Consider the following 287,166-nt stretch of genomic DNA (forward strand, 5'->3'; position numbering starts at 1 on the left):
GCTGCACATCAGAACCTCCTGGGGAGCTTTATAAAAGACCTAGGCCCCCAACTCCAGAGATTGAGGCTAATGTCTAGCCAGGATTGAGAACCATTTGGACCATTATATTTTCTTGATAGGGCATTTTTGGATGCAGAGACAGGGACTCTTTTAGGCTAACAGGAGAAACCAGGTTACTATGGGTAACCAGAGGGCTTGCAGGGGGAAAGTGGGCTAAGTCCCTGTCATAATCCCTATAGAGACTATTTGGCAGCCCTCTCCTAAGACACCCCAAATCAACCCTCCACCTAAATAAATACCCTGCTTCTATGCAGTATAGCATCAAGCCCAGCCCCCTGGCTCTCCCCTTGCAAACAGTAGGCTGCTCATGAGGAGCTGTGGGTCTGGGAAGCTGGCACCTGAGAGAGAGCCACCCTGGATACCGTGAGTCTGCTGGCCCCTCTCACAGCATCTCTGCTTCTCTCCAAGCACATTTCCCCCTCCATCCAGCCCTGCTGGATGCTCTGTTCCTCAAAGGATATTGGTCCCAAGTAGCCCGCCTAGCATAGGGCAGACCTGGGGCTTCCTTCGGGTGACTGAGATGACAGTCACTTGTGGTCTATCCTTAGCCAAGGTGGGTCACCCTCTGCCCCTCTGAGCATCTTCCCCTTCTAGGGCCAGCCTGCCATGCTCCATTTCCTCAGTCCTGCTCTCAGGGCGGGAGTCATGCCTAGGGAAGGACTGCCCGTGGAAGTGTCCCCTGTCCCTAGGGAGTCTACCTGAGAGTCTGTGCTCTCCTCCTGGAATACATACAAAGTCTGTGGCTTCCTGGCAAAGGGCTGTCCGGACCTGGGCATCAGAAGGGGGGTGGGAAATACTTGCTTTCTCTGAGTCTGTCCTCTGGAAGGGGCATCTCTTTGTAGGGCCCTCATGATCAGGAGATGTTAGAGGAAGGGGCCTCAAGAGTGCAACTGAAAAGCCATGGCCAAACCGTGAGGTGGTAGGAAAGGAAAGAGGGAGCTGGGTTGCCCAGCTCAATGCCCCTAGTGAGGTCCCTGTGTGGCTTTGGCCTCCTTTCTCCTCCATAACACGACCAGGTGTGAGAAGATGCTGTAAGGGGCTATCTGGGCAGCTGAGACTATGAGGCAAGAAATTGAGGGAAGAAAGGAAGGGGACTGGCCTTGCTGGACCACCTCGTGCCACTGGTGGGAGCAAAGACACTAGGGTGCCCTAAAATATGTCTGTGTCCTAACCTCCACTCCCCTTATTTGAAAAAACGGTCTTTGCAGGTGTAATTAAGGATCTTAAGACGAGATCGTCTTGAATCCCATGACTGGTGTCCTTACACCAGGAGGAGAGGACATAGAGGCACACAGAGAAGGCCATGTGAGGACTGGCCATGTGAAGACTGCTGTGATGCTCTGCCGTAAGCTGTGGGACATGGGGAAGCAGAAGCTGGAAGAGACAAGGAATGAGTCTCCCATGGAAGCTGTGGAGGGAGCTCAGCTCTGCTGAGGCTTGACTTGGGACTTCTGGCCTTCGGGACAGCAGGAGAGTCAATGTGTGAAGTTTCAAGGCACCACACATTTGATAACTTTTTATGGCAGCCCTACCAATGCCAAGCACTTGTATGAACGCAGTGGCAGAAAGGAAAGCACTGGGAGAAGGTCCCATACACTGTGTACTCTTAGTAGCTGTTTCTTCTCTAGAAAATGAGGCTAATTCATCCAGCCATAATGAGATAATGGCCTGGAGATGGCCTCATCAGCAGAGCGGGTGTGGGTAAGATGCTTGTTCTAGGTTTGGTGCTGTGAACACACCCAGAGCCTCTCCCACCTGCAGTTTGCTCATCTTCTGAGTGGGGCACTAAGGCCTGCCCTGATGACTCCACTGCAGAAGAGATAAGAGGAGGAAGGGAACTTGCCGATTAGGGTAGGGCCGGGTGCCCAAGGGCTGAGCAGGCATTCCAGGGACTTGGGAAGGCATCTAAGAGTCTTGCCATTAAGCGCGGAGGGTGGTGTTCTCTTTTGCACTGATCCTGCTGTCAGACAGGCTTTTTGAAAAAGTGCAAAGAGGACAGGCAGTCTGGCCTACCCAGGAGTTGCCGGTGAGCCTGAGGAGTAGACTCATGGCTGGGCTGGCTGAAGAACATGTGCAGAGAAAAACAGCCTCTGATATGGTTCCCCTGAACATACAGCAGAGGAGGAGATGGAAGATTTTGAGTCACATGGGTTGGGATAGGACTGTTCCCCACAAAAGGTTATTTGAGTTATGTTGTAAAGGCAGCAGAGGGAGACTGATATTTATGCCTGGAGCTCTCCTCCCTTTCCACCCTCCCTGGCCCCCTCAGCCAGCTGCAGATCCCTCCTAGGCATGGTCATTCCTCCCATTGCCACAGAGACACACAGTGCCAAAACCAACACAGGTCAGTTCCACAAATGTTTACTGAGGCCATTGGGAAAAAAATACAACTCAAAATACTAAATTTGCTCAGCAGTCTGTAGTTTACAAAGCACTTCCAAATGCATTCTGTGGTCACCACAATAACCCTGAAGGAAAAAGGTTACTACCCCCGACTCCACAGATAAAGAAACTGAGTAAACTTGTTCAAGGCCATGTGACTACGGTTGCCTGACCACTGGTGCTCTTCCCATGTCACCTTTCTGCCCTCCTGACATGTCACCTATCTCATGGGGTAATTTTGGACCTGTGTCTCTCCAGAAATGTTCTGTGCCCACATCTCCCCAACTGGTGTGGGCTCAAAATCCTCCAAGGTCTACAGTTCTCAGCCTGGCTTTCTAGGACCGTGCAATTCCCTCCTTCCAGCTCCTGCACGTGACTCCAGCCTCTTCTCCTGGCTGTGTGAGTCTTCTACCTCTGCCCTTTGGTTTGACTCCCTCTCCCAGCTAGGGTGCTCCTCCGACCCGCTGGTCTGGATCCCAATCTATCCTGTGATTTTCAAGTCTCCTTGGTCTGGGATGCTCAAGAGACCTAAACCCAACACAGAATCCTGAAGTCCTGAGCCCAAGTTCCAGCTCTGCTGCTATGGTCCTGTGTCTGTGTGACTCTGGGCAATCACTTCCCCTCTCTGTGCTTCTGTTTCCTCACTATGAAATGGGTGAATCAAACCCAGTACCCTCTAATGTCTTCTCCATACGTCTCAGTCCTCCCTCTTCCTGACCCCCTTCCCTATTCCCTGCTCTGACACCCCTGTGTGCTCACCATCCACAACCCCCTCTCCTCACTCACATCCTTCTCCAGAGGGTTCAAGTTTAACCATTCAGCTAGACTTTAAACTCCCTATGAGCCAAGGAGGGTGTCTTTGCTCACAACACTCTAAAAGCCATTCATTGGCAATCACCCTTTGACACTAGGAGCCTCTTTATCTTCCCCCTTTAGATTTCCCAAGATGCACACCAAGATGGTCATGTGCAGGGTGAGCAACAAGGCCGACAATGCCTCCCATCGTACTCTGCCTTCAAATCCATCACTGTCCTGGGCATCAGAAAGTGTGGAATCCTTCTGTGACCCCCTTCAAAGGGCTTCAAACTACTATCTCATCAAATCACCCCAACATTCTTGGAAAGGCAAAGCAGGGGTTGTCAGTTTCCATTTTGCAGATGGTGAGGGACTTGTCCAAGGCTACACTGGATCCAGCATAGAGCCAGGGCTGGGCTCCACTCTCTCTATGCCCAGTCATTCTAGTCAAGCTCTGGTTTGCAGAAAATGACTGCCTGCCCCTTTGCACGGCCTCCCTCTCTTTCCCTGTATGAACTTGGGTCTGAGAAAACAACACACACCCCCTTATAAGATGTAGAGCCACAGAAAAACTCAATAAAGCCAGGCGCTCAATAGCTCAAGTCAGGATCCATAAAAAGGGACTTACAGATAACTAACTGTAACTCACTGCAAATGGGGAACCTTAGACCCAGAAGGAGCCGGAGACTTGCCCAAGGTCACAGAGTTAAATGACCACTACAGCCCAGATCTCTGGACCTGAGTTCTTTCCTTTCTCTGCAAACTCAGCAAAGAAGGCGAGGCTGGGAGCAGAGCTCAGAATGCCTGGGGCTGCAGGGTGGGGCAAAGGAGGCTTCCTGCCCAAGTCCTCAGTCTGAGAGTTTGGTCCTAGGGTTGGATTTTCCAGAGTTCCTCTAGTAGGGCAGGGTAGGGGTTGGGGCAGGAAGTAGCTACAACCTGTTTCTTCAGCATCTGGGAGTAGCCCAGGAGTCTGGGTTCCTGGAGTCAAATGTTGCTTTGTCCTTTGTCCCTTCATCTCTTACAGCTGTGTCCACAGGGTGGCAGGGCCAGGCCCAGCACGTTCCAGTCTGGGGGCTGTGACCTGGGAAAGGAGCGGTGGGGGAAAGCATGAGGGCTGGCAAAGGACGCACCGCTCTGGGCGCTGCAGAGTGGGGTGGAGCCCATGGCAGGGCCAAGAGCAGCCAGAAGCCTCTCCCTCCAGGGAAAAGGACCTGGCAGGGTGGAGCTGCGGATACCCAGGTTTTTATCTCCCCTTCCCTTAGCTCTGCCCCATACACTTTTTTGAGGGGCAAATTCAGTCTGCTTTCAAGGAGGGCCCTCGGGGCTCTCAGGCCTCAGCCCCCAGGAATGGGGGTGGGGGTGTGTGGAGTATATGGGTCCTAGGGGTGGAGGGCGCCAGAGGATCTAGTCGCACCCCGGATAATCCCCCGCACCTGCACAGGCTTTGATGGCACCCCAGGTTAGGGAGTGGCGGGGTGGAGGTGGGGAAGGGTTGAGCCTTTGGAGGTCTATGAGTTCGAGGTCTGCTGCACTTGGGGAGGCACTGGCGGGGCTCAGGGAGGGGGCCCCCCACCGGCCGCGGCTCCTCCCCCAGGGCCGCCCCGCCCCGCACGGGAGGGGATGGGCGGGGACCGGCATGGGTAGGGGCCGGCGACGCGCCGGGCCAGGTGCAGCACCCGCAGAGTCCCGGCCGCCACGACCGGGGAGGAGTGGCCCGTCTCCGGCCTGCCTGTGCCGCGTCCCCGCGCCCCGTTCGCTGCACGCCCGTGACCCTCGGAACCCAGGTAACTGGGGACGGGAACCCACCACGCGCGGCCTTTCCACCTCCGCGTCCACGCGCGCCCTCTACCCGCAGTGGCTCCTGTGCCCTCTGGAGCCCGGGTGGCGGCTCCGAGGGCGGGTCTCGGAAAGTTTGCGCCCAGGCGGCCCTGCGCTGGGCGGCGGAGCAATGCAACCGCTTTGGCCCGTTGGGCGCCCGTGTGAAGGTGGGGCGGCCAATGCCCTGGCAGCAATCCACGGACTTTGCCTTTTCACACTTTTCCTGTCATTCTGCAGGGCGTTTACAGCCGGGCCCACCCCCCGCCCCTGCTGCTCCATCCCTTAAAATAATCCTTCAATAGTGGACTGCGCAGTGAGCAATGTCTTCACATTTGTGTTTCCCCCCAGTGTCTCGGGCCAGACACACCATGTGAAACAGGGCTGAGCGAGATGGTGCCAGTGAGGTGGTGCATCCTGCCCATGGCAGCCCAACTACTGGTTGTCCCGTTTTCCTGCTAGCCGAAGCCACTTCCCCAGTCACAGCCAAATAAGCCCAGGAGAGGGGATGGTCCGCAGCCTGGCAGGGACAGAGCTCAGGAGCACAGGAACCCTTGTGGATGTGAGCAGAATGGGCTTCCTCCAGTTTAGGTTGGGAGGAGGGCTCAGCTCAGAGAAGAATGGGTTGACACCTGCCCCTTCCCACGCAGAGCTAGAGAGAAGAGATGGGGAGAGGGTCAGTGGATCAGAGAAAACTAACAGGCTAATCTCATCTCATCTGACTCCCACAACAAACTGGTGAGGCAGGAGGTGTTAGCCCATCAGCAGATGAAGAAGAAAAGGAGGTTTAGGTTTCTTTACTGAAGAAAAGTGGTGGACTTCTCACCACTGCGTGGTGGGCCTCAGACCACAGCCTTTTAGAACCAGATAGTTGCTTCTGCGTTCTTGTTGCACCTCTGACTCAGCGGGGGTTTGCCTGTCTTTCCCTGTCCCTGTGCCAGGCCCCAGGTTCTTCTTGTGAAGGGAGTACACCCCAGAGAGCACCTCCAAGCAGTAGGAACTGCTCCAAAAGAGAATCAGCTCCTTCCTAAGCTCCAAGAACTGCAGGAGGCCAGGGACTGCTTTGTTCCTGCTGTAGCCATAGCATCTGGCATGTGAAAGGGCCTCTCCTTTTGAGAATGGAATGAATTAACCTGAACAGCAGAGCTTCTTTTCCAACTGGTGTTTTCCTGCCCTTGGTGAGCAGAGGACACTCTGAGAAGTTGGACCTGAAGGGTGCCCAACACTTATCACTGAGATCTCTCAACATCCTTCCCCACTTGGGACAACTTTTTTTTTTAAACCAGTGAACACATCCACAAGGCCATGTGCTTCTCCAGACAGACAAGGAGCTTTTGTTTTACCCTCAATCACTTCTTGTCTGGCCAAGGAGAGGTAAAAGGTGGTGGGTTACATGCCCAGCTTGGCCCTGCCCTAGTTTGGTGGCAGAGGGACTTTGTTCTGTCTACATGAAATTCTTACCCATCCCTCCAGGCAGGCTTATTTGCAAACTTTGATCTTTATTGCCTCCTCTTTCTCTTTACCACTTTAGGGGGCAACCGTGAATTGAGGGGAGAGAACTTGCTTTTCTGGGCCTCAATTTCCTCATCTGCAAAGAAGGAATAATAGAATCTTCATGGTTTTATGAGACAGCGAGGGGTCTATAGGCCTCTGCCAGCTACAGAATAAGCTTTAAGAGATGATTGTTTTCATGTGTCTGTGTGTCAGGGAGAGGGTTAGTCTGGCCTCCCCAGCTGGGCTGTAAGTACTGTAAGTACATCCAAGCAGTGGCCATGCATTATGGCATCCCTCAGAGAACAGGCCTTATCCTGATTGCATAGTAGGTTTGCAAGAAGGATTTGTTGATGAAAAGTAATCTCTATAGGAAGAGAAATTGCTAAAATTTGTGAGAAATTGGGAGTTTTAAATCCCTCTCCCTTTGTCCCTGGAGGGCATATCCTACCAGGTAGGGGAAGGTCAGAAGGGGGAAAGGAATGGGTCTGAGCCCCTGTAAGTGGAAGTGATCATGTCTTGTTCATCTAAGGCCAGGGCAGAGTGCTGAAGGCAGAGTGAGGGGTGTGGATTTTCCATGGTGGTGCCCTGAAGTTGTTGCCTGTCCTGCTCTAGAAGAAATCTGGCACCCAGGCAGGACTTTGGAGGCCCCCTCAGGAACCCTGTGACTCCCGCACTCCTCAGCAGATCAGGCCAGGGCACCCAGAGCTGGTCACTTCCCTGAAGAAGCCTTCTGAGTCAGTCAGTATCTGGGGCTCATGCATAAACCTGCCACCCCCGCTCCCCTAGAAACTGCTTTACTGTCTTGTACACTCCTACGGCCCTGCCCAGTTTCCTGCAGCCCTCTTGGCTCTTAACGAGGTCTTAGTACAGTAAGAGCTTTAGGTACAATTTCTTAGCTGCTATAAAGCTTAGAGGTCACCTCCCTTCACTCCTCTGCCGAATTTTTCTTATCTCTTATCCCCTTCTGACAGCCTATACTGTCTTCATGAATTTACGTGTCATCCTTGCACAGGGGCCATGAGGCGAAGAGCGACTCTTGGAGGCAGAGCCAGAGCTTTTCCTAGTTGGACTCAAATTAATTCAAAGCTGGGTCTGTCCCCTGCACCAGTTTGCCAGGGGTGCTTAAGAGCCCCTTTGACAAGAACCTTCAGGCCACCTGCTTCCAGAGTTACCCAGAGGGGACTGAACAGATGGCTACCATCTGGGGCCATTGGAAAGTTACAGGGAGAAGTAATCCCCATCAGACCTCTGGCCTCAAAGGAACCTCCGGGGGCTGCTCTCTAAAGGCAGCCAGTTCCTCTCTAGGCAGCTTTAAAAAATTCCCCATGGGTTGGGGCAGCACCTGTGGCTCAGTGAGTAGGGTGCTGGCCCCATATACCAAGAGTGGAGGTTTCAAACCCAGCCCCATCAAACTTCAACAAAAATAGCTGGCCCCTGTGGTGGGCGCCTGTAGTCCCAGCTACTCGGGAGGCTGAGGCAAAGAATCGCTTAAGCCCAAGAGCTGGAGGTTGCTGTGAGCTGTGACCCCACGGCCTTCTACCTAGGGCGACAAAATGAGACTCTGTCTCTAAAAAAAAAACCCAAAACATTCCCCATGGCATGGGGGAGTTGAGGAAGTCCAAAGCCTGGTTTCAGGCAGCCCTGCGGGCAGGGGTGGAGGTATAGATGGCCTTGAGCTAGGGATGGCAAACCTGTCTGAGAAGGGTAACCGAAGGCCCAGGGAAGACTTGGAGCTCCCAGGCTTCACTTGAAAATCTGGAGGCTAGGGTGGTCAGCACACCCCTTACCGAGGAAGCAGTTCTTATGCGGGCTCCTATGTCAGATCCATGGGGAACTTGGGGTTTTTTTCCCCCAAGCCCTGCTATTGACCCCAAACATCTTTTTCCACTATCTTTTTTGTTTGCCAGATTCAGAGTTGGAATACCCCTGAGCCTGGGAGTTGGGGGGAGGGACTCCAGAACTTGGGCCTTGAAGGCTGTATAGGAGTTTTCCAGCATGTTGGAAAATTTTGGGAAGAAGGGGACAGGGCAGGTGAGAGAACAGTGATAATATTTTGTTTGGAGAAATGAATCTGTAATGGTACCTTCTGTGTCTGAGGCCATTGTGGGTACTCCCCTCCCTTGTCCCCAGCCACCTCTGTGGGCTCCATCTCCGCAGAGGGTGAGGCCTTGACCTGAGGTGTAGTTTAATGCATCCCTGTCCCCTGGCCTTCTCTTTATCACCCTGTTACTACAAGTTTTCTGACTTTCTGCTACAGTGCGTGGAAAAGTACTGTTGCAACATGATGTGAGTCAGTTGTTCATAAATAATAGGACTGCACTGTCAGCTCTGCTTGGGTGTGTGACCATGATTGGGGACATGGTATTCGCTTCTTGGGAAAAGGGAAAGGGTTACTCTGGACATCACTTTGAAATTATATAGGATGGCCATGAGGAGCCAACAGGTGTCAGAAAAATAGTCATTTTTGGCATTTAGGAAAAAATGATAGTGTCCTTCACCAAGCACTAATCCAAGGTTTAATTCCCAATTAGGCCCTATCCTCCCAGCCAGCATTTGTGTCATACGGTTGCCTTCTTTCTTTTTTCTTTTTTTTTTTTTTGTAGAGACAGAGTCTCACTGTACCGCCCTCGGGTAGAGTGCCGTGGCGTCACACGGCTCACAGCAACCTCTAGCTCTTGGGCTTACGCGATTCTCTTGCCTCAGCCTCCCGAGCAGCTGGGACTACAGGCGCCCGCCACAATGCCCCGCTATTTTTTGGTTGCAGTTTGGCCGGGGCTGGGTTTCAACCCGCCACCCTCGGTATATGGAGCCGGCGCCCTACTCACTGAGCCACAGGTGCTGCCCACGGTTGCCCTCTTTCTGACCTTGACCTCAGGCCAGAGCTACCCCTACCTTCCTCGCCTTGAGAGGTCAGTTGTCTAAGCTTCAGGGAGGGTCATTTTGCCTGGACACATCAGAGCCCCTTATGCTGTTATTTCTCTTTGATTATTTGGGAGCCCTGTGGCTAGGGTGGTGAGGCTGACCTTCGTTGGATTCATTTGGGGCCTGCAGAAACGTGAAGCCCAAACATCATGGCATCTAGCTCCCAGGGTCCCAAATTCAGCCACCCTACCAGTGTGCCACTCGTCTTGCGCTCCTGGGAGCTGGACCCTGGTGTGGCTGGTGGGAGGGATGCCCTGGATTCTGGCACTGTATAACTCACAGTGTGACTTTGACCCTGTTGCTTTCTGGGCTTCAGTTTCCCCCTCTGTAAAAGAGGCAGCTTAGATTAGTTCATGGTGTCTAATTCTTTACTGGGGGAGGGGTTGGATGTGGGAAACTGTCCTGCGAGTGGTTGGATGTGGCTAGATGCTATGATATCCCCTCCCATTCCCTTCTCAACAACCAAATTGCCAAATATCCCCTCAGGGCAACACCATCCCTGATTGAGACTCCTTGGTTTAAAGGCTCTCTAAAGACCCTCCCAGGGTCAGGGAAGACACTTTTCCCTTTCCAGCCCCTTTATGTGAAGGTGGACTGTGAAATCAGTAGGTGGGGGGATCCAAGGACTCATGGGCCATGGGCCCACTGGACCTCATGCAGAGAGCCAAGGTCAGTTACCATGGGTTACAAAAGAAGGTGGGGGCTGAAGTGGGGGCTTGTGTCTGGGCCCACACATGACGGTCAGTGGCCTTCCAGAACAGGGCAGTAGGCTGACTAATTATCTAACTGACTGTGCCCTCAGGACTCATTTGCTCCCCGACTTTCCTTTCTCTTTCTCACGCTGCCTGGGAGCATGGGGACACAGGAAGTGAATCAGCCTACCCACTGGGCAGAGGAAGGAGAGAGAGCAGAGCATGGTGTTATTAGATGCAAGGGCACGCTGCGCTGACCTACCCCTGATTTCATTTTGTTTATTTCTCCCAAGTTAGCTGTTTATTAACTTTGTCCACAAAAGCCCCCTTCTGACCTTGTTGCTTAATGGAAGGATAGATCTTCTGGAAGTGGAGAGTAGGGGATAGGAGAGGTTTGTTGATAAATCTTAGAAATAAATCACTGTTTGGGGGACAACAGGCTGTGACATTTGAGATAGTATTAACCCAGAATTCTTGGTCAGGGTTATTTATTCTTACAGTCCTGCAAGTTTGGGGGAGGGAGCCGGGAATGAGAGGGAGTTCCTGCCTGCAGAAAGGAGTCTCAGTCTGGGAGGGAGACACAGATGTTGGGGTGTGCTGTGAATGTGCGATTGCACAGAGGGGTATGGTCAGCCCCACCCAGAAGTTTGGTGTGGGCACGGGGGTGGGAGGAACAACACGTGGGTTAGGGGAGGTGGTGGGGATGTGCAGGCATCTGCACAAGAAGAGGTAGATGTTTTGTTTTTTGCCTTTTTGTTATTATGGTAAAATATACAAAACATAAAATTTGCCATTTTAACTATTTTTAAGTATACGATTTATCATCCTCAAGTACATTCACATCGTTGTGCAACCATCACCACCATCCGTCTCCGTGACTTTTCATCATCCCCCAGTTGAAAGTTTGTACCCAGCAGACCCGGATTCCCCATTCCTTGTCTCCCAGCCCCAGTAGCCTGCCCTGTGCTCTCTGTCTCTGTGATTCTGACCACTCTCAGTGCCGCACGTAAGTGGAATCTGTGCCTTTTGTGATCGGCTTATTTCACTTAGCACAATGTCCTTAAGGTTCAGCCACTTTGTACTACGTGTCAGAATTTCCTTTTGAAGGCTGCACAATATTCCACTGTCTGTGTACGCCACATTTAGTTTTCACTTGTTTGTCAGTGGATACTGGGTTGCTTTACCCTTTGTCTATTGTAAATAATGTGGCTATAAGCGTGGTGTACCCACTTATCTGTTTGGGTCCCTGCTTTCACTTCCTTTGGTTGTATGCTCACAAGTGGAATTACTGGATCATGTGATCATTCCATGTTTCATTTCTGGAGGAACCTCCGTACTTCAAAGGAAAAGTTGTTTGAACTGGGTTTTATTTTTATTTATTTATTTTTTAGAGACAGATTCTCACTTTGTCGCCCTTGGTAGGGTGCTATGGTGTCACAGCTCACAGCAACCTCCAGCTCTTGGGCTTAGGCGATTCTCTTGCCTCAGCCTCCTGAGTAGCTGGGACTACAGGTGTCTGCCACAGCGCGGGGCTATTTGTTGTAGTTTGGCTGGGGCCGGGTTTGAACCCGCCACCCTTAGTATATGGGGCCGATGCTCTACTCACTGAGCCACAGGCACCGCCCGGAACAGGGTTTTATTTTATTTATTTACTTTTTTTTTAGAGACAGAGTTTCATTTTGTCACCCTTGGTCGAGTGTGTGGCATCACAGCTCACAGCAACCTCCAGTTGGGCTTAGGCAAGAATCTCTTTTTTTTTTTTTTTTTAGGCAAGAGTCTCTTGCCTCCACCTCCCGAGTAGCTGGGACTACAGGCGCCCTCCACAACACCTGGCTATTTTGTTGTTGTTGCAGTTTGACCAGGGCTGCGTTTGAACCTACCACCCTCAGTATATGGGGCCAGGGCCCTACTCACTGAGGCACAGGCACCGCCCCTGAACTAGGTTTTAAGGATGACCGTGAGATCTTTGGGCACCTAAGAGGGAAGGAGAGGAAGGGAAGAGCCTAAGGTGGCATGAAATAGGTGCCCAGAGTGTTTGTGCCTGGGGCGGAAGAAGGCCGTGGCTCCAGATGCTGCCGTGGAGGGTGGGAGTGGATGGGTAGAGTATGGAGGGTCTTGCATGTTTCATCCTCTACCAGGCTGGGGAATTTGGCTTTGGCCCATGGATGTGAGAAGCATTCAAGGAGTTTTAATCAGGAAGTGACACGGGCTGATGGTCACCTCAGAGGACATAGCTAGGAGTGTTAGGGTACAGGGACTGAGAGGGAAAGGGGCTGAGGTGGGAAGGCCAAGTTCGAGAAAGCCAGGCCACCCGGGGTGGAAGCCTTTGGGCTGGGTGGAGGGAGCAGGTCGGCAGGGTGATAATGAGAGTGCTCAGGTTTCTGGTTTGACAGTGGGTGAGCTCATAGCAGGAGCAGCCAGTTTGACAAGATAAGGAGGGGATAAACTTAGGCCGCTGGACTTTAGGGAACCATGGAACCACATGGGAGAGAGGAACAGAGAGATGAGGGCTTGATGAGCGTGCAAAGACTGTGCAGAGTGAGTGCTGTGGTCCAGGCCGAGAGGCCGGTCAAAGGCAAGAGAAAGGAGCACCATTGGATGATATAGAGAACCCAGCAGAGTTGGAGGCCAGGACACAGGATGGCTTTTGCTCAGGGTGCCTTGGTACCTGCCTTGGTCACATTGTATCAAACGTTTTCACTACCAAGCTTGAGGCTGTGTGCTCAGGCTGGGCACTGGTGTGGAGACACAGAGATAAACATGCCCCAGTGATTTTAATTCATTTATTTGTCCTGTAAAACTCAGAGAATGGAATTTGGCCAATACCTTTGCACAGTCAAAGATTTAATCATGACTGGTGGTATGCAGGAGAGATGGAGTGTGTCATGAAAGTGTGTCATGGGACATGACTTCGTTCAAGGCAGGGTTTCTCAACCTTGGCCTCACTGACATTTCAGACCAGATAATTCCTGTGGTGGGGGGCTGTCTTGTGCCTTGCAGGATGCCTAGCAGCATCCCTGGCTTCTACAAAATAGATGCCAGTGGCCACACACACACACACCCCATTTGTGACACCCAAAAGTGTTTCCAGACATTGGCAAATGTGGCCTGGGGAGCAAAACTGCCCCCCTGAGGTCCATTGGTCTAGGAGTCAAGAAGGGTTTCTTCAAGGTAATGGTGTTAGTCTGAGTTCTAGAAGATAGATAAGAATTACTTAAGGTAAAGCAGGGGTGGAGAGTGGAGGAGAGTATTCGAGGCAGAGGTTACAGCATGTACAAAGGCCCCAAAAGCTGCCGTAGCTTCCTCATTGAATGAACGGGAAGGCCTTCGCTTAGGTCAGCAATGGTGGAGGTGCGAGAGAGCGTACAGATTCTAGGGATATCCAAGAGGAAACACCCGTAGGTTTTGATGACTAAAAGGATTTGGGCATGAAAGTGGCAAGGAAACTCCTCAGGAGTGGACGATGAAACGGGCTCGAAGCTGGTGAGTTACCTTTTGGGCATGTTGGGTTGAGGGCACCCGGGAGACGTCAAGCGCGGTCCTGAGCAGAGACGAGAGGTCCGACTGGATATGGACATGTGGGAGTCGCATGCGTGCAGGCCATGAGAGAAGCCCGGGGTGGGTGGGGTCTCCCAGGGAGAACCTGTGGGCGGAGAGGAGAGGTGCCCAGAGCAGCCCCAGCAGGAAGCAGCCAGGGTGCTGCCATGTAGAAATTGAAGGCGAGTTCCCAGAGAGGTAGCAGAGAAACCCTGAGAGGACAGAGCTGGGGACATGTGAGGGTGGGCAAGGAGCAGGGCATGGCTGGGGAGAGCGCGGGAATGAAAGGAGGATGTGAAGTGGCCGCTGGATTTAGACATGCCACAGGGAGGGATCAGAGCAGGGCTGGGGCTGGTAGTGGGAAGAGAGGCAGCTGGCAGACAGTCCTTCCAAGAATGTGTCAGTGGAGGTGAGGAGAGAGTGTAGAAGCCAGAAAGAGAAGTGGGTTAGAGAGGGTTTTGTTTGGCTATTTAATCTGACTTCTTTTGCATCTCTTCCTTTTTTTTTTTTTTTAAGAAAACAAACATAAATGGTTCAGAATTCAAATATTGGGAAGATAACAGAAGGGGCAGGATTGGGGTGAAAAAAATTGTGAAAATTTCACTGCAAAGAGTTTTCATGCCCCCATCTCCCCAGCTCCCACCTCCCTGCTCCCCCCTACTTCTTGGAAGCAGCTTTACTCAGTTCACATGAGTGTTGGTAAAGACATATATAGATTCTTCCCCCCAAATGGTGGCACAGCATATGCACCCTCCGGCCCGATGCTTCGTTTTCCCACTTAGCTGTCTATCTTGAGCTTTTTCCGTATCAGTGCATAGGGAGCTTCTTCTTTCTTGTTTGTACTTACATAATGTTCTGATATATGGATGTCACATAGCTTATTTAATCAAGCTCCTGTTTTTTGGACATGAAGACTGTTTCTTGTCTTTGGCCATCACAGACTCTGTCTCACAGAAATCACCTTGTACTTCAGTCATTTTGCTAAGGCAGGTGGGATGCAGTCCTAGAAGAGGAATTGATGATGGGCGGCGCCTGTGGCTCAGTGGGTAGGGCGCCGGCCCCATATGCCGAGGGTGGCGGGTTCAAACCCAGCCCCGGCCAAACTGTAACAAAAAATAGCCGGGCGTTGTGGCGGGCGCCTGTAGTCCCAGCTACTGGGGAGGCTGAGGCAAGAGAATCACCTACGCCCAGGAGCTAAAGGTTGCTGTGAGCTGTGATGCCACGACACTCTACCAAGGGCGATAAAGTGAGACTCTGTCTCTACAAAAAAAAAGAGGAATTGATGGTCAGAGGGTATGTGCATTTATATTTTGAAAAATACCAGTAATTTACTCTCCATAGAGTTTGTAGGAGTGCACACTCCTAGCAGCCATGTGTGAGGTTGCTCATTTCCTACACCCTCCAACAGAGAATTGTCAAACTCACTGATACCTGCTAATCTGGACAACAAAAAATAGTTTCTCAATAAGCTTTAACTTGCATTTTTCTTTTTTTCTATTTTCTCTCTCTCTTTTTTTTTTTTTTTTTTTTTATGAGACAGGGTCTCAAGCTGTTGCCCTGGTAGAGTGCTGTGGCATCACAGCTCACAGCAACCTCAAACTCCTAGGCTGAAGCGATCCTCTAACCTCATATTTTCTATTTTAGTAGAGATGGGGTCTCGCTTTTGTTCAGGCTGATCTCAAATTTGTGAGCTCAAGCAATCCACCCGCCTCAGCCTTCCAGAGTGCTAGGATTACAGGCGTGAGGCATCACGCCCGGCCTCTCTTGCATTTTTCTTACCATAAATGAAATTGAACATGTTGTCACAGATATAAGAGCCATTTGTATTTCCTTTTCTATAAACTGTCTATTCATATGTTCTACCCATTTTCTATGAGGTGTTGGTTTTTGCTTATTGGATTGGAAGAAATCTTTATGTATTAGGGAAACTAACTACTTTTTTTGTCTTGTTAAGTTCCTCCCCCCTCCAGTTGGTCAAGGAATTTTTGTTTTTGCTGTTGGTACTATTTTTGTTTAGGACTTATGAATCTTGATGGGAAAGATTCACTAGAGAGAGGTAGGTCCCTGGCATGGAGGTTCCTGAGGAAGCATTGGGGTATATTCCAGGATGGAAATAGGAGTCTTTGGACAAGAGAGAAAATACTTCTGCTGTCATAACAGGCAGAAAGGAGGGAAGAGGGTGCCAGGAGTTTACTGGGTTCAGGTTGAGGTAGTGAAGGAGAGAAGGGGTTGTGTTAATGAGATATCAAAGTTAGGGGGGCAAGAGTGTTTACCATATTAGCAAGAGAGTGACTGAATTGATGAGCCCTGAATCCAAGTTAAATGAGGGGAAGTGAGTGGATGGATGTTCTGTGTTTCCTTAGTTTCTGTATTCACCTATTTCTTGGGGGATTTTGTTTGTTTTGTTTTTGTTTTTTGAGACAGATTCTCACTTTGTCACCCTCTGTCAAGTGGTGTAGCGTCACAGCTCACAGCAACCTCAAACTCTTGGGCTTAAGTCATTCTCCTGCCTCAGCCTCCCAAGTAGTTGGGACTACAGGTGCCCGCCACAACATCTGGCTATTTTTTAAATTGTTGTTGTTGTCATTGTTGTTTGGCAGGCCCAGGCTGGGTTCAAACTGCCAACCCCTATGTGTGTGACTAGCTGAGCTACAGGCGCTGAGCCTGTTTTGTTTTTGGAGACAGAGCCTTACTCTGTTGCCCAGGCTAGAGTGCTGTGGCATCAACCTAGCTCATGGTAACCTCAAGCTCCTGGGTTCAAGCGATACCCCTGCCTTAGCCTCCCATAGCTGGGAGTATAGGCACCTGCCACAACACCCAGCTAATTTTTCTTTTTTTTTTTTTTTTTTTTTGTAGAGACAGAGTTTCACTTCATGGCCCTCGGTAGAGTGCCGTGGCCTCACACAGCTCACAGCAACCTCCAACTCCTGGGCTCAAGCGATTCTCCTGCCTCAGCCTCCCAAGCAGCTGGGACTACAGGCGCCCGCCGCAACGCCCGGCTATTTTTTTGTTGCAGTTTGGCCGGGGCCGGGTTTGAACCCGCCACCCTCGGTATATGGGGCCGGCGCCCTACCGACTGAGCCACAGGCACCGCCCTAATTTTTCTTTTTTTAATAGAGATGAGATTTCAGTCTTGCTCAGGCTTGTCTTGAACTCCTGAACTCAAGCAATCCTCTTGCCTCAGCTTCCTGAATAGCTGGGACTATAGGTGTCTGACACAATATTCAACTAATTCTCCTATTTTCAGTGTAGATGGGGGGGGGGTCTCACTCGTGCTCGGGCTGGTCTCCTGAGCTCAAGCAGTCCACCTGCCTTGGCCTCCCAGAGTGCTAGCATCCTGCCTGTCTTTATCAGCCTGAATAGTATTTGGCATTCATCAGTCATAGGGCCAAACTGTCGTCCCGAGTTGCTCCCACTTCTCCTGCACTTTAGAGCCCATGCTCTAAACCACCTCCTTATCTGACTCGCACACACCCTGCCAATATCTCCCTGCCTGTGTCACCAGGTACCAGAGATCTAGGGAGAGGCTCTATGCTCCAAAGCCCACTGGGATCATTTAAAGTAGCCGTTGTTCCTAAACTGCTCAGCCTGCCCTGTCTTGGCTCTGCTGTGGAAGCCCTGATAAAGACTTTGGTGGAGGCCTTCCCTCACCTGTGCTCCTGCCTCCTGGCCAAGCCTCTGCTCCTTGTGGCTGTGCACTTGGCATGGTGTGCCCCTCCTCTTGGGAAACCTTAGTAATAACATTCCTCTTTCAGTGGCATTGTCTTTCTAGGTTATCATTTAGTCACCACCGTAAATTAAAATCCCTCAGGCTCAATTGAGACCATAAGGACCCTCGGGCAGGGACAGAGTCTGAGGGTCAGTAAACTGCAGGTCCTCATGAGGCTCCAGAACTAGCACAGGAGGAGTGGTTAAATGAGCAGGCTCTCTCTGGGAAGTCTTCCTGGAGGGGCTGGCCTGGGAGATGGGTAGGAAGAACAGAGATGAGGAGGGGCCTTGCCCCCTGGGAATGGCAAAAGCAGATTGGGAGGCACCGGGGAGTGCTTGTGTATCGGGGGCAAGGGAACAGCAGTCAGAACTGGGGAGCCAGGGGAATACAGGCCATGAGGAGGGGCATCCAGTGGAGTAGAGAAGGTGAGGAGATAGGGCCAAAGATGTAGGGTGGATCCCCTGGATGCTTTAAAAACATTTTTCTGTTCTCAAGAATAATTTGACTTTGTGCTGAGTCCCACTGGGAGTTCGTGATGGGGCTGCAAAGCTGCCAGGATGAAGGACCTACATGACATGTGTTCTGACCGTGCATTAGGTCCAACCCAACTCTTACTAATAGAGCAAACTCCCTGCCCTTAGATTTTGGATACTACATTAACAAAATCCTGTTCTTTTTTTTTTCTTTGACAGAGTCTTGCTATGTCACCCTCGGTAGAGTGCTGTGGCACCACAGCTCACAGCAACCTCAAACTCTTGGGCTTCAGCGATTCTCTTGCCTCAGCTTCCCAAGTAGCTGGGACTACAGGCGCCTGCCACAATGCCCGGCTATTTTTTGGTTGTAGTTGTCATTGTTGTTTGTCAAGCCCAGGCTGGATTCGAACTCGCCAGCTCCAGTATATGTGGCTGGCGCCCTAGCCGCTGAGCTACAAGAACCCTGTTCAGGAGCGAACTCAACTATCTGCGTTCGAACTCTTGGTACAGGGCACCCTCTTCCCTCTCTCCTGCCTGTTAGAACAGCAAAGGTATTCGCCCTTGCTGGAAGTGAGCCTTGGCCATCTTGGCGCCTTCTTCCTCCCCCATGAAACCCCCTCCTATCCCTTTCAGAGCCTTCCCCCCTCCCCAGGATCAGGTGCCCATACTTCTCAACTGATTCTGACCTTCCAGGATAATTGATTTGAGAAAAGAATCTTGAAGACTAAAAAGTCTTTATTTTTTATTATTATTATTTTTTTTTTGCAGAGACAGAGTCTCACTTTATGGCCCTCGGTAGAGTGCCGTGGCGTCACGCAGCTCACAGCAACCTCCAACTCCTGGGCTAAGGCGATTCTCTTGCCTCAGCCTCCTGAGTAGCTGGGACTACAGGCACCTGCCACAACACCTGGCTATTTTTTTGTTGTAGTTTGGCCAGGGCCGGGTTCAAACCTGCCACCCTCAGTATATGGGGCTGGCGCCCTACCAACTTAGCCACAGGCCCCCCAAAAGTCTTTAAAACATGAAGAACTAAGCAATAGTGACAGAAGGATGGGCACTCCACATTGCTATATTGGATCTGGGGGTTCTGGTCGACACTGCCTCAAATCACACAGGCTTCTTTTCCAAGGGGGTATGAATTCACCTATTCTAATAATGTTGGTCTAGGTCATGGTCCTGCCTGTGTGATAAATCAGTAAATCTGCTAGAAATTCACAAACACATACACCTATTGGTGATTATTCATGTTACCTTGTGATTTCTCTTTTACTGTTATCTAAAGAGTTATTGACCTTTTGAGAGTGGAACTTGTGGGGAAATAACCTCATATTCAACAAATGTTTATTTACCTAGTTCAGGGATGGAGAGCCTTTTCACTTTGGAAGCCTGCATTAATTTATCTGTAATCAAATCAGGCCACATTCAAGAAACTTCATTTAGATATACTTCTGTAAAACTCTAACTACTGTACACTTAATAATTTCAAAAAATGAAAACTATTTGTTAAAGTTAACTAATCTTTTAATGACTTTGTTGTGTCTGCTCTTTGTTGGAAAATATTAGAACATTTGGTTGCAGCGTGGAGGTTTGTGGTTTCAGCTGATCCTCTAGGTGGCTATCAGTCACTGGTGACCTTAAGGACATCTTGATTTGGGTACATAGGAGAATGTAGAGTCACAGCAATGAGTGGTTGAGAAGCAAGAAAGCATTTTTCTGGCATGTTGCCATAGGCGTGGGTATTCTACTGCATTTTTCCATGTTTCAATTGGATCTTTCTTGGAGTCAAACAATGAACTTTAAAATGTCACCTACTGGCTTGGCGCCTGTGGCTCAAGCCCCCTAAGGCACCAGCCACATACACCTGAGCTGGCAGGTTCGAATCCAGCCCAGGCCTGCCAAACAGCAATGACGGCTGCAACCAAAAAATAGCCAGGCGTTGTGGTGGGCACCAGTAGTCCCAGCTACTTGGGAGGCGGAGGCAGGAGAATCGCTTGAGCCCAGGAGTTGGAGGTTGCTTTGAGCTGTGATGCCACAGCACTCTACCCAGGGTGACAGCTTGAGGCTCTGTCTCAAAAAAAAAAAAGTCACTTACTGAGAGCTCAATTTCATCTGTAGTTTTTAGGTGCCTTGGTGATATCAACTAGTGAGACTGAATGAACTGCTAATGTGAGTGTGATGAAAGTCAGTGAACCTGTCCTAGAATTCTCCAACTACTAGGTCTGTTAACAGCTGTGTATTCTTCAAATGATTTGCATACATCGTCCAGATGACTGGGGAAAATGTTCATCCAAAATTTCCTTTTGAAGAAGTGTTTTGAAAAAAGATAGCTTTTTTGAAATTCCTGTATTTTTTTTTTTGCCACATATTGTATATAGACTTAGTTTTGCCTTGCAAAGAAATATTCAAGTCATTTTGATTTGGCATGATATCACACAGAAATGCTGCACTCCTGTAGAAATCTTTCAGTAATTCACATCGCTGATTCTGTTCTTCATAAAATTTAGCTATCTGTTCTCACAGAAATAAAAATTTTAGCTAATACCTGTCCCTGCAGGAGCCAATGCACTTTAGAATGATTCGGCAAATCTGTAGTGAATACCTCCTGGTTCAGCTTTAGCATGTTATGAAACTGGCCGTGCTACGCTGCATCTGCAGGAAGACAGTTAACAATCCTTTTAACTCATCACAAAGTGTCACTAAAATAGCAGCTTTAGCATGGAGATTTTGCTGATACAAGATATAATGAAAAATGAGAACATCTGGACCTGTTAATACTTTTTTTAATCTGTGCAATAAACCCTTCATATTTTCCTGTCATGGAAGTTGTACTGTCTATACACACACTCACTAAAGTTACCAAATTCAGTCCAACTTCACAACATTTATCTTGAAAGCTGTTGAAGATACCTACTCCCCCTGTTCTGTCTGCAAGAGTGCCCTAAGTAACTCTTTATAGCAAAGAAGATCTTCTGTTATAACCCCAATGACATACAAACCTGGCTCTGAGTTAGCAGTACACGTATCACTTGATTCATCCAAAGTGATTGAATGATGTATATATGGGTGTTTTTAAAGTATTGCATGAAGTTGTTCTGTTGAGTTGAAGACTAATTCATTCTGATGGTCAGTTGTGGTTCTCCTTGAAAGAGGCAGGTGTTTGTATTTTGAAATGCTGTTGGGGTCTAAGCATCCGACAACGTCAACAATGCGTTCTTTCACAATATCTACATCACCAAATGGTTCCTTTCCCCCCCAAGCATTTGTTGCATCTGTTTTATGTCCTCAGTAAAGACATCATGTAATGACTCACTGAAATGTTCTTATAAAACCAGTTGCTGATGCAGAGAATAAAGGGAACCCAGCTGGTCTGTGGTTGGCAGAGAAGACTTCTTGAAAGAGGAAGAGCTGGAATAGTCAGTGTGTCTAGAAAAGGTAGCAAAGGGGAAGGGAGAGAAAAGGAAGGCCAATGAGGAGGCCCCTGTTTCTGGCATTCTGTGGGGCCAGGTGTCCCCAGGGGAGGTTGAGCATCAGACTTTCAGGGTAGCCGGAGGAGGGAGGTAGCAGATGAGCCAGCTAAGGAGGGGAGGGACAGGAGGTAGTGGAGTTCCTGCCAACAGTGGGCTGTGAATGTTGCCCCCTCTCTGCCACCAAGGGAACCCCAAGGAGCCTTGAACTTGATGGACCGGGATGGACTCGGGCACCTTGCATTTCAGTGAGGGACTGTGATTCCCCACAGAGCTGCAGTTGTCCTCCTGGCAGGAAACAATCTTTCCCCAGATCAAGGCTCACTAATGCCTCCTTCCTGGAATCCTTTCTTGATGAAGGGTGGGGTTACAGAGCTGGGACCCTGAGGGGAGCGTCAGTTTCTGAACTATGGGAGGTCAGTAGTTCATTTCTTGGGTGTATTTGGTACGCATCCTCTCTAGAATCTGACTAATCATTTTTTTTTCAAATTGTAAGTGGAAAACAAAAAGGAAATTGTGTGAAGGAGGATGAAACATTTGGTTTACCCAGGGGACTCCACCAAATAAGAAGGGAAGGTGACTGGCTCTGCTGCCCTTCTCCCTGACTCCCTCCCAGTGTGGTTTGGTTTAATCTTCATCTTTGTCTTAGCAACAGTGCCAGATGCCCAGTTGCTGGAATGTTCCTTCTAAGTGTAGCTTAACAAGATGGGGGCCTCCTGGATTTGTCTTGCACCAGTTTATGCTGTGATCCTGAGCCCCACCTACCGTCTCTGGGCCCCTGAGTCCTGCCGGCCTCCTCTTCTGGAAATGTTGCTTCTGCCTTGTGAGTGTCTGGACCATCCTCTCACATCCTCAGAATTTCCTCATGGGTCTGAAGAGAGAGAGAGAGCAAGGAGTTGTCAGAGGAAGTGAATTCCAGTAGTTAAGCTCTTGCAGGCTGGTTGGGGGAAGGAGGAAGGACTACCTGGCAATACCCGCCATTGTCCACAGGCCTCACATTTGACTTTCAAAGGGAAAACACCTCTCTGGATAAGATGGGTCTCGTTCTATTAAAGATGGCTTTGTTCCAGTGCCCTGTAGTTATGAGAGGGACAAAGCTGAACCAGGTGTCTGGAGAGCTGGTGGTTCCTGCTCCGGGTGAGCCAGAGGATTTCACGCAAGGGGCTGTGCCCGCTTGAGCCTTGTGAGAGTCTGCTGGGGCTGGGTACTCTATTTAATTTGATCTTGGGGACAACTCTGAAGTAGTAGAATGGGTATTGTCATCTTGTGTGAAGCTTGTGCAGAGTCCCTTGGGCTTCCCAGGGACAGGTCAAGTCGGATTTGAGTCAGGTCTCAGGACTTCTGGCCCAGTGTCATTTTCCTCACAGATTATTTAGGATGGGCCTCAATGCCACAGAGCTCTCTATACTCTTCCCTTCCTGCTCTGACGTGTTCCCTGTTGTCTGAAACGCTGCCAATTACTGGGGAAATAAATTTACTTTGTCCAGGTGGAAGATCTGGGTCTTTGTATGAATAGTAAGAGAGAAAAAAAAAGTTTGCTGGCTCAGTGCCTATAACTCAAGTGGCTAAGGCGCCAGCCACATACACCAGGTTCGAATCCAGCCTGGGCCTGCCAAACGACGACGACAACTATAACCAAAAAATACTCAGGCGTAGTGGCCGGCGCCTGTAGTCCCAGCTACTTGGGAGGCTGAGGCAAGAGAATTGCTTAAGCCCAGGAGTTGGAGGTTGCTGTGAGCTGTGATGCCACTGCACTCCACCCAGGGCTTGAGGCTGTGTCTCAAAAAAAAAAAAAAAAAATAGATGGACGTTGTGTTGGACACCTGTAGCCCCAGCTACTTGGGAGTCTGAGGCAAGAGAATCGCTTAAGCCCAAGAGTTTGAGGTTTCTGTGAGCTATGACTCCACAGCACTCTCCCCAGGGTGACAGCTTGAGACTCAGTCTCAAGAAAAAAAAGTTTGCTGTAATAATTGCAGCTGGTTCTCATAACACCTCCACACTCCTCAAAGATCGATATGTTCCTCAGACTTTCCATGAAGACCCAAAGGAACAAATCTGTAATGGTGAAATCTGAAGTCTCAGGACCTAGGGGGTGGCCCTTGACTCACGTTGCAGAGGTGGCCACTTTTCCACCTTCTCATGCAGATGCCAGCCCAGGATGACATTCCTGTCTCCAAGCCTATCATCACCTTGACCCGTAGCTCCCACTTCACATACTCACTGCACTCTGTGGGCTACTGTGGGACTGTGTTTGGGAGAGGTATCTTAAATGTAGAAAGGAGTTTTCTTCTCCCTTCTCATATAGAGGCCCTGCTTTTCCTCCCTGAGAAAGCCGAGTAATTTTCTACCATAAACAGCAGCCTGGAACCCTCAGAGGTGATTCTAGGCAGCAGAGGCTCAGGGAAGGTGGGGTTCTGTTTACACTTTCTAGGGCTCCAGCTGTGCATTCTTGGGGGCTGATTTAGAGGGCTTATTATTCTCATTCTTCATTAAGTTTTTTTCAATAATGCATTTTGCTTCAGCGCTTTAAAAAAAGCTTGTGCTTAATAACACTAGAATAATGACCTTGTGCCACACTTCAGCCCCTGGGGCTCTTAATGCACTGCTGCATTCAAACATTATGAAAAGTGTTACTTATGACACTGGGTTCACAGAAAAAATAACATCTTAGTGAGGAGGAAGGAGAGTAAATTTTGCAGTCTGTCTTGTAGCCTGGGACAGGCCAGAGACGGCAGGTCCTCAGTCCTAAAGTGGTAGTAATGGCGGCTGCTCTCTATTGAACACCTGCTAGCCTCCGAGTGCTCGCACATGGGGCTTCCTAATGCTGGACACACACCAGAGAGGCAGTTATGGTGGGGATTATGAAAGTGCCCACCTGGAGGGATGTTGTGAAAACTAAATGGGGCATAAAATGCCCATAAGGGGTTTAGAATGGAGTACTTACACTGTAACTGGGAGTTCAAATCAACATCCTCACCTCCATATTACAAGGGGGGGAAATGAGGCCTAGAGAGGCTCAGGACTCAATGACTGCAGAGCCTAAATGCCGTGCACGGCCAGTGGGGACAGTTGTATGTTATGGGGCATCAGCCTTGGCTCTCCCAGCTGAGCTCTTTCTTAACTGTGGGGCCCTTTGCAAGTCATGCCCTTTCTCGTCAGAGCCCCACGTCCTTCCTCGACTCCAGTGACCTCCGGTCTGGAAGTTTGTGGGTAGGTGCTGGACTCCCCCCCCTCCCCATCCATGTGACCTTCTTCCCTCTGCCTGTTCACGCCTCCCTAGCTCCTTGGCTGCCCTGACCGTTTCCCCCTCACCTGTGGGGTATGTTCTTTGGGTAATAATTACATGCAGTGACTCACCCACCTGCTGTATCTGTTAACAGTGCTCCCCTAGTCCTAGCAGGTAAAGCTCAGAGTTAATGATTGCCAGGAAACCTTTCATGAATGTAGATACTGTAGCAGTTCCCTGTGGTCACCCGGTCACTTGGTGCTTGGAGTTGAAAAGCACCCTGGGTGTTGTGTTGTGGCCTGCCCCCTGTGCCCACCCCGGTTTCGACACTGTACTCCCCTCTTGCCTCTGAACTCAGCACCAACTGCCTCCCCACTCGGGGTCTTTGCTCCCTGGGGATGCCATTCTGTCCTCTGCCAAAACAAGTCCTCACCCTGTCTTGGGGGGCCCTTAAGCAGTGCCTCCTCCAGGAGACTCCCCTATCTGCCCTTGCTCTGGGCGCCCTCTCTGAACTCCTGCGCCACTGGCAGATGTCTTCTGGGCACTCTCCAGTGTGTCAAGCACTGCGCTTGTCCTGAGCATTCATGAGTGAGCGGGGCAGGAGCGCTGCTATCAGGAGGAGCAGAGACAAGCCGTGGGAGCACCCACACAGCCTGAGGTGCAGCAGGGGCTGGGGATGTGAGGGGCACTAGAGTGGTGCTCAGGCTGAGGATGAGGGAACATTCAGGTAGGTAAGGAGCATGCATCTTGAAGCAGAGGGAACAGCGTGTAGGAAAGACAAATCAGGATTTGATGACAGATAATGACTCCATCATGGACACGGTGCATTTTCAGCACCTGTGAAAACGCCCAGGAGGAGGTGGTCTCTCAGGGAAGCCTCCTTCCCTCTGATTATTTGCCCAACAGTTCTTCTGGCTACGACTGTCTCCTAAGAAAGAGAGGTTTCTCTTGGAGGGCAGCCACAATTCCAGACACCCTGCCCAATAAGGAGGCACTATTGAGCACGTGCTTACTAAGGAGGTGTAGAATTGAACCTAAAATTCTCCTTTTCAGCACCCATCATCCATTCTGCCAGCCCAAGCCCTGCTTTTCATCTTGTTCTGCTAGACCAGTGGTTCAGAACTGTATTAAAGGGCCGCAGCCTTAGGAAGGTTGAGAACCACTGTGCTAGACCCCTAGTCCTTATCCACAGGGCAGATGGTCAAAGACCCCTGTGGATGCCCGAAACCGGAAACAGTAGCAAGCTGTAGACACACTATGTGTCTTCCTATGCACGTGTGCATTGTATGTTTAACATATAAATTAGGCAAAGCAAGAGATTAACAACAATAATAATCACGCAGACCATTTTTCACAATGTACTGTAATAAGAGTAAAGTGGAGTTTTCTCTCTTTCTCACAATATCTTATTTGACTCTACATACCTATTCCTGGATTGCAATTGTCCACGGGTAACTGATGTGAAACCTCATTTAAGGGCCAACTTCTGTGCTTGGTCCCTTGGTCCTCAGACTTCTGCTTACTTTTGGTTCTGTCCTTTCTCCAGAGTGGATTCCAGGCTGTTAGATGTGGGCAGGCACAGAAGCTCAGGGCAGTTTTTCCTCAGCTGGGCTGCGTGTGGGACTCACTGCTGGAGCTTGATATCCAGGTCACCCCCACACTGCACCCTGGGGACTCTAGTTCAGAAAGCCTAAGATAAGCTGGGTGTGGTGGCTCAGGCCTGTAATCCCAGCACTCTGACAGGCCAGGCGGATGCTTTGCATGAGCTCAGGATTTCGAGACCAGCCTGAGCAAGAGTGAGACCCCCGTCTCTAATAAAAATGGAAAAACTACCTGGGCATTGTGGCAGGCACCTGTAGTCTCAGCTGCTTGGAAAACTGAGGTGGCAGGATCACTTGAGACCAAGATTTTATTATTATTTTTTTTTTTATTGTTGGGGATTCATTGAGGGTACAATAAGCCAGGTTACACTGATGAGACCAAGATTTTGAGGTTGCTGTGAGCTATGACACTATGACACTCTATCCAGGGTGTGTCTGTCTCAAAACACACACACACACACACACACACACACAGAGAGAGAGAGAGAGAGAGAGAGAGAGAGAGAGAGAAACCAAACCAAAGGAAGCCTGAGATAGGCCAACCCAGGCCATTCTGGGTTTTCAGCACAGTTAGGTTTGGGACTTATTGCCAGAGAGGTATTCTAGGCCCCTATGTCCACCTCAACTTTAATTACTCCCCCAGGATCCACCAGGACATTTTCAAGGCGGGCACTCTCAGTGCCCATGGAGCGGCCTGTCCTCTATATGTGTGTGTGTGTGGTTTGAGCTAAAGGCTGCATCTCAGAAGTTCCTGTCTGGGGATCTTGGTTCCGCCCTCAGGGGCTTCCTGGCCCCTTCCAAGTCTCCAGGCTACTGCTCCAGATGTGTCAAGGCTCTGATCTTGCCCCAAGTCTGATCTGGTCTTCCTCCTCTCTTTCCTCTGTGGTCTGGGCTGGCTCCCACAGTCTGGCAGCTTTATCTCAGACTTCTGAGTTTCTGATCAGATCAGAAGCTGAGATAGGATTGTGCACTTTCCTGATGGGGAGAGGGGAACGCCAGTAGTCAGGGCCTGTGATCACCCTCCAGTAACTTGGCAGAGTCTTTGCCCTTTCCTAACCTTAGGGAGGAGCCTGCTGCTGCGCCTACCATGGAGGGCAAATATTTGGGTAGCCAAGAGGCAAAAAGAGCCTGGGCTGGTGTTTGACACCCTGGTCCTTGCTCTTCAGGGCTCAGCAGCTCTAGATAGGCTCAGCTTCTTACACCTTGGATCAGAGTGTCATTGATTGCACTTTTCTAGTCACCTGGGCCCCATTTCCCCTCCTCTGACCCTAAGAGAGCTGGATTTACATGAGCTGTGGTGGGTCAGGGCATTAATCCCATTTAAATTTCCCTGGGTGGCTCTGATGTATGAGCACGCTTCCAGTTCTGATAAAACTTGGAAATTGTTATTACGTGCTGAAGTAAGGTACCCAGGACCATTATTATGCCTATCACATAATACTGACATTAGTATTTGTATTTCACCAAAACGTGTTCTAAAAATGTAGAACCATAAGTCACAATACTGAGTAATTTTAAATATAAAAAAGGTTTTAGAATACCCAAGGAAAGGTAGATTTATAAAAATACACATTCTCATAGTGGCCTATGTTAACAGAGAAAATTAAAGTATTCAAATCATTAAAATCTGTACACTTCTAAACCTCAAAATTTAGTCATAAAAAGTTGAAGATGGGATACTACTTGATCTTTTTTTAAAGCAAAACCTTAAAAAGCAAAGGATGCTGGCAGAATCGTTAGGTCACAAGTGTATTTTATTTTATTTTTTTCAGTAAAATTTTCTAGAAAAAGCGTTTCCTGGCTCTGCCGTAGTTGAGGAGTGGTAAGAAGATATATTTGTGTGATATCTTTGAACATTTTCCGCTGACAAGGCCTTTTGGCTTTCTTCAGGGACTGCAGCCTTGTATTTACAAGGAGCCATAGTTTTTGTTTCCGGTTTGCCTTTAAGTTCTTCACTTTTGTCTTGTCAGATGAAGGTTGTGATGCATGCTTCCTGTGTCAGTTTCGAAGCTGTCTCGTTGACATTCCACATGTTAGAAAAGTCTGTGAATAGGGCGGTGCCTGTGGCTCAGTGAGTAGGGCGCCGGCCCCATATGCCCAGGGTGGTGGGTTCAAACCCAGCTCCGGCCAAACTGCAGCAAAAAATAGCCGGGCGTTGTGGCAGGCGCCTGTAGCCCCAGCTGCTCGGGAGGCTGAGGCAAGAGAATTGCTTAAGCCCAGGAGTTAGAGGTTGCTGTGAGCCGTGTGACGCCACGGCACTCTACCCGAGGGCGGTACAGTGAGACTCTGTCTCTACAAAAAAAAAAAAAAGAAAAGCCTGTAAATAGAGTAATAATTATTCTTCCAACAGAGTTTTGCTTTGTCTACTCTGATGCAAAGTCTGAGTAGGACTCAAGATGTATTTCACATTTTAGGGTTTTGTTTTTTTTTTTGTATTGTTAGTTCCTTTTCAAAGCATATGCAAAAATTGAGAGATTAGTATAATTAACTTCCTTATCTGGCTTCAACATTAATCAGCTCGTGGCTAATCTTATTTTGTCTATACCTTTGTCCAATCCCCTGATCCCAACTAGATTCTGTTGAAGCCAATCCAAGACAGCATATAACCTCAGGATGCATCTCTAAATTAAAAAGGGTTCTGCAAAACACGTAACCCCAGTACTATTATTGCAACTAACAACTGACAATTCCTCATTATCAAAAGATCAAATATTCAAAATTTCCCAGTCATCTCATACATTTTTGACAATTTCCCAATTGTCTCATACCCTTCTTTTCTTATGGTTGGTTTATTTGCAGTTTCATATTTTCAAAATTCTGAAACAAAAACTTGGGATCAAAGTATACAATTTTGGTACTGAAGTATGGTATTTATCAATAGAGCATGGCAGCTGCTGGGTGAAGACGCTAGATGATGGGGCCAGAGCCTGCCTCTAGTGGGCAGCAGAAGTCATTCAGGGGCTCAGCAGAAATTTCCTCCTTGAACAGTAAGAGCAGTGTTGAACAGTGCCACTGGCTGGGCACCAGGGGCAAAACAATGAACAAGACAGACTGACATTTAACCGTGAAGTTTCATATGGATATGTTACCTTATAGTAGAGACCGAAGACAGGGGAAGCTACTTTTGCCCTAGAAGGCATCATGGAGCAAGAGATGGTTGAGTTTGGTTGAGTTTCATGTTTAAAGAATGGGGGAAATTTCATCAAGAAAGAGAAGGTGGAGAGAGAAATGCCTCATCCCACACAGACATGGGGGTGGAAGGCTGGTGTGTTAAGGCTTGAGGTGAGCAGTGGGGCGGGCATGTGGCAAAGTTGGTGGGAGGTGAGGCTGTGGAGGGTTGGAGGTTATGCCAAGGAATTGGATCTTCTAGGACCACCAGAGGGGACCGCAGGAATTTCTGGTATGAGCATAAAGTGTGAACCTTAAGACAAGACAACAGAACCTTGCAGGAACAATGGAAGTTATTTGGGTTTCCAAGACCTTTATCCACCAGACTAGGTGTCCTACTGAGGTGAGCCTATGTCTCCCTTTATCTCCACAAATCTTCACTTACACACAGTAAGTGCTCAATTCAGGTCAACAGACGGATGGCCTCCCCAGTTCTCACATGGGGAGGTTTTTCAACTTTTTTTTTTTTTTATCTCACAGCACACTTGAACTTGTAGTTAACCTTCCTTCCGCAGCACACTTAAAATTATATTGATCAAAAAGAATGAAAAAAGAATATGCTTACTGTGCTTTGAACTTCTTTTGAAAATATTTTAATTAATGATCTTTAAAAATGTTCACAGCTGGTGGATTTCTCCCTAGTCAGGAATCTCACCCCACCTGTACTCCAGGTGAATAAAAAAAAAAAAAATGTTCACGGCACAGCTAAGATCCTCTCATGGCACACCATGGTTGAAAATCACTGATCTGCAGAGAAGCACTGTGATCGGCCTTCCAGACATTTTTCTGCCCATAAATACAAGCAGTTAAATGTAACACAGTTTTATATAGATGGTTTTACAAGATTTATGTTATTCTATAACCTGCTTTTTTCATTTAACAATTTGTCGTGACACCGTTTCCTGTCTGTTATCACAGATCTGTAACATTTTTAATAGCCACATAGCACAATTTCGTGCGGATGTACCATAACTTAGCCAGCCGGCTCTCTGTTGCCAGAAATTGAAATTGTTTTCAATTTTTCTCTGCTGTGTGCTAGAAAATGCCATTCAGCTTTTTCAGATGTGTAATAATTGCCTAGTGGTAAATATTTAGAATAATTGGAATAGCTGGGAAAAAAAATAATTCAGTTCACTCACTAAAGCCAAGCTGGGAGGTCACCATAGTACCTCCTGCCATCTGCACAGGGGGTGCCTATTAGCCAGGGCTCCAGCTGGGGAGGTGGGTCAGAGCTGAGGGGAAATAGTCTTTTTTCTAGCCATTTTATAAAGGAAGGTTGGAAGGAACAGGAGAGAGCATTAATGCAGAAGCAGGTGGTTTAAGGTGCAATGGTGATAATGGCCATTTACTGATGGCTTGTTATCTGGTAGATACCATGGGTTTTCATGACAGTTTTATTATTCTCATTTAAGTGATTAGAGATTAGGTAATCTGTCTGAGGGCCCACAGCAACTGATAGAGCCAGAATTTGAAACTGGCCAGCATCCATTCCTTAGAGTTTTCTTTACTGCCCCAGGGAGGTCCCCAGCCTCTTCCTGTCTTCCTGCCCCCTGGAGCTTTCATTCCCATCACTTAGATCAGGCGTCCTCAAACTTTTTAAACAGGGGGCCAATTCACTGTCCCTCAGACCGTTGGAGGGCCGGACTGTAGTTTAAAAAAAAAACAAACTATGAACAAATTCCTATGCACACTGCACATATCTTATTTTGAAGTAAAAAACAAAACGGGAACAAATACAATTCACACCACTTCATGTGGCCCGCGGGCCGCAGTTTGAGGACGCCTGACTTAGATGCAGAGCACACTGATTCGTCATCTGGCCTCTGTTCACTAGGTTCTGCCTTGCCCATCTGCCACTCTATCATATCCATGTGAACTAGGGGAGAGGTCCCTGAACCTCTTCCTACCTTTGTGCTCCTGCTGGGCCCTTGGCTCTCCATAGCTGCTGCACTCCTGTTTATTCTTCAAGACTCATCTCAAGCTTCATTTCTTCAAGAAGTCTTCCCTAACTCCCTAATGTGATGCCCTCCTCTGTGTTGCCCTGGAAGCGTCTGGAGCTAACTGCTACTTCAGCACTAGATGTACCGTGTGGCGGTTATTAGTGTGCATCTACATTTGCACATGAGCTCTGAAGGCATGGGAACTTTGTGTCCACTCCTCCATCCCCACATCCTGCCAGAGTCTTGCACGTGCAGTAGGTATTCAGTACGTGTGTGTGGAATGAATCAATGATTGAGCATATTCCCACTCGTTCTCCTTTCCTGCACCAACCCCAGGGCAGGGGAGGAGAACATGGGGGCTACATTAACCCAAGTGGGCCAAAGGAATGCCCCGCCCACCAGGAGCCACTCCCTGGTCCCCTGCTTCTCACCTGGCTGGTTTCCAAGCACTGCTCAGACACCTGCTCCCAATCTCCATCTTCCTTGGCCTGGTCCACCCCCCTCCTGCCACCTCAGTCCCTGTCATGGCCATCTGCCTGGGTCTGGGTGCATCCTGTATCATTACTTCCACCCCAGCGTTGTTCTGCCCCATCATTCCTGTGAACCTGACTTGTTCTCATCTCTTGTCTTGCCTCCCGTGGGGACCTCAGGTGCTCCTTGGGCTTTGAAAGTCACTTCTCCCTCTGCCTCCCAAGTTTAATCTGTAGCCTCAACTTCCACAAGATGTGGTAATATCTTTCTAAACTGCAAATCTGTGCAAGTCAAACTCAACTTTTCTGGAAATTGCCCTGGTTTTCCTCACTTCCTTCATTAGTATCATCATTTTCCAGCCCCAGGGAAATGGTGGTCTGAGATCCCGCATTCTCTGAGACCCCGACTGAATTTGCCTGATTTGGCTGAGTCTGTTTCCCTGTGATCAGACACTTGCCTTTTATTCCACAGCTCTTGGCCAAGTCTGGCAGGAGTAGGGGGGCTAATTCAAGGACACTTACCCTGTATGAAAGAGCCAAGTTTGCTGGACAGCAGCCAGTCGTTGCTATGTAGCAAATTTAGCCTGTAGATCTTTCAGATTTGTCAAAAGACTGGGAATCCAGGTTTTTATGTGTAAGCCCTTGATTTTTTTAATGCTAGCCCATTTTTGTTGTTGTTGTTGTTTTCTTAATAGGCTTCATGTTTTAGAACAGCTTCAGGTTTATAGAAAAATTGTACAGAAGATACAGAGTTTCCACTTGCTCCCTTCCCATCTTCAGGCCCCCAATTATTGACATCTCATGTTACTGTTGAAATTGATGAACCGATACGGATACATTAGTAGTCACTGAAGTTCACAGTTTACAGTGGGGTTCATTCTTCGTGTTGTGCACTCCACGGGCGTTGACACATTCATAATGTCACATATCCACCACTATAGGGTCATGCTGGTTATTTGAAAAATAAAAGTCTCTGCTTGCTACACTTTCTCATCCCACATCCCCCTCCGCTCATTTTTTCCTACTCCACCTGTGTTCAGCTCTTCTCCTCTCTCCCTACACCTTAGAGCTCCCTGTCCCTGGACACGGGCAATTTCTCTTCTGTCTCATCTCACTCCCAGACTCTAAGCTCCTGGAGGCTTCACCGTGTACTGAGGAAATGCCTGCATGTGTGCTGGGTCTGAGATGATGCTTCAGGTGGGTTGACGACAGGGAGAGAGGAGGGAGACCTGGGCACATCTCCAGTGGCTGTGGCTACATGGAGAGGTGAGGAGGCGTCCCAGCAAGCAGTTTTAGAGAGAGGAGAGATGAAGACAAATAGCTTAAAGGGGGAGGGATGAATTCTTAGGAGGGATGTGGGGAGGTTTCCAGGGTTAAAGGGAGGAGAGGCCCTATAAAACGCCCAAGTTGGAGTGTCAGACTCCCCTGATCCAGGGCCCTTCGTCTACCCAAGAAACACTTTGAAGCCCAGAGAGGGGAAGGGAGTTGATACAACACCCCAAGAGCAGGACTAGGGCAGAACAAGACTCAGAACCCAGGGCTGTCTTGGCCTCTGGCGTCCTCAGATGGAGACAGCCTTGCCCATCACCCCTCTTTTCTCTTTGCAGGGAGGGCCCAGTGTGGGGCCAAGGCCTGTTACCCAAGCAGGGCAGAGAAAGGGCCTGGGTGTGGTTGGCGAGCTGTTTGTGCAGACAGGGTTGTGGCCTGTGAGGCAGAAGGGGAGGAGGAGGTGAGCGGAGGTGGCCGTAGGAGGGGCATACTCCACCTCCCACCCCCCACTGCCTTCCTGCAGTAGCAGCCTCCTTCAGAAAAGTGGCTTTGAGATGGAAAATAAACTCAAAACTCCTCCTCCATGGTGGGGCTACCCCCCAGCCCCCACCCTGAGACAACCTGGGCTCACTCCTACCTCTCCCACGTGCTCCCCCAACTCTGCACCTGAAGAGGCAGAAAAGGACACACACCTTCCACTCTGCTAACGAGGCCCGAAGGAGTGAAGTGATGTTCCCACGGCGTGCCCCACACAGTCACAGTTCCGTGCCTTTGCTCGCGCTCTGCCTTTGCTAGCTGTGCCCTCTCCCCTTCCCAAACCGACTGATGCTTTCTGATCTCTTACAGCCCACTCACTTGTTTCCCCAACCCTGCCCTGCTTCCTTCCACACGTGAAGGTGCCCTGTCTGGATGCTTCCATCACGGCCATGGCATCTAACCCACCAGCTGTCTGGTGTGTGCGTCTCCCTTGTTCTGCAAGGAGCTCCCCCAAAGCTCAGGCTGTGGTTACACCCCTGTGTCCCCACCTGTGGGCAGAGTGCCTGACACAGAGCCAGCTCACAACATGGATGCATGGATGAATGAATGGACAGAAGGATGAATGGACAGGCTCTAAGTAGAACAGTCAGTACATTTTTTTTTTTTTTTTACTTTTTGAGACAGAGTCTCAAGCTGTCACAGAGGCTAGGTAGAGTGCCATGGCATCACAGCTCGCAGCAACCTCCAACTCCTGGGCTCAAGCAATTCTTCTGCCTCCACCTCCCAAGTATCTGGGACTACAGGCGCCCGCCACAATACCCGGCTATTTTTTGGTTGCGGCCGTCATTGTTGTTTGGCAGGCCCGGGCTGGATTCAAACCCGCCAGCTCAGGTGTATGTGGCTGGCGCCTTAGCCACTTGAGCCACAGGCGCCAAGCCAGTCAGTACATTTTTATTGAATCTCTTCTCTTACAATAAAAATAGATCTGGGGTGGTGCCCTTAGCTCAGTAGGTAGGGCGCTGGCCACATACACAGAGGCTGGCAGGTTTGAACCTGGCCCAGGCCAGCTAAGACAAGAATGACAACTGCAACAAAAAAAAATAGTCAGGCGTTGTGGTGGGCACCTGTAGTCCTGGCTGCTTAGGAGGCTGAGGCAGGAGAATCACTTTAGCCCAAGAGTTGGAGGTTACTGTGAGCTGTGAAGCCACGACACTCTACCAGGGCGACAGCTTGAGACTGTTTCAAAATAAATAAATAAATAAATACATAATAAATAAAAATAGATCTAGATTCTGTCTTTCAGGAATCTAAATTGTGGCTACCAAAGTCATCACACCTAAAAGGATCAGAGAATCATGTAAAATCAAGCTAATAATGATAATAATAATATGGAATTCTTTCTGTGGGCCCTGCTCTATGTAAAGAGCCCTGTGTACATTATTTTATTTAATTCTCATGCAGTTGATGAGGGAGGGGTATGCACCAAGGCTGAGAAAGTTAAGCAACACGTTCAAGGGCACCAGTTCATGAGTAGATGGGCTGAGACTGAAACCGGGATCTGTTGACCCTGATGTCTGGTTTCAGCTACTTCACTATAGCTAGAGGGGTTCAGGGAGGGCGGGAGCCTTGGGGAGGAGTAATTGGGGGCTAGGCCTGTAGGGCTGCCTGGGAAGTGGCCAGCCAGAGGAGGTTTGAAGCTTGGAGAGATGCCCAAGCAGTTACAGGCGGCCGTTACCCCAGCCTGTGTTCACCCTTGGTGACTCACAGTGACAGAGGCTGGGAGCTTCTCAGGGCCTCTTTGTTCCCACCCATCCCAACCCAGGAAAGAGCTGGATATGTAGGTGAGAACCGGACTGCTGGCTCCAGGCCAGGCTGGTCGCCTTAGGCATGGTGGGTCCACGTAGGGCAAAGCCAGTGCACCTGCACAGCCTCTTCTCCCTGGAGCTCTCCTGCAGTTGGAGGCCTCCTCTTCCTGCCAGCCAGTCACTTTCAGGGTGAGGAGGCAAGGCGGAGCAGGTTTCCATGAGAGAACACTCCCCTCATTCACCCACTGGTGACATGATAGTTTCGCACCACTTGGAGCTGGCCCAACGTCTCCAGCCCTGGATTGGCAGTTTTGTCTGGATGCCACATTGCCCTGGAGATGTGGCTTGGCTCACCAGGCACTGCCCGGGGCTGGTGTTTCTGAGCCTTTCCTAGCTCATAGATGGCACTGAAAATTTGTTGAAAGCCATGGTCCCTGTCCCTAGTGATACAAGTATACACACATGCACATATGCACACATAATTTTACCTCTAATTTGATGAACATCCTGAGGCCGTCCATGGATTTCCATTGCCCCAGGTTAAAAAACCCTATCCTAGGAGTTGCTACAGGCCCCTTCTCCTGAATGTGTTATTGACAGTGATAATAGCAGCACTAGCAGTGGTGGCGGCAAATACCACTAGCATTGATTTAGCATTTTCTAGTTATTTATAATAACATTTAATCACATCCATTATTTTATTTTAGCTTCTCATTGCCCTGGCCAAATAGGCAGTAATATTTGTATTTTACAGACAACAAAATGAAAGTCAGGTGGAATTAACCCAGCCAAGTTCTGACCTAGAAGGTGGCAGAGAAGAGACTCAACCTCGGTGACTCTGACTCCCAGACCCTGCCTCCTGTCACATCTTTTCAGAAGATTCTCTGAGCTCAGGCAGTCCAAGGAGCTTGTTGGCTTATGCCAAGGAATGTTAGGAGAGGCTTCTTGCCCAACCATTCATCTGTCTGGATACCTGGCAGCCTCAGTACACCCAAATTCCTTAGACAGATTATAGCATGTAACACTCCAGGGGAAGAAATCAAAGGCTCTCATTAATCAATACAGGTGACCTCTGATTTTTTTTTTTTTGAAGAAAAATTTTTTATTTTATTTTATTTTATTATTAAATCATAGCTATGTACATGAATGCGATCATGGGGCACCATACACTGGTTTTATAGACTATTTGACATATTTTCTTTTTTTTATTGTTAAATCATAGCTGTGTACATTAGTGCAATCAAGGGGTACAATGTGCTGGTTTCATATACAATATGAAATAGTCTCATCAAACTGTTCAACATAGCCTTCATGGCATTTTCTTAGTTATTGTATGTAGACATTTGTATTCTGCCTTTAGTAAGTTTCGCCTGTACCCATTCTAAGATGCATGGTAGGTGTGGCCCCACCCATTACCCTCCCCCCTCCCTTCCCCTTCCTTGGCCCTTTCCTCATAGTCTTGTGCTATAGTTGGGTTATAGCCTTCATGTGAAAGCTATAATTTAGCTTCATAGTAGGGCTGAGTACATTGGATACTTTTTCTTCCATTCCTGAGATACTTTGCTAAGAAGACTATGTTCCAGCTCCATCCATGTAAACACGAAAAAGGTAAAGTCTCCATCTTTCTTTAAGGCTGCATAATATTCCATGGTGTACATGTACCACAATTTGCTAGTCCATTCGTGGGTCGACAGGCACTTGGGCTTCTTCCATGACTTAGCAATTATGAATTGGGCTGCAATAAACATTCTGGTACAGATGTCTTTGCTATATTGTGATTTTTGGTCTTCTGGGTATAAACCTAGTAAAGGAATTATAGGATCGAATGGCAGGTCTATTTTTAGGTCTCTAAGTATTCTCCAAACATCCTTCCAGAAGGAACGTATTAGTGGGCATTCCCACCAGCAGTGTAGAAGTGTGCCCTTTTCTCCACATCCACGCCAACATCTCTGGTTTTGGGATTTTGTTATGTGGGCTACTCTTACTGGGGTTAGGTGATATCTCAAAGTGGTTTTGATTTGCATTTCTCTGATGACTATGGATGATGAGCTTTTTTTCATGTGTCTGTAGATTGTGCATCTGTCTTCTTTAGAGAAGTTTCTCTTCAAGTCCTTTGCCCACCCTGAGATGGGATCACGTGTTCTTTTCTTGCCAATACATTTGAGTTCTCTATGGATTCTGGTTATTAGACCTTTATCGGAGGTATAACCTGCAAATATTTTCTCCCATTCTGAGGGCTGTCTGCTTGCTTTACTTACTATGTTCTTGGCTGTGCAGAAGCTTTTTAGTTTGATCAGGTCCCAGTAGTGTATTTTTGATACTGCTTCAATTGCCTGGGGAGTCCTCCTGTGACCTCTGATGTCAACACCCTTTTTCAAATTTTTTTGACCATGGTATTCAAGTAAGAAATACCTTCTTTCATAACCGTCTCCCTACATATAGTCGTATATAACACACATAACAAATATCACTAAGCAATACTCGCCTTTCCTGAATGAAAAGCGCTGATATTTTCTGTTTTTTTATTTTCTAAACTATTCTATGTTAAAACGCTAGCCATGACTTACTAAATTGACTTCATGAGCTAGTGATAGGTTGTGGCCTGCAGTTTGGAAACAACACATAAACAGCGATAATAATCATGGTTTAAGTGACTAGTGAGCTACCGGAAAGTTATAATCTTGCTGCAATAGGCATTTGACCCTGGCTGCAGTGGCTAGAGTTCAGGTGCATTGTTATTCAGCCAAGGCGTGACCTCAGCTGCCACCCAGCTTGCTGTCCTGTGAATTGTTTCTTTCTTCCCTGTGGTAGATGCAGGCGTTGGCACTGGCAGGGTAGGGCTACTGGTCTTTCAAGCCCTGTTCTGTGTCTGTGCACACATTCCTACTGTTAGGGAACTTGTTTGATCTTGTCTTTGCTAGGCCTTCACCGATGACCTTAGACAAATCATTTACTATCTGGGGTTCTCATAGAAAGTAGGAAGAAAGGTGGGTTGAACTAGTCTGTGCTTCTCAAAGTAGTTGGGTATTCGGCTGGGCAAGGTGGCTTGTACCTAAAAATCTCAGTGACCTGGGAGGCTGAGGTAGGAGGTTTGCTTGAGCCCAAGAATTTGAGGCTACAATGAGCTGTAATCATGTCACTGCACTCCAATCTGGGTGACAGAGCAAGACCCTGTTTCTTAAAAAAAAAAAATAGGACAGTTTTGCAACAGGATGTATATGACATATTTTTTTCAGGGAGATTTGTTCAAAATAAATTTTTGTATTAAAACATCCATAGCTAAGTTATGGAGCAGATTATTACAAAATACACATAGTTTTTTTGATACTTTTTTATTGTGGTAAAATATGCATAACATCAAATGTATACTTCTAACCTTTTTTTGGTTTGTTTGTTTTGGGGGTTTTTTTTGAGACAGAGTTTCACTTTTTTACCCTGGGTAGAGTGCTGTGTTGTTGTAGCTCAAACTAACCTCAAACCTTGGGCTCAAGAAATTCTCTTACCGGGCGGCGCCTGTGGCTCAGTCGGTAGGGCGCCGGCTCCATATACCGAGGGTGGCGGGTTCAAACCCAGCCCCGGCCAAACTGCAACCAAAAAATAGCTGGGCGTTGTGGCGGGCGCCTGTAGTCCCAGCTACTTGGGAGGCTGAGGCAAGAGAATCGCTTAAGCCCATGAGTTGAAGGTTGCTGTGAGTTCTGTGAGGCCACAGCACTCTACCGAGGGCCATAAAGTGAGACTCTGTCTCTACAAAAAAAAAAAAAAAAAAAAGAAATTCTCTTACCTCAGCCTCCCAAGTAGCTGGGACTGCAGGTGCTTGCCACAACACGGGACTAATTTTTCTATTTTTAGTAGAGATGGGGTCTCACTCTTGGTCAGGCTGGTCTTGAATTCCTGATCTTAAGGAATGCACTGTCTCAGCCTTCCAGAGTGCTAGGATTATAGGCATGAGCCATCTTGCTCAGCCTCATTCTAACCATTTTAAGTGTATAATTCAGTAGCTTTAAGTATGTTCACATTGTTGTGCAACCAACCATCACTACTATCCATCTCCACAACTTTTTCAAGTTCAAAATCTCTGTGTACCAACTTCCCATTCCTCCATCCCCTGGCCACTAGTAGCATCTATCCTTTCTGTCTACAAATTTGTCTATTCTAGACACCTCAGCTGAGTGGAATCATACAGTCTTTTTTTTTTTTTAGAGAGAGAGGAGGTCTCACTCTGGCTTGCTCAGTTTGGTCTTGAACCTGTGAGCTCAGACAATCCACCCACCTCAGCCTCCCAAGTGCTGGGATTACAGGTGTGAGCCACCTCAGTATTTGTCTCAATATTTGTCTTTTTGTCTGGCTTAGTTCACTTAGCCTCATGTTTTTTTCAAGGCTCACCCATGTTGTAGCATGTGTCAGATTTCATTTATTTTTAAAGCTGAAGAACATTGCACTGATGTATACACAACAGTTGGTTTATTATTCATTTGTTGATGGCTATTTGGGCTTCTACCTTTTGGCTACTGTGAACAAAGCTACTATGAAACTGGTTTACAAATATCTGTTTGGGCCCCTTTTCACTTGGATTATATACATAGTACCTAGAAATGAAATTGCTGGATCATATGGTAATTCTTTGTTTAACTTTTTGAGAAACTGCTATTTTTTGTTTTTCACAGAGGTTGTAGCATTTTACAGTGCTGCCAGACATGCGGCAAGGTTTTAATTTCTCCACCTCCTTGCAACATTTACCTTCTGTGGGTTTTTAAAATTTCTTTTGTGTGTTTTTTGTTTTTTGTTTTTTTTAATAGCCATCCTACTGAGTGGGGAGTAGCATCTCATTGTGCTTTTGGATTGTACTTTAGTAATGACCAGGGATGCTGACCATCTTTTCATATGCTTATTGGCTGTTTGTATATTTTGGAGGAAATATCTATTCAAATCTTTTGCTCATTTTTGAGTTGGGTTGTTTGGAGGGTTTTTTTGCTATTTTTTTTTGTAAATTTGTAGAGTATATATTCTAGAAATTCATGCCTTATCAGATATGTCATTTGTGAATATCCTATTCTGTGGAATACTTTTGAGAGTGTCCTTTGATGCACAAAAGTTTTCAATTTTGATCACATCCATTTTGAAGGTAAGACAGGAATCTTAAGGCAACCTGGGACTCCACTCCCAGGCTCTGTCTCCCTCCGCACTGTCCCTGGGGTGCAAGATCAGTCTTTTGTGGCATTGAGGAATGCCGGGGCTCTTCTGGCACAGTGTGGGTTGCCTTCTGAGCTCTGCTGTTTTCTGTCAACACCAAGGAGATTAGACAGGAGCCCTAGAGGAGGGAGGGAATCAGGAGTGTGAGTCAGCCCTAGAGCCTGCCTGAGTAAAGGACCTCCCCCCGCCTCTTACTCCCCCTGCACCTCACCAGCACTAGGTAGAGAAGCCAGCCTTCTCCTACCACACCCAGGAAGCCGGGGCCTTACCAGGACCAGTCAGCATTCAGGTGGTCTGAGGTTGGGCAGAAAGGTGACCCTGGCTTCCTGCTCCAATTATCTCCCCACTACCTTCTCATAGAACCTGAAAATCCTCTGTCATCATTGTTTCTTTGGGTCAAACGTATGACCGTTTGTCTGAAATGCCTTCTACAAAACCCAGACGTCCAGTGGTGATTTGAACTGGATGACCTTTCAGAGCTTCCTGCTCTTAACTTTCTATTATTCTAAAAGCAAGCAAGAGGCTGGGTGTGATGGCTCAGACCTGTTATCCCAGCACTTTGGGAGGCCGAGGCAGGAGGACTGCTTGAGTCTAGGACTTTGAGACCAATCCGGGCAATATCGTGAGACTGTGTCTCTATAAAATAGAAAAAAGAATTGGCTGGGCATGGTGGTATATGCCTATGGTCCCAGCTACTTAGGAGGCCAAAACAGGAGCATTGCTTGAGCACCAGAGTCTGAGGTTACAATGTGCTATGATGATGCCACTGCACTCTGGCCCCCAGGAACAGAGTGAGACTTATGTAAATAAATGAATAAATAAAATAAAATAAAGTAAAAACTAAAAGCATGGAAGAAATTTCCTACCAAACAGTATTCTTTACCTTTATTACAGGTTGCCTGACTATGAGATGAATATTTTGTTTTCCAACATATTTTTCAGAAAAGAAGAAGTGGTATTACCGTTGGTTCTATACTGAGTGTTTCATTTTCAGGGTTATTCTGTTCCTTTATTTAGAACAATGGGCTGTTTTAGGAAGTCAGGATAACCTGGTACTTTCCCAGTCAATACCTGTTAGAGATTCCTTCAGAAGTACCTGATGTAATTAATCGAGGGAGGGAGGGAGAGAAAGACAGACAGACAGTGACAATCCAACTAGTGGATCCTCCCTAAAGGGCTCATCTGGGCTTATTCCAAGGAGCACCCTCCCTGGGCAGACCATAGCTGCCTCTGCTCATGCAAGGGGGGGGACCTGTGCCACATTTCTCATTAATTCATGAATCTCTCATTCAACTCATTTCTCCAAAAAGGCAGACTTCACTGTGCTAATTAGCAAACTGTCTGGTCTTGATCAAAAATAACCCCCAAATGAACCAAAGTTATACTCTGGAGCGTGTGTGAGTTTACATGCTTGTCTTTCAAATGCTAACGAACCCTCACCCCAGGAGTACGTTTAAAACTAACTTTTTCACATCATACTGTCTATGTGAAATATTTGAAAGCAAATTCCAAACAGCATAATAATAGTAAATGAATACTTGTGACTTGGGATACGTTTTTTCAACAACCAGCATTAAACACAGCTTCAAAAAAGTGCAGATTTGAGACAATTTTAATGGAGATGAGAATGTTTTTCACTTAAACTGTGGGAGGTGATGCAAAAAAGTGGCTGTAAGAAGGAAGGTACTATTGTTGGAGATGTGTATGAAGATTTTGGATATACTTATTTCTACAAAACAGTGAAAAAACGATTTTAAAATTAATATATTGGGCATAGTTAGGGATTTTAAATATATATGTTCTACTAAATTAATAAATTAATGGTATAATATAAAGAGGCTGTTTATTAGTTTATTTGCATTCCTAGAAATGATAAAGCTTTTGGACCCTCTCATTGGGAAAATAGCCCATCAGCTTACATGCTTAGTCAGTTGGTGATAAAGTTTGCCAACTGATAAAAAATAAAAAAATAAAAACAAATGTTTGGAGAGTTAAAGTTTGCCAACTGTATCCTTCAAGGCCTTGCCTAGGACATACAGAGTGTAGTTCACTGGGGAGGGAACTGTATGGATAAACCCCTAGCCTGAGAGGACTGAGGCAGTCAAGTGTAATTTCACCTCTTATTAATTTTGCTTGGTCTTGAATCTAAGAGTCCTAGCTTAAAACTTCCTGATTATGGTCTTGCTGTTAATATGAATTTTTTCTTTCTTTTTTTTTTTTTTTTTTGAGACAGAGTCTCTCTCTCTCTGTTGCTCCAGGTAGAGTGCAATGGTGTCATCATAGCACAACAACCTCAAAGTCCTGGGTTCAAATGATCCTCTGCTTTAGCCTCCCAAGTAGCTGAGATTACAGGCGTGTGCCTCCTTGCCCAGCTAATTTTTCTATTTTTGGAAGAGATGGGCTCTTGGTCTTATTCGGGCAAGACTTGAACTCCAAGAGAACTCAGCATATCCTAGAAAGTGTATTACCACACATATACCCTCTTTTTGTTTTGATTTTTTTAAAGCTATTCTGAAACATGTTTTAAAGTTTAGGAACCCTCTCTTAAATGAAATCTTACATAGCTGGGTGCAGTGGCATGTGCCTGTAGTCCCAAATACTCTGAGGAATGCTTGTGCCCAGGAGTTAAAGGCTGTAGTGGGCTATGGTCATGCCTTTGAATAGCCGCTGCACTTCAGTCTGGGGACTGATCTGAGAAGATCACTTGAGCCCAGGAATTTGAAGCTGCAGTGAGCTATGATCAAGCCACTGGACTCCAGCCTCAGCAGTAGAGTGAAACCCTGAAAGCAAACACTGCTTTTGAGAAACAGCTCTTGGTGTTAGTAGTACTGAGCTTTAGTAGGAATTGGACACTGGACCACGGGCCACCAGGTTACCATACAACCTGAGCTGCCTGTCATGAACCTGTCTGACCCACTATAAAGCTGGTGTGCATAGTGTCACTCCATCGTCAAAAGAAGTGTTATAGATGTGATTGGTCAAGAAAGCACAACTAGGTTATACAGTGGCCCATATGCCTGCAGTCCTCACTCCTGCTGTGGTGCCTTCTCTCACCCAGCCTGCAGCCATGGCCTCGTGGGAAGTGTGTGTGATCAGGCAACAGAGGGGTTTAGAGATGCTGTGCGTGACACACAGGCACCACCCACAAGTGGATAGCTGCAGCACGACGTCCCCTTTCTGGGACGTCCCTAAAGAACAGTGGTGAAGAGAAATCTTCACAGTGGGCAGAACTTCAGCCAGTACATCTGGTTGTATAATTTGCTTGAAAGGAGAAATGGCCAGATGTGATTATATACTGATTAATGGACTGTCGTTAAAGGTTTGGTGGAAGATCAGGGACTCGGAAGGAAGGTGATTGAAAAATTGGTGACAAGAAAATGTGGGGAAGAGGTATGTGGTTAGATCTCTGTGAGTGGGCAAAGGAGGGGAAGATATTTGTATCTTGTACATATGCTCACCGCTCAGCAGCGGAGGACTTTAGTAATCAAGTAGACTTTAATAATCAAGTAGTTCCTGTTCTGTGAATACCAGTCAGCTTCTCTCCTTAGTCACCCTGTCTGTGCCCAGTGGGTTCCTGTACAAAATGGCCATGGTGGCAGGGAGGGAGGGAGGTTATGCATAGTCACAGTGACATGGAGCACCACTCGCTGAGGCCAGCTGCTGAGTGCCCAACACCAGGCCCCCAAGATGGCACCATTCCCCAGGGAGAAAGCCAGCCACCGGCTTCTGTTATGGAAAGGGCAGCATTTTGTGGATATAGATTTTTCTTCTTTAAACACATTGCTTCTGTCAAAACTACCATCCACGGATTTACAACACGCCTTATCTATCATAATGGCATGGTACCCAGCATTGTCTCTCACCCAGGAGTTTACAGCCAAAGCACTGTGCTAATGAGCTCATGCTCGTGGAATTCACCAGCCTCACCAGGTTTTGGCCATCTTGAAGCAGCTTTCTTGATAGAACAATGGATTGGCCTTTTTTTTTTTTTTGAGACAGTGCCTCAAGCTGTCATCCTGGGTAGAGTGCTGTGGTATCACAGCTCACGGCAACCTCCAACTCCTGGGCTTAAGCAATTCTCTTGCCTCAGCCTCCCAAGTAGCTGGGACTATAGGTGCCTGCCACAACGCCCAGCTATTTTTTTGTTGTAGTTGTCATTATTGTTTGGGAGGCTCGGGCTGGATTTGAACCCGCCAGCTCTGGTGTACGTGGCTGGCGCTGAGCCAGGATTGGCCTTTTGAAGTCACAGCTATGCTGCCATGTAGGTGACAGTACCTTACAGGGCTGCAGCAAGGTTCTCCAGAGGACTGTTATGTGCTCTCAGTCAGCATTTGATACATTGTAGTGATTTCCCATAGCCAGGAGCCATGGGTCTAGGAATCAAGGGGTAGAAATGGGAGTGGCACCCTTCTTTGTCACCGCTAGTGACTCACTAGCCACAGTTTTGCCTCTTTTCCCCATAACGCTATTCTCTACTGGCCTAAGGGGCTTAGTTCCAGAGGGAGGAATGCTTCTATCAGGGGACACTCAGTGATTACACTGAACTGGAAGTTAGGCTGCCTTCCAGCCATCTTTGGGGTCCCATGCCTCTGAGTCACTAGGCAAAGAAGGAAGTTATGGTGTTGCTGGGTGATTGATCTGGACCACCAAGGGGAAATTGGACTACTGATGGAGGTGATGAACAGTACGCCTGGAATACAGGGATCCCCCAGGCATCTCTCAGTGTTCCCATGCCCTCTGATTAAGTCAGTGGGAAATTACAACAATCCAGAAAGGATTAACCAAATCCAGGAAAGGCTAATGAATGGCCCAGAATCTTTAGGAAGAAAGGATTGGGTCACCCTGCTGGGTAAAGAACCATGACCAGCTGAGGTGCTTGCTGAAGGCAAAGGGAATAGAAAATGGGTAGTGGAAGAAGATTGTTAACAAATGCCAGCTGTGACCACATGACCAGTTATAAATCAAGAACTGTAACTGTCGTAAGTATTTCCTCACTATTTTGTTAAGAATATACTTGTGGCCAGGTGTGGTGGCTCACGCCTGTAATTCTAGCACTCTGGGAGGCTGAGAGGTGGATTGCTTGAGCTTAGGAATTCGAGATCAGCCTGAGCCAGAGTGAGACCCAGTCTCAAAAAAATAGCCAGGCGTTGTGACAGGTACCTGTAGTCCCAGCTACTGAGGAGGCTGAGGCAAGATGATCGCTTGACCCCAGAAGTTTGAGGTTGCTGTGAGCTTTGATGCCACAGCACTCTACTACCCAGGGTGACAAAGTGAGACTGTGTCTCAAAAAAAAAAAAGAATATGTTTGTGTAATAAGTAAATGTTTTCATTTTTGTTCCTTTTTTATTTCTTTATCATGTAACATAAGAGTTATTGATTTTATCAATATTTAAGTAGTAGTATAATAATTTTACGTTATAGTATTTAAGTTATGGAGTATCAGGAGAAAAGTAAACATCACTCAAGGATTTTACCTCTTTCTCCAAGGAAGGGATTAGTGAGTTTTGGTTGTAGGCAGAGTATTTGTGTTATGTTAAGCGGCCCTGTTACCTCGTTACTGTTTCTATTTGGAGAGGGGGTATGGTTTAGGGATTACATAGGCTGCTGACAATGAGTGGATTCATGTTGGTTAATTTGACTGGATTAGGGAAGACCTAGAGAATTGGTAAAGCATCATTTCTGGTGTGTCTGTGAGAATATTTCCAGAGGAGATTGGTGTGTGAGTTTGGGGACTAAGTGGGGAAGATTTGCCCTCCATGTTGTGGGCACCATCTGATTGGCTGGGAGCCCAGATAAGGCAGGAAGGCAGAGGGAGGTAGAATTCTCTCACGGCTGGCAGCCTGGGGTCTCCAACCTGCAGACAGCCTGTTGTGAGACTTCTCCGCCTCCATAATCATGTGAGCCAGTTCCTCTAAAGCCCCCTGTCACCCATCCATCTATCTATCTATCTATCTATTATCTGTCTGTCTGTCTATCCATCTATCCTATTGGTTCTGCCTTTCTAGAGAACCCTGACTAATACCAGTGCATTAAGATTAATCTATCTATCTCTGTCTCGTTTCTTTTTTTCATACATTTCATGGAGACAAGGGCAGTATTATTCATTTTCCCCCACCCCCCACCCCTATGCAACGAGGGAATGGAATGGTCTGAACATGCCTATGCCCCTCTATTCTATGAGAGCTGTCTGGAAAGTATCCAGTGTCCAAAAGCAAGTATCATTGTTTTTCATAGTTTTCATACGGCATGGCTGGATACTTTCTGGGCAGCCTGGTATGTTATCATAAACCTATATAAATTTTCATGCCAGCTAAATTCTCAGCTTTTCTTTAAAGCTGTTGTAGCTCACAGAGCATAGTCAATTCTTCACTTAGCCCTTACCCTTCCTTGCCACATGATTAAAATGTGGTAGACATGGGCATTCGTCCTTCCTTTCTTTGGGATGCCACACCGTTCTCTTGTTCCTTTTCTACCCCCTTCTTCTCTTTACTCCCTGCTCTCTGCTCTTTCTCATCTCTCTTCCCCCCACTCTCTTCACTTTCTCTAATATAAAATAAACTTATACTTTTTTTTTTTTTTTTTTGCAGTTTTGGCCAGGAGTGGGTTTGAACCCGCCACCTCCGGCATATGGGGCCAGGGCCCCACCCCTTTGAGCCACAGGTGCCGCCCTAAACTTATCCTTTTATATCCTCACCCCCCAAATAGAATGTGGTTAACAGTGGCTGAATCCTATATTACTCTGCATGGTACTCCTGTCGTTTTTAGGATGATTCGCATTATTAGTCTGGTCACTGTCCCTAGCTGGTGTGCGCTGTGAGAGGAGAGAGCACACCATGTCTTTCTTTTCCTTGCCCATGATATTGAGTCAAACTTGGGGAGAACCAGGGAACCAAAGTAGGCAGGGCTGTGGAGACCCAGCCTTGGTTCCCATTATGGCTTGAAGTTTCTCTGAAATGCTTGCGTTTCTCCCAGTGCTGGGCCTTTGTCTCTTGGCCTGCCACTAGGCAAACTAATGTTGCTTCACCTAGCAAGAGTGTGTGAGGCTGGGTGAGTTAGCCATGAAGAACCATTCACATCAGTGTTATTATGGAAAGTATTAACTTTTTTTTTTTCTCTGAGACAGAGTCTCACTTTATCACCCTTGGTAGAGTGCCATGGTGTCATAGCTCATAGCAACCTCAAACTCTTTGGCTTAAGCGATTCTCTTGCCTCAGCCTCCCAAGTAGCTGGGACTACAGGCACCCGCCACTATGCCTGACTATTTTTATTTTTTTGGTTGTAGTTGTCATTGTTGTTTGGCAGGCCTGGGTTGGATTTGAACCCAGCAGCTCTGGTGTATGTGGCTGGCACTCTAGCCACTGAGCTACAGGCACTGAGCCTTATCTTTTATTTATTATTATTATTTTTTTGAGACAGAGCCTCAAGCTATCACCTGGGTAGAGTGCCATGGTATCACAGCTCACGGCAACCTCCAAATCCTGGGCTTAAGCGATTCTCTTGCCTCAGCCTCCCAAGTAGCTTGGACTACAGGCACCCACCACAATGCTGGGCTATTTTTTGGTTGTAGTTGTCATTGCTGTTTGGCGGGCCCAGGCTGGATTCAAACTCGCCAGCTCCAGTGTATGTGGCTGGCACCTTATCTGCTTTTATTTTTATAACATGAACGAAAGGCACATGAGCTTTAAAAAAATCATTTTATTATTCTATAATGTTGAAATAGTATATAACTGATTCATTGTCATAAAATATATACAACATATTTACCATGTGAACATTTTTAAGTGTATACTTAAGTGACATTGACTACATTCACGCTGAACAACCATCACCACCACCATTTTTAGAACATTTTCATCATCCCAGACAGAAACTCAGTGCCCATTAAACACTAACTTTCAATTCTCTCCTCTCAGCTCCTGACAACCACCATTCTACTTTCTGTCTATTTGACGGCTTTAGGTACCTAATATAAGTGGCATTATACAATGCTTGTCCTTTTGTAACTGGCTCTCTTCACTTAGCATAAGGTCTGCAAAATTTTATCCTTGTTGCAGCAAGGATCACAATATCTTTCCTTTTTTAAGGCTAAATAATATTTCAGTATATGTCTATAAGGGTGCACTGTCGTGTCTAACGGGCACAATGTAGGGGTACACCGCAGACCTCGTGGGTTAAGGGCTCAGCTACAACTTGGACTTTACCTAACAAATGCAAACAATGTACCCTAATCATCTGCTGAGTCAGGCTGAAATTTATCAATCTGAACCTTATAACAATCTGAAATTTAAAAAAATATATAACAAGAAGCAAAAGTTAATAAGCCACAAAAACAAAAGCAAAACCACTTTAAGTTAAAAAAATATATAGGAGCATTGCTTCATCAAATAAGCCTTTGCTGAAGGCCCAGGATGAGGCCTACTTGCACCCTGAGCCTCCAGCTAGCCATGGAAGGATCCTCCCTGATGGGGGTGTGGCTGGGCAGGGGGGTGGGCACAGAGAGGCCAAGGAGTTAGCTTTGACTTGCAGGTAGAATGTGGTTGGTGCCCAAGGGAGGTACAAGTCTGGGTCCAGGACTTCAGAGGCAGGGAAAGAGTATCTCACCTTGAAGGGTGCTAAGTGTTGATGGTGTAGTGATAATGGGGTAGAGGGTGAAATTTACTGTAGTTAATTCCTAGCTGTGCTCTTCTTTGCTAAGCCCAGTTTGTAGTTTTCTGTTTCTTGGGCCTGTCCTTAGGGCTTGGGGTTTCTCTGTTACATATTACTCACAGGTGTTAAGCAGTCCTAATCCTGCATTTCAGCAATTTGGTTACTGGGAGTTGCACTGTCTCCAACAAATGCTTTGGATTTATCTGTTTGGCCTGTTTCTTCTGTGTGCCTCAGGGCAACCAAGCTTTGATAAGTTTTCTGGGAGGACCACTTCTCTGCATGTGACCTGCCGCACAGCTCCTGGTCCCCTTCTGGCCACTGGGTGGATGCAGACTGGGGAGGATCCCTGGGGCAGTTGATGCTGGAGTGGAGAGCAGAGGAGATTGGGAGACCTCTAAGGCCATTTCCAGCTCTGCAATGTTATGATCACTGTCTTAGTCCATCCCAACTACTATAACAAAATGCTTCAGACTGGATGATTCATAAACAACAAAAATTTATTATTCACGGTTTTGGAGGCTGGGGAGTCCAAGATCAAGGTGCTAGCAGATTCAGGGTCTGCAGAGTGCCTATTTCTCATAAATGACTTCTTCTCTGTGTCCTCACATGGTGGGAGGGGTGAACAAGCTCCCTGGCCCATCTTTTGTCTGGGCACTAATCCCATTCTTGAGGCTGGAGGCCACTTGACCTACCCACCTCCAAAAGGCCCACTTCTTGGTTCCACACTGGAGATTAGGTTTCAACATATGCATTTTGGGGAGATACAAACATTCAGACCATAGCAGTTGCCCCTATTTTGATTTAATTACCTTCCTCCAGCACTCTTGGAGTGAATGACTCAGCAATCTGATAGTTTTGCTGTTGTTGTTTTTAAGGAAGCTCAATATTTGCTGTCATCATTAGCGATGGCATGTCCAAGAGCAGAACAGTCTAATTGTCCCAATCCAGCTGGAGTGAGGCTGTGCCTGACTGGATTGCTTTCTGCTGTTATCTTTCAGAGAAGCAGCTTGGTACCCACTGGCCAGAGACACTCCAGACCATGTCAGAGCTTTGAGCAAGGCCTGGTGGAGGGCGAGGCTGTCACCTACAGGCTTTGGCGACCGGCCCCACCATGCTGAGCCTGAAGCTCCCCAGGCTGCTCGGCATAGACCAGATACCGCAGGTATGTGTCCTCTTCATCACCAGGCTGGAGTTCTGGGGCGTGACCAGGGCTTGGCCTCTGCTGCAGGAGGACGGCTGTGTTCAACCAGTCTGTCCTGTGCAGGCACATTCTCTTCCAGGATCCCCTCCCAGGCTCCCCTGGAGAAAATTAGGGCCTCTTTCCTCGTGTACCTACACCAAACCTCGAAATGGAAGTGATCCCAATACTGTTCTAGTTTTAAACCCTTCCCTATGACGTTTGTGTTTTACCCAGGAGCAAAGTCATTATTGAGATTCAAGCTAAAGAGATGAAGCCAGCAGGGTGGTGCCTAGGGCTCAAAGGAATAGGGCGCCCGTCACACCTCCTGGAGGTACTGGGTTCAAACCCAGCCCGGCCAAAAAATTGCAAAAAAAAAAAAAGAGAGAGATGAAGCCAGCAGTAGCTGGCTGGGTAGGGATTGTTTTGTTTTTTGTTTTTTTTCCAGGACCTTCCTATGGGTGTTTGAAAGTGAGTCATGGGTGAAGTCACCTGAGGACATGGCTTTGCTGTCATCCTTGTCACTTGCAGGACAGCTAGGCCAGGGCAATGGGGAAGACTATTGAGTGGACCCTAGCACTGCCCTTCAGTGGACCCCTGGTCCTGGAGCTCATGGCAGCCATCCTGAAATACATGGGGCTCACAGATAACCCATTTTTATAAACCTTAGGTGAAGTTATTCCAGTTGCATGCCACAGAGAACTGGTATACCCACTCCTTTCCTGAAAACATTTCATTGCACCCCTGTTTCAATGCTACATTTCCTTTATTTTTCTTTTTTCTGAGACAGAGTCTCATTTTGTCACCCCTCTGTAGGGTGCTGTGGTGTCATAGCTCACAGCAACCCCAAACTCCTGGGCTCAAGTGATCCTCTTGCTTCAGTCTCCCAAGTAGCTAGGACTATAGGTGCCCGTCACAATGCCTGGCTGTTTTCTAGAGATGGGGTCTCACTCTTGGTCAGGCTGGTCTCCAACTCCTGAGCTCAAGCAATCCATCCTCCTCAGCCTCCCAGAGTGCTGGGATTACAGATGTCAGCCACCACGCCTGGCTCTTCCTTTTTGACTAAAGAGGAGTAAGTGTTGTTTCCTGGTGGGAAGTTTTATTGGAGGATGTCACAGAGTGTAAGACTATGTCCTTCAACCCATCATCATGAGTGGAAGATTAAGAGTGGGCAAACTGCCAAACCCTAACCCTAAATGCCAGTGAATCTAGGTGGTTCCGGAAGGTGGCATTGGGGGGAAGCTATCAATGAGGCAGAGGTAGTTGGTGGGGTAAGATGAGGACTGACAGGTGACAGGCAAACTGGAAATGAGGCCGTTTCCCCTGACACTGTGAGTAGAACGTCAGTCAGCCTCCCTTCCCCAGATACTGCACTGGTTGGCTCCACCCACACAGCATCAGCAGCTGTGATTTGTGGGAACACAGTGTGACTCTCTGATTCCTTCACCCCCATGAAATGTGTCCTGACTGCCTACTGTGTGCAAGGGATTATTTTGCATAGGATCCAGAGAATAATTACATACAAATCCTGCCCTTCCATGGCTCCTGTGTTGGTCACGAATAGTTTAAAATGTGCACAAGGAATTCTGTCATGCGTGGGTTATAGTGTGTCCTAAGAGAGGGAGAGCGTTTCACAAGGGGAGGGACGGCTGACTTCTACCATGGAGAGGGAGGGATCATGGAAGGCCTCAGGAAGGAGGTGGTCTGGGGATGGGTTTGAGAGATAGGTAGGGTGTGGGAGGTGGGAAGAACATTCCAGGTGGAAGGAAGAGTGTGAGTAAAGCCTTGGGAAACTCGGGGGCAGGTGTGCGGACTCTTGGGGCTAGCAGGGGTCCTCAAACTACAGCCCACAGGCCTCATGCGGCAGTGTGATTGTATTTGTTCCCGTTTTGTTTTTTTACTTCAAAATAAGATATGTGCGGTGTGCATAGGAATTTGTTCATAGTTTTTTTTTTTAACTATAGTCCGGCCCTCCCACGGTCTGAGGGACAGTGAACTGGCCCCCTGTTTAAAAAGTTTGAGGACCTCTGGTAGGGATTAGGAGTGTTTGCTTGGGTGTCCCCCTGGGTATTTTGGCCAGGGTTGGATTCAGAGCAAGTCCCCAGGAAAGACGTGAAGGAGGCAGAGTGGCATCAACAGGTGCTCTGGGTAACATGCTTGGATTCTGAATGCGTGGAGACTGTAAAGGTGAGAACGAGACAGCCCGTGGAGAGGCTGAGGACTAGAGATGAACATGTCCTCTCTGCCCAGTTTTTCATAAGTTATGGGAATAATAATATCCTGTTTAGTGAAATGGCACTAGCTGTAGGGGCAGAACTAACATCACACCTCGTAGCCACTGTTCGCTTCAAAGCCTTCCCTGGCCTCAAGCATTCACTGTTGGGCTTCTCAGCGTCACACCCAGGGATCATGAGGCCACAGAGGAAGCACGGTGCCTTTCTGGGGGGAAAGGCATATTTTGATTTTAAAACTGATGGAAGTATATTCATGCATAATTTTCATGAATACTTAAAGTAGGAGATTTCGTACAACTGCTAAGCTTACCTTTTGTGGGCTGTGTGCATGCAAGTATTTGGTTTGTAGAGTAACCTCAGGCAGGATACTCAATCTGTCTACCTCAATGTCTGCATCTGTAAAATGGGAGTGATGATAGCATTTGCTTTCTAGGGTTGTGAGAATTAAATGCAATAACCCATGTGAAGTGCCTTGCACATAGTAAACAATTAATAATGTCAGCTGTCATTATTGTGATCAACTCTTTTATGTCCTCCAGGGCATGTTGAGGGGTAGTTAGGTTGACAGGAGACTTTGAGAAGCTCTGTGCATCAACTCGAACCCCAGCTGCCCAGCCTGGTGTTCACTGCCTTGGCCAGCCTGACCCCTGCCCACCCAGTCCACCATTTCCTATCCACAGACTCTCTTCTAGCCATACCCATGGTCTCTTTATTCTCCCCAACAGATTCAGCATTCCCTTCTCGTGGTTTCTGAGTAAGGAAGGCTTTCCTGTCCCCCAGCCTGGGTTCCCCCTTTCTAGGTTCCTTCTTCATGGAACTGTAGGTGCCAGCTCCCTTCTCTGAGCTCTTTCAGCTGCTGGCTGGGCCTGTGCAGGCTACCCTATGTGGCTGCCTCTCTGTTTGTTATTAGCCAGCTGTGTGGCCTGGGCCACTTCACTACCCTCTCTGGGCCTCATCCATCAGAGGGGAGTGGTGTACCCACCTCTCTGCATTGTTGGGGTCATAATCCTGGCACATTCTCAGCCCATGGATTATTCACAGGAGAGACAATCATATATGATTCATTTAAGTTGTTAACATGGTGATTTCATTGATTGATTTACTGATGTTAAGCCAGCCTTTTGTTCCCGCTTTAAATACAGCCTAGTTATGATGTAATATCTTTTAAATCTATTGCTACAATCAGCTATATTTTGTTTAAGATCTTTAAATCTATTTAATGAGTTGTCTGTCCTATAATTTTTTCTTCTTACAGTCAGCCTGTAATTTTTCCTTCTTATACTATCCTTAAGCCAACCACAATAAAGTTGGAGATTGTTGCCTATTTGTTCTATGGAAAAAATTGCATAATATTAGAATTATACATTCCTGAATGATTGGTAGAATGTACCTGAAAAATTGTCCAGGCAGGGCCACCATATTGCCCAATCCTAAATGATATAGTTTGGATATTTGTCCCCTTTCATGTTAAAATTTCATCCCTGGTGTTGGAAATGGAGCTGAGTGGAAGGGTTTTGACCATGGAGGTGGAGAGCTTGGTGTCCTCTGTGCAGTAATGAATGAACTCCCAGGTATTCGGGAGACTGAGGTAAGAGAATCGCCTAAGCCCAGGAGATGGAGGTTGCTGTGAGCTGTGACACCACAGCACTCTACCGAGGGCGATAAAGTGAGACTCTGTCTCTAAAAAGAAAAATAAATAAATAACAGCTTTGTTGAGATAAATTCACCCTTTAAAAGTGTGTGATTCAGGCTTGGTGCCACCAGCCACATACGCCGAAGTTGGAGAGTTCGAGCCTGGCCTGGGCCAGCTAAGCAATAATGACACCAAGGCAACAAAAAATAGCCAGGCGCCTGTAGTCTCAGCTACTTGGGAGGCTGAGGCAAGAGAATGGCTTGAGCCAAAAAGTTTGAGTTTGCTGTGAGCTGTGACACCATGGTACTCTACCGAGGGCAACATAGTGAAACTCTGTCTCAAAAAAAAAAAAAAAAAAAAAAAAAAAGTGTGTGATTCAGTAGGGTGTAGCATGTTGAACACACAGCGAGGGATTGCACAAAACCATCACCACAATCAATTTCAGAACATTGTCATCACTCCAAAAGGAAACTCTACCCATTAGCAGCCATTTTCTTCTTCCTTCACTCCCATGCCCTGACAACCACCTAATCTATTTAACGTCTGTCTGGATTTGCCTATTTTGGATATTTCATATAAATGGAATCCTACAATATCTGGCCTCTCTGACTGCCTTCTCAGCATAGATTTTCAAGCTTCATCTCTGCTGTAGCATGTTTGTCGGTACTGTGTCTTAGTGGCTGAATGATAGTCTATTGAATGGATATATGACAGTTTGTTCATCTGTTCACCAGTTGATGATTCTTCTTTTTGGATGCTGCTGTGAATATTCATATACAAGTTTTTGGGTGGACGTGTTTTCTAGTTCCACTTAGGAATGGAGTTGCTGAATCATATGGTAACCCTGTGTTTTTATGTTACTGAATTGATTGTGATCTGAGCGTGCCCTCTGTATTATGGCTATCTTTGAAATTTGTTCTGACAAGCTTTATGACCTAGCCCACGACTGATTTTCATCAATCTTCTAAGTGTGCCTGAAAATAATATAGTTCCCAATTGTTGGGAGCAGTATTCCAGAAATTTGTCCATAAGATCAAATATTTTTAGTGATTTTGTTGTGTTCGTTCTATCCGTAATTGAGATGTGCCAAAAACTTCCACTGTGGTGGCAGATTTGTAAATTCCTCCTTATAAATAAATGAACCTTTGCTTTATGTATTTTGAGCCTTTTTAAAGGTATATTCTAAGTTTTAATTGTCATATCTTCCTGGTAAGGAAAAATTTTTTTTTATTTTGTAATGATGTTCTTTATATCTATCTAGCAATGCTTTCTCAGAATGGATCTGACTCTAAGCTCTGTTATTTTTATTTCTTTCATTTATCTTTTGCTTTTGACTTTATTTATTTATTTTTTTTGAGACAGAGCCTCAAGCTATATCCCTGGGTAGAGTGCCATGGCATCACAGCTCACAGCAACCTCCAACTCCTGGGCTTAAGTGATTCTCTTGCCTCAGCCTCCCAAGTAGCTGGAACTACAGGCGCCTGCCACAATGCCCAGCTATTGTTTGGTTGTAGTTGTCATTGTTTGGCAGGTCTGGGCTGGATTCAAACCCACCAGCGCTGGTATATATGACTAGTGCCTTAGCTGCTCGAGCTACAGGCACCACCTTCTTTTGACTTTTAATCCTTCCCCATTTTTTATATTTTGCTGTGTCTTATGTAAACAACACATGATTGCATTTTATTTTGTTTGACAATATTTATCTTTTAGCTGGAAAAGTAGTCTGATTTATTTGCATTTATTTCAGTCATCTTTTGAGCTTTTGTCTTATTTACTCTGTCCCTTTGTTTCTGTTACTTTCTTTAGATTTAGTGTTACACTCTTATTTTGTTTCCTTTCATATTCTATTAATATTTTTTCCCTGCCATGTTTTCCTTCCTTTTTTTAATAATTAATATGTTAGAAATATGCTCTATATCTATTAGTTTTGTGGTTGCTTCAGCTATTTTTTTTTTTTTAAGAGACAGAGCCTCACTTTTTTTTTTTTTTTTTTTTGCAGCTTTTTGGCCAGGGCTGTGTTTGAACCCACCACCTCCGGCATATGGGGCCGGCGCCTGACTCCTTTGAGCCACAGGCGCTGCCTGTTGCTTCAGCTATTTTAACATGAATCGCTGTACCTGGCAGGAAGGGTTAGTCTCTGCTGTTAAAAACTACCCCAGATAGCTCAGTGACTTAACATAGCAAACGTTTATTTCACATCACATCACATAGCTGAGTGGCTAGCGGGGGTCTGAGGAATCCAGGAAGATGGAAGATCCACCATGTCCTGGCTGCACCGTCTGGAACAGGTGGCCTCTGAGGTTGCCAAAGGGGAAGAGAGAGAGATGTCTTAGGGTAACTCTGAGACAAAGCTTTGTGAACGGGAAGTTTATCAGGAGGTGTTCTCAGGAAGAACACCTGTAAAAGCAGGATTGGGTAGGAGGAGAGGTTGCATCAGAGCCCTCCACTGATGGCACAGGGAGCTCTGGAGTTGGGTCAGCTTTCCAGAGGACTCCCAAGTGGGAAAAGGAGGCCAGGACTCTGCATCCCTCGCCCGTGGATGTGGGCTGCCCCTGGGGAGAGAGTATAACTAGCAGTGACCTTTGGCCGGAAGCAATTCGCATGGAAGGATGAGAAGCTCATTTCTGATGGGGAGAAGAGGCCCTGTGGAAGTTTGTCTGTGATACCGACTAAGAAAGCTTACTGCTTTAACTGTCCTGGTCTAGAAGTAACATTATATGGCCTCAACCTAACTGCAAGAAGGTCTGAGAAATGTAGGAAAGCAACTGGAATATGATGGAGATAGCACCGACTATCTCTGTCATACTCAACTAAACCTCTTGGATCTGAGGACTGGTGACTCTTCAATAATTGTAGAAATATATTGGTTATCTCTTCAAATACCATATCAAAACTGTGTTTTCTCCTTCTAAAGGAATATTCTCCATTTCTCTTATTTGCTTTTTCATATTTTCTTTTTTTGGTGGTGTTGCAGTTTGGCCGGGGCCGGGTTCGAACCCGCCACCCTTGGTATATGGGGCCAACGCCTTACTCACTGAGCCACAGGCACCGCCCAGCTTTTTCATATTTTCTGTCTCTTAATCTCACTAGACGGCCTTCTGGATACTTTCTTTTGGATCCACTTTCAGTTGGCTAAGTTTTTGTCCTTTTGATTTTTTTTAGTTATTGTTTTTCTTAATTTCTAGAAGTTATCCTAGATTCTTCTCAAATCTTGTTCCCTGTTAACTTTTAAACTACTTGTTGAAACATATTGAACATGGTTATTTTATATTCCAAAATCTGTTCTTTCAGTTTCCTTCCTGCTATCTACTATTTCCACTGTTTCTCATTCATGGTGTTTTGTTTCTTTGTGTGTGTATGCTTGTATTAAAGTAGGTGTCCTTCAGAGGGAATTTGTAGTTGCTTAAAATTTTTTTTTTTTTAATTTTTTTAACTCGTGATGTTTTTTGAGACAAGGTCTTGTTGTGTTGGCTAGACTAGACACAAACTCCTGGCCTCAAGTGATCCTCCCCCCTCAGCCTCTGAGTAGCTGAGGCTACAGGTGCATACATGAACCACCAAGTCTGCCATGGATTTGCTTTTGTTAGTTCCCCAAGGGAACTACAAAACTTTAATCTCTTTCTATTTGCAACCCACTTAAATATTTCTACTTGAGATTTCTTGGACCATAGAGGTAGTATGAATTTGGATCACACCCCTGTATGAAGTCTGGTAGGTGGTTTTGAATTTTGGGAAGAGATATTTTGCAGAGACACAATCTTCCCTATTGCCCCCTTCAGCCTGGTTGGATTTGGTTCACAATTGCTTAATCTTTAGAGTCCTAGCTGTATTGGTGAGGTCTCCCAATAGATTCCTGGCCTTTGATGGGCCTCAGATTTCATCTCTTGTTTACAAAGTCTAGCAGCAGAAACCATCATGGTGATTCAGCTGGATTCCTGGCTTCCCTTTGTTGGGGGACTTTGTGCCATTTTTTTTTTTTTTGAGACAGAGTCTCACTCTGGTAGAGTGCTAAGACATCACAGCTCACAGCAACCTCTAGCTCTTGGGCTTAGGCGATTCTCTTGCCTCAGCCTCCCAAGTAGCTGGGACTACAGGTGCCTGCCACAACACCTGGCAATTTTTTTGTTGCAATTGTCATTGTCGTTTAGCAGGCCCTGGCCGGGTTCAAACCCAACAGCCCTGGTGCATGTGGCCAGCACCCTAACCACTGAGCTACAGGCACTGAGCCTTTTGTGCCATCTTGCTGGTAATACTTACCTGGCATCCAATGCATACCTCATCCAGTATGTCAATTGCTTTACCCAGAAAGATACTTTATAACACTAACTAAACATCATTCTTCCAGGTTCTACCTTCATCACCAGTAATCTCTTCCTTTTGATAACTTTCATGACACTTAGCATTTCTACAATGTATGTTGGTAGCAACCCTTAGTTCCACTGGCTGGATATAGTGAGGCACTCATGGGCTTTGCAATCCAGCAGATGGGGGGTTGCATCTTGGTTCTGCTACTTATCATGACCTTCAGTTTTCTCATCTGTGAAATGGGATTGACAGTCCCTACCAAGCAATGCTGTGATGATGATCAAGTGATCCCTGCCCCTAATATATTCTGGGTCTGATTCAGAATGGATCGCAGGCCACAGATGGTGTGTCTAAATACTTAAAAGTTGTACATAAAGCTAGCAAACTAGTTTATATAACCATTTTAGTTATATAAAATAGTTTTCTTCTACCTTGAAAAATATCCCTTCATATGGCCAAAAAAAAAAAAAAAAGTAAAGCTCTGAGGTTTATATAGCTAAAATCCACAAGACATCAAAAACAACTGAATTTAATTATCATTGCACATGTCCAGACGTTATGTTGATGGATTAGTGATGTATGAAAGAGTAATTAAACAAATATACATAATTCATAAATTATTACGTGTTTGTTCTATAAAATTTATTTTTCTTGCCTTCATTTCAGCAAAATTGAGTTTTAGCGTGGTAATCAACATTAGCACATACTTTATATCCTATTGACAGTGATGACAAAATAGTCCCCTATTCTCAAGTCATTGTAGTTCTTAGTTTTTAAAAAGAATTCATTTCAATGGGAAGAAATTTCTGCTCATTTTTGCTGAGGAGAGCAACTGGAATTACCAAAAAATATTCTTAAAGGCACATTTAGAATCTGAAATAGATTATAAATTTTGCTTATGAAGGTCATTGTAATGAGGTGGCATGTGATAATTATATTAAGCAGAAAAAGTAATAATCTAAATTCATATAGATTACCATCTTGTATTGCTATCTTTATTCTCTCAAAATAAAATCTGAATTAATACAGTACTCATCTATTTTGCTTAAAAAGAAATTGTATAAAGAGGTATTATAAAGAAAACTCAAACTAACAGGATTTTGCTCATTCAAAATTATACTTCAATTTACAGTATCAAAAAAATCTCTACAGAAGTTAATTTCAGGATTATTTGTATATGAATCTTCTCTTTCATAATCCTCAGACATTCTTCTTTACTTTTCTGAATTTTATTTTATTGGAATGTCACTTTTTTTTTTATATTTCACATGTAGCTCCTTTGGTTTAGAAAAATCCTGTACATATTTAAGATAATAAATGGAATTCTTGATGCCTTTAAAAATGAAAGAGCCAAACCTTGACTTGTAGGCTTTTGCTAACAACGTCTCATAACAAATATCAGTTGAGGCTCAAATTCAAAATTAATATTATTTCCCTCCAAAGATGGCATTTGCTCTGTGTTTGAGGATCTCTGTTATACCAATTTGTCTTGTATCCTGTCTAAATTAAATCTAAGTGTTTAACAGTATTTATTTGGTATTCTCATTGCGTGAGAGTGGTTTAAGGTTAAATTTGTTATGTGTTTCAGCAAGATGTCCCATACTGGAGAAGATTCAGAAAATGTTATAATATCTTTGAATCCTTCCAAAGAAAGCCACCAATTCTCCCACTAAGCAATTCAAGTCATGTTCCACCGTATCCAGCACTGAGAATGCTTTTGGATTTTTTGGTCAAATTCTGACCTTGTATTAGTTTTCTGTTGCCGCCATAACACATCACCACAAACATGGAGGCTCAAAAACAGAAAAAGATTTTTGGAAAGTATTATTTTACCGTTTTGTACATGACCTACAGTGTTGTAGTCCGATGTGGATCTCACTGGGCTAAAATCCAGTTGGGCTCTGTCAGGAAGAATCTATTTCCTTGCCTTTTCCAGCTTCCAGAGGCTGCCCTCATTCCTTGGCCCCCAGCCCCATCTACAAAGCCAGCAGCGTTGCTCCTCTCTGACCTTACTATGAAGTCACTTCTTCTTCTGTGTCTCTTTGAGGATCTGCTGCCTTCCTCCACTTTTAAGGGCCTTCTGATTACACTGGGCCCACCTGGGTAATCCAGAGAATCTCCCTATTTTAAAGTCAACTGATTAGCAGCTTTACCCGTTCTGATCCTATGTTGGACCTAGTCCCACATAACGTGGGTTTGTTTGTTTGTTTATAAACACAAATAAACAAAACACTTCGATTATTTTATGTAATCTAAAATAGATAATAAAATCATCAGGTGAGTTCATATTTATGTTTTTCTCTTTTAAAATTGTAGGATAATTACGGGTAATCTATAAACCTCTTTCTTGTCCGAAATAAGAGCTAGGGAGTATGTGAGCAAAGAAAAATTGGATTGGAAAGGGTGAATGCCCCTTTGCTGTGTAAACCGACCACATGTTCATGGGTTCTGGCCATTAGGACCTGAACTCCTTTGGGGAGCCATTATTCTGCCTACCACAGACTTACCAACCATGTTATTCTATTATCACAAGCTTGCCCATGGCAGCTTTTTAAATCACTGCATAAAACTGAAAATAGTTTTTCTAAGTCCTAAATCAAAGACTGCATTTTTATAACAAATGTAAAACCAGTGAGAATGCTCCATTATTTCAGCTTCCTCCCTTTCCTCTTCTAGAGGTCAGTAATATCTATAGTGCTAGTCATTGAATGAGACTTTTCTCTCTGGTACACACTACCTGAACTGTGATGTGTTTACTTTTCAAGAAAAATTTTGTTTCTTTTTTGCAGTTTTTGGCTGGAGCTGGGTTTGAACCCACTACCTCCAATATATGGGGCTGGAGCCCTACTCCTTTGAGCCACTTTTTTTTCTTTTTTTAGAGACGGAATTTCACTCCATCACCCTCCGTAGAGTGTTGTGGCGTCACAGCTCACAGCAACCTCCAGCTCTTGGGCTTAGGTGATCCTCTTGCCTCAGCCTCCCTAGTAGCTGGGACTACAGGCGTCCGCCACAACACCCGGCTATTTTTTGTTGCAGTTTGGCCAGGGCTGGGTTTGAACCCACCACCCTCGGTATATGGGGCTGGTGCCCTACTCACTGAGCTACAGGTGCTGCCCAGCCACATTTTTTTTTGGCCGGGGCCAGGTTTGAACCCACCACCTCCGGTATATGGGGCCATCGGCCTACTCCTTTGAGCCACAGGTGCCATCCCAAGAACATTTTATATATTGTTTTTTCCACTTTATTATTCATTAAAGTACTGATATCCTTTGGATTTTCCATCCCTGATGGTGATAATTTATTTCATTACTTTTATCTATCTTATATGTTCAGCTAAGAGAAATTTATGATTGTGTACTGCACATAGGAAAAGCATTCTTTTTTTTTGTTTTGAGATAAGGTCTCACTCTGTCACCCTGGTTAGAGTACAGTGTCATCATCATTGCTCACAGCAGCCTCAAACTCCTGGGCTCAAGCAATCCTCCTGCCTCAGCCTCCTGAGTAGCTGGGACTCCAGGCATGCTCTACCATGTCTAGCTAATTTTTGTATTTTTTGTAGAGACTGTGTCTTACTCTGTTGGTCAGGCTGTTCTCGAACCTCCCACCCCAACTTCCCAAAGTGCTAGGATTATAGGTGTGTGCCATCACGCCCAGCAGAAAAGCATTCTTATGCTTGACTGAACACTGGACACATTATTTTCTTAAGAACATTATACCAACATTGAAAATTGACATTTACCTGTAACTGTTTAATACCAACAATGGATGACTATTAATTCAACCTATTTGAAGCTCTAGCTAGGCTGAGTGCACTGGCTGAGACCAACCTGAGCAAGAGCAAGGTCCTGCCTCTATTAAATACATAAATAAATTAATTAATTAAATAAAATTCTAGTCTACTAATTGCATATGTGTGTGGTATGCAAGTGATGTTTTATGTTCTTTTAATTGAGAGCCTAAGTATTTTTTCCTGCCGGGACTAAGCATGTTCCTGAGAGAGAAAATGGCTTGCTCAGGCACACGGCAGGAACTCAGTAAATGACAGGTTATAACTGATGCAGTAATTCATAGCCTCCCCCTTTTCCCTCCGCATGCTCCCCCTGCCCTCTGCCAGCAACACCTCACCAAATCGCCCTCCCCTCCATTTTCTCACTCTTCCCTGCCCTGGCTGTATGTTCATCTTGTCCCCACTGCCTTCTTCGTGGTGAACTGGATTCTGGGCAGGGAGGTGGCAGCCCTCTGCTGAGGCAGGAGACCGGGCTTTTAAACCAGAGGCAGCTGCAGCATCATTGTGCCCTGGGAGCTGGTCGGAAATGCAGACTCTCACCCCAGCCACACTCTGCAGGAACCCCCTGTGACTTGCAGGCAACTACAGAAGAAAGTTTGAGAGGTGCTGGCTTACAGACTTTGTCCTCCTGATACACTTGCTCCAGTTTGCTAGAGCTGCAAGTAACAAAATCCCACCCACCGTGGGGCTTAAACAACAGAAAGTTGTTTGCTGATAGCTCTGGAGGCTAGAAGTCCAAGATCAAGGTGTGAGCAGGGATGGCTCCCTCCGAGCCCTCTCTCCTTGGCTGGCAGACAGCCACCCTCTTGCTACCTCTCCACAGGGTCCTCTTTCTATAGGCACATCCCCGGTGTCTCCATGTGAGTTTACATTTCCTATTCTTCTTTTTTTTTTTGTAGAGATGGAGTGTCACTTTATTGCCCTTGGTAGAGTGCAGTGGCATCACAGCTGACAGCAACCTCCAACTCCTGGGCTTAGGCGGTCTCTTGCCTCAGCCTCCCAAGTAGCTGGGACTACAGGCACCCACCACAACACCCGGCCATTTTTTGTTGCAGTTTGGCTGGGGCCGGGTTCGAACCCACCACCCTCGGTATATGGGGCCGGCACCCTACCCACTGAGCCACAGATGCCGCCCTACATTTCCTATTCTTATGAGGGACACCACCCAGCCTGGACTAGGACCTACCCTGCCGGCCTCATTTAACTTAGTCACTTCCTGAAAGACCTTATCTCCAAGCACAGCTCCATTCTGAGGTACTGGGGGTTAGGACTTCAGTACATAAATTTTAAGAGGGACACAATTCAGTCCATAATAGCATTTTAATGATGAAGAAACTGAGGTTCAAAGAAGTAGGTGAAGGTCTAAAGTCACACCACAGGCCAAAGGATGAGTGTTTCATCTCCTAACTGAGCCCTCATCAGTGAAGCAATGAGTGACAGTACCCTAGGACAGGCCAGGACTAGAGTCTGAGATTTGCGGTTAGGTTTTAGCTTTGCTTCCATTATTTCTGGGAACTTAGATAAATGCCCTAACCTCCCCAGGCCTCAGTTTCCTCATAAGCTTTTCCTCAGCAGGGTGGTTGAGAGGATTCAGGCACTTAGGCAGGAAATGCTGAGCACACATCAACAGTGCCTGTGGCCTCCCAGTCCCACTCTGACTTTTCTCTTTCCTGGATATCAAAATTTGCTCTTGGCAGGGTGCGGTGGCTCACACCTGTAATCCCAGCACTCTGGGAGGCCGAGGCAGGAGGATTGCTTGAGTTCAGGCATTTGAGACAAGCGTTAGCAAGAGTGAGACTCCATTTCTACTAAAAATAGAAAAATTAGCTGGGCCTGGGTGGCAGGAGCTTGTAGTCTCAGCTACTCAGGAAGCTGAGGCAGGAGAATTGCTTGAGCCCAAGGGTTTGAGGTTGCTGTGAGGTAAGCTGAGGCCATGGCACTCTAGCCTGGGCAGAGTGAGAGTCTGTCTCCAAAAAAAAAAAAAAAAGAAAGAAAGAAAGAAAAAAAAAATCTGCTTTTATTTACTGCCAGCCAAAAATGCCTAATTATTATCCCCAGGTGATTTTCAGTTTAATAGCTAGAAAAATCAAAGATTTAAAACTGTCATGGTGGAATTTTAGGGATCCGCTGACAGGGACACAAGGGCCTTGGCCATGCACGGGAGCCTTCCTGCATGCTGAGCTGGTGCCAGGCATTAAAAGGGAAAACTCACTGACGAGCCCTTCCACCCTGAGTGCCTGGGGGCTCTTACTTCGAAATGATAGGCTGCACACAATTTGATTTCATTTTACTCTAAATTGCTCAGCCTGCAACCAAGGATGCAAGGTGGAGTCCTATAAATCAATTCCGCTGCGCAAATAAGCAAGCACCAGCTTACTTGGGGATGCTTAGGAACGTGTGGAGGCAATGATTGTAATTTGCCTTTGGGGTCAAACTGAGTTTGGAATACAAAATTGTTCTCAAATGTTTAGTTTGCCCTGTCAATATATGTGGCACGCATTCTGTGAAGATGTACTCTATGCCAAGCGCTTTGCCAAGGCTAGAGTGGGATGTGGAGAGAACTTACCTCCTGGCTCAGAGGATGCCGGAGCACGAGTGCACCTAAGAATTAGCAGTGCAGGCCACTAATCAGAGGTTCTGGACGGGGAGGGCAAGGGCAGGTCAGTCTTCTTATGACAAGCTGGAATGTCGCTGTCCTGGGACAAAGGGACTCTCTTTGTTTTATTCACCTGTTACCCATCTGTCATGGTTTTGTGGGGATTATTTTAAATCCTGCCCTTCTTGCATGGTTAAGGTTCAGCTTCCCATCCATGGCTAGGGGCAGAATAACAGGTCAGATGGAGGAATGTTTTGTTTTGTTTTTGTCTTTTGGCCAGGGTTGGGTTTGAACCCGAAACATCTGGCCTATGGGGCCAGCGCCCTACTTTTTTGAGCCACAGGTGCCGCCTGATGGCGGAATGTTTTTAATCTGAGCCTAGCTATGGCTTTGGTAGCAAAATATCCTCCCTTCCCAGGTCTGGGGCCAGCTTCCTAATTGTGGCCAAGTTGTCCAGTTTATGGTTTCCTAACTCCTCTGTCCCCCTTTGGCTTTTCACTCTGTCCTCACCTTTTGCCTGCCAGACTGCTGGGATCCAAAGAGAGAAGGGGGGTAGTCACACCCTGAATCATCCTGGGCAGATGTGGGTGGCTTGTTCCTCTGGGTCCACAGCCGCTGTCACTGTATGTGAGTGCTCCTGCAGCCCTGCTGTACCCTCCCTGTAGGCCACCCACATGCACAGTGCTCACCACATGTGCGGTGTCTACTCACTGGCCTCTGGTCCTTAGGTCTCCTGCTTCACAGGATCTGCTATCATAATTCATATAAGGGAATAAATAATAGTCATTAATGCTCCTTCCTGGAGTCTGCATTTTATTGAGTGGTCAGTGCTTTAATTAATAAAATAAAGAAATTGGGTGGCGCCTGTGGCTCAGTGAGTAGGGCGCTGGCCCCATATACCGAGGGTGACAGGTTCGAACTCGGCCCTGGCTAAACTGCAACAAGATAAATAGCTGGGTGTTTGTGGCGGGCACCTGTAATCCCAGCTACACAGGAGGCTGAGGCAAGAGAATCCCCTAAGCTCAAGAGCTGGAGGTTGCTGTGAGCTATGATGCCATGGCACTCTACTGAGGGTGACAAAATGAGACTGTCTCTAAAAAAAATAAAAAATAAATGAAATAAATTAAAAAGGAAGAAAGAGGCTGGATGTGGTGGCTCATGGTAGTACTCTGAGAGGCCAAGGCAGAAGGATCACTTGAAGTCAGGAGTTGGAGACCAGCCTGAGCAAAGCGAGACTCTGTCTCCACTAAAAATAGAAAAATTAGGGGTGGTGCCTGAGGCTCAAGGAGTAGGGTGCTGGCCCCATATACCAGAGCTGGTGGATTCAAACCCGGCCCCAGCAAAAAACTGCCAAAAAAAAAAAAAAAAGGAAAACCAGCTGGGTGTTGTGGGCACTTGTACTTCCAGCTACTTAGAAGGCTGAAGCCCAGAACTTTGAGGTTGCTGCGAGCTAGGTTGATGCCATGGCACTCTAGTCCAGTCTCAAAAAAAAAAAGAAAGAAAGAGAAAGGAAGGAAGGAAAGAAAGAAAAGAAAAGAGAAAAAGGAAGAAACTTGAAAAGTAGAATGACAGACCCAGGAAGGGGCTCCTAAGAGCTGTACTTCCTGTTGGAGGCCTAAGAGCCAGTCAGGCACGTGCTGACAGCCCCAGATCACAGGCTGACAGCCACTGGACCATTTGCCTCCTTGTCATCAGCCCTGGTGGGGTGGGAATCTGCAAGTGAAGATTTCTGCTGCCCATTGTAGGAATCCACCCACCATAAACCAGCACATCAGCAGAATTGAATGGTGAATCAAAAACTGGAACAAATCGCTTTAATTACCTAAGACCCAAATGTAATTCAAATAGTATTTCTTCACTGGACCATGAACCAACTCCATTATTTCCCCTCCTCCTAGTCTACCATTTTAACCCTGAATTGAACTAACAGTTCTCTAAATTGGTGGTTCTCAACCTTCCTAATGCCGTGGCTCTTTAATATAGTTCCTGTGGGTTGCGACCCACAGGTTGAGAACCACTGCTTTAAAACTTGGAACCATTGCTGGAAGGGTAGGTGCTGACCATCTGGCCAACAAACCCACTTATTTTATAGGTGAGGACACAGCAACCTAAGAGCTAAGGTCTGCTCGGGGCACCCCGAGCCCCAATTTCACTCTTTAATCTGGTAGCATCTCACTTTTTCCATCAGTCCGTGGGGCTTGCTTGACTCAGAACCTCAAGAGATAGCACAAATAATATTATGTATTTTATATATATATATATTTTTTTTTTTTTTGAGATAGGGGCTTTCTCTGTCATGCAGGTTGAAGTGCAGAGTCATCATCAGAGCTCATAGCAGGCTCCAACTCCTGGGCTCAAGTGATCCTTCTGCCTCAGCCTCCCAAGTAGTTGGGACCACAGGTGCATGCTACTACACCTGGCTAATTTTAAAATTTTTTGTGGAGACAGTCTCCCTTTGTTGCCCAGGCTGGTCTTGAACTCATGGTCTTTAGTAATCCTCCTAAAATGCAGGGATCATAGGCATGAGCCCTCATGCCTGACCCCAACTTCTTAGTTTAGCAGCGGCTCACCATTAAAAAATACACAAGAGGGACCTGGCAGCTTGGTACCCTGTATTTCACCTGACCAATACAAGTTTGTTATTAGGAGTGTCCCCAAGTGAGCTGCATGGGGCAGAAGTGTTGTGTGGGGCCCGCTGTGGCCAGCCACCTCCTCTTCTCACAGCCCAGGTATTAGCATCATAGTCCTCATCATCAAAAGCCCTTTGTGAAGCGCTTTGGTAAATATATCCTAGCACTGGGGGATCTTCTGCAGAGATCTGCCCACCAGCCCCTGACATCTGGGGCATGTTGGCTCAGACAGACAGCATATATGTCAGCTAACCACGAAGGCATCTAAAAACTGGGCTGTAGGCCCCAGGCAGAGGGTGCAAATACAAATTCTTAGGCAGTATTCATGCCAAGAGTAAGTCTATGCCAGGGAGGCTAAGAGGGGCTTGCTGAGAGAGGGATTGCAATGACAAGCTGTATTCTCAAAGGGACCCTGGCCCTGGATTCTCTGGAGGCCCTGCTGACTGGAGGCCTCCTGGGAGACATGGGATTTTAGAAGCTATGAGAAGGGAAAGGGAGTGAACGGAGCAGCTTGACAGGTCAAAGACTTGGGGTCAAGTGACCCAGGTTCACGGTGCACAGCCTGGGAGAAAACTGGTGCCTGCCAGAGATGTTCCTCCTGAGACCTTCGTGCCACCTCGTGGTGCCTTTTTCTTCTCTCTGCAGGTGTTCCATGAGCAGGGCATCCTCTTTGGCTACCGACATCCACAGAGTTCTGCCACTGCCTGTATCCTCAGCCTTTTCCAAATGACCAATGAGACCCTCAACATCTGGACTCACTTGCTGCCCTTCTGGTATGTCTGACCCCGTTGACTGGCCTGTCTCATTCAGGAGCCCTGGGGACAGACCTTCTTTCAAACAGCAGCAATTGGGAGGGCTGAGATTCTGTGCTGGGATTTGGGGATCCTATGGATGCATGAGTATGAGGTTGAGTGTGTAAGAAGGGGGAGAAGTTTGGGTCTGCCACTGGGAGGAGATTTATGGCATGGATTACGGCAGGGTTCAAGGGGCACCTGACACCTCCCCAGTCCTTCCCTGCTCCTGTGCCTGATTTCACAGCATCTTCATCTCCTTCAGTTTTAGAAGCTTTCCTGGTCTCCTAGTTAAAATGTCACTAGCTTGAGCAAGTCACGTAACCTCTCTGAGCCTTGCACTTTTCCACCTGCATAGCAAGTGTGATGGTTTGTACCTCTCCAAGAGTCGCTGTTAGGATTCAGGGAGAAAATTTGGTAGAGGCATTGAGCACAGATCTGTAGGTGCTCTGTAATCACTCTGGGAACCACAGCAGCTGGGCAGTACTGGATCATGACCCAGCTAACAGCAAGCTCTGGGAATAGAGTCCACAGAAAGGGGAGTTGCCAGTGAGGCTAACAGGGGCTTGCTGAGAGAGGCAGAGACAGAAAGGCAAACTTCATACCCTGCGTAGCTTGCTTACTGAGTGGAGAGTGGAGAGAGTGCCCAAGCATGTGAGCTCTTGTGTTCCCAGTATGTGGGCAGCTAGTCTGACCAGAAGTCAGGAGATAAGACTTGAGACCAAAATGCAGGGGCAGGCCATTTGGTTCCAGCAACCAGCCCAAAAGGAGAGAGCTTGGTCTGGAAGTAGAGTGGGGCAATCTGTGGAGAAGCGTGCAGTCCTGGGCCTGCATACTGGGTAGGGTAGCAGTACAGCCCTGCTAAGGGGGCCACTTGTCATTCTAAGTTTCTACTTAAGTGAAAAGTATACATGCTAACTAATTATAACACTGCAGAAGGCACCAGAGTCAGGCTCCTCCCTGGTCCCTCATTCTTTTCCCTAGAGCTGCCAGGGTGACCTGTTTCCTGTACATCCTCCCAGAGCCCTTCTGGGGACACAGGAGCATTGCTGGTGGGAGCTAGGAACCTCCCCTGCTGCTCTGCCCAGCCTGTCACCCTTGGACATCTCACGCTGTCAGCACTTGCAAGTTCCCCTGGCTTAGAACAACTGCCTGGTGTTTCATTGTACAGATGAACCACGGTTGATTTAGGCTGCTGCTACGTAGAGGGCTGCCTTATTGGTCCTTGCTTGTTGTCCTTGAGCGTGGGGTGATGTTTAGCTATTTTACAGCTGAGCCGCCCTGGCCAAGCCACTCCACTGCCTGCGGAACCCCCACACCATGCCAGGCTCTCAGAGATTATCCCAATGAGCTGCACAGAGCAGCAGGAAGGATGTGGAAAACCTGTCATCAAGACGCCCCAAGAAAATGGGACCACCAAATAAATGCTCTGGACAACTGAAGGATGTATTTTGAGAAATAGCAGATAACTTAAACTTTACTTCTGCCAGGACAGGCGGAGAAAGACCACAAGCGTGGTCAAAAGGATTTAGCTACGCTCCTTTGGTTCCCCTGTGAAGAGTTTGGTAGCACCACCTTCCCTGGGGAAGCCCGTGGGAGAGGGAGCCAGCTCTCTGGGAGTGATTTGTGGCAGTGAGGTGCTCTGCAGGAAAGGACCCCACACATGGGGTCAGGCAGATCTGAGGCAGAACCGTATGATATCTCTGTGTGGGCATCTAGGTTTGGTTGACAGTCAGCTGTTCTGAAAAGTGATTGCAATCCTTGTAGACAAGCAGCACAGAAGAGAAGGGAGAAAACATTCTTCTTGTCCCCTGGACTTTCTTTTTTTTTTTTTTTTATTGTTGGGGATTCATTGAGGGTACAATAAGCCAGGTTACACTGATTGCATTTGTTAGGTAAAGTCCCTCTTGCAATCATGTCTTGCCCCCAGAAGGTGTGGCATGCACCAAGGCCCCGCCCCCCTGGCCCCTGGACTTTCAAGCCTCCACCTATGGGAACTTCTGTTGAAGAGCTTTCCTACAAGAGGGACATAGACTTCCTACAAGAGGGACATAAACTAGAGAGGACAAAGGCAAACCACAAGGATGGTAGCGATGCCAAAATTGCATCTCAAAGAGAATGGTTGAAGGAATTGAGGCTATTTAATGTGAAGTTCAAGGAGGTGGAAGCCAGTTATGAAGACTATCTTAAAATATTTGATGGGGTTGTAGTCTATGATCCTTATAAGAACTAAGGCAAATCAAATGGAGATAGGTGCCAGGGAGCTAGACTTGAGATCAATGAAGGAGAACTTTCCAATGCGCAGAGCTGCCTTGGAAGATGATGAGCCTCCTGTCCCTGGCAACATGCAAGCTGAGGCTGGAGAATCACTTGGGCAAAATGCTGTAAGAGGGATTTTGTTACAACATGGGGAGGAGATTTGACTAGATATACCTAAAGGCTCTCTCCTCGCCCCACCTGTCCATTCCCAACTTACTGCCTCCCAATTAAGAAAGAACCCCACTCAACCTCCACAGCACACAGTATTTTCCCAAAGTGAGCACATGGAGAAGTCAGCCATCCCTGGAAACAGAAGGCAGAAGACAGGTGAAGATATAAGTAAGAGGAGCCCCCATCATGGAGGCTGAGTGGGCCCTGCTGTGTTCTAGGTTCTTTGTGTGGAGGTTTGTGATGGCACTGTATGTGACGGACATCCAGAATGACAGCTACTCCTGGCCCCTGCTTGTGTACATGTGCACCAGCTGCGTGTACCCCCTTGTGTCCAGCTGTGCGCACACGTTCAGCTCCATGTCCAAGAATGCCCGGCACATCTGCTACTTCCTGGACTATGGCGCCGTCAACCTCTTCAGCCTGGGTACGTGGTGAGGCCCTGCTCTTGCTTTCCCACCCTTGTGACTGAGATGCTTGCCCCCTTCTCTGCAAGTTGGGGTCACCATAAGGCTTTGATGAGTGTGCAGAGGAGTCAGGGGAGTGCCAGTGTCCACCAGGTCCCTGATGAGTGTTTGGTTAAGAAACTTGTCTGTATGTGTGCTGCTAAATAGCCGCGGGCTCTCTGGGGCTGTCAGCTCTGATTTGCAGCAACTGCCAATTACTGTGGTGTAAATACTCTCACTGGGGCCAACTTCAGGCTGCCCTGTGACCTACCCCCAAGCCCCTGGCTTGAGCCTGCCTTCATCCTGGCTCTGATCTCAGCTTCTTCAGCAGTTTTTTCTCTGGGACTAACTCCCTGAGCACAGGAGGTGTGTCTTATATATTTGGCTTTCTGGCAGTAGCTTGATGCTTGACATGGGGAATTATTTAGCTAAGAAGAAAGGAAGGTCTAGTTGGTGAGAGCCTACTGTCCCGTCTGGGACTCCCAGCTCCTCCACCCCCTCCCCCACCACTGCTCTTCGTCCTCCCACCCGTTACAGCTCTCAGTCACTTGAATGCGGCAGTCCTCCAGCTTTCTCCCTGGTTTCTAGCCATTCCTCCCTTGGGCCATCCTAATCCCCTACTCAGAATGCTTCCAGGACTCAGAAAAGTTGCCTGAAAGAGGAAATTCACTGTCCTTACCCTGGCATCCAAAGCTGTCCCTGGAGAGCCCTCCCTGCCTTCAGGTACCTGTCAGAATCCCAGCTGTCCTCCCAGGCCATGTTCTTAGATCTGATGCCTGGTGCCCCACTCACCCTGACCCCCCATGTGCTCCTCAAGGCCCTCATCAGCTTTGCTTCCTGTGGCAGTTTTGGGCAGAGTCTGAGACCAGCACCCCTCCTATTTGACCCATAGAGCTTGGCACGCACCTTGGCCTCCATCAGCATCCATTGAGTGAAGGCATCCTGGTCCCAGTGGGAGCTTCCCCACAGTGCCCCATGGGGAAAAGGTCCTGTATGTCCCCGGGGGCAGCACCCAACTGAACCTCAAGGGCAGCCCATTGGAGGGGGCACATGTGGGCAGCATCACTACATCTACATGTCAAATGGCATGAAAGGCAGAGGTTGAACCTGCATGGCCCAAGCCCTGTTTCACCTCTGAGCTAGAGTCCCAAGGTTCCTGATGTCTTTGGAATAATAGGTGATCTTAGATGTGGTCCCTCAGGCCCTGGCTTGATGAATCTTCAGGCCACCTCTCTGAGGGAACCTCAGCAGATCAGGGTGCAGCTCCAGGCCCCTCTCTCCAGGTGAAACACACTGGACTTCAGAAAGGATGGTAAACTTTCCTGTTCTTTAAAATAAAGGCTTCAGCAAATAAATCTCTAGTAGGTTTCTTAGGTAACCCTCCCCTCACAAACTCCAATACCTAGACAAAATACGATACTCAAACTCTCAGCTGGCCTGTCCCCCGGCCTGCCAATATGACATGCCCACCTCAGCAAGGGCTCTCTCTTGGCTCTGATTTTTCCCTAGGAGCAGTCCTGTCTCTGGGCAGGCTCTGAGAGTGGAGCTGCTCATGGTGGGCAATACATAGTAAATTCTCAGGGCAGGAGTGGTGCAGGCAGAGGGGAGAGGGGACATTCTGGGAAGAGGCAATGGCACAGCAAGGGTGTTGGGCTGGGACTGCTGGTGGATTATGGGGACAGGCAAGCTCACTGGCTCTAATTCTCATGATTCTTTTTACCTTTTCACCCAAGAAAACTCTGGTTGGTGTGTGAGTGCAAGGAATGCTGTTGTGGGGATAACTGGGCTGGTTTATTCAGCTCATGAGAAAGAGAACTGCCCCAAAATGCTGAGGTAGACTGGCAGGGTCTACGTGGTGCCCAGGCCCAGCTACTTTCCCAAGGCTAGTTTTTCTTCCCCAGGCTCAGCCATCGCCTACTCTGCATACACGTTCCCGGACGCCCTGGTGAGCACAGCCTTTCATGACTACTACGTGACCCTGGCCGTGCTGAACACCATCCTCAGCACCGGCCTCTCCTGCTACTCCAGGTACCAACCGGCCTGGCCCCAGGTGGGTGGTGAGGGCGGGCCTGGCATGCAGCTCCATGGGCCCTTTGAGGGAGTGGAATGCTCAGTGGAAGGGACATTTGGGAGCCTGGGAGCAGTCCTCAGTTCCAGGTGGACTTCCCATTGCTGGGCAGGACTGTCTTAACGGACATGCAGGCCGTGTGGTCACTTGTTGCCCTGTGCTCAGAGAGCCTCATACTGGGTTAAATACTCTGCTGTCTTGAAATCCTTAATAATTTTTGAACAAGGGAGCCTTGCATGTTAATTTCATACCAGGCCTTACAAATTTTGTAGCAGGTCTTCCTACCCTGTAAGTCACTTATCCTCCTTGAACTTCAATTTGCTCATCTATAAAATGGGGCCCTTACATCCACCTCAGAGACAAAGGTATCCCAGGGCACCTAGCACAAGCCTGGCATGGAGGAGACATCCCATAAAACTGCAGTCTGCTAACAGTGAGTGAGTGGGCTTGCCTCTAGGTGTATGTGATGGGTGCCGGTGATGTTCGAATGTCCCATGCATCTCCATGGCTGTGAGTCACGCCCAGCTCAGTGGCTCTAATTCCCACTCTTTTTTTTCCCCTCTCACTCAACAAAACTCATTGGTTGGACCATGAGTGCAAGGACTGTCCTTATGGGGATAACTGTGTTAGCTTACTCAGCTGTTTGTAAAAGTGAACTGCCCCAAAGCTCCAGTTCCCTAAATTGCTTAGGATGTCTCCAAATGGTGTGTCAGGGTGACAGCCCTATCTAGATAGTACCAAGGTACGGGATCTTTCCAGGCAGGGGACCTTCTGCACAGGTCAGTTGAAAAGTGCTGAGGGACGCAGGACCCACCTGAGTTCTCTGTCCCCTCTGGGCCATTCTAGGTTTGGGTGTGCCTGCTTAGGACTGCTGGAGCCCTTCCCATACTCGGCTCCCTGGGGAACAACAGGGAGAAATATGCCCCTGTAACTCTTCCAGAATGATTTTGGCTCCAGCTTCCTTTGGGTGATATTCAGGACTTGTGGAACTGAAGGAGAGTAGGCAAGTCTCACAAACTTGATAAACTGGATTTTCTTCTTCTTTTTTTTTTTTTAACTGGAAAAATAGATCTTGAAACAGCATCAGGAATACTTGTCCAAGCTTGAGAGTTGCTTTCCTTGGGAGTGGAAGTCTCCTTTATGGGAGTTTCTGCCTCAGGTAAAACTGATACTGATGCTCAAAGCAGCCCCAGAAGGGCACACTGTGCTTGGATGTGGGGGCTCTCTCATGGGTGCTGGCCCAGGGACCTGGACACCCGAACCTGGTCCTGGGACCAGTCACCGCCACTGTCTGGTGTCTATTCCAGGACTGTGTGGCTCTGGTCTTTGGAATTTAGGATGCAAGAGAGGAGAGTCCTGTGAGCACTGTGGGTTAAGGAGGCAGAGAGACTTTATGGGTATGGGAGAAACAGTCCCAGAGTTAGTGCTTTAAGACTGCTTCCCGGGCGGCGCCTGTGGCTCAGTGAGCAGGGCGCCGGCCCCATATACCGAGGGTGACGGGTTCAAACCCGGCCCCGGCCAAACTGCAACCAAAAAATAGCCGGGCATTGTGGCAGGCGCCTGTAGTCCCAGCTACTCGGGAGGCTGAGGCAAGAGAATCGCTTAAGCCCAGGAGTTGGAGGTTGCTGTGAGCTGTGTGATGCCACGGCACTCTACCGAGGGCCATAAAGTGAGACTCTGTCTCTGCAAAAAAAAAAAAAAAAAAAGACTGCTTCCCATGGCTCAGAATGCAAATTTTGGAACATTTGCTTTTTTTTTTTTTTTTTAAGCTACATGAGTCACCTGTAAGCCACAGGGTGGATTGTTCTCTTTCACCAGTCCTCCCTGATTATTCTGATCCAATGGATGGGTCTTTTGGATGCGGCTTGCTTGGTGTGTTTGGACAAACTTGATTGGCAGGGCAGTTTTGCCAAGCATCTTCTGAGTGCCCAAGTTTGGGTTTCTCCCCTTGGCAAGGAAATAGGTTGTTTCTGTTTCTTTATGGAGCACATGTGTGGCTATTCCATCCATCCACTCACCACCAAACATTCCTTCAATGGCTGCTGCTGGGTCCCAGGAACCAGGGTGAGAGCTAGGAATAGTGGGAGGAGGAAGAAGCTGCCCTTGCCCAATGTGGTAGGAGAGGCAGACTGGACTGCAGGTTCCCCAAAAGCCCAGCATGGGACCATCATTTCCTTTAGAATGTAACAAATAAGGATAATGCAAAATGCCACCTTCATGGACACGTGGGGGTTCTGAGAAGTGGTATTAGGACAACTTATTGGGGGAGGGTAGAACACTAACTGGAGAGGAGGGAAGGACCTTTGGGGCACAGTGACCAGCCTGGACAAGGATGTGGATGCCGGCAAGGGGAAGTGGGAAGTAGCAAGGAGCATCAGAGCTGCCAGAGTGTGCAAGGGTGGGAGCAGGCAGTGTTCAGAGAGGGGCTGGGAGGGCTGGCTGGGGCTCAGGAAGGAGGAGCAACTCCCAGGAAGGGAATTCCATGCCTCGAAGGGCTTCTAGGTTTGTTAACAGCCCCTGAAGTGGAGGCTGCTGGGTGGTGGGGATAGGGCATGGGGGCTGTGCTGGGACAGAAAGGGAGGATGGGGCAAAAGCCTCATTGTCAGAGCCAACATGTGAGTCGGAATCCCATCTGTGGCCCTTCGGGTTCCCTTTGACCTCGTCCTTGCTCCATATTCTCAAGTCTTTGGGTTCCCTGCTTTACCTGGCTCTCAAGTCTCTGGGTTCCTGCTTTACCTGGCCCGTACTCTGTTTCCATTCCCCGTCTCTGCCCTCGGTGACTGGGGAGTAAGCATGATGACTCTTGCTCAGGAGTGATGCTGGCCCTGAGTAACTTCAAGAGAAGCAGACAGAGAGGAGGATGCGGGCATGGGGAGGCCTGGAATTCAGCCCCCTTCCCCTGCCGACTTGCTGTGTGGCCTCAAGCCAGTCACTGCCCCCTCTGGGCTTTAGCGTCCGCACCTTCTACAAGGGCATCTGGGAAGATATCCCGGGGCCGGGCACCTTGCAGAGCCAGGACCACAGTCTTTTCCACTCTTCCTCCTCCCGCCTCACCCAGTCCCAGGTGGGAAGCAGTGGCAGAAAGCCACCTTCCCCTTCTCAGGAACCTCAGCGCTAGCTCATTAGTTATCCACGTGCTCACCAGAAAATCAGGCTTTAAATGGCATGTGTTCCATTAGGGTCAATCTCAACTTAGAGAACTCTGTAGTCCCCTGGGTGGTTTTTTGGTTCTTACTATCATGGAATTCAGTTCAAATGAAGCAGTTCTAGAAAACTGCCTTTTCATTCTGTAGCACGTGTGAGGAGGAGAGAATGTGTGTGTCTTAGAGCAAGGGGAGGGTGACCAGTACTGCGTCATAAGTCCTCGAAGATCACTGGGTGCACTCCACCATGGATGTTTTTGACAAAGAGCTGCTGAGTGAAATGCCCCGTGTCAGTGCTGTGCTATGAGAGGAGAGATAAACGTTCATCCCTGGCAGAAAGTGAGCAGACGCTCAAGGACACCCTGGCAGCACAGAGGGGCAGGAGCTGGCCTGGAGCAGGGCCTGAGGGTTGGAGCTGGAGGTGGAAGGCTTGCACGTGCACCTTGGCAATAAACACCAGTGGCTCACTAGTTTCAAACACTAGTTCCAGAATTCCAGTTGCTAATCCTTCCAGCTGCGTGGCAATACGATTTATGAGGTTTTAGAACAGACCAGTATTGAATCAACCTTCTCTTAATGGAGGCTTCTCCTGAAATCCAGTGTTTCCTGCCATCCTGGTTCCCTGTAAACTAGCCCCTCAGCCCGAGGGTGCAGGCTGGGCTTTGGAGGTGCTGGGGGCCTGGGATGCTTTGGAGGACCCTGTGGTGCTGGCCCCTCGCTCCTCAACCTCTGGCTGTGGTGACATCGTGTGGCCTGCTGTGGAATTACAACTTGGTAGAGGGAAGCCCCCCTCTGCCGTGGCCCGTCTGCCTTCTTTTCCTCTGTTGCTCTCTCTCTCCTGTTCTGCTTTTTCTCCTTCTTTTTTTCCCCATAGACTCGGCTTTGCAACCGGAGAGGCTGGTCCGTTTGCCCCTGGGGAAGCACTTTTTCAGGCCGGGAGAAATGTTGTCTCAAGTCTCAGGAAATCCATGCTTTGGGGGATGGCCCTCGCCAGCCAGAGCCAGATTTCTTCGTGTGTAAGTGGCCACAAAGGGCGCACTTTAAGAACAACCCCCTCTCAACCCAGCATTGGCAGGCACCAGCGCACAGGGCAAGAGGGAGTGGCCCTGCTGAGGTTGGGCAGGGCCTGCCAGGGTGGACAGAGGAGGCAGCTGAGGGGTCTAAGGAAGGGAGAGGCTGGCAGTGGTCTGAGGCCTGCTCCACCTGCTTCGGGGAGGCATGGGAGGTGACACCTGGGAGCCAGACGGCCCTGGGTTTATATTCTACCTGGCTTCTTATCAGTTTTATCTGACTTTAGGTAATTCACCCAGAACCTGTCTGTTCCCTCCTGTTCCAATGTTCTAGTCCATCATAGCTATAGGATTGGGAGGGAAGAGAATGGAGCCCCACGCAACATATGTTTTTTAAGAGCTGCCATTTAGTATGTGTGACTCCATGCTATGCACAGTTCTAAACACCTCATAAGCATCATTTTGTCAAATCCTTACAACAGGGAGGAACAGTTACTGTCCCTATGTTACACATGAAGACTGAGGGACATGCAAAGGTCACATGGTCATACACAGCAGAGTCAGGTTTAGAACTCCGTGTGTACGGGCGGCGCCTGTGGCTCAGTCGGTAGGGCACCGGCCCCATATACCGAGGATGGCGGGTTCGAACCTGGCCCCGGCCAAACTGCAACCAAAAAAAAAATAGCCGGGTGTTGTGGCGGGCGCCTGTAGTCCCAGCTACTCAGGAGGCTGAGGCAAGAGACTCGCTTAAGCCCAGGAGTTGGAGGTTGCTGTGAGCTGTGTGAGGCCACGGCACTCTACCGAGGGCCATAAAGTGAGACTCTGTCTCTACAAAAAAAAAAAAAAAGAACTCCGTGTGTACCAATCGAGCACTCCACGTGAGATCTCGGTACTGTGCAGCCTCACCTCTCTTAGAGTCTATGGTTTAATCCATGGCCATGGTTCTTATTTGGGGGATGATGAATCCAGGTCCCTTTTTCCCTCTCCTTGAACTTCTCTTCCTTCTCCACTGGTACCTACTGTGTGCTTCTCTCATGTATGGGCAGGGTCAGGAAAGAAGAATAAGGTGCTGATGAGCCAGAGTGAAGTTGGAGCCTGTCTTTGGAGGCTGTGGCTTCTCAGGGCCTGCAGAGGTCCCTTTGCCCTGCGGCAGGGATCTCTACTGGGGCTGCTTTTGCCCCAAGGAGTGGGTAGAACACATCAGCCTGGAGAAAGTGCATGACCTTAGACATGGGAGATCCAGACCTGCCCAGGTCTGGTGCCTGTCCCCAGGGAAGGTTCCTTGCTCACCCATGTGTGGGATACTGACAGCAGTGGGCTGCAATGGCTCATAGGATCATGACAACCTGGCCAGGAGAAGTGGACCCAGGGTCAGAGGGTGCATGGATGGTGTTTGAAGAAAAAAGGGCAGGCTTGTGGCCTGGAGCTGAGGGTCCGGGCAGCAGAGGTTGGAGTGGCAGGTAGGACATAGAGCTCATCCCACCGGAGAGCGTGATGAGGGGCAGAACTGTCAGCAAGGGTTGAGCGGGACTGAATGCACACATTGCCTCTCCAGAGGTATCATAACAGCCACCCTGAAAGCCTTGCACCTGGCTCTGCGTATCGCCCCTGCCACGTTCCTCATCCTGCAGCCCTGGAGCCAGCCAGGGAGGATCACTGTCCTCCACAGTACAGTTCAGCATCCAGGCGGGGACTGCACCTGTTTCTGCCTCCTGGACTTGGCTGCCAGTTGGACACACAACGGGTTTCCTTCCCTGGGCCTCTCAAGGGATGTGGTTTTGTGTGGCGATCTTCCTGGCCCTTCTCTGTCCAGCCTTCCATCTGTACTGCCCAGCTCCCCAAACCCTCAGTTGCTGCCCGGCAAGCAGGGCCCAAGCAGCTGAGACCCCATCATGATCTGTCTTCTCTTCGTGACAGTCAGAGCCTCTTGTTTTAATGCTGGGGTTATCTGTCTTTGGGTAGGAGGCAGGAGGAATAGTGATGCATGAGAGAAGGAAAGTCTTCACATTCACTTAGTTTCCCCAAGCTGGTGTCCCTGGGTGTGGTATAAATATTACAGAAACCTCTCCAATGATCAAACACCTGCTTGAACCCAGGTCTTCTGCATGGTAATCACCTGAGTGGCTCTGACTAGGTGGGTGCCTCTCAGCCTTTGCAGAGCATGTTCACCTGGGGTCTGTGCCAGTGGGGCCACCCACTCTCCACCCATGTCTGTCTGTCCTGGCAGTAATTCTACTTTTAAGAGGCTCTTTGGCAGTTAAATAACTTGGCCCTTGGGTTTCTGCCCAGTGCCTCCTCTTTGGCATGGTCTGGATAACACTGCTTCTCTCGGTGCTAGGAGATAGTTTCTCTGGAGATCTTTTCACTTCTGGGGTTTTGTCACCTCCATCAGGGTGGGAGAAATGACAAGGCTGGCCGCAGGAGGTTGTGCAAAACTGCCTGTCCCTGTTGAGTCCCAGAAGCCTCAGTAGTTCTGAGTGTGTGCGTGTGTAAGTTACTGTAACTCTTTTCATCCCATTTCTCCCTCTTTCCTTCCCTGGTTTAGGTTCCTTGAAGTCCAGAGACCCGGGCTTTGTAAGGTGCTCCGTGTCCTTGCCTTTGCTTATCCCTACGCCTGGGACTCCCTCCCCATCTTCTACAGGGTAAGGGCCGGCTGCACCTCCTCTCAGCCTATTGGCAACACCACATAGTCAGTTTCCTGAGTTTGGGGGGGTCATAGCCTGCACTGGACACCGTAGGACATAGTGGGAGTTAAGACCCAGGTGCTGTCTTGATGGCCCTTGAAGAGTGGTTAGGAGACAGCATGAACACACAGTCCTGGTAGGCAGAGTGAGTGGGCTTTGGGAACAATCTCAGAGGGCTGGGCAGGGCATGCACCTGAACTTAGGAGAGGGAGCCATCTACTTGCTGCCTGTCTGTGGGCAAGTTTTCTAGTGGGAATGATTATAACCCTGTCATTGGGCTGTGGGGAGGATTACACAAGGTAACATGTAAGGTGCTGGCTGGTGGCAAGAGTCTTATGGGTGCGTTATTGTATAATATATCATTGTTGATTATGGTACTGTTAGTATTGAAGGGAAAGGGCAGCGCCTGTGGCTCAAAGGAGTAGGGCACCGGCCCCATATGCTGGAGGTGGCGGGTTCAAACCCAGCCTCGGCCAAAAGCTGCAAAAAAAGGGGAAAAAAAAAAAAGTATTGAAGGGAAAGGTATAAACAAAGAGCTTAAAAGAGAGAAGGGGGGTTAAATGGAGAGCACAAAGGAGAAGGGTGTAGGAGGGACAGGAAAGCCAATGTCTGTGCATTCTCAGGTCACACAGGCCTGGGTTCAAAGTCTGGGTGTTCAAAGCCAGTCACGCTGGCTGCATGACTGAAGGCAGAGCACATAACCTCCCTGAACCTGAGTTTCCTCATCTATAAATTAGGCTAACATCCCCTCCTTCACTGGGGGTAATGAGGATTAATCCAAACAACAGATGCAATGGGCTCAGGGATGCCTGGCCCCTGGCCAGTACCCAGTGTGTGGATTCCCCCCCCAGAAGCAGTGTTCTGGGGATCTGAGGCATGAATCCCAGGTGATAGGGCTGAGGGATGAAGGGGAGGGGTGGAGTTCCCCCCACAGTGGGGGACACTGAACAGGTGCTGCACCTGTGTGAGTCCCGGGAGACCCAGAGATAGGGGTTCAGCCCATTCCCCTCACTCCTCCTCGAGGGCACAGTCCCTGCACAGGGGAAGTCAGAGCAGCCTGAGCAAGCCTGTCGGCACCCCACCACGGCAGGGGGCGCAGAGGCTGCATCTCACAGTGGGGCAGTGGGGCAGGGACGTCTGACTCTGATGTTGACACTGGGATCAGCCCGCCTGGATTCCAGTCCTGACTTCACCTTTTACTGGTGGTTTGCAAGTTACCCTCTGCCCCACTTTCCTCATCTGCAAAATGGGGCCGATAGTCTGCCTTGTGGTAATTGTATGGCTCAGCTAGGGTGGTGCATGTAAAAGGCATGGCCTAGTGCCCTCAGTAAGTGGTAGCTACTATTGTTTTTTATAATAATAATGCAAAAACTGTATGTACCTCTGAAACAGGTATAATGCCATAATTAATACTTTTTGATAACTCAGAAGGCCTTCCAGGGATTTCTAGGCCTTAAAGCCTTAATTAGGAGCATCAGTTCAGTGGATGTGCTGATTTAAAGTGAGTGGAAGTACATGTAGACCACTTTCTTACTGTACTCTTGACCCTTGAACACTACAGTTTTGAACTTAACCCATGGATTTTCTTCCACCTTTGCCATCCCTGAGACAGCAAGATCCGCCACCACTCCTTGTGATCTTTTTAATAACATTGTCTTTTCTCTAGCTTACATTTTGTTAAGAATATGGTGTATATAAAATATGTGTTAATTGACTATTATTGGTAAGGCTTTTTGTCAATAGGATTAGCTATTAATAGTTAAGTGTTTAGGGAGTTGAAAGTTATAAATGGATTTCTGACTGTGTGGGAGTCAGCGCCTCTAAACCCTGAATTGTTTAAAGGTCAACTATACTTTTATTTTTACCCCCAGAAAGAGTAGCAGTGTGTCTAATTGGATTTTTGTCTTCATTTTCCCTTTTCTTTCCTTCCTTCCTTTCTTTCTTCTTCTTCTTCCCCTCCTTCTCTTCCTCCTCCCTCTTCTTTTTGTAATTAAATAACCCAAAAGGCTCTCATGAGCATTTGGGGTATTGAAATACAATTCTATTGGTTCTCAATGGATCACATTTAGGATAGGAGTTTTGCCCACAGGTCCTGGAAGTTCCTTCTTCCAGGCCTCTGGAGTCCATGCCTCCATGTGGAGACGTATGGGTGTTAGAGCCGAGCCCCCGCTGCAGGTCCAGCGGGCCTGCCAACCACCCGGCCTCCTCTCAGGAGATGCCTGCTGTTTCTTTAAATACTGCAGCTATTCCTGTTCCCAGGGGAGAGTGCACGAAATGAAGCCACCTTGTACCACCAGAAGCACATGGTCATGACCCTCTTGGCCAGTTTCTTGTACTCTGCACACCTGCCAGAGCGCCTAGCCCCTGGACGCTTTGACTACATCGGTAAGTGAGTGATGGCTCTACCCACTCTGCTCATTGCCCTCCTGGCTGGGGAGGAGTCCCATCCCTGAGTCCAGTGCATATAACTGCAGGGGCCGGGAAAGAGGCCAAGGTAAGTGATGTTGCAAGTTAACAGGGCCCAGGATGAGCTTTGCCAGGGCATTGCCAGGTAGAATTGGGGAGGAAGGGAAGCAGGGGGGTTCAGACTCTGAAGCATTCAGATGGGGCACAGGGCCAGTGAGTTCTACTGTTACCTAAAATGTTGAATCCTGTTATTCAGTGAACACCAGGGGCAGCCATAGAAGGAAGAGGAAAGGCGGGGTGCAGATGGCCGTGAGGGTAACAGCCAGAGGCTGTGCAAGGGAGGGGACATGCCTGTCTTGTGCATGGTGGATGGCTGGGGGCCAGGAGTCTTGGTAGAGCATTGTTTCTCAGGGTGTGGTCTCAGGACCAGCAGCAGAGGCACCATCTAGGAACGTGTAGATCCTTGGGCCCACCCCAGACCTCCTGAACTGGAAGCTACTGGACAGAGGCCCGGTGTACACAGAAGCTGTGCATCCTTCAGGTGGGCATGAGCCCACAGGTGTATGAGAAGGGATGTGCAGAGGAGGTGTCAGGATCTCAGGGACGTTACACTGCAGGCTGTGCCACCCCTTCCCTGGCTCCAGGACTGGCTAGTCAGAGGGCACCCTTGGGTGAAGTTGATACGTGATTGGGGTGAGAGTTCCTTAGGTCAGTACTATGGAGATGAAAGGGGCAGTGACTGTGCCCACTGTGGCAGGAACCTGATCCTCCCTAAGCCTATTTTATTTCTCATTTTCTATCTCCTCTCACCCGAGAGATATGGCCAGATTTGCTTTTTTTAGAGGGCAGATTTTCAGAAAGGAAGAAAAGGAGAGGTCATGATTGGAGGCACCAGTGGCCTGCCTGCCACGTCTACCTTGGTGAAGTAGAGTTGGCTGCGTCTGAAGTCTTGGGGGCTGCCGGAAAAATAGCCCTGGGCCTTATTTTGCCACTACTCTGGCTTCTTAATAATATTTTATTTTTTCACTTCTATCCCATCCTCTTGGGTCTACAGATAGAGTTGAAAAACACCATTCTAGGGGGAAATTTGCCTGACAGTGGTATATGATAGATTACTGGGAAGTTCTCAGTCCTCAGATGACTGGGCTGGAGGTGGGAGCTGCAGCCCGGCCCACGGGAAGCCCCCCTCTGGAAATCTTTCATTAAGCTGCGGCCATGGTTCAGATAGCTCCAGTGCTGACAGCTCTTTCTGTCTTTTATCTCATGCCCTAATGGGAATGAGGTTGAACCTCAGCTGGTGAATGTAGCTAGTCACTACTCTGGCACTGTGTCCTTGGAGAACACTGCTCTCTGCTGGAGAAGAAATCACTTTGTTGCATCATATACATATTTGGAAATCCTACTCAGCCCAAAGGCCTGGCAAGGCAGGAGGCGCAGAACCTGGGGGCCCGTAGCTCCCAGCCATACGGTCAGAACTCACCAGACATGCACCTGAGACTCCTCAGCCCTCCCACACTCCTGTGCCTGATTCTGCTCTTGTTCAGTAGGAAAAGGTGGCCAGGCTGGCTGTTCCCTAGGACACATTTATTGGATACTTCTGGGATAGGTTCTGAACTTTTTTAATTTTTTTTAACCAAAGGAGAATCCTTATTTAACTTTCCTGTTGTATTAGTTTGCCAAGGCTGCCATAACAAAGTACCACAGAAATGTCTTTACTCATAATTCTGGAGGCTGGAAGTCTGAGTGTGAGGTGTCCTTTTTGTCCTTGGCTTGTTGATGGTCATCATCCATCTGTGTGTGTCTGAGTCACAATTTCCTCTTCTTAGGACACCGGTCTTGCAGGATTAGGGCCCAACCTAATGACCTCATTTTTACTTAATTATCTCTCTAATCACCCTATCTCCAAGTATTTGCATTCTAGGGGCTCTTGGGGGTAGGACTTCAACATACGAACTTTTTAGGGACATCGCCCATAAGAAGCGTGAACTTCTCCTCTTACTCTTGGCATCTGAAGGTTGTCCCCCAAAGTAGTCCCTGGCCCTGGGCACTGGACTCCTTTTCTCACCAACCACCAAATCAGGATGGCTTTGCCCCGTCCCCCACTCTCTACTGGGCTCCTTTTAAAGATCAGCCCTGGGTAAGGAGCACCCAGCTGTCACCAGGAAGGAAGAGCTTCTGGTCACGTCTGTCATGATCAGCAACAGAGAGAGGACCACCAGGGAAGTGGCCAACAGAAAACCTGACTGGTTCTCCTTTTACACTGAGATCAGAGACAGCCTTTGGGAGAACATAGTGCCTAACTTTTACATCTGGAAAATGAGGTTGTTGGAAAAGTTGTTTTAAAAATTAATTTGGTAGGTTGGGCACTGTGGTTTACTCCTGGAATCCTAGCACTCTGGGAGGCTGAGGCAGGTGGATCGCTTGAGCTCATGAGTTCGAGAACAGCCTGAGCAAAAGTGAGACCCCATGTCTACTAAAAATGAAAACTAAGGCAAGAGAATCACTTGAGCCCAAGAGTTTAAGGTTGCTGTGAGCTGTGACGCCCTGGCACTCTACTAAGGGTGATAAAGTGAGTCTCTGTCTCAAAGAAAAAAAAAAAGAAAAGAAAAGAAAAAAGAATTTGGTTTGCTCTGATACCCTTTTTCGTTTTCTCATATTGCTTTTTAAAAATCAATTTATTAAGAGGCTGGACGTGGTAGCTCACACCTGTAATCCCAGCAGTCTGGGAGGCTGAGGCAGGTGGATCGGTTGAGCTCACAGGTTCGAGACCAGCCTGAGCAAAAAGTGAGACCCTGTCTCTATTAAAAATAGAAAAAACTGAGGCAAGAGGATCACTCAAGAGTTGGAGGTTGCTGTGAGCTATGACACCGTGACACTCTACCCAGGGCGACAGCTTGCGACTCTATCTCAAAAAAACAAAAAATAAAAATAATAAATAATAAATTTATTAAGTTATATTTTCTACGTTCAACATCATGTTTTTATACAAACATGCCATAGTGTGTATCAAAATGCCATTCCTTTTTGTGCTGATCCTGATGGTCGCTTGTGTGCTTGCCTTAGGTCACAGTCACCAGCTGTTCCACGTGTGTGTGATTCTGGCCACCCACATGCAGATGGAAGCCATACTTCTGGACAAGACTCTGAGGAGGGAATGGCTCCTGGCCACCTCTAGGCCCTTCTCTTTCCCTCAGATAGCTGGAGCCATACTTCTGTGCGTCATCTTCAGCCTCAGTAACATAATTTATTTCTCAGCTGCTCTGTATCGGATTCCCGAGCCAGAATTACATAAAAAAGAAACATGACTCAGACCATAAGCTTTTCTGCCAGATGTCAACATTAAGCTATAACACCTTCAACCACCATAAGCTGGTGGCATGATCCTAGCTTATGACGGCCTCAAACACTCACAATGATTGGTGTCTTGGCATTTTTGAATGAGTTCAGGCCAAAAAGACATTTAACTGGGGAAATTTCTTTAAATGTGCACTGAAATAATGTGTGATTTTAAAAGGGGAATGTGGGTTTGAGCAAGTCCTTGTTAAGGCAAATTATTGATATTTCATTAAGTTTTAAATTTATTTAAAACACAGCTTTTAGTTCTATTTAAACAGGTGGATTAAGCATATTACCCTTGTAACTTTGTATTACCATTTGAAAATAGATCTTGCTTCATTTAATGAAATTTCACATAGCAAAGGTGCTCTGGAGAGCTTCTGTCATAGCCTGTCAACTGTTTTGGGAGAATGAGTGGGAAAAATCACTGAAGGCCCTAAGAAAGAACAAGTGAGGGAGCCCTAGGGACTGGAAAAACATTATAGAATAAGGTGACTGGTTTAAGGAGGGGGGGGTCTTTATCCAGAATGGACTTGTAAGAACAGAAGACTCTCCCTTTTTTCTGTTCTTACAAGTCTATTGTGCCTTCAAAGTGCAAGTTCTCATGTCATCATGGATTCAGAGTTTGTAAGTTTTTTCTTCAAAGTCCACAGCTGGGTGTCCTGTGTTCTGGTATGCACTCTTTTCTTGTTGCCAGTTCAATCTGCAGAGTATTAGGTAGCGCAGGTAAAATGTGTTAAACTATGGGAGTTGGGTACATTAATCCCAGTTAGTTATACTCATCTATTACCTTTTAAATCAATGAAGGTTGCTATATTTGGGGATGTCATTCCTTTAATGTTGCATCAGCATTTCAAATATGCTGCAAAGTTTAGTATTCTTATGTAGAGGATGTCAACAGCCCTGACAATGGAATGGTCAAATACAGTGTTGTCAAGCTTTACTGTGAACCAGGAATGCCTGGTAAGCTTGTGACAGATGCAGATTCTAGGAGCAAACCAGGGGATTCTGCTTTACTAGGTCTGAGGTAGGTTTTGTAGGGGAGATCACACAGGAGCAGGTCTCTTAGATGATTCTAGCACAGGAGAGCCAGGGACCAAACTTGACTAGGTGCTGGTGTCACACATTCCAGAGGCATTTGGGCCTATCAGCTTTGTTTTGCTTTATCTAAGCTTCAGCAATTCACCACCTAAGGGTGTGTCCCCCACTTTCTGTTCTAGACTTTTATACTGTGAATAGTACTAAAACACTCATTTGTTCCATTACTAATTAAAGTCCACTATTTCATGGTGTTTTCAGGGAGTACAGAAATGCTGATGCAAAACAGCTTTTAACAGAGGCCCATCAAACCCTGACCTGCACTTGGGAATGACCTAGGGGGCCTCTGTGACAATGCGGGATGCTCACTGCTCACTCAGGAACACCCCCATATCTTAGAAAACTGTTTCTGCCATTAACCAGCCCAGATACTTGAATGGCCTTGTAAACAACTCATCTTTTAATCCTCTAAGGACAAGTAACAACTTATATTGGACAAGGGTAGCCGAGAAATATGATTTCATTAGTTGTGTTACTTCCTGTGGTGAAAGCAGACTAATAAAATTTTATGGGATGGTAAATTTTTGCTATATTAATTACAAACTGCATGACAAAATTTGTTTTTTTTTGGCACCAACCTGACATTGTTAGTGGAATTTCACTCTAGCAGGGTCTGTAGGCTTCCATTTCATCTTACTTTAACTTCAGTTTTATGATTAAAAAAAAAAAGCCCAAAGTTTAAATACTTTTTTCTAGTATTGCCAAAGACATAAAGTGCTTTATTCTATTGTTTATACATAATAAAATAACGTTCTCTGTTTAGCTCAGAAATAGCTGAGAAACAATAAGTGATCAATTTGAAAGAATTTCAGATTATTTAATTTTTGCTTATGTTGCTTTTTTATCATGTTAAATGATGAAAATGAAATGTGAGATCAACAAAATAAGATCAAATGTTTCATAATGTTTTCATAAGTTTGGTTAACTTTAGTCCCATTGTATACTTTTGGGGATAGTGTTATAAATTCAAACCTTATAAAAAGTGTTTATACTGTTCATACTGTTTGGGAAGCTTCTAATGCAAAATGAGACTGGGTTGAAATATCATTAAGTTTTAAGTAAAAAGCATTAGATGTCTAACATGGATATAATTTTATCTGAGCCATCTCAGTCAAAATGTTGGGCAGGGAGTCAGTTGAAGACCTCGTTGGAAAGATGCCTTTTAATGAACTGGTTCTCAATATTTTAAAAATGTTTCAATGCACTTAAGAGATGTGACATACTTCTACTGGTAACAATTGCTCACAATTTGGCAAAAGGGAATACGATGGTGGTAGTGGGGCACACTTCTAATAAGATGTACCTCCTCCTCCTCTCCTTGTTTGAGGACCAATACTCTAAAATTTAGCAGACATTACATTTGTGATAAAACTTGAATGTGTTTGAATAAGGCCGTTTAGTCAACTTTATCTTTCTTCCTTCATTGAAGGGTTTCATTTTCCATTGCTCAGTTTTTAGAAAATAATTCTCATCTCTTTTCAAAAGAAATGAATTGGTAATTGTTAGTAGAACGCTGTAGGACATTTAGAGGTCTTGAGTACAACATGATTTAACTGTCTGGTCTGCTGCAGTCTTTCTCAAAGTGTTTTTTTGTGGAACACTGTTCACATGAGAGCTTCTGAGGACAGTGGAATGGAATAAAATGGTTTTGTTGGATACATTAAAGAAAGTGTCATTTCAATCTATTGTGTCTCTAATGGTACCTTTTTTTTTTATTTTTGGAAACACCTATTAACAGTGTACAACACTTTATAACATACTGGTTGAATGCCAGCCTCTGATTTTGTAGTTCGCAATCCTTTACAGCAGAGACTTATATCCAAACTCAGAGATGTTCTTCCAACTTACATTTATGTCTATCTGGTTTCTTGAACTGTGTGAGAGAAAAAATAAATAGAATTTATTTATTATCATGAAGTTGTTCTGTTTCCTACTTGATTTGGTTATGTTTCACCTATCATATTGCAAACATGTTCATTCCTCATGAGAAAAATGATTCCTGGATCTGGTAAATCATTAAATGAATAGTTAGTGCGTGGTATGTATAGAATGGAAGCTGTTCTAGAAGCTGGGAATATAGATGTGAATAAAAACTATGATGTCCCTCCTTCATAGAGCTAGTGGTCTGGTGGGGCAGACGGACAAGATATATAGATAAGTTCAGATAGTAACTGCTGTAAAGAAAATGAACCTGGTGAAAGATTACAGAGAAGGGTGGTGGGGCAAGTGAATTGGATGGCGACTCCAATACGCTGGCATTTGAGGAGAGACTTGAAAAAAACGAGCCAGGCTTGCTGGCGCGTGAGGGGAAGGCATTTTAAGTAGAGGCAATGGTAGGTACCATGGCCCTAAAGCCAGCAAGTGCTGGCCCATTTTCTTGGGAGGATGGACATCAAGTCGCTCCAGAAATGTGTAATTCTAGATGTCTGAATGACTTGACTTGCCACAAATTCTGAAAATGTTCTGGATTTTCTTTCTGGAAGATTGCCTAATGAGCTCTCTCTCTCTCTTTTTCTTTTGAGACAAGAGTCTCACTGTGCCCTGGATAGAGTGTCATGGTGTCATAGCTCACAGCAACCCCAAACACCTGTGCTCAAGCAACACTCTTGCCTCAAGCCTCCACAGGAGCTGGGACTACAGGTGCCTGCCACAACACTCAGCTACTTTTTTTCTATTTTTAGTAGAGACAAGGTCTTGCTCTTGCTCAGGCTGGTCTTGAACTCCTGAGCTCAGGCAGTCCACCTGCCTCGGCCTACCAGAGTGCTGGGATTACAGGTGTGAGCCACCATGCCTGGCCCTAAAGAGCTTTGTTAGGTCCCCTTGGTATTTTTATAGGATGTTTCAACTCAGCAATAAATGCACTGTAGACAAATAGAAAGCTGTCAGTCCCATATTCTATATGCTAAGCAACAGATTTCCAAAATTGCCTTAAATTTCGCCTTCTCCAGAATATAAAATGAGAGAACTTGAAAGAGCATTTAATTCAGCCCTTCTAAAATGTGTTCAATCATATAAAATGCAAATTGTTGGCTGGAGCATACTGATACAGAATAGCAAAGGAGAGGGAAGGGGTCTAGGAGTTTTGAATTTTTAGCAAAAGCAACAGGTGATTTTAATGTAACACTGATACAGGTACTATCTGATGGTAGTGGGTTATCAGAGCTTATTAATATTAGTGTCCCTAGAGTTGGTAGTCAAACCCCAACTGCTAAATTTGACTGGCTTAAAAAACAAATCACTTGATATAGTTCAATTATTTAAAAAAAAAAAAATTTCTGGGCGTCACCTGTGGCCTGGTGAGTAGGGCGCTGGCCCCATTTACCTAGGGTGGCAGGTTTGAACCCGGCCCCAGCCAAACTGCAACAAAAATAGCCAGGCGTTGTGGCAGGTGCCTGTAGTCCCAGCTACTCGGGAGGCTGAGGCAAGAGAATTGCCTAAGCCCAAGAGCTGGAGGTTGCTGTGAGCTTGATGCCACGGCTCTCTACTGAGGGTGACAAAGTGAGCCTCTGTCTCTAAAATAAATAAATAAAATAAAATTTCAGACTTAGAAAAATTTTACAAAGCAGTACCCAAAATGCCCAGGTACTTTTCACGCTTCCCTCTTTCAATATTCATAACTCCTTTCTCCAACAGTGAGAATCTGGCTCTTATTAGCCACAATATATTTACTTAGGTGCTCAATCTCCAGATGGCACAGAATGTTTCAGCATAATATTCCGTTACAGAATGTGGGGGAAAGAAGCCTGGTAATTAGAATTCAATCTCTTTTGAGTTCTTTTTGTTTTGAGCCTGACAGCAAGCCCGAGTCTAAACAGCCAAAATTACTGGGGTTAGTTACTTCTCCCTTTCTCAGTGAGTTGGCTATTCTTTTGAAATATAATTCAGATCACTTTTTTCTTTTTCCGTGAATTTTACAGTCTTCTTCCAATCTGGTTAATTTGATTAATTTGCGTTTTGAGTACGCAAAACATCAACATCCAACCTTTCATTTTACAATACAAATAACTGGGGAGAGGCATTCACACAGACGGGGATGTGAGATAATGTTTGCAAGGCCACTGAGGGAGCAGCAGGGCCAGGGAGGGAACAAGGCCTGTGGAGTGTGTCTTAGCTTCCTGTTTACGTTTCACTGCCTTCCCTTAAACACTCTGAGCTTGAGAAGTTTCTGGTCACTGGTGTTCATTGGGTTCTCACAGCTGGACTTGCTTATCTGGGTGTTTGGCTGAACATATGATTTCAAATCTGTGTAGTGTCAACCCCTCTTTAGTGATTTGCGTAAGCCCCTGGCTACTCCAGTGGGCAGTTTCTAATAAAGTAAAACTTAGCACACGAGACCCACAATCCCACCCAAAAGTAATAAAAACATATCTACATAAAGACTTTTACACAAGCAAGTACACCAGTTTTATTAATAATGGCCAAAAAGTGGAAACAACCTGAGTCTCAACTAGTGAATGATAAATTGTCTGCATTCATCTAATAGAATAGGAGGATCAAATTACTGGTATGTGCAATACTTGGGTGGATCTCAAAGCTCTATGTTGAGTGAAAGAAGAGATATTCTGGAAAAGGCAAAATCTTAAGGAGGGAAATCACAGAAGTGGTAGCCAAGACCTAGGACCAGGGGAAGGTGACTGACTAAAAAGGGGCAGCATGAGGGGGGTTTCTGTGTAATAGAAATACACATTTGATTATGGTGGTCGTTAGAGGATGGGGCATATTCATCAAATATATGGAATGATACAACTACAGAGGGTGAATTTTGCTCTATGTAAGTTGTACCTCAAGAACCTGACTTTGAAAGAAAAAAGCCTCCAGATTCTACTTCTTCCCCCTCTCCTCCCCACACCTCTGGTCTGTATTTCTAATTCTAGGGGGAAATGCAAATCTTTTGCTGGCCATGGGGTGTTCTTTGAAAGGAGGGATTCATTCATTTCTCCAAAATATGTATGGAGCACCTAATCCGCTAGGCACTAGGCACGCAACGATGCCATCTAGTGAGGCTGTGGGGATAAGCTGGCAGAGGGGACAGGAATAAATAAGTGGCTGCAGATTGGGATGTGAGAGCTGAAGCAAATTAACAGCTGCAGTGAGTGGGAGAGGGCAGCGGTGTGTGCTTGGTGGGGTGTGTGTGTGTGTGCAATATCCAGAGCAGGATAGTTGACAGATCTGCTGGGAACTGAAGATGAGACACTGTTGGAGAAAAGGAGGGAGGAGAGTATGATGGCAGAGAGAATGGCGTGTTAAGCCCCATATGTTCAGGGCACTGCAGTTGAACGTGGCTGGTGGGCACAGGAGGCAGTGATGTATGATGAGCCTGGAAAGAAAGCACCTCAGGGCATGGTGGAGGGTCTCAAGCAATGAGTAGCCACCATAGGATTTCACACAGGGGAGTGACAAGACCAGACCTGTGATTTAGGGGTGAGCTGGCTGCAAAATGGAAACTAGATTGGAGGGTGGCAGCAAGGAAGCCTGTTAGGGCAATGTTGTAGGCATCCAGATGAGGGAAGGTTACGGCCAATGGGAGGGAGAGTCTTGAAAGCTATTTAGTAGGTAGAACTGTTAAGATGTAGTGATTGAATGTTGGAATAGAAGGAGAGGCAAAAGCCAAAGATGGTGCCTCAGAGTGACTCTGGCTTGGGTGATGCCATACATTGAGGAGGAGCAGGTTTAATCTAAAGATTAGATTAGATTGAGTATCAAGGAGGTGGTGATCTTGGTGACAAAGAGTTCTAATAGAGAGACTGAGGCAGAAGCCAGACAGACAGCAAGTAGGAGATAAGTAGTCAGCAGTCAAGCCTGATTCCTAAATGGTACAGATCCCAAACTCTTGCTTGACAACAAAGTTCTAATGGCCCGAAAACTTCAACATAAAAAGCAAAGTAGTAGAAGCACTGGGAAAAAAATATGGGAAACTAAAACAAACCAACCAACCTCAGAGTGGGTAAGACTTTTCCTTGTATGACACAAAACAGAAACCATACAAGAAAAGATTGAGAAATTTGGCTACCAGAATTTTTTTCCTAAGCTGTCACCAAATGATAATAAGAACTAAAATATGAACTAGAAAATATTTGAACTCATATTTTGGATGAGGATTAGTTTTTTAATATAAGAAAAGCTTTTATAAATCAATAAGAAGAACTAACAACCCAATAAAACAACGAAACAAGGACTATGAACACAGTTTGTAGGGAAGAAAACACAACTCTTAAATATAGTAAACATCCAACCTTATCATAAAAGATAAACTACAACATGATTTTTTTTTTTTTTAACATATTAGATATCTTGTGAAAAGTCTGATAACACTTTGTTGTCTGAAAGTTGTGGAGAAACAAACATTCTTTAGGCTGGTGAAAGTGTATATTTGGGCTTTTATGGAAGACAATTTGGCAATATTGGAGAAACATTACAGGTGCATATCCTCTGACTCAGCAATTCTGCTTCTTGGAATTTATCCTGCATACTACTTGCATTGTATAAAATGATGTATTTGCAGGGCGGCGCCTGTGGCTCAGTCGGTAAGGCGCCGGCCCCATATACCGAGGGTGGTGGGTTCAAACCCGGCCCCGGCCAAACTGCAACCAAAAAATAGCGGGGCGTTGTGGTGGGTGCTTGTGGTCCCAGCTATCCGAGAGGCTGAGGCAAGAGAATCGCTTAAGCCCAGGAGTTGGAGGTTGCTGTGAGCTGTGTGAGGCCACGGCACTCTACCGAGGTCCATAAAGTGAGACTCTGTCTCTACAAAAATAAATAAATAAATAAAATGATGTATTTGCAAGTTTATTCATTGTAGCTATCTTTATAATATTGGCAAAAATCAAAACCATTCTAATGTTCGACGCAGAGGTGGAAAAGATATGATACGTCTTCTTACCTAACATATGAGCCATGGCCAACATTACTCTAACAAAACACCGGTAAACAAGATAAAAGAATCACAACAAATTTACTTAAATCAAAATTTTACATGAAAAAGTTTTACATGACATGGGAACCTTCAGAAGTGAAGTCCTAAAGACCCAGGGAAAATTGTCCCATTTTTATACTTATATTTGATGAAGAATAGACAATTATGTAGAAATATGTTTGGACAAATGGAGTATGAACTAGACTGAAGATTCTTCTTGACCTTTCTGTGTAGCATTCCCTAGTCTGGGGTACAGGGATATAGAAACTCTCTCAGGAATGAGTCTTATGACCTACTATCAGACAAGGTAGATAAGAGAATTTCATCATGCCAGCTCCTATACAGAAAGTGGGGGTTAGCGTATATTTCTGTCTGTCTTTGAGGGAGAGGAGTTTTGGTTTCCATGTTTTACTTTAGGAACGGGAGAAAGGCTGAATACTTGCAGAGAGGATTTCCAATCTCTTTTAGTTCCAGTATTTCAAAAAGCCTTACTTTAGGGTATCATTTTCTGAGCCCCAACCTTAACAAGGATATTAATTATGACCATCCTTACCACTGCTACAGTCCTGTAGGAAATTAAGAAGGCGCTAGAGTTCCATGAAAGTACAGATATAGATGTATATTTGATAGTTATCAGCTAAGGGGCAAAGGTTGAAATGAGATAGAAATGAGTTCACTGGATTTCACCTCCGAGGTTTTCCTCCAGCTTGCCACCCAGACTCCTCCCGCCCTTTCCGCGTGGTGGTCTAGGAGACTGGCGCCACTTCCGGCAGAACAGCCACTTCCGCTTAGGCCCCGCCCTTTTCCTGCGAGTGGGCGCTGATTGGCCCGTTTGAAAAGCGCCGCGCGCGAGCTCACCTGGGTTCCCAGGGGCGCAGCCCGGCTTTCCGGAGTGCGGCGCCTGAGCCTCGGAGTCCCTGTTCCCGTGGCTGGTTCCTGCCGCCACGCCGTCCTTGCCAGCCTGTGGGATAGAGCTCGGTGTACCGCGCGCGCGTATGAACAGCGCGGAGCCTGCTGCCATGAAACCAGCGTGAGTTCGGGGCCGGCGAGCAGGGAGGGCGGGCAGGGCGGGCGGAGGCAGGGGTCCGGCCGCGGGGGCTGAGGGCCTGCGGGCCTGCGTCTCTCCTCACGCCGTCTGCGCCCAGCCCCACGCCGCTCCGGTTACCAAAGGACAACCCTCCACAAGAGGACACTCAGGGTGAGCTTGGGCTTGGTGACCCCGGCCGCGTGTCCCCGCTGCGCCTCCGCCCCGCCCTGTCTTGGCCTCCTGTGGACTAGGAAAGGTCATCCCGGAGCCAGGAGTTTTTGTGCGGCGACCCTTGTTTCTGTTAACTGGGTTGTCATCCTCCTGACTCTAGGACACTGTCCCCCTCCCTGTCTCAGGTTTCCCTTCTCGCCCCGCAGATTGCATTTTGCAGAGTTAGTGCTGTTCAAGAGGCGACTCTGGTTAGGGGTCGTCTCGCACGTGAAGCCGAGTGTTGTGTTTTTTTAATTGGAGATTGGTTAGATGCGCTCAGTCCTCGGAGAGCAGTGGCCTTGGTGAGCGATGCATGCTTTTGCTAGCGCACTACCGTGGCCTTGAGGTAGAGACCATCACCTTCTATGGGCCAGTTACTTTTGTTTTATTCTTTGGCCAGAGATAGCCTCCGCCACCATACACAAACCCCCAAGCCCACAACCTAACTAAGTCGGTGACGGAACGTTTGGGTACAGCATTCCTAAGTAAAGAAGCATTTGTCTTGCAAAGAAGGTTAACTTTATAACTATTATCATTTAGGTAATCGTTTGCAAAAATGAATTTGTTTTATTAAAAAGCCAAACTCAAAATCTTTATAATAAAGGAAAGATACGGTGAGTTTTAGTAAACCTACCACAATAGTATTTTGCAGTTAAGATTAATTTGTCTCAACTGGGAGAAGAATAGTCTACAAGCCAAAGTCAAAATCTTTATAATAAAGGAAAGATACAGTGAGTTTAAGTAAACCTACCACAATAGTATTTTGCAGTTAAGACTAATTTGTTTGTCTCAACTTTTGAGAAAAATAGTCTACAATCCAAGCCAATAATTTCTTAATTTCTAATGTGCTAAATGTTCATCCAGCCTGTACATAAATGTGAAGAAAAAAGATTATATGGTAGAGAAATGGTGAAATCAATCAAAATGCCTTTACTACTGCTTACAAAGCAAGAAATTGGCAATTTGAAATCACATTTTGTTTGGTGACAAAGGATTTTTTTTTTTTCCAAGATCAATGTAAGGGCACACACGATTAAGTTACGATTACATTTGTAAGGTGAAGTCCTAGTTGTAGTTGTTTCCTTCACCCAAGTGTTCCTCACATTTGTGCACTGTTACCTTTGGGTGGGAACTTGCCAAACCCTGCCCCCTTCTTGAATTTAATTGAGTTTTTCTCTCAAATAAGCACTAGTTTCAATTTAGTATTGAGCACATATGATGCATATTTTTCCATTCCTTTAATACTTAGAGTTATCTTCAAATCCATCTAGGTCAGTGGTTTTCAACCTTCCTAATGCCACAGCCCTTTAATATAGTTCCTCATGTTGTGGTGATCCCCAACCATAAAATTATTTTCATTGTAAATAGCAGGAGAAAAATTTCTGTTCATGTCTCTTGCCCAGTTTTTAATATGGTCGTTTGCTCTCTTTTTGTTGATTTGCTTGAGTTCTTTGTAGGTTGTGGATATCAGATTAGTAGCATGCGGAACATCTTCTCCCACTCTGAAAATTCTCTTTGCTTTGTTGATTGTGCCCTTAGTTGCTTAGAAACTTTTTAATTTGATCCAATCCCATTTATTTTTGCTGTGATTGCCTTTGAAGTCTTCTTCATAAATTCTTTCCCAAGGCTGCTATCATTTAGAGTTTTTCCCATACTTTTTTCTAGAGTTTTTATGGTTTTTGATTTAAATCTTTTATCTATAGTGAGTTAATTCTAATAAGTGGTGACAGGTGGGGGTCTACATTCAGTCTTTACACATGGCTACCCAGTTGTCCCTGTATCATTTGTTAAATAGAGATTCTTTTCCCCAGTGTATACTTCTGTTTTCTTTATCAAAAATCAGATGGCATTATGAGACTGGTTTTATCTTTAGGTCCTCTATTCTGTTCCATAGATCCATGTGTCTGTCTTTGTAACAGTAGCATGCTATTTCGATCACCACAGACTTGAAGTTTGGTCACATGATGCCTCCAGATAAGACTGTATCATGAGGAAAGAATGATAGTTTGAATTCCTCTGTCCCCATTTGTATACCCTTGCTATCCTTCTTTTGCCTGATTGTATTGGCTAGGACTTCCGGCGGTATGTTGAATAGTAGGCATCCTTGTCTGGTTCCAGTTCTAAGGAGAAATACTTTCAGTTTTTCTCCATTCAGTATGATATTTGCTGTGCGTTTATCATAAATGTCTTCTATCAGTTTAAGAAATTTCTCATCTATGCCAATTTTCATAAGTGTTCTTATCAAAAAAGGATGCTAAATTTTGTAAAGTGATTTTTCTGTATCTGCTGAGATCATATGATCTTTGGTTTTACTTCTGTTTATGTAGTGAATTGTTTATGGTTTCGCATATATATAATCAGCCTTGCAGCCCAGAGCTGAAGCCCACTTGGTCATGATAAAAAAAAATTTTTTTGAAGTACAGCTGAATCCTGTTTGCTAAGATTTTGTTGAGTATTTTTACATCAATATTCATTAAAGAAATTGGTCTGTAGTTTTCTTTTTTGTTGTGTCCTTTCCTGGTTTTGGTATTGGGGTGATATTTGCTTTGTAGAAGGAGTTGGGTAGTATTCTATCCTTCTCGTTGTTTTGGAATAGGTTCTGCAATATAGGTGTCAGCTCTTCTTGGAAGGTTTGGTGGGATTTAGGTGTGCAACTGTCTGGTTCAGAACTTTCTTGTTGTTGGAAGCTTTTTTATAGTAATGTGCCCTTACCATATTTTCAAATTTCTGGGCGTGGAGTTTTTTGTAGTATTTGGTGAAGATCTTTTGTATCTTTGTGGTATCCGTTATTATATCCCCTTTTTCATTTCTAAATGAGCTTCTTAGAGATCTTGCTTTTCTGTTTCTAGTTAATCTGGTCAAAGGTTTATCAGTTTTATTTGTCTTTTTTGTTTGTTTGTTTTTTCTCTTGCAGTTTTTAGCTGGGGCTGGGTTTGAACCCGCCAGCTCCGGCATATGAGGCCGGCGCCCTACTCCTTTGAGCCACAGGCGCCGCCCTTATTTGTCTTTTTAAAAAACTGACTTTTTGTTTCATTAATTTTCTGAATAGTTCTTTTGGTCTTAATTTCATTTACTTCCTAATTTTGGATATTTATTTTCTTCTGTTTGATTGGGATTGAATTGTTTTTCCTTTTCCAGTTCCTTGTGCTGATTCATTAGATTGTTGATTTGTGCTCTTTCTGTTTTCTGGATGTGGGCATTTAATGTGATAAATTTCCCTCTTAGGACTGCTTTTGTAGTATTCCACAGGTTTTGATAGTTTGTGGCTTCATTGTCATTTTGTTCTAGGAATCTAGTGATTTCCTTCTTTATCTCCTCCTTGACTTGGCTGTTGTTCAGCAAAAGATTGTTCAGTTTCCATGCCTTGGTGTGGGGAATGAAGGTATCTGTTGGAATTGAGTTCTACTGTTATTTCATTGTGGTATGTAAAGATGCAAGGTATAATTTCTATTCTTTTAAAATTTGTTGAGGTCTGATCAATTTTGGAGAATGATTCATGAGCCATAAGAAGAATGTATTCTCATTAGTATTGGAATGAAATGGTCAGTATATATCTGTTAAACCCAGTTGTTCTAAAGTTGTATTTAAGTCCAAAGTTTCTTTGTTTAGTTTCTGCCTGGAGGATCTGTCCAGTTCTTTCAGTAGTTTGTTGAAGTCCCTGGCTATTACAGTGTTGTAGATTATCATATTGTTTAAGCCAAGTAGTGCTTCTGTAAAATTGTTCAAGAAAATATGTAAGCTATTTTCTGGCTTGGCACCTGTAGCTCAATAGCTAGGGCGCTGGCCACATACACCGGGGCTGGTGGGTTTGAACCCAGCCTGGGTCTGCTAAACAACGACAACTACAACAAAACAATAGCCAGGCATCATGGCCGGTGCCTCTAGTTCCAGCTACTTGGGAGGCTGAGGCAAGAGAATCGCTTAAGCCCAAGAGTTTGAGGTTGCTGTGAGCTAGGACGCCACTGCACTCTACTGAGGGAGACATGATGAGACTCTGTCTCCAAAAGAAAAAAGAAAATATGTAAGCTGTTTTGAGTATAGAACTAATTAAAGAGTAATTTGGTACATTTTATACCAAAAACGTATTCTACACCAAATTTTAATTGCTGTTGGATTACACATTCCACAAACACTCTGCTGCTAATGCAATTTAGTATTTGTGTTATTTGGGATGTAGTGTTTTGGAACTGCTAAGAAATAATTTTACAACTCCCAGGAAGGTTGTCTGAATAAGTTATAGGTGCAGTTTTTGCATTAATGTTGAACTAAAATTATTTTTTAATCTGTGACCAGGAGGCTTAAAACACCCAGGAAACCTCCAGTGAAAAAAGGATCCCAAACGAACCTTAAAGACCCAGTTGGGGTAAGGTCTCCCTGTGGATGTATGTGTGTATATTCTTTCTTTAGTCTTTTCTGCCTAATGTTAGTCTTTTCTATCTTACATATATGTTTGGAATGGAAGGAAAAAGAGATGTGAAAGTGCAATAAAAAAAAAAAAACATTTATTTAAATGGATTTACTAAATTGTGTAAAACTGGTTCTGGCTGTGAAATTTTGTTTTATCTATAGGATTAATTGGTCTAGTAAAATGAAGTCTTTTGTTGTTGATTGCATTCCTTCTATAATTCATTATAATTTGCAAAGTTAGATAACAAAAACCTTCAACTAGGTTTATTCTCTTTGGGATGCGGGAAAATTTTCTACTCCAATGAGCATTTTTTCTTACCTGCATACAGTAATTGAAGACACGGATCATGAGGAGAGCCCCAAACTTCTGGGGACCAAGTTTCATAAAGACTATGGTATAGCATAGCTTAGTTCAGCCTAATGCCTACTCATAATTGCAAATACTTCACTAGTTTCAGTTTAGGAACTTTTTCGTTTTGAGACAGAGTCTTAGTATGCCACCCTCGGTAGAGTGCTATGGCATCACAGCTCACAGCAACCTGTAGCTCTTGGGCTTAAGCGATTCTCTTGCCTCATCCTCCCAAGTAGCTGGGACTACAGGCGTCTGCTACTATACCCGGCTGTTTTTTGGTTGCAGTTGTCATTGTTGTTTAGCTGGCCCCGGGCTGGGTTTAAATTTGCCAGCCGCATTGCCACTGTTCTGTGGGTGCTGAGCCAGGCTTAGGAACTTGCTTTTAAAAGCAAATATCAAATAAAAGAGAATTGCTTTGCTCTAAGGCAGCAGTTCTCAACCTGTGGCTCGTGACCGTTTTGTAACATTGAAAATAAATCAGAAGGTTGAGAACCACTGCTCTAAGGTATTTTAAATCTGCCACTGTAGTCCAGGGTCTGACTCAAGGGAATCATGTTTTGTATGGAGAAGAATAGATTTTCCCTCAAAACTCCCCCAGCCTTTTCTTTTTACTTCTTTGTATATTAAGTATTAGGTTAAGCTGACAAGTTTTAAATTGACATCTAACTCCAAAGAATTCTAATAGCTTTAAAAATTTTATTGTGTGATATGTTGTTGGCTTTTAGAAATTTTTTTTAATAGTATAACTTTATTTGTACAATATACTCAATACTTTATACTATTATAATAATGAAGACAAGTCATACGCTTTGCTCCTTTTATTTTATGTGTATCTTAATGTTTTCATATCTAATATATCTGTTTGCATTTGTCAGTCTCAGCTAGCAGATTTTCATCATCATAGCTGTAGCTTTTTCTCTTAAGATGAGAGGTCAAATATTTGTGGAAGGATGAATGAGAAGCTTAAGTGAAAAATCAGGCAAAATGTGAACCTTTGTTCTTTATATTCCTTCTTGTTTTTTCAGGTATACTGTAGAGTGCGCCCACTGAGCTTTCCTGATCAGGAGTGTTGCATAGAAGTGATCAATAATACAACTGTTCAGCTTCATACTCCTGAGGGTTACAGACTCAACCGAAATGGAGACTATAAGGAGGTAATTCCTACTGGAGCCAAGTTGTATTTACTCAGTATATTGTTTCCTGAATGGCTTTTGCTTTTACATTTTTAAATTTAAGAAAGTTCATGTATGATCCCAGTTTTTTGTGAAGACTTATTTACTACTTCACTATAACCTTTATATCTAAAATGTTTTTGATTTCTGGGATGCACAGACACATCTCTGGTACACTGGTATTAGAGGATTGGATTTTGGGAATAATTTATTCCACTGTATACTTACTATTTTTTAGAGTATGTTAGAGATAGTTTAATGTAGAATGACATATAATTGTGTTAAGCAGTTATTTATATATATGTACATATATATACACACACATTTTCATGTGTGGACATTAAAGTAACTAATAATAGACATCTGTACTTGTATCAACCCCTTATAAAGTGTTTTTTTTTTTTTAGGCAGAGTCTCAAGCTGTTGCCCTGGGTAGAATGCCGTAGTGTCATAGCTCATAGCAACCTCCAACTCCTGGGCTCAAGCAATCCTCTTGCCTCAATTTTTCTATTTTTAGTAGAGATGGGGTGGGATGTCTCGCTTTTTGCCCAGGCTGGTCTTGAACTCATGAGCTCCAGCTATCCACCCACCTCGGCCTTACAGAGTGCTAGGATTATAGGCGTGAGCCTCCATGCCAGGCCATTATGAAGTGTTTTTATTTTTAGGAAACTGTTTAGCAAACTCAAAAATAATGAGTTTAGTTCAGTGTAGCAAATGTTTCACTAAGGTAGCAGGAGCATGAAATGCGTTTGAAAATAGAGGATGCAGTCATTACCTTTATGGAGTTTACAACTTAGTTGAGACAGATGGTATACAACTAACTCTCATATAGATAAGACAAAGTCATGTGTATTAAAGAGGAGGAACTGTGGGAAAGAAGAGAATGAATTCAGGTTGCCATTCACTTTTTTTGTGCTACTATTCCAGTGAAATTGCTTTTCAAAAACCATCAGTAGCCTCTTTGCTGCTGAATTTGATATATACCCTTTGTCCACATTACAGTCTGTTTCTCAACTGCACCCTTCAGGAAGCACTCTCCTGTCTCCCCCTTCAGTTCTCTCTGCTTTATTTACTCCCTGGCCAACTTTGCTAGCTCTTCCTCTTCTAATCTGTAAATACAGAGTTGGGCCATAGCCAGGGCTCTATGCTCTAATTCTGTACTTTCGTATAGCTTTAAATGTTGATTATATGGTAAATTTTTGGAATTTTTATCTCTATCTTAAACCTTTTCTCTAGCCCTAAACTCAAAATATCCAACTACTCATTTAATATCTCTGCTTGGGCACCATATAGGCATCTCAAATTTTACACGCCCAAAATGGAGTCCTTGATTGTTTTCCCTCTAAATCACTTCTTCTCTCGTTTCCGCAGATAATGGCACCTTTACCTGTAGGGTTGCTCAAAGCTTACCTTCTGCTGTCATGACCTGAACCCTACCTTTCACTTGTTCTTCTTTATATCTACTTTATTATTAGGTCAATAACTATGAAATGTCCAATTTTATTTTATTTATTTATTTATTTTTGCAGTTTTTTTTTTTTGGCCAGGGCCAGGTTTGAACCCACCACCTCTGGTATATGGGGCCCGCACCCTAATCCTTTGAGTCACAGGCTCTGCCCCTAAATGTCCCGTTTTAAATAAAAAATTTAGTTAATTATATCGCAGGTAAGAAGCAGTACAATTATCAAAGTATATGCCCAAAGTATCCACATGGTTTTTCCATCTTTTCTTTTTCTGAGACAGAGTCTTAAGCTGTTGCCCTTGATAGAGTGCTGTGGCGTCACAGCTCACAGCAACCTCCAACCCTTGGGCTTAAGTGATTCTCTTGCCTCAGCCTCCCAGTAGTTGGGACTACAGGCGCCCGCCACAATGCCCAGCTATTTTTTGGTTGCAGTTGTCATTGTTTAGCAGGCCCAAGCTGGGTTTGAACCTGCCACCTTTGGTGTATGTGGCTGGCGCCCTGCGGGCTGACCTACAGGCACCATCAGGTTTTTCCTTTTTGGGGTGGGGGGGGAACAGAGCCTCAAGCTGTTGCCCTGGGTAGAGTGCTGTGGTGTCACAGCTCAGAGCAACCAACTTCCAACTCCTGGCCTTAAGTGATTCTCTTGCCTCAGCCTCCCAAGTAGCTGGGACTATAGGCGCCTGCCACAATGCCTGGCTATTTTTTGGTTGTAATTGTCAATTGTTTGGCCTGGGCTGGATTTGAACCTGCCAGCTCTGGTGTATGTGACTGGCGCCTTAGCCGCTTGAGCTACAGGTGCTACCAGGTTTTTCCATCTTAATGTTAGCAGCGAAGAAACCTAGAGAGCAAGTAGCAATGAAATTGTGAAAGATGTTTTCCACAGCTTGTTGAGACTTGAATATTTTTCCACAGCTTGTTGAGACTTGAATATTTTTCCTTGCAAGACGTGGTCCAAAGCTTGGCAGAAGTGGTTGCCGTTGTTGCAAAGACTTATGAATATGATGGACGACAGAGTTTTCAAGTAGTTTGAACAGGATTGTGCACGGCATTGTCTTGCAAGAGGATTGTCTCTATTAACCTGTCTTGATTGACCAATGTCTGCTGCTTAACTGCATACAAATCCAGTTAGTTGCAGTAGTCATCCTCTAATCAATAGACCAGATTTCATGAAGCTGTAGTGGATAATATCAGCACTGGAACAACTAGACACTATTAGCTTTTACTGATGAAAAATTCAGTTTTTGATTTTTTGGCTTTTTATTTTTATCCAATCATTGTCCCATGTGCTTGTGATTGTCAAAAAGAATCCATTTCTCATCACATAATAATATTGTGTTGAAAATGGTTTGTTTTTATGTCATGACAGCAAAAAAAGGCAAGCTTTGAGATGATTTCTCTACTGATGCTCATTTAATTCATGCAGAACTGTCTATCCATCTTCTTTACCTTGTTAATTTGTTTCACATGGTCCAATATTGCTGACATAGTAATGTCAAACCTTGCTGCTAGTTCACACACAGGTTGAAATGGAGTCACTGCCATTACAGTTTTCAGTTTATTCATCTTGGTGTCAGGTGGCCCGCATGGCTCATTTTCAAGATTAAAATCACCAGAACAGAACTTCTCAAACCATTGACATACTGTGCATTCATTAGCCACATCCTTCCCAAATACTTTGTTGATATTTTGAGCTATCTATACTGCATTGGGTCCATGATGGAATTTACATTAAAAAATAATATGAACTTTTGACTTTATTCATGGTTTCACAAAAAAGTGTTCCAAGAAAAAAAATATGAAAATATAATCACAAGCCAAAATGTACCTTTGAAAGAATGTCGATGTACCTTCGCGATAAAACAAAAACAACCCCAATAAATGTCAAAAGTGAAATGTCAGAGATATCAACTGTCTGACTCAGTACTTAAGGAAATCGAACATTTCTTACTTAATAACTTAATAGAAGACCCTATCAGTTCTGTTCCTAAGTACATCTTGAAATTGTCGTTCCATTTTTATCTCCACTGCCACCACCCAAGCCTTAGCCCCATTGTTAATCTCTGAGACAATTTTTCTCCAACTATCTGTTGTGAAAGAATTGCTTTTTTCTTTCCTTTACTTTCTTTCTTTCTTTTTTTTTTTGTGGTTTTTGGCCAGGGCTGGGTTTGAACCTGCCACCTTCAGCATATGGGACCGGCCCCCTACTCCTTGAGCCACAGGCGCCGCCCTACTTTCTTTCTTTTCTTTTTCTTTTTTTTTGAGACAGAACCTCAAGCTGTCGCCCTGGGTAGAGTACCATAGCATCACAGCTCACAGCAACCTCCAAATCCTGGGCTCAAGCGATCTCCTGCCTCCATCTCCCAAGTAGCTGGGACTACAGGCACCTGCCTTCATTGTGCCTTGGCCACTTGAGCCACAGGCTCTGAGCCGCCTTTGTCTTCTTTTTTTAGAGACAGAGTCTCACTTAATCGCCCTCAGTAGAGTGCTGTGAAGTCTCAGCTCACAGCAACCTCCAACTCCTGGGCTTAGTTGATTCTCTTGCCTCAGCCGCCCGAGTAGCTGGGACTGCAGGTGCCTGCCACCACGCCTGGCTATTTTTTTGTTGCAGTTGTCTTTGTTGTTTAGCTGGCCTGGGCTGGGTTTGAAACCGGCTCCCTTGGTGTATGTGGCTGGCGCTGTAACCATTGTGCTACAGGCGCCCAGCCATTGAATACTAATCTATACATGTCTCCTTTGGGGCAATAATACTGATAATCTTAAAAAACATTGAAGAGTCATATTAATACCTGAGTGGGTTGAATTTAAGGTAAAGACTATAGAACAGGAAGACATTTTAATTTACTTCTATATATTCCAATCTAATTTTCCAAGGTGTTTGATAATATTTTTGGTAATGTGACCATATTTTCGTGTTTTTTTTGTTTGTTTGTTTTTGTTTTGTTTTTTTGCAGTTTCTGGCCTGGGCTGGGTTTAAATTCGCCACCTCCGGCATATGGGACTGGCGCCCTACCCCTTTGAGCCATAGGCACTGCCCTATACTTTCTAATAATTGTATTTTGAAAGAAATTTGGTAATTGAAGTATTCTTTTTTTTTTTTGGAGACCGAGTCTTACTATGTCACCCTCGGTAGAGTACTGTGGCATCACAGCTCATAGCAACCTCAAACTCTTGGACTCAAGTGGTTCTCTTGCTTTAGCCTCCCAAGTAGCTGGGACTACAGGCAGCCGCCACAACACCCAACTATTTTTTTGTTTTTGTCGCTGTTGTCATTCTTGTTTAGCTGGCCTGAGCCAGGTTCAAACCCACCACCTTCCATGCATGTGGCTGGCACCATAACCACTGTGCTATGGGCACCAAGCCTGAAGTATTGTTTATTAAAAATTATAATTTTTGTAAACTTTATTTCATGTAAGAATTTAAGAGATTTATATTTGTAATTCATTTTTAGTTTTAAAGTACAATACATTAAAACACATAGTGTTGGCCGGGTATGCTGGCTTATGCCTATAATCCTAGCACGCTGGGAGGATGAGGCGGGTGGATTGCCTGAGCTCACAGGTTTGAGACCAGCCCCAGCCAGAGCGAGACCTTGTCTCTAAAAATAGTCGGGCATTGTGGTAGGCACCTGCAGTCTCAGCTACTTGGGAGGCTAAGACAAGAAAATCGTTTGAGCCCAAGAGTTTGAGGTTGCTGTGAGTTGTGACGCAACAGCACTCTACGGAAGGTGACAAAGTAAGACTGTATCGAAAAAAAAAAAACCACATAGTGTTATACTATGGTAAATGACACCTTTATAAAGAAAAAATAGAAAATAGTAAATTATTATATGAAGTGTATGAAGTAATACTTTGAAGATTTTTACAAATATATGACTGAATTGGCGTAATACCTTTGATCTTGTCATTTAATTAAAACAAAATCATCCTTAAGTCTATGAATTGTTAGTGAGCTAAAGACTTTTCTTTATTTTCTTTAGTAGTTGTGACTGAAAGTATTTTCCAGTTTATAATTGATGTAATCTAGGAATGTCATGATTTTTTAGTGAGTTATTGAGAAACTTAAGAGTTGCAACTATAGGCTTGGCACCTGTGGCTCAAGCTGCTGAGGCACCAGCCACATATACCTGAGCTGGCAGGTTCCAGTCCAGCCCAGGCCCACCAAACAACAATGAGGGCAGCAACCAAAAAAAAAAAAAAAAAAAAACTAGCCGGGTGTTGTGATGGGTGCCTGTAGTTCCAGCTACTTGGGAGGCCGAGGCAGGAGAATTGCTTGAGCCCAGGAGTTGGAGGTTGCTGTGAGCTGCTGTGATGCTACAGTACTCTATCCTGGGGGACAGCTTGAGACTTTATCTTAAAAAAAAAAAGAGTTGCAACTGTAAAGACCATTTATACTTTTCTTGGGTGTCTGGATGTTAACTGTTCATGGTGTTTATAGTCTCCTCCCAGCAGAACATAAGACTTTTTTTTTTTTTAGAGACAGAGTCTCATTTTATGACCCTCAGTAGAGTACTGTGGCATCACAGCTCACAGCAAGCTCCAACTCCTGGGCTTAGGTGATTCTCCTGCCTCAGCCTCCCAAGTAGCTGGGACTACAGGCACCTGCCACAACGCCTGGCTACATTTTGGTTGCAGTTTGGCCGGGGCCTGGTTCAAACCTGCCACCCTCGATATATGGGGCCAGTACCCTATCCACTGAGCCACAGGCACTGCCCAAACATGAGACTGTTAATCTTAAATGTTCCTAAAGAAACATCTTGGGTGGCACCTGTGGCTCAAAGGAGTAGGGTGCCCGCCCCATATGCCGGAGGTGGTGGGTTCAAACCCAGCCCTGGCCAAAAACTGGGGGTGGGAAACACATATATTTCTAGCTTCGATGTAGTAGAATTCCATTTAAGCATGTTTTACTTTTTTCACTGTCCACAGACTCAGTATTCATTTAAACAAGTATTTGGCACTCACACTACTCAGAAGGAGCTCTTTGATGTTGTGGCTAATCCCCTGGTAGATGACCTCATTCATGGCAAAAATGGTATGATTTTTAGACTTTTGTTGAATTTGTGTTTTTTTCTATTTCTGATAAAAGTTTTTTGATATTTGTGTATTTAGTTTATGTTGGCCACTTAGTGCTTATTTAATTTGTTAGAGTGATGTTAAACGTGTTTTTTGTAAGCTGGCTAAGTTTTAGTATTTTTTAATGCAGTGAAATATTAGAAGTGGAGGACTTCTAAGATATAACTCATTGTGACTTGCTATACTGTAGGTCTTCTTTTTACATATGGTGTGACGGGAAGTGGAAAAACTCACACGATGACTGGTTCTCCAGGGGAAGGAGGGCTGCTTCCTCGTTGTTTAGACATGATCTTTAACAGTATAGGGTCATTTCAAGCTAAGCGATATGTAAGTATTAAATCCTTATGTGTTGTTGACTATTTCACTGTGGACACAGGACTAAGGTGCCTGTGGCTATACTAGTATTAAGGAAGAACCAAAGCATTGGATTCATTCTGAAACCTTAAATATGTTTAAATATTAAATGTTTCTTAAACATCATTTTTACCATTTAGGTAACACTCTAAAAACCATAGTCTGGGGCAGTGCCTATGTCTCCGTGGGTAGGGCACCGACCCCATATACTGAGGGTGGCGGGTTTGAACCCAGCCCCGGCCAAATTGCAACCAAAAATCGCTGGGAGTTGTGGTGGGTGCCTGTAAGTCCTAGCTAATCGGGAGGTTGGAGGTTGCTGTGAGCTGTGACGCCACTGCACTCTCGCAGGGACAATAAAGTGAGACTGTCTCAAAAAAATAATAATAAATAAAAACCATAGTTTGATTTTTGCTCCCACTTCAGGTTTTTAAATCTAATGATAGAAATAGTATGGAGATCCAGTGTGAGGTTGATGCCTTACTAGAACGCCAGAAAAGAGAAGCCTCCTCTATTCCAAAGACCCCCTCTAGCAAGTAAGTTTTTACCTCTGAATGCAACATCAGCCTAGGGCGTGGGATTCTGTCCTGTGGGTTGCCCAGGCACAGGGAACATTAAGTAGAGAAATTGATCTGACGGTTGACGTTTTGTTAAAATTGAGGAATGTTCTTAAATTATTTGCTCAGATGTTGTCTTTGGTTTTGAGCACATTGTGTTTGAATTACTCTTTTGAGAAGGGAGCTGCCACTCTAGGTAAAGAGTGAGTGTAACAGCCTTTGTTGTGTATCTGGAAGGAGATGGGGATACTGTTGTTGAGGAATATGAATAAAGTTGCATTGTGTGTTTCTGCCTGTAATAGTGTATCATTTATGTCATAACTTTTAGTTTCCCCTTGGGATAATTTACTTTTGATATTTGTCACAATGTATAAAATCAGACTTTTTTGGTTTTTGTTTTTTCTTTTAGACGACAAGTAGATCCAGAGTTTGCAGATATGATAACAGTACAAGAATTCTGCAAAGCAGGAGAGGTTGATGAAGATAGTGTCTATGGTGTATTTGTCTCTTATATTGAAATATATAATAATTACATATATGATCTATTGGAGGAGGTGCCATTTGATCCCATAAAACCCAAGTAAGTAGTGAAGAGAGCCCCTTAGCTATTAAGCTTGGGGAAGGTACTTTACCTTAATGAACCTTAGTTTCTTCAGCTGTAAACAGGGATAATGCTTGTATTTTGTTTCTAGAATGAAATGTTGTAACTTGTGTATCATGTAGTTGGTGCTCATAGGGTACTTTTATTATTAACTAGATATGTAACTGTATTAGGGAATTAGTGTGTTAAAGTATCTAAGGAGAAGAGTGACCTGAATATTCATCTTAGAGATTATTTTTGAAAATTCTTGGCCCTATTTTGAGAAGCACCATAATTAATTATGTTAGGAAGTTTCCCTGTTGATGCATTCTAGGGCTGTTTTTCCAGAACCTGAGACTCAGTGTGGGGAGTTTTATAATTTCTTTAATCACCTGTATCTTGGTGATCTCTACAGAATGCAGCCTAGAGCTATTATCTTTACAAAAAACACTCTGACCTTTCATAATAACATGAAGTGCCATCTGCATTGCCATTACCAAAATTAAAAGACTACTTAAGATTTCCTTGCCTTGCCGAGATTGAAGACCAATCACTATGTGGCATCACAAAAGATACATCTGCATTTTTTGCCAGAGCCTACTCTAGAATCTTACGTCTACTATCAGTGTCTTGTTCCTGAGTTGATGGTTTTGTAGTTCAGTTAAAGGGTTGTTGTTTTTTTCTTTTTTGTAGAGGCAGAGTCTTACCTGATCCCCCTCGGTAGAGTGCCGTGGCATCACACAGCTCACAGCAACCTCCAAATCCTTGGGCTTAGGCGATTCTCTTGACTCAGCCTCCCAAGCAGCTGGGACTACAGGCGCCAGCCACAACGCCCGGCTATTTTTTTGTTGCAGTTTGGCCGGGGCTGGGTTTGAACCCGCCCACCCTCGGCATATGGGGCTGGCGCCCTACCCGCTGAGCCACAGGCACCGCCCAGGGTTGTTTTTTTTTAAGAGCCTTTCAGGAGGTAAATAATATGAAGATATGTCTTTTTTTTTTTTTAATAGAGACAGAGTCTCACTGTACTGCCCTTGGTAGAGTGCCGTGATGTCACACGGCTCACAGCAACCTCTAACTCTTGGGCTTACGCGGTTCTCTTGCCTCAGCCTCCCGAGCAGCTGGGACTACAGGCGCCCGCCACAACGCCCGGCTATTTTTTTGTTGCAGTTTGGCCAGGGGCTGGGTTTGAACCCTCCACCCTCGGCATATGGGGCCGGGGCCCTACTCACTGAGCCACAGGCGCCGCCCTTTTTTTTTTAAGACAGCATCTTGTTATGTCATTTGGTCTAGAGTGCAGTGGTGTTATATCATATAACATGTCATTTTCAAACTCCTGAACTCAAACAGTCCTGCTGTCTCAGCCCCCCCCCCCCCCGCCAAGTAGTTGGGACTATGGGTGCCTGCCACTATACCTGGCTAATATCCCTATTTATTTTGTAGTGACAGGGTGTCACTCTGGGCTGGTTTTGAATTCCGGGCCTCAAGTGATCTTCCAACCTTGGCCTCCCAATGAGCCACCATGCCTGGCCAATGTCTGTCTTAAGTTTAACTTTGTGTGTATGTCTTAAGGAATGTTATTGGAGAAACAACTAAATTTATAAAACCATTAGATTGAAAATAGGTGTCATCATATCTGCTTTTATTGACATAGAAAATTTATGGACCCTAGTTGATTATCTAAGTTATTTCTGTGGTTTTTACTGAGTTACATTTTGATATAGGTATCTTCATTCAAAGTCCTTGAATTTTGATCTGCATTGGTGGGAAAACAATTACAAAGTTGCTAAGTGAGCTAAATATAAAAGTATTCTAGAAGTTTATGTGAAGGAAGACTTGCTTTACTTAACCCTTTCTCAAATGAGGATTTTACACAGGGCCTTATTTCTGGAGTGACGTATTTTTATTTACCCTTGAATGTTGTATTAAGACAGAACTACTCAGGTTAAAGACTTTATGAAACAATTGCTTTTTCTATCAAACTAATTACTTTTTCATTTATTTCAAAGTGTCAGTTGTTCTGTAGCTATTTTCATAAACTTGTGTGATTTTATTATTTATTTATTTAGACAGTCTCAAGCTGTTGCCCTGGGTAGAGTGCCATGGCTTCATAGACTCACAGCAACCTCCAACTCTGGCTCAAGTGATCCTCTTGCCTCAGTTTTTCTATTTTTAGTAGAGACAGGGTCTCGCTCTTGCTCATGCTGGTCTCGAGCTCTAGAGCTCAAGCAATCCACCCTCCTCGCCCTCCCAGAGTGCTTAGGATTATAGGCGTGAGCCACCATGCCCAGCAACTTTTGTGATTTTATTCATTATTACGTTGCTACTAATAAGTTTCATGTTTGCTCATGTGCCAAGTTTTTGTTTGGTTTGTTCTAAGTGAGATTATTTTGGAAGGTTCTTACCTTGGTTTTATTTAGTTATACAAAGGAAGACCAGCTAAAGTGACTTGTGTGCCTTGTAACCTTACTGAGTAACTCTTTGAATGAATATGTAAGCATGCTACTTTGGCACTGAATTCAGATTTAATTTGTTAGGATAGTATTAGACCTACTTTTTTGAACTAATTAACTTTAAGTGGTTTTTCACACAGTGAAAAATTATTATAAGTAGAAGATTTTTTTTTTTTTTTGTAGAGACAGTCTTACTGTACCACCCTCGGGTAGAGTGCCATGACATCACACCGCTCACAGCAACCTCTAACTCTTGGGCTTACGCGATTCTCCTGCCTGAGCCTCCCAACCAGCTGGGACTACAGGCGCCCGCCACGACGCCCAGCTATTTTTTGGTTGCAGTTTGGCCGGGGCTGGGTTTGAACCCACCACCCTCAGCATATGGGGCTGGCGCCCTACTCACTGAGCTACAGATTTTTAAGACAACTTATTGTGACTGTCACCTAGTCTGGACTAAACATGTTGTTGTGAGATAGCTGTTACAGAAACGGTAATGTCTACTTTATTCCTTTGGTAGGTGGAACAGTTGCAGCACACCCATGAGGAACACAGATTTTGTGTATGTGGTGATGTCGTTGACTCTTTTCTTAAAGAGAAGGGTGCAGTTATACTAGTGGTTGGCATTCTGTGGCATGTTTGCATGCAGGTTGTTTTCCATTGGCATTAGATGGGCTGCCACTCTAAGCCCTCCTTGCTTCCTGAAAAATCTGCCATTGACTATCAGTGATGGTGGCTGGTAAATACCCTCACCATTCATAAGACTAAGCCCAAATAGCTAGCACCCTTGCCCTGCCTTCACCCTACCTTACAGACTAAAACCTGAGACAAGCCACATTGAAAGGATTGCCACTCCTGGTATATACCAAACTCTTTGTGAATTTGTTTTCTGCTATTGCTGAGAAGATCAGAACCAGTTCTATCTGTCGGTCCTTTAAAATTAGGAAAATACTAGATTTTGATGCTTAACCTGTGCATGCAGTGTTGCTATAGTATTACTTTGGTCTCTAATTATTTAGTGTTGTCTCATGTGCTTTGTTAGAGCTAATTAGAGTAAAGCTTTTAAAACAACTTTGGTCCCTTTTATCTTGTTATGTAACTAATCTTGACAGTATATAAATCTCGTTTAATATTTCTCTGGAGTCTTATGTAAGCATATTTTCATTATAAGAATGAAAGTCTTGTCATCTGGTATTTTAGTCCTAGTGTTAAGTGAAGATATTAGTGTCTCATAATTTAGGAAACTAATCATTTTTTCTTTCTCATAGACCTCCACAATCTAAATTGCTTCGTGAAGATAAGAACCATAACATGTATGTTTCAGGATGTACAGAAGTAGAAGTGAAATCTACTGAAGAGGCTTTTGAAGTTTTCTGGAGAGGTTAGAAACAAAGCTAGAATTAGAAAAATATAAAATGATAAATATAACCCTAATGAGTTGATACTCTGACAGCAGACTGTTTTGATTTATTAGCATGTATAATGAAATGATTGAGTTCAGATTTGATCCATGATTTCTCTGTTGTCACAGGACAGAAAAAGAGACGTATTGCTAATACCCATTTGAATCGTGAGTCCAGCCGTTCCCATAGTGTGTTCAACATTAAATTAGTTCAGGCTCCCTTAGATGCAGATGGAGACAATGTCTTACAGGTAAAGTTGTAGTGTATTTTTTTTATTCTAATTCATAAATTTTTGGAAATAGAGTTAAATTAGGGAGATTTTATTGCCGTGAAGATTTCTCTAGAATTAATGTACAGTCAGTTCTCTATATCTGGGGGTTCCATATTCATGGAGTCAACCAACTGGGATAAGAAATATTCTTAAAAAAATTACGTCTGTAACAAACATGTACAGATATTTTTCTTGTTATCATTCCCTAAGTAATATTCTATAACAACTCTTTACATAGCATTTACATTATATTAGGTATTATAAGTAATCTATAAATGATTTAAAGTATATGGAGGATGTGCAAATACCATACCATTTTATATCAGAGATTTTGGTATCTGCAGGATGTCTTGCAACTAGTCCCTTGTGGATACTAAGGGTGATGACATTTAAATTTTTGTTTTTCTTCCATTAGATAGTACACTTTTGGGAAGCTGGCTATTGACTCTAAGAACCTAGAGTTTTGCTATGAAAAAGGTTTACAAGGACCGTGCCTGTGGCTCAGTCGGTAGGGTGCCGGCCCCATATACCAAGGGTGGCGGGTTCAAAACCGGCCCCGGCCAAACGGCAACCAAAAAATAGCCGAGCGTTGTGGCAGGCGCCTGTAGTCCCAGCTACTCGGGAGGCTGAGGCAAAAGAATCGCTTAAGCCCAGGAGTTGGAGGTTGCTGTGAGCTGTGTGAAGCCACAGCACTCTATTGAGGGCCATAAAGAGAGACTCTGTCTCTACGAAAAAAAAAAAAGAAACAGGTTTACAAATATTTAAAAATCTCATCATAGAGGAGATAAATAAGAACATGTGATTTATTGTTTTCTCTCTGATGCTTCATTTTGTATGTAGAAGTTCAGTTAATGGTTTTAAAATGTTGGCAATTCACTTTCTTAGTTCAGGATGTGGTCTGTACCTACCAGGGCAGTAGGGCTCCCTGCTGATCACTATTTACTGCTGAGCCTACCATGCTATAAGCAGGGGTCCTCAAACTTTTTAAACATGAGGCCAGTTCACTGTCCCTCAGACCGTTGGAGGGCTGGAGTATAGTTTAAAAAAAAAAACTATGAACAAATTCCTATGCACACTGCACATATCTTATTTTGAAGTAAAAAAACAAAACGGGAACAAATACAATCACACCGCCTCATGTGGCCCACAGGCTGCAGTTTGAGGACCCCTGCAAGGCTTATGTCACTTAGTAACAGCATTCATGCCCAAGCATAACACATACATAATTTTATATATAATTTAATAAATTAAGATATTAAAGTATAATTGTATTCAAATTGTGTTACAAAATTGTGGCATTGTGGAGATTTATAAGTTGCAAGAGATAGGTTATATTAAAGACCACCAGGATTTGAATTATGATTCCTATATTTATTAACCATATGACTTAATTATTACAGAACCTCCTTAAAGGTTATGAGAACTAAAGGAGGTAGTGCACTAAAGTTCTTTAGTTCAGTGCTTGGCCTGGAGTTAGCACTCGACAAATATTAGCTAGAAAATAGCTTTCCTTAGTCTTCCATATACACTTGATTTCTTTTCAGTCACTTCAGGTGTTATAATATCAGTTAGGTACCTCTTGACTTTTCTTTTTAAAAAATTTACAGTATTATAATTATCATAAGATTAAAAAGTATCTGATTGTAGAGATTTTTTTTTTTTTTTTGAGACAGAGTCTCACTATGTCACCCTCAGTAGAGTACTGTGGCTTCACAGCTCACAGCAACCACTAACTCTTGGGCTTAAGCGATTCTCTTGCCTTAGCCTCCCAAGTAGCTGGGACTACAAAAGCCTGCCACAACACCCAACTATTTTTTTGTTGCGTTGTCATTGTTTAGCAGGCCTGGGTGGCCGACACCCTAACCACTGACCTACAGGTGCCAAGCCTGATTATAAAAAATCTTAAAATTTAGGATAGCCATGTTTAGTCTAGACTTTCATCTGTAGGTTTTTTTTTTTTTTTTTTTTTTGTAGAGACAGAGTCTCACTTTATGGCCCTTGGTAGAGTGCCGTGGCCTCACACAGCTCACAGCAACCTCCAACTCCTGGGCTCAAGCGATTCTCCTGCCTCAGCCTCCCAAGCAGCTGGGACTACAGGCGCCCGCCACAACGCCCGGCTATTTTTTGGTTGCAGTTTGGCCGGGGCCGGGTTTGAACCCTCCACCCTCGGTATATGGGGCCGGCGCCTTACGGACTGAGCCACAGGCGCTGCCCTGTAGGGGTTTTTTTTTTTTTTTTTATAACAGGGTCTCACGGTTGCCCAGGCTAAAGTGCAGCAGGGTCATCGTAGCTTACTGCAACCTGAAACTCCTGGGCTCAAGTGATCCTTCTGCCTAGCCTCCCAAGTAGCTGGGACTACAGACTCGTGCTTCAATGCTTGGCTAATTTCTTTCTTTTTCTTTTTTTTTTTTTAAGTAGAGATGGGGTCTTACTCTTTGTTAGGCTGGTATTAAACTTCTGACCTTAAGCCATCCTCCCACCTCAGGCTCCCACAGTGCTGGGATTATAGGCCTGAGGCACTGCACCTATACTCTCTTTATTCAGCAAATATTTGTTGAATTTCTATTGCATGCTAGGCACTATGCTGCCTACTGGAGATAAAATGGAATCCCTAAGAGCAGGGACTCTTTCTGATGTAAAAGGAAGACTAGATAATAAACAAGTAATATAGCTAATGTGAATATATATATGTGTATTTTGTTTTTTTGTTTTTTGTTTTTTTTTGGTTTGTTTTGATGAATATGTTTATTACACATAACAAATGTTGTCCTAAAGTGTGTATCCTTTGGCCCTCCTATGCATTTTACATTATGTAAATATATTCATTAAGACTTAATAACTCTGGGCGGCGCCTGTGGCTCAAAGGAGTAGGACCTGGCAGGTGGAGGGTTCAAACCCGGCCCCTGCCAAAAACTGCAAAAAAAATAAAAAATGACTTAATAACTCATTTCTTTGACTTTATTTATAACTCATTTTGGATTATTGGCTTGTGATCTTCTCTTCAGGAAAAAGAACAAATCACTATAAGCCAGTTGTCCTTGGTAGATCTTGCTGGAAGTGAAAGAACTAACAGGACCAGAGCAGAAGGGAACAGATTACGTGAAGCTGGTGAGAAAAGCATAGTACTTCTTGTTACAGCTTTCAGAAACTTGCATTCCCAGTTTATTATCTACTTCTTGATGGGTAGTTTAAGCATACTTGTCTTCAGTTAGTTAATTTAGAGGCTAAATTAATGGTCAGTGCTGTTTCTTTACTTAGGCTAGTTTGGTATAAATCTGTTACAAGACACAGCTTTCTTAAACTCCTGGCCTCAAGTAATCCTCCCGCCAATATTAAGTAAGTTAGAATTCTCTTGTTAGTATTGTAGGTCATTATTGGGTCCTTATAAATTGAATTATTTAACATTTAGCAACATTCATAGTTACAAAAATCAGCTTTTAGAGATGGGAAATATCTGAACTCAAAAGCCAGTTGAAGGGAAATCTACATGTGAGTGTGTGGGTGTGTGTTTTAACCTTTCATTTGTTATAGCCATGATGTTTTATGTTATGTTAATAACCATTTACTAAGTACCTACTACTGTGTGCCAGGAATTAAACACAGGTATAAAGGTGAAGCCCTGCCAGAGAGAGCCCTGCTTAGTACAAGAGATTAGTAGATAACTACATGATTTGAGTAGAGAAGTGTGGAAGTGAGCTCAAAGTTCTGTGGGAGTGCAGGATAGGGCTTTCTAATCCAGTCCGGGGGTGGGGAGGGGTGACATATAAATTGAGTAGGAGTGAGCTATATGTAGAAGGATAGGATTAAAGGCAACATCCCTGCCAGAGGAAACAGCTGCTTCTGAACAGACCAGATCCTCAGAATATGGCAGACTCAACATAACTGAAGTGGGGGGTGTGGGTTGGTGAACTGTGAGCACTGAAGCAGGAAAGTTAGGCAGGGTCATGAAGTTTGAATTTTATCTCGAAGGAATAATGGTGGCTCCCAATTATTTAGGATTTGGTGTGTATCATAGTATCTATTAGGCGTGGGCTTGATTTGGGGTTCTGACTTTTTAGGATTGTATCATACCCGTTTTTCAGATGAAGAAATAGGCTGAGAGGGAGATAAGTAATTTTCCCATGGCTAGAGCCTAGGTTGAAACCCAGGTTGGTTGGACTCTCAAAACGTGGATCTTTTTATAATGCTATGTTATACAGACTTCCCCTTAAAGTCAAAGAAGGGTTAGTCTTTGAGAAAGAATATTTTGCCAGTATAGAGAATTAATTTATCAGGGGCAAGCCTAGAGAGATGAAAGAACAGTTAGGGCCCTTTGACAAGCAGTTCAGATAAGCAATCCTGTGACCTGGAGGTAAAAGTCAGACAAAACTGAGAGCTGGTTAGGAAGTAGGCATACCAGGATGTGGAGAATAGGGAGCAGTTTGAAGAACCAGTGTGGGAAGCTAATGAGTTTTGTGTTTGATTTTGTTCATTTTATACAAGTGGAAGTATCTATAATTAAATGCAGAGGTACGTGGATTTGGAATGAGGGAGATTTGACTTAAGGTTTCTAGGATTAGGTTTTGCCAATAGAGACATGAATGAAGCAATGGGAGAAATAAAATTATTCATGGAGAATAGAGGGGAATAAGCCAAGGGAATAGCCTTAATGACAATTGAGATTATTAATTTAAAGAGTTCAGGGAGGAGAGAGAGGGTGGTAGCTTAAAGGGACTTGAGGGATACATACATCCACATTATATATGTATATTAGATGATGGTAAAGACTTGAGTTTATTTATGAGCAAAAGAGGTGAAAAAGTTTAAATCCAGTAGTACAAAATGAGGTCTAGTAGACCTGTCTCTAACCCCGGTCCAAAAGACTTGCTACTTGTTTGAATGGCTTGAGTCTTCTGAGAATGGGCTTTGTCTGTGCTATCATTACATCCCCAGTGGCTCTTACTGAGTATTAATAAATATGAAAGTAATGATTATTGGTGGAGCAAGATCCCAGAAGAGGCAGGAAAATTTGGTTAATATATGTGAGGAACATGTATGACAAAAGTTAGGAGTGAGGAAGAAGCAAAATGGATTGTAGTTGAGGCAGATGATAGGTGCCAGGGTTTCAGAGGTGGTGTACTTCTGGGGGAGAAGGTTTGGGGTTTAGACATGGTTGTATGGCTACAGTAGAGACAGAAAGATTTACTGGAGTTGAGGACATTAGTGTCATCTTGACAACATGAGAGAGTAATTGTCCTCATGGATACCAGAATGACCTAGGGGCTGGCATATAGAAGGAACATTTGAGAGTAGTATTAAAGAAATAGGAAAATGGGGCGGCGCCTGTGGCTCAGTCGTTAGGGCGCCGGCCCCATATACCGAGGGTGGCGGGTTCAAACCCGGCCCCGGCCAAAACTGCAACCAAAAATAGCCGGGCGTTGTGGCAGGCGCCTGTAGTCCCAGCTGCTTGGGAGGCTGAGGCAAGAGAATCGCTTGGGCCCAGGAGTTGGAGGTTGCTGTGAGCTGAGTGAGGCCACGGCACTCTACCGAGGGCCATAAAGTGAGACTCTGTCTCTACAAAAAAAAAAAAAAAAAAAGAAAAGAGAAAGAAATAGGAAAATGTTGCTGGCCTTCCTGTGCTACCTACCCTTATGAGAAACAAGCAGATTTTACACTAAAAGGCTGCAGGAGGTGTGGGGGGGACAGAGCTAGTGGGAGAGCAAGGATTAGGGTGCAAAGCTTTGTACCATTGATGTATGTAGGGTGGAGCATGTGAACTCTGCTCAGTTTGATTTTTCTTTTTTTTTTTTGTGGTTTTTGGCCGGGTCTGGGTTTGAACCCACCACCTCCGGCATATGTGACCGGCGCCCTACACCTTGAGCCACAGGCGCTGCCCTGATTTTTCTAAATGTAAATATAGAGGAATACAAAGGAAGGCCATTATATTGAAATGTGTTTATAAAAGTATTCTTAAATTTGTCACTTATGTACTTATTTATTAACACCTTAAAATCCCAGCAATAAGTCTAATAATAACTAAGTGCCAAGTAATGATGGACATAAAAACTTTGATCAGCAATAAACTGTAAGGTGCCATAAAAATACCTGTTATTTGTATTGATAAAAGTCACAGGTATTACTAATACTACAGTTTTTTGGCCTTATGTTCATAATTAAAGGAACTGCTCTATTAGAGTTAGAAGCCAGTAAAGGTAAACATGTCATTTATATCCCATTGAAGTATGCAGACTCCCTGAAATGTAACCCTGGACAACATAGACCTCCTCTAGGTTAAGAACCCATAGCTATTAGGGAAAAAGATGAATGGATCATTCTGTAAGCAGTTTGACAATGTAGGGAAATCTATTAATAGGACTATGAGTTCTTCAGAGCACAGGGGGAAAAGTAGGAACATAAAGAGTTTGGGTCAAGGAAGAAAAGTCATGAATCATGGAATATTATGGAGGTACTGATGAGTTCTATATTTTGGGAGGTGTATCTTTGGGTGGCCAAGGATGAAGCCATGATGGAGTTAACTGACCTCAATCAAGGTTCCAAAATTAACACATTCTTATGTACTTCTGGGGTCTTCAGGTGAGATCTGCATTCTTAAAGACTTGATTAGTGTCAGACTTACCTTGGCTCAGAAATTCAATAAGTAAGCTGCCTAATACATTCTTGTTGAGACGTACAGGGGACAGTTATTTGGTTCCTAAGACACTTGATTGTTAGAAACAGTAGGAGCCCCTCTGGGTACAGGGGAGATTTCAGACTCTTAATGGAGCCAACTATAGCCTGAAATGGCCATGTTTTAGAGAAAATATTTTAATATGAGGATATTAAACAGTTGTATCTAAGATACTCTTTTGTAGAATTTGGAAGAAACCTTATGAATTTTTTTTTTGGGTAGAGACAGAGTCTCTTTTTATCGCCCTCGGTAGAGTGCCGTGGCGTCACACAGCTCACAGCAACCTCCAACTCCTAGGCTTAGGCAATTCTCTTGCCTCAGCCTCTGGAGTAGCTGGGACCACAGGTGCCCACCACAATGCCCGGCTGTTTGTTTTTTTTTTTGTTTGTTTGTTTTTATTAAATCATAACTGTGGCCCGGCTATTTTTTGTTGCAGTTTGGCTGGGGCCATGTTTGAACCCACCAGCCTCCGTATATGGGGCCGGTGCCCTACTCACTGAACCACAGGCACCGCCTTAAACCTTATGAATTATTAAGTTTATTGTTGCATTCTTTGTAAAACCTTTTTGATCTTTCAAGCATGGTTATTGAACTTCTCCAGAAATACTGCTATTAAAAGAAAGCCTGGAGCAAGATTAAATTGAACCATGAAAATATGTTATAATTTCATCAATAGTTAGACAAAGTTGAGATGTTAATAGGCAAACAGAACACACTTTAGCTACTATTAATGTATGATTCACATATTTTCTCTGTGTATTTTTCTGTCAGGTAACATTAATCAGTCACTAATGACACTAAGAACTTGTATGGATGTCCTGAGAGAGAACCAAATGTGTGGAACTAACAAGGTAAACAGCCTTCTTCAGTCTTTTTTATAAAGTTTTATTTGTGTAAATGTTTGCTTTATGCATTTATTTTGATTTGAATGTATTTGTAGATGGTTCCCTATCGAGATTCAAAGTTAACCCATCTGTTCAAGAACTACTTTGATGGGGAAGGAAAAGTGCGTATGATCGTGTGTGTAAATCCAAAGGCTGAAGACTACGAAGAAAGCTTGGTAATGTTTGTTCATTTATCTTATAAAATCTTGAGTTTCTTTTTTTTAATTATTATTAAATCATAGCCGTGTACATTAATGAGATCATGGGGCACCATACACTGGTTTTATAGACCATTTGACATATTTTCATCACACTGTTAAAAAATCTTGAGTTTCTATAGGGAAAATGACTGTTTGGATTCAAAGGATGCCATTTTGAACATTGTATAAATTATATAGAACCATTGGATACAGAAGTAGACTAATAGCTAATCTATTGTTGCTTCATTTAGTAATTTCTGAAGGACTTAGATATCCATATTAAAAAAAAAAAAACAAAAAAACATTTGTTTTGTATTTTAGCAAGTCATGAGATTTGCAGAAGTGACCCAAGAAGTTGAAGTAGCAAGACCAGTAGACAAGGCAATATGTGGCTTAACACCTGGGAGGCGATACAGAAACCAGGCTCGTGGCCCAGTTGGAGATGGTATGAGTTGGTGTTACATTATTTGCCTACTGGTCTATGTGTCTTTTATTTTATTTTTTATTTTTTGGAAAAATCTGTTTATATAATACAACTGTTTATATACCTTCTCTTCAAGAGCCAAGGTCAAAAATATTTGAACTAAAATATAAGTGAGATTTCTTTTGTTATGTACTATAACTCATTTTTAGGGAAGTAAAATTATGTCAACTCAAGAAATTCCTGGGTGGCTCAGTGGGTAGGGCGCCAGCCACATACACCAAAGCTGCCAAGTTCAAACCCAGCCCAGGGCCAGCTAAACAACAATGACAGCTGTAACCAAAAAATACCTGGACATTGTGGCAGGCGCCTGTAGTCCCAGCTTACTTGGGAGGGTGAGACAAGAGAATCGCTTAAGCCCAAGAGTTTGAGGTTGCTGTCAACTGTGACATCGCAGCACTCTACTGAGGGTGACATAGTGAGACTCTGTCTCAAAAAAAAAAGAAAGAAAGAAAGAAATTCCATGGTTAATTTGACTGGGGAATCTAATAACATTGTTAAACATGTTTAAATAAGCTCTTTCTCTCCTGTGTAACTTTTTATAATTTTTTATTTCAATATAGAACCATTGGTTACCGACATAGTTTTACAGAGTTTTCCACCTTTGCCATCATGTGAAATTTTGGATATCAATGATGATCAGACACTTCCAAAGTTGATTGAAGCCTTAGAAAAACGTGTTCGTCTCCGACAAATTATGATTGATGAGTTTAACAAGCAAGGTAATGGCAAAACTGTTTGCAACCATTTTAGCTTCTGAAATTAAAGAGTATTTGTAATGAATTTGAGTTCCATGGTAGAATGGACCTTTAAGGAAGAGTTATCTTGTCTCTATACTTTGAAGTATTCAAGGTTTAATTAGAATGACAAAGAAATTTACTCACAGGTCTTTTTATATTCTAAGAAAGTCAAACAAAAGAAAAAAGTGAGTATGTGTTCCCTCCTTCCTTTTTTCCCTTTACTGATGGTGATGAACACAAAGGAATATTTCTTAGTTTCCCTGTCTACAAAATGGGTATTGTAATTGCTTCTATAATACTTCAGAGATTGTTAATGAAGATAAATGAGATAATGTATGAAAATCCTGTAGAACAGTGAACAGCCTTGTACACAGTAAGTGAATGTATCTTAGTGAATGTATCTTATTTTTATTGTTAATGCATTTTAGTCTTCACTATAAAGTTGTGAGATAAAGTGCTATTTAAGTTTCCATATTAAAATGAAGTTTGCTTAGAAAAATTAACTTGCTAATGTTATAACTAATAAGCGGTATACCAGGGATTTCAATTCAGGTCTAACTAATCCCAAATCTAGTATTAATTTATGTTATTGCATTTGTTGATCTGAAATTTACCTGTAAGAGTGGGTAAGAGAAAGCTACAGTGTAAAATGTAAGACTTGAGTGTCTTTCAGTATTAAATATAAAGTTTCTGTCAATATCTCATAGATTTGAGAGTCAAATTTCTGGTTTCCCTCCATACTTGTTTTCTCACTATAGACTGATTCTCACAGAGATTTGCCAGATAGCTACATTTTATTTATTCTCCAAAAAAATTATTATTACTTTTTTGAGTAGCTACATTTTATCTATTACCTGGTAAATAGAAGTTGATTTCATTGGTTATTTTGGAAATGGAGTAAAATATGACTTGCATGCTTTTGTTTCAGCTAATACTTTTAAAAGTTTATTACAAGGATTTGACAGTGCTGTCTTAAATAAAGAAAACTACATTCAAGGAAAACTAAATGAAAAAGAAAAGGTGATCTCAGGACAGAAATTGGAAATAGAACGCCTGGAAAAGAAAAATAAAACTTTAGAATATAAGGTTTGTTTTGGCATTATTATAATGGAAACATGTGCTGGCCATTCAGCCCAGCTCTCTGACGGACTATTCTGCTCCGTGGGTCTGTGACCACTGCTTATTATGAGTTCTCACTTGGTTAGTTACTAAATTATGTGGGCGAAAAAGAGGGAATGTGGGCGAAAAACTTAAAAAGGATAATCTTTACTTTTATGAGAGTTTAGTGGTTGAATGAATGTTCTCTGGCTCAAACAAAGGAGCTTTCTAAAGACTTGCTAGAGTTTAGTTTTAATTATAGCTTGTTTTTGATTTATTAGAAATGTTTCCTCATTGTGCATTTCTTCATCACATGAAAGAAATGATTGAATGAAATGGTGTAAAAGTGCCAGCATAGTGCCTTAGACATAATAGATACACAGTAGGGTGGCGCCTGTGGCTCAAGGAGTAGGGCGCCGGTCCCATATGCCGGAGGTGGTGGGTTCAAACCCAGCCCCGGCCAAAAAAAAAAAAAAAAAAAATAGATACACAGTAAATCGTAATTAGACCTGCATTTGGTTTATAAATTGTAAACAGTAACAGCTTAGGACTAATCTCTTCCTTTGAGGTGGAGGGAAATGCTGTTTTGTTGGAGAGTGCTGCGGCATTGTATAATAGGTATTTTTCTCTTAGACGAGGTTTGGTGGGTGTACCTTCATTCTAAAGAGGAGGTAATATCGACCAATACTGTTTTCTTTAATTTTGAATATAGCCTAAAAAGTTAAGTGATAACTTTGTCCTTGGGTGAGGAACTTGTTTAATAAGTTTCTATTTCTGGGAATGGAAGTGGGAATTCAGATGCTATTTTAGAGGAAAAATGTGCTTTCTCCAAGACTTTCTTTACACAAATAAGCTTTGTAAGCAATTTGAAAGATTAATTTTGTAGCTGCATGAAATATTTACATACAAATGATAAGCATAATGGTCTACCTTCCCAGATTGAGATTTTAGAGAAAACAACTACCATCTATGAAGAAGATAAACGCATTCTACAGCAGGAACTTGAAACTCAGAATCAGAAACTTCAGCGACAATTCTCTGACAAACGCAGATTAGAAGCCAGGTTGCAAGGCATGGTAACAGAAACAACAATGAAGTGGGAGAAAGAGTGTGTGAGTATTCTTGTAATGGATGATTTATTTATTTCATGTTGTAGGTTAGGTTAAATATTTTATTATAAATTACTGTGTCCATGTTATAGTTTTGGTGGTGTTTGTTAACTCGCAGGAAGAATTAGAGAACTCATTTTTAGGAAATAAGGTGGTTGGGTAATCTGGTGTACTTCTTGCAATGACTGAGTTATACTATAAATTGCCATTGATAATCTGTAGGAGCGGAGAGTGGCAGCCAAACAGCTGGAGATGCAGAATAAACTGTGGGTCAAAGATGAAAAACTGAAACAACTGAAGGCTATTGTTACTGAACCCCAAACTGAAAAGCCAGAGAGACCCTCTCGGGAGCGGGATCGAGAAAAAGTTACTCAAAGATCTGTTTCTCCACCACCAGTGCCTGTAAGTTATTTGTGGTTGTGCATTAACGTCATACTGGAAAAAATTTGTTCAGATTAAATGACTGTTTCTATGATAATTAGCTTTTTGTTTTATATTAGCTATTATATTTCTGAAATTTCTATTCAAGAATATTTTTAAATTTAGTATAAACACAAATTTAGCATAAAAACTTTAGTAACTTTGTATAAATAATTATAATGCTAAATCTTCGTGTGCTAAAATTATAGAAAATTAATGAATTGTTTCTCTCAGTTTTTCAGTCTTGCTCATTAATTTCTCTCCAATTTTTCTAGCTTTCTAGTAACTATATTGCTCAGATTTCCAACGGCCAGCAACTCATGAGCCAGCCACAGCTACATAGGCGCTCTAACTCTTGCAGCAGCATTTCTGTAGCTTCCTGTATTTCGGAATGGGAGCAGAAAATTCCTTCGTACAACACACCTCTCAATGTCACATCTATTGCAAGGCGTAGGCAGCAGGAGCCAGAACAAAGTAAAACTTGTATCGTGTCAGACAGAAGGCGAGGGATGTACTTGACTGAAGGCAGGGAAGTGGTTCCTACATTCAGAAATGAGATAGAACTAGAAGAGGATCATTGCTGCAGGGTTGGTGCCAGTATTGTTTTAAAGTATTATAGCGATAGATACTATCTTCTTTGTGTTTTGTAACTTGGTTCTGAAATTTCAATGGAAAGATAGGTGGACTCCAATATATGTATATAAATAAATAAGGTCTGATGTTTTTGTAAGTTAATTTGAAAGATGGACTCATTTTGAAATTGAGGCCTAGTTCTTCATCTGAAAAAGCCTAAGCACATCTGGCGAAACAAGCAATGCTTGTGTGTTCAATGAACACAAGTCAATTTGATATATCCCAGAGTAATCTATGCTTTCTAAGCATAAGCAACTGAGCTTCACACAAAATTGGTGAACCTTGGTGTCTTAGAGCTCACTTTCCTTTTTCTTTCTTCTGGTTTCTCTTCCCCAAGTTTTTTTGCTGCTGCTTTTGAACCCCAGCTTTTAAAATTTTCTTAAACTATTATTTAAAAAAATTTCATACCCTAAAGAGAAGAGATGAAAGAATGATATAATAATATCTTTCCCCTTTACCTACATCTACCAATTATTACCATATATAAATATTCCCCCCCACAGGCCTTTGAAAGTAAGTCATAGACTTCCTGACATTTCATTCCTAAGAATGAGGACAATGTCCTACATAACTACAATCTTTCTCAGACCTAAGAAAGTTAACATTAATCGAATAAATATCCTCCATTGGGACCATAGTCAGTTGTCCCACTCATGGCTTTTCCTTTTGCAATCAGTGATACTGTCAAAGTATATGCATTGCATGTGGTAATTATGTCTCTTTAACCTCTTTTAATTGTAAAATAGTCTTCCAGCCAACACTCATTTTTAAATTTTATGATATTGACTTTTGAAGAATCCAGGCAATTTATTTCGAAACTACTAAAGATTTTTAATCTTGAGGTTTTACCTCAATTTACAAAGTCTTTACCTCATTTAAGGATATTTAAATTCACTTTCATATTTTTCTCTTAAGGGTTAAGGTAAAGTTTCCTTTGAATTTGAATAAATGGATCAAGTTAACATTGTGATTTTTATACTTAGTAAAATATTAACATAGCTCTTTTAGAATTTTAGTTTTAAATAATTAATCTTATAGTAAATATTTGCTTTAGATTTTCTAATTTAGAGTATAAATTTAGGTGGCCCAAATTCCTGATTACTAAAAGATGGTGATGAATTCCAAATTTACCAAGGCAACAGATGATTCTAAACTCTCTTACATTCTTTACTTTATAGATTTTTGCCTTAAGCCCTTTTAGAGATCAAATTATGGTGAATGGTCTTTCTGATCAACTCTAGTCAATCACCTTATTTCATGAATGTTTATAAATTGGAAACCATTCAAGGCCTGCTTGTGCCTTGCAACAGTAATGTGATGTCTAATTTGGCTATAAGATACTTAAGAGGATTTACTAGAGATACTTTTTTTCAACTCACTAGAAATCAAAATCTCTTTAGAAGTGCAGCAGAAAATTTACTGTAAGGTTAGTATCTGTGCATCTATGTTTGTTGGTCAAAAATTACATCAGGTGGACTGATCCTTGAGTTAGGAAAAACTATAAATATTTCATAAATAATAGATTATATAGACTCATCTTTCTGAATCTTGTTTTATCATGTGTTTACTGCTAAATGTGTTGAAGAAAACTCTTATGTTTGCTAAACAGTATGTGATAAAGACCAGACTTTTCTTTTTCAACATTAATTAAATCTTTTTTGTTGTTGTTAATGACAGTCTCTCTTGCTGGGCCAGAATGCCATGACCTTATCCCACAGCAACCTCAAACTCCTGGGCTCAAGTGATCCTCCTCTGTCTTAGTCTCCCAAGTAACTGGGAGTTTAGACACTGACCACAATGCCTGGATAATTTTTCTATTTTTAGTAGTTGTGGGTCTCACTCTTGGTCAGGCTGGTGTTGAACTCCTAAGCTCCAACAGTCCTTCTTCCTTGGCCTCCCAGAGTGCAAGGATTATAGGCGTGAGCCACTGTGCCTGGCCTAATTAAGCCATTTTAAAAATGGAAAGTTTACTGCTTGTTTTGAGGCTCGACATATATAGTGGCAAATTGCATTGCCTGTGTCACTATATAGGGAAAATGATTCAGTTTCTCAGATGTGCGTTTTGAAATTGGAATCATTACATTTGACCAGCTTTGAAGGATTTGACCTATGACAGATATTTTTCATTTGCTTTCAGTTTTACATAGTTGTTCACAAAAATCCCAAAGATAGCTCATTGCTTCAAATAATTAATGATGGCATGTATATGAAATATTGTTTCTTAGGCTAATTGTGCTACTAAATTTCACTTTCCCAGATTTACATGACATTTGACTGGAAGCAACTAGTTTTTTCATTGTGTAATGAGACTGATATGACACTGTATTCTTTGATTCTTGGAACATTTATAAATATTTTGCAAAAAAATTAGCCATTATTGTATTTGAACTTTTCATGAAGTTCTATTTTGAGATTTTAAAATCTTGTAGTGGGCTCGGTGCCCCTAGTTCAGTGGTTAGGGAGCTGGCCACATACACCAAGGCTGACGGGTTCAAACCCAGCCCGGGCCTGCTAAACAACAATAACAGCTGCAATGAAAAAACAGCTGGGCGTTGTGGCGGGCGCCTGTAGTCCCAGCTACTTGGGAGGTGAGGCAAGAGAATTGCTTAAGCCCAAGAGTTTGAGGTTGCTGTGAGCTATGATGCCACGGCACTCTAACAAGGGCGACATTGTAGACTGTCTCAAAAAAACAAAAAAAAAAAACGTGTAGTGAAAATACTCAGAAGTATTTTACATTTCTTCCTGTCGTATTATAGGTTGAGTTCTTATATTCTGTGGTATTTTACATTATATAGTTTCATCTGCTTTTGTTATTTTTTGATCTCTGTCTTTGTATAAGGAATGTTTTCTCTTTTGTTTAGAGGCTTAGGAAATGTTTAGAGCTCTTACTTCTCTTACAGAAGCTTTTAACAGAGTTGTGGACCTAATAGATGACCTCATAATAACAGACATAAAAATTGATTTTTTTGATTAAGAATATAAAGTGAATTATTTGCCCTAAATCACTCCCTAAGCACTAAAGTCTAGTAGCATCCCCAGGATTTTTCTTTTCATCCTTTGTTCAAAGGTAAAATATGCGATATACAAATTAGTGTTAAAGATGTTTGTTAGTTTTGTTTTAAATATGAAGAGAATGTTTAAATTACTTGAGTAACATATTTAGCTTTGAAAAGGATTGTTTTGATATGTCATCAAGTAATGTACCCAAACCTGCTGCACTTCTAATAATTCCCTTAAATTAATTCTGGGTTATGCTTGTTTCTCAATTCCTCTTTCAACCTGATCAGAATGTACCACCAATACGTCTCCGACACAGACGATCACGCTCTGCAGGAGACAGATGGGTAGATCATAAGCCTGCCTCTAACGTGCAAACTGAAACAGTCATGCAGCCACATGTCCCTCATGCCATCACAGTATCTGTTGCAAATGAAAAGGCACTAGCTAAGTGTGACAAGTACATGCTGACCCACCAGGAACTAGCCTCCGATGGGGAGATTGAAACTAAGCTAATTAAGGTAAAAACTAATTTACACAGGAGAAACAAATATTTTAAAAATCAACTAAATGAAAAACCATTTGCCCTGCTACTTCTTCGATGACAGGCAGTGTCAACTGGAACATCATTGGGTATTTGATGTAACCTTTTTGTTAGCAGAAGATTAAAGTGACTGCTTAGGTATAAATCTGCTAAAAGGGGATTAAACTCCAAATCTATAAAGTACTTTACTGTATATTTAATTTTAACCACTACTTAAAAAGTAAACCTAAACAAGAACTCCTACCTTTATTCTCTTGTTAGTTAAGATAAAAAGCCAACATTAAAATTTGGTCTATCAAAATTGTTCGTGTTGAGCTACTTAAAACTCTTTTCTTAGAAGATTTGTCTACCTGTAGATGAATTTTCTTTTAATAATCTAGTCAGTGAATAATTAGGAAAGTAAAAGACAAAAAACTTTATTTCAAATTTAATTTAGAGGATAGTTATTATAATTGTAGCTATAATTAAGACTACACTGCTTTTTGAGTATTGGGGGAATGCCCAGAGAAGAAAGAATGTGCTATAGAACATGTAAAAATTTCTGGCAGATTTCTTGATCCTTAGGGTGCTTTAATTTTTAAATTATGGGTGAAACAAAAAGGACTTATTTTTTTCGCACAGTTAAGAATGTTACTGATTACATTGTGTTGGACTTCTTTTGTTTTCTGAGAAATATGTACTCAAATATGTACTTCAATAGTACAGACTCAGCAGTCCCAAGTACCATCTGGTTTTGTGGGTGGGAGTTTCCATAAAATAGTAGAATCTTGAGATCAGTTTGAAATATGATATGTGTGTTTATCATGTGAATGTATCAAAGTATAACAGTAACCTTTTCTCTTGGTTTTAGGGTGATGTTTTTAAAACAAGGGGTGGCGGACAATCTGTTCAGTTTACTGATATTGAGACTTTAAAACAAGAATTACCAAGTGGGTGAGTGATTGTCAAAGACATCTCTCTTTAAAGGGTTGTTTTCTTAGCTGCTCGTTCTTGAGGAACAGAATATCCTATGGAATTTATCATTAATTCTCCAAAGGGGTATAGATGGTATTTCCCCATTTTTAATATTTTTCCTGTTCTTAGATGCAAAAATAATTGTTGCATCATGTTTCCACCTTTTCAGTAGTCGAAAACGAAGATCTTCCACAGTAGTACCTGCCCAGCCAGATGGCACAGAGTCTGAGTGGACCGATGTAGAAACAAGGGTAGGGGAAAAATTAAATATTTGTCTGCTTAATAAAAATTAGGCATCTCATGTCTTAAACCCCATTTACGTTTTTTGAAGTTCTTTGATGAAGATGCTGAGGTACTATCTCACATTACCAGCACGGCACGTAGGCTTGTTCTAGCAAACCTGCAAAGGTATTTGTATTTCTTTAGGTCTGCTCTTCAGTTCGAAGCCCATTTTCATGTAGAAGAACAGGGCTCAAGAATAAGTCAGAGAATATCACTCCAACGAGAAATCATGTCAACTTGATGGGAATCTTCTTAGAAACAGCTCACCAGGAATTACCTTGTAACTGTTTACTCTTGAGAAGAGGCTCATATGGAAAAACATGAGAAAATGGGGGTTGAGAGGTTCAACTCTGGCCCTGGCCACTAACTCTCACGAACTCCTCTTCCTGGCCGGGCGCGGTGGCTCACGCCTGTAATCCTAGCACTCTGGGAGGCCGAGATGGGTGGATCGCCTGAGCTCCCAGGTTCGAGACCAGCCTGAGCTAGAGCGAAACCCCATCTCTAAAAATAGCCGGGCGTTGTGGTGGGCGCCTGTAGTCCCAGCTACTGGGGAGGCTGAGGCAAGAGACTCACTTGAGCCCAAGAGTTTGAGGTTGCTGTGAGTTTTGATGCCACGGCACTCTACTTAGGGCAACAAAGTGAGACTCTGCCTCCAAAAAAAAATAAAATAAAATAAAACTCCTCTTCCTCAACTAAAGTGACCTCTAAAGATCTTTGTGGCTCACAAAGTTTATGTGATGCTAGAAATAAACTGCAGATAACTGACTGGTGTTTTAACATAGGTGTCTTTGCTGAACTATTATAAATTATAGAAAAGCAATGTTGGATTTCATCTAGGCAGAGCCTACGTAAACAACTGTGTTCATAGACTGCTGAGGGGAGCTGATCTTTTCCTGTTCTAATCACTTTCCTCTCAGTGTTCTGTGGCTGTGGAGATGAAAGCAGGATCTCAGCTGGGACCTGGATATCAACATCACGCCCAGCCCAAGTAAGCACTGGCTGTCAACTGGGGCCTTGCTGTCTGTGTTTTCCCTTCTCTGGTATTTCCGTCATCACCCCTTCTTCCAACCATCTATTTGGGGTTTTTTATTGTTTGCTTGAGTTTTTTTTTTTTTTTTTAGAGACAGAGTCTCACTTTATCGCCCTCTATAGAGTGCCATGGCGTCACAGCTCACAGCAACCTCCAACTCCTGGGCTTAGGCGATTCTCTTGCCTTAGCCTCCTGAGTAGCTGGGACTACAGGCACCTGCCACAATGCCCGGCTATTTTTTTTGTTTGTTTTGCAGTTTGGCCGGGGGCCAGGTTCAAACCCACCACCCTTGGTGTATGAGTACCCTACCCACTGAGCCACAGGCGCCGCCCAGGTTTCTTTTTGGTTTGGGGGGTTTTTTTTGTTTGTTTGTTTGTTTTGAGACAGAGTCTTACTCTGTTGCCCTGGGTAGAGTGCCATGGTGTCATAGCTCACAGCAACCTCGAATACTAGGGCTCAAGGGATCCTCTTGCCTCAGATGCCTGAGTGGCTGGGACTATAGCTTCCTGTTACATGCCCAGCTAGTTTTTTTCTATTTTTAGTGGAGATGGGGTTTCTCTCTTGCTCAGGCTGATCTAGAACTCCTGAGCTCAAGCAGTCCTTCTGCCTTGGCCTCCCAGAGTGCTAGGATTATAGGCCTGACCTACTGTGCTTGACCCATCTACTTGATTTTAAGAGTAAACATACAGTTTCCATTTTTCCCTTGGAATATCCAGGCCCCACTGGCAGACTGCAGTAGGCAGCTTTAGTGCCAAGAGCCTTAGCGGGCTGGATAAGAGCAGTCAGCTGCAAGGACAGGAAGTAATATAAGATTGGTAGCTCTTGTTCATATTCTGCCAATGCTCAAAAAGATTTCTGAGGCTAAACTGTGAGAGCACCTGTGAGGAGGAAAGGCTAAAGGCATTAGTTGTAGATGATGACTGTTGGGTGTAATTAATTCCTTCCTAACTTGGTCTTGCTATAGTAATAAGTGTTTATTAAAGTAAATAAAATTGAGTGGCAGAATTTATGTTAGGGAAGGAGTCACACATTTTCCTCTTCTATTAAACCTATATGTAGGAGCTTGACCCCTACTTTAATATTTTATTAAAACCCCCACTTTGGAAATATCTAAGTATACAACTTTTTTTTTTTTTTTTTTTTGAGACTCTCACTTTGTCACCCTCGGTAGAGTGCTGTAGTGTCACAGCTTACAGCAACCTCCAACTTTTGGGCTTAAGCTATTCTCTTGCCTCAGCCTCCCAAGTACTGGGACTACAGGTGCCTGCCACAATGGCTGGCTTTTTTTGTTGTTGTTGTAGTTATCATTGTTTGACAGGGCCGGGTCTGAATCTGCCAGCCCCATCACCCTAGCCACTGAGCACAGGTGCCAAGCCATATATGCAACCTTTTTAATACTTTGTTTTCCTTAGTGAAGAATTTGGACAATTGTCGTTAACAATATGAAGATATGAAGTCCTGATTTCTAAACTTAATACTAGATAAGCATATTTTATAATAGTTATTTGCTTTCTCAGAAGGAAGTGAATTTTCCCATGATCAAAGAGCATTTCTCGAAGCCCTCCTAAAGACTAATGTCCTATGAATGGGCCACTTATTGCAAGATTCAACATTAAATGTTGGTTTTTATGTTTTAGGCGCAAGAAGCCATGAACTGACAGTCCCACAAAAGAACATTTTCATTTGTGTGCGTGATTTCTCCGAAGCCATCCCAAAAGCAATCTTCTAAGTCATCTTGTAGAACTGCAATTTTGGTGAACATCACAGACCTCAGCTACTTCATACACTGGCCTAGATCAAAGCTTCCCTGATGGTTCCAAAGACATCTAGAATTCACCCACTTTGTACAATATATACCTTGCTGTATTTAATATTAATAGCAGAGAAAGACTCCCCTTTTTCATTGCTGTACAAACCTTTTTATAATGCTGTCTTTTTGTATGTTTCTTGTATACTTTTAAACTAATTCTCAAGAGTGTTCATCTTAGGTGATTAAGGAAGAATATATTTGCTGCTATTGATTAGCCGCAAGAATGCACTTTAGACCTGTTCAAACAGATGTCAACAACTGGCCAATAATAAAACCATTTTAGGATGTTGTTTCCAATTTCATGTATATTTATTCACTTTCTGACATTTAGATATGCCAAAAGAATTAAAATAAAAAGCACTAAGAAATACAAAATTGTGTGTTGGCAGTTCATTCAACACATACTCCCAGTACTTAGCACAGTGCCTTGCACTTACCTGGCACTCCTTATTTGTGGGATGAGTGAAAAGAAAGCACTAGAAAATATAAAGTAAATGGAAGTTAAATGGACAGTGCCTATTTTTGTGTGACATAGTAAGCATACTTCTCTAGATTTTTTTCAATGCATGGTTTGTTGATAACATAAATTAGAGCTCTTTTTTTTTTTTGAGACAGTTTCACTATCACCCTCGGTAGAGTGCTGTGGTGTCACAGCTCACAGCAACCTCCATCTCCTGGGCCTAGGAGATTCTCTTGCCTCAGCCTTTCGAGTAGCTGGGACTACAGGCACCTGGCACAACACCCGGCTATTTTTTGTTGCAGTTTGTCCAGGGTCGGGTTCGAACCCGCCACCCTCAGTATATGGGGCTGGTGCCCTACTCACTGAGCCACAGGCGTTGCCCAAATTAGGCACTATTTAAAGTCATGGTGGGCTGGGCACAGTGGTTCACACTTGTAATCCTAGCACTTTGGGAGGCTGAGGCAGGTGGATTGCTTGAGTTCACAAGTTCTAGACCAGCCTGAGCAAAAACAAGACCCCGTTTCCTAAAAATAGGAAAACTGAGGCAAGTGGGTTGCTTGAGCCCAGAAGTTGGAGGTTGCTGTGAGCTAAGACTCTATGGCACTCTGCCCAGGACAATAGCTTGAGACTGTCTCAAAAAGAAAAAAGAAAGTGATGGTGAAATAGCCATTCGTGCATGGGTGAAGATACATTTTGCTCTGATGAAATTTGGATTAAATTTGATTTCTTTTGAGGCTTTTTTTTTTTAACTAAAATGATAGTTTAATCTCTTTTATTAATAATGAAGGTATATTAGACTTTGTCAAAGGCTAAGGAAAAAGACAAAATCCACAAAATTGTTATTCAGAGTATATTAATAATGCAGTATGTGTGTTTTTAGAATGCGTCAGAGTACTCCAAAGGTGAAATCCTATCAAATGCTACCGGATTTAATCTTGATTTTCTTTTTTAAATGGCTTATTGCTTAGTCTTTTGAGGATATTTTAATACAAAGTTTTTACCATATTATAAAGGGGAAGTAATAGTATGTTGAATACACCAAGTTCTTGGACAACACAAAATAAAGGGAAATGCATAGGCAGTTGATGTTTTGCTTAACTAGTTCTCTTAATTATGAAGAATAGCTGGGGTTAAGTGGATATCCACTATCTGATACTCTGGCAGGGGTGTCCAACCTGCAGCCAATGGGTTGCATGCAGATTTTAAATGAGGTCTGATTGGTTTATCTGTGGTATTGGATATTATGAAAATTATGCATGGACCTTTTTTTTTTTGCTCATCAGCTTTGGTTAGTGTTTGTTTCTACTGTGTGGCCCAAGACAACTCTTTTCCTCTGTGTAGGAGAGAGGAATAAAAGGTTAGACACCCCTCTGCAAAGGTATGTATAATTTGTAGGTGGAAAATCAAATTATTTGCTCAATGACCCCAAAGGCTGTTTTTTAATGCCTGAATCTGATATCAAAGGGGTTTTTTTTGTTTGTTTTTGTTTTTGAGAGAGAATCTCACTTCGTTGTACTTGGTAGAGTGCTGTGGCATCACAGCTCACAACAATCTCAAACTCTTGGGCTTAAGCGATTCTCTTGCCTCAGTCTCCCAAGTAGCTGGGACTACAGGTGCCCGCTATTACGTCTGGCTATTTTTTGTTGCAATTGTCATTGCTATTTTTTGTTGCAATTGTCATTGTTTAGCTGGCTCTGGCTGGGTTTGAACCCATCAGCTTTGACGTATGTGGCTAGTGCCGTAACCACCATGCCACAGGTGCTGACCCTGATATCAAAGCTTTTTAATTACTGTGCCATGCTAATGATGATTTCATCTTCATAGATTAAAAAAATTCTTAGCTTCAGATGATTAATTTTAGTTGAAAATTCATTTCCATTTTCATGATAGGATTCTTTGTTCAGATCATTATATTTATGTTAGTGTTGCCCCTCCCCCTGAACATTTTAATAAGTATCTGCTTTGTACAACCTGGAGGCAAACAGCAGTTAAGGAAATGGGTCCAGAGAAGCAAAGCACTCCCAGAAAGGTCACGTTGCCAGAAAGAGAACCGAGATTAATTGGATTCCTAGTGTGATTTGTTTTTTTCACTCAATTTTGAGGGTTAGGCACAGTGGCTCACACCTGCAATCCCAGTGGTATTGAAGGCCTAAAACCCAAGAATCGCATGAGGTCATGATACTAACCAACATAGGAGACCCTATGTCGACAAGAGATAAAAAGAAATATTAATTTGGCTTGGTGGCATGCACTATAATCTCAGCTATTTGGGAGGGTCGAAGGGGAAGCATCACGTGAGCCCAGGAGTTGGAGGCTGCAGTGAACTGTGATCAAGCCACTGTACTCTAGCCTGAGTGACAGAGTGAGACCCTGTATCTAAAAAGTACATACTTTTTGTGTGTGTGTGTGGTTTTTGGCTGGGGCTGGGTTTGAACCCGCCACCTCCGGCATATGGGACCGGTGCCCTACTCCTTGAGCCACAGGCGCCACCCAAAAGTACATACTTTTTGGACTTTCCATATTGACACATCTCACAGTTCACTGCTTGTTATTCCATGCTTCTATCTTTGTCCTTGTGAGAGTATTTCCAATTTTCCTTATATACCTGGTGCTTCAGGGAACAGCCGTGCACTAGGACCCTCATGTACATATTCCAGAATGTCTCTAGGGTAGGAACCAGAACTGGAATTGCCTGTTTTAGGCTGTGTGTGACTTCAACTTTAGCCAGGTTTTGCCAATTTGCTCTTCAAGTGATCTGTGAATTTGTATTTCTACTAGCAACGTAAAATAGTTTCATTCCTCACACCTCCTTCTATACTTGGTGTCATCAGACTTATTTTGCCAAATTGATGGGTGTGAAATGGCATCTCATTGATTTAATTTGTATTTCCTGATTGTTAGTAGTGAGCTTTGAGCACCTTTTGCTGTGTCAAGTGGCCAGACTGGTTTCCTTTGAATTGTCTGCATCTATACTTGCAATATAAGTGGTTGCTAGTCTTTTTCTTTTTGGTATGTAGGACTTCTTATGTATTTGTATACTTAGAGCTTCATATCTTCTCCCAGTCTGACTTTTTTTTTTTATTTTGGTATGGCATTTCTTTTTAAGTAAACATTTTTTAGAATAGTTTTAGATAGATGGAAAAATTGTGAGAATAGTATGGAGTTCCCATGTACCCTACGGTCAGTTTTCTCTGTTAGCAAGATCTTAGTGTGGTACATTTGTTATAATTAACCAGTATTAATATATGTTAAAAACTAAAGTGAGTACTTTATTCAGATTCCTTAGTTTTTACCTATTGTCTTTTCTGTGTTCCAGGATCCCATCCAGGACAACGTATTACATTTAGTCACTGTGCTTCCTTAGCATCCTCTTCACTGTGACAGTTTCTTACTTTGGTTATGGTATCTTTTGCATTACAGTTGTCAATTTTAATGTAATGAAATAGCAATCTTTTCCATTATGTTTTATGCCTTAGAATTTTTTTTTCTATACTATGTTAGGCATGGTGTTCCATGCCTGTAAGTAGTCCCAGGTGCTCAGACACTGAAGATGGAGGATTACTTGAGCATAGGAGTTTGAATTCAGCCTGGGCAACACAGCAAGATGCTGTCTCTTTCTCAAAAAAAAAATTTATTTTCCATACACTGATACCATAATATTCTATGTTTCTTTTCTTTTTCTTTTTTTTTTTTTTGTGGTTTTTGGCCAGGGCTGGGTTTGAACCCGCCACCTCTGGCATTTTATGGAACCAGTGCCCTACTCCTTGAGCCACAGGCGCCACCCATATTCTATGTTTCTTAAAAAATTTTAGGGTTTTGGGTGGCGCCTGTGGCTCAAGAAGTAGGGCACTGGTTCCATAAAATGCCAGAGGTGGCGGGTTCAAACCCAGCCCTGGCCAAAAACCACAAAAAAAAAAAAAAATTTTAGGGTTTTGTTTTTCCTATTAGGTATGGTGTTAGGAAAGAATTAAAAACGTTCTTTCCCCACCCCCATCCCCACAGGGCTACAGAACCAGTCGTTGCAGTACGGTTTTTTTTTTTGAAAGGTACTCGTCTTAGGGGGTGGCGCCTGTGGCTCAAGGAGTAGGGTGCTGGTCCCATATGCCAGAGGTGGCAGGTTCAAACCCAGCCCCGGCCAAAAAAAAACAACACACACACGAAAGGTACTCCTCTTGGATTTATAAAGCTATCTGTATACTCCTGACATTACTAAGTTCCCATATGTATGAGAATATTTTTGGGTTCAGGATTCTGTTCTGCTGATGTATTTATTTGTATGCCAGTAACACACTTTAAAATACTCATTATGCATTTATTTGTGTGCCTTGTATGTAATAGGCACTGTTTGGTGTACAAGAAATGCTATGATAAATTTTGTACCCTCAGTGAACTTACATTTAAATAAATCTTCATCTGTTACTTTAAAAAATTGTTTTGGTTACTATTGGCCTTTGATCCATTTAAAATTTAAGGTCAGCTTGTCAAATTCCATTTTAATGTAATTTTGATTAAAATTACACAGTTTGGAGAGAATTATCCACTTAAGGATCTTCCCATCTCTCTGTTGAGGTTGCTTTTGATTGTTTTCCATAAAATTTTATAATTTTAAAAATAATGGTCATGGGGTGGCGCCTGTGGCTCAAGGAGTAGAGCGCCGGTCCCATATGCTGGAGGTGGCGGGTTCAAACCCAGCCTGGGCCAAAAAAAACGCACACAAGAAAAAAAAAAAATAATGGTCATGCACATCTTGTTAGATTTATTTATAGAAACCATATTGTTTTGTTGCTATTGTGTAAGATATATGTGTATATATATATTTTTTTTTTTTTGGAGACAGAGCCTCAAGCTGTCACCCTGGGTAAAGTGCAATGGCATCACAGCTCACAGCAACCTCCAACTCTTGGGCTTAAGCAATTCTCTTGCCTCAGCCTCCCAAGTAGCTGGGACTACAGGCGCCTGCCACAATGCCCAGCCATTTTTTGGTTGCAGTTGTCATTGTTGTTTGGCAGGCCTGGGCTGGATTTGAATCCGCCAGCTCTAGTGTATGTGGCTGGTGCCTTAGCCGCTTGAGCCACAAGCACTGAGCCAATAAGATAAATTTTTTAATATTGCATTTTATAATTGGCTGAGTACAAGATGCTTCTAGGTTTTGCACATTAATCTTGAATCTAAGACCAGGTGCAGTTGTTCATTAGTGGCTCATGCCTATAATTCCAACACTCGGAGAGGCTGAGACAGAACTTCTTGAGGCCAGAAGTTCCAAGATTAGCCTGAGCAAGTGCCAAACCCCATCTGTACAGAAAGCAGAAAAATTAGCCAGGCCTGGTAGTGTGCTTGTAGTTCCAGCTACTTGGAAGACTGAGGCAGGAGGATCACTTTGATCATGGTGCTGCACTCTAGCCAGGGTGAGAGTGAAATCCTGCCTCAAAACAAACAAACAAACAAACAAACAAACAAACCAACAACAAAAAGAAAACAAAAATAAATCTTAAAATCTGGAAACCTGACTGATTTACTTATTAGTTTGAATTGATGTCTATGGATTCTCTTGGAATTTCTGGATAATTATTTTACCTGTCAATACTGAAACTTCATACCTTTCTAATACTTTTAATTTCTTTTGTTTTATGAAGATGGCTAAATTCTAAAATAGCAATTGAAACAATAGCAATTGAGAAAGGAGGCATCTTTGTTTATTTTTTTATTTTAAAAAGAAGGGTTGTTTTTGGCTGGGCGCGGTGGCTCACACCTCTAATCCTAGCACTCTGGTAGGCAGAGGTGGGTGGATTGCCTGAGCTCACAGGTTGGAGACCAGCCTGAGCAAGAGCAAGACCCTGTCTCTAAAAATAACCAGGCCTTGAAGCAAACCTGTGGTCCTAGCTACTTGGGACACAGGCAAGAGAATCGCTTGAGCTCATGAGGTTGAGGTTTCTCTGAACTATGATGCCATGGCATTCTACCAAGAGCAACAAAGGGAGACTATCTCAAAAATAAAAAAGTTTTAAAGTTTTCACCAGGCTCAGCGCCTGTAGCTCAGTGAGTAGGGCCTCAGCCACATACACCCAGCCCTGCCAGGCCTGCTAAGCAATAACGACAGCTGCAACCAAAAAATAGCTGGGCATTGTGGTGGGTGCCGTAAACCCGGGAGGCTGGGGCAAGAGAATCGCTTAAGCCCAAGAGTTTGAGGTTGCTGTGAGCTGTGACTCCACAGCACTCTACCGAGGTGAGACTGTCTCAAAATAAATAAATAAAAGTTTCACCATTATGTATGCAGTTTGCTATAGATCTTTGGTAGATATACCTTTGGTTATGATATGAAAGTTACCCTCTATTCCAGTTTTCTAAGAGTCTCTGTGATTAGTTGTTCAGTTTTATCAAGTGTTTTTTTTTGAAGCTATAAGAATTCCTCTTTGTTGGCTCGGCTCCCGTAGCACAGTGGTTACAGCGCCAGCCACATACACTGAGGGTGACAGGTTCCAACCCGGCCTCCGCCAGCTAAACAACAATGACAACTGCAACAAAAAATAGCCCGGCTTGTGGCAGGCGCCTGTAGTCCCAGTCCATCAAAATTCCACTATCCTGGCTTTTATGTACATCTGAGATGTACATAAAAACTCAAACAAATTTTATTTTTCAAAAGTTTGACAGCTTTACAAAAGCTGTTTTTAAAGTTTGAGATTAAAATATTAAAATTAAAATAAGATATTACATTTGTGACTAAGATTGACTCAAGTGGGACCCCATATTGTGAGATTCCAATGGACGTTTGCTCAGGGATGACTGGGATAGTTAATGCATGGACTGAATAAAGCAAGTATCCAGAAAAAATAATTAACCATCTTTCCAGCAAACTAGAAAAATTCCAAGAAGAATGTAAAAGGAATGTAAAGATTACCATTTTTGAAGGTAAGAATTAAAATTTCATATCACATTAATAATATAAATATGGGTCTTAGACAATTTGACTTATCAAAAATAGAGAATCTCGCTGTCCCACCCGGGAAGGTACGTCAATCAGGCTTCTAGATTCCAAATCCAGGCCCCGCCGCGCGGTAATTATGTCATCCCGGGCTGGGTACCAGGTCCATGACTTAGTTTTGTTATACACAAAAGGAAGATAGTACCCCGCTTTTACTGCGTGAAGATTAAAGTGAATCCCGCAGGCGTCCTCAAACTTTTTCAACAGGGGGCCAAGGGCCGGACTATAGTTAAAAAAACAAACAAACAAACAAAAAACTCTTAACAAATTCCTATGCACACTGCACATATCTTATTTTGAAATAAAAAAAACAAAATGGTAACAAATACAATCACACCGCCTCATGTGGCCCGCGGGCCGCAGTTTGAGGACCCCTGCTTTAGAGTGTGGCTGTGTGCCTGGGACACAGTAGGCGCTCAAACGTGGTTGCTACCATGACGCTGGAAGATTCTCCATTACTCCAACGTTTCAACGTTTCACCAAAGACTGCACTGAGCACTGGCGCCCCCAAGACCAGACCCAGCTCGCGCCCTCCCGGAGATCGCTGCCCGCTACGGAAGGTTCGTGACGTAAGGAGGTGATTGCCCAAATGATGTCACAAGGGCTGCAGTAGAGCTCTTGCCAAGACGAAGATCCCATGGAACCAATAGGGTGAGGTACATTTATCTAGTTAACTTTTTTTTTTTTTTTTTTGCAGTTTTTGGTCGGGGCTGGGTCTGAACCCACCACCTTCGGCATATGGGGCTGGCGCCCTACCCCTTTGAGCCACAGGCACTGCCCTTATCTAGGTAACTTTTTCATACAAGTATTTTCAACGTTTGCAAAGCTTGTTTTATCCAAGAAAGTTAATTTGCATTTGCAAGCGCTGAGAAACTTTTTGACAGGCAGAGCGAACGGCGTGTGCTGCTCAGGCGCTTCCAGTCTCCTCTGGTCCCGCCTCTTCCGCCAGATGCGGGTGCCGATTGGTCCTCGTGGTCACATAAGAGGCTGCGCGCAGGCTCTGGATTCTCTTTCCTCAGCTGCTTTCAAGGTGCTCGGTTCTTCCGAGGAAGCTAAGGCCGCGTTGGGGTGAGGCCCTCACTTCATCCGGCGACTAGCACCGTGCCCGGCAGCGCTATCTCAGTACTCGCTCGCGCCATGGCCTCTGTCTCAGAGCTCGCCTGCATTTACTCAGCCCTCATTTTGCATGACGATGAGGTGACCGTCACGGTGAGTGTGCGCCCGGGCCGGCGGCAGGGCGGCCAGCGGTTGGCCGGCTTCTGGAGTCCAGGCGGCCTGGCTCAGCTGGTAGGCCCGGGCTGAAGGCGAGGTCGCTGGCGAGGCGAGGCTGGGCGGAGGCGGGCCTTGTGCCAGGCGGCCTGGACTCTCGGGACGCCACGTGCGGGCCGCCGCGGGGCGGTGTGTGCGGCAGGGCGCTCGGGCTTTCAGAGCCTTTATTTAGGAAAGCTTTTCCGCAGCGCTTGGGCATCCTGACGTGCGCGTTATCGTATTCCAGGAGGAACATTCGTACTTTGTTTTGGTCTGATTGCCTTGGATTCCTGTGGTCTTAGTAGGCCTCCGGGGCAGGCAGCATGGCGGGGAGGGAGGCACAGAAGCTCTCGTAAGTTAGAATAGCCGTGTGAACCTGGTACGTGTTTCTTTTGCCTGTGTTAACCAAGGTCTTTGAACATGAGCATATATGAAATAATTTCATTTGAAATATTTGAATTGTTGAAACAGTTCTATACGCGTTTTCAATGACTTGCTTTTAACTTATGGTATATTTGGAAATATTACAAAGGCTACACTTCACTCTGATGGATTGACATTTTATTTGTTATAGGAGGATAAGATAAATGCCCTCATTAAAGCAGCTGGTGTAAATGTTGAACCTTTTTGGCCTGGCTTGTTTGCAAAGGTAAGGTGATGGTGGCAGAGGCATTTGAAGGTGACCTGTTCATTAGGTCAGGTGTATGTGCTGCACTGCGAGAAGGCCCCACAGTCCCCACTGTACCACCCGTTTCGTTACATTTCTAGCTCTAGGAGCTAGTAAGGTTTGGCGTTGTCATGTTTTATGTGGCTGTATCTTGATTTCAGACTGGTTTCCCTTTCCTTCTGTTCTGAAACCATGCTAAAAACTAACAGCGCCGCCCATAGCTTAGTGGGTAGGGTGCCGGCCACATATATCCGGGCTGGCAGTTCGAACCTGGCCCAGGCCAGCTAAAAAAAAAACAATGACAACTGCAAAATAGCTGTGCTTTGTGGAGGGCGCCTATTGTCCCAACTATTTGGGAAGCTGAGGCAAGAGAATCGCTTAAGCCCAAGAGTTTGAGGTTGCTGTGAGCTGTGACGCCGTGGTACTCTACCCAGGGAGACAGTTTGGGACTTTGTTTCAAAAAAAAAAACAAAACAGCCATTTTAAATTGCAACCAAATTCTTTCAGTATAGTAAGTTTATGATCTACTGGAAATAGGGTTTAGTCACCTTTTATTGACTTCACACTGTTGGGATATGAAAGACTGATAATAATGACAAAGTTCCTGTTCATATAGCTTCTTCCACTGGCTACCCTCCATTGTACAGGTTACTTAATCACTGACAAGTGAAGTTAATAATAGCATCTAAGTCTTTGGGTTGTGTCCTTCAAAGACTTCTGAAATATTGTGCCTATGTCATCTAAAGTAAATACTTTTAGAAAAGTTCTGGATTTGCTTAGTCTGAAAACTTGAGGAATTCACTGTTAAAAGGAGACATGGAACTGTAGAAAGAACCCTCGGTTGAGTGTCTCGGGAAGCTTATGTTTTTTCCCAGTGTATTATGAAAGGAAGGAATTGTTAGGTTTACCTCATTACATAAACCCAGTGATAAGATTTACAAGTGAATTTTTAATAGAGCAGTGTGTTGCCCTGTTGTTCAATGTAAGTCTTGCTATTAGCAAACGAAAGTCAGTTTTGAGGATAAAAAAGCAGACTGCAAGTCCAATACTACAAAAGATAAAATATGGTGGCTATTTTAACATAGAAGACTGAAGTACTGTACAGTTTTCAGTTTTTGTTATCCCTGGGGGATTGCTTCCAGGACCTCCCTGAGATACTAGAATCCTGGGATTATTCAGTTCTTATATGGAATGACATAGTATTTGCACGTTACCTACACACGTCCTCCTGTTAACTGAATTATTTCATAATAACTAATAAGTGTAAAAACTATGTAAGTGGTTGTTAACACTATATTGTTTAAGGAAGAATGCATTGTAAGAGAGTCTGTAGGTGGTCAGTATAGGTGCTTTTCCCCCCAAATATTTTGTGTTCACTGTTGGTTGAATGCATGTATATGGAATAGATCACTGTAAGTTGGAAGTGGGATACTCTTTTTTGGGGTGAGTGAATGCTACCACAGAAGGACAAAAGGGAGTGCTTACTATGTATACATGTATGTTGCAGGCCCTGGCCAATGTCAACATTGGGAGCCTCATCTGCAATGTAGGGGCTGGTGGACCTGCTCCAGCAGCTGGTGCTGCACCAGCAGGAGGTCCTGCCCCCTCCACTGCTGCTGCCCCAGGTAGGAGTGTTTTGTATTGGAGGGGAGAGGTATGGAGATCAATAGTCAATATTTCTCTTAATTTGCTGCAAGTAGGTGATTTATGGGAATTCTAAAACCTACCTACAGGATAGTTTGATGTTGAGGATGGGTATTTTTAACAGTGCAAGTTGAAGGGCCTAGAGAACTCTGTGGGAGCTTAAAATAAGGAGAGTGGATTGACTCTTTTTCTTTCTTTTAGCTGAGGAGAAGAAAGTGGAAGCAAAGAAAGAAGAATCCGAGGAATCTGATGATGACATGGGCTTTGGTCTTTTTGACTAAATCTTTTTTGTAAGGTGTTCAATAAAAAGTTGAATTCTGTCATGCTTAATAGTTTGGGCATTTATACTCTTCAAAAAGTACCATAAAGTTGAATTCCATTACTGTTGGTCACACTTACAGTTTGGGAATTTACTCTTCAAAGTGCCATCCATTGTGAGATGGTCTACAATGCTTGCTTTTAACCTATTCTGTCATGCATGAGAGGAGCTGGGTCCCCCCATGATGACCAGGTGGGAAGTCTTAAAAGAATGCACCTAATAGTACGGCTTTGAAAGCTGTGCTGCGGTGCAAGGAGAGATCAGAGTAGAAGCTTTGTCCCAGATTACATGTGTGACTTTATGATCACAAAGTTTATTCCCTATTCCCTATGCTGGGGGCATGGGCATAACAGGCTGCAGCTTTAGAGAAACCCTTGGATAATTGCCCTGTATAACTTGAGTTGTGCTGAGCCAGAATGTTGGCTGCTGTATGCCTCGGTGTGAATTTAACAATACCCAGTAAGTAGTGTCCCTCAACAAACACTTAAAATTTTATAGCACCACTGAGGGAGTGGGAAAGATAAGCTCTAGATGTCCAGTTTTGCACCATGGATGAAACCAGAATTCAAATATGTTGGGAAAACTTAACAAGTGTAGCTTTCCTTTGTCAGTTAAAACAGTAGGATAATATAAAATGGAAATTCACTTAGAAATGTTATGCCTGTTATCCCAGGATTTGGAGGCTGAGGCAGGAGGATTACTTGAGGCCAGGAGCTCAATCACTGCACTGCACTCAAGCCTGGGCTGGGGGAAGAAGGCATTGATACCCATGGACTAGACAAGGGTCCCAGACAGATGTTCTTGAATATGGCAATACAAGAGCCACAGGAGGGGTGGCTCACAATTTGAATACCACCTTAGGGAGGCTAAGGCAGGATCCCTTGAGCCCAGGAGTTTATGATTACAGTGATCCATGATTGTGCCATTGCACTCCATCCTGGGTAAGGTGACACCTGTATCTTAGATGAGATTCAGTGGTAAGGCAGCTTGACTTAAAGCCCTGATTTCTTCACTCCAGTGTGCAGGACCACTTGTATAAGTTACTACAACCACTTGGGAAAATGGCACTTCTACTTTAAGGAGGCTGAAGTGGGAGGATCCCTTGAGCTCAGGAGTTCATCACCAGCCTAAGGAGACCCTGTTTCTACTAAAAATGGAAAAATTAGCCTGAGTGTCTCAGCTATTCAGGAGGCTGAGGCAAGTGGATCGCTTGAGCTCAAGAGTTTGAGGTGGCTGTGAGCTAGGCTCATGTTACTGTAGCCTGGACAACAGAGACTTAAAAATACATATGGCCATCAGAATGAATCCTCTGGGAATGTCCAAAGCACTTAAAATAGTGCAAAAGTCTCAAAGGTTGGCCAACCAGAAAAAAAAAACAAACTATTCCTAAATCAGTAGGAACAAACCACAGCTACAGACGATGAAGGCATCCTTACTAATGTGAAGTTAAAGTAGTAAATTACACATTTCCCTTTACTTTCTTTCTTTTTTTTTTTTTTTTATCGCCCTCAGCAGAGTGCTGTGGCATCACAGCTCATAGCAACCACCTGGGCTTAGGCGATTGTCTTGTCTCAGCCTCCCCAGTAGCTGGGACTACAGGCACCCCCCACAATGCCCGGCTATTTTTTTTGCAGTTTGGCTGGGGCTGGGTTTGAACCCACCACCCTCAGTATATGGGGCCAGCGCCGTACTCACTGAGCCACAGGCATTGCCCCACATTTCCCTTTTCATAGGGCGCTGGCCCCATATACCAGAGTTGGGTTCAAACCCTGCCCCGGCCAAAAAAAAAATTGAAGAAAAGGAAAAAAAAGAAAAAAGTACATTAGGCATTATCTGATAGAAGCGTATAAAAAATGATGGTAAACAATTGAGGATGTTGAGGTTAATATGGGAAAGAGTACATAGGTGCTACTGTTAATTTTAGTAGTAGTCATAAACAGGTTGAGCATCCCTAACCCAAAATTCAAAGTTTTGAGCACCAATATGACACCCAAAAGGTAACACTCAAAAGTGGAATTTTTGGATTGGGGTGCTCTACCTGTATGTGAAAACTGTAAGTATATATACTTAGTGCAAATATTCTAAAACTTGAAACACTGGTGATCCTTAGCATTTCGGATAAGGGAAACCATTGTGGGCCAGGGAACATAGTGTCATAAAACAGAGATGACTGACACCTGTTAAGTGCCTCCTTTCCCTCCTTCCCTTGCTTATCCTTAACAGCTAATATCAGCACTGTGTTAACCTCAGCTGTGCCATGTCATTCTTCCCAACAGTCCAGTGATGGTAAGGCTCCATGGCACACATGGGGATGCGAAAGCTCTGAGGTTACAAAGTAGTAAGTGGACCAGATTGAAACCCTCACTCTGACTCCCATGCCTGTTCTCTAACAGCATTGACCCATGCTCCGATTCCTTCCCACCTTCATCAGCTTCTCATCTGTAATGCCAACACTATACCTACCCACCTCTCCTGTTCTGGAGAGAGAGCACAGAATAGGACTTTCTTGCTCTCAGTGAACACTCAGGTGTCAGAAGGAGGGAATACTCAGAGGGAGAGAATACTAACACTTCTTAGTCGAGGAGACATTTTAAATAGGTTAAAGAGAATACCAACAAGACAAAGGGAAGGACAGCATCTAGAAGAGCTGATAATCAAGTGGTGAGCTAAGGATATCATAAATAACAGTTAACCAAACTATACAATCACGACTGAAATGTTCAGTCTAAGTGGGTGGCCCAGCTTTTCCAAAGAAACCTTTCCAAAGAACCATCGGAAAAATTAGGATATCCACACACAAAATAGAAATGCTAACTTTTTATTTATTTGATATTGAATAAAATCCTCCCACTTCCAAGTTTTCCTGAGCTTCTATTTGCTTTTTTGCAAAATGTGACTATCTACTTTACACTGAGGAATGACATAGGTAAGTGATGCTTGTTACTGCCCTTCTGCATATAACATAAAGAATGCAGCTGGCATTCCTGGTTCCCCAAATCCCCAGGACCAGCTGGCCCAAGCTTTGCGCTCCTCAAACCCACACCCCCACTCCTTACCATTCAGGCAGGTTTGGTTTCTCATAATACCTCACACATTGTTCACCAAGCATATATTTTATTTTGCTTAGTTTCATTACTCTCAAAATTGTGTTCACATCTCTCCTGTGGCCACTAGAAGCATACCCAGATCCATGGTTGACTGGTTGAAATTCTGTATCAGTAGGAAACCAGGATTAGGGGTAAGGCCTCTCATGCTCTAGTGCAATGATTTTCAACTGGTGTGCCATAGCACACTGGTGTGCTGTGAGAGGATCTTATGTGTGCCAAAAAAATTTTTTTAAGTCATTAAGTTATTTTCAAAAGAGGTTCAAAGCACAGCAAGCATATTCCTTTTTTGCCCTTTTTGGTTTTTGAGACAGAGCCTCATTATGTCACCCTCAGTACAGTGCCGTTGTGTCACAGCTTACAGCAACCTCAAGCTCTTGGGTTTAAGCGATTCTTTTGCCTCAGCCTCCCAAGTAGCTGAGACTATAGGTGCCCTCCACAATGCCTATTTTTTGTTGCAGTTGTTTTAGCTGGCCTGGGCCAGTTTTGAACCCACCAGCCTTGGTGTATATGGCTGGTGCTGTAAGCACTGTGCTACCAGCACCAAGCCCTTTTTTACCCTTTTTTTGATCAACATAATTTAAGTGTGCCACGAAGTTTAACTATTGGTTCAAGTTTGCTCAGCCAGCTCCTGCCCCTCAGTTCCTTCCAGCATTCCGGGGTTCACCTGTCTACCCACCTAACCTGCTCGGCAGTCTTGGAATCCAGTCCCTCCTTGTACCCAAGTGTGGGGTCTTGTCCACTTGTTTTCATAATAAGTGCAAATAAGGACTTTGCCAGAAAGTAAAGCTATGTAACTGCAGGATGGAAAGGTAAGAAAACTGAATTTCTTTCTTTTTTTTTTTTTTTTTGCAGTTTTTTTGGCCGGGGCTGGGTTTGAACCCACCACCTCCGGCATATGGGGCCAGTGCCCTACTCTGTTGAGCCACAGGTGCCACCCCAGAAAGCTGAACTTATTGAGATAAAAACGGTTGAAAAACACTAGAGAAATGCAAGAGCAGACATGTTCATGGACAAACTAAGACCATCACTGCCAAAAACTACATTGTCCTTGAATGTTGCACATGGGATTAGTAAAAGAATTCAAAGGTCCTGTTTTACTTGTTCTTTTTTTGCTCCTTTCTTCTCAGCTGAAAATAAGAGAATCACATGTGAAATTTTAAAACCACTTTGGAAAAGATAAACACTCTAAAATGAAAGGATTTGAAATAATTATACAGTAAGAAAACTTAGTATATCGCTACACATTCAAATAAAGGATGTCAAACCCTTTCTCCCCCATTATTTGGGCATATGCAGTAAAATTCTGAGAGAACAGTGTGAGCAGCCAGGTGATTTTTGGTTATTTAGGTACTAAAGCTTAGAAGTAACTTTTTCATGTTCTCACATTCTGAGCTTTATCATGCCAAGAGAACTTAAACCTGTTTTTATATCAAGAAACTGTTGTTGAGAGAGGCTAATGTACCTTGCCAAGTTCAGAGCAACTGCAGGGTGAAGTTGGCACCTCAGTTGTCTCAATCTACCATTTGTTCCACTGAGACATAATGCCCCTTCACACACATACTTTTGTAAGATACAGTCACCAGCTCTTGAGTTTTTTTCTCTGTTAACTTTTTTTGAGACAGAGTCTCAGTATGTCGCCCTGGGTAGAGTGCTGTAGCATCATAGCTCACAGCAACCTGAAACTCTTGGGCTTAAGTGATTCTTTTGCTTCAGCCTCCCAAGTAGCTGGGACTGCAGGTGACCACCACAATGCCTGGCTATTTTTTTGTGGTAGTTGTCATTATTGTTTAGCAGGCCTGGGCTGGGTTTGAACCCACCAGCCCAGGTGCCTGTGGCCAGGGCCCTAACCACTAAGCTACCAGCGCCGAACCGTTTTCTCTGTTAACTTTATAAGACACTTCTTTCTTATCACCTTATCTTTGCAAGCAAGCCTGTTTAATTCAGCTTGACATAAACATGAGCTGCTTTAAAGAAAGCATTGATATTTTTGGTTCTTCTGCAATAGAGCAAGATGTTCTCCCTCAAAGTTAGGTCACAGATCACAGACACCACACAGCATGCATCATGGAACCTGGACCTTTCAGGTCAGATCAACAATCTTCTGGACACTTCCAGTACAACATAGGGTAAAGGACCTCCACATATTTTCATTGAAATACTCAAATACTTACTACCTTTTAGGCTCAGCGCCTGTGGTTCAAGCGGCTAAGGCATCAGTCCACATACACTTGAGCTGGCGGGTTCGAATCCAGCCTGGGCTTGCCAGACAATGATGGCTGCAACCAAAAAATAGCCGGACGTTGGGGGCAGGCACCCGTGGTCCCAGCTATTTTTGGGAGGCAGAGGCAGGAGAATCGCTTAAGTCCAGGAGTTGGAGGTTGCTGTGAGCTGTGATGCCACAGGACTCTACCCAGGGCGAGAGCTTGAGGCTCTGTCTCAAAAAACAAAAAACTTACTAGCTTTCAAAAAACCTTCCAGCTCTACTCAATTTAACGTACCGAAGTTTCCACACCTCAGATTTGTATACTTCTGAGGGTTATTATACTGTCCAATTATAATAAGAAATATGCATCTTTCACCCTCTCAATTTTTGCGTTCGTTACTTCCCTCTCTTCTTTGGGCCATTGATTAGCTACCCAGTTAACACTACTCCTTCAGGCCTCAGGAAACCCATTCCTGGCTACCCGGTTAACACTACTCCTTCAGGCCTCAGGAAACCCATTCCTGGCTATACGAAATTTCCTGCTCTAAGTTCCGTAACTATAGCTTCTTAAAAGTGGAGGTGTAATCACACCCATGTGACTGTTGAGGCCACACCGCGTGCTCTGCGGATCAGGGCTGTCTGTTTTGTACGCTTGTATCCCCAGTACTTGTCATTCATTCAGTTTCACCGTTAGTGCACATCTTCCAGACTGCCTGGTACAGGTGTCGGTATTTACGCCCTGAGGCGGGAACCCACTACCAAGTCTGGCCTTGCCCGCCGGCTCTGCAAAATGTAATGAGAGGTTTTACAAGCTCAGCGCCCACCGGACGTCAGGGAAGATTACCTATCATTGGTGATGCCCCAGCTAGGATTTGGGGGATGAACAGAAAGTTCCCATCACCTCAGAGGCAGGCCGAGCGGCTAGATGAAGCGTTCTTTTACAGGCTCAGTCTCATAGCCCCAAAGAACGCAACACAGCCTTAACCACGGCGCTTAAGCGTCCACTTTGCTTGTATCCTGCTCGTCGCCAATCATCGCTTGCTCCGAGAGAAAAGGCGGGACGAGAGGCGGGGCTGGGAGCCGAATGTGGCCGAGGGAAGCCGAACTTCTTCGTGGAGCCGGGGCGTATTAGCCGCTAGGGGCGCGAGCGTGCTAATCCCTCCAGAGCCGCGTAGCTTTTAAATCCATCCGGCTCCGGTTAGCATCGTGTTAAAACCACCAACCGTCTGTGAAATCTCTATGTCAGGAGATGCCGTCACTTTCATTAAACAGCAGGAATGGAGAGGGGCATATTTGTACATCTGGAATAACGACCACGGGGCGTTTTTTTGAGGGGTGGGGAGCAACAATGGATTTAGGCGTTTGGGCATTGCTAGGTAAGACAGCGTGCACTAGTTCCTTGTTCTTTTACTTTGCGGGACATGGCTCCTGGCTGTTCCCAGCATCTTCATTTACCCAAGGTAAGGACGTGGAGAGGACCAAGCGCGGTGGCTCGCTCCTGTAATCCCAGCACGCTGGTTGACTGAGGCCAGAGGATCGCTTGAGCTCAGGAGACCAGCCTGAGCAACATAGTGAGACCCCCGTCTCTATTGAAAATAAAAAAGCAAGTAGGGCGCGGCGTCACCTGCCTGCTGTCCCAGCTACTGGGGAGGCTGAGGAAGGAAGTTGGCTTGAGCCCAGGAGTTGGAGGTTGCTGTTAGCTATGATGATGCCACTGCCAGGGTGACAATGAGACCCTGTCTCAAAAAACAAAACAAAACAAACAAACAAAACTGGAAGATTTGGTCTACTCTGGGCTCTTTATCTAGTTAAGTCAAAGAGAAAATGTTACAAACAAACAAAACCAACAATAACAATAAAACCCCCAAATTAAATAGCTTCCTGGGCCCCTCCATGGTCCCTGGAACCAGACCCTCATGGGAGGCAGCTGGGAATCTGTATTTTAACATGCTCTTCTGATAAGTCAAGGCTGGAGACTCCCGGATTAGAGCAAACCCAGCTCCCCACTCAGTGCATGAGAGTAGAAGATATATAATAAATGTCGTTTGAAAGAATATGTGAATGAACAAATGAATTTATAACTGTCCTCAAATGTTTAAGGAATAATTAACAGTTTGATAATAGGCCATGTTGGCAAAACTGGGAAAATGGGCTGCTGGAGTGTAAATTACTAGTTTACTTTTATTTACTTATTTTTTTCAACCAGTTCGTGCACTACTTATAATATTTTAAGAAAGGTAATTTAGTCTTCTCTCTCAAAATTAAAACTGTCCTTATCTTCCATACAAGAATTTCATTTGTAGGAATCTATCCTATAAATATATGTACAATTTCACTGAAGCATTGCTTGTAATAGGGAAAAAATAGTGCAGGAGAAGAGGCAGGTTGAATAAATGTTGATGTTTTCATGTAGTTATTTATAGGAGTGCTGCTATGAAAAGATATTCAGGACATCTTGTTAAGTGAAAAAGGCGAGTTGCAACCAGTATGCATAATATGAAACTATTAAAGTAAAAAAAAGATTCATGTGCCTATGTTTATACCATAAAAAAATTTCTGGGAGAATTCAAAAGTAATAACTTTGAGGACGGGGGATGGACAAGATAGGAGAAAGAATTTTACTTTCCAATTTATCCTTTCCTGCAGACAGAATGGGGACCAAAGGCCCCATACTTGGTAAGGGAAAACGCCCCCAGAAAAAGGGAAAAACATAGAAATCAGCTGAGCAAGGTGGAATAAAAACAGTTTAGTTTACTTTTAAACCAGCAATTAAATTACTTATCTGAGCAGTTCCTGCTTTTCCTAGAAGCCTAGCCTGTAGGGGATACAGCTTGCAAACACCCTAGCTGGGTCTGTAAACACTCTGAAGAAGACAATGGCTGTAGAGGAGGCTACAATAAGGCCTGGCAAGGAACATTAACTAGGCCATCCCTTCCCTAGTCAACAGTCAAAGCAAATACCCATTGTGGGGATTTGTATTATGGCCATTTGTATTATGGCAGAGGTCAAGGGAACAGCTTGAGTCCTGAAATTTGGGCAGGAGGGCTTGTACCCCCTCATCACAGAAAAAGACACTTCTAGGTGAAGATCAGAGGAAAATTCTTCTGTTCCACTGATTCTTCAAAGGAGCCTGACACCATCTGGGCATCTGCTCCACAGTGAACTAGTGAGGATTAACCTCCTCCAGGAATCTGTGTGTGACCACAGACAGGAGGCTGTTTCCACACAAGGCTCTGGTTTCGGATTTCTCAAGGCTGCTGACACCCTTCACGTTAATGATTATAGATAGAATAAGAACTAACATGCTTACGTAGAAAAACTGCTGACATTTTTGTTCCCTTCCTCAGCTTACCCTCTGGGCTAAATGAGATAATAGCCTTCAACAAAAGCTGAGTGGAACACTCAGGGCCATTCACAGGAACCCCACAAACTAGCAATGGCCCGCTGTGTTTCCCACCTTTGAAAACTCTTATTCTGCGTGTCCTGTCTCTTTATCTCTCCCCGCTTCTAACTTTACTTTTCTTCAGTAGATCACCACCAATTCCACAGGCCTTAAAGAACCCTGCCCCTGGGGTGGGACCCTGGCACTTTTCATATTGCCTGAATCTTTAAAAACCATAAACATGCATTACTTTTATAAATTAAAAAACACTAGTTTTAATTTTTTAAAAATTGGAAAGGGTTTCATATAGAAGAGAGATAACTTTTAAGTGGTTCTGAAGGACACAGTGATGCCATTTTGGGCTTTTCATCATTTCAGGCTTTTGTCCTCCATTTTTTTTTTTTTTTTTGTAGAGACAGAGTTTCACTTTATTGCCCTCAGAAGAGTGCCATGACGTCACAGGACTCACAGCAACCTCCAGCTCTTGGGCTTACGCGATTCTCCTGCTTCACCCTCCCAAGCAGCTGGGACTATAGGCACCCACCACCACAACGCCCGGCTATATTTTTGTTGCAGTTTGGCCGGGAGGGTCTTGAACCCACCACCCTCGGCATATGGGGCTGGCGCCCTACTCACTGAGGCACAGGCACCACCCTTGTCCTCCATTTTAAAAGCAACCTGAAAATCCTTTGTTTCGTTTCTTAGTAAACCACACTTGTCCCTATCTCCCAGAGTGTGTCAGAACCCTCCCCACCCCACCCCCCTGGCCTCAACCAGGCCGTTCAGATTGGTGGGACCCTATCAGCCTTAAATTCTAGTGTCAGCATAAGAGATAACTAACCCAAAGGACTCTTTTTGTTTCCCATGCCCCTCACCCCATAACCACTGCATAAAAACCCCGAGGGCGACGAGCACAGTGCTCTTGGCCCCAGCTGCATCTGGGGGGAACGCCAGCAGCCCTGGCTGGAGCCTGAATAAATGCCCTGGTGTGATTTGCATCGGTGTCTGGCTCTCTCATATGGTCATTGGGAATTCCGATTCTTGGGTGCAATAGTTCTAGAGGGAAGAACTCTCATCAGTTATGAGATAGTTTTAGCTCAAAATAAGAAAAATAAGGAAAAATTTGGCTGGACATTGGGCTGAGGCTGGCATAGGGAAGACAATATTTGCTCTGGGAAGGAACATGAACTAGATTCCCCTTCCAGCTATAAGAGTCCTCCCAGAGGTCTATTGGGCTCAGGGTTAAGTGCTCTGATGTCAATCTTGTGGGTAAATTCCACTGCCACAAAATAGGGCTGTCTGACTTTAGGTGAGTTGTTTAACTTCTTTGTGGCTCAGTTTCATCATATGCATCATGGAGATAATGATGACAGCTACCTCCTGGAGTCCTTGTAGAATTATATGAAGTGACACATGTAAAACCCTTAGCAGAGTTCCAGTTCAAAAAAATGTTAGCATTTCTTTAATTATTTCCTATGATGAATTGATCCTTAAAAATTTAAAAAGGAAATGAGAGAAATCTTACAATTGAAGGATTGTTTTGTTTTTATGGCCTTTACATATTTATGGGTAAATTCAAATATTCAATTTTGAGAATTAACAGTTATTAATAATAGGAGTTTGGTAGAATCACATTCATGCTAGGTGGCTTTGCTTACAAAAGGAATGTTTGGGCTTGGCGCCTGTTTCTCAAGCGGCTAAGGGGCCAGCCACATACACCTGAGCTAGCAGGTTCGAATCCAGCCTGGGCCTGCCAAGCAACAATGATGGCTGCAACCAAAAAATAGCTGGGCATTGTGGTGAGTGCCTGTAGTCCCAGCTACTTGGGAGGCAGAGAATCTCTTGAGCCCAGGAGCTGGAGGTTGCCGTGAGCTGTGATGCCACAGTACTCTACCCAGGGTGACAGTTGTAGGCTGTGTCTCAAAAACAAAAAACAAAAAACACACACACAAAAGGAATGTTTGTCTTCCAGCTGCTGGCTCAGTGCTGCCCCACAGTGGCCTGTCATGGGAATGGCTACTTGGATTGGCCTCATCAAGCCAGAACGCTTGGCTGGGCTTCAGTCTGCAGTCAGGGCTGCGGGCTGCTTGGTGTGGGTGTGTGGGGGCGTGGGGGGTGTGGGGGTGTGTGTGAGTGAGTCAGCCCATACCTTAGTAAGGAAAAGCATGTTTGTGTGCTCATCTGTCACCCAGCCAAGAGGAAACCAAGTGCACTTTAATGTGGTGTTGCCGCCCTTGTAATTTACTTAGTACACTTGACTTCACCTCTTAATACACTCAAGTTCATTTCTTGTCTGAAAACAAAGACGTCACTGAGTCACTGTGCAATCTGGTGCACCTTTGGCTTGCCTTTCCTCCGACGCTGTGGGATGAAACAGCCACAGATAACTACTTCTGCATTTACTATAAAACTTGTGGAGGCTGTTGTGCTGTTATTGTCCCCTACATAAGGACCTGTGTGACAACTTCTTGTAAAATTTAGGGCCAGGAGAAAGTTTGTGTCCTCTGGGGGGAATTGGTTGCCATCCTTCTGTATAATAACAAGGGCTCAGTGACACGCTGTGCTCTGCCTCACCTGCTGAGAACTTTAGCACCAGGCTAGATGCCCACGCTCAGCAATTAAATTAATTGTATTTAATGGACAATGTATTTGCTTCCTCATTTGCTTGGTACTTTTTTTTTTTTTTTAACTCTGTTGCTCTTTTATTGACTTTACTGTACATTTGTTCTTTGATCTATTCCTTTAAGTCCTTTTGAGAAAGAGGAAAGAAATTCATAAATTAAATGAAAAGTGGAATATTTGAAGGGTTTTTTTTTGGTGGCAAAAAGTTATTTGAGATGGTTTCAAGTCAGTGGTTGTACTTGAGGTTTCAGACCAACAAATTTATGGGTCAAAGATTTCAGGCCATAATGTTTCTTTACTTGGGAAAATGAGAAAGCAGACAAATAAGGCCATCAAGGAAGTTGTGAAGTGTGGTTAAAAGATGAGAAGCTATTAAGGCTGTTTCCTTATCCAATGTCACCAAGGATAATATTGAATCAGTGATAAGATTTAGAGACAGAAAGTTGGTAGCCTTTTTTGGACCTTTCCTTCTGTTGTCACTTCAGAGGTGCCACCATCAGGGCTTCCTTTCCTTATCATCTTCTTTATTTTATTTTATTTATTTATTTATTTATTTTTTTTGTAGAGACAGAGTCTCACTTTATGGCCCTTGGTAGAGTGCCGTGGCCTCACACAGCTCACAGCAACCTCCGACTCCTGGGCTCAAGCGATTCTCTTGCCTCAGCCTCCTGAGCAGCTGGGACTACAGGCGCCCGCCACAACGCGCGGCTATTTTTTTGGTTGCAGTTTGGCCGGGGCTGGGCTTGAACCCGCCACCCTCAGCATATGGGGCTGGCGCCCTACCAACTGAGCCACAGGCGCCCCCTTTATTTATTTATTTTTAAGACAGAGTCTCAAGCTTGCCCTGATAGAGTGCTGTGGTGTTACAGCTCACAGCTACCTCAAACTCTTGGACTTAAGCGATTCTCTTGCTTCAGCCTTCTAAGTAGCTGGGACTACCAGCGCCCACAATAATAGTCGGCTATTTTTTGTTGTTGTTGCAGTTGTCATTGTTGTTTTTAGCTGGCCTGGGCCGGATTCGAACCCACCAGTCGTGGTGTGTGTGGCTGGAGCCTTACCACTGAGCTACAGACGCCGCCGTGCCCTTATGGTCTTCTTTAAATGCGAGAATTGTCTTGGGAAGATTAAGACCTCTGTTTCTTGACACCATAGAGCAAAGGAGACTCATTCCCAGGGTCCTCCTTCCTGTAGATCTTTCCAGAATCTGGATTTTGATTTCTCACCAAGAGAAAAGGCTCTTTGGGAGGGCAGAGGCTGTGGGGTAAGAGAGGCTTGGCTCTGCTTTGGCCAGCTTGTGACCTCACACAACCCCAAGCCCTCTCTGGGTTCCTCACTTGGCATGAGGACTTTTGAGGATGCCCTGGTTCACACATGGTCAATCCCAGCTCCCCTCCCAGGCCCCTGCGAAGCAACTGCGGCCTGTGCCAGCGGAGTCACCTTCCAGTCCTGCCGGGTGCCTCAGCAACGTGTGCTGTTTACTCTCAAGTAAAGCCTTTTTCTGTGTTTACTCAGCAAAGATTCTTTTAAGACAGGCTAAGCACATGGTTTACTCTGCTAACAAGGCTTGGCATTTATTGTGAGGACCTGTGTTGACTTATTCTCCAGTCTCCATTGACATTCACCGAGAAACATTAACGCAAACACAAGGAGACATCCTGGGAGCTCCAGAGGCCTGACATTGAGCTGGGGAAAGAGCCCAGGAAAGGACCATTCTTTCTGTTTTGGTTAGAATCACCTCGAGAGTTAAAAATAACAATAATTATGCACCATAAGAGAGTCTGATGAGCTCCTTTTAGTTTTTAGATTCAATACCTGAACCCCTTTGCTGAAGGTCTCTAGAAAGTTCCCTGCATCAATTCTGGTCAAGCCCATCTCAAAGCCTATCACTGCCAGATGATTCACAGGCTCCCCTTGCACACATATAAGTCCTATGGCGCCTGGGGACTGTGGCACAGTTGCAAAGTACCTTGGGCTGTGAGTTCAAGCACAGCTCAGCCCCTACGTGGCCATGGGATCTTGGGCCAGTCACTATCTCTGGTTCTCAACTTTCTTATCCATAAGGTGAGGGGAAGTTGTCTGCCATCTCCCCAGGTGGACAGGAGCCTCAGGCCTGAGCTCAGTTTCCTACGGGTGCTTACAAATGTTTGTTGAATACATGAAAAAGCCCTGCCAGGCGATGTCTTCAGTCTTGCTCTGACATCTTGTGCATGAATCCTCCCAAAAGGCTGGCTCTGCCTTGAGTCATCGTCTGACGGGATCCGCTAATGGGGTCATTGCAGACAACCACAACCCCCCACAGTCTGACTCAGACGTTGCCGCTGCCAAGTGGTTTCACCTGCCTCCCTCCTCCTCCTGCCCCCTCCCAATCCAAGCTGATGCTTGTAAAGGAAACATCTTTCAGGTGAGGGACTGTGTATTTGGTTTGTCTTTGTTGCCTGGAAACTGTTGACATCCTGAGACATTTTGTTGCCTTCACTGGGTAATGAAAAATTGATTACTTTTCTCTCTGTCAACAAACTCGCAACCCATTCACCTTGGCTGGGAATGGGTGGGAAGCACTGGGCTGTGCAGCTGTTTGCTTTCTTTCAAGTAGTGGGCTTGCTTTACTTAGAGGCAGGGTGGAACCTAGGACAGGGGTATGATGGCAGGTCTAGTGGGTGGCTTGGGTGGAGAGGTCTCTTTGTGCACCCCTCTGGTTCCAGCATGGACCTAGGCCCAGCTGACCCTCAGCACCACCCCCTCTGCAGTGTGCTCTCTGCCCAGAAACTGGTCTCTCCAGCCCTGGATCCTCCTTGTCGCTGGAGAAGATCTGGTGACAGCCTGAGAGACACAAGTGATGCCATTTCCACTCTGCTCTGAGTTGTTTCTCCTCTTGGCTGGGCACTAGCCTGGTGCCCCTACCTGCAGGCAGGCACAAATCTTCCCAGGGAGAGGAGGGACCTCAGGGAGCACCCAGCCCTCTTGTTTTTCACCCTTGTGGGAGAGGAAGCTCAGAGAGGGCAGGTGATGTGGCCCTGGACACACAGCACAGTGGTGAAGGTGTGGCTTTTGACTCCCAGTCCAGTGGCGATGAAGGTTGTCAATTTGGTATGTATCTAAAAGTCCCTAGTGGAATAAGAAATTTGGGGCTGGCCACTGCCCCAGAAAAGGGGACATAGACAGGGTATGTGTTGACAGGGACCTGGGATCTTTCTGTGGTGAGTATGGTGGCCACTCAGTAGGGATAGGATGAAGGAACTGGCGAGAGAGATGTTTTCAATATGATGCTGAGGGGCCATCCAAGAAGGTGCTGCTGGCTCTGTGGGGATGGGACTGAGCTGTGCGGGCCCTGTGGGTCTTCACAGGAGAGCAGAGGAGCCCGGTGTGGGGGAGGCTCAGCCTCAGGCCACCTTGTCTCCTTCGTACAGCCTTCCTGACCCCAGGTCAGATCTGTAGACCTACCCCGTGTCCTCTCTCTCACAGGGAGCCCATGCTTGGGACAGAAGGAATGAGGGCTCTCTGGATTCCCTGAGATACCAACGTGGCCCCTCACTCCAGGGACCCAGCTTCACGGGATCTTAACTTGAAGCCTCTGCTTCTTTTTCTTTCCTTTTTTTTTTTTTTAGAGACAGAGTCTCACTTTGTCGCCCTTGGTAGAGTGCTGTGGCGTCACAGCTCACAGCAACCTCCAACTCCTTGGCTTAGCCGATTCTCTTGCCTCAACCTCCCAAGAAGCTGGGACTGCAGGAGTCTGCCAGAATGCCCGGCTATTTTTTTGTTGCAATTAGGCTGTTCACCTAGCCACAGGCGCCACCTGAAGCCTCTGCTGCTTCTCTGATTCTTGTACTTAGGAATCTCTCGAGTTTCTTGGTCACCGAGTCTCAGCTAGTTGACGGGCAGCCAACTGGGGGTCCGCCGACCTGCTTTGCTTGGTCTTCATCAGAGTGTGCTGGCGGCAGGGCTGGGAAGGATGCTTTATCACCACGTTACTCAGCGTTGCCAGTGCGTGGTGAGAATAAAGAGCAGGCTGGCTTTCGCTCAGTCCTGTTACTGCTGTTAACTTCTCAAAAGATACGCCTGACCCTGGGGGATGGGCCACTCTACCCCCCCATTCCAGGGTATGCTGCTGGCATGTGTGGAAGTTTTTATTTATTTTTAAAATAAACTTTATTTTTAGAGAAATTTAAGGTTTACAACAAAATTGAACAGAAGGTATAAGGTTTCCTTTATGCCACCTGCCCCACACATGCACAGCCTGCCCTGCTACCAAACCCTGCGCCAGGGTGGTGCATTCATCACAATAAATGCACCCACAGGCCACAGGACACCCACAGGCCATTATTTCCAGAAGTTCACAGTTTACCTTAGTGTTCATGCTTGCTGTTGTGTGTTCTATGGGTGTGGACATTGTATGATCATATGTATCTGCCATGATAGTACAACACAGAGCAGTTTCCTGGAAATCCTCCATGTTCCACTTACTCACCCTTCCTCTCCTCAACCCCTGGTAACCACCAATCTTTTTACTATCTTCATAGTTTTGCCTGTTTCAGACTCCCATAGAGTTGGAATCATAGTGCATAGCCTTTTCAGATTGGCTTCTCTCATTAGTAACATGTGTTTACATTCCTCATTGTCTGTCTTAGTAGTCTTTTATGGCTTGATGGCTTCTTTCTCTCTCTCTCTCCCACTTTCCCTCCCTTCCTCTCCTTGCCTTTTCTTTTCTTTTGTGGAGGCAGAGTGGCACTTTGTTGCCCAGGCTAGAGTGCCATGCCACGGCATCATCACAGGTCACAGCAACCTCAAACTCTTGGGTTCAAGTGACCCTCCCACCTCAGTCTTCTGAGTAGCTGGGACTACAGGCACCTGCCATGACACCTGGGTAACTTTTCTATTTTTAGTAGAGACAAGTCTTGCTCTTGCTCAGGCGGGTTTTGAACTCCCGAGCTCATGAGATCTACCTCCGCCTCCCAGAGTGTTGAGATTACAGATGTGAGCCACGGCGCCCAACCTCCAAGACCTAGTTTTGAGGGGCATGTGCAGCAAGGTAGGTAGAAGGGAGGGAGTCACTGACACAGCTAGTGCGTGGGCCTCGCCTGCTGCCCAGCACCTACTGCTTGATGCCCTCGCTGGGCTTTCTTTTATTCCCAGGTTTCAGTCTTTGAACATCTGGCTGACAGTCTGGTCCTCCTAGCTACAGGCGTTAGTTTTATTCTTCCTAGTTTGTCCTTCCTGATTCATTCATTTACTAACTCACTCATTCATTGACTTATTCAACATATATTCACTAATTATGGACTAGAGATGCAGAGACTAATAAGATCTAGTCCTAACTCTTAGAAATCTATCTGGTGGGATAAAGACCCTTCTGGAGCTACTCTATGTCTAGGTCTGGGGAAGGAGCAGCAGTTGGCAGGAGGGAAGGAGGGGCTGACGAGGGCAGATGGGGAGGTTAGGAAGGCTTCTGGGGTGGGAGATGTTTTTGCTGCAGAGAAAGCTTCTCTAAAAACACCTAGAGTAGCTGGATAGACATCCATGGACCTGTAGGAGGGAAGTGTGGAGGAACAGAGTGTGAGGATGGCACCGAGAGAGAAGATTGGGGCCACGCTCAGAGCAGCACACCCTGGAGAAATAGAATGCGAGCCACCTAGGTAATTGTAAACCTTTTATGGCCACACCAAAAAAAAAAAAAAAAAAAAGTAAAAAGAAACAAGTGAAATTAACTTTAACAATGTGTTTACTGTAACCCCAAATATCTAAAATATTGTCATTTTCACACGTGGCACCACATTTCCAGTGCTCAGTAGCCAAACGGCATTTCATTTTTTTACTGCTTCATTGTTATTGCATTTTATAAAAAGTATCAGTTCACAACAGAGCAGGAGTTAAAAAACAATGGCAGTATTCCTACACAGTGGGATAGCATTCAGTCCTAAAAGGAAGGAAATTCTGTCGTTTGTCACAACATGGGTGAACTTGAGGACATTATGTGAAGTGACATAAGCCTGGCACGGAAAGACAAACACCACATATTTTTACTTACGTGTGGAATCTGAAACAATTAAACTCACAGAATCAGAGAGTAGAAAGGAGGTTATAGGGAGTGAGGGGCCTGGGGATGGGGTGGCCAAAGGGTACCAAGTTTCAGTTGTATTCAGCTGTATTCAGACAGGAGGAATACATTTTTTGGGAGGTCTATTGCGTCACATGGTAACTATAGTTTACAACAACATATATTTCAAAATTGCTAAGTGTGTAAATTTCGAGTGCTGTCATCACAAAAAAATGATAAGTGAGGTGATGAATTTGTTAAAATTAGCTTGATTTGTTTATATATCTCAGATATCATATTGTTTCCCATCAATATATACAATTATAATTTGTCAATTAACAGTAAAAACATTTTAAAAAAGAAACAAAGAAAACCCCAATGGCCACGTGCTCCTTGTTTAGAGATGGCTTGGGAAAAGGTGCTGGGGACCCCACTTTGCAGCTGGCCCAACTGAACTGGCCTTGTGTCAGTTGCTGTCAGAGGGCTATGACCCTGTGAAGTTCCCCTGTGGGGCGGGAGGGGGCGGCAGAGACCTGGGTAATGGGTCTTTCTGAGCAGCCAGGTTCATTCATTCTCCAGGCACTCTCAATTTGGCATCACTGGGTGCCTGGGGACACAGGGGAAAGGTAGGCTTTCTCCTCCTTCCTGTTTGCACCAGCCCACAGCAAAGTCACCAGGGAGGCCGCCCAAATGGTAATGGCAGGAAACTGAGGATTCCTGCCCCAGGCTTGCTCCCGGGCAAACATAGCTCTGTGGCTTGGGCCTGGAGCGGGGGCTGAGTCAGGCTGCCTGGGTTCAAATCTAGCTCCTTCACTAGTTGCTGTGAGAACTTCAGAAAGTCAATCTCTCAGAAGCCTCATTTCCTCAGGCCGGAAGGGGGCCTGTGAATGGCACACATCCTATAGGGCCACTGGGGGATTAAAAAGGATGGTTCACAAATAGCAGTTAGCAGTATGCCTGGCCTGTATAAACACTTGTGTAAACATCCAATCAATATGCTTGCCATTGTGACAATCCTTTCCTGCATGGTTTTCTCCCAGTTACTGTGTGATTGGGAAATGTCACTCTTGCCACAAAGGCACTTTTCCTGAGGGCAGCCATTTCCTCCAGCTTCTCTGACTGCTGAGCCAGTGACATGGTGAGATTTGGCACAGTCTCCGCCTCCTCCAGGAAGTCTGCTGAGATGGACCCAAGTCCCAAGAGCGTTCTCCTTGTGGCCTCCTTTTAAAAATGACTAATTCCTAATTTTTCTTCCTCCTCCCTGCCTTCCCAGGCCTGCACAGACTCTACACGTTTGATAGTGTGCAAGGTACTGTCATGTTCATCTTGCCGCTGATGACATGGTGGTCATGAGCCTGGCCTGGGCTGGAATCCTGGCTCTGCATCTGCCTGGGTGTGTGGCTTTGGACAAATTGCTTGAGTCCTCAGAGCCTCGATTTCCCTGTTCTGCCTCTGCATTTCTGTGATAATTGGGTAAGGCAGCGCAGGGGAAGGCCAGGTGCCTGTGCCTAGCAAGTGCCCAAGAGATAACAGCAGATGGGGAAACTGAGGCTCAGGAAGGAGGATAGCTCAAGTATCAGGTAGCTACCAAGATGCAGGGCCCTACACATGTGGCATCTCATTTTATTACCTCAGTAGAAAGAAAGGTAGGCACTTTGTATCCATTTTGCAGATGAGGGAACTGAGACTCAGTTTACACCAGCCCTCTAGGACCAGGAAGAACTGGTGTCCGGTGCTGTCCTCCAGCGTCTGATACAGAGTCCAGGAGTCCTTTTTGCCTGTTTTGTGATGAAAGGATGGGAAGATGGGGGGTTTTGTGGCCCCTTGGACATGGACCTAGAAGGCCATAAATAAACACTTTTCTCTCTGCTTTACCCCAAATCCAAGGAGGGCTTTCAAAAGGACAAAAATGTTAGTGGGGAAAGCGGGGCTCTCATTTGGGGCCCCGGAGAATCTCTGGCAACAGGCAGGCAGCCCTCCGCCCTTAGATGAATGTGAAGAAGAGCACAGGCGTGAGCAGCAGGGGGCGCTGTGACACCGTGGAGAGATGCGGCTTCCGGGGCCGGGATTCCGTGGGTGACAACCCGCGAATCCGCCTGTGCACGGGGGAGCTTTCACCTGACAGCGGAGAGCTGGAGGACCTCTCGGAATCAGGGCCGCCACAGGCATTGTGAGCAATGGCCTTGGAGTCTGTGGACTTGGAGTTGAACGCTCACTTAGCTCTTTCCAGTTATGTGACGCTGGGTAGGTTCCTTATCCTCTTGGAGGCTCAGTGGCCTCATTGAACAGAAATTAATATTCGTCTCCTGGGGCTGTCAGGAGGATTAATGCGATGATGCATGCAAATTTCATAGCGTAGTGACTGGCGCCTCTGAGCACTCAGCGAATGGCAGCTATTATTGTTGTTCAGGGTCATGTGATTTGCAGGGTAGTCCCACGGGGATGGGGTGGGGTGGGGGTGGGAGGCTTCTGAGCTGTATCTGAACCCTCTGCTATGGCCTTCAAGGGGTTCACCATCTGCCCAAAATACCCATGCCCCCCAAGGGCCCTGCTTGTAGCCAGAAGCCTAAGAATCCCCTTCGGCCCAACGCGTTCACTGGAAGTCAGCTGGGCAGTATGGTCTTTGCTCTGCTGTGAACTTGCTGGCATGTGGCCTGGAATAAGTCCCTTGCCCTCTCTGGGCTCCGTTTCTCCATTTAGATGTAGACGAGGTTCAGGAAGTCAGAGCTGAGATCCCTTTCAGTTTAGCATCAGCAACCTAAATATGCCCTCATCCGGGAAACATGTACTTTTTTTTTTTTTTTGAGACGTCTCACTGTCACGCTGGGTAGAGTGCCATGGCATCATGGTTCACAGCAACTTCAAACTCTTGGGCTTAAGTAATTTTCTTGCTTCAGCCTCCCCCGTAGCTGGGACTGCAGGCGCCCACCATAACACCTGGCTATTTTCAGAGACCGGGTCTTGGTCTAGCTCAGGCTGGTTTCAAATTCCTGAGCTCCAGCAATCTACCTGTCTCTGCCAACCAGAGTGCTGGGATTACAGGCGTGAGCTATCACGCCCAGCCGCATGTGAGAGTTTTAACAGGGCCCTTCACTGTCTGAACCCAGAAGTGTGGTTTGAGGTTGGGAATGGGTAGGTTCCTAGCCAAGGCTCGTGCAGTGAACAGTTTATGGACAACTTCCCTCTTCAAAGAGGTGACTTGACCATCCTTACTAGCCGTTGCCCCTCCTGTTCTCCTCTACCCATATGATGTTCACCTGGGATTTGATCCTTCCAAGGTTCAGGGGGCCCACACTCTCCATGTCACTCATCGTGGTCTGCCATTAGAAAAGGGTCTGATCACCCACGAATGGATTCACAAACTGTGGCATGTGTATACCAGGAGTACTCTTCAGCCATTAGAAAAGATGGAGACTTTAAATCTTTCGTGTTTACCTAGATGGAGTTGAAACACATTCTTCTTTCTTTTTTGTAGAGACAGAGTCTCACTTTATGGCCCTCGGTAGAGTGCCCTGGCGTCATACAGCTCACAGCAACCTCCAACTCCTGGGCTTAAGCGATTCTCTTGCCTCAGCCTCCTGAGTAGCTGGGACTACAGGCGCCCACCACAACGCTAGGCTATTTTTTGGTTGCAGTTCAGCCAGGGCCCGGGTTTGAACCCGCCACCCTGGGTATATGGGGCCAGCGCCTTACCGACTGAGCCACAGGCGCTGCCCGAAACACATTCTTCTTAGTAAAATATCTTAAGAATGGGGAAAAAAGTATCCAATGTACTCAATACTAATATGAAACCAATGTATAAACAACTATACACCCACATGAAAGAAAAACCCCCACAAATCTAAGAAAGGGGAGGGAAGAGGAGGGAGAGGGAGAAAGGAGGAGGGAGGGTGATTGGCGGATCTCACCTAATGTGCACAATGTGAGGGTGTTCAGCACGCCCCTGGGTGAAGGCCTCAACTACAACTTGAACTTTACCTTAGAAATGTAAACAATATAACCTAAACATTTGTACTCTCAAATTAATCTGAAATTAAAAAAAAAAAAAGAAAAAGGTATGATTGAGTAATTTCTCTAAGCCATGAGTGACTGGAAGGGCCAGTACTGCCCATTAATCTGAGGAGGTTTGAACATGGGCAGGAACAGAGCTTTTATCCAGATAAAATTAAGCTTTTTTAAATGGAATCTCATCAAGGGACTTTGAAGCTGAAAGGGTGTTGCCTTTATTCAAGTCATGGCAGACTCATTCCCTGGCCTTGCCCAGGGGGGTGGGACTGGTGGGACAACGGGTTCAACAGACCATGGCACACAGCAACAAAGGAGATTCCCAAATTGGATGTCATCAAAATTACAAACTTTTGTGCTTCAAAGGACACTATCAAGAAAGGGAAAGATTCTCCCATTAAATCAGAGAAAATATTTGCAAGTCATATATCTGATAATGAACTTGTATCCAGAATATGTAAAGAACTCTTACAACTCAATGACAAAAGACAACCCAATATGAAAGTGAGCAAAATACCTGAATAGGCACTTTCCAAAGATGATATACAAATAGTTCATAGTACATGAAAAGAGCTTGACATCAATAGCTATTAGGGTAATGCCAATCAAAACCACAATGAGATACTACTTTGCTGGGATGGCTATTATGAAAAAGACAGATAATAACAAGTGTTGTTGAAGATGTGAGGAAATTGGAGTCCTTGTAGGGTGGGACTGCAGCCATGTTGGAAAAACAGTTTGGCAGTTACTAAAAAAGTTAAGGAAAGAGTTTACCATATGACCCAACCATTATAATCTTAGGCATATACTCAAGAGAATTAAAAATATAACCATAAAACAACAAGAAAAAAAATATGTCCAAACAAAAACTTTACATTTGTTCATAGAAGCATTATTCATAATAGTGAAAAAGAAGAAATGATTCAACTGTTCATCAACTGACAAACTGATAAATTCTTGTATATCTATAAATGATAGAAATGAATGAGTTGAACCATAAAAAAGGAAAGACTTACTGATGCATGCTACCATGTACATGAACCAGGTGAACCTTGAAAACATGCTAAGTGAAAAATCCAGATGCAAACACGTTGATTATGGAATGATGATATATATACTTCCATTTCCATAAAATGTCTAGAATAGAAATATCCATAGAGATGGCAGTAGGCTAGCACTTGCTGGGGTTTTTGAGAGGCGGCAGGGGTAGGGAAGGACTACTAATAGGTATGATTTTTCTTTTTCTTTTCTTTTTTTTTTTTTTTTTTGAGACAGAGTCTCGTTATGCCACCCTTGGTAGAAAAAGACTGGAAAATATTATTGTGCCACTTTGTTTAGAACTGGCTTTAGGTTATATCAGGTTTTTTCCACCTTTTTTTTATCCCATAGCACACTTCACAGCTCACAGCAACCTGAAACTCTTAGGCTTAAGAGATTCTCTTCCCTCAGCCTCTCAAGTAGCTGGGACTACAGGCGCCTGTCACAATGCCCAGCTAGTTTTTGGTTGTAGTTGTCATTGTTGTTTGGCAGGCCTGGGCTGGATTTGAACCCCCCAGCTGTGGTATATGTGGCTGGTGCCCTAGCCGCTGAGCTACAGGCGCCAATCTGGTATGATTTTTCTTTTAAGGGTGATGAAGATGTTCTGGAATTAGATAGTGATGCACACTTAGTGAATATGCTAAAAACCACTGAATTGTGCCTACAAGAGTAAATTTTATGATATGTGAATGATATTGCAATTAAAAAAAAACAGTTTACAGAAAGAATGGTGAGATCCTTGAAATTTTCCATGAATTTTAAACACCTCAGATCCACGGCCACTCATACTCACCTTAGTGTATGTGGTGACTGGTTTTTTTTTTTTTTTTTTGTAGAGACAGAGTCTCACTTTAGCGCCCTTGGTAGAGTGCCGTGGCATCACACAGCTCACAGCAACCTCCAACTCCTGGGCTTAGGCGATTCTCTTGCCTCAGCCACCCGAGTAGCTGAGACTACAGGCGCCTGCCACAACACCTGGCTACTGTTTTTGTTTTTTGAGATAGAGTCTCAGTCTCACTCTCATCCAGGCTAGAGTGCTGTAGCTGCAGCCTAGCTCACGGCAACCTCAAAATCCTGGACTCAAGCAGTCCTCCTGTCTCTCTGTCTCCCAGATAGTTGGGATTACAAGTGCCTGCCACTACGCCTGGCTCATTTTTCTATTTTTTTAGTAGAGACAGTCTCCTTCTTGCTCAGGCTGGTCTCAAACTCCTGATCTCAAACAATCCACCTGTCTTGGCCTCCCAGAGTGCTACAATTACAGGCGTGAACCACTGTGCCCAGCCTTAGTGACTGTTCTTTAAGCAGCTTCTCTGTGAAAATGGGAATGCCCCAGGTAGCACTTAAAATTTTGGAGTAAGTATTTCTGGTGGTCACAATGTTGAAGTGGCTGTGCTGACACTGGGTGGCCTGTGAGGAACCAGGGTGCTAGACACTCTGCAACGCCTGGAGTGCAGAGAATAATTGTTTTGTATTCCACGTGACTTCTGAATACCTCTCAGGACATTGATGTAGGTGATTATCTAAGCTAAAAACTAAACTCTGCTTTACATAATAAACACCAAGTGTATTTGCAAGGCTTTTATGTACACTGAATTTTCCAGGAACACAGCTGCCATGTAAATTGGGAAGAACGTCCAGCATCTCTTGCTTAATGTTGGTAATCTATCTCCAAAAAGGAGATGTTCTGTGTGAAAACATTTTTGGAACATATTTCCTGTCCTTTCATCTTTGTTTTTTTTTGGTTGTTGTTGTTCATACTCTTTCTATTATTTTTAAAGGGGAAAAATAGTATTGTTACTATTTTTCAGCCCCAGTTCCTTAACCAATTTCTTAAAACATAACTACAATAGGGCAACATGCTTAGACATACATAACAAACGATCACATTTGGTTGTAAGATGCTTATAGCTTTGAGTCCTCATCATTCCGTAATCAATGTGATCATTACCAAGCAGTTTTTTTGTACATAGGAATCTGGTCTCTCTGAGTGCCAGCAATAGCCAAGAGGTACCACCCACTTCGTTGCCACTTTCATGTTTTTCAAAACACAGCTTGATTTAGACATTCTATCAATTGCATTTAGAGTGCACCTTGATTCTCTTTCTGCACATTATTTCATCCAAAATGTTATATTAGCTGGGTGTGGTGGCTCATGCCTGTAGTCCCAGCTAGTTTGGGAGCTGAGATTAAGGGATTGCTTGGCCCCAGGAGTTCAAGACCAGTTTGGACAATATAGTAAAAGACCTCATCTCTAAAAAAAAATTGTTCATTGAATTTTGGATACACACACATACGTTTTTTTCCCCATGTAAATTTGAGCAAGCTGGGCTTGGTAGCTCATACTTGTAATCCCAGCACTTTGGAAGGCCAAGGTGGGAGGATTGTTTGAGGCCAGGAGTTTGAGATCAGATTGGACAATGTAGTGAGATCCTGTCTCTACAAAAAAAGAAAATAGTTGGCATGGTGTATGCATTGGTAGTCTTTGCTACTCTGGAGGCTGAGGCAGGAGGATGGCTTGCAGCCATAAATTTGAGGTTATTGTGAGCTGTGATTGTGCCACTTCACTCCAGCCTGGGCAAGAGAGCAAGGTCTTGTCTCCAAAAATGTAAAAGAATAAATACTAGCCCCAAAGCCACTGTATTATAGACACGTGTTCTATTAAATATTAAAGAATGATTCTACAAGAAGAGTGTTAACTGGGGAGGTGTTCTACAGGCTAAATTCTATAAGCACAGGAAGGGACGTGATTTTCTGGTCCTGTCTGGACTTGAAGGCCCTTGGAGAATGTCTCATCCTTCCTCAGTTCACAGGGAAGAGACAAAGATGCCTGGGGAACTTCCTCAGGGTCATGTGGCGCCTATGGCAGAATTCAGCTGGGCATTCAGGCTCCTGGCATCCAGATGGTGGCTTCTGGGCGCTACACCAGGACCTCAGGCTGGCATTGGAGGGGCCGGTGAAAATACAGGCCAGTAGACAGGTTTGGTAGATCAGTCATTTTGGCTTTGAGTAAAGCAACATTTAGTAACTAATGTATTGTGTTGACCCTGCTATGGGAAGGTCAACGTACTCTCGGTAACCACCGGCTATGTACAGAACTCAGCCTGTGGACCACATTGGTTGTTCCAACCCAGGCAACTCGGAATGTAGGAGCCACACAGAGAGGCTGGGAGGGGGGTCCACAAAACCTGTCTGTGCACCTGCTGATGGAGATGGGGAGGAAAGGGTGGCTTTGGCTTTCACAGAGGCCAAGCCTATAGTCCCGGGTGCTTCCTCTACCAAGGATGGCACTGAAGATCCTTCCTGTTTCAAAGGCTTATGTGGGATGAGCTTCTCTGAGAATAGTCCCAGGAAGCTGGAGAACAGACAGGGAGTAAAGCTGAGAAGGTGACCAGCACAAGGCCGCATAGCACATTTGCCTCTGCTCCTTACAAGGAGCCTCCTGAAATGAGTCTCAGAGCCATCTATCTGGGGAGAAGAGGACGCCACTTGCTCATCCCCCTTTGATCCAAGGTAATCTATGGGGCATTCATGCCACTTTGCATTTGGGTGAGCACTAGGTGGGTTCCTGCGGGCATCCTGGCCTGTCGGGCAGGAGAGCCTGGGGCAGGATGAGAGAGGAGGGAGGAGCCAGGAGGTGAGACCCAGGCAGCTTGCACCTTCCCCAAAATGAGCAAGGCTGCCTGCTGGGATGAGAAATGGGGAACACAGGGGACTGAAGTGGTGCCAAGAAGCCATGGGCACAAGTGGCTGGAGGGGAGGAACCTAGAAGTGGTTGGTGGAGTCTGAATTACAGAACACATGCAATGTGCCTGCCTCAGTTCCTGATGCAAAGGGACAAACGGAGGGGGATGGGGAGAAAATGCATTGCAAGTCCTGGAAGACCATGCTCATCCCGACTGGAGGTATTGGCGTCCATCTCTCTTTCTCCTCTCACCTTCGTCTTCCTCCCTCCCAGCCCTCCTTCTCCTCCCTCTTCCCTTCCTCTCCTGGATCCCCTTCCATCATGCTCTCTCTGTGCCTCCTCCAAGCCCCTTTCTGTCTCCTGAGCTTGCTGGGAGCTTGTTTTGCCTGTTGAATTACGCTGCATGCTCTTGAGGATGGGAGACATACTACATGTATTTTTGCATCTCATATCCCCTGCAAACGTATCTGGCACAAGCCCATGTAACTCAGGTGGCAGCCAGTGTCCCCAGCCCTTGGAAATCTGAACCAGAGTTATTGAAACCCTCATTTGATGCAATGAGGGAACTCCAAGCCCTCTAAGGTGCAAATTACTCCAAACTGTTCCCTGGCCACTTTGGCACCAGACTCCTACCTCTGTGAGATCTAATCCTTCTTTTGCTCTGAGTTTCAGATATTTTTTTATCTTTTCTCTGGAGTTAACCCAATCAAATCACCTAGGTCTTTCTCCTTGATCTTCCCACTCCAAAGTCACTGCAGGTAGTAGAAATGCTATTGAAGACTCTTGGGTCACCAGGAGGTCCCATTGCTCTGTGAACAGTGAAAATGTCAAGTTTTGTGTTTTTGCATTTCATTTTTTGAAAGTTTTGCCAGCCTCCACGTCAACTGGCTATTCTCCCCTTTCCCCTCTCCAGGGACCAGCCTCCCCCTACCCATCCGGGCCCAGGTACTCAAACTATGGAGCAAACCACCCAGATTCCTCCTATTCTAGACCAGCCTGCCGGACAGAGGCCTCCTGGGTTCTTGATAAGCCCAGGACTCTGGCCTGTCACAATCTGCCCTTAGCAGGAGGTACTGGAAAGTGCTGGAGCTGCAGCTTACGCAGACCCCAGAGTCCCCTCCATGGTCCCCTTAGGATTCTGGAAGCCACGCTGTTAGGCTTGGCAGGGGCCCTCCCTGCCTGAGGAATAACCTAGAGGGACTTTCTCTCTGCACACATCAGCTCCAGGGGGGCCTGGCGTGGCTCCATCCTGTGGACTGGAGTCAGCTCCCAAACAAATTGCCTTTCTCAGGGAGACCAGCGCCCCAGAACTCACTAATCTCCTTCTCTAGTGGCATCGTGTTGCTCTTTGCGATCTTAATCTCTCCTGGCAGCCTGTGCTGGAAAAAGGGTCCAGGGGAAACCAGATCTTTCTGGGCAAAGCCAGGGCTGTCTCCCCATCCACTCCCTCACACCACAGGGTGTCCCCTGCCCCAGGGAGACTCACCTCCCACATGGCACCCAGCCCGCAGCCCTACAATCACAAGCTCACAAGTTCTCCAGGCTCTCTTTTCCCTTCTTGTTTATGAGCTTTGGGGTAAATTCTCCTCTCCTGGCCCCACTGCATGAAACAGGTTCCCGTCCCATCCCTCTGGGTTATTCCTGTTCCTGGGTCTCTGTCTTCACAGCATGCAGTGCCACCTGAGGTCAGCTTCTATTTGTTCTCTGCCTGCCTCCCCTGCTGAAGGCACCCTCTGGGAGGGCACGGGGTCGTGGGTCGCTGCTGTCCCCCGGGCACCCAGAACGAAAGCGTAGCATGAGGAGTGTGGGATAAATGTCGATTAAACAAAGGAATCAATGCTTTTCAAGTGCTGCTGCTTTTTTCTTTGTGGAAGTGAGGCTGAGTTTTAAAAGTGAGTCTATTTATAGAAAAATACTCAGCTTGCCCTGGTGGTGCACAGAAATGTGGCAAGGGCCCCAGTGAAGGAAGTGTGGGGCTCTGGATGACAGGAAGGACACAGGCCAGGAGAGACTAAGTCCTTGCTCTGGGCTGGGCATTTCCCACACATTGTCGTCTAAAAGACTCACACAGCAACTGTTGAGGCAGGCATCTTTCTTGCCATTTTGCAGGAAGCAGAGGCTCTGGGAGAAGTCACTCAACTCAGGGCCACGCCACCAGTAAGTGGATTTGTACCTGGGTCTGCCATTTCTCTTGCATCCTGGTGCCCTGGCCCCTCTCTGCTCTCTGAGGCCCTCGAAGCTCTCTATTCTGTGGTTCTAAAGAAGATGATAGGGGTCTTGGCGTGTCAAATACTCAGAACTGAACCCCAAGGGAATAAGGGTTACAAGGCTTGGAGAAGAGAGAGGATGGTGCCCTCTGATGAGCAGGAGGAGGCGAAAGGAGGCTCCGAGCTCCCTGGCCCACCTCCTGAGTAGGCATTTCCTGCCCAGGTCAACCTGAACCAGGCCAGGCTGAAATGAAACTGTGCTTGTTGTCAAACAAAGGCTCAAGGGCCTGGGCCCCAGAGAGAGTGAGCTTTGGGCAGTCTCCAGGACTTGACTTATTGAAAGAGAATAGGGAGAGTACCTAGGAGCCCAGAAACCCTTCCTGCACCAGATGCCAGAAATTCCACTGGTTAAGATGTCCCTGAGAACTTGGGTGAGTGACTTAACCTGTTTGTGTTAATATGTCCTCCTGTACATGTGGGTGCAGAACCACTCACCTCACAGTTGACGTGAGGATGAATTAAGGTCACAGCACATAAAAGCACTCCATGTCTGTGAATTCTTTCCCTTCCCCTACTTCTATTAAAATGTTTTGAACTTCAAATTTTTGGCCAAAGCCAGCCTGGAAACCCTGTGTTGCCCCTGCTTGGAACACTCATTCTGCCCCCAGCTCCGCATCAGTTGTCATCTTCATCCCAGCACCACTGTTTTAGTCACAGCAACCTTCCACAGTGCCACTATGTGCCAGGCACGGTATGAGGCCTGACAATTAAGTTCGAGAACTCATCTTAGAAAAAGTGCTTTGAAGGGTGGTCTAGGCTCCCAGAGGGAGCACTTTGAGGGTGACTAGTGATGTTCAGCAATGAGGCATGTAGCACTTTTTCTAGGATGAGTCTGTGAACTTAATTATCTACCCTGATATATCTGTTAACTCTCTCTTTCACCCCAACTGTACAAAGTAAAGTTAACGATTCCCGTTCTGTTGATGGAAACTGGCAGTAAGCAGCCGGGGTGAGGAGCGCAGCCTGGCTCCATTTTCCAGGTCACTTCTCTTCTGTTAGGCCTTCCTCCCCATGCTCCACTCTGAGCCCAGAATGCTACATAGCTTGACCTTTAAGTCATCTAACATTTACTTCTTGAGTGCCTGCTCCATGTGGGGCAGGGTCTGTCCAACCCAGGACTGAGGGAGAGGCCAGCCTTACTCTCATCCTCAAGGAGCTCAGAGAGTACTGGGGAGACAGGCACAGGGAGCCATCAACCTGCTCTCAGTGACCTGCACGTGTGCTGTGGGTGCGTGCATGCATTACGTGTGTGTGTGCATGTAAGTGCAAAGCGATTCTGACAAAGATTACTGAGACGCGGCTTCCACTTACGGTGGTGATGCAGCGCCTCCAGCCATCTTCCTCCACACAGATTTCCATTTCCTCATCTTTAAATTAGAGCTTCGAAGTCTACAGACTGAAGCTTGTTAATAGCAATTTGGCCTTTTTTTTTTTTTAAGCCATAAGGCAAAATGTTTATTATGGAAATTTGTACTTTTGACACTTATTAATTTGAGAAGCAGATTTTGAAAAATATACATATAGTTGTGACTTTTTAATTATGGAATTAAAATATACATATATAAAATAGGGAAGATAGTATAAGGAGCCCCCAGGTCATGTACCCCAAACCTGGCTTCAATTCTTATTCATATCATTTCTTTCTTTTTTTTCTCCCGAGATAGAATCTCACTGTTGCCCAGGCCAAACCACCATTATGTTAGCCTAGCTCACAGCAACCTCAAACTGCTAGGTTCAAGTGATCCTCCTGCTTCAGCTTCCTGAGTAACTGAGATTATAGGTACCCACCACAACTCCTGGGTAATTTTTTCCTTGTTTTTTTTGAGAAAGAGCCTCAAGCTGTCGCCCTGAGTAGAGTGCTGTGGCCTGACAGCTCCCCTGGCACAATGCCTGGCTATTTTTTGGTTGCAGCCATGATTATTTGGCGGGCCCGGGTTGGATTCGAACCCGCCAGCTCAGGTGGCTTGAGCCACAGGCGCCGAGCCTTTTTTCCTATTTTTAATAGAGATGGGGTCCCCCTCTTGCTTAGGATGGGCTCTAACTCCTGATCTCAAGCAATCCTCCCGCCTCAGCCTCCCAGAGTGCTAGGATTATAGGCCGGGGTCCCTGTGCCTGCCATCCACATCATTTCTCCAGTTTGTTTGTTTGTTTTTTTAGAGTTGAGGTCTAGCTATGTTGTTCACATGCTTGAGCTTTGTGTGGTCCTCTCATCTCAGCCTCCAGAGTAGCTGAGACTATGGGAATAGAGGTAAACACTCCCATGTCCAACTTTCCTGCCCTTCTTTTTTTTTTTTGAGACAGAGTCTCACTTTGTCATCCTTGGTAGAGTGCCGTGGCATCACAGCTCACAGCAACCTCAAACTGTTGAGCTCAAGTGATTTCCTGCTGTTCTTGAAGAAATGAGTTCTGGATGAGATAAATACATTATAATTAGATATTTTGCAAAACATTGAATATAATTTCTTTAATGCCTATTTTCATCTGATAAAAGAGGTAAAAGAGATTTAAAAATATTTACAGTGTTTGTAGAAGAAACTAATAAAGACAAACATCTGTCTTCTGCCTATGTAACTATAAAGGCGCATTGTAGAGAATTCAGATTCTTGGGCCATAAGGAGTCTGGTCAGGCAGACGCTCCACTAGTCCATCTCTTGCAGACCTAACATTCTGTGGTTCTCTTATCTGTAGAGAGAAAAGCCCATTTATAACTTTTCTAGTCTGGTTTTAACTGCGGTGGCAAAGATTCAGGAATGTGTTTGCTTGGAGCCCTTGGAGATTCGCTTAGGAAACAAGGCCTCTGTTGTCTCCTGTTCTGACTCCCAGGACGCATTTTAATGAAATGCCCTCAAACCCAAATTGGCTTCAGCCTAACTCACAGCAGCTGCAGTAAGTACTCTGGGGAAAAAGCTGAAACCGGGGGATGGGAAATGTGGATTGAAGTCTCAGCTGTGTACCCATTAGCTGCATGCTCTTGAGAAAGTTGCTTTCTTTTTCTGGACCTCCTTTGCTGGGTCTGTAAGTGGGTTTTCACCTCAGTATTCTGTGTGGACTCTCCCCACTCTGGCGGCTGTGGTCTGTGGCCAAGTGCAAGGAAGGAGTGTTAAGTGCCGTGCACGACAAGGTGAACAGGTGCACTTCCTCATTCCTTCTTGAAGAAATGATCTGTCAGAGAGCTTGGATATGGGCTTGGGTATGCCTGGGAGGGGTCAGCAGTTTTCTCTAAGTTTATTAGATGCTGTGCACCTTCACAAGGGAGAGCCAGGTGACAACTAATGTCTGGAGTCCTCCTTCTAAGGACTCCTTCACTCCTGCAAAGATGTCCATGAATACCCAGGGGACCCTGTGATCATTCCACATGGCCCAGCGGTGAAATCACCCCATTGCTGTCTCTACATCCGAGAGAACCATGAAAATTAAGGTCTGGAGAGGGGCAGCCTCTTCCAACTACCTGGGGAGGAGGCTCCACTCAATATCACCCCGCACACAATTTAGAATCACACAGGGGTCGTTGTTGTTTTAAAATATTAACTCAGTTCCTTACCCTCCACACTGCCTCACCTTCCTTCATCTTGCTGGTTTCTTTCTCTTCTCCTTTCATTTCCAGATGCTGTCTCTTCTCCTCCTTCCCGTGGATGTCCAAATTTTCTTTTCTTTTTCTTTTTTTTTGAGGCAGAATCTCACTCTGTGACCCTGGGTAGAGTGCCGTGGCGTCACAGCTCACAGCAACCTCCAACTCTTGGGCTTACACAATTCTCTTTCCTCAGTCTCCCAAGTAGCTGGAACTACAGGCGCCCGCCACAACGCCCAGCTATTTTTTGGTCGTTGTTGTCATTGTTGTTTGGCGGGCCCCGGCTGGATTAGAACCTGCCAGCTCCGGTGTATGTGGCTGGCATCCTACCCACTAAGCTACAGGCGCTGAGCCTAATTTCCTTTTATTTTTCAGCTGAGCAGGTCAGCACTCAGCTGCTGCAGCGTAAATCTGCCAAGGTACTTGTCTGGCAAAAAGACTTCCACTTAATAGACTTGACCTTCCACAGAAAGGAGTTGTCATCATAAAGACGAAAAAAAAAGTGAGAGTTGCACAGGAGTATATCCCTAAGCCCACTTAGGTATGGTTCAACGGTGATGATACTGTTTCTGATTCATTGTCTGAAGTCTTGTCCTTGTGCTATCTTTCAGACAGACCTACCCCATGACAACGTCCCGTAGCATTTGACGCGGCTCTTTCCTCCCTGGCTGCTGTCAAACCTTACTCTCCTGGTTCTCCTCCTTCCTCTGTGGTGACACCATCTCTTTGGACCTCTGGGCCACTGGTGGGGAGAGTGAAGGAGAACACAGAAGTTTGGCTTCAAGCATCCATTCCATCGGCCCCTTCGGCAGTGGCGCTGGGCATAGCTGTCTCTTACAGAAGCTCTCCCATGACCCTTTGGGCTGAACTGGTGAATCTTGCAGAGCTGGTCCCAGAGTGTGAATTCAATGAGGGATGCAGAGAACAGAAGTAGGAAAGCCCTGATGGAAAGTGATGCCGTTTGACGAAGCTGGGAAGGAGCAGGGGCCTCTGAGTATGAGAAGCTGCCTCCTACCCATGTCCAGAACTCTCCAGTGTGTACTAGCCTACAGCAATGGCTGGAAGGAATGGTCATTGCTATTGCCAGGGGTGGCTTTAGCTCTTAGTGGGAAGTGACTTGCCTTGGTTCCCAGAGAGAAGAGAGCCTGGTCTTGTGCCTTGAAATTCTTGAGGGATTACACAAGAAAGCAAAGGAATGGAGCACCCTGCAAACTCTTCACAGAGATTGTTGAACTGAGCCTTGAAAGGTGATGCGGATACTTGCCAGGCTGGTCTCCTTTGACAGGTGAATAAGTCTAGGTGGGAAAAGGCTGAGAAAAAGAAAGTTCACTCCAGGTAGAAAGAGAAAGCCATGTGATCAAGGCATGTGAGGCTGGCTTAGAAGGGTCTATGGCAGTGATTTTTCAACCTGTGTGCTGTGAGAGGATCTTAGGTGTGCTGCAAAAATTTTTTTAAATATATTTTTTATTTTTTTAAACTGCTATTTTTTGTTGCAGTTGTCATGGTTGTTTAGCTGGCCCAGGCTGGGTTTGAACTCACCGCCCTCAGTGTATGTGACTGGTGTCAAAACCACTGTGCTACAGATGCCAAGCCCGCTGCAAAAAATTTTAAAGATAATTAAATTATTTTTGAAAGACATTGAAAGCACAGTAAGTATATTCTTTTTTTAAAACTCTTTCTTTGATCAATATAATTTAAGTGTGCTGTGAAATAAAAAGGGTTAAAACACACTGGTCTATGGGGTGGAAGACAAGCCTTTTGTAAATTCTGTGAAGACATTTGTCTTGTAGGCCACAGAGAGTAATGGGTGGGTTTTAAGCAGGCAAGCAACATTGTCAGATGTGTCCCTTGGAAAGATGCCTCTGGCAGCTGGAGAGCTTCCCGGAGCCAGTGGAGAGCAGGGGGCCAGTTATACATTTGTTGTATCATCCAAGTAAAAATTATGATGGGGCATTGGCCGTGAGGATGGAAAGAAGCAAGAAGACATCAAGAAGGTAGAATCTACAAAGCATAGTGAGTACATGGGAGAGAGCCTATGTATACATCTGGTTCATTTTAACTCCTGTATGATAATTCTCTGAGTGAACAAACCACAATTTAGATTTCCATTGTCTTAATGATGGTTCTTTTCACTTTCTTGCTATTACAAACAGGACTATGATGAACACCTTTGTGCTGATCTCCTTGTGCAGATATGAGAAACTGTCTTTGAATGGTTATTTAGAATTGACAGTTTTGTTGAGTTGTGAGGCTTGCACATCTTAAGATCTCCTAGATAGTCTGAAATTCCTCCCCAAAGTAATTGTACCAGCACCCTCTCCCGTCAAGCCTCCCTTCCCCTGTTGCTTTCAAGTCTGTAGTCAGACTTGCAAAAGTTTGCTAATCTGATCAATGTGAAATGGAATCTTTCTTTCTTTTTCTTTATTTTTAAGACAGAGTCTCACTTTGTCACCTTCAGTAGAGTGCTCTGATGTCATAGCTCACAGCAACCTCTAACTCTTGGGCTCAAGCAATTCTCTTGCCTCAGCCTCCCCAGTAGCTGGGACTACAGGCACCTGCCACAATGCCTGGCTATTTTTTAGAGATGGGGTTTCTTACTCTAGCTTAGGCTGGTGTCAAATGAGCTCAGGCGATCCACCCACTTCAGTCTCCCAAAGTGCTGGGATTACAGGTGTGAGACACCTTGCCCAGACCTGAAATGGAATCTTTCTGTTGCTTCCATTTCTTTTCCTGACTCTAGTGAGATTAAGCCTATTTTTATAAAATTATTTACCACCATTTTCTTCTTTTGTAAACGGCCTGTTCATATGCTTTGCACAATTCTCTGTTGGGTTGTTTGTCTCTTTCTTACAGATTTGTTTGGATTCTTTATATATTTGAAATATAAACACTAATCCATTTTTGGTAAAATTTATTTTCTCAATGTGTGACTTTTCCATTTCTTTTCTGAAAGTCTTTCTCAGGTACAGGTTTTAAATTTTAATTTATTCCAACATTTCAGAAATTTCTTTTATAGTTTGTAGCTAATATATTTTGATGCAGATTTTTTTCCTATACTAATGTCATAAAAATTCTTTTATATTTCTCCTATTTTTTCTAAATTTTAAAATTTTGGTTTTCACATTTATATATTTAATCTCCCTGGATTATGGTTGTGTCTGTGTGTGTGTGTGCACATGCGTGCACAATGTGATAGAAGGCCTAATTTTACTTTTTTATTCAAATAGCCAATTTTTTCCATTATCATGTATTGAATAATTCATTTTTGTCATTCATTATTTATAGTCATTATTTATAGAATAATTCATTACACTGATTTGTAATTCCACCTCTGTTATATATTAGCTATGTTTGTGGGTTTATTTCTGGGCTTTATATTTTATTTCATGGTTTATTTGCTCTGGGAGCAATATCACACTGTTTTAATTACAATAGCGTTATAATGATTTATTTTATCTGGCAAGATAAGTCTTTTAATTTTGGTTCTTTTATTTCAAAATTGCCTTGGCTCTTCTTGGTTCACTTTCTTTCCATATTAATTTTAAGATTATCTTATCAAATCTGTGAAAAAAATCCTTTGGGATTCTGGTATAAATGGTATTGAATTTATAGGCATCATTGAGGGAGAATTGCTTTTTTAAAGATACGGAGTCTTCCTGTCTGTGGACATGGCATGTTGCCATGTTACTTAAGTCTTGCCCTTCAATACAGTTGTACATTTTTCTCCTTATAAAGGTCTGGAATGTTTTCTATTCGATTTAATCCTAGATAATATTATTTCTCATTTTATTTATTTTTTCTTTTGAGACAGGGTCTTGCTCTGTCACCTAGGCTAGAGTGCAGTGGTGTCGTCATAGTTCACTGTGGCCTCCAACTTCTGGGCTCAAGTGACCCTTCTGCTTCAGGCTCCCAAGTAGCTACAGGAGCCAACCACCTGCTCTGGCTAATTTTTCTATTTTTTTTTTTTAATGGAAATGGGGGGGAGGGTCTCACTTTTGCTCAGGCTGGTCTTGAACTCTTGACCTCAAGTGATCCTTTTGCCTTGGCCTCCCGAAGTGCTAGAATTACAAGAGTGAACCACTGTGTCAGGCTGATTTCTCATTTCAAAGAAAATATGTCTGATATTTCACCACTGAGTACATTACTTGCATTTGCTGCATGTTTTTCAAAGATATTTTGTATCAGGTTAAGGAAGAGCTCACTATCCCTAAAACTCTAAGAGGTTTATTTTCTGTTTTTTTTTTTTTTTTTTTCACATGAAGCTTTGAATGAAAATACAAATAGATTAACTTTTATTGAAAAGTTTTTAAACTATAGTTCGTATTTTTATTTGTTAATTTGTTGAATTACATTAGTTATTTTTGTGAAATTAAATCCTCCTTGTATTTCTGGGATAAATATCACTTGGCAGGATAGATAGATAATGATAGATAGATAGATAGATAGATAGATAGATAGATAGATAGATAGATAGATAACCATATTCAATCTGCAGGCCTCCGTCTGGGTGTGGGAGTCATTGCTTTGAGGGAAAGGGCACAGTTTTGTAAGGCAGTTTTGTTTCTGCAGCGGTTGGTTTTCTCTTGATAAATGGATGTCTAAAGCTGGTTTCCTCTGCTTGGGATTTCATAGCCCTCTCTGTGCACTGCTCACCTTACTGGGAGCTTCCAGCTGCAATGCCTTGGCCGTGGGGATTGTCTTGACTCCAGTAGCCATCTGGTTTCTGCTAGACCCTCTCTGTTTGGTCTCATTCCCCAGAGGGCAGACTTCTTATCCTCTTGCCCTTTGGTAAACTTGTACATCCTTGCCTGCTGTCAGTTAAGAGTGCAGCGTCCCGCCTGGCACGTGAAGATAGATAGCATTATTTCGATTCCTTGAGGTTAGGAATTCAAAACCAGCTGAGGGAGAGGAGAGGAGGGAGGACATTTGGTGGGATCTCACCTAATATGCACAATGCAAGGGTACATTTCTTTTTTTTTTTTTTTCTTTCTGCTGGGTTCTGTTAAGTGTTTTTTTTTCTTTCTTTTTTTTTTTTTCATTAAATCATAGCTGTGTACATTGATATAATAATCATGGGGCATCATTCACTAGCTTCACAGACCGTTTACCAAGTGCAAGGGTACATTTCAAAACAGCTAAAAGTAAATTATAAATATCTCACCACAAAATATAAGTAAGTGAGGTGACAGTTACATTAATCAATTTGATTTAAACATTCCACAATGTATATCAGATCATCACATAGTACTCCATAAATGTATACAGTTATGATTTAATAAAAAATCAAATAAAAAAAAAACAACCTGGAGAAGAGTGAGACTCTGCCTCTACTAAAAATAGAAAAATTAGCCAGGTAGTGTGGCGGGTGCCTGTAGTCCCAGCTACTCGAGAGGTGGGAGGATCACTTGAACTCAAGAGTTTGAGGTTGCTGTGAGCTAGGCTGACACCACGGCGTTCTAGACTGGGCAAGGGAGCGAGACTCTGTTAAGACAGCTCTTTCTTCTTCCAGTCCACTTGTGATCCCCAATCCTGAGGACCTGTCCAGCCCCCCTCAAGCCTCTCTCACTTGACTCGAGGTGACGTAGTAGCACTTGCCTACACTCCCATTTTCAAAGGCGTCTTTCTTCCTTCCCGGCCTTTCCTGTTTGTGTCCTTTTGGCAGCTGGACCTTGGGGATGGCCAGTGCTGACAGAACTGGTTTCCCAAAACCATAGCTTGTCCTGCTGAGGGGAGGTGATTTGGCATTTTCTTTAGGACAGGGAAACATTTGGCAACTTGTCTCGTTCTTGGTCTCTGGAGCCTCAGCTGAAGCAGAGATGGAGAAAGTCCCATTTTAATTTCCTGTGACACATTTTTCTAGAGCATTACTTACTTTGTTTTCAAATTTATTGGCATAGATTATTCATAGTATTCTTTTCAGAGTTTAAAAATCTCTGCTGTAACTGCAGTTGTATCCTCTTTTTGATTCTGAATATATGTGCCTCTTCTATTTCTTTTTTCATCAAACTTGCCAGGGTTTTGATTATTTATTAGTGTTTTTAGAGAACACTAAATATTCTCTCTTTTGTTTCTTTGTATTCCATTTAATTAACTTATGCCTTCTTCTTTTTCACTCTTCGTGAAATAAATGATACACAAGAAAGGTGCATATAAAGAAGTGTGTGCCCTAGGAAGAATAATAAAATGAACAAGTGTGTATCCACAGCTGGGACGAAGAACTTGAGAGCCAGGATCTTGGAGCCCCCAAACACACCTCCCTCTTCACTCTGGTGCAATCACTATCCATCCCTACTGGTTCATTGCCCCTTTACTTTCCACAAACACTTTTCATGTTGCTTAATATTTTTTGAAACAGATCCAAGTGACCAGAATTTGATTAATCAAAATCCCTACTTTATGACATATCTCATATTTGGTGGTTTTTTTGTGGGGGGAGGGATTTAGGCATACAACACTCTGTCACCCTTGGTAGAATGCCATGGCATCATAGCTCACAGTAACCTCAAAATCTTGGGCTTGAGCTGTCCTCTGGCCTCAGCTTCCCGAGTAGCTGGGACTACAGGCTCCGATCCCAGCGCCCGGCTATTTTTAGAGACCGGGTCTCACACTTGCTCAGACTGATCTCGAACCTGTGAGCTCAGGGAGATCCACCCACCGCGGTCTCCCAGAGTGCTGGGATTACAGGTGTGAGCCCTCTTGCCCAGCCCATAATCTCATATTTGACTCATGTACGGACCCATTTCTCTGTTCTTCCTCCCCTTCCTTCTTTCTTCGTTGCATTCATTCCTCTCATTGTATTTCTTTTAATGTAATAAGCACCTGCAAATTTTACACCTAACAAAAACCAGGCTCCTAGTAATAAGTGGGCGAGACAGGCTGTGTTATTGTTCATTATTTCACTTCGACAATATCCTTTCTGATTCATCTGTGCAGGTTTTACCTTGCTCGGCTTAGGCTTATCAGTATGGCTCGGAGGGCTTCATTTCTGTCCACACGCATGGATTTTACATTTCTTGATTTTTCTGTAATGATCCACGTAGCGCACATCAAACTATAAGGTGATTCTTCTCCAATCTGAGTAATCATCACCCTGAATTCTATGTCCATTCTCTTCTTGCTTTCCTTATTGTATAGTTTTATTGTATTTATATATTTTCCCAGAAAGCTTATTTTAAATTTTAGATCTTTTAACATAATATTATGCTAGATGTCATCTTTAGAAAGTTCTTCTTTTTTTTTTTTACTTTATGTTGTCTAACATACACCCGTATTATCAAATTCATTGTGATTTTTTTTATTGTGGTAAAACATAACATGAAATTTACTATTTTTTGGTGGTTTTTTATTTTCGGCCGGGGCTGGGTTTGAACCCGCCACCTCCGGCATATGGGACCGGCGCCCTACTCCTTGAGCCACAGGCACCGCCTGAAATTTACTATTTTGATCATTTTTAAGTGTATAGTTCAGTGGCATTAAGGACCACCACCCATCACCAGAACTTTGTTCATCTTCTTACACCAAAACTCCAGTCAGTGTGTTTTGACTGTTGGATGTGGTGGGAACACATCAGTTTATTCATTTTTCTGATTAATTCATTTGAAGAATAATTGGTGTTTCTAGGGTTTTGTCATGGTGGACTCTGCTGCTGTGATCATTCTTGTACTGTCTGCAGCTGAACGTGTGTTCCTTGTTAGGGTTTAGGGATGCAAGTGTTCATTTTTAGGAGAGAAAGTCAAATGGTTTTACAAAGTAGTTGTACCAATTTTACACTCCCACCCATGACATGTAAGTGCTACTGTGAATCCACATCCTCACCAACATTGACCATGACCGCCAATTCGGCCAGTTGGGTGTTAACTGTCATCTCTTAGTGGCCTTGACTGGCGTTTCCCTGACTCTGGGGGATGTTAAACATCTTATATAGAGTGTGCTTATTGGCCTTGTGTATGTGTTTTTTTTTCTGTGATTTACCTTTTTGTGTCTTTGTCCATTTTTTTCTCAGTTTATTTGCACTTTTTTCTAACAATTTATAGGATTTACTTATGCATTATTGATACTAAACTTTTGTCATTTGTGTGTATTACAAATAGCTCCTTCCGGCCGGGTGTGGTGGCTCACGCCTGTAGTCCCAGCGCTGTGGGAGGCCAAGGCGGGTGGATTGTCTGAGCTCAGAGGTTCAAGACCCATATGAGCAGCAGTGAGCCAGAGTAAGACCCCGTCTCTACTAACAACATCAAAAACAGCCAGCACTGCCAGAGGAAGAAGAAAATGAACAAAAAAGGAGTACTTCAAACAAAGAAGAATGAACAAGCAAACTGAAATTTAAAAAAAAAAAAAAAATTAAAAAAAGAAAAAACAAAAAAACAAATAGCTCCTTCCAGTCTGTAACTTTTATTTTCCACTTTTAAAGGTTGTTCGTTTGTTTTTTAAGACAAGTTCTCACTCTGTCACCCAGGCTAGAGTGCAGTGGCACCATTGTAGCTCACTATAACCTCAAACTCCTGAGTTCAAGAAATCCTCCTGCCTCAGCCTCCTGGGTAGCTGGGACTATAGCTGCATGCTGTTACACCTGGATGATTTTCTATTTTTTAGAGACAAGGGTCTCACTCTGTTGCTCAGGCTGGGATTTTTTTTTTTTCTTTCGAGACAGTCTCACTCTGTCATCCTGGGTAGAGTGCCATGGCATCATAGCTCACGGCAAGCTCTTGGGCTCAAGTGAGCCTTTTGCATCAGTTTTTCTATTTTTAGTAGAGACGGGGTCTCCCTCTTGTTGAGGCTGTTTTTGACCCCCTAAGTTCAAGCAATCTAGTCATCTCAGACTCCCAGAGTGCTAGAATTACAGGGGCGAGCCACTGTGTCTGGCCCTCCAGCTAGTCTTGAACCACTGGCATCAAATAATCCTCCTGCCTCAGCCTCCCAAAGTGCTAGGATTGCAGGTATGAGCTACCATGCCTGGTCTGAAGGTACTATTTTGATAAGGGAAAGTTTTTAATTTTAAGACAATCCTCTCTCTTTGTCTCTGCATGTGTGTGTATATACATACATATACATAAAGTTCATGGGCAATTTAAAATAGCCAATTGCACATGAACTTTATGGACACTGTGTGTGTGTATAAAATTGAGTTATTTATTTTTGAGAGAGGGTCTTGCTCTGTCACCTAGGGCTAGAGTGCAGTGGTGTCATTTAGCTCACTGCAACCTCATTCCTGGGCTAAAGTGATTCTCCTGCCTTCAGCCTTCTGAATAGCTGGGACTATAGGCATGCACTACCAGGCCTGGCTAATTTTTTTTTTTTTTTTTTGTAGAAATGAGGTCTCACTCTGGCTCATCTTTAACTCCTGGCCTCAAGTGATCCTCCTGCCTTGGCCTCCCAGAGTGCTAGGATTATAGGCATGAGCCACCGTACCTGGCCTCAATATATTTTTTATAGTTAATGTGTTTTGGTATCTTGTTTAAGAAACATTTTTCTCACCAATGTCTAGTCGTTTATATTTTCTACTAAAAGTTATGATGTAGTTTATTTTGGACATTTAAGTCCTCAAGGCATCTGGAACTGATTTTGTATATGGTATGAGGTAGGGATCCAATTTCTTCTTTTCCATATGGAGAGACAATTGTCTCAGCAATATTTGTGGAATAGTTCCCTCTTTCCCCTGATCTGACATCCCCAAATAAACCAAAGTACCATAGTGCATGCAAAGGTCTCTGTTTTATGGCATGTGTCATTTTATCTGTACCCAAGTCTACACCACATATCTCACTAGCAATATAGGATAAGCATTTTTTTTTTTTTTTGAGACAGAGTCTCACTTTGTTACCCTTAGTAGAGTGTTGTGGCATCACAGCTCACAGCAACCTCAAACTCTTGGGTTCAAGGGATTCTCTTGCCTCAGCCTTCCAAGTTGCTGGGATTATAGGCCCCCACCAAAACACCCCGTTTTTAGAGACGGGATCTTGCTCTTGCTCAGGCTGGTCTCAAACCCGTGAGCTCAGGCAGTCCACACTCCCAGAGTGCTAGGATTACAGGTATGAGCCACCGTGCCTGGTGATATCTATCATCTTGTTTTCTTCTCTAGGGCTATCTTTGCTATTTTTATCTTTTTTTTTTTTTTTTTTGCAGTTTTTGGCTGGGGCTGGGTTTGAACCCACAACCTCCGATTTATGGGACTGGTGCCCTACCCCTTGAGCCACAGGCACTGCCCGCTATTTTGATCTTTTATTCTTCCATATTTCTGTCATACTTTTATTTTTCCTTTCCTTTCTTGAATGTTTTTATGAGTCTTTTGAATGTTTTTATTATTCTATTTTTCCCTTCATCATCTTGGAACATATACACTCTATTTCTAGTCATTTAGCAGTTACCCTAGAAATTGATTTATCAAAGTTTATAATACTATACCCCTCTTTTTGAAAAATACAAAGATCTTATAACATCTTTTTCCATTTTCCTCCCTCCTAACTTCCATGTTATTACTGTTGGGTATCTACTTCTACCCTTTTTTTAAAAAAAAAAAACAGATGTTTTTATTGTTTTATAAACACTAAAACACCTATTTACCCACATATTTGTCATGTTTTGTGCCCTTTATTCTTTCTTGCACATCGTACTTTCCATCTGGGATTATTTTTCTTCTGCCAGAAGTACAACCTGTAGACTTGTCTTCAGGGAGAATTCATTGGGGACAAACACCCTTGGTTTTTGTTTAAACAAAAACATTTTTATTTCATCTCATTCTTGGAAGGTATTTTTGCTTGGTATAGAATTCAGGTTCTGTGAATTTAGTTTGGACATTTAAGTCCTGAAGGCGTCTGGAATTGATTTTTGTATATGATATGAGGTAGGATTCTGTTCTTATCTCTAGAATGGGGAAAATAGTTATTGGCTGTCAAGATTGTTTTTAAGATTAAATCAGACAACTGATTTAAAAGTAACTGATGGAAGTAAGTGCTCAAAAATTACTGGCTTCACTTTCTGTATTGTTGCTGGTTATTCTGAGGTGTCCCACTCTGGTTCTAAATATCCTTTCCTGTTTGTAAAAACAGCTTTCAGTCAATCAGCTCTCAGCTGCTATTGGAGGTATGAAAGCTTTGTACACCAATTTAGACTAAGGTGTAAATGACTGATGACACCCTTAAAGACTTAATTCTGAGTGAAAACCACATTTTGAAAATGGATGCAGGATGGCTGTGACACAAAGAAATACTATATTAGTATTATTTCAGACATCATTTCATACAAATAAATTTTTTGTTGTTTGGAGAAAGGGCCTTTACATCTGACCCACTTTGATTTCCAAGGCCAATGATGCTTATTTTCTGTTGACCCCTGGCTTCCATATCCATAGTTTCCTCCTAATTTCTTCCCCTTGCCTATTGTCAAGGGTCTAGTGTGATGGATTTTTCTAGTGGGACCTGTCAGGGTCAGCCTCTGCTTCTCCCCTAGCCCATTCCTCAAGGGAGGAGAGACCTAGTCTCACTGGAATGGGGGCTCCAGTGAGGGTCCCCAGAGGGCATCCTGGTGAACAGACAAGAAGAGGCAGCCCCTGGGCTGTGCTGCAGCACTGTGCAGCTGCAGATTACCTTCCACACAGACCAAGACACCCATAGGTCCCTCTGTGTGGTGGCCCTCCTACTGCCCTTTAGCTTGGGCTTCCACCTTAACCCCTTACTCAGCTTAAAATAATGCAGCTGGAATCTCCCTGCTTCTTAAAGTAGAATAAGTGAGAGAGTATGAACAGCTAGAAACCATCCCATATCCACTTTCTGCCAGTGCCTGCTAAAAGAAAGAAATACATTTACGAAATCCTTTGTTTAGACCACACTCTAGCTATAACGAGTTGGCCCCTGGGGTCCTATCCAGATCTCTTGAGAGCCGCTGCGGCAGCCCAGATGGCTCTATGCACTCTCCCTACCTCCTCGTGGCCTCACAAGGAAGTCCCCTAAGTCCTCCTGTGCCTCCCTCTGCAGCTGGTCAGCTGGAGAATGGGCTTTGACCACTGGGTTTTTGCTTCCAAGTGGGTCCTCCTCAAACTGGTAAGAAAAACTGGTGAGTTTATTGGAAGAACAGAGGGGTGGGTTATAGATACAAGGTCTTTATAAGGCCTGGAGTCAAAGAGAACCCAGGGAGCCTCATCTGTCTCTGTCTTTCTGTCTCCCTCTGACTCTGACTTCTTGTCTTTCTCTCACATTTGGCTTATCTGATTTCACCAGCATGAGGCCTCAGGTATAGACCTGATCAATGTTCCTGGTTGCTGCGGAGCCAGATCCCACCTCAGAGATGTGTCTCTAAGCTCTACCTGTCTTCTGGGGTCTACATTCTAGACCAGAGACAGTCAACACTTCTCTATCGCAAACCCATGGCTGAGACCATCACAGGGGCCTGCTCATTCTAGTGGGGGATACACAGTTTTGGGGGCTCTGCTTTTTACCGGCCCCCTCTCCAATTTATGCAACTAAATAAACCATTTGCTAACTTTGATGTCTTATCATCTGGAGTGAATTATTTACTTCACAATTCACAACTGATGGCTGCACATCATATCTTCCTGGCGGATTCTCCCCCCACATATCTGAAGGTTCAGTATTCAAGGATGAAGGATGAATCCTAGTGCTGGCCTGTAATATGGAAGCTTTAGATATTACAAAGCACGAGGATGGTATGTGTGTATGTGTGGGCGTGGGGGAGCCTTTGTATTTCCAGACTGCCAGGCGGCCTGGAAGAGTTTTGGTGGCTCCGTCCCTCGACCTCTGATGACTTCTCCGCTGGGTACAGATGGAGGGCAGGAGCCAGGACATCAGAGCAGAGGGAACTAATTATAGCTCCCCCCTTCTCTTCCTTCAAGGAAACTCACTTTTAATTTCCTTTGTGATTATCCTGCTTATTGCCAAACATACGCTGCTGGCTGGCTCCTCTTTGGTTTCTCTTTTCAGTAAGTCTCCTGATCTGTGCTTTGTGCCCTGCCCCACCCCCTTTCACTTTTACTGTTTTATATTTAGCCCCAGACAGTTGAGGAAATATGTGATGCGTGCAACCATGCAAGTCTCATCATTTGTTTGGGGTTGATTCTGGGCGCTGGGTCAGCATCCTGCTGTCTTGAGGTTTGAGAGAGTGAGGATTGAGAATTAACAGGCCTGACATCAAGGTTTGGGGACGGAGGGAACTCTGTGTCTAAAAGTATAAATTGAAGAGTCTTAAAAAGTCTGCTGCCCCTCCCGATTCCACATTGCATGTTCTGTTGCAGCGACTGAGATTGCCACTCATTCATTCAGCAAGTCCTCTGGAGCCCCTGCCATGTGTCAGATCTGTGGTTCGTACTCAGTAAATGTGACGGCCCGTTCTCAAGCAGCCTGCCCCCCTTTTAAATGACAAACCTAGAGAAAGGATTGTCTGCATTCCTGTTATGACGTCATGAATTTACTAGATTTCTGGCTGCTGCTCAGCACAGTGGAGTGGGCAGGTGGGGCCAGGCAAGTTTTAAGGATTAGTTCAGGGATGGCAGGTCTGGAGCACAAGGATGAAGAAGGGCTGGGAAACCAGGAGGGAGCGTGGAGTGCAAGGCCCCCGGCAGGGTGTGGGGTGCCTGTAGTTAGAGAAAATTGAGGCGGAAAAGGCCTTGAAGATAATTGAGTTGATCTCTTTCATTTTCATCATGAAGCCAGCGGACTGAGGGCTGTCTGAAGGTGACAACCCCTTCCCTGACCTGGCTCTCTGGGTGTTCTTTGCTAAAGTCCTTTCCTGTCTCATGTAGCTGGCATCTTTCTTTGTTCTCAGACCTCAATTATGTTTAGCGCGGCAGCAGGGAGAGCTGTGCGTGGAAAGGTCAGCCATATGGCACCCCTGTCTAGTGCTGACTCGGTGGTCCTGCTGCTCCATCTGAAGGATCCTCGGGCTTCTGGGTTTAGAATGAGCCGAGGCGTGCGCTTCCAGGTGCAAGGGTCACTGTGCCACCTTTGCCTAGCTGACAGCTTCTGAGGACAAAGGCAGAACCTACTACTGTGAGTGGCTTATTTTAGGGGCTTGACCCAGAGCCTGGTCCTGAGTGAGGGCTCGGTGCCTCCCTGAGCTCACTTGAGCACAATGGGCTATTTTTAGGGCCCGACTCTTATGATGTGGTCAAACATGCTGGCTGGCTGTTTGCATCTGGCACTCAGAGCTGGGGATCTACGTGGCTTATGGAGCCCCTGTCACTGCCCCAAACCCACTGCCCTAGTTCTGCCTGTCATCTTCCTTTTGTTCTGCCTGTTTTGTCATCTGTGCTGACACTGTTTCTCTGGGAGCCAGAGAGAGGAGGTCTCAGCAAATCTCATCTAGGAAGCAGCTTCCTATAGCAGTGCATTAATTTCCTAGGGCTGCCGAATCTAAGTGCCGCAGACTGGGGTGGCTTAGCACAGAAATTTATTCTCTCAAGTTTTTGAAGGCTAGAAGGTTGAGATCAAGGTGTCAGCAGAGCTGTGCTTTCTTAGAAGGATCTAGGGAAGAATCTGTGGCAGCCCTTTCTCTTAGCTTCTGGGGTTTGCTGGTGATCTTTGGCATTCCTTGGCCTGCAGCTGCCCCTGCTGTCACACGGCTGTCTTCTCCCCTTGGCTGTCCAAGTCTTCAGAGTCCTCTCTTCCTATAAAGACACCAGTCATATTGGACTAAGGGCTCACCCTGCCTCAGTGTGACCTTATCTCAACTAGCGACATGTGCAAAGACCCTGTTTCCACGTGAGATCGCATTCTGGAATACTGGGAATTAGGACTTCCACATATCTTTTTGAGGGCACAATTCAACACATGACCTACAGCAAGCAGATTCCACCCAGTGGATGGAGAGAGTGTGGGTGGAGGTTCTGCCCCTGGGAGTGTGAACCCTGGCATTATCCACACTCCTATGGCCAGTAACCTCCGAGAGGCCTGGGTATCCAGGGTCTATGGGGCTTGAGTCACATGCAACGTGTGACCCTCTTAAGAAAATGAACACACACTGATGAGTACAAAATTGGCATAAAGTGAGTGCTTATTTAGACTAAGATAATTTATTGCAAGACAGATAATGTTAAAAGCTGACAAATACACAGACATCATGAAATCCCAAGTAATAATGTAGAGAACATTGTTGCAGCCCCACGTAGATCCTTTTGCCAGGAAAGGCTGGGACACAGTGGGGTGGCTGGGGCAGTGGGGGGATTTGGAGCAGGCTCCAGCGGCGGTGGCTCTTTACCACCTGGTGTAGAAGTGTTTCAAGATTTTACTGCCTGAAACACTTCCAAGCCACACTGTGACCACACTGCTAAGTGGTGGCTGCACCTCCATGCAGGCGTCATGAGGAAAGCACCCTGCCCTCAGCCAGAAGCTCCCTCTGTAAGGACAGCCCCTAGGTGCTCCCTGGGCTGGGTTGTCTTTAGCCCAAAGTTAGGCCAGCAGGGCGCGGAGTGCCAGGCCTGGTGTCATCACCATGGCTGTGGCAGATGGAGCGGGAGCCTGCCTGGGATGGGCATTCGGGGAAGGCAGATCTGCAGTAGAATCTTAAAGAGCCTTCTTTCCCCAGGAACTGACAGGATGGAGTTGTAATTCAAACATGACGAGGGGAGGCAGGCAGGTCTTTGTAAGTCAGAAAGAATCCAGGGGCAACTGTTTCCCAGATGAAATGTTGGCCCGGCCTGCCTGGCAGCCCTCCTGTCCTCTGGATGGAGCTGGAAGAGTCTTACTTACAGGTGGAGACACCCAGGCAGAGAGGCAAAGTGACTTGCTTCACATGATGTCGCTTCCTGTATATGAGATGGCTCACTGGGGGTTTGATGTATTTGCTTTCCCTAGAATAGCGTATGTAAAGGAATTACAGTGATTATAACTGGGTGCCCCTGGGGTTGATGTAGAAAGATAGCGGGCTTGCAGTCTTTGCTCACATTCCATTGACGACCCTTGGTCGGTTGATTACTCCCAAGTGCAAAGGTGTCAGGGAAATGTGGTCCACAGCTAGCCAGCCATGTATCCAGCTTACAATATTCTTACCCTGGAGCAGGGGTGTCCAACCTGCAGCCTGTGGGCCACATGCAGAGTTTGTGAGGACTCTTTTTTTGCTTATCTGTGGTGTCAGATTATCACAAAGATTATGCATACACTTTTTTAAAAAAAATTTTGTGAATCAGCTTTTCTTTCATAAGTGTTGGTTTATTTAACATGTGGCCCCAAATCAACTCTCACTTTCCCAGTGTGTGGCAGAGACAAAAAAGGTTGGATACCTCTGCACTAGAGGAAGGGAAAGGGATTTGGGTGGATAGTTGGCATTATCTGCCGCAAGATGGAAGAAGATAATGTGCAAAAAAAAGAAAGTAAAAAAATTGGCTCGGTGCCTGTTGCTCAGCAGCTAGGGCTCCAGCCACATACACTGGAGCTGGTGGGTTTGAACCCAGCCCAGGCCTATCAAACAACAGTGACAACTACAACCAAAAAATAGCTGGTGTTGTGGAGGCCACCTGTAGTTCTAGCTACTTGGGAGGCTGAGGCAAGAGAATCACTTAAGCCCAAGAGTCTGAGGTTGCTGTCAGCTGTGACGCCATGGCACTCTACCGAGGGCAACATAGTGAGACCCTGTCTCAAAAGAAAAAAAAATCTTCAGGTTTATAGATACTTTTAAACTCTTCTCGGTTTGAGATGATTCAATAGCAGGTCAATGGTGATATACTCCAGGAAACAGAAAATGCACAGTAAGGGCAGGAAAGGGGGAAGAGTGACTCATGTTTATTAAGCACCTACTGTGCCCGGCCTTGTGCCATCAATGGAGAGACTATCTAGGAAACAATGTCATCACTCAAGTTTAGCTATTAATCTAAAATGCCCTTGAGAAACCAGGCCTAAACCATGTGTTGCAGACCAGGAATGCAATAGAAATTCTGGAGAGGAGGAGTCAAGGTAGGCTGGAGTGGTCAGAGAAGAAAGGTCTCTGGCCACAGGTGCTCCAAATTGGGTCCTAGGGATTGATAGTGTCAAGGATCAGAGGCCAGTTGTTTCACTGTGGAAAGGGGATGGAGGAAAGGAATAGCATCTCTTAGGCACTTGTATACCATTAACAAGTTATTTCGATTAATTTTATCAGCAACTTCATGACCTTCCCTTTATAGATGAAGGATTGAAGTCCTGAAAGGCTAAGTTTTTGTCCTCACAGCTCGACCAAGGAGCAGAGATTTGAACCCCAGTCTAACCACTATCCCCTCTCCAAGTCCCTTCCCTATTTAGAACTCCATCTTTTGGCTGTTTCTTAAATCAGCTTTCTGGGGGGGGGTGAAGCAAGATGGCGGCCGAGTAACAGCTTCCTTGCATCTGGGCACCATGAGTCTGGGGAGATAGGACTCCAGGCATCTCTGGCTGGTGGGATCTGCCTATCATCACCCCTGTGAGGATACAAGGAGTCAGCGAGAGACTTCTGGACCCCAAGAGGAGGACTAAAACAGTGGAAAACCGGCAAGTGGTCGCGTGTGTTCAATCCGTCTAAACCTGCCCACAACTGTAAGTTCAGTAGCAGTGAGACTACAAACCAGAAAGGCCTTACCTGTGAACTGTTTTGGTGTCTTTGGACTTGGCACTCAGTTGAACTGCCTTGGGGAGAGCCTGAGCAGGAGTGCGGAGAACTTTGGCCGTTGTCTAGGGCCCCAGTCTGAGCCGCTGAGCCAGACGGAGCTAATAGTGTTTGGCTGTGGGTCACAGGGAGCCATTGTGAGCAATCTGCCCCCGCAAGCTCCGCCCTCAGGGTCGCAGAGCTAGAATCGGGTGGGAGCTGGTAACCCAGCGACCAAGTAGCCTAAGGGCGGGGTCTGAACCGCCTTGCAGCCCTAACCCTCAGGGGCAGAGTGAGACCGGTTTTGGCACACTGGATAAGTGGAATCACTTCAGCAGTGATTCCAGCGACAAGCACTTTACTGGGAAAGCTTCTGCTCAGCAAGTTTATAAGTTCAAAGTGCCGTTTAAGTGGGCTGAAGAGAGATTTAGGGTGTCTACCTGCTGGGCTTTGAGAAATCAGCAGCCTCCAGTCGTATCAGAACTGTGATTAACATCTCATACCCCAGAACCATGTGTTGCCCAGACAATATTCAATAACATATACATACTGCTTTGTTTTTGGTTGTGATTTTTTGTTTCTTTTTTTTTTTTTTTTTTGGTTTGGTTGTTTTTTTTTTTGTTTATTTTGATGTTGTTGATGTTGTTTTGTTTTTTAATTTCAACCTTTTCCATACAGATCCTTTTTCTTTCTCAATTTTTCTAGTTTAATTATAATTTCCCATTGCTGCCTTTTTCAATAACTGGAACTTCATTCTTGCTAGTGTTTCTACTGCTATTATTTGGTTTTTCACCCAATTTTATCCCGTAAAGTTTTCTGTTTGCTTGTTTTGGTTTGATTTATAGCATTTTTGTCTTTCCTCTCTACTTGGTGGAGCTGGGGTACTGTATCTGATCAGGTTAGCAAAGAGCTGCTGACCTCAAGGGAACCACCCAACTTGGCACCCCCAGAAGGTGGGGTTTTTTTAAGGTTGTGTCAAAGTACCCTACTGTACACCTATATTGCTCTGTCTCCCTCTTTCTGTGCCTCTCTTCTTTTTGTCAATATTCCTTTTACCCACCCCCTCTCCTTTCTCTATTTTTCTTTTATTTTCTTATCACTCAGTCCTCCTTTCTTTCATCCCTTTTTTTGCTCTTCATCCTTCTCTCCCTTCTGGTCCTATAACCCTTAGTCCACAGGCACGAGAACTTAAAGAGCAAGAGGAAGTGAAAGGAAAATTAGGGCAAAGAAACAGATAAAAGAAATCACTCATGAGGAAGAATCAACAGAAAACTCCAGCAACGTGAAGAACCAGTCCAGAACAACCCCACCAAGGGACCATGAGGTAGCTACTGCAGATGATTCCACCTATAAAGAAATGTTAGGAATGACAGAAAGGGAATTTAGAATACACATGTTGAAAACAATGAAAGAAATGATGGAAACAATGAAGGAAACTGCTAATAACGTGGAAAATAACCAAAAGGAAATCCAAAAACAGAATCAAATCAGAGATGAACGATATGAAGAATATAAAAAGGATGTAGCAGAGCTGAAGGAACTGAAACAGTCAATTAGGGAATTTAAAGATGCAATGGAAAGTATCAGCAACAGGTCAGACCATGCAGAAGAAAGAATTTCAGAGGTAGAAGACAAAGTTCTTGAGATAACTCAGATAGTAAAAGAGGCAGAAAAGAAGAGAGAGAAAGCAGAACGTTCACTGTCAGAATTATGGGACTTTATGAAGCGTTCCAACATATGAGTTATAGGAATCCCAGAAGGGGAAGAAGAATGCCCCAGAGGAATGGAAGCCATACTACAGAATATTATAAAAGAAAATTTCCCAAATATCACCAAAGATTCTGACACACTGCCTTCAGAGGGATATTGGACCCCAGGTCACCTCAACTCTAACCGAGCTTCTCCAAGACACATTGTGATGAACCTGTCCAAAGTCAAGACAAAAGAAAAGATTCTGCAAGCTGCCAGGAGTAAGCGCCAGTTGACCTACAGGGGCAAATCCATCAGAGTGACCGCAGATTTCTCTAATGAGACTTTCCAAGCTAGAAGACAACGGTCTTCTACCTTTAATCTACTTAAACAGAACAATTTCCAGCCCAGGATTCTGTACCCTGCTAAGCTAAGCTTAAAAATTGATGGAGAAATCAAATCATTTATGGATATACAAACATTGAGGAAATTCGCCACAACAAGACCAGCTCTACAGGAAATACTTCAACCTGTTCTGCACACTGACCACCACAATGGATCAGCAGCAAGGAAAGAACTCAGAAATTAAAGGACAGAACCTAACCTCCACACTGATGCAAAAGATAAAACTAAGCAATGGACTCTCACAAAATAAGATGAATAGAATACTACCACACTTATCAATTATCTCAATAAATGTTAATGGCTTGAATTCCCCACTGAAGAGACATAGATTGGTTGACTGGATTAAAAAACACAAACCATCCATTTGCTGTCTGCAAGAAACACACCTGGCTTCAAAAGACAAATTAAAGCTCCGAGTCAACAGTTGGAAGACAATTTTTCAGGCAAATGGCATTCAGAAGAAAAGAGGAGTGCAATCTTATTTTCAGATTCATGTGGATTTAAAGCAACTAAAGTCAAAAAAGACAAAGATGGTCACTTTATATTGGTCAAGGGAAAAATACAACAAGAAGACATTTAATTCTAAATATTTATGCACCCAATTTAAATGCTCCCAGATTCTTGAAACGGACCTTACTCAGTCTGAGCAATATGATATCTGATAATACCATAAGAAGAGGGGACTTTAACACTCCTCTTACAGAGCTGGACAGATCCTCTAAACAGAAATTAAACAAAGATATAAGAGATTTAAATGAGACCCTAGAACAACTGTGCTTGATAGACGCATATACAACACTCCACCCCAAAGATAAAGAATATACATTCTTCTCATCGCCCCATGGAACATTCTCCAAAATTGATCATATCCTGGGACACAAAACAAATATCAACAGAATCAAAAGAATTGAAATTTTACCTTGTATCTTCTCAGACCATAAGGCACTAAAGGTGGAACTGAACTGTAACAAAAATGCTCGACCCCATCCAAAGGCATGGAAATTAAACAATCTTCTGTTGAAGAACAGATGGGTGCAGGAAGAAATAAAACAGGAAATCATTCACTTCCTTGAGCATAACAACAATGAAGACACAAGCTACCTAAACCTGTGGGATACTGCAAAAGCAGTTTTGAGAGGAAAATTCATCACTTTAGATGCCTACATTCAAAAAACAGAAAGAGAGTGCATCAACAATGTCACAAGAGATCTTATGGAATTGGAAAAAGAAGAACAATCTAAGCCTAAACTCAGTAGAAGAAAAGAAATATCCAAAATCAAATCAGAGATCAATGAAATTGAAAACAAAAGAATCATTCAGAAAATTAATGAAACAAGGAGTTGGTTTTTTGAAAAAATAAATAAAATAGATAAACCATTGGCCAGACTAACGAGGAATAGAAAAGTATCTCTGGTAACCTCAATCAGAAATGATAAAGGGGAAATAACAACTGATCCCACAGAGATACAAGAGATCATCTCTGAATACTACCAGAAACTGTATGCCCAGAAATTTGACAATGTGAAGGAAATGGATCAATATTTGGAATCACACCCTCTCCCTAGACTTAGCCAGGAAGAAATAGAGCTCCTAAACAGACCAATTTCAAGCACTGAGATCAAAGAAACAATAAAAAATCTTCCAACCAAAAAATGCCCTGGTCCGGATGGCTTCACTCCAGAATTCTATCAAACCTTCAAGGAAGAGCTTATTCCTGTACTGCAGAAATTATTCCAAAAAATTGAGGAAGAAGGAATCCTCCCGAACACATTCTATGAAGCAAACATCACCCTGATACCAAAACCAGGAAAAGACCCAAACAAAAAGGAGAATTTCAGACCAATCTCACTCATGAACATAGATGCAAAAATTCTCAACAAAATCCTAGCCAATAGATTACAGCTTATCATCAAAAAAGTCATTCATCATGATCAAGTAGGCTTCATCCCAGGGATGCAAGGCTGGTTTAACATACGCAAGTCCATAAACGTTATCCACCATATTAACAGAGGCAAAAATAAAGATCACATGATCCTCTCAATAGATGCAGAAAAAGCATTTGATAAAATCCAGCATCCTTTTCTAATTAGAACACTGAAGTGTATAGGCATAGGTGCCACATTTCTAAAACCGATTGAAGCTATCTATGACAAACCCACAGCCAATATTTTACTGAATGGAGTAAAACTCAAAGCTTTTCCTCTTAGAACTGGAACCAGACAGGGTTGTCCTCTGTCACCTTTACTATTCAACATAGTGCTGGAAGTTCTAGCTAATACAATTAGGCAAGACAAGAAAATAAAGGGAATCCAAATGGGAGCAGAGGAGGTCAAACTCTCCCTCTTTGCTGACGACATGATCTTATACTTAGAGAACCCCAAAGACTCAACCACAAGACTCCTAGAAGTCATCAAAAAATACAGTAATGTTTCAGGATATAAAATCAATGTCCACAAGTCAGTAGCCTTTGTGTACACCAATAACAGTCAAGATGAGAAGCTAATTAAGGACACAACTCCCTTCACCATAGTTTCAAAGAAAATGAAATACCTAGGAATATACCTAATGAAGGAGGTGAAGGACCTCTATAAAGAAAACTATGAAATCCTCAGAAAGGAAATAGCAGAGGATATTAACAAATGGAAGAACATACCATGCTCATGGATGGGAAGAATCAACATTGTTAAAATGTCTATACTTCCCAAAGCAATCTGCCTATTCAATGCCATTCCTATCAAAATACCAACATCGTACTTTCAAGATTTGGAGAAAATTATTCTGCGTTTTGTATGGAACCGGAAAAAACCCCATATAGCTAAGGCAGTTCTTTGTAACAAAAATAAAGCGGGGGGCATCAGCATACCAGATTTTAGTCTGTACTACAAAGCCATAGTGGTCAAGACAGCATGGTACTGGCACAAAAACAGAGACATGAACACTTGGAATCGAATTGAAAACCAAGAAATGAAACTAACATCTTACAACCACCTAATCTTCGATAAACCAAACAAGAACTTACCTTGGGGGAAAGACTCCCTATTCAATAAATGGTGTTGGGAGAACTGGATGTCTACATGTAAAAGACTGAAACTGGACCCACACCTTTCCCCACTCACAAAAATTGATTCAAGATGGATAAAGGACTTAAATTTAAGGCATGAAACAATAAAAATCCTCCAAGAAAGCATAGGAAAAACACTGGAAGATATTGGCCTGGGGAAAGACTTCATGAAGAAGACTGCCATGGCAATTGCAACAACAACAAAAATAAACAAATGGGACTTCATTAAACTGAAAAGCTTCTGTACAGCTAAGGAGACAATAACCAAAACAAAGAGACAACCTACACAATGGGAAAGGATATTTGCATATTTTCAATCAGACAAAAGCTTGATAACTAGGATCTATAGAGAACTCAAATTAATCCACATGAAAAAAGCCAACAACCCCATATATCAATGGGCAAGAGACATGAATAGAACTTTCTCTAAAGACCGCAGACTAATGGCTAAGAAACACATGAAAAAATGTTCATCATCTCTATATATTAGAGAAATGCAAATCAAAACAACCCTGAGATATCATCTAACCCCAGTGAGAATGGCCCACATCACAAAATCTCAAAACTGCAGATGCTGGTGTGGATGTGGAGAGAAGGGAACATTTTTACACTGCTGGTGGGACTGCAAACTAGTACAACCTTTCTGGAAGGAAGTATGGAGAAACCTCAAAGCACTCAAGCTAGACCTCCCATTTGATCCTGCAATCCCATTACTGGGCATCTACCCAGAAGGAAAAAAATTCTTTTATCATAAGGACAGTTGTACTAGACTGTTTATTGCAGCTCAATTTAGAATCGCCAAAATGTGGAAACAGCCTAAATGCCCACCAACCCAGGAATGGATTAACAAGCTGTGGTATATGTATACCATGGAATACTATTCAGCCATTAAAAAGATGGAGACTTTACCTCCTTCGTATTAACCTGGATGGAAGTGGAAGACATTATTCTTAGTAAAGCATCACAAGAATGGAGAAGCATGAATCCTATGTACTCAATTTTGATATGAGGACAATTAATGACAATTAAGGTTATGGGGGGGGAAGCAGAGAGAGGGACGGAGGGGGGGTGGGGCCTTGGTGTGTGTCACACTTTATGGGGGCAAGACATGATTGCAAGAGGGACTTTACCTAACAATTGCAATCAGTGTAACCTGGCTTATTGTACCCTCAATGAATCCCCAACAATAAAAAAAAATAATAATAAGAAAAAAAATTCAAACAAGGTTAAACAAACAAACAAAAATCAGCTTTCTGTTCCCATCCAGGGTATCTCCGGCTCGTGGTAGATGTTTCTCAGAGGACATCATGGGAAGATGGAGCAAGGCTAGTGGGTATGTGTGGGCACGTGTGCAAGACAGACAGCTCTGCTGCTTTCCAGTTGTTTGGCTTTGGACAAAGCACCCACCTTTCCTGGGTTTTAATCTCAACCTCTGAATAGTCAGTTTAATTTTCCCTACACAGGATGATTTGTGAGGCTCCAACGAGGTCGTGGGTGACTGCATATCTTACTCTCCGCACAGTGCTGTACACAGCACCGAAGTGTTGCTGGGGCCCAGAAGGTCGGGACTGTTGTTAGGAGGAAAATAGAGAGAACTTAGAAAATGTCACCCCCACTGTGCAAAACTAGATGTCCCCTAGGAATGCCGGGTGCAGTTGGTGTCACCATCTCCTAAGAAACACAGGTAGGGACAGCAGGTTGTGAAGGGCAGCTGGACACACACGTGGAAGCTATTGTTGCAGAGCCAGGGCTGGCCCAGTGGTCAGGGTGTGAGCTCGAGCGAGGTGGCCACTCCCTGAAGAGTGCTCAGGGCCCTGCACTGGCTTGGCCTCCCAGCCTGGAAGCTTGTGTGTTCATAAATGTCACACAACTAAACAGAAAGTCTGCTTTCTGTGGCCAGGCAGACTGCTGGCTTGTCAGGGCTTTGCGGCTCTATATTATTCATTTTCTTTGTTATAAAGAATACAGGTGTCTGAAAGTCCCCACCCAAAAAGGGAGGTTATTTTGAGAACTGGAAAGGCTGAAAGCCCAGAAAATGAAGCTGCTTTTATGCCCATAGTTTCCTTGGATCCTTGGAATATCCCTACAAGCTGCTGTTATTATCTCCATTTTACAGGGAAAGAAACTAAGGCACGGAGATGTGAAGTCATTTACCCAGCACTACTCATGTGGGGGAACAAGTAGTTAGCACCAACTACATACCTTTTGAATAATATTATATCTGATATTTTTAAAATGTTTATTGGTGATTTTACACATGAGGAAACTGAGTCACAGAGCAGTCTTATCCCAGCCACCATAGTTCAAGTGAATGGGGAGAGTCTGGAGGCTGTTGGCCCTCGCCTGACCTTGAGATGGACAATATCAGTCACAGATTCTGTTTTTTCCTGTACCACTCCCAGTACTCAGCCCCATGTGACCCAGAGCCATCCCCAGGATGCCAGCTGTTGCCCCTGGTTACCGAAAGTGTGGCCTCTTGCTGAGATGTACCAGTTCCAGTCTCCATTTTGAGCCCGAGCACCAGTCCAGTCTTCCTATTTATACCGAAACTTGGCGACCCAGGCAGGCTATGTCTCCTTTCTTCCTTATTTCAAAACACTCTGTTCTCAGACGCCTGGTTTTTACCCTCGCCTGGCCCACTCTGGCTCCAAGGCAACTTGTTTGATTTAATCAGTCAGCAGGCGCTATCACCATAGAGATCTTTGATGTGAAGTTTTAGAATCTGTACTCATTTATGTTGGCTGTTAAAAGGCCAACATAAAAAAAAAAAAAGGCCAACATAAAATGTGTGTTCCTCTTACTCTTTTTTTTTTTTTAAGAGACAGTATCTGGCTTTGTCACCCAGGTTGGAGTGCAGTGGCTCAATCAAAGCTCACTGCAGCCTTGAACTCTCAGGCTGATGTGATCCTCCTACCTCAGCCTCATGAGTAGCTGGAAGGACAGGTATGAGCCACCATGGCTGGCCACACTTTCTTTTTTAAATATATATTTTATTATATCAAGAAACAAAAAGAAGCCAGGCAAACTCCCATAATCCTAGCACTTTAGAAGGCTCACTTGAGTCCAGGATTTCTTTTTTTTTTTTTTGAGACAGAGCCTCAAGCTGTTGCCCTGGGTAGAGTGCCATGGCATCACAGCTCACAGCAACCTCCAACTCCTGGGCTTAAGCGATTCTCTTGCCTTAGCCTCCCAAGTAGCTGGGACTACAGGCGCCCACCACAACACCTGGCTATTTTTTGGTTGTGGTTGTCATTGTTGTTTGGTAGGCCGGGCTGGTTTCAAACCCACCAGCTCAGGTGTATGTGGCTGGCACCTTAGCTGTTGGAGCCAAGCTCCTGGCGCCAAGCCAAGCCCAGGGTTTCAAGACCAGCCTGGCAACACAGAGAAACCCTGTCTCTATAAAAAATAAAAAAGCTAGTTGAACGTGGTAGCACACATCTGTAATCCCAACTACTTGGGAGGCTGAGGCAGGAGGATCTTTTGGACCTGGGATTTTGAGGCTGCAGTGATCTATAATCATGCCACTGTATTCCAGTCTGGGTGAAAGAACCAGACACTGTCTCAAAAAAAAAAAAAAGTAAATAAAGTGTAGGGCCTGATGAAATGGAAGCCTTGTCATGGTACCCAGAGATGATTATGTTACAGGCCAGCACAGGCCCCAGCCTTCTATCTGTCTTTACTGGACTTTAGCCCAGGTTTTCATTCAACAAGTCTTTATGCAAAGCTTAGTAGCTATTGCCTGGGCAACAAAGCCTCCTGCATCCTGGCTTCAAGGAGCTGATATTCTGGGGTATTCTTGGTAAAGCAGGGAGCAGAACAACTGACAATGTCTTTAGGTGTTAAGTGGGGTGGAGGAGGGATCGGTGGGAGAGAGCAGCCTGGCTGCCGTAGATGAGGAAAGCTTTTAGCCTACAGTTTTAGAGAGGAGGCTCATGAATGCATTTTAATCGACTCAGTTTCAGTTTTGAATTCCAACTCTGTTTCTTACTAGCTGCGACACATTTGGTACATGCGTGGTTAATAAACAGTTTGTTTTTGTATCAGTTATTATTAGGCTTTGCATTTCTGTCTCATGTAAGGGGCTGCGGGTACACGGTATAGAACTGGTCCTTCATGATGTTGGGGGCTCAAGCTCCCTCTATTTTGTTTTCCTGTGTTCAAGTTCTCCATTCTCAGCACTACTTGCTAATCCAGGGTGGCCGCGCTAGCCATCCCCTCTGCATTTCATCCAGTAGAAAGCAGGAAGTTGCACTTTCCGCTGTGAGGGACACACCCTGGAAGTTATGTGTACTACCTAAATCATATGGCCTCATCTAGTGAGCTGCAAGGGATGTGGGGAACTACAATTTCTCCTCCTGATGGCTGCACTAAAACTCGGTGTCCTGTCACTTTGGAAACAGGGGAACTGGCTCCTGGAAGATAGACGGTTATACTTACCGCCTTTCTTTTCCTTGATAAATGCTTCTTGAAGTGAATGGCATTCTGGAGGCAGCAGAACATGGCTGGAGCTGAAAGGATAATAGAGTTCAGTAGCCCTACTATTGCTGCCAGTAGTAGCTGAACGTTTATGCATTTTTGCATTAAAAAGTCACCTCCAAATCTAGTGGTTTACAATAACATTGAACGTTTATTATCTCACACAATTTCTGTAGGGCAGGAATTCAGGAGTCCACAGTGGCCACGTAGGGTGGTCTGCCTCAGGCTCTCTCAGCCTTGCACTTGTGACATCGGGCAGGGCTGAAAAAGTCCCTAGAGCAGTGATATTCAACCGGGGTGCCGCGGCCCTGGTGTGCCTTGACAGGATGTTAGGTATGCTGTGAAAAATTTTAAAGAACATTAGTTAAATTATCTTTGAAAGACGTTCAAAGATTATTAAGTATATTCTTTTTTTTTTTTACTCTTTTTTTGATCAACATAATTTAAGTGTGCCATGGAGGTTTATTTATTTATTTATTTTTGTAGAGACAGAGTCTCACTTTTTCACCCTCGGTAGAATGCTGTGGCATCACAGCTCACAGCAACCTCCAACTCCCGAGTTTAGGCGATTCTCTTGCCTCAGCCTCCCAAGTAGCTGGGACTACAGGCACCCGCCACAACGCCCGGCTATTTTTTTTTTGCAGTTTGGCCAGGGCCGGGTTTGAACCCATCACCTTGGCATATGGGGCTGGCGCCCTACTCACTAAGCCACAGGCGCCATCCGCCATGGAGGTTTAACTGTGGTTTCAAGTGTGCTGTGAGACAAAAAGGTTGAAAAGCACTAGCCTAGGGCCCAACTGGGACTGGGGCATCCTCTTCCCAGGTGGCTTATTCAGCAGGTGGCAAGCTGGTGCCTCAGTTTCTTTCCACACAGGCTGTCCACAGGCTCCCGTGGCAGTGCCTTTTATGGCCTGGTGTTGGAGGTCACACCCCACCATCTCCTCTGCGTTCCGTTCGTGAGAAGCAAGTCTCTGAGTCTGGCCCACTGGTGCAGGGAGGGATTAGGCAGTGCCTTCTGAGAGGAGGGGCATCAGGATCCAGGGCAGCAGCCAGCACTTTTGGAATGCTGACTGTGCGCCCGGCCTTGTGCTGAACATTTCACATGTATCATCTTAATTACTTTTCACGACAACCCGTGAAGCGAGAACTAGGCTTGTCTCTTTTGGCAGCTGAAGAAACTGAAGCCCAGAGAGGCAAAGTGCCTTGCTGTCAGGCTGCAGAGATCTGAACACAGGCAGCCTGCCCCAGGGGCTTAAGTGCTACCCCATACCTGGGGAGGTGACAAGGGGAATGGGAGAGAGTCAGAGCTCGGACAGAAGGACATGCCAGATGGAAGCACAGTGAGAACAAGCTGGTGCTCTCTGCCTCTGAGACGCTGTGTGGCCTGGGCTGGACTCACACAGAGTGGTCTGTCTCTAAAAGTGAGCATAAAGAATGAGCCAGAACAAAAAAGGTTATTTTATCAGGCTGGGGTCAGGTTATTGCTTTGGCTCCGCTTTTGGCCTCTATAAGGCCAGGGAGGCATTTTCCAGAAAGTTGCCCTCTGCAGCTTGTACACCCTTATTTACTCTCCAAGGAACACAGAAATTGATGCAGAAATCAAGTCTTCTGTTGAAAGGGATCTTGTTTAACTTCTCTCCATTTTATGGCTGGGGAAATGAGACCACGGAAGCAAAAGTGATGATCACAGTGACTCCGAGGCAGAGCTGGGACTGGGTCCCTGCCCCTCAGCCCTGGCCTGTTCCTATGTGCCAGGAGAATGGCCAGCTAATGAGAAGAAGAGAAACAGAGAAAAAGGTGTCAGGGAGAGCTGTGCTCAAATGTCACCAGTAGGTAAAGCTACAGGAATCAAAATATTGTAATACCAGTGTAAGGATCAACGGAAAGATCAGACCGAATAGGGAGTTCAGAAACAGACCATCTTAAACAGTTAATTGCTGTTTAGAGGTACCAAGGTTACTCAAAAGGTCAATGACAATCTTTTCAGCAAAAGGTGCTGGAACAACTGAATATTCGTCCATGGTGGAGGGGATAAACCTTAATTGATCCCTTGCCTCAAATCATACACAAAAATTACGATGGATTATAGACCTGAATGTCAAAACTAAAAACCATGAATTTTCTAAAATAAAATATGGGGAAAAAAATCTTTACAACTTTGGGATAGGTAAAGACTACTTACATAAGACAAAAAAAGTGCTAATCATGAAAGAAAAAAATAAACACATTGAACACCATAAAAATAAAAAAAATTTACTCTTCAAAAGACATTACTAAGACAATAAAAATGCAAGCTACAGATGGGGAGAGGATTTTTACTTATTAATACATATGCTCAGCTAGGTGCCTGTAACTCAGTGGCTAGGGCGCCAGCCCCATACACCGGAGCTGGCAGGTTTGAATCCAGCCTGGGCCTGCCAAACAACGATGACAACTACATTCAAAAAATAGCCAGGCATAGTGGTGGGCACCTGAAGTACCAGCTACTTAGGATGCTGAGGCAAGAGAATCACTTAAGCCCAAGAGTTTGAGGTTGCCGTGAGCTGTGACGCCACAGCACTCTACACCAGGGCAACAGCTGGAGACTCTGTCTCAAAAAAAAAAAAAAAGCTCAACAAAAAACCCCTCTCCAGAGTCTTAAAAGGACACCTGAAACTCAATAATAAAGACGAACAACCTTATTTTTATAAGAAGGTAAAGGATGTGAACAGATCCTTCACAGAGGAAAATATGCAAGCAGCCATTAAGCACATGAAGAAGTGTGCAGTGTCACTGCTAATCAGAGAAATGCACATTAAAACCCCGGAGATGGTTAAAACTGCAAAGCCCGACAGTTGCAAGTGTTGCAGAGGATGTGGAACAACTGAAAATCTTCTATGTTGCTGGCGGAAGAGAAAATGGTATAACTATTTTTGGAAACAGTTGGGCATTTACTGATAAACACAAGCCAACCCTGTTGTAATGGTTAATTTTATGTGGCTGGGATAAGGGATGCCCAGATAGCTGGTAAAACTGTTTCCAGGTGTGTCTGTGATGGTGTGTCCAGAGAGAATAGCACTGGTGTCTGGGTAGAGCAGACGGCCCTCACCAGTGGGTGTCATGCAACCTGCTACAGGCCTGGATCCCTCTCTCCTTGAGCTGGTTCACCCTTTTCTTGCTCTCAGATATTAGGGCTCCTGATTCTAGAAGCTGGGACTTACACCAATGGGTGCCCCTCTGCTCTGGCTAATTGCCCCAGGCCTTTGGCCTTGATCTGAGAGCTACGCTACTGGTTGTTCTTGTTCTCCAACTTGTGGAGGTGTATCATGGTGCTCCTCAGCCTCCCTAACTGCATGAGCCAATCCCCACAATAAATCTCTTCTTTTATTTCTGTATACACATACAACTCCGGAGAACTCTGACTAATACACCCATGATCCAGGAGTTTCACTCCTAGGTATTTACCCAAGAGAAAGGAAAACACAATGTTTACAAAAAGACTTGTACAGATGTATTCTTAGCAGCTTTATTCATAATAGCCCAAGCTGAGAACAATATAAATTGCCATCAACCAGAGGATGATATATCCATGCAATGGAATAGTACTTAGAAACAGAAGGGGCGAACTACTGGTACATGTAATATGCCCGAATCTCGCAGAATTGTGACAAATGATAAAAGCTAGATGAAAGAGTATATCCTGAATGCTTTTATTTTCTGCGGTGTTAAAAAAGACATAATTAACCTATACTGATAGGAATCAGAACAGTGATAGAAATCAGGTTGTTGGGAGCAGTGGGAAAGGTAGGGTGTGACTAGGAGAGGATAGGAGGAAACTTTCCGGCAATATTACAATGTTCTCTATCTAGGCTGGCAGGGGCTCACGTCTGTAATCCCAGCACTCTGGGAGGCCCAGGCGGGTGGATTGCTTGAGTACGAGTTTAAGACCAGCCTGAGCAAAATCGAGCCCCTGTCTCTAAAACTTAGCTGGGCATTGTTGTGGGAGCCTGTAGTCCCAGCTACTGGGGAGGCTGAGGCAAAAGAATTGCTTGTGCCTGAGAGTTTGAGGTTGCTGTGAGCTATGACGCAACAGCACTCTATCCAGGGTGAAAAAGTGAGACTCTGTCTTGGAAAAAAAGACAAAAAAAAAAAAAAAAAAAGACCAGTAAAAGAATATTCTATATCTTGATTGGTGTGGTTGTTATATGAGTATATGTATGTGTCAAAATTCACCAAACTGAACATGTAAAATCTGTACATTTTATTGTATGTTAATTATACCTTAGTAAAAATTATATACATATAAGGAATTCATTATCAAATACCATGTTTCTCCTGCATAGGTTGTGTTGTGGGTGTCATTATTTTAACACAAATCTTGGGTGACATAACTCATTGACTTAGAACAGTCTGTTAAGGGAGCCAGGAGAGTTGTTGATGGGGGTCACAAATTTGATCCCAGTGTGCGGAGGCAATTTATATATTGCTCTATCTTGAAGAGCTTTGTGCTCAGGCCCAGCCTTAGCCTTTGGTGGTCACCAGTTGCTGTGATTTCATGTTGAGCAGAACGAACTCATCCCAAATCCTTTCCATACTGCAGTCTGAAGGCACTTGGGGTAAGCCTTGACCTTTCCTTGTTTTCTCTTTGTGATGAGAATGGCAAGATGCTGATCCCACCTGGAGGTGTGAGTGACTATTGCCATCTACCCAGGGCTGGCTGCGTAATTGGTGGGTCCCAAACTAAACATATAGGAACCTTGAAACCTTGATGGTGACAGCTGGATATCAGCCAAGCATGGAGCCAAGGATATTGGGAACACTGGATGCTAGCTTTATTGCTATTTTGGGCTGAGCGCTGATGTGGCTGGGAGGAGGACACAGGCACATGGTGCAGGGCAGAGCTTCTGTCTACAGACTTCATTCCTGTGCATCAGGACTTGTTTGCTCACACTGGGGTCGCCCTGTGCTCAGTTCTGAGAATAAGAGAAGCTATGGGTCCTGCTTTCTAGTTACTTCTTGTCTCATAGGGGAGGGAAGGTCACCCAGGAATGTGAAAAACTTCATTATGTGTTGGAGCCACAAATGGTTTCATATCCAAATGAGGAGTGGTGGAGGCAATCAGAGAAGGCTTCCTGGAAGAGGTGATTTTTAATTGGGTCATTTGAAGGATGTTCTGACCGGTTATGAGGAGGTGAGGACAAAGGAGAGAAGGTCAAGAGCAGAGCTGGAGAGATGGGAGAGCCCCAGGTGGGTATGAGGTGTGGAGGAAATGTTGGTGAAGCGATGTTTCCTGAGGCCAAGGGCCTGGTCTCTCCCTGTGGAAGCAAAGAGAGCCAGACTCCCTCTCCCAGGACCATGGTGATGAGGATGCAGGAGGAGGCCAGGCTCTGGTACAGGGACTAAGGAGGTTGACGTGGGGATATTTAGAGGTTATTCACAGAAGCTGTGTGGCTGCTGGGTGGGGAGAATGGGCAGTGGTGGAGGTACAAGAAGTGGCATCCTGGCTGGACAGTCACTGGTCGGGTGTGACTTTGCCCCTCCCAGCCTTCCCATGGATTCTCTGAGCTCCTAATAGATTTTTCTGGTGCAAGTTAGCCACGGTCAATTTTTATCATTGGCCACACAAACCCTGATGCAGAATTGTCAGTGGGGCCAGATGCTGAGAGACTTTGCTGCCAGCGTGAGGAGTATTACAGACAGTAGGAGCCATGAGAGGCGCAGGAGTGAAGGAGAGCCCTGACGCACACATGGAGGAAGAGCACACATCAGGAGAGCGGAAGGGAAGGTGACAGTGCTGCGGGGGCAGTGGGCGAGCTGAACCAGGTCAGTCATGGTGACAGAGGAGGAAACAGGGCATCATGACAAGAGACCCAGGGGTAGAATTGACAGGATGTTGCAACGGTCTGGATGTGGCAGGACACTGGGGAGAACCTTCCATAGAGAATATACATCATCACATATTTCTTCTCTGTGGTCTTCTAAATAACCAGCTTATCCATTTCAACTTAGGGATTTCAGGGGAGTTGTAGACCAGTGTGTGCTGGCCTGGCTCTCCAGCCTCTGCTGGGAGGTGGCCTCCCCTCTGAGCCATGCTCTGCCCTGCGCAGACAGGAGGGCTTAGGAGCGATTAGCTGCTAAGGGGAGGGGAAGAAGGCAAACTCTTAATTCCTCTTTAATAACATGTCAGTAGGTAACGTTTTCAATATGTCACTGTGTCTGAAGCTCCGGTCAGCAGGTCGCTATCATTTTTGAGCTATAAACAAAAGACTGCTTTTAATTACTTCTGTGAAATTGCCTGACCCATGCATGATTAAATATTCATGATGTAGAATGAGGCATTTTCTTTGTATATAGATCCATATTAAATTTAGCTGGCAACCCGCTGACTGAACAGCACTAATATATTTCTTGTAATGGGCCACAGCTTTTTCCATCTCTTCCCTCTCATCTCCTTCTTAAGGGCCTTGTTGCTGTCCTGGCCTAGCGAGCTCTGTGTCCCTTTTTTTTTTGTAAATTGAAGTGAAACTTACGTAACCTACAATTAACCATTTTGCCAGCTTCAAGTAAGTGGCATCTGGGTGCGTTCACAGGGTTGGGCAACCACGGCCTCTTTCTAGTTTCAAAACTTTTTCATAACCCCAGCAGGACACTTTGTACCCTTCAAGTGATCACTTCCCAATCCCTCCTCCTCCCATCCCCTGGAAATCGCAACTTCTGTTTTCTGTCTGTCTGGATTTGCCTCTTTTGGATATGTCTTGTAAAAGAAATCACACAAATGTGACATTTTGTGTCTGTCTTATTTCACCCAGCACAGGGATTTTTAATTGGTGCTCTGCGGCACACTGGTGTGCCGTAAGAGGAGGATCTTAGGTGTGCTGGAAAATTTTTAAAGATCATTAATTAAATTATTTTCAAAAGAAGTTCAAAGCACAGTAAGAATATTCTTTTTTTTTTAACTCTTTTTAAAAAATCATCATAATTTAAGTGTGCCGTGGAAGTTTAACTGTAGGTTCAAGTGTGCCGTGAGATAAATGTTGAAAAACACTGATATAGCATAATGATTTTGTGGTTCATCCATGTTGTGGCAGGCATCAGTACTTTATTTTCATGGCTGAATAATGTTCTATTATATGGATATACCACAACTGGTTTGTTCATTCATCTGACGATGGACATTTGAGCTGTTTCCACCTTTGGCTCTTTTGAGTGGTACTGCTATGAACATTCATGTACCACTTAACACATGGACATATGTTTTCATTTATCTTGGGTTTATATCCTAGGAAAGAATTGCTGGGTAATGTCGTAATTCCACGTTTACCTTTTTGAAGAATACCACACTGTTTTCCACAGCAGCTGGACCATTTTCCATCCCCCCCAGCAATGTTTTAAATGTTCCTATTTCTCCACTTCTTCATCAACACTTGCTAGTTTACATTTTTAAAAAATTGTAGTCATTCTAGTGTGAAATGGTGTTTCATTGTAGCTTTGATTTTTGCATTTCTTTAATGGCTATTCGTGTTGAATACTTTTTCAAAAACAAGAACTGTTTTTGAACAATGTCTATTCCAATCCTTTGCTTTTAAAAATTGGATTGTTTTGTGTTGTTGTAGCATAAGAGTTTTTAAAATATATTCTGGATACTAGATCCAGAATATAATTCTTTCTATAAGAATTATAATACAAGATAATTATATACAATTAGATATATAATTTGCAAGAATTTTATTCCATTTATATTCTTGCTTCTGTCCTTTTGTGCACAAAGTTTTAATTTTTATAAAGTCTAATTTACCAATTTTTCTTTTGTTCTTCATGCTTTTGGTGTCAAATCTAAGAATCTTTTGTCAAAGTCGTGAAGATTTAGTCCTATGTTCTTTTTCTTAATAGTTTTATAGAGTTTTAACTCCCACATTCAGGCCATCAATCCATTTGAGTTAAAGTTTTAATATGGAGTGAGGTAGGGATCCAGATTTATTCTTTGCATATGTTTATCCAGGTGTTTTACCACCATTTGTTGTTATTCTTCTCTTTCTCATTCTGCTGAAGAGATTCCCTGTTGAATGGTCTTGGCACCCTTGTCATTATGTGTCATTTTTGTCTCTTTCCATGTTCCTATCTCTCTGTCTCTCTCACTTGCCCTTCCTTTATCTCCGCCTTTCTCAAGTCTTGTAGACTTTACCTTACTGTCAATGGTTCTTACCTCTGTCTTGTGATTGCAGGTCCCACATGGGAAGGAAACGATGGTATTTGGGGTGGCCTGGGAAACATACTGAGCTAGTGAGGGCTGCTATGGACAGAGCGAGGCTGGCATCATTTGCTAGCTAAATGCTTTGGCACAGAGTGCAGAGGGGACTCAGGGCTGGCGTGGGAGCAGTGGGAGGACTACTCTTTCCCTTTAAAACTAGACCAGGGCTATCGTAAATATTTGAGCAACATTTTATTGCACTATAAGTCCACCTTTTGATTTTCCATTTACATTAGACTGTGTGGAAAATTAACTGTATTAAATCAATATACGATTCAAGTTTTTCTTGAGGTTTCTTTTTTTTTCCTCTCTCTCATTTCCCTCTATTTCCCCTCTCCCTTAAAACTAGCTCATTATTCTGTGGTGGCTCACAGCATTTTGGGCAGCTGAGCTAGAATTCATTTTAATCCAGACCAGGTACACTATTTACCAGCTGAGCTAAGGGCAGGTAACCCCAACCTTCTAGGACTTGATCTCCTCACTTGTAAAATGAGTAATAAATGTGAAAAAAAAAAAAGTGCTTTACAAACTGAAGAACGTGAGGTTACTTTTTATAAGAATTACAATACAAGTAATTTATTGTTTTAAAGGCCAAGGTTTGGAGAAGTCAGAGCTACAGGAAATAATGGGGACTTTCCCTTCATTGAGCTGGGATGTCGCAGAGCCGAGATGCGGACACGATCTGAATCTGGCTCTCCCTGCCATTCCGACTCTACAAGTCCCGTCCACGTTCTCTTTGCCTGCTCAACCTCTGACTTCCTTTATGCTCAAAGGATCCTAGAGATCATCAAGTCTTACCTGTGTATTTTATAGGTGCAGAAACTAAAGGCCATGGAGGGACTTGTCCAGGACCCCACAAGCATCAGTGATGGGGCCCATCCTCCCACCCAGAGGTCTGACTCCTGCTCAGAAGATCCTTCTGACACAGCCATTCTGTGGCTGCACTGCTTATTCTCAGTCAGCAGCATCTACTTTCTGGGAAGCTGGCATCTCCCAGGGTGTAGGAAAAAAAAGATGGGTCTTGAAGAGACTAATGAGCCTAGTCACAGCCCCAGGGCTACCCATCCCCAGACAAATTCCAATTGTACTGCAAGGGACTTACTTTAGTAGGAACATGCTTGGGACTTATGGTGTTTTTTTAAATAAAATATTCTGGACATGTCAAACCACGTACCCATCACCCAGCTTAAGTTAAAGGCAGAGAGAAATGAATTAGGCAAAGTTGCAGGGTACAAAATTGACATACAACACTCAGTTGCATTTCTATACCGTAATAATGAACAATCTGAAGGGAAAATAGAGAAATCACAATAACATCCAAAATAATAGGATACGGTGATGAGCCACGTATCATTTTGGTCAATGATCAACTGCACATATGTTTGTGTTCCCTTAAGATTATAACCCTGTATGTTTTGCTGCGCCCTTTCTGTGTTTGTAACCCTAGTGTTACACTGCCTACAGTATCCAGAACAGTAACATGCTGTATAGGTTTGTAGCTTAGGAGCGACAGGCTATGTCATACAGCCGAGGTGTGTGGTAGGCTAGACCACTTAGGTTTGTGCAAGTACTCTGTGAAGTCTGAGCAGTGATGAAATTGCCTAATGACATAGTTCTCAGAATGTATTCCCACTGTTAACCAATGTATGACTGTGCTCAGGAATAAAATTAACCGAACTTGTGTGCTGAAAACTGTAAAATGTTGCTGAAAGAAATTAAAGAAGACACAAATAAATGAAAAGACATCATGTATTCATGGACTGGAAGACTTAATATTGTTAAGATGTTAGTCCTACCCAAAAGGATTTACAGAGTCAATGCCATCCTTATCAAAATTCCATTGAATTTTTTTGCAGAAATGGAAAGCTCCACCCTACCATTCAGATGGAATCTCAAGGGACTCCTAATAGCCAAAATAATCTTAAAAAAGAACAAAGGTTCAGGTCTCACACTTCCTGATTTTCATACAAAGCTGTCGTAATCGAATCAGTGTGGTATTGGCATAAGACCAGACATTAGACAAATGGAATAGAAGAGAGGGGCCAGAAATAAACCCTTGCGTGATTTTTGGCAAAGGTTCCAAAACCACTCAATGAGGAAGGACAGTTTTTTTTTTTTTAGGACTTTTTTTTTAACACGTGGCATTGGGAAAACTGGATATACATGCAAAAAAGTGGTTGGATCCTTACCGTACACCATATACAAAAACTAATTCAAAGTAGGTCAAAGACCTAAGCTTGGAAAAGCTTCAAGCCATTGTATTTGGCAAAGATTTCTTGGATATGACACCAAAGCACAGGCAACAAAAGAAAAAAGTAACTTGGACTTCATCAAAATTAGAAACTTGTACATCAAAGGACACTATCAAGGAGTAAAAAGGCAACCCACGGAGTGGATTTGCATTCATATTTGCCAGTATACATCTGATAAGGGATTGATATGTAGAATAAATATAGAAATCCTACTATTCAACAATAACAACAGAAAAACAACAGAAATGATTAATTGAGAAATTTAATGTTGTATTTTTTTCACAATTAATTAAAAAGTAGGCAAATACGCAAATTGACATTTCTCCAAAGAAGATATACATACGGCTGGAAAACATACGAAAAGATGCTCAACATCACAAATCATTCGGGAAATGCAAATCAAAACTATAATGAGATACCGTGTCATACTCAGTAGGGTGGCTATTATCAAAAAGCTCCTGAAAATAATGTGTTGGTGAAGGCTTGGCGTCTGTAGGTCAGTGGCTAGGGTGCCAGCCACATACATCAGTGTTGGTGGGTTCAAACTCAGCCCGGGCCTGCCAAACAACAATGACAACTACAACCAAAAAATAGCTGGGCTTTGGGGTGGGCTCCTGTAGTCCCAGCTACTTGGGAGGCTGAGGGAAGAGAATTGCTTAAGCCCAAGAGTTTGAGGTTGCTGTGAGCTGTGATGCCACAGCACTCTACCAAGGGTGACATAAAAAAAAAAAAAAGTGTTGGTGAGGATGTAGAGAAATTGGAATCCTCAGGCATTGCTAGTGGGAATGTAAAATAGTACAGCTGCTGTGGAAAACCGTACGGCAATTCCTCCAGAAATTAAACATAGAATTATCATATGATCCAGCAATTCCACTCTAGGTACCTTCCCAAAGAAGTGAAAGCAGGATCCCAAACAAATGTTTGTACAGTTGTATTCATAGGAGCATTATATAGAATACCAAAAGTTAGAAGCAACCCAAGAGCCCGTTGATGCAGGGGTGAACAAAATGTCGTATATACAAACAATGGAATATGATTCGGTTTTAAAATACAAGGAAATTCTGATGCATGCTACAACATGGATGAGTCTTGATGACATTATGCTAAATGAAATAGCCCAGTCACAAAAGGACACATAGTGTATGATTCCACCTATCTGACGTACTTAGAATAATCAAGTTCTTAGAAACAGAGAGTAGAATGGTATAGTCAGGGGCTGGGGTCAGGAGGAGAGGGAGAGTTAATATTTAAAGGGTACAGAGTTTCTGTTTTACAAGATGAAGAGAGTTCTGGAGATGGATGATAGTGACAGTTACACACCAATGTCAACATACTTAATCCCAAAGATTTGTACACTTAAAAAATGATTAATTGATAAATTTAATGTTGTATTTTTTCCACAATTAAGAAAAATGAAAATGCGAGAAGCAATCAGAGGAGGAGCCCATTCTCTGATCGTGGAGTCTTCCCAGCAGTACTCCTCAGGTCCCTGTGGGAGTGGAGGGACTATGACAGATGTGCTTGCTGGGGATACTGGGCCTAGAAGCTCCTGGAGAAGGGATCAGAAGTCTTTAAGTTGTTGGCTCCCCTGGTTCAAACTCTAACTTCTCAGCAGAGTCTTCTGAGGCCTGGCAGGACTATAATTCATATCCGTGGGTCCCCATGGCAGCTTTCTGGAGCTTTCCCACCTCAGATGACTGTAGGAGGGTTTGCTGAGAGGGTCTCTGTTTCTCGTCACCTACAACAGAACAGAAAAGCTGAGTAGTAAGGGGAATTGGTGAGAGAGAGCGAGAGAAGGAAAGAGAGAGAGAGAGAAAATGAATTCCGGAGGTTTTGGAGACTCTTCCAAACCCTATGAGTCCACAAAGACTTTGTCCTATCCCATGGGGTTAAATCTTTAGTGAATTAAAGGGGAGGATTTACAGGCCTTCTAGATTTGGAAATGGTTGGGGTGTGAACATCAATCTTTGGATTATTCTTTACCAAGACAACAAGGGAGAGACAACAGCTGCGTTGTCCAACGCAGTAGCACCAGCCACATGCGGCTACCAGGAATGTAACATGTAGCTGGTGAGACTGAGGAACTCTAATTTTCATCGTATTTAACTTTCATTTCTATTTAAACAATGATAGTCAATCCTGTTACTGGAAAGTTTTTAAGCAAGTTTGGAACACCTTGGTTATGTGAATTTACTTCTTCAACAGGAGTTTTCTTTTTCAACTTCTTCTCTCGGTCTAATTACAGATCAAATACCTCCAGTGAAAATTTAGCGTCTGAATTGAGATGTGCTAACACTTCAAGCGTTAGGCCAGCAGTTCCAGACCAGCCTGGGCAACATGGTGAGACGGCATCTCTATCCTGCCACTCTACAAAAAAAAAATTATCTAGGCCTGGTGACATGTTCCTGTAGTCCTACTCTGGAGGCCAAGCCACCAAGATTACTTGAGCCCAGGAGTTGTAGGTTACCATGATCAATGATAGTGCCACTACTCCAGCCTGGAGCTTCTGGAGGCCAAGCCACCAAGATTACTTGAGCCCAGGAGTTGTAGGTTACCATGATCAATGATAGTGCCACTTCTCCAGAATGAGACCTTGTCTCTAGCAAAATAAACAAAACACACATACGTTGAATTTTGAAGATTCAGTATAAAAAAAGGGCAGGAAATATCTCATTAATAACTTTTCATATTGCTGACATGTTGACATGATAATGTTTTGAATGTTATTGGGTCAAGTAAAATATTACTAATATTAATTTCACCCATTTCTTTTACTTTTTTTAAAAGGTAGCTACTAGATGATTTCAAATGGTACATGTGGCTCACGTTATGTTTCTATCGGATGGTGTTGGACTGGCGTGTCCTGGGGAAGTTCAGGTTCAGATAAGTTGAGAAACTTTCATAGCTTATAGATGACAGAATCAAAATTTCGACCCAGATCCTCAAAGTTGGAATGCTTTGCTTTTGGTTAATTGGAAAACACAGTTGGTTTGATCTAGGACCTCTACAAAGACCTGCCTAGGAGGGAGGCAGCAGTTCTCACCGAGGCTCTGTGTTCTAGGAACTGCTCCAGGAGAGAGGAGGCCCGGGAGAGGCTGGTGAGCAGGGCTGGAGAAATCACCTTTTCAGATCTCACTGTACAATGACAGCTGTGATGGCTATTCCAGAAAATAAGTTCCAAGATTGCTTTGAAGAGTGGACTAGGCACTGGCTTTTGTGCACAGCTTCCTAAAGGGAGTACTTAAAGGTCACCATAGTGATATTCAGCAGTGTGGTATTTGGCACATTTTCTAGGATGAGTTCTTGAACTTAATTGTTTGACCTCGTAATTTCTACTTAAAAGAAAAAAAGAAAGGTGTTGAAAACTAGTGGTGCAGAGGGAAATCTCTGGAATCAAACAGACCATATACTTCTGAACTGTTTGACCTTGGGCAAGATCATTACTTGGAGCCTCAGTTTAATCATCTGTAACATGGGAGTTGGCAATGTCGGTCCTGAGAGATTGTGATGGTGATGAGACAGTGAAGAATGTAATGCATGACTCCTAGCAATAAATGGAACTCCCCTCTCTCTTCCCCTTAGACAGGCCCTGGGCTCAGTTGTGACTTGTGTGTGTGTGTGTGTGTAGGTTGATGAATTAGAGTACTTATTAAATAAGTAGGTGGTGTGATTTTTTTCTAGGATTTTCTAGCTTCATATTTTCCTTATCCCCAGCACAATTTTTCAGTGGTAGTTTCATATCCATTTGCAGATAGTGAAGGACATGGGTGAATAGGTTGGACAGGGGACGAATGTGTGCTCAGTGGTGTCTGACTGGCTGTGTCTGATTTATGTGGGCTTTTGCTTTGGATGTTTGTTGAGAGACAGAGGCCTGCAGGGGGCAGCACATGGCCAGCACTTCACTCGCAAGGGACTGGCTCACCAGCTCATGGACTTTGCAAGAAATCAGAGCCTTCCCAGGCATAGTGGAAGACAGGGGATTTTTGGAAGGAGCCTTAGTTCCGATGTTGAGATATTCATTACGCCCTGCAAAATATTGGGGTTGGTAATGTTGGGTCTTTGGACTGCTTGGTCTTCTGGCCTCTGAGGTCCAGCTAAACCTCATCCTCTACCCCTCAAGAATCACTTCTAAAATCCCCCAACTTTGGGGCTAAGAGAAGCCTAAATGGTAATATAACACAACTACATCATTTTACCAACGCAGGAGGCAAACAACCTTGCCAGGTAGGTACGTCTGTGTGTTCATCTGACGGGAAAGGAAACAGGCTCAGGCAGACCTCACTTTCTCCATGTTCCAAAATAAGAAACGATGCATCAGTTAAAGTTCTTTTGTTTGTAGGCAGCAGAAATATCTAGTTAGCTCAAGCAAAGAAGATTCTGTGGGGGTTCTCACAGAATGTCAAGAGAGCTAACTTGGCCCTGGTGGGTGGGGGCCAGGGCAACCTGAGAATGGCAGCAGCACTTTGGGGCTGTTTCTGTCCTGGAAGTGCCCACGTGAACGAGCGCCAGCCTCAGCTCAGCCCAGGCCTGTTATCTCTCCAGTCTGACATTCAGACCCCTGGCAGGAGGAGGCGGAGGTTCTAAAGGGGCCCTTTCAGCAGTGGTTAGGGGTCAGGGTCACTAGTGTAGATATGAAGGAATTACTTTGAGTCCTGTAGTGAAGTCTGGACACTGCAGATGTCAACACCCAGCTTATGTTGGTCCCTGGACACTTTGCTGGAGCCTTTGCTCTGTGGCACAGTGGTGCTCTCAGGTAGCTGCAGGCTATGAGGCCAGCTGAGGAAACTAAAGGTGCTATTTGCATTTTAATAAGGAATCCAAGAGACCAACGGCCTCTGGACCCTAAAAGACTGATTTTCTTAAATGGTGGAAGGTCCAGGCATCGTAACTGATGGGGGCAGCAGGGGGAAGGTGCCCTGCCCGCTACTTCTGTGACACCACACAAGGGTGCTTCCAATTCAGGAAGCTCACCTGTTTGCCTTGCTTCCCTGTGTTCCCCCAACTCCCCTCCATCTCCCTCTCCGAGGATTTAGTAATATGTTGTCTAGACACTACTGCTGCTTTCTCCTCCATTAATCCATTTTAATTGGAAAGTTATCATAATGCAAACTCTCTTTGGTATTATTTGCAGCTCTGCATTATTAGAACTTCACCAAGTCGCTTTCCCAGCAAATTAAACTTGCTATGGAAGCAATGAGATCAGCTGCTCATATTAAATCAGGCTGCATGTTGTTAAGTGGGGCTGGGAATGAGGCTTCCTCAGCTGGGTGGGGTGCCATTGCCGGAGGCGTTTACAATGGCGCCTCTGTTTCTAGGCTGGGGATTTGGCCTCTGTGCTCAGTTCTCCTCTCTTTGGCACTGTGTGTTGGAAATTAGAGATGGAAAGAAAGAGGGGACAAAAAAACTCTGGTGCTATCTGGCCTGTCACCCAAAACCCAGGGCAAATGGTGATGATCAGAACGCACATGGGCCTAACACTTGATAAATTTCAAAGCATGCTCCATTAGTTCCCAGAGCCCTGTGAAGTAGATATTATCATCTTCTTTGTAAAGAGCTGGAAACTGAGGCTCACAGAGGGTAACTGAACTTGGTCAGGGATGCACAGGCAATACTGGTAGGGCAGGGACTCCAAGCTGCGTCTTCTGAGTCTGCAATCATGCCACCCAAAGGGATGACACTCTGATCAAGGTAAGCAGACCCCTTTCTCAGAACAGATCTTGGAACTGATTTATCTTGGTTGGTGGTATGGCAAGCAGTTAATAAATGACCACGTTTCCAACTTGTGGATTATCACCACCTCAGAGTCTAATTTTTTCCAGTCACCCATTTAATACAGCAGCATGGCTAACACTGTTGGCTGCCCACCCAACAGGAGTTTCCCCCTATTCTCTTGCTACTAGAAACCCAATTTTGTTATGGCAGAAATGTGCCCAGTCCCAGAAGAAGATTCAGCATTGGTCTAAGCCAGACATGGAATTTTGTTTACCTTTGTCAGTGATTGGTTAAGAGGTAAGCATGTGACTTAGTTCTGGCCAATTATAAGTTAGGTAAAGACTGCTAGGGTGTTTTGAAAAAAGTATTCTCTCTGATGGCAGAGCAGTGTGGGGAGGAAACCTTTTCTATCCTTTCTTCTCTACCAGAGTAGACACTAGTGAGTTTTAAAAATATGTTCACCAGTTCTTTGATCTTCTTTTTAAAGATGGAGGCTATTTCCTCTCCCCCCAAGTGTGGGCCATGCTTAGTGACTGGATTCTAATGAAAGGAATTTAATGGATACATAGGTGGGTGACAATGGAGGACAGGCCAAAAAAGACACTGATGTTTCAGCTTTGTTCTTATGGCTGGCTGGCTCTGGGGGAAGCCACTACCATGTCAGGCAGACACTTGAAGCTGTGGAGAGACCTATGTAGGGAGGAACTGAGGCCTCCTTCTGACGACCAGCTCAACTTGCCAGTGGTATGAATGAGTGACCCTCTTTGGAAGTGCGTTCTCTTGTCCTAGTCAAGCCTTCAGATGAATGTAGCCTGCCTCACATCTTGACTGCAACCTCATCAGTGATCTCAAGCCAGAACTACCAGCCAAGTGGCCCTGGAATTCCTTATCTGCAGCAACTGTGTATTGCCGTTTGAAGCCACTGAGTTACTCAATGATAGATATGCTGTCATATGGACATCTCGGGTACATGGGGGACAATACTGAAGACAGAAGCCACCGTGGTGAAACTAGCAGAGCAGAAAGACAATCTGGGTTGTTAATGAGCTGCCCAGGGAACTCTGGGGTTGTCTATTTTTAGCTTTAATTATTTGGGGACTTCTTGTTACATGAGCTAATAAGAACCCTTAATTCATTGTTAGTCTGGGGTTCTGTTACTTGTAACCAACTTTTGGCTGCCTCAGTCATATTTTATGGCCAGCAGAGTTCACACGGTCTCCACCCATCTAGGAAGGGAGGCTAGGAAGCATGGAGGCCAGGCATATGGTGGCCTCTGGGAGGAGGAGGAGGTTAAGATTGAGTTAGGTACAAAGGATAGGGGATTTCCATGTTGGAATGGAGAGAAAAGAAATAGAGAGAGAGGCAAAGGGGCTAAATGGTGCATATATGTTTGTATGTTGGGATTTAATAGAGGCCTTCTGGGGACACAATACTTCCTCCTAGGGAGAGCCTAATGGCAGAAAGTTGGGCACCATGATGGGCCTGAGGGCTCTCATGACCCTGGGCAGGCAGCTGTCTATGTGGCAGCACGCTGATGTTATGTTAACAGCTACTTGCTGAAAGGCTCAGTCTCAAGGGCTTGATGTTTCTCAGCAGCCAAGACAGCAGGTCTCTGCAGCAGGTGGACTCAGAAGGCGTCCTGTCAGCACAGCCCCAGAGAGAGTGAAGGCCACTGGTGATGGGTATTACTTCTGACTCCCCATTAACTGTGCAAGTTAGTCTTCTTTTCAAAACACTCTTTCCTTACCCACAGCATGAGCCCAGTAAGGCAGCAAGTGTGGAGGGCCCTGCAGGATTTTTGGGCTCTCCAGAGGGTGTCCCAAGCTCACAGATCTAGGGAGAAATCTGTTGTATCAAGTCTCTGGGGACAAGGCCCAGAGATCAGCTCTTTTCTGTATATTCCCTGGCCCATTCTGCATGTTTGAGAGCCACTCGATGATCCTGTCTGGCCCCTGGGACAGCCAGTGATGTAGGTAGGACAGCATGGATAACTCATTCTGGGGAGCAGATGAAGCCAAAGCACAGTCCAGGGGGTCACCCAAGGGCTGGGTCAGGGCTGGAATCTGATTCCCTAGCCTCTTTCCATTGTTGGTAGTGATGTCTCTCACTTTGCTAAGATGGGGAGGGAGAGAACCCCAGAAACCCAGGATCAAGGGGCGTTAGTGCTGAGAGGAAGCAGGAGCCCTCCCTCATTCCATCCATGGCTACCAGCTCTTGCTTCTGGGAATACAAATAAAAAATAAGAAACAAACATCTATGTAATACTTCCTGTGTGCACGGGCAGTGGGTTCAGTGCTTTACATGTGCTAACTTAATTAATGTTCACAATTACCCTATGTAATAGGTACTATTATTATTCCCATTTTACAGATGGGAAACTGAGGCACACAGTAAGCAGCAAAAGTCCCTCTAGATTCTCAGCTCCTCAGGCTGCTGAGTGGGGATTTTCAAGCCCTTCATTTTACGGAGAGAAACAGCTTAGAGAGAGACAGGCCATTCAGAGATACAGTGTCCACAGCAGGGCCGGGGCTGTCCTAGGTTCCGGCCTACCCCATTCTGCCTTCCTTGGAAAGGGACTGCATCTGGGCTCTTGTGGCCACAAGGCTCATTACTGATGCTGCAAATTGAATGAAATAGCTGCTTGGTTACATATTAATAACAGATTTGTTTGTCATTAAGGCAGCATTGTTTAATAAAATTAGTTTAGCTGAGCATAATTACCTTCATATAAAATTCCTCCTTAAAAATTACTTTGATAAATCTAAGCCAATTAGGCGGGTGTAAAGACTAGGATGTGCGGTTTGGCTCTGAGTTTCCGTTAGGCTCCTGTAGTGACATCCCCAGGTCAGTTCAGTTCTTAAAGCCCTTTTGGTTATTACCCAGGGTGTCATGTGAAGGCCCAGTGGAGAGCATGTAACTCAGCTTCTCCAAGGCAGAGCTGCAGAGAGCCTTGGATGTGCCCTTTTGCTAAACTCAAAATAACATTCCTCCTAACCAGGCAGGACCTGTATTGCACTTGCCGCCCTGCGGGACTTTCATGTTCATTCCTTAACTTCGGGGTTTCCGAGTCGTTTCTCTGCTCATAGACTTTCAAGGGTTCCCTTTTGCCCATAAGCTACAACTTCAAATCTTCATCTTATTATTCAAGCCCTGCAAATTTGGCCTCATGGTAGTTTAGTGAAAAGGAGGACAAATTAGGAATCAGGATCCAACTCTGGCCCCAGCCCTGGCTGGGCTGAGTGTTCTCAGAAGCAACTTTACATGTTTAGGCTTCTTTTTATTTACCTGTAAGATGGGAAGCATGATATTTTCCTTCCCAGGTGGAAGTGAGAATCACAGGAGATCTTGGCTGTGGGGCTTTATAAAGCACAGTCTCCCCTGTTGCACTGGGGTTTCAAATCCCACCTCCTCAGCAGCCGTCTGCTTTCCCCACCTAATCCCTCAGCTCACAGTGACTTCTGGGTCTGCCTTGTTGCTGGGTCCACACAGCCCTTCCTGGAATACCCACCCTATTCCTCTTGACTGGTTGGTTTGGTTTTTAAGGTCCAGGCAGAGCCCTCTTCCCGTCAGCCTTCCCTCCACTGGCCCTGCGCCTTCTCCCTAACAAGCTGTCAACCCCGTAAGCTTGACCTGAGAGTGTGGCCCCAGCCCAGGGTGAGATGAGCGTCTGGAATTACACCTGGCCTGGTTAATTCACAGGACCCTCTTTCTGCTTTTCTTTTTCCTCTGAGACAGAATGTCACTATGTCGCCCTCAGTAGAGTGCCGTGGCGTCACAGCTTATAGCAACCTGAAACTCTTGGGCTTAAGCGATTCTCTTGCCTCAGCCTCCCAAGTAGCTGGGAATAAAGGCACCTGCCACATCATCCGGCTATTTTTTGTTGTAGTTGTCATTGTTGTTTGGCAGGCCTGGGCTGTGTTCGAACCTGCCAGCCCTGGTGTACATGGCTGGTGCCATACCTGCTGAGCTGCAGGTGCTGAGCCCCTCTTTCTGTTTTTTGAATGGATGCTAGTTTTATGTGTCATCAAACAATTCTCTGGGAAAACCTTTTCTGAAATCAAAAGATATGTGCTTAAGATGGAACCCCAGAGATCAGCGGCCCCGCCCTTTGTTTGCAGGTGGGGAAATGGAGGCACAGAGCTGCTGCTCAGATCTCCCATCTCCTCACTTCCGGGCTGGAATTTACCCCCACCTGTGATTTCCACTGGTTTCTGCATTGCCTCAACTCCCCATCACCTCCAGCTGTGGCCCTCCCTGAGCCTGTTTGCCATTGCCATAGACTGAACACTGTTTTTACCAGGTGCTGGCATTTTAGCCCTGAGGCGATGGTTAGGAGGAGTTATCCAAGCAGACAAGCTCAGGTTAGGTCCGTAAATCTTTGCTATACAACTTATAGGCCCAGATCCCCAAATGGCCCTGCAGGAAGCCAGTGGGAGGAAGGAATGCTGAGTAGGGCATAGCACTGTGCGACTCTGGGGAGCGCCATTCAGAGATTATGACACCCCCGGCATGCCACAGTGTGTGTAGTGCACAGTTGTATGCTTGCCCTGGGGCTGAGGCTCAGGGGTAACCCAAGCAGGCATGTAAGGAAAGGACCAGATTAAACTATGGGGAGGTGGAGGGAACAAAGACTGAAGCAGAGCAGACAGGTGCAAAGAGGACAGCCCCTTTTCACAGAAAGCGCTGTATCCACCGGCTTGTCCTGGAGAACATCTGGGACTCCGGGCCTCAGCTTTCTCATTTGGAAAGTGGGGAGAACAACCTGTCCTTCATGAGGGCGGGTCATGAGAAAATAACTGTGAAAGGAGAAAGTCAAATCTGAAAGTCAGTGGTCAAAGCAAATGCCCAGATTTCAGAGCACGGGGTATTGGGAACAGAGGACCTTGGGGCCGAGGAGCCTGCCCTCTGCTGCAGCCCGAGGCCCTGGCTGATGGCCTATAGGAGAAGATCCATTTCTGGGTAGAATTCCAGCATCTACCAGGAATCCAGAGGTTTGGTGACAGGGTAACGGGGATGCGGGCTTCCCTTCCTCTACAGAGGGGCGGGAGAGCATTCCCCTTGTCCTAGCATTCCCTTGATGCTCACACATTCCCAGCACCCAGACTATCAGGGTGGCCCTCCTGAAAGCCTCATCAGTCATCCAGCCAGAGGGCTTAAGCAGGGGAGGGGGCCAGGCAACAGCAGCACAGGGACTGGAAAGTTCTGAAAACACCCCTCCTGGGTACCAGCCCCTTCCTTGGCCCCCCAGCTCCCTCTAAAGCCCCTTTTGAAGGGGACCTCAGAGCTCTAATGAGTTGAGAGCTTTTATGGGAGCCCAGGCAAACCAATTAGGTTTGCTTAAAAATATTGTATTCATTAGCATGAAAATAAAGCTGAACTTTTTAGAGATAATTGCATCTTTTAAAATGTGGTAGTCTTTGTCTGGGCTTGTCTCATAAATATGCATGTTGCATAATCCTTTTGGAACTGTGGTCGCAATCATGAGTAACACACAAATGCATCCAGGGTGTTAATATTCTGACAAGAGGGGGGCCTCTCGGGCAGGGGGTGCCTCTGGGGGCGGCCTCTGGGGGTGTCCCTGTAATCTCCAGCTGCTGCCTGTGCTGTTCACGGGAACAGAGCCCAGTCCTGGGTCTCCTGTGCCATAGATTGGGGCTCTATTTCTAAATCACTCTCTTTTATGCTGCTGCTTCTATGGAGTGGGCTGCGGGATTCCTGGGCTTTGCTAGAAATGCAGGGAAAGGACAGCATAGAAGTTGAGCTCAACTTACAGCTGGGGAAATTGAAGCTTTGGGGGTTAAGTGGCTTGCTAAGGTCACCCAGCATGGATGGGACTAATATGAAGCCTAGTTTGCCATTGCACCCTCCCTGAAATCAAGTGAGGTCCCTGCCTGGGAAAGGATTGCATTTACATTTAGTAGGGAGGGGATGCATTCCAGGGAAGGCTGACATCTCTAGCCCCACCCACTCTGTTTCTATCTGTTAATTTCCAAGGCGTCCCAAATTAACATGCCATCTAAGTTAAAGCAATGAGCTCCCCACATCAGTGCAGCTGCAAGACAAGCCTAAGCTCTCCCTTCCCAACTGAGAGTGTCCCTCAGCCCTTCTGGGTAGAAATTCCTCAGCTGCCACTAGTCCCTTGACCTACTAAGCTTCTTTTATCCTCCCTCTCCTGGCCTTTACTTCCTCCCAAGTGCAGCAGCTTTATAAGATTAATATCCCTCTTCTCGGTGGAATGCTAGGACTGGCCCTAGGGAGAACCATCAGTTCAGTGAAGTCTGGTTTCAGACCAGGTGCCCGCCTGCCCCAGCTCACCATGTACGGGAGGCAGGTGCATTTGTCACTACCATGGATAGAGGGCAGGCCAGTCCTGCTTAAGACCCAAAGGCACGCTGTGGGAGTGTGGGGAAGGGGCATACATCCTAGTCTAGGCTGTATGGGGGGGAAGGCTGACTGTGGCCAGGCCAGCTGCCATTTGAAGAATGGGGGGAATTTGGGCAGGCTCTGGGGAGCAACAAGAGCAGAGGGAGGCCTGAGATTTGGGGTCTATTTAGGTAATATTGGAGCTCAGGAAGTTTTCCTTTGCTGCTTGCCCATCTTCCTCCTGAGAATTGTCTTTCCTGTCTCTGGGTTCTCAGCTGCCCCTTGGCTGTCCCTCCCTAGCACCCCTCACCCCCCAGGCCACTGTGAGACCTGCTAGGACTCCAAAGTTAACTCTCCTTTCAAATAGGACACTGTCCACATGCCCACCTATGCCTTATAGGCGAGAAACTGCATCAGATTTATTTACAGCCTCTTTTCATCAAAAAAACCTGTTAGGTTGAACCACATGAAATTGCCAGTATTCAACTATTTTGGAATAAAATAAGGATTTTAACCTCTATGGAGTACATTATTTGATGAAACCTTAGGAAAACCCCAGGAGAGAGAAACTGTGGCTATCGTTCCCATCGTACAGACCGGAAAACCGAAGCAAAAGGAACTTGGCTTTTCTGGGTCTCATGGAGCTGGTTTCCTGCCCATGGAAGTAGAAGGCGATAAAAGGAATAGTGGGGTGAAACCCATAACCCACTGAGGGAAGTTTTGGTTGCTGAGGGCAAAATATAATGCTGAGTTTCCTACCAGAGGAAGCAAGGGGGAAGGGGAGAGCACAGAGCAGGGTCATCATGTTCTCACTGACTACAGAGAAAAGCCTGCCTGTTCAGCAGGACAGCTCGCAGGAGAGGTCACTAGGGTGGGATTTCCCCAGGGACACGTGAAATAGCATAAGGCACACATCTTTGGCTTTGGTTTTCAGAGAAAGAGCAGAGGTTGTATTGGCGAAGGTCAAAGCATAATGTCAAGGTCAGAGATTGGTAAACACAGTTCAGTTGGAGGAAGGATGCACGGGCTTGATCCCAGGAATGCAATTTTCCTCCAGTGACCTGTCTTAACACAGATATGATCAGGAGAACCGAGGAAAGGCTTGAAGTGGAAAAACGCTTGTTCTGGGCGGTGCCTGTGGCTCAGTGAGTAGGGCGCCAGCCCCAAATACAGAGGGTGGCAGGTTCGAACTGGGCCCTGGCCAAACTGCAACAACAAAATAATAGCCAGGCATTGTGGTAGGAACCTGTAGTTCCAGCTACTTGGGAGGCTGAGGCAAGAGAATCGCCTAAGCCCAAGAGCTGGAGGTTGCTGTGAGCTGTGATGCCACTGCACTCTATCGAGGGTGACAAAGTGAGACTCTGTCTCTAAAGAAAAAAAAGAAAAACCCTTGTTCTATTGTCAGATATGACTTTGAATCCCTGCTCTGTAACCCGTTTTGTGGGTGACCCTAGGCCAGTTAATTAGTGATATCATTTCACACCAATGCTAAGTGACTGCTGGAACTCTTTTATTTCCATGCTTAAATATTCCGGAAGAGTTAGTATTGTAATAATAGAGACTTTTTAAAAGTGGAAATTGATTTCTAATTTATGAAAAGTCAAGTCTAGGTTCATGGACTGAGGTTGGACCCTCCATTGAGTCCATTTATGACACTTCATCATCACTATTGGTGTGTCCTGCTCTTACGTGGTTCTAGGATTCATTGTAACTATGTTAGAAATTAGAGGGGAGGAGTGATCAATGTGCACTACACACTTCACGCAACCAATGTGTCACAAACATCTTTCTGTGACTATGCTTATAATGCTATCTACATGTTTTAATGTTTTTAATGACAACATAGCACTTTATGGCATGGATGTGCCATACTTATTTAAAGCAATATATTGGTCTTTTTTTTTTTCTATTGAAAAGATTTCTTTTTTGACCATTACCAACAATTCTGTAATGACCAACACGGTACATATAAAATAATATGACTGCAAATATTAGTTTTTGCAAATAACATTTTAATGAAAATATTGTGTGTATGTATTTACACATAGTATATTTTAGGAGTTAGAAGAATTGCGGCATTAAATGTATGTGCATTTAACATACTGATTACACTAAGAAAAATAGAAAAATCAGTTTACAGTTCTAACAACAGTATATGAGGATATTTATTTCCTCAAATCCTCTAACATAGGCTGTCTGCCATGTACCCACTGTTCTTTTTATTGATTTTCAGGTGTTCTTGTATATATATGGATATTAACTTTTTGTCAGTTACATATGATGGTACAACTATTTCTTTCTGGGATATCACTCTATCTTCATTTGTAGATGATTTTGCCATGCAAAAGTTTTACATTTTCATGCAGTTAAATCTGTAATTGTTTTTTTCTTATAGCTTCTGGGTTTAATTCCTTGAACAGAAAGCATCTTTCTCTCCAAGATTACATATACAAAAAAAACTTTCCTTATATTTCCTTCTGCTTTAAAAAATAATTGAAAAGAGTTTTTCATCAGGGGATGGAAAGAATGGTAAAGGTTGTTATTGCATTTGTCACCAAACACTTTTAGTTCTCTTCATTTTGTAGCACATAGAAGGATTTCACTTCCTGTGCACTTGTGGTTGACTAGGGCCTTGTGACTAGTTCCAGCAAGTTATGAGCAGAAGTAATAGGTCACTTCAAGATCAAGCATTTAATTGTTAACTTAGAACCTTCTTGTCTGTGTCCAGACCTTCTCTGGCAATGTGTGAGATGATGGTGGCTCCATCAGCCTGGCTCCTGTGTGATTTCAATGAGCAGAGCCTTTCCACCAACCTGCACCGGACATGTGTCCTGAACCAGAAATCAGTTTTTGCTGTGGTAAGTCATTGAGAATTGGGAGGTGTTTATTACGACAGCATAGCAGCATACATGGCCTATTCTGCCTGACACCTGAAGGGACCTAACTTGGCTTTTTCCTGTGTAGACAGCTGGTTGTTGACTTTCTGTTGTCGCTGTTGTTTTTAATGGCCTTTTTTTCTCTGCTGATATAAAATGCTTTGTTGATCTTGTCCTCAGTTCTCATAAATACACAAGTATATGTCTGGACTCTTGTCTGATCCATCAATCCATTTCCCTCTTTCTACTTTTACTTTAATTGATAAAGTCTCATAGCACATTTTGGTATTTAGTAGAGCTACTTCTCAAACGTATCTTGTTTATTCTTATGAATTTTCTCTTTAGACAAACTTAAGAATTAGCTTTTAAAGTTTCATATAAACCCCATTAGAATGTGGGTTGGAATTATATTGAATTTATATATTAATTGGAGACTTTCTGTCTTTACATAGCAAATCTTCCTCTTATTTATTTTCCTATATTAATTAATCCTCTTAAAATGTTAAGAAATATTTTCTTAGCTCCTACTATATGCCAAGCATTTTGCTGGCACCAAGGATAAAAGACGAACAGGACACAGTCTGTGCCACCCAGACATTCACGATCTGGTGTGGGATTGGCGAGACCATTGATGATGATCCCAAGGCACAGGATTCAACAAAACTCTGTCTAAAGAGGAGTGATCCCAATTGACAGGCAGGGGAAGGGCATACCGGGCAGCTAGAAGTACGTAAGCAAGAGTTCCAGGTGGGCATGTGGTAGAAGAGGTAGAGGAAGGTTCATGTTGCTTGAGGCGCTGAGGAGGGTGGACTTGATCCCCAGAATAATAAGTGCTGCATTGAGGTGGGTGGATTGCTTGAGCTCAGGAGTTTGAGATCAGCTTGAGCAAAAGTGAGACTCTGTGTCTAAAACTAGCTGGGCATCATGGCAGGTCCCAGCTACCTGGGAGGGTGATGCAAAAGGATCACTTGAACCCAGGTGTTTGAGGTTGCTGTGAGCTGTGATGCCATGGCCCTTTACAAAGGGTGACTAAGTAAGACTCTGTCTCAAAAAAATTAAAATAAAAATAAGTGCTGCTGAAGGGTTTTAACTGAGACGGACCCCATATCCCAAAGCCATATATCTGGGGTATGATCTGCTAATTTAACTGGGAAGGGGAAGAACTCTGTCATTCCCATACAAACCATTTTGGAGCATAAACCAATTGAAAGGATATAAAATCAAGTGTTTAAAAAAATGGGCTAAGATCTAGAATCAACTAACGTTTATTGAATACCTACTATGTGTTAAGAATTTTCATAGTGTGGTATTCACGTTGCCAGTATGTGCAAAGATATTTTTACATGCTATATTATGAAATCTCACAGAAACCTTGTTATGCAGGTAGGATTCCTATTTCACAGATAAGACCAACCAAGTTCAGAGGGTTTAAGTGATTTGCCCCAAGTCCAAGAGCTCCTTAGCGGCAGGGCTGGGATTGTACTACAGATTTTGTGTTTCCAAATCTGGGAATCTTTCTGCCTTTCTACAGCTGTGTGTCCTTATAAAAAGGAGATAGTTCCCAGCCTGGGGAGTAGAGGGAAGGCTCATTCTTGGCCGAGTTTCATTTAATTTTCCATCAGTAGGTGTCAACTGTGAACTAGTCAGAAATGCTAAAATAACAGCTTAAAAACATAGGAACAGAAATGGAAATGTAATTTTAGCGTGCCTTACCAGCCCCTCCTGAAGATAAGGGCTGCTTATGGAGTATCTGTTACAGAAATGTAACGCTTAAGGACTAAACTCACAGGAGTTGCTGGTGATGTGCAATTTAGCAACTTGGGCTGTTAAAGAAGAAGGGAGAAAAAAAAATAAAAAAACAACTCCACAAGCAGAAAATTGAAAACAAAAGGAAATGGAGAAAAAAAAAAATCCACATAGCGTTTCTGCCTCTGGTTGTAGGTCCTCCTAATGGCCCGGGAAAGCAGCTTGTTGAATAGGAGAGGCTTGGAAACATTAATGTAGAGATGGTGCACTTGATGGAAAGGGAGGCTGGAATTTGCCATTCAGGCATCAGGGCCTTTGGTAAATTAGCAGGGACCCATGCAGCCCCTAAGAGCCGGGTATGTAATGAGGCCCAGTGGTGCTTCAGAGTGAGGGACGGGCTGGCATTCTTGTCAAGGAATTGACTGCTCTAATGGGGATGTGACACCCACTGGAACCAATGAGCTGGTGGCGCAAATGCAAGACAAGAAATATGGATGTGTGGAAACAGGGACCTCATGCTGCTGCTGGGGGAGGGAAGGAGTGGAGCTCCAGTCCAGGAGGGCTGAGGAAGGTGACTTGGGGGCTGCAGGGGTGCCCAGCTCAGAAGTGAGGGTTGGCTTTCAGTCTCAACTCTGGCCCAGATTTTCTATGTGGATTGGAAGGAACTGTTTCACTTTTCTGAGTCTCTCAGTTTCCTTATACAAGGGAAAGTAGAGGTTGGAAAGTAGAGTACTGAAAAGTTGTTGAGGCTTTCTGTAGGCTCTGACACCTATGAGTCTATGAATTGGAATTAATTTTAAGGCTTTTCAGTTGCCAGTGACAGAAATCTAGTTCCAACCAGCTTACTGGGGCATTTACTGGTTTAAGTAATTGTGAAGTCCAAAGGTAGTGCTGAATGCAGGTCTGGCTGCGTCCAGGGGCTCATACCGGGTTCCTTAGGCTCTGTCTCCATTCCCTTCCAGCCCGTGTTTCTGCTTTCTTTCTCTGTGTTGGTCTGTCTTTCCAATATAAAGAGATGGTCTTACTCTAACACATGAGGCTGGGAGCTCAGCCCTTCCCAAACCTCAGGGAATGGGTTTCTTCCAGAAAAGAAGGCTTTTGGCACCAGCCAAACAGGGATAGCTGGCAAAAATGACAGATGATCTCCACATGGTCCTTGAATGTATTTCAGGTCAGAGAGAACAAGTTAGGGAGGAGAGGAACATTCCAAGGATAGCTACAGGGCCAAAATTGTGCTGTAAGCCTGGCCAGCACATTTGTGGAACCCAGAGTAAGAGTACAAACGGAGGCCATAGACCATATGTCTAAATAGTAAGAAGTTATAATTCACACAAACAATCTGTTAAGTAAAATAGGTTTATCTGCTTATCTGCACACATAGATCTTCATGATGATCTGGAAGGCAGGTTCCTATTTAGCATTTTTGGAATCCTTAGAATTTTGTGCTGGAGTGAGATGGATCAGGGAGAGCCTGTAGCCCATCACTTCTCTTCCCACCCCGACTCCATCCCACACTGTGTGGACATGGCTGGCCTGGATGTGCACACTGACCCTGCCTACCTTCAGCAGGACCAACTGGGGGAAGAGGTCTAATGAAGGCCCTGGAAGGGGGCTGTACCAATGAGCAGTGAGCCCTGGGGTTGCAGAGGCTAGGGGCTGATCTGAGAGGGTACGAAAACTCCAGGGGCATGTCCCCTTGGGCCCAGTGACTGCTTGCTGCAAGCGGAGGGACATGGCCAGTGGAAGGCCGGAATGAAGCTTTTTACAGCCTGGGTTCAGAGCAGGGGCCTCCTTGCTGGGCTATAGGCCCAGATATGGTATGGAGGCCTGAATGGGTATGGCCCAGGTGGGCTCAGAGGGAAGCAGTGAATTTGGAAGGAGAACTGGGAAACAAAACTGAAAAATATGTCTGGGCTTGAATGAAGAAGGCATTGGACTTTAGGCTGTCAGATTGGGCTTATCCCTCTGGGCAGTGAGGAGCCGCGGGTGTCTGAGCAAGGGCCTGGTAGGACCGTACCCATGTCCAGTGACTTCAACAATCTCACAACTAGGAACACTCCCCCTCTGGTACCTATAGGAGCTGTGTCCTGTGTCTGGTGTATCCCTCACCCTGGGCTCCTTGACATTCAGCTTCGATGTGAGGAACGAGTCTTTTGGATGGACTCTTTCCTGAACCCTTTGCCCCAAACTGGTCCCCTGAGAACCCTTCGGGTGCCCTTCATCAGAAAGCACATTATGTCCTGTGATGGTTGGCTTGATATGGCCTCCTATGGCCTGGACTCATTCCTCCAGGATAGTAACTTCTGTGATCAGGTGCCCAAAAATACTGATGGAAGGAAGGAGGTTATAATGCAAGTAATTAATCCAAGGGAGGGGAGGTTAGGAGAAAGCATTTTGTAGAAAATACTTCGCTTAACTCCTCAGGGACTTCTTCCCTTCAAAAGGGAAGCCCACCACTTCCACCACCTCTGGGGTGAGTGGGCTGGGCCCAGGGGCAGCTGCTGTCACTGACCTGGATCACTGTTGGCCTGTCCATCTTTGTGTGTCCCCAGTGATAGAGTATGGTATCTGCCACGGTCTCGCATCTCACTCAGTGTGGATGCCAAAGTCTGTACAGAGGTCGACAAGGAGCTAAAAAGTGCCCAGATACCCCGGGGGTCTTGGAAAAATACTGATTCTGACTCAGAAGGTCTGGGCGGGGCCTGAGAGTCTGCATTTGTGACAATGTCAGGTGCTGGGTGGAGGGCTGCTCTATGAGTACCAAGGGTCTTCAGGAGGATGTCCCTCTCTTCTGAGCTCTTCTACCACCATCATCTACCTTCTAGGTGACCATTGGGCTGTCGGTCCCTCTCCCTCTATCCCTCCAATCCGCACCCCCTCCCCCGGGTCCTTTTTTTGTGTCACTGACCTCTTCTCCCAGGGACCTTCCTGTATATGACCCTGGCATTCTCTACTCCTGTTTCTCACTTAAAATTTTTCCCTTTAGCAGTTATTACCTATTTGCATACTATCTATTTTGTGTATTTATCTTATTTATTGTCTGTTTCTGCCCACCAGAAACTGGAATATTTAATTTCCTTTGTCACGGATGCACCCCAGTGCCTACAGCACGGCCAGGCATCTTGCTGAAGCTCTGTAGAAATGGGTAAATGATGAACGAAGCACCTGATCACCAAACCAGAGCTTCCCGAGCTTTCCTGTGCACCCAGGGAAATTGTTAACCTGCAGGTTCTGCTTCTGGAGATCTGAGAGTGTTAATTTGATCCATGGATGGAGGCTTTGAATGGTGGTCCCTTTTCTTCTGTCCTGTTGGTCCCCTCCCCTCCTAAGTTTGGGTTTTGGAGTAAGGCATGGGCTCCTCAAAGTGAGAGGAGCAGGTGGGACCGTCCAGCCCCTGTGAGGAGGGCACTCCGTGGTGCTGTGACCGGGTGCACAACCAGCTGGCCTGTCAGCTTGAGTGACTCAAAGATGAAAATGGCTGGGACCAAACTTTCCCTGTTCTGTGCTGGCTTTCAGAAAGGACTTCCCCGCCTCCCACTTCTCTTCACTGTCTCTACAGCTGGCTCCAACAAGCAAAAGATTTCTCTCCAGAGCTGGGCTCTGTGTGGCCGTGCACCTGCTGCCGGCAGCTGTCGCTGAAGCTCCTGTTAATGGCACAAATGGAGCCTCTAATACATGGGGCCTAAGCCCTGGCTGGCAGCGGGGCTGGAGGGATGTGGGCTGTGTAGACAGATGGAATCCTGCCAACTACTGGGATCCAGGCTGCGCTGTCATTCAGACAGACGGCCAGACAGTGGGCCGGCCAGCCGGCCAGTCAGCCGGCCACACTACTGACTCAGGAGGCTTCACCTCACAGGCAGCTCAGGGACTGGGACCAGGCTCTCAGCACTCCAGGAGTTCACATTTTAGTTGAGGTGAGAAGACTTTGACATCAAAAAGACTTGAAGAATGACACAGGCCCTGGGTAAAGACCTGGAACCAACTCTCAGAGCTGTCAGAATTCTGATAAACTGGAGTATTTCTTCTTCTTCTAAAGATTTGGAGAACTTTAACGGAGTGTTTTAAATTTGAAACCAAAATACTGTCAACAAATAATGTATGTACTCATTAGAAACTTGTGACATGTAAAAGTTTTTTAATTGATGAAAGCAAAATTAAATCGTGGGTGGTACTAACTGGCCATTATTTACTATTGCTAAGAATTCTTAAAGTTTATAAGGTTTTGGTTTACTGGTGCTGCTAATTTCTAGAATTTCTAGCTTTTTAAAATAAAGTAGAACCTCTGTAAGTTGACCACCCAAGGGACTGCGACAAACTAATCAACATACAGAGGTAGTCAACATCAGGAACCAGGCCTGCTGTGCTGATATGTACGTGTGGTGCCTGTGCAGTCCATGAAAATTATGTCAGTTAAAGAGGTGGTCAATGTAGGGAGGTGGTCAACTGTGGAAGTTCTGCTGTGTTAATATGCTCAAATACTTACCTACAGGTGCAGAAGCTGATGTAGGTGCTGGTAATAGCAACAATTACAGAGCATATTTTGTATGTCTAGCACATAACCGCACTGTGTCCTCATGCCACACATGAGATAGTGGTGGTTGTTGGCCATGGGGAAACCCACGTTCCATTTGCTGTTCATCTGGTCACTGCATCCTGCTTCCCCTGGCTGGGGAGAGGACCCTATCCTGCTCCACTGCCATTCTTTGTGCTTCTGGGAGGCAACTCAATTGCAGTGCAGAGGGATGACATGGATTTAGGCCTGGCTGATCAGAGCATTTCCCTGGCCATTGTGGTTGGTTCAGGGATGGCCACTTGACCTAAAGAGAGCCAACAATGCTTGGGGACATGGTCTTACTTTTCCCCAAAGGATGTGAAGCTGAGCAGATTTAGCAGTTGCTGCCTTCAGTGGCCTGTTTGAGAGCTGTGGGTAGGGGATGCCTACCTAAGGCGGAGAGCAGAGTTGAGCCTGGAGATTGACACCTGGGGCTATTGACAAGTGTGCCAGTTTTCACTTGAGTGAGTCTGAGCTGTTTTGTTACTCACAACTCAGAGTGTCTCAGTTGATAAGAAGGCGGGTGCCCTCTGTGCTCCCCTTGCACATCAGAAGGTCCTATCTGCTTGGTAAACGGTCTGTGAAGCTAGTGAATGATGCCCCATGAATATATCAATGTACACAGCTATGATTTAATAAAAAAAAAGAAGGTCCTATCTGGAAGAGAGGGTGTTTGACCTGGTATCTACAGGATGCTTTATCAGATCTGGCAGGGCAAGAGGGCAGAAGGACAGATAATAATGCAGTTTCTGACCAGATGGCTGGGTGGACGGTGGAGCCCTTCTCTGAGAGAGAGCCTACAGGAGAAGAGCAAATTTACAGGAAAGATAATGAATTCAGTTTATGCAACGCCCAGGTGGGAATGGAATCTTGAATTCTAGACAGAGTGGGTTGGGGACAGGAGTTTGCATATAAAACAAAACCAACCAGTCAACCAACCAACCAATAGCATGTCAACAACAACAACAACAACAACAACAACGAAAATCAACCCTGTAAAGGTAGCTGGGTGGTTGTGGCATCATTGCAGGTGACCAAGGCGAAGTGGCCTATTTCCTCGTGCAAGGGTTTAGTTATTTGGTCTTTGGGTGCAGAGTGTTGAAGTAACTTATTCCTCAGGTCATGGCACCCCATTATTACTGGTCCCCATCAGGCCCTATATGTTGGTTTACTCATTTATTCTCTTTAAATTCCCATTCCCTTCTCCATTCCCACACCACCCTCACAGGCAGTCATTTTAGTAGATTTAACATATATCTTGTCTGTTTCTGTTCTTTCAAAATGTGTTTTGTTATTTTATCTGCATGTATCTTTAGTTGATACCAGTCGGGTGGTGTTATAGTATGACGCTGTATTTCTCAGATCCAAGCATCTTTCTATGTGTGCATTTAATCCTTTTCTTTTGCCTGTGGCACGATACCCCTCAGTGTACCCTCCGCATCTTCCTCCCTGGTCGGGAAGCCTCCACTCCCTAGCACTCTGGACAATGCTGTGGGAGCATCCTTGCACGCAGCAATTTAGGATGCTGGGGAGAAGGGCTGTAGGGATGTAAGCACATGTAAGATTGTCTGGGCCTATGGCCAGCTTTTCCAGAGAATTCCCAAAGGATTGTTTGAGACCCCAAATCCCAGAGAACTGTCCATTGTGAGTCAAAGCACCGTTGACATTGGCTGGAGCCAACAAGAGCTTGGGACCACTGGCCTGAGTTGACCCTCTCTTCTGAACCTGATGGCTGACATGCTGACACCAGTGTAATGCATTTGGCCAGACAGCTGAAGTGCTTCCATTTGCAGATTGAAATGACTGGAAATTCACTTTCCTCTTATTTTTCCAATCTTTGTCTGTGAAATAGATTCCTGCAGTGTCATTTCTTTGCTCATTCCAATCTTTGTTAAGGAAACGAAGTGCTCCAGTCAGATGTCTGTTCAGAGTGCTTTAGCAAACTCCAGGTACCCTGGCCACTTTGATGTCCCAGACCATTGGAAATGGAGCTGCTCCAGTGAGGGATTTTTCCATTTCAAATTGTGCTTCATTTTATAGGTTTTATTCACAAGACACAACAGAGTTCCCAGTGAAGGCAGAAGAGACAAGAACAGCTAACTCCCAGACAGCAGCTGTATATATATATATATATATATATATATATATATATATATATATATATGTGTGTGTGTGTGTGTGTGTGTGTGTGTGTGTGTAACAATTCCCACTGCAACACCCTGGATGGGCCTTTGTGATTACAAAGCTAGTATATGGCAGAGCTAAGATGCTAAGTGAAGGGACTTGCCCGAGGCCATGCAGCTGGTGAGTGAAGACCTGGTATGACCCCCAGGGATCCTGACTTCTAATTTTCTCTGTGTGCTAACCCCATAGCCAAAAGAGTGTAGACTTGGTGCTTATTAAAGCTGAATTTAACCTGTCTATGCTTCTTCCCAGCAGTATGACCTTGGGCTAGGCATTTACCTTGGCAGAGCTTCAGTTTCCCCATCTGAAGAGTGGAGGCAGGGAGAGAATTTTGTATTAAAATGGTAGAAAGAAATTCAGGAGACTTGGAGAATCAGGATCAAGGAGTTTGGGGCCAGAATGGGAGCTGCAGTGGCTGACGGGTGTTAGGTCTGGAGGCCTCGGAACACATACAGTATAGGTAGGACATTATCCTAACACAGGACACCAGGGAGCCAAAGGGTCATATCTGAACTGAGGAAGTCCATGTTTTCTATTTGAAAAATATGCCTCATGGTTCAGCACCCTATGCTGTGTGGGGTAGATGAGGAATGGCCTAGCCCTATGCTGGGCCACTCGCCTAAGTGTAGAGCAGCCTAGATTTCAGCCTCAAGTTTCTCTTTTGGATGGATGCCCTTGCCCAGAGAATAACCTGCATGCCCAGATGTGACACGCCTGCTTCTATCAGAAGTACTTGCTAAGGCATCACCTCAAATCAAGGCATCTTCCCCTCAGGAGGGGGGCCCGTGCCAGATCCAAAGGACTGGCTTTCCTTCACCTGTCACATTTCGTCTTCACCACACCCCTAGGAAGTGAAGGTATTATCACCACTTTGTAAATGAGCAGACAGATACAGAAGGTCAAGGCACAGATCCAAAGCCGCAGGAAGGAACCATACAGGGATATTAGTTTCTGTTCTCTGTCCCCTCCCCTGTGTCTTCCACCCATCCATCCATCCATGTGCGTCAAACGTTTCTTGGCACTTTCTCATAAAGTGAAACATAGAGTTATTGTGTGATCCCACAATTCCACTTCTAGGTATGTAGCCAAAAGGACTGAATGGAGGAACTCGAACAGATACTAGAATGACTATGTTCATTTACAACACCCAAAGGTGCAAACAGCTCAAGTGTCTATCAGTAGAAGAATGGATAAACAAAATATGGTCTATCCGTATGATAAGATATTATCATCCTTACAAAGGCATAAAATCCTGACACATGCTACAATGTGGGTTAACCTTGAAGATACTACACTAAGTGAAATAAGCCAAGCATAAAAAGGCAAATATTGAATGATTCCACTTACGTGAAGTACCTAGAATAGGCAAATTCATAAGGAGAAAAAGTAGAATAGGGGCTTCTGGGGGGGGGAGGGTTCAGAGGGGATGGGGACTCGTTACTTAATAGGCACAGAGTTTGAGTGTGGAGTGATTACAAAGTTCTAGAAGTAGATGGTGGTGATGGTTGCTCAACATGGTGACTGTACTTAACACTGACGAATTGTAATAATGATACATTTTATGCCAGGCATATTTTATCACAACAAAATAAATTTAATTTGAAAAATATGCCTCATGGTTCAGCACCCGTAGCGCAGTGGTTATGGCACCAGCCACATAGGCTGAGGGTGGCAGGTTCGAACCTGGCCTGGGCCAGCTAAACAACAATGACAACTGCAACAAAAAATAGCCGGGTGTTGTGGTGGGCGCCTGTAGTCCCAGCTACTTGGGAGGCTGAAGCAAGAGAGTCGCTTTAGCCCAAGAGTTTGAGGTTGCTGTGAGCTGTGATGCCACAGCACTCTACTGAGGGCGACATAGTGAGATTCTGTATCAGAAAAAAGAAAAAAGAAAAATATGCCTCGGACCACACTGTGTTATTGCTTTCTTTTCATGAAGGGGTCTCCTATCTGGGGCCAGGGACTCCTCCAGAGCACAACTGTCTTGCCTTCATCTGCATGCATCCTGGTGTCTTTCCATCTAACTGCCTTCGCCTAAATTGGCCTTGTGTTGGAGTGGGGGATGGTTTGATGGGTGTCAGCTCTGCCCACCTATTAGCCTAGAGGCTGGACTTCTTCCTTGTGGTTTAGCAGACCTGGGGTTGCTAACTCCATAATCTGAGTATAAATAATGCCTCTTCCTCTAAGGATGAGCAGGGTTTAAGCCCCCATGTGCTCAGATTCCCTGGGAGCCTCATCTCTCTCTTTTCCTTAGGTCTCCTTCTCCCAAACATTTGAGCATTTTCCAAATTCACAAAGGGTGAGTCCAGTCTGTTCCCAGAGCTGGAACAAAGTGGCAGCTGCCCGAGACCAGAAGATGCTTCAGTGATATAGAAACTGCAGCACCACTGGGACCTGCCAAGTCAGGGACAACTGAAGTCTGGGGCAGAGTGCTCAAAAAGACTCTTTGACTGTAGTTCTTGGCACAGAGGGTGGCACCTCTGATCAGGTCTGAAATGAGCTGGACCAGGGGACCTGGTACCTACCTCCAGCACATTGTAGTTCAGGTTCAAAGATTCTCAAGGTGTAAATACAAGTGATGCTGAGATCCTACTCTCAATGTACTACCTGGCCAAGGGAGTTCCTGTGGCTCAGTGAGTAGGGTGCTGGCCCCATATACTGAGGGTGGTGAGTTCAAACCCAACCCCGGCCAAACTGCAACAATAAAAAAATTAAAAAGAAAAAATTGTGGCTTGTAAGTTCAAGTCAAATTAATTTGAGGTAGAGGGGGAACAAGGACTTATTAACTCTCATCAGTGGTCAATCTGGGCACAGGTTTCTGCATGGTGGAACCACAGGTCAACTGAAGTCGTCAGACTCTTTTTTCCTTAGCTTCTGTGGTCTCCACTTGGCTTTATCCTTCACATGGCTCATTTCCATGGAGCAGGCAAGATGGTAACTGGCAGTTTCAGATTTGTATTCTCTCAGTTTAACAATAACAATCTAGATGGGTCATCTTCCCTGTTAGCTCTGTCAGAAAAGTCCCAGGGAAGCCTCTAATTGGCCACATCAGGATCATTTGTGCCTTTCAGAATTAATCACTGCAGTCCCCTTCAGAGGGATATTCTATTTGGCTGGGCCTGGCGCTGGACCATCAAGGGAAGGTGGAATTGCATGATGGAAGGGTCCTTCAGGACCACAGGGATGGGGTAGCAGCATGGCAAAGGAGGAGTGGATGCATGCACTATCAGAGGAGGGAGATGGAAAAGTGCAATGGCCCCCAAAGATTTTGGGAGCCAGAGTCTATAACAGGCGCCAAATGGATGGGCCTCCACTGTCGCTCTTTTGTGTAGATTCATTCCTAGAGCTCCTTTTTCCAGAGTGTGGGGCTCTCCCAGAAGGGCTGGCTCTGGCTAACTTGTGGGGTCCATAGCCACACTGGTCCAGAGCCCCCACTTCCCTTGGGACCACTTGCTTTTGTTCCAGCACACAAGAAGTCCTTCTTTTTTTTGCTGTCAAGTCTGGACTCATCTCTTGTCTCAACAGGGAACAGCTCCACCTGGTTGGACTTGAAGACTGGATGCAGCCCTGGCTGCGTTCTCTCCACTTCCCCACCTCCATGCCCTGTCGCATAGCAGGCATGGCCTCCACGAGTCAAGTGCCCTGAAAGGGTGTGTGGTCAGAGCTGGCGCACCACAGGGAAATGAGTGAGTGAGTAAACGAATGCGCGCTTGGGTGGAGGAAGACCGACGGTGCTAAACTTCAGAAGGAGGTGAAAAAATAAGACACTCTATCCCCAACAGGCCTTGGCAAAGGCATTTCTGGCCAGCTCAAGTCTGGAAGCGATCCTATCCCAATTCGATTTTCAGACTTAGAACAAAAATGCATCTCTCTCTTCCTCCCATTCTCTCTCTCTGCCTCCCCTCCCAAAAGAACGCGTCTGCAGGGACAGATGGCCCTGTGTCAGCGTCCCTGTGTGATATTGATGTGAAGAGCGAGGGAAGACGACGTGTCTCATGGCTGTAAAAATAGACGTGCATTAAGAATGCATGAAGCCAGACTCCTCCTCCGGCCACGCTAGGCGTGCTATTCTAAACCCAGCGCTCATGGGTTTGGTATCCAACCACCCGGCAAGGCAGAGCAGTGGTCTGGAACTTGACATTTAAAGGGTTTGAAAGAAATAGAAAGAGGCATCGAGATTTCTTTTTTAAGTCAGTCTGGCTATTTCTGAATGGGACATGTCAGTGAAGCTGGAGATCAAATTCACAGCATTTTTGAACCAGAGCGTCTGAGAGATGGATGGGGCTGTTGGAGCTGTTCTGCCTGGTCTCCCTCCCAGCGCAGGGATTCCTTCCACCGAGCCTCTGACAATGGGTTGTCTAGTTTCCGCTTGGCTACCTCGAGTGGCGGGGGCGCTCTCTACCTCAAGCAGCAGTGTTTCATTTTTCGGAATTGTCGGATGCCTTTGGCTGCTACTACTAAGTGCTTTTAGGAAGATACTAAGTTGATCTCTAATCTCTCTGAAATGCTTCTCCCCTGACCCTGGGGTTTAGGACCATTTTATGACATTTCTTGAAATGTATATCCACTGGTATTTATTGAGTTCCTGCTATGGGCTAAGTCCTGCGCAAGAAGCTGTGGAGGATAAAAGAGAAAACATCATTTCTAAAAGCCAGCTAGCATGATCTGGGGAGATAATGAACATGTTTGGAGTAATGAGACAGGGCATGGAGACAGGATCTTATTAAATTTGACATCGTGTGATATTGCCTGTTTCCTTCTTAGTTAAAATCAGTGGCAATTTTTGCCACCCTCATGTCGGTTAACGAGACCTATCTTTTAGTGATCTCTCTGGCTTAGGGGCTTAGAATGACCTTGGCTTAGCCTTACTTGCCCTGCTCCCTGCTAGTTTTCATTGAGCCCTGCAGAGTGGTCAAGCACAAGCACCTCCCATCAGCCCTCTGCTCTCTGCAAACCGTGTTGTCACAGGGCTCAGCTTGGGATTTTAGGCGCCCTGGTGTTAGCAGTTTGGTGCTGCTTTGTTCCCGCAGGCTTTGCCTTCCACTTGTCTCTTCCCTTTGCTCTCAGCTCATGCCGTGTGGCTACACCCACAGGCGCCCTCTGCCCGCTCCCCTTCACGCCTGCCTCTGGCCACTCCTCCTGAGCCTCCCCTTCTTCCACCTGTCCAAGTGCCATTCTTCAAAGCCCAGTGGTAACTTGTCTTCTCTGTGGTTTCTGCATCTGGGTTCCTATTTCCCTACGGCTGCAGTTTTCTCTGTAGCGGCCACCCCTTGAACCCTATTTCAGCTTTCAAAGCTGGCAGCTCCACGTGATAAAAAAAAAAAAATGGGCTGGGTGTTGCAAGACTTGGGTTCAAATCACAATTACACCACTAACTATTATAGCTGTGCTCTCAGGCCCCTCACTGACTCTCATTGGCTCTCAGTGTTCACATCTGCCTTGTGGGAGGAATTCCATCCACTACTTGGGGTTGTGAATAATTGAGATAATGAATATAGCAAGTCTTTGCCAAACATGCAAAGCGGGTTATTATTATGGCCATTTCTTCTTTTAAAAGAAGAGGAAGCTTGACTTAGGCCCTTTCTATATCATTCAAGTGTATCTCAGCAAGTATTTAATGGGCACCTGCTGTTTGTATAGACTTGTGCAATGCATTTAGGGGTTAAAAGTGAAGGCATGGTTTTTAGCCAGCATGTGCACCCTCTGGGGAGATAATGAACACATGTGGAATAATGAGCCTGTGGGATTGGACAGGGTATTATTAAACTTGACATTGTGTGAGCCTGCCTAAAAGCAGCAGTAGGGCTCTGAGAGGGAGGCTGGGAGAGCCAGGATGATGGGGGAGGGCTTCCTGGAAGAGGTAACCTGGAGCCAGATCATGAAGGCTGGTTGGGTGGAAAGAAGTGGGAGGGCAGCCAGCACGGAGATTTTTCTCGAATTTGCCTGCAGTTGTATGGGAGAGGGACTCCCTCCCAGTGAGGTGCTATGCTGGGTATGCTTTTACCAGTCACCACGCCTCCGGGTTGGAAGCTGGAGGGCCGCTCATAGGCAGCTCCTCACTTGCAGATGAGAAAACTACAGCTCAGGGAGCTTTCGTGACTTGTCCAAGGCCCCACTCCCGGGGGGCAGCAGAACTGGTTTTTTTCATCAGATTTTCTATCCGTCTCTTAGATCTTTCTTAGGGAAAAGGTCTCCTCTCAACCCCTGCTCCCTGCCAGCCCCATTCCGGGCCCCAGCAACCAGAGCAGAGCAGAGCAGGGAACCTGACCCCTGGGCAGCAATCTACACAGTGACCAGTGACTTAGGATGTGGATTGGCATAAAAAGATGGGGCAAGCAGATTCAGTTTTCTCGGGAAGTGGAATTTTTTCTTTTTTCCTTTTTTTATTGTTAAATCATAGCTGTGTACATTAGTGCAATCGCCTGTACCCATTCTAAGATGCACCATAGATGTGGCCCCACGCATTACCCTCCCTCCACCAAAACCCCCCCCTCCCTTCCCCTTCCTTGGCCCTTTCCCCATAGTCTTGTGCAATAGTTGGGTTATAGTCTTCATGTGAAAGCTATAATCTAGCTTCATAGGAGGGCTGAGTACATTGGATACTTTTACTTCCATTCCTGAGATACTTTGCTAAGAAGAATATGTTCCAGCTCCATCCATGTAAACATGAAAGAGGTAAAGTCTCCATCTTTCTTTAAGGCTGCATAGTATTCCATGGTATACATGTACCACAATTTGCTAGTCCATTCGTGGGTCGATGGGCACTTGGGCTTCTTCCATGACTTAGCAATTATGAATTGGGCTGCAATAAACATTCTGGTACAGATGTCTTTCTTATATTGTGACTTTTGGTCTTCTGAGTATAAACCTAGTAAAGGGATTATAGGATCGAATGGCAGGTCTATTTTTAGGTCTCTAAGTATTCTCCAAACATCCTTCCAGAAGGAACGTATTAGTGGGCATTCCCACCAGCAGTGTAGAAGTGTGCCCTTTCCTCCACATCCACGCCAACATTTCTGGTTTTGGGATTTTGTTATGTGGGCTCCTGTTACTGGGATTAGGTGATATCTCAGAGTAGTTTTGATTTGCATTTCTCTGATGATTAAGGATGATGAGCTTTTTTTCATGTGTTTGTAGATTGTGAGTCGGTCTTCTTTAGAGAAGTTTCTCTTCAAGTCCCTTGACCACCCTGAGATGGGGTCATGTGTTCTTTTCTTGTTAATACGTTTGAGTTCTCTGTGAATTCTGGTTATTAGACCTTTATCAGAGGTATAACCTGCAAATATTTTCTCCCATTCTGAGGGCTGTCTGCTTGTGTTACTCACTATGTTCTTGGCTGTGCAGAAGCTTTTTAGTTTGTTCAGGTCCCAGTAGTGTATTTTTGATACTGCTTCAATTGCCTAGGGAGTCCTCCTCATAAAATATTCACCCAGGCTGATTCCTTTAAGAGTTTTCCCTGCACTTTCTTCAAGTATTTTTATAGTTTCATGTCTTAAGTTTAAATCTTCTATCCAGTGAGAGTCTATCTTAGTTAATGGTGAAAGGTGTGGGTCCAGTTTCAGTCTTCTACAGGTTGCCAGCCAGTTTACTCAGAACCATTTGTTAAATACGGAATCTTTTCCCCACTGAACGTTTTTAATTGGCTTGTCAAAGATCAAATAACGGTAAGTAGCTGGATCCATCTCTTGGTTCTCTATTCTGTTCCAGACATCTACCTCTCTGCTTTTGTGCCAGTACCATGCTGTTTTGATCACTGTGGATTTATAGTACAGTCTCAGGTCTGGTAGCGTGATTCCTCCTGCTTTCTTTTTATTGCTCAGTAATGTTTTGGCTATTCGAGGTTTTTTCTGATTCCATATAAAATGAAGTATTATTTTTTCAAGATCTTTAAAGTATGACAATGGAGCTTTAATAGGAATTGCATTAAAATTATATATTGCTTTGGGCAGTATGGACATTTTAACAATGTTGATTCTTCCCAGCCATGAGCATGGTATGTTTTTCCATCTGTTAACATCTTCGGCTATTTCTTTTCTTAGAGTTTCATAGTTCTCTTTGTAGAGATCTTTCACGTCCTTTGTTAGGTATACTCCCAAATATTTCATCTTCTTTGGCACTACTGTGAAAGGAATAGAGTCCTTGACTGTTTTTTTGGCTTGGTTATTGTTGGTATATATAAAGGCTACAGATTTATGGGTGTTGATTTTGTAGCCTGAGACATTGCTGTATTCCTTGATCACTTCTAAAAGTTTTGTAGTAGAATCCCTAGTGTTTTCCAGATATACGATCATATCATCTGCGAAGAGTGAAAGTTTGATCTCTTCTGACCCTATGTCGATACCCTTGATCGCCTTTTCTTCCCTAATTGCAACGGTTAAAACTTCCATTACAATGTTAAAGAGCAATGGAGACAATGGGCAACCTTGCCTGGTTCCTGATCTAAGTGGAAATGATTTCAATTTAACTCCATTCAATATGATATTGGCTGTGGGTTTGCTGTAGATGGCCTCTATTAGTTTAAGAAATGTCCCTTCTATCCCAATTTTCTTAAGTGCTCTGATCATGAAGGGATGCTGGATATTATCAAAAGCTTTTTCTGCATCAATTGAAAGAATCATATGGTCTTTATTTTTAAGTTTGTTTATGTGTTGAATTACATTTATAGATTTACGTATATTGAACCAGCCTTGAGACCCTGGGATAAATCCGACTTGCTCATTGTGTATAATTTTTTTGATGTGTTGTTGGATTCTGTTTGTTAGGATCTTATTGAGTATTTTAGCATCTATATTCATTAGTGATATTGGTCTATAATTTTCTTTTCTTGTTGGGTCTTTCCCTGGTTTGGGGATCAAGGTGATGTTTGCTTTTTAGAATGTGCTGGGTAATATTCCTTCTTTTTCTATATTTTGGAAGAGGTTTAGTAGTATAGGTACTAGTTCTTCTTTAAATGTTTGGTAGAATTCTGACGTAAAGCCATCTGGTCCTGGGCTTTTCTTTTTAAGGAGATTTTGTATAGTTGACGCTATTTCAGAACTTGATATAGGCCTGTTCAACATTTCCACTTCGTTCTGGCTAAGTCTTGGTAGGTGGTGTGCTTCCAGGTATTGGTCAATTTCTTTCAGGTTTTCATATCTGTGAGAGTAGAGTTTCTTGTAGTATTCGTTAAGGATTTTTTGAATTTCTGAGGGGTCTGTTGTTATTTCATCATTACCATTTCTGATTGATGAAATTAGAGATTTTACTCTTTTTTTCCTGGTTAGGTTGGCCAAAGGTTTATCTATTTTATTGATCTTTTCCAAAAACCAGCTTTTTGATTTATTGATCTGTTGTATAATTCTTTTGTTTTCAATTTCATTTACTTCTGCTCTGATTTTGGTTATTTCTTTTCTTCTGCTGCATTTGGGGTTGAAGTGTTCTTCTTTCTCCAGTTGCTTGAGATGTTCCATTAAGTTATTGACTTCCTCTCTTTCCGTTTTCTTGAGGAAGGCTTGCAGTGCTATAAATTTCCCTCTTAGGACTGCCTTTGCAGTATCCCAGAGGTTCTGGTAATTCATGTCTTGATTGTTGTTTTGTTCCAAAAATATAGTGATTTCCTTCTTAATCTCGTCTATAACCCATGTATCCTTCAGCATAAGGTTGTTTAGCTTCCATGTTTTTGTATGGGTATGCAGGTTCCTGTTGTTATTTAGTTCAACTTTTATTCCATGATGGTCTGAGAAGATGCAAGGAATAATTTCTATTTTTTAAAATTTGCTGAGGTTACATTTGTGGCCTAGGATGTGGTCGATTTTGGAGTATGTTCCATGAGCTGATGAGAAGAATGTGTATTCAGTTTTGTTGGGATGAAATGTTCTGTAGATGTCTGTTAAGTCCAGATGTTGAATGGTTGAGTTTAAATCTAAAATTTCTTTGCTTAGCTTCTTTTTGGAGGATCTATCCAACACTGCTAAAGGGGTGTTAAAATCTCCAACTACTATGGAAGTGGAGGAAATCAAGTTGCTCATGTCTGTTAGAGTTTCTCTTATAAATTGAGGTGCGTTGTGGTTGGGTGCATAAATATTAATAATTGAGATCTCATCATATTGAGTATTACCTTTAACAAATATGAAGTGTCCATCCTTATCCTTAAATATTTTGGTTGGTTTAAAGCCTATTGTGTCTGTGAACAGGATTGCAACGCCTGCTTTTTTCTGCTTTCCATTTGTCTGGAATATAGATGACCATCCCTTCACCTTGAGTTTATATCTGTCTTTTAATGTAAGATGCGATTCTTGGATGCAGCAGATATCTGGCTTGAGTTTTTGTATCCAGTCCGCCAACCTATGCCTCTTTAGAGGACAATTTAAACCATTCACATTAATTGAGAGTATTGATAAGCCTTTCGAGAGCTTGGTGGACATTTTTAATCCTTTTGCGACTGTGGAAGTTGGAATTTGATCAAAAATTTTCTGAGTGGGTTTACTTTTGTGGTGGAGAATTATGCTGGTCTTTATGGAGGATATGTCTGAGAATATCCTGGAGAGCTGGTTTAGTTGTGGCAAATTTCTTCAACATGTGAATGTCATTGAAGTATTTAATTTCTCCGTCATAAATGAAGCTCAGTTTAGCTGGGTACAGGATCCTGGGTTGAAAGTTATTTTGTTTTAGGAGATTAAAAGTTGATGACCATCCTCTTCTAGCTTGAAAGTTTTCAGCAGAGAGATCTGCAGTTATTCTGATATTCTTCCCATTGTAGGTAATGGTTTTCTTTCATCTGGCAGCTTTCAGAATTTTCTCCTTCATATTAACTTTAGTGAAATTGATTATGATGTGTCTGGGGGATGTCTTATTTGGGTTGAGTCGTGCTGGAGTTCTGAAACTGTCTGCTATCTGAATTTCGGAATCTCTTGGCATGTCTGGAAAGTTCTCCTTCATAATCTCATGGAGAAGAGACTCTGTGCCTTGTGAAACAACTTCATCACTTTCAGGGATCCCTATAAGACGAATATGGGTTTTCTTCAAATTATCCGAGAGCTCTCTGAGAGAGTGGTCTGTTTTTGCTCTCCATTTCTCTTCTTCTTTGAGGGTTTGGGAGCATTTGAAAGCTTTGTCTTCAATGTCAGAAATCCTTTCTTCTGCTTGCTCCATTCTGTTACTGAGGGATTCTACTGTGTTTCTCAGATCTTTGAGGGATGCAACTTCTTGTCTCAATGTGTTGAAATCTTTGGTCATTTGGTCTTTGAATCCATTGAATTCTTGAGATAACTTGTGGAATTCTAATTTGATCTTATTTGCTATCCAGATCCTAAATTCAATTTCTGACAACTCAGCTATTTGTTTGTGCATGGGGACTTGTGCTGTTTCTGCCCCATTGGTCCTTGGGGGAGTTGATCTACTCTGATTATTCATATTGCCAGAGTTTTTCTGTTGATTTTGCCTCATGATTGTTTTTCACCATTGCCTCTGGCTGTTCTCAGAGTTGGGGAGGTGTCTCTCCAAGATTAGACCCCAGCAGGATCACTCTTTTGTTGCTGGATCTTTGTGGGGAGTGACCCTGTGTAGTTCCTCTGGGGCTGCTCTAGCTAGGGAGTTCTGGTTGTGGAAACAGCTCCGGTTTGTGACACACCCGGATCCAGCAACAGGGCTGGGGGTGGTGCACACGGTTCTGGGAGTGCCAGGCACCCAGTGACTTTGGCACAGAGAGCCCAAGGCTCCAGCAGTCTCTGGCTAGGAGAAGAGCTCTGCACAGAGGCAGGGAGGGCTCCAAAGGGTACGCAGCTACCAGAGTCCCTGTCTAGATGAATGGGCTAGTGTGGAAGCTGGGAGGACACAGGAGGGAGGATGCAGGGTTGCGTGGCTCCCGCAGTTCCTGGTCAGGGAATGTGGGTGCGGGTCACCGGTTGGGGGTCGCTGCACAGCTCTTATGGAGGTCTGGGCGGCGCCAAGCCCAGGAGTTTGAGGTTGCTAAGAGCTGTGACGTCACGGCACTGTACCCAGGGCAACAGCCCAAGGCTCCAGTGTGCCAAAACCGTCTCACTCTGCCCCTAAGGATTAAGGCTGTAAGGCAGCTCAGTCCCTGCCTTTAGGCTGCTCAGTCAGTAGGTTACTTTGACCCACCCAATCCTTGCTCTGAGACCCTGAGGGCAGAGCTTGCCGGGGCAGTTCTTTCACAATGGCTTCCTGCGCCCAGCTCAGTGGCTCAGTCTGGGGCCCCAGACAATGCCCAAAGTTCTCCACACTCCTGCTCAAGCTTGCCCCAAGGCAGTTCAACTGAGTGCCAACTCCAAGAACACCGAAACAGTTCACAGGTAAGGCCTTTCCGGTTTGCAGTCTCACTGCTGCTTGTACTTACGGGTTACCTGCGTGATTAGGTCAATTGAACACACGCAACCACTTGCCAGTTTTCCACTGTTTTTGTCCTCCTCTTGGGGTCCAGAAGTCCCTTGCTGGCTCCCTGTATCCTCAAAGGGATGATTATAGGCAGATCCCACCGGCCAGAGATGCCTGGAGTCTTGTCTCCCCAGACTCGCTGTTCCCAGTTGCAGGGAAGCTGTTACTCGGCCGCCATATTTAATCTCTGGGGAAGTGGAATTAAGAAACTCAGAGAGAACCAGGCAGGTGAAATCAGAGGCAGAGTCTGATGTGTTCCCTGTGGGTAGAGGCAAGGCTGCGTTGGTCTTTTGCAGGCCATAGCTAGCAGACAACAGAAAAATTAAGAAGAAGCAGAAGGTGGCTCTCAGGCTTAGAGAAGAAGAGAAGGCAAGTGGGGCAGTGCTGGTGGAGAGAAAGCAGAGACAATGTGCAGAGAAGCTGTGGAGGAGAAGGGCCACGCGGCCACGTAGACAGCCTGGGTCCTTAAGGCCCCTCTGACCAAGTTCATTTATAATCACCATACCCAAGTGAGCTCTCAACACCCTCAGCTTTCCCAAGCGAGCATGCTCCCAGGGACCCCAGGTGCCTAGCCATAAACCTCTGAGGCCTCCGTGTTCTGTCGCTGGAAGAGGGCTGCTGTTCTTTTAGGAAAAGGGGCTTTGTGGTCAAAGTAGGACTGATCAGTGTCTGTGATGCAGACACAATCTGCCTCTCCACAGCACACCCCCCACCAGCTCCACTGAGGTAGAACTGTGGGCTGTCCTGGCCCTGAGCCTTGCAGGACCATGAGCAGACTTGGGCTTAGAACCCCAAGTCTCGGAGGCCCCAGGACAGAGGAGGAGACTGGGAGGCCAGTGTTCACAGACAGGACTTGCTCAGGTATAAGGGCAGCAGTGACTTAATCCCAGAGGGCACCTGTGTGGATGTTGGTATGAGCCGAAGTGCTCGGGTGGTAGAGAGGGGATGTGGGGAGTGGAGGGGCCTCTGGACACATGCCACCCCAACTCTGCTCTGCCAGCCGCCTTTGCCCAGGCAGAGCCCCATGTTTGGTTTTGGCTTCTCATGAAGTAAGAGTTTCAGGGCCAAGGCCAGCATCCTCTGTTCTGCTAAAGGTGATTACAGGCAAGTGGGTACCAGAGAGGATCCCTGCCTGGAATGCATCCAGATGCCCTTGCCCTAGGCCCCAGCAAACCAATTCGGCCCCCTGCATCCTCACCCACTTCCTAATGTCTCTCCTTCGAGACAGAAACACGTTCAGCACATTTCCTTAGCTTTCTGAGGGATACACTGGTGGCAAGAGCATGGTTTTAGTCTCAGCCTGTCCTGATTTCCAGCCTGGCTACTTCTTGAAGGATGAGAGAAAGTCACAAAGCACCCTGTCATCAGGGTCCTTATCTGTGGAACAGTAATTTAGGAGTGTGAGAGGGACAAAGGACATACCTGCTTGGCACATACTGGGAGCTTTGGCCCATCCAAGCTCTTCCCAGGGCTGGCTCTGCAGCTAAGCCAGTAGCAAAGCCACCCTCCTTCCTTCTCTTGCTTTACTTCTGGCCTCCAAAGGGTCTGTTTGAGGAGGTCGAGTGGATGCCAGCCTTCAGCCTTCATGCCTTCCTTAATGAGAAGCCAGCTTGGAGGAGCTAACTTCACCCGTGAGAGCCGCAGACAGGGCTCCCGTCTACGCCTGCTCTGCTCCAGGAGTCCCACTGCCTGGGCCTTCCCACCAAAGTCACCCTGACAGATTTCTCTTTCAGCACCTCTGAGGGATTTCTATTTATTTGTTTGAATACTCCTAAAGGCAGACTCCCTGAGTTCTGGGGCCATTGACACCAAAGGTTCCTGGGGGGTTGGGAATGAAGAATCCAAGTCTCTACCTTGCCTCTTCTTTGGTTCATCCGAGAGAGGCTTTTTGTGGGTGGCAATTTATCCAGGTCAGTGATGGGCTGCCAGCCTCCCTGTGCAGTGCACTCTGTGTCCCGTGCCGGGGCTGAGAGCTTTCGCAGCAGGAGCAGTGGCCAGCATTATGCTCCAAGGGTCAGTGTGCTGTGAATAGTCGGTGTGGCTGGTGTCCATCCTTGAAGGCAAAGTGGCCAGAGAGAGTTTGAAGGGGTGGCACAGGATGCTTCAGGGCCAGCTCTATGTACCTGACAGACTGAGAAGAGTAGATTTTGGACCCAGCCTTCTTTGATTTGTTCTCTCCAGCTTCCTGGGGAGTCACACAAGTGTTGGGGGATTCATGAGCATTGCCCCTCCATCGTCAGTCAGTAGAGGCTGCAGAGAGTCTCCAGAGGAGGGGCTATTGGGGTGGCAACCTATTGGGGTGGGACAGGTAGATAGCACATTGATTTGGCAGGCTTTGGGAGGGGCTGATGGAGGGCCTAAATCTCCCAAGCCATCTCCTGGTTTGACTTCCTACCCAACAATCTCTCGGTTAGGCCTTTATCAGCTCCATCCATTTTACCGGATGAGTAATTCATTTACCCGCTGTTATTTCCAGGGTGTCATCATTTTCCCCAGTGGAGTTGGAGATATGCTATCAGAAGCCCTTTCTGAAAGTGCTTGTCTGCTGTCCCCTCTTTATAGCCCAGCATCTCGAGCAACCTTGGCCAACAGCGTGTTAGGGGGATGGGTGCTGAAGGCTGCTAAGCTCACCTTGAGAGCCAGTGATAGCAAAGGCTGCAGTGATGCTCACAGCCTCCTTTGTTCTTTTGTTTGCCCAGCCCTGAGCAAACAAGCTTCAATAAACTAAATGGCATTTGGATATTGAAAATGCAAAGAGAAAGTGTCTGGAAGAACAATAAAGGAGTGAGAGCAGAGGTTGTGTGCAGGAGGAGATTACATTGTCTAATTCCCCTCAAAGGTACCGTGGTTTTCCAAACAAGAAGTGGTTATCTGGAGGCTGGGTGAGAGCCTGGTGTCAGGGTTTTGCTCTTAATGCATCAGCTTTATTTGACTGGATGTTGACTCAGAATCTGTGATTTTGTAGGCAGGACATATCCACATACATTTTAGTGAGGCCCCATGAATGATGCGAGAAAATGCCAGGTCTCAAAAGCCCCCAACTTCACTGGGGAGGAAAAACAGATAAGAACACAGCAACTGGGAAATGATAAAGGCCTAAACCAAGAGATAGTTGCCCCCTTCACTCAGCTGCCTCTTACAGGAAGCTTTTGTCTTCCCCGGAGAATCAATGACTTCTTCCTTCTGAATCTACAACATTGGGCTAGTGTTTCTATTATTGCACAGAATTAAGTTTATACCTATGCATAGTAAATTTTTTATATTTCTCTCTCTCTTATTAGCCCAGGGGTTGGCTATCTATGGCCCACATGGGTTTTGTAAATAAAGTTTTATTGGAACATGGCCCGACTCATTTGGTTATTCATTGCGGCCCATGGCTACGTTTGTGCCAGCAGGGCAGAGTTTGGGTTCTTGCAACAGAGACCTTCAGCAAGGCCAAAATATTTACTATCTGGCCTTTATAGAAAAAGTTTCCCCACGTCCAGTTAGACAACAGGCTGGTGGAGGGCAGGAACTTTGTCTTATCCCTACTGCAGTCACCAAGCACAGTGCTTTGCACAAGGGGGACTTCCATAAATAATTAAGGGAAGAAGTATTCAAGCTGGAGAGAATGAAAAGCATCACGGGAAATAGTTAAATTACTTAAGAGCCAGTTTTTCTAAGGACTGTAAAAACCTTCATTTACATATACAGAGTTGATAAGCTAATTACACAACAATCTTGTCCTAACCTGTTAAATCGGCCCCCCAAGGTCTTGTTAGATAACATCTTGTTAACCTAGTTCAGGGAAACCTGCTGTTTCTTGAAAATAATAAAAGTTTAATTTCTGTAATCCACACTCGACTCTCCCCACCACTCCAATCTCTCTTTAGTCCGAATTAGACATTAAATAGACGTTGCTGCTGAATTGGAAAACAAATGTGAAAATAATCAGCACAGCCCCTGTGAGTGTCGCATTTCTCAAACTGTGGAGGCTGGTCCAGCGTAGCCTCATTTTATCCATTTTGCAACATAGATCTGGTCCTCAGGACCCACGAGCTTTCCTGGGGCCTGCGAAAATGATTGTGACATGCAAGTCTGAAAAGTATTAACATTCCTTGCAACAGAGCAAAAGCAATATGAAAGAATGTTTAATTAAAAGTCTACTAAGCAAATGACATTATGCCAGCTTCGACTCAACTCCTAGAGTTATTTATAAATTATATTAAATGGGAAATGTGGGTGCATTTTAAGATGATTGACATGATGTGAGGTTGGCACCTCAGATGTGGAAATGGGTGCCGAGGAGTGGGGTCCAAAGCTCATCCAATTTTAGGGGCTATCTTTAAGAACAAGGATACAGCAGCATCTTCAGCAAATTTCACACAAACATATGAACCAGGTGGACACTTTGTTAGGGTCCTACCAGAGTTTTGCATCTACCTATGCAGGTGGGAGGCACGGAAGTGTAAGCTTCATCAGCCTGGTGGCAAATAAGGGGGTGGATTGTCAGATCAACTATAATACAATAAGCTCAGAAAGTTCTGTCAGACCAGGCTCAGAGGGTCACAATTTCTGTTAACTCTTTGCAGGTTCTGAGAAGAGAGAAGTCCCCCAGTTCAGAAGGTAAATTTTATTTTGCACAGGGTTTCCAAAACACTTAAAAAAAAAATTTTTTTTTTTTTGCCACAGAGACCCTTGTTGGGCAAATACTTTTGAACAATTGACAAACAGAAGAGAGACTGACTTAGTTCCTTCTGTCCCCCTCCCTATCCCTTTGACTCCTCTGCTATCTCAGGACAGAGCTGGGACTCTCCCTTGACCTCGACCTCAGATTGCAGAGGCGACAAATCAGAAGAAGTTTTTCCATCAGACAGTGGCCTGAGAGGAGAGGGCATAGCTTTGAGGACAGGGTCAGACCTACTCATCAGAGATTTCTAATATAATAAAACCCTTGCCTCAAAAAAAAAAAAAAAATTCTGTAGCTCACATTTTCTCTTGCTTAGAATTTTAAAAGAACCAGGAATTTTGCCTCAAATGAAGGCAAAAGGGGCTTGAGGTATAGATGCCTGTGTCTCACTTCCTTTTGGCGTCACTTTTCCTTAAGAGTCTGGCCCCAGATTTGCAGGTCTCTGTGCAAAATGAAAATGCTGGGACCTTCTGTCCTGAAATTATTCAGAATTGCAAGAGTGACAGCAGAGCATTAAAGTCCCAATGGAAGGTCCAGAGGTTTAAGACAGGACTGTGATTTTAACATAATGGGCCAGACCTGGGCACCGGGCGTGGAGATGCATTTTCACAGGGCGGATCATTAATTGAGCATTCTCAGAATCACTCAGCCTTTTCAATGATTCATCAGCTGTGCTGATGCTGTTGTGTAGTTCACATTATTGCTGTAATTACCTGATGCTTCTCAAGTGAAAAGCCAGCTCGAACCTGGGTGTTTCAAAAACAGCACTAGTTACTGTGTACCCAGGTAGATGGGGTCAGCGTACAATAACTCCCTGTTTTTCTGGCTTGTAATAATTAACCCCTTCTATCAGGGGACTCAGTCTAATTGTCTTTCCTGTAAACAGTTGGTAACTGTGAGTGCAGGATGGGGTGAGAAAGTGGAAATGCAAGAGGGAATTGCTTTTCTTGTTTCAAGGGCTGGTGTCTTCAGAGGCAGCAATGCGGCCTGGGATGGGAGCTGTAATAGGAGCAGAATCAGGGGCCAGCCATTCCATGGCCTGGGGACTTAAGCCTCCAAAGGGGGGCAGTCTCTGCAGGTAAAGCAAAGCGAGTACTTGGTAAACGATTTCGAGATCCTTGGGCTCAAAGTGGATTAGGTGAGATTAGAGACCCACTCTGAGCTGTCTCTGCATGCACCTTGTTTTTTTTCCCGTTTGTTTGTTTTTGAGACACAGCTTCACTCTGTTGTCCTGGCTAGAGTGCAACGGCATCATCAAAGCTCACTGCAACCTCTAACTTCTGGGCTCAGGTGATCCTCCTGCCTCAGCCTCCCGAGTAGCTGGGACTACAGGTGCCCACCACAACACTCGGATAGTTTTTTTTTCCTATTTTAAGTAGAGACTGGGTCTCGCTCTTGCTCAGGCTCGTCTTGAACTCCTGAGCTTGAACTCTTGATCCTCCTGCCTGGATCTCTCAGAGTGCTAGGATTACAGGTGTGAGCCACTGTGCCAAGGCTCTACCAGCACTTTAATCCACTCTGGGGCCGAGGCTCCCAGAACTATCTGGCCAGGTGCGCGCTCACTGGGATTCCAGCTTTTGGGCTTTCCACCTCCAGGACACCTAGTCCAATGGCTGGGGCACCTACTTTTACCCTATCTGCCAGGTCTGCAGAACAGCCTGGCATCTTCTCTCTTGAGAAATGAAGTATTTGTCCAATAGAAGTGAGAGTAAGTTCTGCAACCCTTGGATGACCAGGAAAGAGGGTGTGGTGTGCATGCGACCTATTTTCCTTCCTCCAGGGTGTGGTGTACCCTTTTCTGACCCCTGAGAATAGCAGTGGTTTTATTTAACAACTTCCCCCTTTTGCTACCTATTCTTGGTTCATGGCAACAAGCCTGCATGCTCCTATCCCTCAGCGCTGAGAGGAGGGTGGGAGGAAGGGAAGACTGGGATCCAGTGGAGGGCTGTGACGTGACTCTCACCAAGTGTGAGGCCTTGGCTAACAGACGTCGCTTTTGGTGGGTATTACTGATACCGCATCGTCCAGGCCCTTTTTCCTTGTTTATTCAGATGTTAGGCCATGCAGATTTGAGAAATATAATGAACTCTACTTAACCCAAGTCACAAATTACTCCTGTGTTTGTGTGTCCTTGTGTTTACTTTCTTGTTTTCAAAGCAAATGGTTTTGAGAGAACCCTAGTTGAGATAGACATCTCCAATGAGGGTGGACAAATCATCAGGTTGAGAGGAAGCATGGCAACACAGGGACAATTTACTTATTTGTTTCTAATTGCCATAGAGAAACCCTAATTAATAACTACTATATTTAGTGAGGGGAGGTGAATTGGGTTACCATCCACTCCACTTCTCAGGCAAGCTTGAACTTCTCCCTGACAACCTGCCATTGGTTTTGCCTTGGAAGACCCAGCTTTACCCACTGGTTTCCATATTGTCACACAAAACCCTGCACAGCCACCCCTCTGTGACCTCGGGCAAGTCCTTTCCTTTCTCCGGACTTCTTTTACCCCATCTATAAGCAGAGGGTACTAGACAAGCCCATCTCTTTGTCTTCAAAGCACATAGCCTTATCCTGGAGCCAAGGGCAAGGTGAGGGCAGGGTGGCAGGTGCAGGAGGAGCAGCCTTGGGTGGTCATCTGTGCAGGAAGCCAGTCTGGGCATCTCCCATGGGCCACGTACTTGAAGCTGAGTGCATTTCTCCACTTGAAAGGTAAAGCCTCTGTGCCCACCCAAGGCACTGATGGAGGGTTTTCAGGGAGGCCTGGTAGGCTTCTCTAGTGGGAATGAGGGCATTCCCAGAGTCACATTTTGGCAATGACATCTTGTTCTCATTAGGGTCTGTCCAGACCAGGTCACAGAAATAACTGAGAATTTCCCATACCTCCATTTACTGAAGGCTTGCCAGGGGAGAGGCTGCTGCTCTGACTAACACTATTTAGTCTTTGTAACAATCTTTTCAGGTGTATTATTGCCATTTAACAGGGAGAAGTATTAAAGTTCAGAGAAGTTAGGTAACTTGCCCAAGGTCACACAGTAAGTACGAGGCAGAGCTGGGATTCCACCCAAGGCGCTGGGCTCTGAAGCCCAATTTGTTTAACCACTTTGCCTGCATTCTTCCATGAACGTAATCGTCTAGCCGTGCCCCTGCTTAAAGAGCCATGTAAATAAATGCCCCCCTTCTCTGAGCCACGGCCTTCCTACCACCACGAGACCAGACACCAAAAGGACAAGATGACAGACAGGTTTCTAAGTTTCCTTTGTTCTCTTGTGAAGTGCAGTGCCAGGTACTATCTTGGGGTTACCCATACTGTTCACAGCCTCTGGCTTTCCTCAGGGTAGAACTGTGGACCAGGGGTGACATCCAATCCCAGTCTTCTCACTTCATTTGGGACACTGAGGACAAGTGTCTTTTTACCTTATTTTTTTTTATCAAAATATTGAAAAGCAAGCAAGTATGGTCTTTAGACTTTTCAAAGAATTTACAAACACCACCGCAAACACCCTCTGCCATCCAGCTTTTAGAAAGGGCACTCCCATTCTGACCGTCATTGCCTAGAGTAATAGATGACCACCACAGCCGGGGCACATTCCATTCAAACAGAGTGATGTCAGAGGGTCTGACATTGGGGTCTTCCAGCAAATATCCCGACTCCTTACACTGAGGCAGTGTGTTCTGGTGACTGAGTGTGCTCCTGCCCTGTAGTGGGCCTTTCTGGCCTGAGTCTGAGTTTGCCGGGCAGGGACTATGCCCTCCATGTCACAGATGCAGAGGTGGAGGCCCAGGGAGGGGAAGACAGAAAGTCCAGCTAGTTGCAGCAAGACCCAGGGTGGCTCTGACTCCAGAGGGCCTTCCACCCAGCCAGCTCTTGTGCTCGGACAGCTCAGGAGCCAGGGAAAGCACCTTTATTTTTGGATTTTCTTCTTTCCCCTCGTAACCTTCTGACCAACGTTCAGAAGATTTATCTCTTCCTAGCGTGGGACTTTCACCCAGCCAGTTTCCATGTGAGACAGCTGCCTTCAAGAAGAATAGAACAGTTCCAGTTGGGCTGATGGGGGAATAAAATAAGTCCCCAGTCCCGATCTCTCTGAAAAGTTGTTATTAAATTCTGTGCCTGGCCCTGACTTGGATTTAAAGATTTGTAAGAAGACAAATTCCAAACAGATGCCCATTAGGGCCTGACAGCCGCAGCTTAAAGATAACATTTACATTCTGCCGGGTTTGTATCTCTCTGTTCCCTGCTCAGCCCCTCTCCTTCCTCCAGTGGGATCAGTGCCTCGGTCGAGGTCACGTGGAGGTGGCCACATTCTTTTAAACTGTTTGCTCAGTGCTCAGTTTGCTCTGCTAACACGGCAGGCACTTCTCCAACAGCCCTGTTTGCCCAGTATTAGGGCTGTTTGCCAAAACACCTAGCCCGATCCGAGGGGGCTCAGCTTTCTAAACAGTTGGTCCCCGAATCTGTCAATCAATAACACCAATTGGGTTCCTGATACAAGCAGCAAGTGTGGCTAAGTCCAATATTTGCCCAAGTATCGCCCCCTCCCGCTGCACCTGACTGTCCCTCAGCTTGACAAGGCAGACGCTAGCCAAGCGCACAGGCTGCTGGGAAGACACGATGTCGGCAAATGGGGGGCTGATTCCAGGAAAGAAGGGCACATGAGCAAACATGATGGCCCCTTTACGAGAGGTAATTTACTGAAATGCACAGCAATTACCTGTTCATCCAGCCCTGGTGTGATTAAAAATGGCAGGCATGGGGCTCTGTCTTCCCCAGGGCTGGCAAAGGAACCGGGGTTTCAACTTGGGAAGCTTGATGTTGGATGGAGGGATTGGCTGGCACTCACAGGCGATGAGAGGGACAGGAGGATATTATCAAGCCCACAAAATCGACTCCTGAAAAGGACAAAACAGAGCAAGAGAAAAGATATCTTAAAAAGAGGCTGACATTCAATGGGTACAGGCTTTTCTTTTCAGATGATGACAGTGTTTTTGGACTTGATAAAGGTATTAATCGCCATGACATTGTGAATGGACTAAATGCCATGGACCTGTTCACTTTAAAATGGTTAATTTTTAAGTTGTGTGAATTTCACCTGAAAAAAAAAAATAATAAAAGGGTAAATTCCAATGAAACCGGGACGTTTACATTTCAGAGGCTCTAATGCCTAACTCAGGGTTTGGCTTAGAGTAAATGCTTAATAAATGTTTATTGAAAGAACAACCTAACATTTGCACAGTCAACAAAGCTCTTTGTTATACATTAGCTCATTTCATCCTTAAAGAACCCTCTGAGGTGGGCAGGGGTAAGCATTCTCCATTCTCAGGTTGTGAAGGGGAAACTAAGGCTTAGGGAGCAGCGTGGTTTGCATAAACTCACAAGCTAGAAGTGGTGAGCTGGGATCCGAACACAAAAGACGGGCTCCAAAGCCTGTGTGTGTAAAACTATATTATTTTGCCAACCCCAAGGCTTCCAGGATGAGAAAGAAATATAAAGATGTTACACATGTTTCCTTTCCCCTTCTTTTTTCAAGTTATGTAGTACTAAAAATGTTTTAAAACTGGGCTGTGAGTGAAGCCACCCTTCTCCCCACTATTGCTAGCAGAGTGCTTGATAAATATTTGCCGACTCATTCAGTGGCGGCTGCAGGGACTTACCTCTGGTTGCTGCGGTGACGACCAGAGCAAAGCCCAGGCTGCTGTGTGTAGGAGCAGTGAGGTCAAAAGACTGGCTGCTCAGTGTCTGTGAGAAAGAGCTGGGGTGTGGAGGAGGGGACTCTGGAAGGCTTTGCTGGCTACACCGTGTCCTCTGCAAATCCATGGCACCATGGCACGGGAGCCTGGTGGTGGGTGTGCCATCTCTCCAGCATCACCTGTCAGTCTAGATGTGGTGGTCATTGCTGAGAGGCCGGATCAGACCCTGGAGGTGGCACGGATGTGACCTAGATGTTGGAATCACACAGCTCTGCATTTTATTTCCATCTCTGCTCCTTCCTCCTGTAAAATCTTGGAATGGTGCTTTAGTGTATCTGGGTAATTGTTTCTCCATTAGAAAAATGGCATAGGAAGGCCTACCTGTTCAGGTTTGTGTGGATGAGGAGAACTGAAGACTTTGGAAGCAGCCAGCGCAGTGCTCGGGACTAGGCAGAGGCTACAGAAGACACCGCTCTCCCGCACTCCACCTTGGAGAGACAGAATGATAAGCTTCTTTTGGAAGAAAAAAAACAGCTCAGAAGGTGGGGCTGGCTCAGGGTGAATGCCTTCAGTGGGCTCAGTCAGATCTCTGGCCAAGAACCCTTTCCGTGGTGGGAGCTGGGGTGAGGGGTGGTTGTTGGGGAGTGTGTAAAGGAAGGCAGGAACTCCAGCTACATGGGGTGTAAGGGGTGAGGAGGGAACTGCGGTGAAACAGGGAGCTGAGAGAACCGCAAAGCCCTCGCAGTTTTGCCAGGGCTGTGGCTGGTGGACACCAGGGTCTGGGGCTGGGGACAAGAGTCCTCACCCTTTAGAGTTGTGGAGCACCCTACGGTGTGCACACTCCTTTTACTTCTTCCATCCATTCATCTGTCTCTCCAAGAACCCCACAGCCCCGGGCCCACAACGGAGCACGTAATATGTAGGGCCCGGGACAAGAATGGACATCTACAACACGTGTTCAAAAATGATCAAGAATTCCAAAAGGGTGATGGCAGAGCATGAAACCGGGCACGTGTTCCTCTGAGGACAAGGCTTGCGAGGCTGCCCGGGTCGCCTAGAAGTGGCCTCATGACAGGCATCACCCAGCCTCCCCGTGGGTGTCCTGTGGAGCTGAGGCAGGGAAGTAGGAAGAGTAGGAGGCCCCACTGCGTCCCTGCAGAGCTCCAGGAGGCTCCTCCCTCGCCCTGTGGGGCAGATGGATCTGGCCTCAGACACACCTGGGTCTCCACCCTGGTTCTGCCACTGAGAAGCTATATGACTTGGTTTGGGGCAGCACTTACCTCCTCAAAGCCTCTGATTCCTCAGTGGTAAAATGGAGCTGATTCTTACCACCCCACCCCACCCCCTTATGGTTGTGGTTGTTGAGGGGTTAAATGAGAGGATGCCGAGAAGCCTGGTGCAGAGCCAGGTGCAAAGTTGGTACCAGCTTACCTGGCTGCCCCTTGTGCCTGTGGTCCCCATCATGGTGCTTATCACAAAATAACTGGACTAAGTCCCCCGGTGCTCCAGAAGGGATTTTACTTGGCTCATAAGAATCTTTAAACAGGAAAAAAAGTGCATAGATTGAAAACTCAAATGCCTTCAGAGGCAAAGCAAGAGAGTGGATGGGAAAGAAATAGTCCCCTGGGCAGCGCGTAGGGAGTGGTGGCAAGCGTGGTAAACTGGAAATTTTGTGCCTCACCTAAAGCCATTGTAATTCAAAAGAAAAGAAAAACCCAAAAGATTCTGTAAGTTAATTAGGCAGTGAAAGGTCATTTTGAAACCTTTGAAAGACTGAGTTGAAAACAGCAAAAGGGAAGGTATACTTTAGGTTGACACTAAGGGGAGAAATTAAAAAGCCGGAAGATCCTGCAGGGTGAGCTGTAAAAATGGCTCTATGCAAATTAGCACGTGCAGCGAGCCAGTCACCTGCTTCTTGTTGTCTGTGAAGGACGACACTTAGTGTTTCCTGGTAGCCAGCTCTGAAAGACGCCTGTGGGGCCTTCATTTAGGTTATCTTGACCTGTGTACTAAGGGTGGGAAAATGGCAGTGGCACTCCCCGTACAGGCAATAATCAGGTGCACAGGAGTTTTAAGAAAACAATATGATGGAGACCTGTCTTTTGTCATTGGCACTGTACACTGGCAATTGTAAACAATGGCAGTGGTACAAATACTCCTCTGTAGAAAATCTTCCCTTGGCCCAAAGTGTAAACAATTGGTGGAGTACTGTGGAGTTTAATGATGATGACAATGATAATAATAAGTATACAAGCTTTGTATTAGGACAGTTTTATTACTTATCCTTTAGTAAACATCTCATCATACATGGAAGTTATGGACTTGGCTCTTAAATGCAGACCCACCTGTATACATTCATTTCAAGAGCAACTTTCTCAGGGAACAGAATTGTACCCTTTATGTGGGGCATAAGATCTAAAATCACATTCTTTTGGGGTACAGTTTGTGTCTGGTATCAGACTTCACAAAGTCTTAAGTTTACAAAGTAGATTCAGGGCTGGGTGCGGTGGCCCATGTTTATAATTTTAGCACTCTGGGAGGCTTGAGCTTAGGAGTTCAAGACCAGCTTGAGCAAGAGTGAGACTCCCATCTCTACTAAAAATAGAAAAATTAGCCATGTGTTGGGCAAGCACCTATAGTTTCAGCTACTGGGGAGGTTAAGGCAGAAGGGTCATTTGAGCCCAGGAGTTTAAAGTTGCTGTTAGCTAGACTGACACCAGGCCACTCTACCAAGGGCAACAAAGTGAGACTCTGTCTCAAAAAAAAAAAAAAAAGAAAGAAAAAAAGAAAAAGAAAGAAAAAAAGAAAAAGAAAGTAGATTAAAAGTGAACAATAGCACAATGATTGTAAAGGAGAAAAAACAATAACTTGAGTTACCTTACTCAGTCTAGGTGACCACTGGAGTTTATTTTTATTTACAATTTAAAAGAATGATACAGAGTGTAAACTGTGAGGTATAACATTTTTGTTTAGTAAATATATAATTTAGTTCATGCTTGAAGTGTTTTATTCAATTCCAATAACATTTTTAAAATTGAATTTTACTTTTTAACTATTTTAAAATGACAACAAAATCCAGACAATGGATTTGTTAATAAATTGTACGCCTTTTGCTGACATGTTGGGTTTGTTAAAATCCTCTTATTGACTACTGGATAATTATTTACATAAATTATCATTCTATCAGACTGTAACCAGAGGATCAAAGTTCAAACTGATAGGCATATGTAAAAGCAGTTGAGTAAATAATTGTGCTTTGTTGTTCTGTAGGAACTTGGAGTAAGTTGGAGTGTCTTGCAGTATTGAGATACCAACAATCTGTTCATAATTCTTCTGAATTTCTAAAGAAAGATGAAAGGAGTAAAAGAGGAGGCAACTGAAACAGCACTCAAATGTGTATAACAATATGGAATGCCTTCAAAAATCATGTGCCAATAATGAAAATTCTGAAGAAATACCACAGGCACAGGCAATGCACCTGTGTTATCATTATTCATTTCGTAATTTTTATAGAAAGTAATTTTGTTTTATGGAAGAGGGTTGAGTTAAGAAAACAATCTGTCGTGAGTGTTAAGCATGGGAGTTATGCTGCTGATCCTGCCTCTCTGCTTGGGATACGTGGGCCAGGTGCCCAGGTGGTGGGTCTTGGGCTGGGAGCAGGTGTGGAAAGGTCATTTCCCCTGGGATCCTCTCTGAACTGGGACCTGCTCCCTGGACAAGGGGCTTCTAGTCAAGCTCTCTTGTTGCAAGGAGCAGACACCCATTTCAGCTGGCTTGAGTCAATGGTGTTCAGAATCCTTTTCCATTGCTGTGTCCCCTCCTTTCCTGGAACATGACATGGAGGCTGGCAGGGGAGACCCAGGGAATGTCACCAGTCTCTGGGGTTGCCCCAGCGTGGAGCAGCCTCTCTTTCCACTTTTAGGCGGGCAGGTTGGGTCACCTAGCACAGGTGAACAGCACAGAGTGTCTTCTGAGGCCCTGTGGGAAATAATTAATTCAATGAACAATTTATGTATGTTTATTCTTCAGGGCCAGGCCTTGTGCTGGGTACCACGAGGTAAAAGTCAGACAAGATTCCATGTCTGTCCTCCTGGGGGAGCTATGACACACGTGAGTGTGACGGGAATTGGAGGAAGGGAGGGGAACTCTAAGAGGGAGGCAGGTGAGTTGTTGGGGTGTCCAAAGGAAGTGAAAGAAATTTGCCCTGGGGGTCTCCAGGAAGGGTTGGGAGAACCTGAGATGTGTGAGGGGAGAACATCTTTTGGAGGCTGACTGCTGTGCTCATACCAGCTTTGTGACATTGAGCGCCTGCCTTCTGGGACTCAGCTCCCTCCTCTGAGAAACTGGAATAAGGAACCCACAGTCTGGCCTTACCTCCTGGCTGTATGCGGAGACAGTAAGGCGTTGGCAACTTGAGCTCTTATCCAGAGCTAAGTGCTTAATAAAGTGCTGATGTCATGTTCCCAGGGTCTCCCACGAGTGTCGCCTTTTTCCATCATTCCAGACCTGCACTCAAAGTAGAATCAAGGGATTAACCTCAATCCTTCACTCAGGGAAGGCCTTTCTGCAGGGGCTGAGGTAATTCCAAGCATGTGGTTCTCTGCTGAGTGAACCCAATCCAAACTCAGAAGCCTGAAGGAACAAATACCATGGCCCTTGCACAACCTTTCTCAAATACAAACGGTCTCGGTGGAGCTTTAGAGAGCAGCTGGATAGCACTCATAAAATATAAATCATCATTTTTGTTGCTAATAATAATAATGACAATCATTCCTGGGCTCCTGCCTTGAAGTCACAGTCTATTCTGTGGGTAACTTTCATCACTCACCCAAGGACTGGCGCAGCACCAAGGCTAATAATGTCGGCCCTCCCTACACCCCAGAGCCTTGTGAGGTCCAAGTGCGTGACTTCCTGGCTCATCTCTAAAGAGGCGCCTGTGCTACAGGGGACCTGCTCCCTCACTGCCGTTCACTGTTACTGTGTGTATTTTAGGTAGGTTAGATAACTTGCCTCATTTAATCCTACAGGAACCCCACGAGGGAGGTCATCTTTTCTCTACTAACTGTGCCTCAGAGAAGGTAAGAGGCTTAGCCAAGGCCACGCAGCTTGCAAGCCAGAGCTGGGATTTGAACTCAGGCCTGAGTCCAGAGCCTGAGCTCCTGAGTACAGCCTCTTTGCTGTTTGACAGAAGCAGTTCCATCTCTGGGAGCTACCTAGGCCAAGATGGGCACCCTGAAACAGTGCCTTTTTCTGTGAAAAAGGAAGAACTTGACCCAACTCAATGAAATGCCTTACACTCAGTACCCCCAAGTAAAGACCTAGCCTTGTTCTGTGCTGAACTTGCCTGGAGCACTCTCCAGGTAGTGGGGGCACAATCTGCAGAGGCTAGTACAGCACTGAGAGGCATTTGTGAGTATTTTCTGTGATACCCTTTTCCACACCAATAATTGATAGACTAACCTCAAATTCTTCTTATTTGTTCATTATTGTAAATCCCCCAAGGGCTCACTATGCAACTTTATTAGCCTGGATTGAGTAATATATTTTAAAGTAATAAAACTACATTATTTTAAAATTATTTTTTAATGTGGACTTTCCAGTCATTGACTGCCCTCTTTGATAGGTCTGAATTAGTGAGTTTTAATTGTGTGGAAAAAAGCAATAAAATGATCATTACTAAAATGATGGGATGCCTCCTTCATGGAAGGCACTGCTCTGGGCGCAGCATTTGCCTCTTCCCACTCAGCCTCACAAAACCCCACAGTGTGGGTGCCACGTGTCCCCCTTGTACAGACGGAGAACTCGGGCTCTGAGGAATTAAACTCCTTGTCCAGGCTCTCTTGCTGATGAGTGGTGCAGCCTGGACTGAAGCCCAGGCTCATCACCTCTGCTGGGGCTCAGAAAATGATACCCCCAAATCCGGCGCTTTGCCATGCTGAACTGAAGAAGCAGCCTCAAGGTCTCTCTGACCTCCCCACCTCCCATCCCGCTGTCCTCCCAAAGCACAGGATGAGGCTGTTCTCTCAAGTTCCCTTATCTACCTAGAAACCAGATCTGCCAAAGACGAACAAAATTGCCTTTGATACCCTCCCTGAAATTTCATTAACCAGAGAAGATTAAAACTCATATAACAGAGGAAGAGACTGAAAATTAAATACCACACCTACGACTCACACGAACTTTGTCCCAAACGATCGCCTGTTCTCAGATCCCATTTAATTCTCAAAGAGAATTATTTGCCAACCATTGTCTGAGCTCTGGGCCCATTCATTCCTCCTAAAAATCATTTACTACCCTAAGAATGGCCACCTTTCCCCCATTTCCCCTTCCCTGATGAGGAAGGGAATATAAACACTGGCCCTCACTGGGGTATTGGGTCATTGTCCTCCTGCTCTCCCTGTGCTTTTGAATGTGAAATACTTTTGCATGCCTTTTTTTCCTATTCATCTGCCTATTGTGAGGGAGTCCGCCACCATGCCTGGCTAACTATCACACCACTTCTCATTTGTCTTTGTGTGCCAAGCTGGCACTTAGGGGCACAGAAGGCAGAGGGGAAGCCCTTCCCTTGGCCCCTGCACATGGCAAGACCCACTCTTTCTATAACATCCCCTGGACACAGTCAAGATTTGAACACAATATGGTGCTAAGGGAGGCCCAGTGTGCAGACCCAAAAGACCCGGGTTATTAAAAATGGAAAGGTAGCCTGGGCACGGTGGCTCACGCCTATAATTCTAGCACTCTGGAAGGCCGAGGCAGGTGGATCGCTTGACCTCAGGAGTTCGAGACAAACCTGAGCAAGAATGAGACGCCCCTGTCTCTACTAAAAAAACAGAAAAATGAGCCAGACGTGGTGGTGGGCACATGTAGTCCCAGCTGCTCGGGAGGCTGAGGCAAGAGGATCACTGGAGCCCAAGAGTTTGAGGTTGCTGTGACCTATGATGCCATGGCACTCTACCAAAGTGAGACTCTGTCTAAATAAATAAATAAGTAAATAAAATAAAATAAAAATGAGGTCAGAAAAGAAGAGAGAGAAATGAAGACAAACCATGGCATACTTGGGACTTCCCATTATTTATACTCTCAGAACTGACCACTGCTATAGGCCAGGCAGCCATGCCCCTAAAGGCCGGGAGGGCACACAAAGGCAGATGAGAAGTGGGGTGATAATGTTAATTTCACACGTCGGTTTGCACAGGCGATGGCAACTGGGTGTTTTGTCAAACACCAGTCTGGATATCATGGTGAAGGTATTTTTTTAGATGAGGTTAACACCCAGATCAGTAAAGCAGATTACCCTCCATAATGTGGGTGGGCCTTATCCAACCCGTTGAAGGCCTTAAGAGCAAAGATTGAGGTTTCTCCCTAAAAGAGGAAATTCTCTGCAAGATTACAACCTTGCCTGAGTTTCCAGTCTGCCACCCTGTGGAATTTGAACTCAAAACTACAACCTCACCTGAACTTTTCACCTGCCTGCCTACCCTATAGACGTCACACGTGCCAGCTTCACGATTGAAATAAATTTTCTCTGACTCTGTCTTTGTCTCTTTCTTTGTGCATACACCCCCCCTCCCCCCACCCAAGCATGTGCACGAGGTCTGACAATTATGTTTACAAACTCATCTAAGAAAAGATGCTTTGCGAGGTGGGCTAGGCACTGGCATTGGTGCATAGCTTCCCCAGGGGAGTACTTCAAAGGTCACTATGGTGACATGCAGCAATGAGGTGTATAGCACTTTTTCTAGGATGAATTTGCAAACTTAAATCGCCTGACCTCGTACATACATATAAGTGTGTGTGTTTATATACTACGTGCCTGTTGATCTACCATATATATCCAATTGCCTATTGGCTCCATTCTCCAGAGAACCCTGATGAATATAGCTGGGGATATACTACTCTCCTCCTTCACAAAGCTCACATCTTACCCTGGGATAATCCGTACGGAGGTTGACAGTTGTAGGAAAGAGTGTAAGGTGATATGGTAGCCAATGTTCTTGTGAATAGTGATGACTATAGGCTACAAGTTAGGGACTCCCAGAGAGAACGTCAGGAGTGAAGGAAACAGGGACAAAAGGAGGTTCAACCACCTATGCCCACTTAACCTGGAGATTCTCTTTCCCCCCAAGTTGCAAAATATCTGTTGTTTGGTTTATTATTCCAAAAAGTGTTAGCTCTAGAAGGTACCTTAAAACCATATGATGCGACTCTTTCATTTTATGGATGGGAGAACTAAGTCTTTATGGGTGGGGAAATCAAGTCTCCAAGAGCTTACTATCTAAAGTGACAAAGGTACTCAGTCAGGGTGACCAGGAGTGTTTGTCTGTAGACTAATAGTGGCTATTCATACACATTTTATTCCAGTGCTCTTTCCCATGGCTGTGATAAAACGAATCACAGGATTGTTACCTAAGAACAAAAGGAGCTAGACCAAATGACTGTCAGGGACTGATCTGCCATTCCTGAGCCGTGCAGGCTGTAGGCCCACCTACCACTGTCTGCTGCAGTCACCCTGGCCCAGCCTCCACCCCAGGCAGAATGGCCTTGCAGCCTGGCATGATCCACAGCTGCAGAGCCCTCTCCAGGTATGGTCTCAGAGAGAACGCTCTCTGAAATGGTAGAAGGGTTTGGAGTCACAAAAAGGCTGCTAGTTGTGTAGCCCAGGATGTGGCCAGGGAGTCAGTTTTTCCTCTGGAGTCCTCGGGAAGCATGGAGGTCACCTTGCTCTGCTTTTTTTGTTCAAATGTTACCTCTTTCAAGGAACCAATGTCCTGTGGGAAACCCTGGCTCCTGTCCTCTCATCTTCTCACTGTTACTGGAGAGTGGAGACAGGAGGGTGGAGATTATACTCATTTACAGAAAGAGAAGCTGAGGTGCCGAGGCGGTGCGACTTGCTTCTGTCCTGGGGCCACACAAGCTGTGGCAAGCGGGGGAAGCAGTGCCAGCAGGAGATACCCACAGACATTGGCCCCGGGAAGCCCTGGTCTGGCTTTGTGAGAGGACAGGGCACACCTAGCCCAGCCTTGCAAATTAGAACCAGCAGCTCAGCTGCTCCAAAGACACCCAGGACCAGGGACAGGTGCATATGTGGACGAGCCTGGGAATCATGATTTTTTTCTCTCTTCTTACAGTTCTTTGAGATTCCAAGCAACCAACAGTGTGGATGCTCTGTGACCCTCCGTCTCCCAATCCCAGGGAACTGTAGGAGGTTTACACCTTAAATCTATTCTTGCGGACTCTGGCATCAAAGGCTTCCTTCCCTGGGAGGTGAGGATTGCAGCCATCAGCCAGAGGGGGCGGCTGCTAAAGTAGAAAGGGCATGTGGTCTGGATACCTATACCAATTCTTCTTATTTATTTTTTTTTACTAGCTGTGTGGCATTAGGTAAGTCACTTAACCCCTCTGAGTCTCAGGAGTTTCTGTAAAACAGAAATAGTAAAAATAATTACCCTTTAGGGCCGTGGCTTCCAACCTTTTTTATCTCACAGCACACTTGAATCTATAGTTAAACTTCCACAACACACTTAAATTATGTTGATCAAACAAAACAGAGTAAAAAAAGGAATCTGATTACTGTGATTTGAATTTCTTTCAAAAATAATTTAATCAATATGTTTAAAAAAATTTTGAGGCACACCTAAGATCCTCTCATGGCACACCTGTGTGTCGTGGCACACTGGCTGAATATTGCTGCTGTAAGGGCGCTCGGTAGCTTTCTGTGACATAAAAAATGTGGCTGTGTTTTGTAGATTGTAAAGTACTATACCAACATTCATTGTCATTTTTTTTTCCCCAACATGTCTTAAAAAAGACAGTGGAGAGGAAGTTTCTAAAGTTGGGGAATTCTGCTTTCTAATTTTTTCTTGTTACAGTGTGGTCGTAGCCCAGAGAGTCTAAACAACTAGTCTCAAATCACAGAGGGCAAAAGGAAGCAGGATTTTGGTTAGAGAGTGAGGGTAGGGGACGAGGGGGATTGTCCTTTTAGCGACAGACTGACCATGATGATAGACTTGAGGAGCTCAGGAAGAGGGCCCTAGGGGACAGAGTGCAGCAGGCTGGGGGAGGCCAGGGAGGCAGTGGGTGGAGGAGTCAGTGCTGTCATGTGGGAAAATGCCAGCCCTGGTCACCAAAACCCCTGCTAGGACATCTGAGCACAAAGACACACGGATGATGCAACTCCCTCCTGCGATGTGACTGTGGCTTTGGAAACATGATGAAATAAACACATCATGGGTCTTGAGACCATCACAGACCAGCAGCTAAAGAGGTGGGTAGGTAGAAGAAAAGGCAGAGTTTTTTAAGCAAAACCCCAAGCCAAACCAAACCAAACCAAAAGACACACAAAAAAAACAAGCCAGCACTTTCATTCCCCGAGGTTGGGAAATGTGGGCTGTAAAAGTTTTGCCATCGTCAGAACTGTGCTCAAATCACTTTTGGGTAGAATTTAGAAATCGTGGGGCAGGTTGTGTGTACCTACGCAGCACCACCCCTACACACAACCCTGAAATGAGAGTTTTCCACGAAAAATGACCTGAGGATTCTGGTAACAAGAATTGTCATTCAAGATAGGGCTTGACTCACTTCTTCCACAAAGGTGGAAACCCAGCCGTGGGCAACAGAGATTAGCTCACACTGAGCTAGACCTTGAGAGCCCTGCCCCTCTTCCCTCTCTCCTACCAGAATATTTTTTCTTTGGGTCTGTCTCACTGTCTTATGTTTCACTACCACAAGCGATCTCCAGGAGTTCTCTGTACAAACACAGAAATTCCTGAGAGAGGCCTCAGTCTGGACTGTATGCACCCAGGCACCTGGGGTCAGGGACTCATGTGGTCAGGTATGGAAGGGCCTAAAGGGGTGAACAAAGGGACAGGGTGGGGACAGAGATTATAACCAGATTTAGAGCAGTAAAGAAAACAATTAGCCGACTGAGATGGGGGAAGGCGGAACCTCACTTCCTCTTCCCAAATTGTGTATCTTTTTCAGAGTAAATTCCAGGGCAGCTCCAAGCACTTTGTCTCAGAGAAACTGATCAATCATTGCCTTCCCCACCCTCACCCCCGAGCAGCCCAGTGTGTGCAGGCAGCATGCAGTCTCTCCAACCTCATCTGTTTCAAGAGGGCCTATTTGTAAGCTGGACAGAACTATGGCTTGTGTGCCTGGCCTGAATAATTAACTGGCCCAATCAGTTGAGAGTCTCTCTCTGTTTCTGGAACTTGAACTGAGACCCTAAGCTGGGGTCACTCAGAGGTCCAGGAGACTCAGGAGTGAGATGGCCATTGCAGGGTTGCGAGGGAGCAGTGTCTGCTGAGGTGTATTTCCCAGTTTTCTGCTTTCCCACTGGTGTGTTTATGGCCATTCTCTCGCCCTGGTTGTACCACTGAATATCAAATTTTAGTGGGAAGCAGATAATTGGAATTCTTAGGTTGTAGGTCTCTGGATCAAGAGGTGCCACATCTGTGTGTGAAACAGGGGTTACTGCACCTCCCTGCTCATGTGGGCACCCAACATGCACCCTGAGACTCTGTATTCGAGGGAGACGCTGCACCCAGGGGGCTCAGAGTTGTGTTCCTTTGGGAGGAATGAGTGTATCTCGTTGCGGGAGGAGAATGAGCTGAATGCTCGCTGACGTGAGAGGCAGATTGACCATCAGTGGTCACGGATGTGCTCTCCTGGTGCTACTGGCACTTGGTGGGTCTGCACGTCCCGCCCCTATTGCTTGGGCAGGGCCATGTGATAGATCTGGCCAATGAGTCATGAATGGAAGGTTTAACTGTCCGCAGCCTCTTGCCTTTGGTTACTGTTGCTGCCGCCATTCCAGATGGAGGTGGCAGCTCCCTTAACCTGGATCCTGGAGGGAGGGAACATGGACCAACACCCCTGGACAATCCATGATGGACAAAGAGCTTATCCAGTGAAATAAACCTCAGTTGTTATAGGCCCTTTTGCCTTGGGGATTGTTTGCTATTGTGACGTGCTCTTGTGTGTTCTGTCCATGTGCTGCCTACCCGGGGCTTAAGCTTCACTTTTTTTCCTAGGCCTTTTTGGAAAATAGATAGGGGGGTTGCTACTAGCGGGGGCACCTCAGGGCCTGGTGACATTCCCTGGGTCTCTCCCATCTCTTGTGGGAAAGGAATGTGAAACAGCAGAGGGCACCAGAGGCCTGTCTCTGCTCTCCCCACCCCAATGCCGCTGTGGGTGTTGGTGGTGCTAACGTTGCAGGTGTTCTAGGAGGGGTGGCATCTGGGCCTTCAGCAGGGAGACAGCTCTGGGCCTGCTCCCCTTGTGAGCAAGAGTTTGTAAAATGCAGACTCACCCTACAGTCAGCTTCAGAGAACACTGGAACCAGAGGCCCCAACATGGCTTCTAAAGAACAGGCTCCCTCTGGCCCTTTCTCTCCTTGCCTAGCCCTGCCTCTTCTCGTTGTCAGTCAGACCCCAGAGCAGTAGGGCTGAGAGGGGAAGCCAAAGGCCAGGACAGAGAATAAGGACACAGCCAACCCCACCTGGCACAGAGCAGTGGGATTTCAGTCTGTGTCCTGAGGTTTCTCATCTACACTTCAAATTCCACCATTACACTTTTGCCTGCTTAGTACCCTGCTTTCATCTCTCTTAAAATACACTCTCCATTTTGGAGGTGAAAGGGGAGGAGTGGCAGTGAGAGAGGGCAAGACTAACAGCAGGTGTTTTCAGGATTTGAGAGCTTCATCAGTACAAAGACTTTTTCCTAGGAGTCTGGCAGCCGTGTGAGCCACGCTAAGTCCCTTTCCCTCCTTGGGCCTCAGTTTCCTCCTCTGTGAAAATGAGCTTGGGACTACCAAGCTCTGAGCCACTTCCAGTTTTCATAAAACTAAGATCCAGGTTTTGCCCATCAGGACTATGAGGAGCCAGCCTGGCCCTGGGGAAGGCCTGGGGAGGAGCAGAAGGGGACTGCCACTGGGGGTTCCTGGCTGGGTGTGACACTTTGCCAGGAGTGGTTGGATTTCCTGCACCTGCTTGCTTTTCTTTGGTGTTGGCGTGTGTTTCAGTATTTACATTTCTCCGGATCGTATAAAGACCAAGGTCAGGTTAAGTCAATTACTCCTCACCCTAGTTGGCCTGGAGTCAAACAGAAGAGGTTGCTAATGGCACCTGCATGTCCCACCCTCCCTCCCTGCCCTCTCTAGGTGTTCTTGGCTCTGGCCCCTTCCCACGCAGGCAGGAGGTCTGTCTGACTCTGGAGCCCTATCCAGGCCTGTCTTCTAGAAAATCAAGCATGTGGACACTGCAGGCAGTCACCTTGGGTGCTTCTTTCTGCTGTGAATGCTTCTGCTGACCCTTCAGCACTCAGGCTCCCTGGTGAAATGGCAGCACCAGCAAGAGCCCCCGGAGCCCCAGGCAGTGCCTTCTGGATGGGGTTTGCCTGGATAAGCAGAACACCTATCTCCTTTGGTCCTTCAATCCCCGTTCTGCTTAGACCTGAAGGCTCTCTCTAGTGTCCCTGCCCCTCTGAGTAATAGAGCCCACCAGGGCTCTACAGAGCTAACTGAAGGACACCCTGGCTTGCTGGAGGTCTTAGGAGGTCAAGTCTCTCTCTGGCTGGTTACAGATCTCCAGGGCCTGGCAGGTGGGTTTGGGTCCTCCCCGCCCAACTTGCTGCTGCCGTTGTGGCCAGTCCCTGGGGGACACTTTTCAGTCCATTGAGTCCAGCACCATGGAACTCCCGTTCAGTCAGTCATGGAGGCCCACAGTGGGCAGGAGGTCCCAGGCCGAGACAGACAGAGACAAAGGAGCAGAGTGGGGTCCTTGTGGGACTGTGGGCTTAGTGGGGTGACAGACTTGTGCATGTGGCCTGCCAAACTCAGGTGGTGAGCACTGTGATGATGGTGGCACCTGCTCTCACAGGGGCATGAGGGAGGGGTGTGGGGCCAGCTTCTCAGAGGAGGTGATATTTGGGCCAAGCATTGGAGGGAAAGCAGTAAGTTTCCATAGATGGGGTGTGTGGGGGAAGAAGACTTTCTGGGAAGAGTATATCATTTTGTGGGAAAGACACACGGATGGCGTCTCTTCCAGGAATTGGAGTGTTTGGAGCCCCTGGCAAGAGGAGGTTGAGAGGAAGGCAGACTCTGGTCATAGAGGGCCTTGGGAGCCAGGTGAGAGCAGCCGGACTCCAGCCTATAGGCAGGAGGAGGGGAGGAGGTTGTTGCCCCAGTTCAGGAAAGAGGAGGGGGTCCATGAAGGCAGGCAAGGAAGTAGAGGGATAGTCTGAGGGATCCCTGGCCGCAGAAGCGATCCAACTCGGTGGCCTTGGAGAGGTGGCAGTGGGGAGAAGGGAGGACCAGTCTGACTTGTGGGCTCCCACTCAGAGGGCTGGTGGTTTGGGGCCACCTGCTGCTCTCCAGGGTGTGGAGGGAGAGGTGGGTAGGGCTCAGGTGTGAATTCAGCTGGTCCTGAGGTTTTGTTCCTCCCCAGGGGAGGATGCCAACAAGTGTTTGGTGTGGAGTTTGGCAGAAGAACTCTCCTGGAGGGTTGACTGGGGTGTCATAAACATTTAGGCAGCATTTGAATCTCTGGTGTGCAGATGACAGGATTAAAGGCCAGTGAATGGGGTGAGACAGCACCAGGGCTTAGCAGGAACTAAGGAGACCTGGGTGTTGGGAAAAGAGTGGGCACTGTATCAGGAGGGGCTGTGGTGGCAGCTGAGAGGGCCTGTGTAGAAGGGGCGAGGGGAGGGAGCTCTGGAAGACAGTGTGGCCTCCACCAGTCCATTTGCTCCCCACCAGCGCTGGGTAGTCAGGGCTCAGGATAACTGCGGTGAATATCTGTTGAATGAATGGCCGTGGGGTCAAAGAAGAGACTTTTTCATGGTGGAACTAGAGACTTGAGCATCTCACCTCTTCCACCTCCCCATGCCCTGAGGCTAGTCGGAATCAGAAAGGTAATGAATGGGAGTTTCCAGTTCTTGTTCGATCTGGAAATGATGAGGAAAATGTAGAGACCTGTTTGGAAAGGCAGGAATGCTCCCCGACTAGGGGTGAGAACTCCTTTTCTCTGGGGGCTTTCCTGGAGTCCATCCCCCTGGGTTCCCTCCTCAGGGGAGCTGCACATTCGGGGACACTCTGCCTTGCTATGTTCTGGAGGTGAAGCTCCTCTTTTCACAAGATCAAGTGGAAGGAGATCTGAGCTCACGTTGGCAGCCACCGTAGGGAAGGAGGCCTGTTCTAAGCTCTGCCATCATTTTTCTGAGACAGTCATCTCCCTGGGCCTTGGTTTCCCCATCTGTAAAGCAGGGGTTCCCATACTACCTTTACAAGGGTAACCTCAGGATGAGATGGGATAATGGGTGCAGCAAAGGAGCTGTGAAAACGACATGTGCTTTGCTTCGCCAGTTTTCTTCATTCAGATTCACTCACTCACTTGGGCTTGCATTCATTCAACCGAGATGACAAAGCATCCACTAAATGGTATGCAAAATGCTCCGTGTTCAGGGCAGAACACTGGACAGACTTTGTAACAAGAGCCTGTTACGAAGGCTCTGTCTGGGGGGTGCGCTCCAGTCAGTAGACTTTGCTGCTGGGGAGTCTGTGACACGGGGAGCCTCCCCCTTCTTCCATCCTGGTGGGGGAGAGTTTATAATGAGTAGGGTCAAGGGTTGTTGCCTACTTTGTTGTCTTGATTCCAGAGGCTGCCTCACCTGTGATTTGGCAAAATGGGACATCTGCCATTGCAAAGGTCACTGTCCTGTGATGTGTGTGAGAGAGGATCACAGGGCACCTTCAGCAGATTATCATCAGGAACAGTTCAGTGGGTGCAGCTGTCTCAGAGTAGGAAGGATTTGGGTTCAATTCCAGTGGATGAACTTGGACAAGGTGCTTCGCTTTAGTGAGACTCGACGTCCCCATTTGTAATATGGAACTGTTATGTTCTGAGAGTCACGAGAGAACTTCCCCTCCTGCTCTTCCCCTGACATCAATGAGACATCCTTGACCTCACTGGGCTGTTTTTTGACTCAGTTGTATCAAATCTAGCAGGGATGGGATGCTGTCCTGCTCAGGCAGCCCTCAGTTATTAGGAGCCAGGCTTCTGGTGATGTAAAGAATGTCTGTTGTAGCCACTGCTTCTGAATTGTTCATAGAGTAAGGCAGCTCTGAGGAGTGTGGGGAAGAAGCTAGGGGTCTGCTGATACCCACCTCTAGGCTGGCATCTCTGGCTGCTCATCTTCCCTCCCTGAGGGCCCTGGGAATTTAGTCTGTTGCAATTGCCTTGTTAACTCCTCCACCCATTATGGGGCCGTTAGGGGCTTCCTCTGCGCCAGAGCCTAGATGAGGAATGGAAAGCCACCTCCCGGCACGCCACCACCCACCTTGCTGTTTCTGAAGACGATTGCTCCAGCCCTTCGCTAACCAGAGAAGGTGACCACACCTGGCAACAGCAGTAAGCTCAGAAAGAGACCAAACTTCCAGAAGTTCACGAATCCCTAACCCCTCAGGCCCTGACACGTGAGGCCTGACTGGACCCACTCTTTCCGGTCTGGCTGGGTGAAGAGGACAGGAGCTAGTGGTTCTGACCTGCTCTGTCATGGCACTAGCACTTTCAGAGGACTTCTGGACTAATTACCCCCTTGCTCAATCCCTCTGCCTGCCCCAGCACCGGCCTCCTCTGTGCCAGCATTGTCTGAATCTCTTCTTTGTCTCTGAATGTTTCCTTCCTCTCTGTGTCCTCAGGGCTGTCACAAGCCCATCTCAGAGAAAGGGCATGAGGAAACTCAGCCTCAGGTATGAGGAGTGGTCTCCTGGGTCATTGGCTCACAGCTCTCCAAGCTCAGGGTTCCCCAGTGGGCATCTGAGGGGTCAACACAGTAATCCAGGTGGTGGTCACCTTGCTGGGCTCCATCCTCCTCTCTCCTTCTAAAGGACCCCTCTGGTGGTTTCTGTGCCAGTATACTCAGAGGGATAGTCACTGAAGTGTGTCTCTACCGTAGCCCTAATTGAATCTAAGTAAGAATCTGCCAATTTCTTGTCATAACTTGATTCTATTACACCTCATGGAGGTTGTAATCCAAAAGATTCTGTGTCCCAGGATCATGATGGATCTGAGTAGGAGGAAGCCTTAAAGAGTACATGGTCTGTTTGGGAAAAAAAAAAAAAAAGGCAGGGAAAAAGTCTTGTCCAGATGATGCCCCCTCAAACGTGAATAGCTGGGTCAGTGACTACACCAGCCCTCTGCCATGGTGAAGCTGGAGGGCTGAGGTGGCATGATTCAAGGGCATTGCCCCACACAATTGCCATCCTTCAGCAGGCATCCACACAGGTATTCATATTTGGGGGGCCTGGAAGAAAATTAAGGGGGTACAGGGCATTGCTGAGGCTGCATGTGAATTGTCAGTGCTTGAGGCTCCTACAAGGGAAGGAGATTTGGCCTGCGAAGGGTCCTGTCCGTTGCTCAGTGTCTTGTCTCAGTGGGCTGGCCATTATCCACGATCTCCAGATGCTCAAACTTGTGACATGATAACCAGGAAAGCTAACTGCTGGGGCTGAGGGTGGCAGTGAGGAGGAGGAGGAGGTCATGGGGCATAAGAAAGTGAATATTTTAAGCCAGAAAATACAAATTTGAGGTAACTTTGAATTTTCAGGTATATTTTCTGTGGCTGTAACAGAATATCACAGACTGGGCAATTTATGAAGAAAAGAAATTTTCACAGTTCTTAAAGCTGGGACATCCAAGGTCAAAGGCAGCATCTGGTGAGGGTCTTTTTTGCTGTATCATCTCCTGGTGGAAGGCAGAAGGGCAATGGAGCAAGAGAGAGTTGAACTTGCTTTTATAACAATCCACTCTTGCAGTAACAAACCCACTCCCATGATAATGAGATTAATCCATTCATGATCTAATCACCTCTTAACAGTCCCACCTCTTAATACTATCACAATGGCAGTTTAATTTCAACATGAGTTTTGGAGAGACATTCAGATCACAGCATACTAGTATTAGAAAATTCAGGAATTCACAAAGTCCTTGGGATATATTCTTTGGAAATATTACAGATAGCTGAATGCAATAGCAAAAAACTAGAAATAACTGAAATATCCCTTAGTAAAAGCAGTTATGTAATAGAAGCAGTATATAATGTCATATATTAATAACAGCAAATAATATCACTAATATATACTAAATATATTATCATACTTTCATACTATAAAGTGTAGTGCAGTTGTTTACAAAAGTTTAAGTGATGGTTTAATAATGAAAAAATCAAGGTGCAGACAAGAACGTGTTAATATGAATCCATTTAAGTAAGTCTTTTAAAAGCTTATGCATATGTATCTTGGGAGAGGCCACATAAATATATATATATTTTTCTGGAAGATAGGAACCTGTTAATGAGCATTCCCACAGAATCTTCACATCGACTTTGAGCCTCAGTTTCTTCATCTGTACAGTAAGCCTTATGATCCCAAATTTTAGGATGTTAAAGAAGGTTTAATGGGACACCCCCTGAGGCCATAGTCTTTTGCCAGCCATTAAGCTCAATAGTAACAGGAGTTACTGGTGTTTGCTGGAGGAAGCCTGATGTGGGGAAGTTTCCAGACCTTGGAGTCAGGCAGGTCTTGGCCTGTTATCCTCTACTAGTATGATCAGAGTTGAGCTCTCTCTTGCTTCTGAGCCTCAGTTGTTTTGCACAGATTCTTAAATGTAAACACTCTAATGCAGCCCCTGGAATAGAGCATGTGTTTGTTGAGATCGCGTTGCAGGACTAGCTGACCGCCCACCGTAGGCAGAGGGGTGCTACTTACTCACCCTGCTGAGGCTCTGTCCTGACCGGCAAGGGGCAGAGGCCAGCTCCTGGGAGTGTTCCCGAGCCTGGCTCCTCACACTGCCCTGGGCGGTGGGTAGCCTTCCAGAAGCAGGCCTAGACACCCAAAATCAATTTGATAAAAATCAATTTGTCGAATGATCAATTTGCTGAATGACTAATTTGCCTTTGCCATGGGGCTAAAGATTTGTTCTTAAAATTTCAGTTTTCATGAGGCTTTGCATGGAAGTTCTGGCTGCAGAATTCTGCATGAGTGTCAAAGTTCAGATGTTGAACCTGACTCCAGCACTCAATATTTTACACTGAAAGCACAGGCTTGCTCCACCCTCAGCCTCTACCCCTGAATCTGCTTGTGGTCTGTTTTCTAGGCAAGTTTTCCTTTCAAATGCAGTTTCTGTCTTCTCCATTTTCTTTTCTTTGTTTGCAATCTTGACTCTATATCTGCCTGTGGACATTGGCAATGATAGTAGCTCCTTGCAGGAGTGGAGGATGGACCCTTTACCTTAAGACCTAGTGTCGGGTAATCAGAGGAATCAAAGAAAGTGACATTTCTTGCACACCTGGGTTTGTGATCTAGGACTTATACCTGTGCTGTTAGTATCATTTTTTATTTTAATTCAAGTTGTAATAGGCATTGAAATAATGAGCATGTCTAGGTCAAGAGACCTAATCTTTTATTTACTTTCTTATTACTTTTTAGATGCTGAAGCCCAGTGTAGAACCTTCCTATTACCAGCATACATATCTCTAAAAATTGTTATCTCCCACAAACCAGCAATTAAAGATTTGAATTATAGAAAAAAAAAGCAGCCATTTCAACTCTGGATTTTACTATATTCGTTATTTATTTATTTTTTATTGTACAAATTATTATTTTTTATTAAATCATAGCTGTGTACATTAATGTGATCATGGGGCACCATACACTAGTTTCATAAACCATTTGACACATTTTCATCACACTGGTTAACATAGCCTTCCTGGAACGTAAATGTATTTGTTATTTATTTCTGTTACCTCTATCTGTCTGTGCCAATACCTATACCTATCTGTCAGCAGCCAATTTGAAAAAGCATATTAATTCCAAATGTTTTTGTATGCTTTGGAATGTGTGATGCTTTCGTATTGCAAGATTTCCCTTCTGAGTAGTCATCACTTCCATCTGCATCTGTCTGTATACTTGTACCTACTGAATTTATTTCTTCTTTATTAGGCCAGAACACTGTGCAGGTGACCTTGGGGCAAGTTCATTAATTTCACTGAGCCTCAGTGTGTCCTCATCTGTTGAATGGAGTAATAATCTTGTCCCTGGACTGCTACTCACCAAGAAGGTTGTAAAAGGTTTTATAATAAATAAGTTAGGAGTTGGCATGTGTTATGGGCTGAATGTGTTCCTCAAAATTCATAACTGGAAGCCCTAACCCGTTTTGTGATTGTATTTGGAGACAGGGTCTCTAAGGAAATAATTAAAGTTAAATGAGGTGATAAGGGTGTGGCCCTCATCTGTTAGGATTGGTGCCCTTATAAAGTAGAAACTCTAGACATCTCATCTCCTTTCCTCTCTGTTTCCATGTGTGCTTGCTCAGAGGAAAGGCCGTGTGAGGATACAGTGAGAAGGTAGCTGTCTGCAAGCCAGGAAGAGAGCCCTCACCAGAAACTAAATTGGCTGGATTCTTGGTCTTGGACTTCCAGCCTCCAGAACTTGAGAAAATAGATTTCTGTTGCTTAAACTACTCAGTCTATGGTATTTTGTTGTGGCATTCCCAGTAGACTAAAATAGAAGGCCTGATTCTGATGCCATCCTGTAATTCTAGGGGTGTCTGTCTTGGAGCCTGGGCTGGAAGTGATGAGAGGCCCCTCCCAAATCCCAGTGTGGGAGAGGTTGCCTCAAGGCAATGGGGAGGGGAGGAAATGTCTCTCTGCAAGCCAGCTTCTGTGAGCCCCTCTCTTGGAGGCTGCCTGTCCCTAGCCTCCCTGAGCCAGGCTGACTGTTTGGAGACCCATCTCTCACTCAGGGTAACAAGGATCCCAAGCTCTGAATGGTCAACTTCATCATTAGATTCCTGGCTGAAAAAGCCTACTGGGCAGAGAAAAACACCAAGGTATGCTTTCTTTTCTTTCTTTCTTTCTTTCTTTCTTTCTTTCTTTCTTTCTTTCTTTCTTTCTTTCTTTCTTTCTTTCTTTCTTTCTTTCTTTCTTTCTTTCTTTCTTTCTTTCTTTCTTCTCTCTCTCTCTCTCTCTCTCTCTCTCTCTCTCTCTCTCTCTCTCTCTTTCTTTCTTTCTTTCTTTCTCTTTTTCTTTCTTTTCTTTTTTTTTTTGAGACAGAGTCTCACCCTGTCACCCTTGGTAGAGTGCCGTGGTGTCACAGCTCACAGCAAGCTCCAACTCTTGGGCTTAAGCAATTCTCTTGCCTCAGCCTCCTGAGTAGCTGGGACTGCAGGTGCCTGCCACAATGCCTGTCTATTTTTTGTTGCAGTTGCCACTGCTGTTTTAGCTTGCCAGGGCTGGGTTCAATCACGCCACCCTCGGTATATGGGACTGGCGCCCTACCCACTGAGCCACAGTCGCTGCCCCCAAGGTGTGCTTTCTTAAGAAAAATCTAACCTTTCCCCTAACATTTGGTGAGGGAGCCACACTGAATGTGTCCCAGCACTTTGGGAGTCCTGTGTCTTTGCCCCTCACTACAAGAGAACGTGGTTTTGCCCAGGTCATATCTCTAACCTCTCCTCCCCAGTCTCAGGAATACAGAGGTCTAGCCCAGCTGAGACCCCTGGATACCAGGGCAGGCATTGACCTCTGACCTAGCTCTACCAGCCTTCCCTCCTGCTCGCCCTAGAGCACAGGAACATGGCACCAAGGCCTGTGTGTGGCCCATCTTACCCCATCCTGTTCCATTGCTTTCTCTTCCTTTTGCCTTCCCAGCCCCTGCACTGAGAGCCTAGTGAACCAATCCATGGAGAGGCAATGGGTGTGGAGAGTGTGGATCAGTCAGGGAGGTCTTCCTGGATGAGGAGATTCCCAGGTTGGGCTTTAAAAGACAGGTAGGGTTTAGAGAAGCACAGAGAGGGAAGGATAAGCTGCAGAAGTCAGAGCTTGAGGATAGGTGTGCAGAACCCAAGTTAAGATGGTGGCGTAGCATGGGGTCAGCAGGTGGGGAAGGTCACTGGGCAGGTGACCTGGCTAAGAGAAGGTGGGGAAGCCAAAGCCCAGATGTTTTCTTTGACACTGAACCCAGTGGTCCCTGGCTGCAGTCGTTTCAGCTAAATAAAGCAGTCACTGTGATTTTGAAACCACAGTGGGCTTGTTCCACTGTGATGGCAACTAATTATGGATTGTAATCTGTCTAAACACAGGGAGGTGTTTTGACCTGAATAGTAATAATGAGACAGGCCTCCTTTGGTGTCTTTCTGCAGCTGGCCCGCTAGCCATGGGCACACCCTGCCCTGCTCCAGATGCCTGGCGAGGACACAGGGGAAGTGGAGTGGGGGTGGGGAGGGCTCCCACCCTGGCACAGGGACCTGTCTCAGATTTTGGAAAGGCAGGCTGGGGTAGTGTGCAGAGCAGCAGAGGGACCTGGGTCTAGTCCTTGTCTGTAAACTAGGGCTCAGGACTGTCCCCAGCAGGGCTGTCACAGAACTGAAACAAGATGCCATGGGGACAGTGTCTGCACAGGATAGACGCTGGATACTGGGAGCTGTGTCCACCGTTAGGAGCACAGCAAAGGGGACCTCACTTTACAGGTGAGGAAAGTGAGCCCCAGGGGGAGTTGACAGAGCTCCCCCCAATCACAGGCAGAGATCTGGGCTTTCCAAGTCCTCTCCCAGCACCTCTCGCCTGGTGTTCACAGTCATCTGGAATCACTGTGTGGGCAAGTTACTTTCCCTCCCCGAGCCTAGCTTCCTGGCCTGGAATGGGAACAGTGAGCACTGAGCTGATGGAGCACTTATGAGGGCTGCATGGAGCACTTATGAGGGCAGAGCTGAGCAGTGCCTGGCACACAGAACATGCTTGGCGAGTGGTGGTCCCTCTGTTTCACCACCAGCGGCCCAGCTCCCTCTGTGTCATGTCCAAGTAGGGCCTTCAGTGATGGCTGCAATCATTCCCTCTGCCCCAGCAGGGAGAGTGCCAGCCTAGCCGTGCATCGGCCCAGAAGCGAACTCTGACCCCTTCTGTGAGGCTTGGTTTCTGTGCCGATCCCAGTTCTCTCCTTACAGCTTTCAAACAGCATGAGTTACCTTTGCCCATCTTGTCCATAAGCCCTAAGAGAATGGGGCTATGGCATAAAGTGCTGTGCACTTTCCCTGCCCTGGAACAGCCTAGCAGAGGCCCTAATAAATATTTCATAGGGTCTGAGTGCAGAGCGCTCACTTTATAGCTGGAGAGGTTCTGAGGGGGACTTGATGTTCCTGCAGTGCCAGGTCTCCTGACCCTACTCCATACCTCTCTCTGCTGCTCTGTTGAGGTCACATCATAGTCAGCCTCTGCCTGGAATTCTTCCCTGACCTCTATGCTTATCTGAATCACAGGTATCCTTCAGACCTCAGTTTAAATGTTAGAGCCTTAACCCCCTCCCCACTTTGACCTGGTTAAATTCCCTATGTTTTGCTCTCAAAATATCATCTGGGGCAGAGACTGCTGGTTCTTTCCTGACATCCATCATTACCTTCCTCTTTTATAATTAATCCTAATTAAATGGGGGAACAATATGTATAGTTAAAAGACCACATCTTGCAGCTTTTCTGGCAGTGAGGAAGTTTCTGGATAACCTTTTCAGGAAACTGAGAAGTTGACTCATTTTTCTCCCCTTTGCATTTTGCTCTTTGTTCCTTTCTTTCATCTGCCTGGAACACAAATGTGATGGCTGGAGCTCCAGCACCTATTTTGGGCCCATGTGTTTAAGGATGTTAGAGCGGAAGAATAGCAAAAGTCCGAGTTCCTGAGAACTTTGTGGGAGCCATCATTCCAGCCTTTGCTGCCCCTTTCTGGGCTTGTTTTATGTAGGAGATAAAGCTTTCATTTGTTTTCAACACTATAGTTGAATTTCTGTTACTGGCAGCTAAACCCGGTCCCAGTTCACAGGGAATTCCTTGTAGCTCTTATCATAGTTTAGGATAATTATGTGCATAATCATTTAATGTCTCCATCAGTAGACTGTCAATGAGGGCAGGGACCCCATATGCCTTGTTTATTCCTGTATCCTCAGCAACCGAAACAGTGCATGGCACTGTTAGCGCCAGTATGTGCATGGTTAGGAAATCTTTCTGAGTGAATGAAGGAATGAATACATTTCAATGAGTACTTGGTGTCTATCAGGGGCCTTAGGGAATCATTTGAGGAAAGAGTGGCTCTGACAGCGGCCTTTGTAATAATTGTGACGAGCTGCCCAGGCTGCCAGGAAATACCTTTTCTTTCCCAGTAAGTTAGCTCCTCAGTATTATCATTTAAAAATAGAATTTTTTTTCCAACTTGAAAGTCTCTTTTAGGGGACTCTCCTGTAATCTCACTACCTATAATAGCTACTTAAAAATACACAGGGAACAAATATAACACAGAGGAAAACCATTTTTTTTCTTCTCAGTCTTGGTTCTACGCAGTTTCTTTTTTCTCATAGGCTTATATAAAACTTTGTATTTTTCCTCCCCTTCAGTATCATAACAACTTTCCCATTTATTCAAAGCTGGACTGAGCTATAATTTTGAGTGGACATGCTGCAACCTGTTTTCCATCAAGGGGAATTACTTGGCCTGTCTCCTCTTTTGCACTCTTGGTTTGAATGATACTATGAAGAACCTCTTTGTGCCCAAAACTTTTTCTATAGTTACGATTATTTTCGTAGATTCTTGAAGTGGAGTTATTCGATCAAGGGAGATAAACATGTTCCAATGTCATTTTGCAAAACAGGAATCAATGCAAGATTAAGAGACTTTTAGGGGAAAGAGAGACTCAGTCATTACACACTTCTCTGGATTCATACAATGTGCTTTGTTCATCCACAAGCATTAGTTAATTATTGTATGTTTCCCCAGCTATCAATGGAGCAGATTCATCAGAGGGCTCCAGGTTCCCTTGAAGTTCTGCTGATGGTTGGGGGTGGGGGGATAAAGTCTCTGACATCCTTCAGGGCACAAGGTCATACAGTGACCTGGATGGGTCAGCCTGTACCTCTGGTTCACTCCAAGGAGCAGACCCTCGCCATGTGGAACTGGGTCATGGAGCCACCGTGTTCTCTTTCTGTGTCTTCCTCATGGCACCAGTCCTCCCCCACTCCCGGTGAGCATGTGCTTAACTGCAAGCCTAACCCTTCCAGAGCGGGAGGAGAGCGTCATGTCCCCACTGAGTCTGAGGACCTGTATCTTCCGTGAAGGTAAGAATTCACTTTTGAAAGCAGATTCAGGAAAAGGGCAGTGCTTAACCTAAAGGGACTAGAACACAGACCCCACTGCAGCCACTGAGGAAGCTGAGGAAACGTGGTGTGTAAACTACTCATGTGAACAGCTGGAAATGCCATTTATGCTCTGCAACAAGGCTCCTGACTTTCAGCTCTGTAAGATCATATTGTTGCATTTATTTTCATTTCTGTGCCCTGCCAGACTAAGCTCATTGAGGACAGGGATTCCTTCTGATCTGTGTCTGCATCTGGGACACAGCAGGTGCTCAGTACCTATTTTAAGTGAGCCAGGGAAGGGAGATGCCCAGATGTGACAGGAAAAATTTGTGACAAGATGGGACGGGGGAACAGAGCTCCGATAGGAAAGTGGGAGGAAACTTCTAACTGTGAGAAAAGTCCTGGGACACTTTTTTTCTGACTTAAAACAGAAAACTAATGACATCAACTAAACCAACCGGCAGTCCCTGCAGCCTGGCCCTTCTTGTGCGCATGGGTTGCCATACTTGCTAATGAGCCTTCTTTGAGGTTGTGGCGTGGGCGTATGGGGAATGAGGCTTCAAAGAACATAGGTTAGCAATTATGGCAGAGAGCTGTGGGTGAAGGTGAAGCAGGTGCAGAAAGAGGAAGCCGGGGCTCTGATGGCTCCTTTGTTCATCCACAAGCATTAGTTCATTTATTGTATGTGCTATTGTATTATGTTAGGTGCTGGATTTCAAGGATGGAAATGAGAGATATGGCTCCTGCAAAGGCCTAGAGCACTCTGGGGAAATGTCAGTACCTGGGGAAGCAGTGGGTGGTATCCGGCAGAGTGGGTGATGGGTGGTGGGCATTGGGGGAGCATCCAGGCAGAAGTGGCAGTGTGTTGCAGTGGTGGTTGTGTGATAGAAGTCACCTGTCTGGCTCATCAGTGGGCTCTGTGAACAGCAGTGAGGTGCAGCCCTGTAGCTCAGCAGTGGCAGCTCCCAAAGGGGATCGGGGGAGTAAAGAAGGAGGAAATGAGCACCCCAGCATTGTGATTGGGTAGCCTTTGGATAGGGTTAGGGCTCATGTGTGGGGAATGCCATGAACCTGGGAAATATTGCTTGCATATAGAAAAGTGGCAGGTAAGATCAAACAGAAAATTACAGCCTGATATGTATGCTAGGGTCATGTCTACGAGAAGATGCTATCTATACAGTTGTCAAAAACTGTCTGTGGAAGGTAAGAGGCAAATAAAAAAAGAAGAGGACTATTGATTGCATTAAGGAGGTGGGTTTATGAGTCCTTTATCAGATGGTTTTAAAAAGTTTAACACATTAACTGCCATGGGAGTTGCATTTAACTTATGCTAGTTTTGAGTCTGGGGCCTCGTGGAGCATATATGTATGTCTCTTGCACATTGACTGCCACACTAGAAAAAGAAACTTTTCCTGGAGGTCACAATGTTTTATTAGATTAAGAGATGTGGGTTATATATTCTTCACATGGTCCTGGGCTCAAAACTAGCGTGAGTTAAATACAACTCACATGGAAATCAATTTGCTTGACCTGATAAAACACCATGGCCCAAAGGAAAAAATTATTTTTCTAGTGTGACAGTTGATGTGTTAATATCATTACATAGTGATTATAATCAACATTTTTATTTGCCTCTTACCTCTATTGCAGTAATACTGCAATAGAGAGTTAGACCAGTAATAGAGTTTATGGGGATGGGAGACGTGTCCTTGAGATTCGTTTTCACATATTAAAAGGATACCCAGTAAAAGTGGGATGGAATAAATCCCTTCTATAGCTGGGTCAGGGCAGCTGTGAGCTGCCAAGGGAAGCCTTGATCCTCCAGGTGGTCCAGATACATTTCCACTTTTGGGAGGAATTAACTGGGGATTATATATTTCCCTTAATGGGCAACAATTAACGAATACCTCTCAATAGTAAGCAAAGTAAAAGTTGAGCCTGTGTTGGTACCTCTTTTTGACTGGGTTGTTCACGTAACTGATGACTTCTCCCTCTG

The 287,166-nt window shown here is 44.9% G+C and overlaps 3 protein-coding genes and 2 long non-coding RNA genes across 10 annotated transcripts; 4 read left to right on the forward strand and 1 right to left on the reverse strand.

The window, feature by feature from the left end:
• Positions 1–4,420: 4,420 nt before the first annotated feature.
• On the forward strand, positions 4,421–86,103 carry PAQR5 (progestin and adipoQ receptor family member 5). Of its 3 annotated transcripts, none has more exons than XM_053595478.1 (8): positions 4,421–4,476; positions 50,134–50,297; positions 68,143–68,270; positions 70,937–71,142; positions 73,063–73,189; positions 79,928–80,024; positions 82,310–82,451; positions 85,536–86,103. In XM_053595478.1, exons 2-8 carry the CDS (start codon positions 50,247–50,249, stop codon positions 85,775–85,777), a joined length of 993 nt encoding a protein of 330 aa, XP_053451453.1. In that variant the 5' UTR covers positions 4,421–4,476; positions 50,134–50,246; the 3' UTR covers positions 85,778–86,103. The 3 variants fall into 3 exon arrangements, with proteins under 3 accessions (XP_053451453.1, XP_053451452.1, XP_053451454.1); XM_053595477.1 differs by lacking the exon at positions 4,421–4,476 and adding an exon at positions 4,872–5,021; XM_053595479.1 differs by lacking the exons at positions 4,421–4,476; positions 50,134–50,297; positions 68,143–68,270; positions 70,937–71,142; positions 73,063–73,189 and adding an exon at positions 74,960–77,388.
• An 8,610-nt stretch (positions 86,104–94,713) lies between these two features.
• Positions 94,714–133,381, forward strand: KIF23 (kinesin family member 23). Of its 3 annotated transcripts, XM_053595656.1 has the most exons (24): positions 94,714–94,846; positions 99,347–99,416; positions 100,838–100,966; positions 107,369–107,474; positions 107,706–107,842; positions 108,293–108,402; positions 108,833–109,003; positions 111,971–112,012; positions 112,719–112,831; positions 112,982–113,103; positions 116,130–116,232; positions 120,563–120,642; positions 120,732–120,851; positions 121,197–121,320; positions 121,920–122,078; positions 123,025–123,182; positions 124,133–124,306; positions 124,526–124,705; positions 124,999–125,310; positions 128,644–128,874; positions 129,748–129,830; positions 130,021–130,102; positions 131,051–131,121; positions 132,801–133,381. In XM_053595656.1, the coding sequence occupies exons 1-24, from the start codon at positions 94,812–94,814 to the stop codon at positions 132,814–132,816; spliced, it is 2,928 nt and encodes a 975-aa protein (XP_053451631.1). In that variant the 5' UTR covers positions 94,714–94,811; the 3' UTR covers positions 132,817–133,381. The 3 variants fall into 3 exon arrangements, with proteins under 3 accessions (XP_053451631.1, XP_053451632.1, XP_053451633.1); XM_053595657.1 differs by lacking the exon at positions 111,971–112,012 and having other exon boundaries at positions 132,801–133,380; XM_053595658.1 differs by lacking the exons at positions 111,971–112,012; positions 128,644–128,874.
• An 8,033-nt stretch (positions 133,382–141,414) lies between these two features.
• Positions 141,415–144,290, forward strand: RPLP1 (ribosomal protein lateral stalk subunit P1). The gene is made up of 4 exons (XM_053593017.1): positions 141,415–141,621; positions 142,235–142,309; positions 143,835–143,952; positions 144,173–144,290. Exons 1-4 carry the CDS (start codon positions 141,550–141,552, stop codon positions 144,250–144,252), a joined length of 345 nt encoding a protein of 114 aa, XP_053448992.1. The 5' UTR covers positions 141,415–141,549; the 3' UTR covers positions 144,253–144,290.
• Positions 144,291–259,004: 114,714 nt separating this feature from the next.
• On the reverse strand, positions 259,005–261,528 carry LOC128588060 (uncharacterized). Its single transcript, XR_008380699.1, has 4 exons — positions 261,434–261,528; positions 260,384–260,490; positions 259,967–260,250; positions 259,005–259,204 (listed from the first exon to the last, which is right to left on the reverse strand). It is a non-coding gene; the product is annotated as an uncharacterized LOC128588060 (long non-coding RNA).
• A 1,788-nt stretch (positions 261,529–263,316) lies between these two features.
• On the forward strand, positions 263,317–268,560 carry LOC128588061 (uncharacterized). Of its 2 annotated transcripts, none has more exons than XR_008380701.1 (3): positions 263,317–264,164; positions 265,030–265,080; positions 268,364–268,560. It is a non-coding gene; the product is annotated as an uncharacterized LOC128588061 (long non-coding RNA). The 2 variants fall into 2 exon arrangements; XR_008380700.1 differs by lacking the exon at positions 268,364–268,560 and adding an exon at positions 265,191–265,520.
• The last annotated feature ends 18,606 nt before the right edge of the window (positions 268,561–287,166 follow it).

Source organism: Nycticebus coucang, chromosome 6 (genome assembly GCF_027406575.1).
Source record: "Nycticebus coucang isolate mNycCou1 chromosome 6, mNycCou1.pri, whole genome shotgun sequence".
In the NCBI taxonomy this organism is placed as follows: domain Eukaryota; kingdom Metazoa; phylum Chordata; class Mammalia; order Primates; family Lorisidae; genus Nycticebus; species Nycticebus coucang.

Coding starts and splice junctions, on each gene's coding strand:
- PAQR5 (XM_053595478.1), top strand. CDS start 50,247: ATGCTGAGCCTGAAGCTCCCCAGGCTGCTCGGCATAGACCAGATACCG. Junction 68,271..70,936: donor ACTCACTTGCTGCCCTTCTG/GTATGTCTGACC, acceptor GCTGTGTTCTAG/GTTCTTTGTGTGGAGGTTTG. Junction 73,190..79,927: donor GGCCTCTCCTGCTACTCCAG/GTACCAACCGGC, acceptor TCCCTGGTTTAG/GTTCCTTGAAGTCCAGAGAC.
- RPLP1 (XM_053593017.1), top strand. CDS start 141,550: ATGGCCTCTGTCTCAGAGCTCGCCTGCATTTACTCAGCCCTCATTTTG. Junction 141,622..142,234: donor ACGATGAGGTGACCGTCACG/GTGAGTGTGCGC, acceptor TATTTGTTATAG/GAGGATAAGATAAATGCCCT. Junction 142,310..143,834: donor GGCCTGGCTTGTTTGCAAAG/GTAAGGTGATGG, acceptor TGTATGTTGCAG/GCCCTGGCCAATGTCAACAT.
- KIF23 (XM_053595656.1), top strand. CDS start 94,812: ATGAACAGCGCGGAGCCTGCTGCCATGAAACCAGC. Junction 107,475..107,705: donor CCTCATTCATGGCAAAAATG/GTATGATTTTTA, acceptor GCTATACTGTAG/GTCTTCTTTTTACATATGGT. Junction 128,875..129,747: donor TTGAAACTAAGCTAATTAAG/GTAAAAACTAAT, acceptor TCTTGGTTTTAG/GGTGATGTTTTTAAAACAAG.